This window comes from Ochlerotatus camptorhynchus, unplaced genomic scaffold (assembly GCF_037179485.1).
Source record: "Ochlerotatus camptorhynchus isolate MF236.1 unplaced genomic scaffold, CSIRO-AGI_Acam_v1.1 ptg000404l, whole genome shotgun sequence".
NCBI lineage: Eukaryota > Metazoa > Arthropoda > Insecta > Diptera > Culicidae > Ochlerotatus > Ochlerotatus camptorhynchus.
Genome location: NW_027040890.1, coordinates 1,474,783 through 1,737,920, shown reverse-complemented (window position 1 = coordinate 1,737,920; position 263,138 = coordinate 1,474,783). Strand labels below are relative to the sequence as shown.

Here is a 263,138-nt window from a genome sequence, read left to right as displayed (position 1 = left end):
CACCTTCTTGAAATGGCGAGTGGGCTAATAGTGTGGCTGCCCCCGTCCCGGTAAAACCTTGGCAGGCCTCCGGATACGTTCAAAACTCGTCACCAATTGGTGGTTGGTGAGTAGTAGGCTCAGATGTAACATTCCTGACTTACGCCGATCTGGCTCTGAACACGGCCCCCATGAAGGATCGTGTCAACCCTAGCATGGCCTCCCTGCTTGCATAGATAACCATGGGATCACGATAGGAGACTACATACAACGAGTGGAGATAGCGGCCCGGAGGGGGGACCCATCAGAATGGAGAAAAAAACATAAAAGACGAAAATGAAAAAACCAAAAAAAATATGAAGGACGACGGCAAGACGCCAGATAGTGAAAACGGAGGAGCGAACGTGTTTGCAAGAAGCGGAAAGCTGCAGAGATCACCAGCGTCAAACCAGGCGACCACAGTGAGTTCCAGAAGTAGCATACCCGAAGTGGAACAGCATGGACCCCAAGGAGAGCAGCTAGGTGCGGTGCCATGCCAAATATTCACACCGAAATCCAGCAGTGGCAAACAGCAAGAATTGCAGCTTGGGAGAACCAAAATGACGGAGGTTAGGAGGAAGATCGATGAACTCTATGTGTTCGTGAAGGATAAGAACAACATGCACAAGGCTACTAGCGACGGTCATCAAATCCGGCATAGCTGTGGCAGGAACTGTGGGAACTGCAAGAATGGAGAAGAAAAGCCGAAGCGGCCGAAAAGGCTCTGCTTGAGGCCAAGGAGAATGCAATGCTGGCTGAAGCGCAGGAGACGCCGAAAGAACCAACGAATCCACGTCCGGAGAAAAGAGATAGGGAAACGCCAGGAGACGAAGAGGACCCCAAAAACACAAGGACGACGAATACGGGGACAAGGAGCAAGAAGATGGAGAAGACAGTGATTGGCGTAAAGTTGAAAACCAGAAGGAGAAGAGGAAAAAACTGAAGGAAGAGGAACAAAGGAAGAAGGAACAGAAGAATAAGGAAGAGAAGGAAAAGAAGAATGAAGAGGAACAGAAGAAGACGGAAGAGAGGAAGAAGGAAGTCAAGAAGAAGGAAAACTCCAGGCATCGTAGGGAGAGAAGTAAGGGCGACGCTCTGGTTATCGAGGTGAAAGACAAAACGACATACGCAGCACTCCTCCGGAAAGTGAGAGAGGATCCGGAGTTGAAGCAACTGGGCGAGAACGTGGTGAAAACCAGGCGCACCCAGAAAGGTAAGATGCTCTTCGAGCTGAAGAAGGACCCGTCGGTAAGGAGTTCAGCCTTCAAGGAACTCGTCGAAAAATCTCTTGGCGAGGACGCGAACGTAAGAGCCTTATCGCAGGTGTCAGTGGTCGAGTGCAAGGATCTGGATGAGATCACAACGGAAGACGAGGTACGATGTGCGCTCAAGGTGCAAGGCAATCTGGGAGATGTGCCTATGACAATCCGGTTGAGGAAGGCGTACGGTGGTACACAAACGGCGTAGATACGACTTGCGACGGACGCAGCTAACGAGTTGCTGAAGACAGGACGAGTCAAGGTTGGGTGGTCAGTATGTCCCCTGAAAGCTATCCCTCGGGTTACAAAGCAAATGGAGAGATGCTTTAAGTGCATGAACTTTGGTCACCAGGCGAGAAACTGCAAAGGCCCTGATAGATCGGAGCTGTGCAGGAAATGCGGAGAGAAGGGGCACGTTGCTAAAGACTGTATTAAGCAACCGAGGTGCATGCTCTGCAGAAAGGAGGATGGAAACGGTCATACCCAGCTTACAAAAAGGCGATAGGGGGCCAATATTAATGCAGATAACCCTAATAAATCTCAATCATTGTGACACAGCACAGCAACTGTTGTGGCAGTCGACAACGGAAACAAAGTGCGACGTTGCCAAGGGGTAGGTCACTCTGCACACCAATCTTGGGTCATATTTTTTGTCAGTGTGCCGCAGGTGTGTTGATTGTGCCGGTCATAGAGCAAGCTGCGATTGTTTATAAAATACCCATCCCAGCAAACCAGTATTTCGGACACCTTGAATGTTTTTGTTTGAAATCGCAAGGATAAATCGGATTGAGGATGACGCGGGAAGTAGCTGGTGTGCGATATTTTGGTGTTTTGTGTTCTTAGGATAATACAAGTCCTGTGTTTAGGGTTTTATAATGCCCTCAAAAGCAGAACAGAAACCTAGCCTTTCGTGATGTGAAAGCAACGGTCTATCAGCGGCCGGAAAGAGTTGTAACCAGTGGGGAACATTGTTGGAAACCGACTATAAAGGACGATGAATAGACTTCTGCCTCTTTCTCCCACTCTAGAACAGGGTTACTTCCACTCACTTGCTATAAAAACATATTTTCCCTAATTATGAAAACATTACATGTTCGTGAAGTATGCGTTTGACACATAAAAACTGTCAATATTGCTTTCAGTGCGTCATAATCAGCGATTTAACGATTCGTGAGCGCTCACTCTGAAAGCGAAATTGACAGGTTTTATGAGTCAAACGCATACTTTACACCCTCTTCTTGTTACTTACAAGTACAACATATCATTATATAATCTAATGATTTCATAATTCCGAAAAACATTGTTTTATAGCAAGTGAGTGGAAGCAACCCTGCACTCATTGTATACATCACAATAAAACGAGCTGCATGGATGCGTCGTTGCATCCAATGCCATTACCATGTTTATGTTTACCTGACCAAGAACTCAACGACGAAACATCATGCTACCTAGGTTAAGTCACGTTGTAAACATTCTATAAAAAGTAACGAAAAAATATACGAACAGAGCATTCCATAAGTTTGTCTATGACTAGATGGACACGCTGTCTGTCTCCAAGATATCACCGACCACATCGTGAAGTTTAAGTACAGTTAACAGCATAATGACGATTTTCAAAACTCTATAGAGATTTTCACGTCCGGTTCTATTGGTGCGATATGTGAGAGCGTCCCACATATAAAATAACCATTTCTAGAACAGTTCAAACTTCACTGAAACCTTACTAGCTGTGTTAACTTTATACAAAATAGTTTATGGAATGTAATAAACAGAAAAAAAAACATTATATCCCATTCACATTACAGCGTATATCACGTGATATACGCTGTCTTGCAATGAGCACTCAACTACTATACACAAACTATATCTGCTGAATTCCACATAAACTACGACAGTATTGTAACGTCAATAAGTATGGTCATTTCTACCCGTTCATAGTATATGTTGAAGTTAACAACAATGGTTGGTTCTAAAACGTACTACCTTATTCGAACGTTAATGGAAATAGGTTTCACATTTCCAACCTTTTCTGATATGGTTAGGCTACAGTTTTTTTGCAAAAAATGTATGGTAAAAAGTGAGATTTCGTATGGTGAACGTTCTTAACCACCCATTATTCGTATGGTTAGGTCTTCGAAAACCTTAATCAATATGGTCAAAACTTTACCTATGTATGGTTCGATTAAAGTTGACTGAACCATTCTCATTATGGTTTTCACAGGAAGATAAACCATTTTCAATGTGGTAACCGTATGGTTGTGATTTATGCGGGGTGCTAGTGAATATCCGAGGAAAATACATAACAAATCGATGTCAAACTCATTTTGACAGATCTACTTTCATACATTTTTTAGGTTAGCCAGAGGAAAATAATAAACAACTTTACACGGCGTTCCTCCCGCTAGTGTTGGAGCGTTAAACGTCACTAATCTCTATAGGCTCTTTTCATGCACCATTCATGTAGAGTGCGCTAGCTGATTTTAAGAGGAAATGTCATCCAACCTTTTTGTGTACAGCATAAGGACGATTTTCAAAACTCAATATAGTGCACATTTTATTGCACAAGTTGCAAATTTCCATCAGGAGTGGTCTTATTTCATCACCAGAGGCTGAAACGAAACGAACGTTCTATACGCCTTTTTAATGCACCACCAACGTAGAGTGCGCCACGCGAGTTCGAGAAGAAACGTCAACCAAACCGTTTGTTTACATCAGAATAAGTATTTTCCCCAACGCAAATAACAGCATTTTTCATTCAAAATCTTGCCAATTTCCATCGGTAATTGTCTTATAAGCCATTTTACGAGACGTTTTGATGACAGTTCCCGGCGGGCCGCTCGTTGCATTGTTATTGTTTACGTCTGATATTTTTGTTTTGATTCTCTGCACGGCCAACAAAAGTAACTCACGAGTGTATGGGCTTGCCACGGATTTACCCAAAAGTAAGCAAGCTAAACACGCTCCGTAAGTCACTTTTGATGGCCGTGTAGTTGCGAATGAAGATATTCGGCCCGCCAGTAAATGTCAAAATTAGTAACAGAATAAAATCAGCTGACTCGATCTGTCTCGTAAAATGCCTTATTGTACGATTTTCCACAAATCTTAACTGATTTGCTCCGTAACTATTCACACACAAGAAATCCGCATAACCACTAAGGCACTTTTCTAATTTTCCATTTTTCTCAACAAAACTATTCCTGAACACCAGCAGAATCTTTTCAAAAACGTTACAGAATTAAATTTTTCAACTGTAGATTAAGTTTTGAAGCATATCAGATGAATCAATTTATCAGGAAAAGTAAAAAAGTGCTCCGCTTCCTATGTCTCAAGGCAAAAGAGGTGATTCTGTATTTCGTTTCAATTGTAGAGAGTAATTGAAACACGTCTTTATCGGTTGACGTTGAACAGTGGAATGAAAATTTTATTCAGAAACTTAGCAACTAATAACAAGTGCATATAGCGACGCGAATTACTGGGTTGCTACGATCACAATACTCCTCCCTAATCCGCGACGCCAGTTAGCTTCCGAAACTTCTGCTGCTTCTGAACGGTCATCGGCTTCGTGAACCCATCGGCTGGCTGTTCCGTTGTCGACGTGTAGCTCAGTTGGACGACACCATGCTGCAGGCTATCATGCACGAAATGGTACCGTATACTGACGTGCTTGGTCCGGGGGTTATACGAACTGTTGTTGGCGATGCTGATTGCCGATTGATTATCGCAGCACACGGAAATCGGTTTGGCCTCGCAAAACTGCGACTGCAGATTACTCCACCACATAGCTTCCTGGATCGTGCGAGACATGGCCATGTATTCCGCTTCACAGGACGAAAGGGCTACGGTAGGCTGCTTCTTGAAGTTCCACGAGATCGCACCTCCCTGCATCATGAACACATAACCGGTTGTGGATTTCCGGTCGTCCGCATCCCCTCCCCAATCGGCATCGCTGTACCCAACTATGTCCGCTGGACCGCTTGTCGAGTACTCTAGCTTCTTGGTTATTGTACCTTTCAGGTACCGGATTATCCTCTTCACCGCTTCCCAGTGAGGACGGCCAGGGTTGGCACTGTACTGGCTCACAACGTTGACGGCAAAAGCAATATCCGGTCGGGTGACTTGAGCTGCAAACGACAAACACCCGACTGCTTCCTTGTATGGCACTGACTTCATTTCTTCCATTTCAGATTTCGTCTTCGGTGCCATCGACTTGTCCAACTTGATGCTTGGATCTGCTGGTGTTGCAACTGGGTGGGCATCGGCCATACCGAAGCGATTGACGATGTCTTCGATGTAGGCTTGTTGATCCAACCACAACTTGCCTTCTTCACGCTTCCTCGTGATTCTGATGCCAAGACATTGTTGCGCCTCCCCGAGGTCTTTCATTTGGAACCGCTTGTGCAGATGGGCCTCCAGCTTCTTCTTTTGCTTCCGATCGTTTGTGAAAATCAAGAGATCGTCGACGTAGATAGTCACAAACATCATCTTTCCTCCACGGATGCACCAGTACAAACAGGGATCCACGCTCGACCGTTTCAGTCTGAACTCCTGCAGCACCACATCCAACTGCGCGTTCCATACGCGGCTGGACTGCTTGAGACCGTAGAGGGCCTTCTTCAGTCTGCACACCTTTCCATTCGACGCATCGAACCCTTCTGGCTGGAGCATGTAGATCTCCTCGTCTTTCAGCTCGCTCTGCAGGAATGCAGTGACCGCGTCCATTTGGTCAATATCCAAGTTGTACCGCACCGCCAGTGCCATCAGATACCGGACGGTCGCGTACCGCACGACCGGGGAGTACACCTCGTCGTAGTCCAGACCAGGTCGTTGAGAGCAGCCCTTCACCACGAGGCGGGCCTTGTACCTCTGGATGGTTCCGTCGAGACCTCGCTTCGTTCGGTACACCCACTTGTTCCGAATCGCTTTCCGCCCTTCAGGCAAATCGGTGAGCACCCACGTGCTATTCTCGCTGAGGGATGCAATTTCCTCACGCATAGCCGCAATCCAATGATCTCGGTCCGGCCGCCGCAGAACCTCATCGTAGCTCGTCGGATCATCCATCGTATCATCGTCGCTCGTCGTGTTGAAGGATAACTGAGGGTAATGAACACCACCAGAAAAGGAACCGTAACTAATAAAGTCATTATACTTGCCTGGATTACGGCGCTCCCGACCGCTGCGCCTTAACCCTTGCTGCAACTCAGCTGGTCTAATCAGTTGCGGTGGGAGCGCAAAATCGGCACAGGCATCCTCGAATTCGTCTGCCTCACTGGACGAACTGTCGACAACGACGATGTCTTCCTCCGTTGTTTCGGTTTCACCAGGATTGCCACCCGGTTGATCGATAACAACAGCAGGCCCGGCTGCACCAGGTACGACGATGCCATTCGGTTGTTCGCCTAGAGGAAACACAGCGTGTTGACCATCTTCAGGAGTATCAGCTGCACCGGACTCAGGACGATCATGGATTTCATCCGAACAAAGCTCCATGAACTCCATCGGCTGCACTCGTTGTTCTGCCATACAGATAGCGACGACTCTTTTCCCAGCTTCGCATCGTTGAGCATGCACCGCGCCTTTTCAACCAGCGTGCCGCCCCGTTCTGCTCAGGCGTATACGGGCACGTGGTTTGATGTCGAATCCCATCGGACTCCAACACCTTCCGGAAATCTGCATTCACGTACTCCTTTCCGTTGTCTGAACGCAAGATTTTTAGCTTCTTGCCCGTCTGTCTTTCCGCTTTGGCCTTGAACGACTTGAACGCTTCGAGTGCTTGATTTTTCTGCTTCAAGAAGTAAACCACCACCCGCTTGCTTGCATCGTCCAGGAACGTCATGAAATGAACGCCTCGTATGCTTGCCCTCCAGACAGGCAACACATCCTTCTAACGACCCATCTTGGAAATCTATTCCGTTGGCGATTCGCTTGAGCTTCTTCAAACCACCTTCGTGAAGATGCCCCAGACGTCGATGCCAGAGCTCCATGCCGCTTGCCAAAAACGACTTCTCTGGCCAATTGACTCTGTAGAGGCCACCTTCCTCGACGCCGGTGACAACCAGATCACCGTCTTCGTCCCGAACTTCGCATCTGTCTTTGGTGAAAATAACAGTTTTGCCCTTTTTGCAGATCGTACTTACGGATAACAAGTTGGTGGCTAGGTCGGGAATCTTCAGAACACCGCTGACATCGATTCGACCATCGTTGCTGTCCAACACGACTGAACCCTTCGCTACGACCTTCATAGTGGCATTGTTCGCCGTTCCGACGTTGTGGTCCATCTTGACTTCATCGAGAAATTTGTGATCCGGCCGTGCCATGTGGCAAGTGGCACCCGAATCGAAATACCATTCACTGGTGCTGACGTCTCCCATTGGAAAAATGGAACAGAGACCCTTGTGTTTGCTCGCCTTCGCTTGCTGCTGCTTCTCCGGACACTTGGCAGCAAAATGACCCGGCTTCTTGCAGGTGTAACATAACTTTTCGCCTTTGCTACCGTCCTTGGATTCGCTTGGCTTCTTCCGGTTCGCTTTACTGTACAGGGTACCTTCCGCGCCGCTGCTGACCGGACCACGATCCAGCTTAACGTCCTGTAGAATTTTGGATTTCACTGCATCCGCTGTTAAAGCCGCTCCAGAGGCTTCGAGTCCCATTATCATGGGCTCGTACTGATCAGGAAGACCCATCAGCAACATCGCCGCGAGCCAGGAATCGTCCACCTTAAAGCCCACGGATGCAAGCTTGTGGCTTGTGCTCATTAATTCGTCCACGTACGCCTCAACGCTAGCACAGTTGATCAGCCGTACCGACGTAAATTTTCTGAGCAGTCCAATCTTCCTGGTTAGTCCACTGTCCTGGAATGCAGATTGCAGCTTCCTTTGCTGTAACCGCATCCTGCACCAGACTGTAATTGTAGCTCTCGAGGCTTAAGCAAATCGTAGCCAGAGCCTGCAACTTCAAATCCTCAGGAACACCTTCTCCGTCTCCGTCGATGGCAGTCCAGCTTCCTTCACGGATTAGGATCATCCGCATCGCAAATGCCCACGTCGTGTAGTTCTCCCGGCCTCTTAGCTTGTCAATGGCTGGCAGTGCAACGGAACTTCTGGTGACTCGAACGCTTCCAGCTTCAGTCCTGCCGTTTCCGTTGGCGCCTCCATCTCCTTGACCTTGCTGTCCGGATCCTAAACTTCCGCCTGTGGACATACTTTTTCTGGTCTTGAAATTTTAGAGTCTTCCGGTTAGGTATTCTGGGCCCATAACCAATTGTAGAGAGTAATTGAAACACGTCTTTATCGGTTGACGTTGAACAGTGGAATGAAAATTTTATTCAGAAACTTAGTAACTAATAACAAGTGCATATAGCGACGCGAATTACTGGGTTGCTACGATCACAATAGTTTCGAACGAAATTCTCATACAAAAAAATATTTTGTGTATGAGAATTTCGTTCGAAACGAAATACAGAATAGGGGTGAAAAATGTATGCTCACAACACTCTTTTTGACGTTTTTCTATTCACCACCAGAGGTTGAATCGATCGTTTAGTTTCTATTAAAAAGGCCTTTGAATTCGCCTATGAACTTTTGACGATATTTCCAACACTGCCCACCACTATGCGTCGTCGTCCAACAACCGCATTTCGCAAGGCTCTATGCCTGCCACCAAACGTTCACTAGCAGAACCACAAACTACCCCCGCACCACGGTGGAACTCACAAAGCTCAACCCGCGTTTGGTCGCTGCGGCGTGCGTGTTCATTTTTTCGTGCATTCCGCTTTGGTATTTTCTTTCACCGATGATTCAAGCTGTCACTTTTTGACATTTTGCATCGACAGCGATGTGTGCGTGCAACCAAACTCCCCGACGAATGAAAAGACTCAAGAAGAGAGTGAAGTGACTCGAACGAAAAGCGAGATTCGAATAATTTTTAATCATCGCACTTGTGTAGTTTTCGGTGCGCTGATAAAATTGCCAAACCTCGAAGCAGCAAAACAGTTGTGAAATTCCCGGGAAAAGTATTCATCTTGGATCACAGAACCGGCACAGAGCGTAAGCGCATCAAATCCTGGCAGACAGAACCGTAGATTGACGAAAAATTTCCAGCGCTTGAGAAGAAGCAGAAACTGATCCTCCCTTTTGCTGCTGACTGCTGCCCGTGTGTAGCGTAATAGAACAGTGACGAAGAACGTGTAGGAGTGAGAAGGATAGAAAACGACCGACCAGGAAGTGCAAGCGGGACAGAAAGTGCGTGACACAAAGGACGGATCCTGTGATTCGGATAAATCAGTCTCCGAGAAAAACAACCTATTCCGGAAGGGATAGAGCTTTAGTTTTCATTTTAGGAAAGCTACCTGCACAATGGCCAAAAAGACGTACGATTTACTTTTCAAATTGCTGCTGATCGGGGATTCCGGAGTGGGCAAAACATGCATCCTGTTCCGCTTTTCTGATGATGCATTCACTTCCACTTTCATCTCCACAATCGGTAAGTCCATTTTTTTTTGCTTCGTAATAATTCAGCATTAACATTTCGAGTTGGTCGAGGAAGAAACACGAAAAAAATAATTCGTTATCAGCTGAGGATGAGAGCCGGAGTAGAAGAAACCATGTCAGTTATGGCACTGTACGCTGCACTTTTTTCCATTTTTCTTCTGTTACATGCTTTATTTACTTATGCTGTGCGTGTCCAACAGCTGGGTGTTGCATAGTACGGAGCGCCAGCAAGTTTTGTTTGTTTCTACCGCTCTGTCTGTTTCCATAATCTCCCTCGAGAAGGCTGATTTCATTTCGGGCTATATTACCCCAACAGGGAGTGTCTTCTACTCCAGAAGGGTTGGAAGCTTAGTCATTCCTGTTGAGACTATTTGCTATGTATTGTTTATTTAGTAACGTGAACATCATATTTGAAATTGATGTTCGTTTGCCGTTGAATGAGGAGCGTTTGAGGAGGAAAATCGATAGTACCAAAAAATGTTTTTAATTCTAGATGAGTTCTTCAAAAGGTCTTATCCTGATAACCACGGTTATACAAACAGATTCTGCGCTTTTTTTGCGACATAGTTTGATGAATGAGGTTCTCATATAGCGTCCAGGGTGTCAAACACAACAGGGAATGTTTTGGCAGCTGAATTATAAGGGAAAGAGAAAGTCGATGAAGAGTATCGATCAACTTTTGAAATATTCGTCTAGAATTGCTTAGGGAACGATAGACTTCTTGCATTCTGAATGTTTGTTTTCAAGTCTACTGATCACTGCAAAAAGCAACGAAGTTGAAAACAACACAGAGCAATCAACAATTATTGATCTACATCAGCGTTTTTTAAGCGTTCCAATGTGGGCAACCACACTAGGCTCAGTGAGCGGAAGCGAACTTTTTTGGTAGGGTGGAAATTGAACGGAAAAGGTTGAAAACCACTGATTAATGGACCATACAACACTTTCTCACCAGTGAGCGATAGTCACAAGTTAAATAAATATAAATACCCGGAATTTAGAAAACTAATCAAAATGCTGTTATGAGACTTTTCCTTCTTTAACACATGAGCAGTTCTTTCGCTTTATACTCGTTATTTTAGGTTCTGCTTATGACATTTCATTAGATTTCACAAGTTTCATGAGTTTTCTACTGTATTAAAATGATGAGTTCACTATCAGACTGTTTTCAAGCGATTCGTGTTAGTCCCACATCCAGGCTAATGTTACATTTGCTCTAGTATTCTCATTAGGGTAAATATTATTGAATCTAGAGATCCAGCTGTAGGCAAGCAGCACCGGCTGATGAATACCTGCAGTTTCTGAGTATTCTCCACAGATTCGCACCATGTCTCGCTAGTGTAAAACAGTACATATTTCAGTTTTGAATTGAAAATACGGATTTTTGTGGGTTCTGGTTTGATTTCAATTTTTTTCAAATGTGTTGGTATATGTCATTGAAGGTGGGCATTGGTCAAATTTGGATTTTTCAGATATTATCCTAAATAGGACCTAGATTATTCAATACTCTAGTGACCTCAAGTCCGTGCTCTGTCACAATGTTTCATTATGATTAATCAACACTCAAAGGGGTAAAATATAAAATTTGGGGTGAATTTGAAAGAAAGGGAACAGGAGTGTAGAGCGCACTGCCCACTGGACGATTCTGAAGCCTGGCCAAGTGAGTGGGGTATTGGTTTATTTGATTGAACGTCATTTCCAATGTATATATTGATGCATTCAAACCATTTGCATTTGAGATAAGACAGAGATAGGATGATGAGGACCCGCTTAGGGGGAGCGTAACCAAGACCAACAGTCGAAGTGGTCTTAGCTCCATTTTGTGAACGGGCCTTGTGGGGCCGTTTTCTCGCGAACCGAGGCCTTCATTCGCAAACCTAAACCACAATCGGGTATAGGAGAATTTCCCCTACTTGTTCATTATGTTGGTTTGCCTTTGCGGACTTCGGTTCGCGAGAGTATGGCCTTACAGGGTTTGTTTGCAGAATGGAGTTGGGGTTATTTCAATTGTTGGTCTTGATATATTAAATAGTTCAGATAGGCTAGAAATGATAGGTTCATAGTGAGAAAATGTGGGGGCCTTTCACATCGTCAGGCCCTGCACAAGAATAAGGGGATTGACAATGTTTTGTCAAGTTTTATTTTGCATTTACATTTAATACTCTAGTAAATCTCACGTCCGTGCTCCATCACAACATTGTGATGTGTCAATACTCACTGGGTTATATGTCTTAGACCAGTTCCAGATTAGTTTACTATTAATATCTTCTGCATCGCAGTTCGCGAGAGATTACTAAATATGGGTTCTCTTTTCCGACCATAATAATGTGAGGGAAGGAGGTGAGTTAAACGTTGCGATCTGAAAGCGAAATAGAGGCAAATAAATAGGGAACACAACACTACAGACAACACCATGACCCAAATAAGTAACACCATGACTCAAATAAGCAACCAATGCATGCGGCTCACACTTAACTTGTTCTATTTCTTTCTTCCTATCATGTACTAATATTAACTGCCTGAGAACAAATGGGAACACGCCCAGAAGTTCAATAGGAGGAAAGTAGCGAGAAAGTTTGAATAAGAAAAGAAGAATTAAACTTGCACCGGCAAGAGGAAGCAGACAGAAAGGATCATGCCGGTTGGAGACAGCCAATGTATACTGGGCGAAGCTTGTATCTAGGAAAAGTCGTATGCGCAGGAAACGAGCAACACGGGAATGCAGCAAACGTATCAAATGATCTTCAATGGAAATTGTTGCTGGCAACGTACTGGCAGCCGAAAAACAATATAAAAATAAAAAATAATATACAACCGACAATATCACTGCAGGCAAGCGTGTGAAGCATGTGGATCAAATTCAACAATTCGTCACAGCAAACGCACAGGGGCTTAATGGCAGCAAAACCCCAACAAGGAAATCAAGCAAGCCAATAGGAATTTGACCTAGGCCCAGGTCAAGCAACCGCTCAGAATGGAGGTTTCTCATGTTGGCCCTCTGCACCTTTTGGAGGTTACCAGGATACTTGAGTGAGTGATCACGTGAAAAGGGACGTAACCCGCAGGAGCGGGACTGAAAGCGGACATAGCTCATGCAGCACAACAAGTCGGCGTGCTGTTTTTGTTCTTCTCTTTTCAGAAAAACAACAAATACTCTATCGCTCTTCTCTGTTCTTTTATTCTCGTACTATCCCCTACAAATCTGAAGCTAGTGGGACTGCCTACGGGAGGAACAGGCCTGCTGGTGGAAGAAAGTCGTTATGCTATACGGTCTAGCATAGGCCACGACCAAAATTTCCGTAGATTCACACATAGTTTAAGTACAGATGGGCGGGCGATAGTCGGCCAGGGTGTGAGCTGAGCAATAACAATAACAATGTGTTGGTATATGTCATTGAAAGACACGTTCCGAAAAGAACTCACCACACAGTTTCTCACCAGCCACTAGATTTACAAAGTATCGCACGCTTTCTCCGAATCTTCACTATGTTGCGCTTAATCACATCACATCAGTATGCTTTTCGTGATTTCAACGAGGCATTCAGCGCAAACTTAAACTACCCCCTGAAATCCTTCTGAGAGTATGTGAACAAGAACACATGTAGTTTGGTCTCCCACCGTCTATGGAATTCAAGAAATTTGCCAGTCTATTTACTAATGAAATACTAAGGGCACTATAGACGGGATTTTCCATACAATTTGTTTTACCACTGCGCATTTTCACGGGCACACATCTGGTGATCTACTCAATGGACAAAGTTGAAAATGGATCTTACATGTACGCGACAGAGAAGCAAGCATTTCATTTAATTTTCAGATCTGTACCACTTCTGGATAGCAAAATCAGTGCCAGTGAAAAAGCGAAGTGCCTGCATGAACTTTCACCCCAAGTTTCGATTATGTTACACTTGCAGCCAGGAACGTTTCACTAAATGGTCCTAAGGGGCAGGGGACTTTTAAAATGTGTGACAAGAAATGCCAGGAAAACCGCGACGAAAGGGGGGGGAGGGTGATTTTTCCTAAATTTCACGTGACGTACTTAATGCATGCTTCCCTAGGTACAATTGATGTCAATGTTTAGATGATTTCCAAGGTCGTGGCGGTGCTTATTGTTTATTGTTTTATTGTTGTTTTACATCAACAGCTCCAACCTTATCAACTATAGTAAAAAAACATTCCATGCTTGAATATAAAAATAAACATCTCGTAATATAAAAAAAAACATCTTATAGTCAGTTACTCTACAGTCGCTATAAACAGATGCAACTCTGTTGAATATTCTCTGCAGTCCGCAAATCGCACCATAATTTGTGCGACGTAGAGGCAGTCTTAGCATAAGGTTATTACAAAGCGGTCGGGGTTGAACATTCAGGTCAATTTGACCCAGGATAGCCTCGCAATCTGTCCTTCCTTGCAGGATATCGGCCACAGATCTTCTAGTCAGGAGAAATTCTAGGTCGATAAGTTGACAACGAAACGGCGCCGGTGGTGTAGTGGTAAGCGTGATTACCTCTCACCCCAGAAGGCCTGGGTTCAATCCCAGTCGGCGCCGCCGGGATGTTCTGAGGCATAACATCTCTGATCACGCCTTCCTTCGGAAGGGAAGTAAAGCCGTTGGTCCCCGGTTCATGAGTTGATGGGTCGATAGGTAGGGTCCAGGTGTGGGAGCTGCCTTCCTGGCACGTCGGTAGCATTGGTGCTCAGCACGGAAAACAAGATCGACGGAAAAAACAAACCAAAGGAAAAAAAAAAAAAAAAAAAAGTTGACAACGGCTTTCGTAACTGGGTAATCGAAACGGATCATTCCAAGGCAATCCACGCAACGCAAAACGAAGAAAGCGACGTTGAGCAGATTCAATTCTCTCGGCACCGTTGTAGTAGTTTGGGTTACAATCCGCTGAACAATACTCAAGCGTCGATCGAACAAGCGAACAATAGAGAGATTTTAGATAGTAGATATCGGTGAAGTTTTTAGCTATCCTAAAAATGAACCCTAAAGTTCTTGACGCCTTATCGACAACATATGCAATGTGTTGCTTGATGAAAACACTGCGAATCCAAGATCACACCTAAAGGCCGGCGCTCAATAGATACGTTTTTCTCGCGTCACTTTTCAAATAGACCAATGTAACATATCCACCATTTTGAGAAAATTATTTATTATAGTTCGTCAGATTATTATTTTAACTGTTTAAAAACAATACATTTTGCAATACTATTTTTAATGTAGTCAGTGTATAATAACGTTGAAAATTCAGAAGAAACGGTAAAATCACAATTTTACTTTGAATTTCATGCTACAACATAGAAAAAACCACATAGGACGTTTTGACAAGTCGAGTTGTACATCGGACATGTTACATTGGACGATTTTTCTCAATGACATAATCAATGAGTGTTACATTGGACGTTTTGTCTACATGATACTAGATTCCCTTTCACAGATTTCAGAGTATAGTACCTACATTTAGATTGGCCCCGCCTTTAGAAAATGAGCACCAATCATGTTAGGCAGTCCAAATGACCGAAGTAACAATCAAGTAACCATCATTTCAAACTGTACATTGGACAATTTTTGATCAATGATTATCTTAAATAAATGAAAGTAAATTTGGATGGATGTTTTTGTATCACATACAATGATAGAAGAGCAATAGTTTGTATCGCTTAACTCAATTTGTTTAAATTTGTTACATTGGTCTATTTGAAAAGTGACGCGAGTTTTAGGGTTTTTGACAGTTAGCCCAAGCATTATCTGTAAAAAAAACCCGAAAACGTAGCTATTGTGCGCCGGCCTTAAGTCTTTCACCTGATTCACGCGTTCGATTGTCGAGTCAAGCAGGTCATAGCTAAATATTATCGGTTGTTGTTTTCGTGAGAACGTAATAGCGGAGCATTTGGCTGGGTTCACTACCATTCTGTTTAAACTGCACCAACCAGCGAATACATTCAGCTGACGTTGAAGAAAGTGACAATCAGCAATGGAGCGGATTCGTAGGAAAGTTTTGAGATCATTTGTATGTGACAACCGAGGAGCTTCGATGACCACGTCGTTGAAGTACAGTATAAAAATCAACGGTCCCATGTGGCTTCCCTGAGGTATACCTGATGTGGCGAAGAAGCTAGCTGATCTGCAATCTCCTATGGCAACCTTTAGTTGGTGACCGGTAAGATATGATCGAAACCAACTCAGAAGATTACCGCATACGCCGAGCCTGCCGAGTTTAGCAGTCGCAACTTACTCTAATGCTGCGGATAGGTTTGAATAAATAACGTCCATTTGAACCCGATCCGACATGCTTGCGGTTATATACGAAGTGAGACACAGCAAATTGGTGGTTGTAGAGCGGCCGATAGTAAACCCATGTTGTTCAGCACTCAAATACTGCTTGCAATGGAACAGCAACGGTTCCTTAATTACTAGCTCGAATAGCTTCGAAACAGCACTTAACGATGTAATTCCTCGATAGTTATCCACAGCTCGTTTCCTTCCCTTTTGTGGACGGGAAACATGTGGAGAGAGACATGCGGAACAGGCGATGAAGCTGAACTAACAAGCCAGCAATATGTCTCTTCAAAAATACAGATGGAACTCCATCAGGTTCAGGAGTGAAGGATAACTTGAGTAGAGTCGCGGCCTTAGAAATGATCTCAGCATTAACATCAATTGCACCCAGCGTTTGATCATTTACTGGAACGTTCCTGGCAGCCAGGTTAATATGGTCGTCAGTTAGTATCTCATTAGTGAATACACTAGCAAACTTTTCGGAAAAAAGGTGGCATATATCCTGAACGGTGGCAGCAACTTCTCCGTTGAATTCCATAGACGATGGGAGGCCGGATTCCCTACGTTGCTCGTTCACGTATTTCCGCACTGGATGCCTCGTTGGAAAGCATTCACGACTGACTCGCTGGTACATGTGATTCAGCCTCACATAATGTAGTTTCAGAGGAAGCGTGCGATACTTCGTAAGTCTTCTCAATGCTGCTCTCTGGATTGGCTTCAACCTACGTAGCTCTCTCGTCTGCCAGGGAGGGTGAGACACTTTGTGGTGAGTTCTTTTCGGGACGTGAAATATGCCAAGACATGTGAAGAGGTTTGCGCTGCAGCCTCAACGTCATCTGGATCAAGGATGTTCTCCCATACCATGCTAAACAATACATCTATGATGCTACGGTGGTCAGCTTTACGGAAGTCATAAGAAACCGTAGCAGGATAGTCGTCGAAATCACGCACGAGTTTGTCCTCAACAGTGACAATTAGAGGAGGGTGATGTGGAACTAGCTTAGTTAGTGCACAAGGAGCCGAGAAAATTGATGGAGCCCTGTCCTGTGTGCTCACGAAGCAGAGGTCCAAACTGCGACCATTTTCGTTAACTACATGGTAAATTTGAGAAAGCGTTGCTGCGTTGTAGTTGTCGAGATGGCTAATAGCTCCTGCGTGAAATGTAGAGCTATCAGGATCTGGATATAGGAATCCGCTATGAGAAGGACTTCACGAAACGCCTGGCAGATTGAAGTCACCCAAAATGAATATCTCATCAACTGGAGTGGCACTTTTGATAACTGTGAAAACTGACCGACAGGTGCTCAAATCGTACTTCAACCCAGGACCTGATGGAGCTCCACCCATATTTTTAAAGGAACATAGTGCTTGCCTGCTAACTCCACTGCATTGCTTAGTCCGTATGTCCCTCTCTAGTGGCATATTCCCATTTTGCTGTTGCTGTTTTTCCCAACAAAACACTTCGCTGAATGTATTCAAACGATTCCTGCGAAACCGAACTTTTTGTCAGTGCGAACCTCAACCTGAGCCAGGTTTTAAAAACAAACGAGCAAACTGACGTTTGTCAGAAAACAAGCAGACCCAATATTGATACCCGATCCAAGTTGGAACTGAATAATAAACGAATTCGCTATTAGTCTTCCAGCTTCAATCTGATTACATTTTTACGACTGAGAAATCCTATTATGCCAGAATTTTTAAATTAACTTACTTACTTATCCTGGTCCGACATCCCTCAGGATTGCACCTGCATCACAATGTTACGCCAATTCACTCGGTCCGTGGCTGCTTGTCTGACCGTCCCACACTTCCAAGATCCTGCTTCACTTGGTCTAACCACCTTGCTCGCTGTGCTCCTCTTCGTCTTCGCCTTTGGATTCGAGGCAAACACCATTTTTGCGGGATTGTTGTCCGGCATTCTTAAAACTTGCCCCGCCCATCGTACCCGTCCAGCTTTTGCAACTTTCTAGATACAGGGATCGCCATAGAGTTGCGCAGTTCGTGGTTCATCCTTCGTCTCCATACACCGTTCTCACATACCCCGCCAGAGATGGTCCTAAGCACTCGTCCACGTCTCGTGCCCGTAGAGAACTACCGGTCTTATCAGCGTCTTGTACATGGTACATTTAGTACGGAGGTGAAGTTTACCCGACCTCAGGGTCTTGTGGAGTCCGTAGTAAGCACGGCTTCCGGCAATAATACGCCGACGAATTTATCTACTACAGTTATTATCCGACGTCACCAATGATCTGAGGTACACAAATTTATCCACCACCTCGAACTCATCTCCGTCGATTGTCATGCTTCTGCCTATGCGAGCCCTATCCCGCTCGGTTCCTCCAGCTAACAGATACTTTTCTTCGACGTATTCACCTTTAATCCAACCTTCTCTGCTTCACGTTTTAGCCTGGTGTATTGCTCCGCCACGGCCTGAAACGTTCTTACAACAATGTCCCCGTCGTCAGCGAAGCAGATGAACTGGCTGGACTTATTGAAGATTGTGCCCCGCATTTTAAAGCCCGCACGCGTTTCATAACACCTTCTAGCGCAATGTTGAACAGACGGCAGGAAATACCATCGCCTTGTCGAAGTCCTTTGCGAGTTTCAAACGAGTCCGATAACGCACCCGATATCTTCACGCAGCACTGTACATCATCCATCGTAGCCCTCATCAGTCTGGTTAGCTTCCCGGGAAAACCGTTCTCGTCCATTCGCGACCGTTCTCGCGACCTTGAAATCGATGAATAGGTGGTGCGTAGGGACTTGATATTCACGACACTTTTGGAGGATCTGCCGCAACGTAGAGATTTGGTCCGTTGTCGATCGCCCGTCCACAAAACCGGCTTGATAACTTCCCACAAATCTGGTTGCTAGCAGCGATAAACGGCGAAAGATGATTTGGGAAAGCACTTTGTAGGCCACGTTATGAATAGTGAACGCTCGATAGTTCTCACATTTTAGTTTGTCGCCTTTTTTTATATACTGGGCATATTACTCCCTCTTGTCTAGGAGAGAATAAACACTATCATTTTCTTTATCCTACCGATTCGATTGTGGTGGTGTAAATTCTACTCCAACAGTTTCAGTGAGATTGACGCACCCTTCTTAACAAACCATCCTGTAGGAAGCTTAATAAGTATTGCGAATTGCGTTATTCGATTTGTTGGATCGTATCGTTGGAAGGAGATTCTCAAATTCCCGTGGATTTCGCGTAAGTGTCTCTGCTTACGGGTCCACCCTTCCGTTTTTGGCCCTTCAAACAGCGATATTGTGAATTCAGATCGGTAGCTCAAATTGATCTTGCTATTAAGTGGAGCTGCATACAAGACAAGATCTTTGAAGGGATGGTGGCTACCTTACATACATACATACATACATACATACTGGGCATATTACTCCCTCTTTCCACTCCTCCGGTAGCTGTTCTGTATCCCACATCCTGACTATCAGTCGGTGCAGACAAGTGGCCAACTTATCCGGGCCCATTTTGATAATTTCCGCTCCGATACCATCTTTCCCAGCTGCTTTGTTGTTCTTAAGCTGTCGGATAGCATCCTTAACTTCACCTATCGTGGGAGCTGGCTTGTCCCCCTCATCCGCTGTACCGACTAAGCCATTCCTCTTGCCGCCTTGGTCCTCCGCCTCTGTGCCGTTCAGATGTTAGTGCTGCTTCCACCTTTCAATCACCTCACGTTCGTCCGTTAAGATACCCCCTTCCTAATCCCGACACATTTCGGCTCGCGGCACAAAGCCTTGGCGGGATGCGTTGAGTTTCTTGTAGAACTTGTATGTTTTTTGAGAACGATACAGCTGCTCCATTTCTTCGCACTCCAGCTCTTCGAGGCGGCGCTTCTTATTCCGGAAAAGATGGATTTGCTGTCTTCGCTTCTGTTTATATCGCTCCACATTATGACGGGTTCCTTGCTGCAGCATCGCCGCCCGCGCTGCCTTCGTCTCGTCCAAAACCGTCTAACACTCTTCGTCGAACCTATCGTTCCATCGATTCCGCTCCACGAACCCAACGGCGCCTTCAGCAGCGCTGTTAATGGCTGCTTTCACGTTGCTCCAGCAGTCCTCAAGAGGGGCTTCGCTGAGCTCTCCCTCATCCGGCAACGCTGCGTCGAGGCATTGTAGGTACTCAGTTGCGACTTCGGGCAGCTTCAGTCACTCCTGATTGTACCGTGGCGGGCGTCGGTACCTAATGTTGTTGGCAACGGAAAGTTTTTGGCGCACCTTGACCATTAGAAGGTAGTGGTCCGAATCGTTATTTGCGCCGCCAATAACAAGAAGTGCCTTCCGTCGATCAATCGTCAATCGTCAATCGAAACTTGGTGAACCATCAACCGTACCGGGTAGTTCTGCGGGAGAAACAGCTGTGTTTGCAGATACATCTGAAGAATGGTAGGATGTTGACACCGTACATTATCGCTGTAATGCGCCTTACCCATACAATTGACTTTCGGTCCCGATCCTATGGCCATCGAGTTAATACTTAATTCTAGTTATTTCTGGCCTGTACTGCGGGGCGTGGTGGCTCTGACTAGTTCGTTTGGACTTCCCTGAAACTATAGACATCTCTCAAAAGCGGTGTAGAATTTCTGTAGAGGTTCATCCCAGAAGGCATAAGGACAAAGAGAGTCTCGTCAATTATACAATATCTTATTATGATTGGGTTTTTTTAAAGACTTTCTTTTTAAGTTTTTAGCCGTAGGCTAGTTCATCTCGTTCATGAAAGGTGGGGCCTCAGAAGGAGGACCCCCAACAGAGTAGTTTTTTACAGTGTTTACTTCAACCGAAAATTGGTTCCTGGCTCGATCGTACATTTACAAAACATATTAAAGACACAACAATAAAATCTGAATAAGACAGAGCTCCACACCGGGGAAACCGGGAGGGCCCCAACCAGGCAGAGATGTCCCAACAGCCGAAAGGAATTAAAAAAGAGGTTCTGATACTGAGGGCATACGCATAGAATGTGCTCGATTGAGGCTGAAGTTCTACAACCGACGCAAGTCCTCAAACGCGACGCTATCTTCTGATCCCGCTGGTTCAACTGTTCTGTCCATTTCCTCGTCGTCCCTTTGATCCGTCTGATGAAGAGGGAGTGGTTTTGCTTCCCGTACTTTGCTCACGATCCAGCGCTTGACATCGTGTAACGGTACTTCGTTAGTATAGCGAGGGGCAGATGGTCCTGTCCCAGCCTGAAAGTCAGCTTCAGAGTTGCCTGGTATTTTGCAGTGCCCCGGCACCCTGCAGAATACCGTGTTTGGTGGTGTGGACTTCATCGTCGCCTGTACCCAGGAATGAGTAGGGGCCTCGGATGTCAGGGCTTGTATGAAGCTGTACGAATCCGTGAGGACCAGGATCGGTCGGTTGGAGAGCGTTGTAGCAGCGATGAAGATGGCAGTAGCTTCAGCAGAGAAGACAACATTACGGCGGTAAGCTGCAGCTGGTTGGTGTGATGTTTCCGGCTAGACCGATACCGACCCCGGCTCGAGAGCGAGATCCGTCCGTGTATCGGTGAGTGTGCGTGGGGTATTTTTCTCCTAGCATTTCAGCTACAGTCCTTTTCATGGCCACGGAACTGTCTCCGGTTTTGAACCTGTCCTTAATCCGGTTTTCGATTTTCGGTAATGGTATTTGCCAGCATTCCTTGATTTCCGGATGTCTTCGAGATGAAAACAGCGGCTTTGGTTGCGATAGCTGCGGTTATATGGAAGCGGAAAGGCAGAATGCCTGCGTCGATGCATGCATGTTGTAGACTGGTGCTAACGTAGCTAAAAGCTTATCCGTTGCGATGCAGGTCATCTCCAACCCGTATAGAAGGCGAATGTCGATAATTGCACTCGCCACGTGAAAACGGATGCTGCGGTTGTTCGATCTATTCTGTCGGGAAATGGTCCGGATGTGATTCACTCGGCTGCGGCAATTTTTCTTGACTGCACTGAAATGCTGTTCAAAGTTGAAGAATCGGTCAACGAGAACTCCCAGAACTCGGACGGTCTTCTTCAGCGCGATCGGTGGTCCGCTAATTCTGTGTCGAGAAGAGCATGATGCAGGTGCCATGATGCTTTTAGAGGCTGATAGTTCAAAGCCTACTGAGTGCGCCCTCCTGGTGACGGCGAAGATTGCCCCTTGGGCTCACATCCTTGTATGGGTCCGTTAAGACCCCAGTCGATTAGTTGCTTAAGGACGAGGGGCGTCCACGTTATGTTGAAGGCCTTCGATATGTCGAGCGATACTATCTCGGTGTGCAGACCACTGTCGTAGGCGTTCTTGAGAACTTCCCCTAGGGTTGCGAAATAGGTGGACGTTCCGAAACCTTGTCGGAAAGCGTGCTGTCGGGGATCAAGGAAATTTCCAGCTTCGAGGTGTTACTTCAATCTTCGATTGACCATACGCTCTAGGACTTTGGCCATACAACATGTTACCGCTATTGGACGGAACTTGCTGACTTCACGGGTGGCTGCCCCGGCTTTCGGGATGGGAACTACCAAGCTTTCCTTCCATACTGCTGGGTACCCGTTAGTGAGCCAGAGCTTGTTGAAGAGGTCTAGCATTCGTAGCTGTCCTGGTACCGGTAGCCTCTTGGGTAGAGGATATCCGATTTCGTCGGGTCCCGCCGACTTCCCATTGCTGCAGTTCCTGCCAAGAGAATGCTTGGTTTATACCGGTACTGGCTGTGTCGGGGGGTACTATGAAGTCTACGATGGATGCGGTCGATGACTTGGTTTTCTGCTTGAACTTGTTTTCATACTTGTCAATGGTTGCGAGCTCGGATTGGGGACAATTTCGCAGGAAAATGGAACTGACTAAAAAAATCCCTTCCCCCTTACTTTGAAGTAAATGAAGAAGTAAACCATAACACAAAACAGTGATGCCATTTTATATTATATTTTGTGTCATACTTGTCATCGTGTGCCATGACGTGCCGATCGATGTGTTTTGGCACAATGTGCAGAGTTGATTTCCCCTTGCCAGCCCGTCAATTTCCGGCAAGCGCTTCCAATAGTTTGATATTACGTACACGCAAAATTCAGCATATTTGTAGTTCTGTGTCAAAATTTCAGCACAATTGATCATAACAAAACATAGTTGCAACATGCCAAAGTTGGCTAGTTTGTATGAAAATCGGCCTATTGTGCTATTTTAAAGGCCACCACTGTATGTTGCATAAGAAACGTTTGTTTTTAACCCCCGCCATAGAATGTATTCCCCTTCTGATTGCGGAAATGAAGCGACGGTCCATACGTACTCTGTGTCCACGTCGAGATTCAGGTCTGCCGGAAATTTGTACCGCTTAACTTTACCGTATTTCGTACATTCGCATATTGAACATTGTTCCCGCAAACTCGGCTAAATTTCTCTGACGAGCTGTGATTGATAGTGCTTTTGAAAAGTGTTCTCATCTTCAGTTTCAAATCTAAATCTATTTATTAAGCTATGGTTATGGCTAATGCTAATCCTATCTCCACTTCCACAGGTATTGACTTCAAGATCAAAACGATCGAACTGCGCGGCAAAAAGATTAAGCTCCAAATCTGGGACACTGCCGGCCAAGAGCGGTTCCACACGATCACTACCTCCTACTACCGGGGAGCGATGGGCATAATGCTCGTGTACGACATTACCAACGAGAAAAGCTTCGACAACATAGTCAAGTGGTTGCGGAATATAGACGAGGTAAGTAATTGAAGCATTTGTCTGCATCATTTTACAATGTCAATGTATCATTTTTCCAACAGCACGCCAACGAGGATGTGGAGAAGATGATTCTGGGGAACAAATGCGACATGACAGACAAACGCGTCGTCAGTAAAGAACGAGGAGAGAGTGTAAGTCAGCTAGCCGGTGGTTCCAAATTCGAAGATAAAAGCTAATCAAACACGTTTCCTTGCAGATCGCCCGCGAACATGACATCCGCTTCATGGAGACGTCCGCCAAGGCAAATGTCAACATCGAGAAAGCGTTCCGCGAGCTGGCCGAAGCGATCCTGGACAAAACCGCCGGCAAGGAAACGACCGACAATCCGGACCGGGTGGTGGTGAATCGTGGCACCGGGGACAAACCGCCCGCCTACAAGACTTGCTGTGCGTAGAAGGTGACGCCCGACTGGCACTCGAGCAGTTGTTTGCTTGCTAATACTGCACTCTTTCTATCTGTGTGTGGGTAAATATCTAGAGAAGGCATCATTCTTTCGTTTTTAAGATCTAAAATATTTACTTATTGTGAGTCAGGGATAGTGGGCGAATAATGCTTACGATGGGGACAAGTAGGGAGGGGCAGGTATTCTTACGAAACAGTCAGAGCAAACTATGAGAAAATGTTCTCTTCAACGGGGAAGTTGTTTTGTTGGGTTTACAAATAAGGACGACGTGAGATTCTGTTTGATCGTGCGCAGATGGGGGGGGGGGGGGAGGATACGTGTTGCGCATTGTTACTGTGTACATGATTTTAGGTTGCTTCCAAGTTCTATAATCTTTCTATGTAGGAAAGCTTCTATGTAGTGTATTTTAGTTCGTACGTCACTGATGCGCGATCGCCATTAGTGTAATATTCTAACAGTCGAAAGCTTCCATTTTAGGGAAGCTCGAACTAACTAAACGCTAAATATCTAAACCTGTTTGTTGTAGATGTCAGAAAAGCTAAGAACGACGGCTTCTTTTTTCGTTTCGAATGATAGATTGCAAGTACGATTAGATTAGAGGTTGTGTATTGATTGAGGAATCAAATATGTTTTTACTATCAATTTGAGAGGGGTGTAATAGTGGTTTTGTCATCGTATCAGCTGTCATGTCTTCGGTGGCCAAATATGGATTCCATTCTTTTTTGTGATGCCTTGGTCGAAACTTTGTTTCGATGTGCTTGGAACTAGGGCTGAGCGGATATCAATATTATCGGGTTATATTTATCGATACGATATCTTGTAACCCGACATCGATAAATTATCTTTGTAATGTAGGTATTTTGGGAAAGTAAGCATAACAAGAAGCAAACGATCTTTTTTGATAGAGCCGAATGTGAGGATAACAAACTTTGAACTCTAAGACGTGATTACACAAGTCTAGATAGAGCTGGAATTAGGGCGTAACAGCTTTTGTAAACAATGACTTCTACCGATGATTTCTAGGAATTCAAGGCACGCCCACGCAGACCAACCTAACCATCGGATAGGGGAAGACTTTCCCTACCCGACGTAGATGTTGGTTTGCGTGAGCGAGCCTTGAATGTCTAGAAATCACCAAGAGAAGTCATTGTTTTCAAAAGCTGTTAGGCCCTAATTACAGCGTTCGAAATGTCAATTTTACTACATTTTCACTGGGTAGTTCAAGTCACGCTGACATTTTAATATTCTACTTCTTCATTTAAAATATTGCTGAAAGGCTTCGGAGAATGTTTACCGTTAAACCAAAGTTTTTCTAGCATTATCGGATGTCGGGCCGTTATCGATAATTTAAAATCCGATACGATACCGGTACTGATATTCAAACCAAACTATATCGCGATAACGATAAATCTATGTTTTAAATAGTCCTATTTGGAATGTGATGCAGCTCTGGTTATCTTCATTAACCTTCACAGGTTACTTGGTCTTGATTCCCAGGTCATAAAACAAACGATGTTCCTATCCAGTTGTGTTGCTCGAAACATTCGGGCATGTCTACATACTCGGCTTCGTTACTACTAAGAGTCACGTTCTTCTGCTTGCTTGTATTTCATCCGATCATCATCCCATCAGGGTAGTGAAATGTGAAACCTGATATAGATTAACGATTTTGAGCATCACGCCGGTCCAAACATCTAGCATCAATTCATGTTCGATGGTTCCGTTCAAGCTTGATGAATCGCTTCGATCCAGTCGACTTGGGACGGATGACTATATCCGGAAATCAAATGGATTTCCTATGTACATGGGACTGTTATGCGAATAGCGGCAGTATATAAGTTGGCTAACAAACGTAGAAAATAAATTTCTTGACCCTCTGCATTAGATTAGCTAGTCGCAGTAGCTTTCCAACCTTCGGATTGACGATGAGTTTTTTTTTCCGTGTTGGGTATTTTGATAACTGCGACCAGTACTTTGATCTATTGTGATATAGGCGGAGGAGGGGCATAGTGAACAGGTGGGTCATAGTGAGCATCGCGCAGTTTGGCCCTGGATCTCTAGCTGCATGAAACAAATCAACTAGTAGTAGGTTCAATATCATTATGATATTGATCCTACCACCAATAAATTTGTTCCGAACGGCCGGAAGTCCAAGCTGGTGCACGGGATGCTCACTATGCCCCACCTGTTCACTATGCCCCTCTTTCCCCTACTCCCCGTTTTAATATTGCTTTATCAGCATGTCGTATCACCATTGTATGAAGCGACCGACATAGTCTGACCGAAAGCATTTTCCCAGTCAGGTATTACATTTCGAATGAATTGCACTACTTGGCTGGGAACTGAATTCCAAATATCAAAGGGTTCTGTCAGCCCCTTATTCATAAAAATACGCCTCTTATTGAAGATTGCTGTACAAGGGCATAGCAGGTGTTCAGAGTCTTCTTTTTCTATGCCACATAATCGACACATGTTCTCTTGAAGTTTTCCATGGACAGTTATTAAACCAGTGTACATACTGAGATCTTTCTTTGATAGTTCAAGAATTTTGCTAGTCATTGAAATGCTCGGATTAATAAACTGTTTCGACTGCCTAGCAATGAGAGTGTTGTTCCAATTGGTCTCCACTTTCATTTTTTTTTTTTTCATTTCTTGAACTCCATTCTAAGAGAGCAAGCAGAAACTCCACAGAATGGTTCTGGTCCTATATATTGTTGAGATGATCCAAGCCTAGCTAGTGTGTCGGTTTTCTCATTCCCTTGAATTCCACAGTGACCAGGAACCCAAAATAGGTTAACTTGGTTTTGGCTGGCCAATTTTTGGAGTGACATTGCGCATTCCCATACAAGTTTTGAAATAACGTGTTGCTGATTTCAAAGCATTTAGGGCTGCTTGGCTAGACATAATGCAGATATTCGAATGTCTAAGTTCCACGGAAGCAAATTTTAGGACATTCAAGAATTTTTTGGACTTCTGCTTGGAACACGGTAGGCCAGTAGCAGTAGTATATTGAGATATTTATACCTGGACCTGTTACCAGGGTTCTACATTTTCGAAACAAAGAAAAGAAAATGAACCCTCCGCAGAATCGCTTCATTTCCAGCAATATTATTTTCGTGTAAGTCATTGTGTTTCTTGTTGTTGTGTGACGATGAACATTCCTCCTGTCAAACATGACTTAACTATCGCTTGTTTCGTTCGTCAAATACATCAGTTCATTTAATTTGAAGCAAAGACTTGTTTCAGTTGATGCAATGAATGACTCGAAAACTGCTTCCTTCGTTTTTGCCACTTTCACTTCAATTCGGGGCTCATTCGACTTGTCACGTGTCGCATCGTCAGGCATCAACATATAGTAACCGGTTAGTATCCGCACAATATAGGTTGCCGATAGGCATGGCATGTGTAGCAACAAAATGTTATTTTATATTAAACGAATATTAAACTAACGAGTCCAAGATGGCGGCCATCGGGCTTAGGAAAAGTCTCAAATACCCTACAATATTGGTATTTTAGGAACGGTGACGACGCGAAGGTGCCGAAAATCGATGTCCGACGCAATTTTGGAATCCAATATGGCGGCCATCGGGCTTGGAAAATCGATATTCGACACCATTTGTAGGATATTTGACACTTCTTCTAAAATCAGAAGCCACCATCTTGATGGCGTCGGACATTGATTTCTAGCCTCTAGATGTCACCCCTATTCCAAAAATACTCACATTGATCGGTATTTGGCAGTATTTCACAATAGCCGCCATCCTAGATTGGCGTCAAACATCGGTTTCTGGCCTCTAGACGTTACTGGGATTTCGAAAATACCCACATGCGATGGGTCTTCGACACTATTTTCGATTAAATGGAAAGTACTATTTTCAACTTTTTCTGAATCCAGAAGTCGCCATCTTGGATTTAAATATGGCGTTTAACGTCAATTTTCAGCATCTACGTGGCATCCCCGTTCTGGAAATTTACAGTTTTCCTCAAATCGGAAACCGCCGTCTTGAATTTCACAATGGCATAGGATATTGATTTCCGGCTTCTAGACATTACCCTGATTCTAAAAAAAATGTTTGGGTATTTGATGGAATTTCACACTTTTTCAAAATTTCAAGAATTTTAAAATGGTGTCGAATATTGTTTTCCATCCCGATTCCAAAAATACCCATATTGATGGATATTTGATAGTATTTACTATATTTTCTTGAACTGGAAGCCACCATCTTGGATTTCAAAATGGCGTCGCATATCTATTTCCAATCTCTAGACGTCACCCCGATTCCACAAATACCCATATTGATGGGTCGGTAGCATTATTTCCCACTTTTCTGATACGGGAAGCCACCATCTTGGATTTCAAAATATCGTCCGATATCAATTTTCGGCCTCTAAACATCGCCCCGATTAAAAAATACCCATATTAATGGGTATTTGACAATATTTCCATTTTTTTCGAAACAATCGAAAGCCGCCATCTTGGATTACAATCTAGGCGTCATTCTGTTTCGAAAAATACCTATATTAATGGGTATTTGACAGTATTTCCCTCTTTTTTTTAAACTGCGAGCCACGATCTTGTATTTTATAATGGCGTCGCATATCGATTTGCAATCTTTAGACGTCATACCGATTCAAAAAATACCCAAATTGATGGGTCGCTGTCAGTATTTCCCACGTTTTCTGAAATCGGATGCCGCCATAATGGATTTCAAAATAGCGTCGGTCATCGATTTCCGGTCACTAGACGTAACTCCGATTCCAAAAATACCCACATTGATGGGTAAGCAAACCACCCTATAATGATAAATTTGACTTCACAGTGCACAGATCTATCCGCGTGCGCTTAAATGAACCGAGTGAACAATCCACAAAAGTCAGAAAAACTGCGCGAATTTGGATCGAACAGCTTCGTTTCAATGTGAAAGTAAGTTCGTTTGACAATGAAAGACGAAATGAACGCGAGTCCAGCCAAAACAAACAGCATGAAAACTGATCGCAAGTGGTTCTGTTGATGTTGAAGAGGATCTGCTCGAAGAGAAGACAGAATGACTTTCAATTGAAAGTGAGGGTTGACACCTTCGTCGTCGCTTGACGATTTTCGATTGAAAGTGACTTTGTTGGGCCCTGCCTGTTACCCCTGCTCCTACACGATTATCCAATCTAGAGCCGTCTGTATAAAAGACAATTGATGCTGGACGAATGTTTGGTCCCCCATTGTCCCACAAAACGCGATCCGCATCTGCAACGATCGAAGTGATATTTTTTCTTCATCCAATCTTCATTTTGTAACACAATAGAATCAATATTGAACATTTTTAGAATGCTCATATGTCCTCTAAGATCACCCTCAAGGAAGTGCTGTGACCGTCGGATCCTTAATGCACTCCTTTCGGCTTCTAGTTGAATAAATTGATGCAACGGAAGCAGATAAAGTAGAGCATCTAGTGCCATACTTGGTGTGCTACTCATTGCACCAGTTATTGAGAGAGTAGCAAGCCTTTGCAGCCTTTCCGAGCTTCTTCTGAGCTGATTTTTCATTGGTTTTAGGTCACCAAACCACTGATGCATAGGTTATTCTGGGTCTTACAATCGTCAAATAAATCCGATGAGTATTAGTGTCCTTCTTTTTTTTCAGAGGAGCTCGTCAGATTCTACTCAGCTGTGCTTTTGCAAGCAAATCGTAGTTTCCTCTTCTTTTTCCTACATTTGCTTCTCCATCAGGATTCTCTTTCTTTTCTATTGCTCATATCATACATGGTCTACCTCCAAAAACTTTCAGTTTTTGCTCCACAGAGAGTGCAAATGGGCGATTGGGATTCTTTTTCCGCTTCTTGGAAATACCTTATTCAAAGATGAATCGTAGCGTGTAGTTCTAGAGGTAATCAAAAGGATATGAACCTCTCCTTCCAATGGGTTCTTCTACTTAGGTAAGAATATTTCCAGCATTGCACTGGAAGCATTTATTCCTCAGTCTACCATAGAGCGTCTTTCTCATCCGGTTGAAGCAACAAAGCCCCGGATGGGCTGCTTCATTTTTCCATACTAGCTGGCCTAGCATGGACCCAAATCAGACTTATTAATTCTTTTCTCCAAAATATGGAAATTTTATATTACTTTTCATTCCCACAAGAGCTGTCTCCATTCTGACATTTACAACAACTTGAAAACTAAAAGTCACAAACGCTGACAAGAAGAAGAAAAAACTCAGACCAACAATCATTCGAATGCTCTTGAAACAAGAAATCCGAAGCCAGATACCTATTTCAAAAAACAAAATATTTTTTCTAGCATCCATTTGTGTCCTATTGCTTTTCTAAAGGCAAAATTGAATGTGAACTTAATGAAAAACGTATACCTACTTAATAGAAAATCCAAAAACCTACACACATCTTCACCTAAATCGCTTTTTGTTGTTATCCATATGCATGAGGAAACCAATCCCAAAACATCCGCTAGCTAACAGGTAATGACCACACAAAAAATGCTATCGCAGCCCCCAACGTGTAACTAAACTATTACTTATTACTAATACTATTTGTGATAATCGCTGTCGGTCGCATCGTAAATTGCACACACACACACACATTTCATACTGATTTATTAACCCAACAACTAGTACCAGCGATGTTGATTATGAAAGTCTTAAAATTAATTTCTTCCTCACTTCCAATCAAGCGCGTTGTGTAATAATCGAAACCGTGTAGCGCAATTATATAAAGAAAAATTGAAGGCTTTGCAACAACAAACCCATTCACACACATTAACACTCACAAAAATATCATAGGTGTAATCGAGTACAGTGTTTAGAATTAAATGCATTCGCCTAACAATAAGCTGTTGTTGATGACGAAAAAAATAAAATACAAAAAGTCGAACCACCTCAAGAAAGTAAAGCATGAATGGCAAAAAAAAAGCGAAGCGAAAGATTTCATCAACAAACACACACACATGCATAAAAAGTAGATTCAAAACAACCCATCTTTCATTAGTACTCGTCAATCGTGTCATGATCCATTCGAAGAACACAAGAAACCAACACATGTATGATAACGGAAAATGAAAAATGAAAGCTACCGAACATTATTGATGGGAGATCAGCAAGTTCTCTTGTGTAAGTTAGAGACAAAAAAAAAATAGATGCATGCAATCATCTTTCTCATAGAATTTGTAGCTGTTTTAGGTACGAGCATCAACTAATTGGAATAAATCAACTATTAAAAACGAAACTATAATATCAAATTTTGCGCGGAGATTGCGAGCGAGTAAAAAAAAAAGAACAAGAATAAAGAACAGTGTTTAGTTATCGATCTATATTTTATTTTATATATGTATATGATAAATAGCTTTCTTTTTTTGAGATGACGCTAGTTATGTTTATTATAGAGAAAAAAAAAACGGTATGCTTTTTGATTACTACAAAGAAAAACAGTCAATAAAAAATGAAGAATGCAACGGTTTAGAGAGGGCGGATAGGCGAAGATAGGCGTGAAATTTTTACATCGGATAAGTATCACACCAGCGCCGACCCGGCTTCGTGTACGACAAGTACAGATAGATAACAATATTTTGAGACGGAGTAACCAAGTAAAATGCAATTTTTTTCATTGCCAGAATCCAGTCTCGTCCGTCGTGTAGAACGGTCGTATACATCATATGGAACGAAAGCAACATTTCGGAAGTAAGGATAAATCAAAATTGTTGAGAATAGAAGCGAATATTAAATTGATTCGATAAACCAAAAATAACCGTTGTTTGGAAAGCCGAGTAAATGATCTCACATACCTTGGGGCGTTTTTATGACGTAGGATTACGTCTTTCGGCAACATATTGGGGGTGCAATTTAAAAAAAAAAACATTACGAAAAGAAGTCAGATTTTGACCACATATAGGTATAGAGGTAACTCTAAAGGCCCACGCACATTAGATCCGGATCTGACGCGTTGCGGCAAAGTGACAGCTAAATCTATTGTCTAACTGACAAATTTACATCAACGCAACGCAAACGGATCTAATGTGGGTGGGCCTTAAGAACAGAAGCTCCCGAAGAAACGTGCTCAACTTTTTGGCTCAGCTCTGTTACTCTCTTCGGTCCCAAGCTAATCGATACGCCCCTCGAAACATAGGAAAATCCACGAACCCCTCATTTTATCTGTCAAACTTTCATAGCGAATCAAAACAAACATAGTGTAGTACTAGAATCTCTACTAGAATGGGGTACGTTAATTGATTTGCTTGGGACCAGGGGAAACGACACTTCAGGATTATCCGAGTGGTAAGTCACTCAGCACATTGTGTGTGTGTACAATCTAACCCCCACTGCTGATGGAAAATACAGTGAAACGAATCGTCCAAATAATTGATGCAGAGCTCAACGAGTATATGGATAGCAACGATCTAGTTTCTACGGAACTGGTTCTTCTATGTAGCTGGGGTATGGACGGATCAACTGGATATTCGCAATATCATCAAGTGCTACCAGAAGGATCTCAGGACGATTCAGATGTATTTTCGTCCACTTTAACACCAATACAGTTGTTCATGTACAATGATCGAAAGTAAATTATGTGGTTTAATCCCATGCCTCAAAGTATTCGATTTTGTAGGCCATTCATCCTTGAATTCATTAAAGAGAGTAAAGAAGTTATTCTGGCTACAAAACAGGATGTAGAAAAAGAAATGAGTGAACTAACGCCAGTGAAAATTGAACTCTCAAACGACAAGTTTATACTTGTTGATTTTGTTTTTGTCCTCAGTATGATAGACGGAAAAGTCTTAACTTATATCACTGGAAATTCGTCGATGCAGAATTGTCCAATATGTGGGGCAACACCAAATGTAATGAATGATGCAGAGAAATTCGAGGAAGGATTTATATCAAACGAAGAAGCCTTGCATTACGGCATATCTCCACTTCATGCTTGGATAAGATGTTTCGAATGCCTTTTGCATATTGCATACAAAATGGATATCAAAAAATTGAAGGTAACGAAACCGTTCAAAGAACTATATGAACAAAGAAAAAAACATGTGACGACACAGCTTTACGAACAATTTGGAGTAAGAGTAGATCAATCACGATCGGGTGGAGCAGGTACCAGTACTACAGGAAACGTTTTTCGAAGAGCATTTGGAAATCCCAAGCTTCTAAGAAAATTCTATTACAGCGAATCACATTGTTTTAATTGATTTCTTCACCAGTTAGTCGTCTGTCACTTCGTTTGTGCTAGAAGGTCCAGAAATAACGTACTCAACTTTTTGGCTAAGCTCTGGTACCATAGAGGCATTCCACGAAGGTTCGCAAATCGATCCTGACCGATCATTTCCAATTACGCTGAAACTTTGCACAGTTGTTCCTTTTTAGTAAAGGCGACATTTTGTGCTCTTAGTTTTTCATATTGAATTACGACTACTTTTTGAAAAGGGCCTGTGTAAAAATAGTACTAATGAGTTTAAAAATATATATTGCTGAAACGCTTTGTTCGATTGATTTGGTGTCCAGAGCAAAGTTGTAGATATTATTTTGGCAATTGTGTAAACAATATACACTGTAAAAAATTTCGTTTGTATCAATGAAAAAAATTATATTTATTATTAAAAAAGTTAATTTCTCAAAAAGTACAATTTTCGTTTTAAGCCTCATTGAAGCTCATAATATTTGCTACTAACTGGAAAAGTTTGGTGAAGGTAAACTCAAAAACAAAAAAGTAATGGTTAATTGAATATTTCACGATTTTTACATTTTCATTAAAAACACATTTTTTTAACCGTGTATATTTTTTCAAGAATTGCATTTTAATTATGCACAATTTTTCCGAAGACACCATAGCAATCAAGCAAGCCGTTTTTGCAATGTATTAAAATGTTTATTTTATAAGCGCTTTTCTACACAGGCCCTATCGGAATAGCGAACCCCGACTACTTTTTTTTATTTTAAAATCTCAACTTAAATCCACAAAATACATTTATCTGCTCTTTTTTACTTTTCTTTTATTCGAAAACCTTATGGACAAATGATACATAATTTATTTTCATTGTAATACACTTACTTTCTATTTTTATTTACATCACTTCTTAAATACATCCAATATTTTGGCATCATTATCATTACAGTTTGAGTATCGTTTGGCTTTAATTTTATTTTCTGATACAGGAATGAAAGAATGAAACTTTTGAGTTCCTTGAATTATTTTTGCATTATTATATTGCTCGTTGAGGTGTGAAGCCATACATTCGTATTCCTCTGTTGTGGCAAAACTAAATGATAATGTTGTTAATTCTTCTTCTTTTCGATTATTTGCCCAATTATAAAGCTCTCTTGCATTTTTTGTTGGATGTTCACGTTCTTTGGCCAAACTTGCTCTAGTAGCCATACGTTTTATTGTACCTCCAATAGCGTCACAAGGACCTTTCCCATGTGATGTTGCAAAGAAATGCCATTCGGCTTCAATTCCATACTTTGATTTAAATTTACAAAGGCTAGCAAAATTTTTCCGGTTCTTGTACTGTGACGCGGCTTTATCGGACATAAAATAAATCTTGTTGATATTTTTACTTTGGTTAATGCGTAAAAAACTTATCATTTTAGAAATAAATAAGTTAACAGCCACTGAGTCATGCCTTAACTCTTCAGAAATTATAATAAAACTTAAATGTTTAACTTGCATATTTTCTCTAAAATATATAACAAATGGATGAATGGTAGCTTGTTGGACATTCCAGTGATGAGACTGAACTTCATCCTGTAACACAAAGCTGTAGTTTTCGGAAAAATCGCAAGTAACTAAAAATTCACCTTCTTGCAAATTATTTCGTGTAGTTTTCAAAAAATTAGATTGCTGTGTTTTTATGAAATCATGTGGTATCAAACTTGTCAATTTCAAGCAGAAAAATGAAACAAACTCGTCTGCAGGCTTTACAATAGTTTCTAAATCACATCTATCCGTGGTAACCCACTGTTCAAATGAAAGCTGATCAATGCATTTTCCTCTAATTGTTTTAATAAAATGTTTTCTAATGCGGAAGAGTCTGGACAATCTTCACAACACCGTAGATAGCAATATGTTGTCTTGTTTTCACAAAGTAGGCTGTCAGTGAACGTTTTTACATCATTTAAATGGTTAAGTTTTTTCAAACTGTGTAAAATTAGATTGATGTTTTCATGCGTTGTGCACACGCAAACATTGTGGGTTCCAGAGCTGGTTAAAAGTTTATATTGCTTAGGGCGGAGTTTTGCAAATGAAGAGAATCCAATTTTTACATTGCAGTGAATTTCATTGAATCGTTTATAAGCTTCTCTAAAAGTCATCATTAGTAATCTTTTTTGAATGGCTTGTCGTTTTCCTTCTTTCTGCACCAGGCATTGCCCGACTTATATCATCATCTTCAAAAAAAATTATGACTGTCAATTTTGTTTCATCACTTAAGGCTGTGCCATATTTTGCGGTTTTTGACGAATAACCTTCCTTTATCAACTTAGCCTCTGTTGCAATATATCTACTAGCATTAAATTGATCCATAACTTTTTGTGTTGACCATGAATAAGGCAATAACGATAAAATTAATAATTTTTCACTTCTTGCAGTGGATGCATTGGAAAACTTTTCCTTCATGTTTTCTAAAACTTCTTTGAGTTCATTCACTTCGTCAGCCTCAGGCTCGAAGTTGAAAAGATTCTTTCTAATACCTTCGTTGATTTCACGGTGCTTCTTTTCGGGGTAGTGGATGTAGTTGAGTTTTCTCACGTCTATCGGTGATACCTGGATTCCTGCAATGCCTCGGTTGAATATCTCGATGTTGACTGGTTGAGTAAATTCTTGGTACGATTGAACTGAAGTAACTGATGTCATTGATGGTACAGTTGTAAGGCTTTCACAGCTCGGTACGACAGGTACTATCACTGTAGTTGGCATCTTTGAGCTTCCGGCAACATGCTGTTCCTCGTTTGAGATGAAAAGAGCTTGTTTATCAACACGAGCGACAGACGTGCAAATGTGAAAACCAGTATTCAATCCTGATGCTTCAGAATATCCAATCGAATTTCTGGATGGTAATATTCGAAATATTCCTCAGCTCTTTCGAGCACTTGACTTCCTCGAACGGCCGAATGCACCTGATAAAACATGCTCGTTCACTCATGTTGCTTCCTGTATTAAAAAAATTAAAAATAATAATCTTTAAAAATGATTTCATTGAAATACAACTGAAGGTTATGCTTACCTTTTAACCAAATGGTGTTACACTTATTTCCTATGATAACTTTTTAAGATGTATGCGGTAAAAAGCAATCTTTGTGATCAACTGCTTGTTTTCACCATTCAAACTCATTTAAGTATCAGATCGATAGGTATAATTTCTACATTAGGTACAGACAGATGTTTTTGGTGTTCACTACTACAGTGTTGAGTATTTGACTTATTACCGTTAAGATCACTGATACAACTATGCAAAACTGAAGACAATGAATAAAAAAGAAAATTAATCGCTAGTTTGAGCATCATTTCACTTTTATTTAGTTCTAGCTCAATATTCATCAAATATTTTTTTTAGTTTTGTTAGTAACGATACCTTTTCATGGTATCAGATGTAATGAATCCTAACTTTTCAATAGGGCCTGTGTAGAAAAACACTAATGAAATAAACATATCTATATTGCAAAAACGGCTTGCTTGATTGCATTGGTGTCTTCGAGAAAGTTGTGCAAAATTAAAATGCAATTCTTGAAAAAATATACACGGTTGAAAAACATGTGTTTTTAATGTAAATGTAAAAATCGTGAAATTTTCAAAAAATCATAACTTTTTTGTTTTTGAGTTTACCATCACCAAACTTTGCCAGTTTGTAGCAAATATTATGAGCTTCAATGAGGCTTAAAACAAAAATGTACTTTTTCAGAAATTATTTTTTTTAATAAGAAATATATTTTTTTTTTCATTGAAACAAACGAATTTTTTTACAGTGTATATTTTTAACATTATTGCCAAAATAATATCTACAACTTTGCTGAAGACACCAAATTAATCGAACAAAGCGTTTCAGCAATATAAATTTTTTAACTCATTAGTACTATTTTTACACAGGCCCTGTTAGAAAAGTAGTCGTGATTCAATTTGAAGAACTGATAATACAAATTGGCATCTTTACTAAAAAAGAACAACTGTGCAAATTTTCATCAAAATCGGAGCCGACAAATTAAAAAAAAATTAAAAAATTTGTCAATCTGTAGAGAATTGCTCCATAGAGGTAACTCTAAGACCAGAAGGTCCCGAAGAAATGAGCACAACTTTTTGGCTCAGCTCTGGTACTATCTTCGGTCCCAAGCTAATCGATTCACCCCTTGAAACATAGGAATATCCACTAACCCCTCATTTTATCTGTCAAACTTTCATAGTGAATCAAAACAAACATTGTGTAGTACTGGAATTTATACTAGAATGGGGTAAGTTAGTTGATTTGCTTAGGACCAATAGCACAAACGAAGTGACAGACGGAGCGGCTTGAAAACTTTGGTGACTAACCTGCTATTGCAATTTTTCAGTGTACCACATGGCAACACCACTACTACTGGATTGTACCACATGGCAACACTACTACTAGATTGAACTAGCATTTCCACCAAATGTACTAGAATGTTTTGGTTCTATCTCTTTCACTCTACTCAAAACTGAAATGCATAAAAAAATGACAAAATGATACGCACTCTTTGCACACTGTCAAAGAATCATTATACACAAAATCAACTTCGTGAAAACCAAAACAAAAATACTATCCCATCTGGTGGATGATGGCACAAGCTTCTAAGAAAATTCTATTACAGCGAACCACATTATTTTAATTGATTTCTTCGCCAGTAAGTCGTCTGTCACTTCGTTTGTGCCAATAGGCTAGTCAAGTAGTGAGCCAATTTAAAATCGTTAGTTTCGTATTGATTGTTGGTTAGAAGGTGTTAGCATAGAGGTAACTCTAAGACTAGAAGGTCCCGAAATAACGTGCTCAACTTTTTGGCTCTGCTCTGGTACTCTCTTCGGTCCCAAGCTAATCGATTCACCCCTCGAAACATAGGAAAAACCAATAACCCCTCATTTTATCAGTCAAACTTTCATAGCGAATCAAAACAAACATTGTTGTCCGTTTGCTTGGGACCAATAGGCTACTAAAGTAGTGAGCCAATTTAAAATCGTAAGTTTCGTATTGATTGTTGGTGTTAGTTCTATTGCAGCTCCAGTGACCTATTTCAGAATGCCTGGTAATTCACGACCACTCCGAGGTCCTTTTACTTACAATAAGCCCTGCATGTTCACTACCTTTATCAAATGGATAATGGTATCATAAACACACTTCCAGATTCAAAAAATATTATTTCCAAATCTGGCACGTATATAGTTTTGAAATTTGTTCAACTGTATTAAATCGATTTGAATTGACATTTCTTACCAATTTTGTTTCGAATACCTCTTGATTCATCTGCTGGCAGCACTTACTGGCCCTTACCGGCGACCAACTCGTCTGCCCGCAAAAGCAACAACGCCTAAATCTCAAAGCTCTCCGGACGTCCCCTCGAAAATGCAATCGAGATATGTATAAGAGCAATCTTCAACTGGAACGTACTCACCAAATCAATACATCCGGGAGCACATTCCCGATGCTTATTTTGACGTAGGACTACGTCTTTGATTTCTATATGGGGGTACACTTTGTGAAAACCGAAAATGGAACATGTAACAAATTAAGAAAGATTTTGAACGTTAATAACTCAGCTGCCCCTGGTCCAATTTCAATAATTTTATCACCTTTCGATCAGAAATATGGCTACGCATCGATAACAATGCTTCTGAATGTTCAGCAAGAAACTATTGAAAAACTGGTAAATTTCCAGCATTGTCCAAAAGCGTCGAATTAACTAACAAATCCACCAATTACCTACATGCATAAGCTGCTTCCCCAGCACAGTCGTCAGAGAGTAGTAAGTAGACGAAACAAGTTGAAGTGGCATTCGCCTCCGATCCTCGGGCGCGTGCGGATAGGGAGGATGGAATTGCGTAATATTTTGCACACTCATTTCCATACTAAGAACCACACGCTCCCAATGACCACACATAATGCTCTCCAGAGTGTTATCTTGTACCAAACTTGGAAACAGGGGATACACTCAAAAAATATATCACAAATGTAATGCATGAAATCCATGTGAATTTCACTAAGCTTTCAAAAAAAAAGTTGACGACAACCTAAAGAAATCGTTAATGGACTTTGTCGTTCAGTTTTTTCCTGAAAAGTTTTGTAAATAAGCTAGAATGAAATAAAAAAGTTTTTTTTTCCCATACAGTTTTAACCGCTTTACTACCAATCCCCAGACAGCCAAAACATTAAAATTTGAAAGAGAAAATTCACTCTCAATATCTCAACATTCCATGTACTTTGATGACACTATGTAACATTTGGTGGGGGAGGAAGGATTAACATTTGAAGTCCCTCCCATTTAGCATATTCTGCATTAAAAATACATAAAAATTCAGCCTGTAAGAAAATACTATCTATCAAAAATTTCTAGGAAAAAAAAACTAAACGTTAATGAATGATTTTTGACTTATTTTCACCATAATATGCATCCAAAGCGTTCCATCCACTTTTCCAAATTTCTAACTTACTATCAATGGAACAGCGCCATCAATGATAAAAAATAGCCATGACTTGGTGAAAACTATTTTTGTAGTTCTTTAAGAAATCTATTCCAACTCTTTTTTTATATGAACTTAGTGGCCCTGAAAAGGGCCGGTTTGGTAAGATTTTCGACGGGGAAATTAAGCGCGTTCACCACGGATACGACGAGCCAGCTGGATGTCCTTTGGCATGATTGTGACACGCTTGGCGTGGATGGCACACAGGTTGGTATCTTCGAACAGACCGACCAGATAAGCCTCGCTAGCTTCCTGTAGAGCCATAACAGCTGAGCTCTGGAAGCGCAGATCGGTCTTGAAGTCCTGGGCAATTTCACGGACCAGACGCTGGAAAGGCAACTTGCGGATCAGCAGTTCGGTCGATTTCTGATAACGACGGATCTCACGCAGGGCGACGGTGCCTGGCCGGAAGCGATGAGGCTTCTTTACTCCTCCGGTGGCTGGAGCGCTTTTGCGAGCGGCCTTCGTTGCCAACTGCTTGCGAGGAGCCTTTCCTCCAGTGGACTTGCGAGCGGTCTGCTTGGTGCGAGCCATTTTCCTTGTATACGATGTGTTCACGTTGAAAGCTAACAGTGGAATAAAAAATAAAAACGACTTCCATTCTGTTTTATAACATGCGTTTGCTGTGATCAACCAATCAGAAACGATGAAAGAACAAGAATACAACAACTAACAAGAAGAATTTAACCCTCGAGTAGGTATAAAAAAGCCGAAATTTGGAATTTTTGTTCACAAAAAAAAACAGAGGTATCATCACTATATAAGCGTCCAACAAGGTCGCCCGTTCCATTGAATTCTCTCTAGTTTCGTTCGTTCGTTCGCAAGTCGAATTAGCTCCGCGTTGTATAGTGACGCTCTCGCTGACCCAGCCATGGGTAAGAAATCGCGCGGTAACGCGAGTGCCGGCTTACCGGGAAAACAGACTCTCTCAGGAGACGGCGCGACCACCGAGCCAGCTCAGAAGAAGCAGAAGAAAACCCCATTGCCCGTCCCGACAGGCGTTGCGGACCCGCAGCCGGGGCCTCCCGGAACTAAACGACCCAGACCTGAAGACATCAGTGCCACCGCATCGGCAGCAAAAAAGCTGCTGAGCAACAATCCGTTCTCCGCCCAGCAGAACGGAGCCCAGCCGCAGTCGGACCCTGAGACGGTGCCTAAAAAAGTTAAGTTGCCACCCTTCTATGTGAAGGGCTTCCCTCCCGGGCTATGGGAGCAGCAGGATTTCTACATTAAGCAGGGCCTTCGCTGCACCATTCAACGGTGCACGGAAGGCTACAAACTGATGGTCTCGGCCGAAAATCACTACAACGCAGTCCAGGCCCTCTTGGACAGGATGAAGCTGGAGTACTTCTCCCACGACGTCGAGGCCACCAAGCCGCTGAAAGTGGTGCTGCGCGGGCTCCACGACATGGACACCACCACCTTAATGGACGAGATTAAGGCGAACGGCCTCAAGCCGGTCGAAATCCACAAGATGACCCGCAGCAAGGCCATCAAGTATCGTGACCAGCTCTACTTGGTCCATCTGCAGAAGAACTCCACAACCGTGAAGGATCTCCATACGACACGCACACTGTTCCACATCGTAGTGAAGTGGGAGCGGTATAAGCCAACCCACCGTGGCGTCACTCAGTGCTCGAACTGCCTATTGTTCGGGCACGGCACCAGGAACTGCCGCATGGCCAGCCGCTGCATCAAATGCGGCAAAAACCACAAGATCGACGACTGCGACAGCATCGAGGAAGCCGCTCCCACATGCGCCAACTGCGGTGCTGCCCACAAGGCCACGAGTAAGGCCTGTCCGAAGCGGGCCGAATACGCCGAGATCCGGAAGAAGGCCTCGTCCAACAACCAGCCCGGTCGCAAGAAGGTCCCGGAAAACAACGCGCAGAACTTTCCTCCGTTATCACCGGTCCAACCACGGCCAATTCCAGTGTTGGCGCCGCTCCCGCTCAACCAACAGTTGGCTGCTGCCCAGTCGGCTGCCGCTGCAGTACCCAGTCAAGCCTCCGGCCCATCGACGGATCCCCCTGCTCCGGGATTGGCCGGTACAACCGGTGAAGCTACAGACGATTCTCCGCTGTCAACGGATGAGATCGTCACACTGTTGGCCCAGGCCATCATCATCAAGCGCACCTGCGCAACAAGAACACAACAGCTCCAAGCTATCATCTCCTTCGTCGCTAATTATGGACCGTGAACCCATAAAGATCGCCAACTGGAACGCTCGCTCCGTAGGGGCGAAAAACATTGAGCTTGCAGACTTCCTCCGCAAGCACGACATCGACGTGGGCCTTCTCACCGAGACCCACCTCAAGACCGGTGACAGCTTCTGGCTGCCCGACCACAGCATTGTCCGGCTTGATCGCACCAGCTCCAGGGGGGGCGGTGTCGCGGTCATCATCAAGAAAGGCATCAAGTACTGCACCCTACCTCACTACCGCACTTCCATCATCGAGGCCGTCGGCGTTGAGGTGGAAACATCGACCGGAAACGTCCGGTTCATCGTTGTCTACTGCCCCCGGCAATGTACCGTTAGCAATGGTACAGCACAGCAGTTCAAGAACGACCTTGCCATCATAACCCGCACCAATGCCCGCTTCGTAATCGGAGGGGACCTGAACGCCCGGCACGAGGCCTGGCGGAACTACCAGCAGAACCAAAACGGCCGCCTGCTATTCGACCATTCCCAGCATGGTCTCTATTCCGTCTGGTTTCCGGACGAACCAACCTTCACATCACCGGCGGGCAACCCATCGACGCTGGACCTGTTCTTGGCAAACACCAGATTAGCCAAGCCGGTTGCCGTCAACGACCTGAGTTCGGACCACCAACCGGTGCTGACCGAGCTGGGCTACAACGTGGCCCCTGCACCGTGCCAGCGGAAGGACTACCATCGAGTCAACTGGGTCCAGTTTCGACGCGTGGTCGACCGCCACATCGACGACAACCCACCACTCGACACAGTGGAGGACATCGACCGGGCTCTGGAGGGTCTCCATCAAGCCATATCCGTGGCTGACGAAGAGTGCGTTCGACGAGTTCCTGTGAGGGGTAAGTTTCAAGCAATTGATTCCCACACCAAACTCTTGATTCGGCTCAGAAATGTTCGTAGACGCCAGTTTCAGCGGACTGGGGATCTGCAGCGTAAATACGAAATGGTCGATCTGAATCGGCAGATCGCTTCCAGAATGGTCTCAATCCGGAACGAGAGTTTCGGGCGGCTCGTTCAGAACCTGGACGACCGTTCCAGACCATTCTGGAAGGTTGCCAAGGTGCTGAAGTCTCACCCCAAGCCCATTCCACCACTTAGAGTCAATGACGAACGGCTTATCACCAACGAAGAGAAGGCCAATGCAATTGGGGAGCACATTGCCCAATCGCATTTGCTTGGCTCTACAATCCCAAGTCCACTCGAGAACCAGGTTGTGCAGTGCGTCCAGACGTTAGATACCTCCCCTTGTGCCGTCCCTCCAGAAGAACGGATTACAGAGGAACAAATTTGCTCAGCGCTGAAATATAGTAAAAACATGAAGGCTCCCGGGTTTGACGGAATATTGAACCTAGCGTTGAAAAATATCAGCCCGAGGGTCCACTCGCTGCTGGCTGCCATCCTCAACAGATGCTTGGAGCTGCACTACTTTCCAAGCATCTGGAAGGTGGCAAAAATCATCCCGATCCGCAAACCTGGGAAAGACCCTTCACTACCGTCAAGCTACAGACCGATTAGCCTGCTCTCAGCGCTGAGCAAGCTGTTCGAAAAATTGATCCTCAGCCGACTAAACAAGTTTGTGGAGGAACATGACATTCTTCTTCCGGAACAGTTCGGGTTCCGCAAGGGGCATTCCACCAATCATCAGCTAGTGCGGGTGATGAATAACATCCGAAGTAACAAAGCTGTATCCAAGTCCACAGCCATGGCCTTGTTAGACGTCGAAAAGGCGTTTGACAATGTCTGGCACGACGGACTTATATACAAGCTTTGTAACTCCAACTTTCCACCATACCTTGTGAAAATCACCCGTAACTATCTCCAGCAAAGGTCGTTCAGGGTGTCGTTGAATAGTTCCCTTTCGGGACAATTTCCGATCCCAGCAGGTGTTCCGCAAGGGAGTCTGCTGGGACCACTGCTTTACAGCATCTACACGTCGGACATCCCTCCTCTAGGAGACGGTTGCGTGTTCTTTCTGTTTGCAGATGACACCGCGATAGCCGTCAAGGGTAGGATGCCTCGTGAAATTACGAACAAGCTGCAACGATGCCTTGACACCTTTACTGATTATGCCACCTCGTGGAAAATCAAAATCAACGCCTCGAAAACCCAAGCGATCATGTTCCTTCACAGACAATCACCAAAACTTAAACCGTCTCCCTCCTGTACCGTAATAATGGATGGTACAAGGGTCGAGTGGTCCACTGATGTTACTTATCTCGGGATGTTGTTCGATGAGAAGCTCCTGTTCCGCTCGCACATAGAGAAAACCCTAGTTAAGTGCTCCGCCTTGGTTAGGTGTTTGTATCCGCTCATTTGCCGCAGATCCCGCCTCTCAAGGCAAAACAAACTGGCTGTTTACAAACAGATCATAGCCCCCGCGATCTTCTATGCCGCCCCGGTGTGGGAATCGTGCGCTCAGACCCACAGGAACAAAATCCAGGTTGCACAGAATAGAGTGTTGAGGATGATCCTAGATCGTCCATTCGACACAAGAATAGCAGACCTCCATCAAGAGGCAGAAATTCCCAAAGTAGATTCCAAAATTGATGATATGACAACTAAATTTATTCAAAAATGCAATCTTTCTGAACATGCTTTAATAAGCAATTTGTACATAGTAGGTTAAGTGTATATAGTAGAGTAGGTTAGTTTTAAGCTGTAAATAGTAGTATTAAGTAGTTTCTCTTCAAATTCTAAAAACAAAACAAACCAATCCCACCAAGGTGGTCGACCGTGTACTAAGTCTAGGACTAATCCTGTAAAACAAATTTTAAATTTTGCCCATACCTAAAGATGAAGAAAGCAATTAAATCACTTAGTAAAAATTTATATGGTAATCGTCCAAGTTAAACTAAAATAAAGATCATTTAAACTAAATTTTTGTTCACTTTCGTCTCAACCTTCATCAACGATAAACAAACCATCTCCAACAATGACTGGACGCGGCAAGGGAGGAAAAGGACTCGGCAAAGGAGGGGCAAAGCGTCATCGAAAAGTGCTGCGTGACAACATTCAGGGTATTACTAAACCTGCTATCCGTCGTCTGGCTCGTCGTGGTGGAGTCAAGCGAATTTCTGGGCTTATTTACGAGGAAACTAGAGGCGTGTGCAAGGTGTTTTTGGAGAACGTTATCCGTGATGCTGTTACTTACACCGAACACGCTAAGAGGAAGACGGTCACCTCAATGGATGTCGTTTACGCTCTGAAGCGACAGGGACGCACTCTGTATGGTTTCGGAGGATAAATTAGCATCATCGACTCAGACTAAAAAACCGGCCCTTTTCAGGGCCATCAAATGAATTAAAAAGGTGATTTTGATTAACTTCCTTGTCGGGATTTAAAAGGTGGTAGGGATGTGATCGAATGATGATTTTTTTCAGTTTAAGATTATTAGATTTAACCTAAGTTGGTTGTTACTGGTATGAGATCTACCACTGCTAATCCAGTACCGACAATCATTTGCATTCATTTGTTGTGTTGGGGTAAGTAATGCGTTTCCAGTGCTCCAGTCGAAATACAAAAGAATCAACAAAAACCGCCTTGGTTAATCTGAGGGCAATCATAGAGAATAAACAGAGAGAACCCAGCTAAAATTCCTATTCCTACACAAAACACAAACTCCTCCTGCAATTAACAAAAATATTTATTATATCATACCACGTTGTCCTACGTCATCATTGCGTACAACCCCATTGGGTTGTCCCTTGTAGTTTTTCTCTCACAAGCCCGTCGTCGTCGAACGGCAAAAAAAAGGGAACTCGGTGAGCAATTTTGTGACACGGAATTTTCACTGAACATAAACCGTGAATTCACGAATTTCACTACACCCAACTGCGAAACACGTTCAGAAGCACTTTTGGTACACTTTCGATCAATTTCTTTCGAAAACACAAAAAAAAAGTTGCAAGCGAGCCAACATCAACACCGATTGTGCCGAGCTCTTTCACTCGCAATGCCACTAATTTCTGGTCCGGGAGAAAATCAAACAACGCAGATTGCGCATGTTGAATCACGTTTTCCTTCTCTATTCTAAAACTTCCCGGAAAGCGAGAAAACTACCAATCACACAGGTATAAACGTCCGGGAGGCAGAGTGCCAGCGCTAATCCGGCAAATGCAGCCGAAAACTTTGAACGCGAACGCACGCACAAAACAGAGAACAAACTTAAAACACAACCGTATCCAAAGGCGTTCGAAACTGCCGGGGTAAGTCACTCAGCACATTGTACCGAAATTAAGGCCCTCGCACAATAGATACGTTTCCGAGTTTTTTGACAGATAATGCATGGGCTAACTGTCTGAAAACGTATCTATTGTGCGCCGGCCTTTAGATTCGTCACAGCTTCGGCACAATCTCGTAGGCATTAGATTGTTGTAAATAAAATGAGAGCACTGCTGAACAACTTTCATTGAAGTTGTTCACAACATAACGTGCTGTTTGACTGTATATTAAGGAACATCCTCTAGTTGGATATACTAGAGGAACTCAGACCAGCAGTTCACTTATAGATCTAAATTACAAATTACAGAAGTCTATTCAGCATCCTCTATAGTCGGTCTCCAACAATGTTCCCCACCGGTTCCATCTCTTTCCGGCCGCTGATAGACCGTTGCTTTTTTACAGCATGATAGGCTAGGTTTCTGGTCTGTCTTTGAGGGCATTATAAAACCCCAAAACACAGGACTTTTATCATCCTTCCCGAGTCATCCTCAATCCGATTTATGCTTGCGATTTCAAACCAAAACATTCAAGGTGTCAGAAATACCGGGTTGCCGGGATGTGTATTTAACAAACAATTGCAGCTTGCTCTATGACCGGCACACCTGTGGCACACTTGCGGCACACTGTCAAAAAATTATAACCCAAGATTGGTGTGCGGAGTGACCTACCCCTTGGGATTATCCCATTTTTACTCAAACCTCCATAAAATTTTCAACGGGCTCAAAATTTCAATCCATCCAATCTATTCTTTCTATTTCCAACTTTTCCCTTCTGCATGCACACAAATTATCAAGCAAGCCGTGCAGTTTCTCGAAGTTTTCAGGTCGACCGCGAAGCACTCTGCACTCACTGTCAGTTTTCAACAATCTCCACAACAAACACCACGCCATGACGGACCACTCGTCTATAATCGGTCGCAGGGGCAAAAACATCAAGGGCATCACGGAGAAGACGGCAACGCACATCCATTTCCCGGACTCAAACCGATCGAATTCGACGGATAAGAGCCCATGTATCTATAACATGTTGTAGCATGGAAGTTGCCGAACAGGCACGAAGCAACTGTATCGGTTCGAAGTGCTAATTCTAGCCCCGGGAAAAGCCTCACCAATCAAACCCCCTACGACAAGCAGGTGGAAAAGGAATTCAGGTCAATTTTTCCACTCGACCCAAGTTGTACTCGTCGCTCTTACTGGTCAAAGGTTCGGAGAAGAAAGCACTAATGGTGAAGGAAGATGGAGTTTCTGTGCGAGAATATTGTGAATCGGATTCCCCTCCAAATATAGCTGGGAATATTAACCGGATCCTAGTGATCCATCGCTATCACCCGTTCCTCTTACAGTGCAGTTTCGACCTATCCGGTACGGAACCGTTTTCTGCACTTGAGCTGTGAGCTTTGGTTAATATTGTTGGGCAGTGTCCATTAATTACGTTACGCTAATATAAATCTCACACTAGCGAATGAATCTTTGAAAAATCTTCTTTCATTTCTCGCATCTACTTGCATCGCGCATCATATTTGTGCAGGAAATCTCCAGAATTGTCATCAATCTTCTTTCTATCTACTCAGCGTGCATGCAGCTAACCACAGCAAAACATATTTTTCCTGCATCGTACATAGAGTCGCCCCCCTCGAGATAGAGCTGGAATTAGGGCGTAACAGATTTTGTAAACAATGACTTCTATCGATGATTTCTAGAAATTCAAAGCACGGTCACGCAGACCAACCTAACCATCGGATAGGGGAAGTCTTTCCCTACCTGATGAGGATGTTGGTTTGCGTGGGCGAGCCTTGAATTTCTAGAAATTATCAAAAGAAGTCATTGTTTACAAAAGCTATTACGCCCCAATTCCAGCTCTATCTAGATCTATTCCCAACTTTTTTTTTTATAGATACTATAGATTCCATAGATAAGCGGCACATTTCATCGGGACCAACTAGCATAGAGGTAACTCTAAGACCAGAAGGTCCCGAAGAAACGAGCTCAACTGTTTGACTCAGTTCTGGTACTCTCTTCGGTTCCAAGCTAATCGATGCACCCCTCGAAAAATAGGAAAATCCACGAACCCCTCATTTTATCTGTCAAACTTGCATAGCGAATCAAAATAAACATAGTGTAGTACTAGAATGGGGTAGGTTAATCGATTTGCTTGGGACCAATAGCAACCGGTGGAAACTAACGATTTTAAATTGGCTCACTACTTGACTAGCCTATTGGTCCCAAGCAAATAGATTAACGTATCCCATTCCAGACGAAATTCTAGTACGGCACTATGTTTGTTTTGATTCCCTTTGAAAGTTTGACAGATAAAATGAGGGGTTTATAGATTTTCCTTTGTTTCGAGGGGTGCATCGATTAGCTTGGGACTGAAGATAGTACCAGAGCTGAGCCAAAAAGTTAAGTACGTCTCTTCGGGACCTTCTGGTCTTAAGGGCCACCCACATTAGATCCGTTTGCATTGCGTTGACGTTTATTTGACAGTTACACGATCCGGATCTAATGTACGTGGGCCTTTAGTGTTACCTCTATGCTAACGGCCTCGATGATAGAAGCATAGAAGTGCGGATGTGGGGCAGAGTGTAGAACTTGATTCCTTTTCTGACGATGACCGCTACACCACACGCCGTGTCCTAAGTGGCGGATTAATCAACTTTCATGTACCTCGGGTTTTTCTTCACCAAAAGTTAGTTTGGGTGCTTACATTTAAAAATCGGTTAGTTTTAAAATATTCTATCGGGGGAAAATTGAATAAACTTGATTTGAAATTTTTGATTTTTTTTTACCGTTTCTATGCATTTCATGGAGACGCAATACAGTTTGTAATTTAGGCATATGTTAAAAAGTTAAAGTTTGTACATTCATATGTATCTTAGAACAGTTTTTTTGTTTTTATCCAGTTCGTTTATTTGGAAGGCTCAATCGTGTTAGCTTTACGGAGCCAATAATTCATTATTCATTGTTTTAAACAAAATTCACTCATATCTGTGTCTAGTAGGAGTTGGGCCGAATACTCGCGGCTTACTCGAGGTTAGAGGGGTACATTGTTGAAGGATAGGATCAGGGGAGGAGTTTGGGGTAGGGTTTCATTGTCTCATCAGAGTGTTGTCGCCAGTATGAAAGGTAGTGTGGTTCTAGCTTCGTCTGGAGTTCAACCTGCTATGGCGACCAGCGGGGGACGATGCTTAGAGCAGTTATTTTTCATTTGCTTTTATTATTTTTGTTTTCATTTACGTCACACCCGAAACTTGACGTCTACTCTCAACTTTGTGGTTTTAGTACTTGCACAGTTGTACCATTTTTACATTCGTAGAGCTAGACAAATATAGTGATACTCTATGACAAGGGAAGTTTTCTAACTAAATAGCAGCGCTTTTAATGAAGATAATCATAAAAAAATACATGTATTTAATTTTTGATTGTTTATTATATTGAATATTTGATTTCATTTTGTAAATTGATGGAAATTATTTATACTGGTGCTGCGAACAAAGTTTAATTCAGTTCATAATTGTTAGGAAAGCTTCATTCCTAGATTGGTCTCAAATATGGCTACTGTTGTATGCGATGACTGCCTTAAGCAGATTTCGTTGATAGTTGTTGTGGCTTTCAGGAACTTTATAATTCATCCATGTTTTGGCAAAATCGTGGTGAATTGCTTCGATTGTCTGTTCTGAATATCGTCCAAGTCCTTTGTTTGCATTACAGCAAAATCCAGTTACGTGGAATTTAATGATGTGAAACTTCGGAGTTGTTGGAAGTCTCAAAGCTTCCCAACTTTCACAAAATTCGTCAATAGATTGACGATACCCATCAATAAGTTCCATGCCAAAACATTTTTCAATAACCGAGCCAAGATTTTGCATCATAAAGGCATATTCTTTTAGACCAGCATCGAGTAAAACTTCTTTTTTGGTCAGTAAAGCACGACAATGTCTTCCAGCAAAACCAAATTGCGCATGTCGAGTTGCATTTGCAGCCTTAGCCCAAGATTCTGCAATGCTTGGATAGTTTTTAGCTGAGTGGTGCGAAGACGGACCTCAAAATCGAACCACTTTCGAGCTGTCAAATCGAACCACTTTTTTATCATTGTGGTTCGTTGAAATAGATAGAAGTATTGTTATCGTCCAAAATAAAAAATAAATATTTTTCAGCAATGTTTTTGATCTTTTTAAAAACGTGATTCGAAACGACTCAAACAATTAAAAATAACAGTATTATTGCGTATTTTGGACCAAAGTAGACTCCTGCGCTGAAAAAAACCCCTCCGATTTTTTTTCGCTCAGGAACGACTGTGACTTCGGAGAACGCTCTAAGGAGATTTGTGATGATAGTACAAAAGTTCCAGGAAATTTCAACAGATTTTTCCCGCGACAGAAGAAGTTTCAGTGGATATTTTAGTTGCTGCCAGCGAGGTTCTACGAGGGTTCTATAGCGTTTTCATGTTCGAGTTTCACACGATTTGGAGGGAAGTCAAATCGTTGCCATTGGAGGTCCCAGGGAATTTCGACAGCACTTCCATAGATATCGTCGGCCACATTAAAGTTGCATCTGATTTGCAACAATTTATACAAATAAAAATTACTATGTTTGATTGCAAGTCAGGTAGAGGATGTGTCAGGGTTTTATTCTTTCTTGACTTCCCTGAAATGAAAAGTATATTTTGCAGACAGAAGCAAAACAGGGATGAGATTAAATGAGGATGCATTATACAGACTTTTCTGTGGATATTTATTTAAACATCTTAAAAATCAAACATTATACATTGTTCCACTATTGAATCTTCGTTTTTTTGTTCTTTTTACTACTGCTGAATCCTTGGGAAACCTGAATAGGCTTCGCTTTTCGTCGTGTCCATTTTTATAATTGCAAAAGTGAGCAAAACACTTCATTCTGAATTTTATTCCACTCCGTAAAAACTCCAGCTATGAACAATGTCAACAAACAATCACAAAGTCACGAATCGGCTCTGCACAAAAAGCCGTTTGACACTTCTCTCTACCAACCGACGGTGATGAAACGTTTATTTCAACACTACCAACATGAAGAAAATTTCACTTCGCACCACTCAGGTTTTTAGCTATGTTGTCGTAGGCACTGTTCATTAGACCCAAAAACAAGTGCAATGATGGCGGTGGACATACATCCAATACTTTCGTGCAGTCATTACCGGAAAATAAAGGTTTGTTTACACAATTGAAGAAGTTTCTAGCTTCCTTCTCCTTTCCACCTGATGCCATCCAACGTTCTGCAAATTGCTTTATCGACACAAGCGTTCGTGGTTCACCTGTGGCAGTACCTAAATCTTACTTATGCACCGTGCAATATGCACATGGATGAGTCGCACTATTGCCCATTACACCAGCTAGTATGTTGATTACTTTTAGATCACCTGCAATAAATCATTATTTAACAGTATTATATAACAAATTTGGCAATGATGCTACATTTAATCTTATAAACACTCACCTGCGACAAAACATTCAAGCGAAGTCAAATTTAGATGTCCCCAAAATTTAGATAGGTTTCCATAATTTTCTTGTATACCAGGAGCAAGAGCAAGGATCAGAGCTTGACGAACCCCTGAGTCCTTGAATCCTTGTTTGCATTGCTGCCTCTGCGTATCTTCAATACACAAACTTCCCTTGTCATAGAGTATCACTGTATTTGTCTAGCTCTACGAATGCAAAAATGGTACAACTGTGCAAGTACTAAAACCACAAAGTTGAGAGTAGACGTCAAGTTTCGGGTGTGACGTAAATGAAAACAAAAATAATAAAAGCAAATGAAAAATAACTGCTCTAAGCATCGTCCCCCGCTGGTCGCCATAGCAGGTTGAACTCCAGACGAAGCTAGAACCACACTACCTTTCATACTGGCGACAACACTCTGATGAGACAATGAAACCCTACCCCAAACTCCTCCCCTGATCCTATCCTTCAACAATGTACCCCTCTAACCTCGAGTAAGCCGCGAGTATTCGGCCCAACTCCTACTAGACACAGATATGAGTGAATTTTGTTTAAAACAATGAATAATGAATTATTGGCTCCGTAAAGCTAACACGATTGAGCCTTCCAAATAAACGAACTGGATAAAAACAAAAAAACTGTTCTAAGATACATATGAATGTACAAACTTTAACTTTTTAACATATGCCTAAATTACAAACTGTATTGCGTCTCCATGAAATGCATAGAAACGGTAAAAAAAAAATCAAAAATTTTAAATCAAGTTTATTCAATTTTCCCCCGATAGAATATTTTAAAACTAACCGATTTTTAAATGTAAGCACCCAAACTAACTTTTGGTGAAGAAAAACCCGAGGTACATGAAAGTTGATTAATCCGCCACTTAGGACACGGCGTGCACCATAGAGGCAACTCTAAGACCAAAAGGTTCCTGAAGATACATGCTCAACTTTTTGGCTCAGCTTAAGGTGGGTCTCGGTTAAAAGATCCTCGAAAAGACCCACGTCGGTGCTGTGCTTGCGGAGGAAGTCGGCAAGCTCAATCTGCTTAGCTCTTACCGAAGACAACAAATCAAGAAGACTGGCAACTTTGCCAGAATCCAAGCGACAGATACAGTAGCGCTGCACTTGAGTGAAGGTGGAAGCAACGCATAGAAAAATGAGCAAATACACAAACCCTTCTTCTGAGGATGTAATCTTTACCATACAATTCGTTCGAAGCATTTACCTTTGAGCGGCAAATGACGCAATTGTACCTGTCTCATAGCGTTTGTATGAGAAAATGCACCCGTGAATTCGCTTGTCCATGAAGAGGCGGAAAGTCCTCAGCCCTGAAAGCCAGAGCCTTATCCTTCCTTCGTCCTGGTTGATTGTTGGTGGACGCCTGTTTTCGGATGCGCTTGAAATCCTCGCGTTTAGGGCACTTTTTGTCGGATCCTTGGTGAGCACCACCACAGTTGGCGCATTTGGACGCCACAGCTTCATTCGCTGCACATTCGGAGGTGGCATGGTCTTGAGCGCAATTGCCGCAGCGTGTCTTAATGTCGCAGTGCGGGTGCCGTGTCTGAAGTTCAGACACCGCTGGCACTGAGTCACATCGCGATGACTGCCACGATAACGCCCAGCGTCGCTAGATCCACGATGACCTCATTAAGATGAGATTCCGAACAACTCGAGAGCACGAGCAAACACCGAACTGAACTGCTTGACGGTCAAGCAGAGAATGAGCATATACCTACATTACGGTGGGTCAACTTAACCACCCCTATTCTGTATTTCGTTTCGAACGAAATTCTCATACAAAAAAATATTTTTTTGCATGAGAATTTCGTTCGAAACGAAATACAGAATAGGGGTGAACAATCCCCTGCTGCCCACTGCTCTTTCGATCTGTATTGTGGTTACCAATAACTGTGTCAAAGTTGAACGAATTTGGTTATGATCTGGATTTGCGGGAGAATGTTATGACTTCTTGAATAGTGTAAGATTTTATAAAATAAACTTCGCTTTAGTACCGTTCACACACGAGGCAAGATAAGTGTTTCTTATGGTTCAATTTACTTTGATACATTTTCGAAAAATTCAAAAGCAGTTTTTTTCTACGCATTATTTCAGATTGCTAAAAGCTCGCGTCATTGTGTGTCGAATAGCAAAAGGAATCGAATAGTGCGAACATTTTGCAATCTGAACTAATGCGTCGAAAAAAACTGCTCTTGAATTTTTCGAAAAAGCATCAAAGTAAATTGAACCTTATTTCTGTCTGCTCAACAGGTTATGGGCCCAGAGATGCAATAAAAAGAAAGTTCAATCAGTCCGCATCGTGCTCTCTTGCCGTGCGGATCTATTTGCTTTTTGCTGAAGGAAGTGTTACTACTACCTAAAGCTATAACAAATTTAAACAGCACTTTTCAGTGCTCAACCTGTAAAATTTCTACCTTGTTCAACTTTATTCCTCTTCGATCCTTGTTTGGACCCTACCCGAGGTAATCCTTCTTGGATATCGATTTGGAAAATTCCTCTTCGATCCTTCAGATTCTTATAGTAATCTGCTTGGAAGTCGATTTGGATAATCGCATAATCGCACTTTTCAGTGCTCAACCTGTAAAAATTTTCTACCTTGTTCAACTCCTCTTATTCCTCTTCGATCCTTGTTTGGACCCTACCCGAGGTAATCCTTCTTGGATATCGATTTGGAAAATTCCTCTTCGATCCTTCAGATTCTTATAGTAATCTGCTTGGAAGTCGATTTGGATAAAAATTTACTGCCGCCATGGCGCCTAAACGCAAAAGAAAGGGGCAAACTCTTGACCCCCCTTCTGAAGAAATTAATTTGAGTAATCAATTTGATTTGCTCACGGATGATGAGAATGATCCATCATCCAAGAAAAATTCTAGTAAACTTTCCCGGCTTAATGCCAAGAAAGAAAAGATTCCCCCTATTGTGATAACCACTTCCGATTTCCATGCTCTTCGCATGGAACTTTTGAATTTCGTGAAAGTTGAGTTTTCACTACAAATTGGACGTCGGGGTGAATGCCGTGTATTGGCTGAAACCTTGGACGGATTTAAATGTCTTCTCAAGTATCTTACTGAGAAGAAGCACAAATTTTTTACTTACGACACCAAAACTGAACGTGTGTTCAAGGTTGTCATGAAAGGACTGCCCAGTGGTGAATCCCTGGATCAGATCAAAGATGAACTGGCAAAATTACTTGGAGTTGTGCCACTCCAAGTAATCAAAATGAAAATGAAATCCCGTCCTGGCGATTCGCGCAACGGGATTTCTAATGATTTTTATTTAGTTCACTTCAAGTCTAGTGAACTAAACAACCTTAAGGCCTTAGAAAAAGCTAGCCTTATGCTCCATGTCCGAGTGAAGTGGGAACACTTCAGGAAGACTGGAGGAAATTTCCAAAACCTCACCCAGTGCCGTAAGTGCCAGGGATGGGGTCACGGAACTAAAAATTGCTACATGCCAGCTAAATGCATGAATTGTGGTGATTCCTCTCACGCAAAGGACGACTGTCCTGTGAAGGAAGATCCTAAGAAATTTAAATGTACAAATTGTGGTGAAAACCACAAATCCAATTTTTGGGAATGTAAGACTCGCAAAGCGATCCTACAATCTCGTTCTAACCGACAGGTAAGAAACGCTCCACGTTTCCGAACAGGTACAAATTCCTCTGCTGTTAACAACGGTCAGCGAGGAACAAATTCTACATTCGTACCCGTAGGTACAAATATCACCCCTGCTTCAAATGTTTCATCTGTACCTACTCCCCTCGCTGCTAACAATGTTCAGCAAGTTAATGGAGCTACCTATGCTGCTATTGCCGCGGGTAGAAATCAAAATACTAGCCAAAGTAATTCTAACGGAAATTTTGACAATTTTGATTTAGGAAGCATTACTGCCCCAAAAATGGAATTTTTACAGAAATCATTAATTGACATGATTTCTGATATGCTTAAATCTAACTCCATGTTTGATGCTATTCAAACTGGAGTAAAATTTGCAAATAATATTGTCATGACTTTAAAATTCAGTAATGGATTTTAAAGCATTAAATATTGTAAATTGGAATGCTCGATCTCTTAAAGATAATGAAGACGAGCTATTTAACTTTTTGCGAGTTCATAACGTGCATATTGCCGTTATAACTGAAACGTTCCTTAAACCTGACCATAAGGTTAAGAAGGACGCAAATTACTTGATTTATAGAAATGATCGTCTTGATGGACCCTGTGGAGGCGTTGCCATCATTATTCATAGACGAATCAAGCATAAAATTCTTTCTTCATTTGAAACCAAAGTTTTTGAAACTTTGGGAGTTTCTGTTGAAACAAAATTTGGACAACTTACGTTTATAGCTGCCTATTTGCCATTCCAATGCGTAGGCCAGAAAAAGAATTTTCTCAAGGGTGACCTCCAGAAACTTACCCGTCATAGGTCTAAATTCTTTATTATTGGTGATTTTAATGCAAAACACCGCTCATGGAATAATGCTCAAAGCAATTCTAATGGTAATATTCTGTTTGATGATTGTTCTGCAGGTTATTACACTATTCAATATCCAAACAGCCCAACATGCTTTTCTTCTGCAAGAAATCCCTCCACTATTGATTTGGTCTTAACTGATTCATGTCAACTTTGTAGCCAATTGGTTACCCATGCTGACTTCGGTTCTGATCACCTTCCAGTAACTTTTGAAATATCCCAAGAAATAATTTGTAATCCCAACAGCTCTACTTTCAATTACCATAGAGCTAATTGGGAGCAATATCGAACATTTATGGAATATAACTTCGATCCAAACATTCCTTTGCAAACCAAAGATGAAATTAATTATGCTCTTGAATCTCTGACTACTTCTATAGTTGCAGCAAGAGCTGCCTCAGTACCAAAATGCGAGGTTAAATTCGATTCAATTATAATAGACGACGATCTTCAGCTCTTGATCCGTCTTAAAAATGTTCGTAGGAGACAATATCAAAGAACACGCGATCCTGCCATGAAGGTTATCTGGCGGGATTTGCAAAAACAAATTAAAAAGCGATTCTCTGCCCTGAGGAACAAAACTTTTGAAAATAATATTTCTAAATTAGACCCGAGTTCCAAACCTTTTTGGAAACTCACAAAAATTTTGAAAAAACCTCAAAAGCCTATTCCAGCGCTTAAAGAAGGTGGTAAAATTTTGATCACAAATTTGGAAAAAGCTCAGAAACTTGCTAAGCAATTCGAGAGTTCCCATAATTTCAGTTTGGGTCTTACTAGTCCTATTGAGAATCAGGTTGCTCGGGATTTTCTGAATATTTTCTCTCGGGAAAATATTTTTGATGATTCCTGGGGGACTGATTTGTACGAAGTAAGGTCTATAACTAAAAAGTTTCAGAATATGAAAGCTCCAGGTGATGATGGAATATTCTATATCCTCATAAAAAAAAACTCCCAAAGAGTACCTTATCTTTCCTGGTAAAATTATTTAACAGATGTTTCCATTTGGCATACTTTCCTGATAAATGGAAAAATGCAAAAGTTGTTCCAATTTTGAAGCCGGATAAAAATCCAGCTGAAGCTTCTAGCTACCGTCCAATAAGTTTGCTTTCTTCAATAAGTAAACTTTTTGAAAAGATAATTTTGAATAGAATGATGCTTCACATCAATACGAACTCAATTTTTGCAGATGAGCAGTTTGGATTTCGCCATGGGCATTCAACTACTCATCAACTCTTAAGAGTTACCAATTTAATTCGTTCAAACAAATCGGAAGGCCACTCAACTGGAGTTGCTCTTCTAGACATAGAAAAAGCATTCGACAGTGTTTGGCATGAAGGTTTGATTGCTAAATTGAAAAAGTTTAATTTTCCACTTTATATTATGAAATTAGTTCAAAATTATTTAACTGACAGAACTCTGCAGGTAAATTATCAAAATTCCAAATCTAATCGACTACCTGTTAGAGCAGGAGTTCCTCAGGGTAGCATTCTTGGGCCTATATTGTATAACATTTTCACTTCGGACCTCCCTGATTTGCCTCAGGGTTGCCACAAATCTTTGTTCGCTGATGACACAGGCATTTCCGCTAAAGGAAAAAGTCTTCGTGTTATTTGCAGCAGACTGCAGAAAAGTTTAGATATTTTCTCTTCTTATTTACAAAAATGGAAGATTTCTCCCAACTCTTCCAAAACTCAACTTATAATATTTCCACACAAGCCTAGAGCTTCGTTTTTGAAACCTAGTAGTAGTCACAGAGTCACTATGAACGGAGTTCCAATTTCCTGGTCAAACCAAGTGAAATATCTTGGATTAATACTTGACCAAAAATTAACTTTTAAAGATCACATTGAGGGCATTCAAGCCAAATGTAACAAATATATTAAATGTTTGTATCCTCTTATAAACAGGAAATCCAAACTTTGCCTGACGAATAAACTTCTAATATTTAAACAAGTTTTTAGACCGGCCATGCTTTACGCTGTGCCAATATGGTCTAGTTGTTGCACTACCAGGAAAAAAACACTTCAAAGGATTCAGAACAAAGTTCTGAAAATGATTTTGAAGTTGCCTCCCTGGTACAGTACTACCGAGGTACATAGAATTTCGAATGTTGAGACTTTAGAAGTAATGTCCAACAAAATAATGAATAATTTCAGGCAAAAATCGTTGCAATCCTCAATTGCAACGATTAATTCCCTTTATACTTAGATAAGATTTAGTTTTAGTTATTTAGTTTTAAGCTATCAATTGTTATACTGACATGCAGGTTTAAAAAACCTGTTTAAAATACTGAATTGCCAAGACAGGAACAATGTAAAAACACTTAGATATATATCATAACAATTAAGGCTGGTACGTTACTGCAGTAACTGGAGCACCTAGGTTAAAAATGAAATGTAATTTATTTTGAATTTGGAACAAATAGAGTTAAAAAAAAAAAAAAAAAAAAAAAGAAAGTTCAAAAAATAAAGATTGTTTTAACTTAAGATGAAAAGAGCAGGTAACGGAGTTCAAATTTCTTCTGGAAAGCCAGCAATCGAAAAACTTGTCGGTCGCGAAAACTGGCACACGTGGAAGTTTGCGCTACGGACGTATCTGGAAGTTGAAAAGTTGTGGAACCTTCTCCGGATGAAGAAGGAAACTTGCCTGCTGTAAACGTCGGCAAGGACCGGTGAGCCCGAGGTAAAATCATTTTCGGCCTAGATCCAACGCTGTGCTTCCATCTATTAACGTCCTTTTAAACAAACCACCTTGAGAAGGTGATCCAACGCTGTGTGTTCACGTTCAAGATACGAAAACGGCCAGTGAAGCTTGGAAGAAACTGGAGAAGGTATTTGAAGACAGCGACCTCACGCGAGAATAGGGACTTCTCCACAAGCTCATTAGAGGAACCGTAACGGTCGTTGTCATTTGCGCGACTATTTCAACAGCGCACAGCGCTCTCATTTTAGTTTAGTCACTCTTCTCCACACCGGTCGCTGCTATCGCGGTTATCAATTTATTCGCCGTAGTCCGTACCGGTAGTGAGCATTTTGACATTTCTACGAATAGCAACCTTTATCCCGCGCTGCTAAATTTGGTAACGCGCTTCTCACCGAGAAGCCGACTGCTATTTTAGTTACTCGTATGGCAACCCCCGACACGGTAACTGCGCTATGATGAGGGCTGCTAAATTTGAGATTAGCAGCGTACCGTTACGGTTGCTCTTACAACCAACCTGGATATCTGGGTGTGTGTTTGTGTATTTACAATCTAATTCCCACTGACTGGCAGTTGCATTATGGGTAGAATTCTCCTGCAACCATCGTTTTTATAAATAATTGCAAGAAGCTTAAATTCCGAAGCTATTTTCGTATACGATAAGCCCAGCCTCAATACATTTCAATGTGTGAATCATTAATAATGTACTGGAACTTTCAATCAAGCTGTATTGCTTGATTGACCCGTATTTAAGATTAAAAAAAAAGCATCTAGAACAACCGAGCATGAATTTTCTTTTTATTCTACTAATAGTTATTCATCTGATCGGAGAAATTGTGATTCGATCTTTATTGTGTCTATGAACCTATCAGATGCTTACATTTATAAACGTTCCTTTATCGAACGGATCGAATGATAGTAAAAGCAACTGCTTCACTTACCTACTGAGTCTTCTTATCGGCAACCTTGCCTCCTTTGACGGGGGAACAATCATCCTTGTAGTGCAGGAAGATGATCGAGAACAGGAACATTCCAACCATCATCGAGAAAGCGCTCGCATAGTAAGGATAAGCACTCGGGATGAAACGTTCGTACTGGGTGTGCGTCAGCGGACGAACCGAAACCTGAGTCGTCGAGTACAGATGGGTGTACCCGATTCGATCATAATCAACCTTAAACTGATAAACGCCATATACGTCCGGGATATTGAATTTGGCCTGGTAGCGTCCTCCACCGATCGATTTCAGAGTCGTTCGCACAAATGGATCAATACGGACAAATTCCAGCTGGACGTCGTTGGCCTGGAACGGTTGCCATTTACCATCAGCAGCAAGGGTTTCGATTTCAATAGTGTAAACAACCGGATCGGTGATTGTGTACGAAGCTGGTGGCTGCTTCTCTCCTTCCTTGGAATGTTTAACCGAACGGACTCGGATGACGCCGTTTTCGCCAAAGACCCACTGGCTAATAGCAGTCGCCACATCCTGGTTACCGGATTTACCGTGCAATTTGTCGTCCTGAGCGCGTTGAACGGACGATAGGAAAGCTTCATCGGAGAAGAAATATAGCGATCCCGAGAAGACAACTCGAGCGTTGTTGCGTGCCTGGAGCGCGGCAATCAGAAGTGTTCCCTTACCAACGGCATGTGGGTACTCCTTGATGGGGGCATCCGGAATGTAACTGTATGCAGTGCTATCAGCTGTCAACAGTTGCAGTACCAATGGATTTTCCTTGTCTGCCAACAGACCCGTTCCGCGGTACAACAGTGGTCCAACAGATTTCTTACCCACAACAATTTCCGAATCGATCAGGTTTTCCGGGGAAGCAACGATCAACGTATGATCTCCACCGTCCGAAATGTCATAGTTCAGGTGGTCGATGACAGCGGCATTTTCCTCATCTACTTCGAAACCACACTCGGACGCAAGCTCCCGAAGGGCATCACCGGAACTCGAACTTCCCGCAACCAGAACGTTTCCACCATTGTCGACAAAGTCGGTGATAGCTTCGACGCTCAACGATCCGCCAAACTCCTCCACCGATGGTGCGAAAAGGATCAAGTGCTTGTACAAGAACTCACCGTACTTGGAAAGTACTAAACTAGCGTCATCCGCAAGCTTAAAGGACAGTTTGTAGCCACGTTCTGAAAAAGTTTTTCAAAAATCGAAAATGTTTTATTTTACATTTGGGACACGTCACAGCCCGGCATCGTTTACCTTGCAGACTCTTGAAGAAAATGGAGTGCGTTTCGCGGATGGCTAAGTTGTCCAACAGTACCAGAGTTTCTCCCGGTTCCGCACGAGCCGGGACGGCTGCTAACGAAAGCAGAGCGACGCCGGCCACCAGCCAGCAAAGTGGATGAAAACGGAACATTTTCCACCGGATAATCTTCTAATTTTATTAACTTTTGGTTCGCGGTGCTACTTTTGCTGGAGCAAAACGTTCGATTATTTTTTCTACTTCTGTCTGGCACCGGTAAGGTTACATCGATGACGAGTTGGAGGCCCGAATCCAGAGCCGCACTTTGGGTGCCTGATGAGGTTATTGCTGGTATAAAAATAGTTATACAAACAGAACGGGCTCATATTAAAAAGTCCGTTGTTCCAAAATTTTCACGGTGTACACATTTTTATTGACGAATTTTCATGAGAAATTCCACCTGATTTTCATGTGACCACACATAAACAGAATCCACTTAGAAGTATTGCGCGTTTCACACCAAATTGGACTAATAAGCGCGTTTTCACTTATTAAAAAGTGTGATAAAACTGCAAGTTTACGTCTAATCGTCTTGGTGTCTTCGATGCACTTATTCCATAGAGTTAACTCTAAGACCAGAAGGTCCCGAAGAAACAAGCTCAACTTTTTGGCTAAGCTCTGGTACTATCTTCGGTCCCAAGCTAATCGATGCACCCCTCGAAACATAGGTCTGTCAAACTTTCAAAGCGAATCAAAACAAACATAGTGTATTACTGGAATTTATACTAGAATGGGGTACGTTAATCGATTTGCTTGGGACCAATAGGCTAGTCAAGTAGTGAGCCAATTTAAAATCGTTAGTTTCGTTTTGATTGTTGCTTATTCCTTATGATGCAAGCAATAAGTGCTCCGATTTGACGGAAACGTGCACTTTTATCACACTTTTGGCATTTTTTGACAGTCCAGTTTCAGATGCAATCAGCAATACATATAGAGTTCTCCAGATGCACAAGAGTTTGCGTGAGACCGCGCGCTACCGTTTTAAGTAGTTGTGATATCGCTATACCTTTTTGCTTCTTCTTCTTCTTTATTTTTATAAATGGATGTTGGATTTTAGTGTTCGTGAGATTGCGCTTGGAGATCTCTATGCAATGAGTCAAATGAATAGTATGTGTGGTTACACATGGCTTTTATGTGTACACATATATAGCAACCGGTGGAAACTAACGATTTAAAATTGGCTCACTACTCCACTAGCCTATTCATCGCTGCACACAGCGTAAATATTTACGATTTTTTGACAAAACTCAGGTAACTTTTAAAAGTCATGAGTGGGCAACTTTTAACCTGACAGTTGACAAACTTTCGATTTAAAAGCTAACCGCTTTCTACCAAAAAGTACCAACGCAAACTTTTAATTTCACCGATGCTTTTTTAATTTTATTAACGATTTTTATTTGTGTGTAGGTCTCTTTTTCTCATGCGCGTTGTTTTTAAAGATCAAAATGTCATGATTACCTAAGATGTGTCAGTCATGTAAATATTTACACGTCGTGTATTGAAGAATTGGTAAGCAAATCGATTAATGAACCCCCTTCTTGTCGAAATTCGAGTACTACACTATGTTTGTTTTGATTCGCTATGAAAGTTTGACAGATAAAATTAGTGGTTAGGGGATTTTCTAGAGGGTGATGGCTCTATCTACGATGCAGAAAAGTTTTTGTTTTGCTGTGGTTAGCTGCGCGCACGTTGAGTAGATAGAAATAAGATTGATGACGATTCTGAGATTTCCTGCTAAAAAAAATGATACACGATGCAAGAAGATGCGAGAAATGAAAGAAGATTTTTCTTAGATTGATTTGTTGTGTGAAATTTTTCGAGCCTCTAGAATTGCGATTAATACCCCTTTCACATTACAGCCTATATCACGTAATATAGGCTGTCTTGCAATGAGCACTCATACATACACAGCAAAAAAAGTTGTTGAATATTACATCGAAACTGCTGCAACCAGGTCAATCCATCGGTTGTGTAATATCACATTGTACGATGTACATCGATTTTGCGAACAAAATTACATCCATTGATGTAATATTGTATCTGCTTTTTGCTATTACAGCATTATTTCATACATCAGCTTGAATTACGTTGATCGATATTACATTTTTTTTTTTTGCTGTGTAGGATTTCCAGTGAAAACTAGATGTATGAGTGCTCATTGCAAGACAGCGTATATCACGTGATATACCTCGTGATATACGTTGTAATGTGAACGGGGTATTAGATGTGACAAACCCCTGGGATTTTCCTTTGTTTCGAGGGGTGCATCGATTAGCTTGGGACCGAAGATAGTACCAGAGCTGAGCCAAAAAGTTGAGCACATTTCTTAGGAACCTTCTGGTCTTATAGCCCCTTCACATTACAGCCTATATCAGGGAAGTAAAGCCGTTGGTCCCCAGTTCATGAGTTGCTGGGTCGGTAGGTAGGGTCCAGGTGTGGGAGCTGCCTCCCTGGCGTCGGTAGCATTGATGCTCAGCACGGAAAACAAGATCGACGGAAAACAAATCCTAAGAGGAAGAGGTGACAATTGGCTTCTTCCTCTTTTATTTCTATCTCTATCTCTATCTTTATCTATCTCTATCTCTATCTTACGCACATGAAATCGCCCAATCAGGAGCTGGTTCACGTTTGACAGAAAAATGGTTCATTTTCGCCCCCGTATTGTCATCTTTTCTCTTAGAACAAATCAAGGAAAAAAAACATAGGAAAATCCATGAGTCCCTCACTTTATCTGTCAAACTTTCATAGCAAATAAAAAAGTGTAGTACTAGAATTTCGACTAGAATGGGGTACGTTGATCGATTTGCTTGGGACAAATGAGCTAGTCAAGTAGTGAGCTAATTTTAAATCGTTAGTTTCCACTACACAGCAAAAAAAGTTGTTGAATATTACATCGAAACTGCTGCAACCAGGTCAATCCATCGGTTGTGTAATATCACATTGTACGATGTACATCGATTTTGCGAACAAAATGACATCCATTGATGTAATATTGTATCTGCTTTTTGCTTTTACATGATTATTTCATACATCAGCTTGAATTACGTTGATCGATATTAAATTTTTTTTTTGCTGTGTATAGTCGCTATATTCATAGTCTGGCGGATAAAAAAACCTAAAAAATGGCAACCTTGAATTTTGAACAAAAAAACTGGCACCACGGCAAAATATTGGAGCTGAACATGACTCTTTGAATGTTGGTGAAAAGGTAAACAAGTCAGCTTTTTGCATCGTCGCAAAAATGAAATGCATCTATAAAAATTGCATCAGCAACTGGCGGATGAACATAAAAAACATTGCTTTATTTCGATTTCCGAAGAATATTATAGTGAAAAATAAGTGGATAGAGTTTTGCGAGTTGCCTTATGATTTTGCGGTGTCTGGAAGTTATCGACTGTGCAGTGTAAGTTAATATCAACATACAGAGCTGAAGCTTTAATTAATTTACGATTCATTCATATTTTCAGTTGCACTTCGATGAAAAGGATTTGTATTTGTCATCAAGTGGAAAAATATTGAAGTTAAGTTATGCAGTTCCTGTGTTGAAATCCGTTCCACAGTTTCGGGAGAAAAAGAAGCTGATTTCCTTTACTGATGGTGACGATAAGCAAGTTCCGGAAAGCTTTGATGCAAGTAATCAGCATGAAACAGGGGGTGATTTTATTCCGGTGGACATCGAGTATACCCATGTAGAGTTTCTCAACGAGGCGTTTTTACACCCAGAGGGCCTGGGAGGTACACTCAAAGAAAATCAATTATTTTGTTCATAAGAATAGACTTATACTTCTCATTACCTTATACTAAATGTTATTCATTATTTCACTCACATTAAATTCATGCAGGCACACATAGTAACCAAGAGATATTTTATTGAAAAGCATTAATCATATGTTATGACCAAAAACTATAAATATTCACTTATACTTTTTACATAGCACTGCTTTGAAAAATAACAGTTGTTTTTGACTGAATCGGAAAAGGATGTCAACTACGTGAGTAGAAAATTTACAGCTTATATAATAATCATCATTCCATTAATAGTTTTTAAATCATCAACGCGAGATACTCGGTACGACAGGTGCTCTCGGTATGCAGAAGGATCAACGGCATGAGGACAATTTCGGATCCCAATCATAAAGCAGTGCGAAATTCATCTTCAGTTGCACACTATACTTTCCAGATCAATGCTCGAAAGCTCGGTGCTGTAAATAATTCGGGTTCCAGTATGCACGATGCACGATGCACGAGATGATGCATGAAGTTTTATACCACTCATATATCTATCATTATTCATAAAAAAATCTATTCACACATTCGTTTTTTTTTTTGCTTTTTTCTAATGAAATATAAAAGTAAACAATATTGAAAAAGGACTTCATCAATACTATATCGAATTCAATAATTCTTATGTTTCAAAGTTCATAAAAAGTATAAGTCAGCCTTATACTTTTCATTCAAGCACGATTCATTGCATCCATAAGACTTATACATATGTTTAATTACTTATCCTTATACTTTTTATGAGCGGATGGCAATGGCAAAAATCTATGTGGTTTGCTTAATACATTCAATATGAATAATTCTTTTCGTGTATGAAGTTAGATAAGCTACAAGTTGAAGTGAGCAACTGTGAAAATTGCAGCGTTAATCGAAGGTATTTTTGTCTTAAATGTTTTGAAATGCAATGTATCCTATATTTATTAATACATTTTAGTGCATCGGAAGAAAGCAAGGAAGAGAACCTGAATCTAAAAAGAAAGCTCGAGGATATGAAATGTACGACAGGAAAAGATCAGTACCATTTGCTTACCACAGGAATAAAAAAAATACGAAAATGGTCCAACGAGAGCATTGTCGAAGGATTGCGGAGCAGATTTGCTTGCGGTCATACTGCCTATGAAGCTGAACGGAAAAAACGATTTTTACCCAGCAGCAGAACACTTCGGGAACGGATGCAAGAGTTGCATCTCGAAAGCAGTGTTCTTGAAGAAGTTTTCGAGCTGCTTAGTCATAAAGTGGGCAGTATTAAGGATGCAAACAGGCATTGTGCGTTGGTGTTTGATGAGATGGCCATCCAACCCGGTGAAAATTTCTGCAACAACCTTAAGAAGTACGTTGGCAAGATAACCCTCCCCGGCCATGAAGGATTAGCAAACCACGTGATGGTATTTATGCTGGTTGGTTTCCCGAAAAAAAAATTACAGTGAAATTTTCAGTGGAAACAATGCTCTAACATTAATATTTATTGTCGACAATAAAAATTATTGTTATAATGTTGTACCCTTCCGAAAACGGCAAAACTGCTACCTAGCTGTACAATGAATGTACTTAATAAAATGTTGTTGCAATGATTTTTATCGTATTTTTCATTTATTTTATTGTTAACATGATTCGATCATGAACAATAATGAACAATTCTATTACAATAAAAATTGTTGTTACATTAAATATTGGTGTGTTTTCATTGTGGGTTACTTCACGAACAATAAAAATAAATCTGATTGAAGCATGCAGACTATGAGAGGGTCAGCAACACTGCCAATGTAATCAAGATAGGCGCTGCTCGTATGGCTCTTGCTTTGACAGTTCGTTTGGCTCAAAACCAGCCAGTCCGCGTCCGTTCATCTCTTATCCTAAATCCCGCTTGATGCAGACCTTTTCCGTGCAGTCAATAATAACAAAAAATTCCACCACTTGAAGATGTCAGGAAGGAACTCTCAGGTGGAAGCATATTTCATGGGCGATTCTCTCCAGTCGAATTCATTAACTTATCAACGACGCTCAACCACCAAGGCGACGTGACCTAGGGAGATCGAGTGCAGGGGAGTTGGCCTCCATTTCTCACAAGTTCCGGATCGAATCTCAATCCATAACCAGTAAAAAAAGGACTCACCCCTAACAGACATACCCCCCCTTCCCTTCCCGGGGCGATGTTTTATTTTTTCGATTTATTTTTAAAGTCGATAAAGTAGATCTGTCAAGCCAACACATACACTCTAAAGTACACTGTTATTTTTTTAAATCAATAAATTCGTCAACCAACAGTAAAATAACAATAATATATAATGTTATTGAAAAAAAATTATATGGGGAAATCACGAAAATTTCATTGTTAAGATACTTAACAACCCCCCTTTTTTATTGTAAATTTTCCATTTACCATGAAATTTGCTGTTTTGTACAACATAAATCAAGGTAAATTTATTGTAGACGTAACAATATTAATCATTGTTAAGACAATAATTTTCGTCTTATTGTTACATTGTTTTTTATTGTATTTTTGTTGTTATTTTTTTTCGGGTTGCGATCACGTTGGAAGCAAGTGGTAGGCTACTTTTTTACTGGTGATTCGATTCAACACGGAACAATAAAATCAATATTATATAACATCATCCGAAGAACCGAATCGTGCGGTCTTCATGTACATGCGGTTGTTAGTGATTGTAGTGGTAATTAAATTTTATTGTATTTAAAATTGATAGAACGCTATACTTCCCATAAAAGCATAACCGTCACATGTTCGCTTGAGTTCCTATGATAATGGGACTGTTATGCGTTTATGGATAGTATACGCGGACTAATTAGGTCATCAAAAAAATTATTTTCATTTCCTTTCATAGGAACCAACAAAAGACTTTGGAACGACTGTGGAGTTCAGCATGCAAGAGGAAAAGTGTTGAGTAATAAGCCAATCCCTCATCCGGTAGATGCCTCTCGTACACTCGAACTGCTACCAGATAGTGTCCACGTATGCAAGTGTATGATACAAGGTTGGATTGCTAATCGTATAATCGAGTTGGACGAACAAGTAGCATATGAAAATGGTCTCTTCTCCAGGGTAGCTGACATTACTCATCTACAAGAGCTTGTTACTTACGAGCAAAACTGTGACCTTAAGATGGCTTGTGGACTAAAGCTGGAGGATGTAAATTTCGATCGAAACAGCTCAAACTTCGAGAAAATGAAAGTAAAGAACTCCACAAACTATGTGAATCATGGCGTAGCAGCTGCTCTGAGGGTTTTCACCGAAGAAACCGGTAGGGAAGAAGTTTTGACCACTGCTTTTTTGATTGATACCATTTCCACATGGTTCACAATGATGAAATCACGATCTATACAGCTATCGTTTAGCAGGATGAATGAAGATGCGTACAAGAGCTCTATCAATTCGTTAATGAAATTTCGATCGATCATTTTCGGCTGCAGAGTCGGTGCGAAAATTCAAAGTAAACCTTGGCAATCAGCAGCAGTAATGGCAACGGATAGTGTATTGCGGCTTCAGGAGTACTTCTTGGAACATGAAAATTTTGACTTTTTCCTCGGTGGAAGGCTGACTCAAGATTCGTTGGAGAACATATTCTCTCAGTTGCGGAGTCGTCAAATGAGACCAAATGCATTGCAATTGAAAGACAACTTGAAGCTACTTACTGTTTCTCAATATCTGAACAGTGTTGAGCAGACTTCATATGAGTGGGAAAATAACAGCTGGCTTCTCGAATTTCCATCGTATTTGAGTACAAAAGCTACCGAGAGCAAATTGGTCAGCAATCGTACAGATCAATCTGTCATGTCAGTCAACAAATTCTGCGAAGAAGATGAGCAATCCAACGATAATGAAGTGATCGAAGAATGTGCTACACTGTGCACTCGATTTTCTGAGCAGAACGTGGTTTATTACTTATCTGGTATGGTTATGCAGAAGATAATGCAACGGTCTCAAGCTTGTAAAATATGCATCAATAATTGTCTGGCTCAGGATATGCCCTTAAGCGACATAACTTTTTTTACTCATCTTAAGGACTATACGGGAAGTGCTCTCACATACGTTAATATGAACACTTTTAATTTCTTCTTAGAATTAGAAGAGATTTTCAAACACAATTTTGATCGTCTTAAGATAGTTAACTCATGCTTGGACCAACAACTTTTCGAATTAATTAATAATGTTCCTGCGTTGCATATTCCAACATGTCATTCTATCAGGGAGAAGATTATTAAAAAATTCATTTTATTTCGATTGCGCATTTCCCGTACAATAGTACAACGTGAGAAAAGACAGGACAGTAAATCTATGGCAATATGAACAGTATGCTCAATAAACAACTGATTACCAAAAAAGAAAATCAAATTTTTTTATTCAGATGCATTTAAAAAATACCTATTCCTTCACTTTTTTATTCATGCACATTTGTCATTCATCTATCAAATAAAATATGTCTAAATTCTAATTTTTCTTCTATACAGGGATGGAGAACCTATTCTCAGTCTATGCTTTTAATTTGAACTTAGCAGGCGGTGGGGTGGGGGGTTGGGGGTTAGGAGATTTGCTTCAAGTGCTCCATGTACATCTCACTCCTATCAGTCGGATGCTCATCAGTAGGACGGCAAAATGTTCGCTGCGCAGATCCGCCAAAATCGTCACCGTGTGTAAGAATCCTTGCGCCGTAAGCGGTACAATCCAAGAGGTGAAACCTTCCATTGCCGTGGTGGCACCACTGCCCCCTAAGGTCACCAGCGCTCCTATGAAACCTGCTCCGGCAGTCAGCATCTAAGTCTTGGCTGCGTCCCTCCGGCTGAACCTGGATGACATATGGAAGAGTTGCCTCGTGCGGCATATCGTGCACTGAAACAGAAGAGATCAATAATCAATATCAATACCAATACAAAAGATAGTATTACTACTTACAAAGAATGACGAACGTGGCCAACACCCCGTGCCGGAAAAAAAAACAAAAACGATCCGGCCGTCGCCAATTCGTTGATAAATTTATCAATTAAATTTGCCATCAGATTCAGCCACCTTCTTTGTCAGTTCTTCTTTCTCTTTCGCAGCTTTCCCCGGCAGGAAGCATCCGGTGGTAGTCTTCGGTATCGCTCACTACTGTATGACTGCTCTTTCCGGCAGCTTTTCACCGCTCTACCCCAACAAACAGGTGACAATGACGACGCACTTGGGCTGTGGATTTGTGTAGCCGGAAATTTCTCCTCGATGACAAAGCTGAGTAGAATTTTCAGGGTTTTTGATTCGGCGGGACCTTTGCACTACTTATCCTTGTCGTCGCCGATCGGAATGACCACCAGCGGTAGGATCCACCACAGTTCCGTACCAAAACAAAAATAGCTGTAGCACTCGAAAAAAAAAATACTACCGGTGTCCACAAAACACAAGAGAAAGACAGCATGACACGCTAAGAATGGTTTACCCAAATGTTGGTCAGTTTATCTATTTTTGAGTTCGATTGAATTACATATATTGTTACATAATTTATTTGTTTAGCTAAACAAACTGTTACATTTTTGATTCAAATGAACAAAATTTTATATATTTTTTTTGGTACGATTACAATACTCTAACTGCAAAATTCAGTACCGCTCAATTGGTTCCCCTTTTTGACAGTTCAATTGGTTCCCGAAATTCTATCCGCCAGACTATGAATATAGCGACTATAGGATTAACGACCCCTTCGATTGTTTGGCTTGGTTTTCCACCGTTTCAACCTAATCCATTCGAGACAACTTTATACCACTTCACCTACCTCACTCCGAGCACCTAACTTTGTGCAACTGCGAGCTGTCACCGTGACAGTTCTCTCTTGCATTTTTATCTCTCTCCCGCACCCGCATCTTCTTCTCTCGCACCCAGCCAGCATCCTTCAGCCACAACCACACATTCACAAGTTCTGTCTTTTTCACTTCGGTGGTGCGATTTTGGTTGTTACTCAAAAATGGCATCAATTCCTACGACTGACCGACAGCAAAGACGAGGATTATTATTGTAAAAAAGGCCAGTGCACGGATATTTTCGTGAACAGTTTGTGTGCAGTTTGCGCGAACTGCTGTGCGAGCAAGTTTCCATACAAAAGAAAATAATCGTTGCAGCCTCGGGGTGTGGAATTTGCGTAATTTCGGTTTCCGGATTTCAGTTCGAAGTAGGTAGTGAACGAGGAGGAAAAAATCCCGTCCCCCGTGAAAGTTGTGTGTGCGAGAGACGGGGCAAAGGCAAAAAAAAAAAACGGGCCAACCAGCCAGCCAGCAGCGAATTGATCCGGGAGTGTGAAGAAGAAGCTTAAGGCAGAAGGTAGAAAACGGAGGATTTTTATCGATCGTTCGTGTTTTGTTGTTTTTCTTCCTTTCGGGTGCTGCACCTGCCAGAGCGGCGGAAGCTAGTGATTTCGAGGGTCAATATTCAGCTGGAGTGTGCTGCCAGGAACGTCGGGAAGTGTCAACACATTCCGAGTGCCCAAGTGTCAAAATATTGTCGGTGAGAATCTGTCGTAGATAATCTCTCGAAGTGAATGCGAAGAATGAAGAAAAAATCAGTGCTGGCGTAGCATGTGCTCTGAAAAATTGACCAAATTTTGCCTTGCTGAGTTGGGTGCCTGAAGAAAAACCACCGGAAGAAGGAAACGGGTTGAAAATTCTTGATTTCTTGCCGAAGCACTATCATCGGATACCAATTTTCCCGATATTGGAATTAATAGCAGAACCAGGCTCTCTCACACACACGCAACCGCGGTGCACGTAAACAGGTAAGTTTCCGATAGGCATTCCTCCTCTTCATTTTTCAATGGTTCTGGTAGGAAGAATAATTCTTTCAGCTCGATATAGCTGGCAATTTTCAATCAGCGGGCCTCCGGAAAACTAATGTACATTCATATAAGAAAAAGAACGAAACTACGTAACGGGGTAGAGGGAAATGCCGAACGATCCCCCACCCGGTTTTTTTTTTTGTCGGTGGAAGAAGAAATCAAGAAGAGCCCAATTATCGGGTTGATTGCTTCATCAGAAGAAACAGTAAATATAGCCCCCACGAACGATGCGTTTGGTTGGGGGGGTTTCGCTAGTTTGTGTGTTGTTGATTGCGGTTGCTGCCAAAAATCGAAGAAGAAAAAAAACAGATCGCGATGTGTAACCACTTAACTTTTGCGCAGATAGTGCCACCTTTGCCCCATTGCCGGCATTGCTGCTGTTAGAGAGTGCGGTAATCGAGAGAATGGTTAGTAGCTGCTAAGGCAATGTGCATCGAACTGCACCCGCACTGCCGAAGTGGAGCAGAATAATTCAAGGATATCGCTTTGCTTGTTTCAGCATGCCATGTGTCTTATTGTGGGTCCCTCGTCCATAAAGTCGATGAACAACACTGTCTTTTTCCAGATAATATTGCTGATTGCATCTGAAACTGGACTGCCCTCAAAAATGCAAAAAAGTATGATAAAAGTGCACGTTTCCGTCGAATCGTTTTGGTGCCTTCGGAGCACTTATAGCTTGCATCATAAGAAATAAGTGCACCGAAAACACCAAGATGATTAGACGGAAATGAATGAAAACACGCTTATTAGACCAGTTTGGTATGCCATGCGCAATACCTACCTGTTTATTATTGATCAACATTGCAAAGTGATCTTCCTTGACCTGACGAGCAGGGACCATGCATAAATGTCGTAGCATAATTTTTGAGAGTTTTTAAGACCCTCTCCTCCCCTCGTAGAGTATTTTGCTAAACCTAATACATGACCGGTCATAATTTCTGCACACATATCTAGAAGTAACATTTGAAATGGGCCTATGTCCAAAACGTAAACAAACCAGAAAATGAATTTAAAAATTTTCCGCCACTATTCAATTCATATTTAAGAAAATTGAAGTATTTTAGGTATTTATATAGTTCACAATAACAAAAGTAACTGTATCTCAGTATACAACATCTAAAATATGCGAAAAGCTTTCAAAAATATTTGAAAATCGATAACAATTTAATTTCATACACGCGCTATTCGATAGTGATAAACAAAAGGCAAACAATTACCTCCGTTAGTATAGCCTCATTCGCTCGCGAATCGTGTGTATAGTTGTGTGCAAAAAAACCATACTGCTGTTCGTCTGCATCACACTGAGAGTTCTGCTGCTGTGCTGTGACTGCTGTACATAAAGGCATCTCCACCGCGGAAGTTATACGACGCTATTCTGGACTTCGCTTGCTGAAAACCTTTCAATGCCATCTCGACTATGAAGTCGGGATGGGACTTTCCCCTCGATGGGGATCCTGGTGGTGGAGCAACGGGTTGTAATACCATTGATGGATCATACAGGGGACGTACAGTTCCCGAATGGATGGACCCACAAAACGTTAATGGCCCACTGACAATCCTACGACTACAACCAGTTGAACCAGCGGTGCTATCAAAAAATCCGACTGTGGTTAGTCTATCCGTAACGCAATGTTGCGGACTAATAGAGGGTGCATTTCCCGAAAATCGAGGAACCCGCTACGCCCTGAAAGTCAGAAGACCAGAGCAGGTAGATAAATTGAAATCTTTGAAAGAACTGTACGATCACACTCCGATCAGCATCGAAGAGCATCCGATTCACAATTATGTGAAGTGTGTAATACACAACTACGAAGTGGTAGATCTCACCGAGGAGGAAGTAAAAGACATCCTAGCAGGGCAAGGCATATCTTCTGTTCGGAGAATCACCCGGAAAGGCGTCGGGGATGATAGGATCAATACACCGATGTTGATTCTAACCGTATCCGGTACTGCGATCCCACAACACGTATACCTCGGCTACCTCCGTGTATAAACCAGGCCATATTATCCTGCTCCCATGCAGTGTTACAAATGCTGGGAGTTTGGACATACAAAACTGCGCTGTGCGGAAAAAGAAATCTGTGGCATGTGTGCTGGTGACCACGAGGTGGTTCGAGGAGTCACCTGCCGTTTTGCACCACATTGCCCCAAATGCAAGTCTTCTGAACACCCTGTATCGAGTAAGAAGTGTCCAGTTTACGTGGCCGAAAATGAAATCGCCAAAATACGAATTGATCTGGGATTGTTTTATGACGCGGCGAAGAAGATCTACCAGCAAAGGCACAATTCTTCACAATCCGGACAAGCAGGTAACATCAGCAATAGTAACGAAAATCAGGAAATCCTGAAGAGGTTGGCGGAAATGGAAGAGCGTTTAAACAAAAAGACGAATGGAATAAAAAGCTACAAGACCAGCAAGTTATCCCGGACCGACTTCAGCATGACCTGAACATGTACAAAAATCTGTACAGAACGACGAAGAGCCAGCTTAACGAAATATCTCAGCAATACCTAGCCTTGCTCAAGGAAACCGGAAAGGATGCTGAATCCGTCGGACTTCCAGCACCTCAGGCTGCAGTAGAGTCCAGTCACTCCAGCAAGGCCAACAACAAAGACTTCCAACAACAGCAACAACAGAAACAAAATGAGCCCCGTAAGAGTCACAGCCGTAGTCGCAGTCGCAGCCGTAACCGCGGCCACAAGAGAAACGAGAAACCGAGAAGCAGATCGTCTAAACGCTTGCGTTCGCCGATCCATCCCAAAGTTAACCAACCCCTCAAAATAAGATCTGCAAACGTCAGTGACAACACATCGGACATCCTACATGGCCCGTCGGATGATGACCCTGAGATGCAGTCTTAAACCGCTAGCTGAATTTCGTTCTTCGTCGATACCACTACAAAACAGGCTATCTCCAACTCATCGCGCGATGGCTAATATTTTATCCAACGTTGAAAAAAGCAATACCGACAATGAGGAGAAAAGTAATCGACACCAACAAACAAGCAACGAATCTACACAACTCTATACGAACGATTTAGGGACGTATAATGCTCAATCACCAACATGGACCAACAACAGAAACTGGATGAAGCAAACGACGGATGCCCTGAGTAGTCGGGGCACCTCTGGTGCGGAAGCTATACCACCACCGGAACCAGTGGATAACCCCCGACGCTCAGTGGCTTCTTTCGTTTCCGGGACGCACAAGAGGTTCACCCCTCGTTCCCCGGGTTTTTCCCTGCCCTCTCCTCGGGGCAGCCGAGGCCCCGTCAGTGCGGACGTCACTTTTTTACCGGAACTGGCGGACAACCCCCGGCACCCCGGGGATGGCAGAAGAGGGACAGACAAGGGTTTTTACGCCCATTCCCCTGGATGGACAGGAACTCCAAGGCCTAGTATCTCAACCGCAACTCCCTCATTGACAGCTGACACATTACTGTTACCTCCATCCGATGAGACCCAATTAAGACAAGTTACGCTCCCCTCGGCCTTACCACTCCGAGCCCTAACAAACGCTGACGAATATGACCGACTTCAACATGAAACGCTCGGACTCGATTGGTCCAATGAACCAACTCACTCAAGGAACGATACCACGATTAAGCTCTTACCAGCAATGAACACACGACCCCTGTCTTCCAATGGTAGAACTTTCCAACCGACGATCGACTCAGCAACAATCGCTATCCAGTGGAATATGAACGGGTTTTTCAATAACCTGGCAGATCTCGAATTACTCATCAAAAAGAACCCATCCTGCATCCTAGCCATTCATGAAACACACAGAACCAGTGTGGATACCATGAATCGTTGCCTTCAAGGACAGTACACATGGCTACTGAAGTCAGGAAACAACATGTACCAATCTGTAGCGCTCGGATTACACACGTCGGTACCATTCACACCGATTAGTCTGGATTCTAGCCTATTAAAGGGTGATACGGTCAAAATTTGGTCAATATCAACTTGACGTATTTCTTTCAATTTTGCATTTAAAAAACCTGAACACCCCTCATTTTGAAGGTGTGTGTGTGTAGAATGTTGCTCCTATTTTGATTTTGGAATTCACTCTTCAGTTGTCAAAATGCCGTCCAAGCAAGAAGAGCAGCGTATCAAAATTTTGCTCGCGCATCGCGAAAATCCGAGCTACTCGCACGCAAAGTTGGCAAAATCGCTAGAAGTTGCCAAATCAACCGTTACAAATGTAATTAAAGTGTTTGGGGAACGTTTATCGACAGCCAGGAAGTCTGGATCGGGGGGAAATCGAAAACCGGAAGCCGCTGAGACGACAAAGAGAGTTGCCGGTAGTTTCAAGCGAAACCCTAACCTCTCTCTCCGAGATGCCGCAAATAAGCTGGGTGTATCGTCTACAACCGTGCATCGAGCCAAAAAACGAGCCGGACTATCGACTTACAAGAAGGTAGTGACTCCAAATCGCGATGATAAACAAAATACGACGGCCAAAGCGCGATCCCGGAGGCTGTACACGACGATGCTGACGAAGTTTGACTGCGTGGTAATGGACGACGAAACCTACGTCAAAGCCGACTACAAGCAGCTTCCGGGACAGGAGTTTTATACGGCAAAAGGAAGGGGAAAGGTAGCAGATGTTTTCAAGCACATGAAACTGTCAAAGTTCGCAAAGAAATATCTGGTTTGGCAAGCCATCTGTACCTGTGGCTTGAAAAGCAGCATTTTCATAGCTTCCGGGACTGTCAACCAAGAAATTTACGTGAAAGAGTGTTTGAATAAACGTCTGCTGCCTTTCCTGAAGAAACACGGTTGTTCCGTACTGTTTTGGCCGGATTTGGCATCTTGCCATTACGGTAAAAAGGCCATGGAGTGGTACACCGCCAACAACGTGCAGGTAGTTCCCAAGGACAAGAACCCTCCCAACACGCTAGAGCTCCGCCCAATTGAGAAATACTGGGCTATTGTCAAGCGGAACCTAAAGAAGACCAAAAAAACTGCTAAGGGCGAGCAGCAGTTCAAGGCAAACTGTCTTTCTGCGGCGAAGAAGGTGGACAAGATGGCTATACAAAATCTGATGGCAGGGGTCAAGCGTAAGGCCCGGCAATTCGGATTTGGAAAAGCGGAAGCCTAACTGAATATTTTTCCTGAATTTTATACTAATTGAACTTGAAAAAGAAATTTAATTTGATTTTTTAAATAAACGATTTCACCGATTTACACGCGTTTTCCCTTGACCAAATTTTGACCGTATCACCCTTTAGCAACAGCCGCACGCATCGAGGAACCTTTCCCATTATCAGTTGTTAGTATTTACCTACACTGCCTATAATCCTATATCAGTCCCATATGGAAAAAGAAGGCATTGATAAAATGGCAGTTGAAGTTAAGAAGTGCAATTTCCATGAAAATGTTAAGAAAGTCATAGTAAATTAATCGATAATTTTGTCAAGTTCAAATCACTTGCAATAAAGTTTGCATGTTTTATTATATCAGAGAAAAATATTGCGATTCAAAAAGCAGAACTGTACCTTGACCTCTGGACGAATGAATTTCAGGATGGGACAGATATGCGATTACTTTGCTTGATGGGACAAACTGACTTGATGTTGTTTTCACATTTTTCATCATCAAAGTCCGTAGTTTTATCACGTAATATGAAAGTAGTTGCCAATTGATAGTGGATAGCGTTATTATCTTAAAATTGACGAAAATCCATATGGGACTGATATGCGATTATAGGCAGTACAGTGCCGTGATCTACCGAACCTGGATGCTAATCTTTTGGATCAAATTGACGAGCCCCGACTGATCCTTGGCGATTTTAATAGCCATCATCCACTTTGGGGCGCCCGCATCCCGGACTCCAGAGGAACTATCTGCGCAGGGATAGCTGAAGACTACGATTTAGTTGTTCTAAACGATGGAACGCCCACTTTTATGCGGGGGCAAACGGAAACTGCAATCGATGTATCATTGGCCAGTAGATATATAACGAAGCGCCTAATATGGTCCTGCCTTGAGGACCCTCTGGGCAGTGACCACCGCCCCATTGTAATCGGTATCAACAGTAAACCCCCCGAGACATCTCGACGCCCTCGCTGGCGTTACGATCAGGCGGATTGGGCCGCATTTGAAACGGCCATAGAAACAAGTCTAGATGTCAATAACCCGTCTAGTATCGATCAACTCACCACCACTATCTTCGACGCTGCTAAAGGTTCCATACCTAGGACTAGTGTCACCCCCGGCCGTAAAGCCCTGCATTGGTGGTCCCCGGAGACCAGGGCGGCTATCAAAGCTAGAAAGAAGGCAATGAGAGCAGTGAAGAGACTTCCGCCTGATCACCCAGAAAAAGGAAGAATGATAGCAGAATATCGGTCAAAGAGAAATAAATGCAGACAAATCATCAGAGATGCCAAACGCAGGAATTGGGAAGATTTCATCGACGGGATCAATACTGTGGGGTAGGGTAAACTCCCTAAGCGGAAAGAGAAGAACAAAAGGAATAGCCATCAGACATGAGAACGGGTTATCGAGAGACCCCTCGGTTGTAGCCGATAAACTTGCAGAATATTTTGCCAGCCTTTCTGCCATTAGTGGCTATAGCCAACTTTTCATCAGAAGCAATGCTGCCTCCTTAACGTCATTAGATAGAGTTCCCATTCCACAAGACGTCTCCTCTCTACCGATCAACCAACCTTTCTCCATGTTGGAGTTAAGCTTTGCCCTTGCGAACAGTAATGGTAAATCTGCTGGCCCTGATAAAATTAGTTACCCATTGCTGAAACACCTACCACACAGGGGCAAGCAGATCCTTCTTTCACTTCTGAACCAGAACTGGACCCAGGATGTTTTCCCAAAGCAATGGAGACACAGCTTGGTAGTTCCCATACCAAAGAATGGATCATCCTCGACTGATCCAAAGGACTACCGGCCTATCTCATTGACAAATTGCACTTGTAAAGTTCTGGAACGTATGGTCAACCGCAGACTTACAGACTTCCTTAAAGACAACAAGCTGTTGGATTGCCGACAACATGCCTTCCGTAAAGGTTACGGAACGGGAACCTACTTTGCTTCCCTCGGTCAAGTTCTAGATGACGCCCTACAAGCCCAACAGCACGTAGACATAGCAGCTTTGGATTTGTCTAAAGCTTATAACAGGACATGGACACCCTTCGTCTTAAAACAATTATCTGAATGGGGCCTATCCGGCCACATACTTCACTTTGTCCAGAATTTCCTCAAGAACAGAACCTTCCAAGTCGGCATCGGGAATCATAGGTCTAACATCGCAAGGGAAGAGACTGGAGTCCCCCAGGGCTCTGTTCTCGCAGTCACACTGTTTCTAGTGTCTATGAACGGAGTCTTTGGGGACCTTCCCAAAGATATATACATCTTTGTTTATGCTGACGACATCGTTCTCGTTGTTGTCGGGCATATACCAGTTTCACTTCGGAGAAAGCTTCAAGCAGCTGTCAATGCCGTTAACAGATGGGCCAAATCGGTAGGTTTTGAGTTGTCACCGAGCAAGAGTAACTTTACACACATCTGTAACAGCCGACACCGGGCGGAGTCAAACCCTATCAAAATCGAAGGCAACACAGTGCCTTACAAGATTGTCAATCAAGAATACGCCTATTACGCTTGATAACGAACCGTCGGAATCACAATAACCGCGATACTGCGCTCCGAGTTTCCACGGCCATCGTAACCAGCAGACTGTTATACGGTATAGAGCTCACCTGCCGATCTTCAGACGAGATGATGCAGAAACTAGGACCAACCTACAATCGCTGCCGGCGTCGTCAGCGAGTGTCGAAGCTGGAGTGTTACCTTTCCATTACATCATGGCCATAACCACCTGCTCGAGAGCTTTGAGCTTCATGGAAAAGACATACGGAGATGAGGAGGGAGTGTTCCTCCTAAGGGAGGCTAACAAACTCCTTCAGAAACTGGCTCATCAGAAACTCCCACCGGTAGCTTAATTAGACCGGATCGGAGGCCAAGGATGGGACTCTTCCAAACCGAAGGTCAACTGGTCTTTTCAATGTTCTTATAAAGTCGGAGAAAGTAAGGCTGGAGTTATGAGTACTTTCAATCATATGAAAGCGACGACGTTAGCTGGATATGATTTAATATACACCGATGGTTCCAAGGCCAATGGCAGAGTAGGTGTTGGTGTGTCAGGAAGAGATCTTGTGATACATTAGCGGCTACCAAACATGTGCTCAGTCTTCTCGGCTGAGGCCATGGCTATTCATCAAGCAGCGACCAATGCAAAGGCAACTTATACTGCCATATCATCAGACTCCGCGAGTGTCATTAAAGCCCTTGAAATGGACCGTATACGTCACCCATGGGTACAAATGATCCGGGCGACAGTGAAACCTAACACTCTTTTCGTTTGGATTCCCGGACACTGCGGCATCCCGGGCAATGAAAGCGCAGATAAGCTTGCGGCCTTAGGTCGAGATTCGCAGCTACTCACCACACAGGTACCCTTTCAAGATGCCAAAACCTGGGTTAAAAACATAATTTCGGTAGCTTGGGCAGTAGCATGGCAACAAGAGAGAGACCTTTTTCTTCGTAAGGTTAAAGGTGAGACTACCAAATGGAATGACCAAAATAATAGAAAAGATCAACGAATCCTATCTAGGTTGCGAACCGGCCACACACGAATTAGTCACTTCCAGTCGGGACGATACGATCAAAGCCTATGCGATTTTTGTGGGATTCGGCAGTCTGTCGAACACATTATTGCTGTTTGCCCTCAGTATCAAGATTCGAGAAGAATATACGGACTAGAAACTGGTATAAGAGATATTCTTGCTAACGACCCTTCAACAGAAACAGCTTTGCTCTGTTTCCTTAAAGACACAAAACTGTACGAACGAATTTAGCTGACATCAACCACGGGAACTTCTAAACAACAACAAAGTGCGCCACTACAGGACTACGATTAAGGTTTTTTGATTAACAACTTTACTGACTTGATGAACAATGCAACTAAACCTGACATTTCAATTTATGGAACTTTAAAAAATTATTGTTATGAAAACTTATGTTTATGCTTTGCCAAGGGGGCCTCATTCGATGCCTCTTCTGTTAAATAAAGAGACGAACCAGCCTAAGGCTGAAAGTCTCTATAATAAAGACAAAAAAAAATAAAAAATCATAAATTAATAACCCTTTTTATGAATCTTTCAATCTATCCTATTCAACCTATCTCGATATTGAAGTGACCATCGAAGGACGAAGCTGAATTTTTGAAATTTATATGGTAAAAGTAGCCTGGATTTCCATCGAGTTAGGGAGAATTGACTGTATGCCTACGATTTCCGAAATTTATTTTTTATTTATTTAACCACCATCATTGACATTTTAGCCATACAGACTGTTTAAAGTGACTTAATCGTATTCTTAAAAACTGGTCTACTTATATTAAAATCAAAAACATCACACTCATCATTAAACAGTCTGCAACATCTATCGAAAGGATTGTTATAACCGTAAGAAGTACGATGTCCGGGAGTCCACAGAAAGTAATAGTTGCGGAGACGGCGAGCTGGAGTGTGGAAATTGATGTTCCCGAGCAAACAACTGCAGTCAATATGATTACTAATCATGTCAAATATGAACATCCTCTGGAGAAAGACTCGGCGATTTGTTAGTGTATGTAGTCCCATAAGCGCACATCTATGCTCGTACGGAGGTAAGCTATCTGGATTTGTCCATGGCAGACGTCGTAATACATTCTCTGGATTCTCTCGATGCGTAGTACATGAACAGCATGGTATGGAGCCCAGATTTGTACTCCATATTCAAGAACACTGCGGACCATAGAGCAGTACAGCGCTACACGTCGTCGAATTGTGCAGTATTGCGGCGCAAATATCCTAGCATGGAGTTGGCCTTTGCAACTGTCATGGATATGTGCTCGTTGATGAGCCCAAGATCCTTAATGGCATTAACCCTTTCCAGCGGCGATTGATTCATAGAGTAATCAAAAATGATCGGAGAGTGAGAGTAGGTAAGGGTAATCACTTTGCATTTGGCAGCATTCGCTTGCATTCCATTCATCTGACACCAAGATGACAATCGCTCTATATCAGCTTGTAGTGCGCAACAATCCACGATCGATTTGATCACACGGTACAGCTTAAGATCATCCGCATATAGCAACTTACAGGAACTTAGCATATCACACACGTCGTTAATAAACAAAACGAAAATGAGAGGTCCTAGGTGACTCCCTTGTGGAACCCCCGATCGTATACGGAATACCTCGGATCTGGAATCACCTACCTTAACGAAAGCCTTCCTGGATGATAAGTATGATTTCAACCAACAAACGATCCACGGTGGAAGACCAAGGCGGTTTAGCTTCATAATGGCTAGGTCGTGAGGGACTTTGTCAAAAGCCTTAGAGAAGTCGATGTAAACGGAGTCCACTTGCTGATGCTTCTCGATGTTACCTATAAGAGTGTTCGTGTAAGTCATCAAGTTAGAGACTGTCAAGCGCCTTTTCATGAACCCATGCTGAAACTCTGAGATTATGATTTGAACAGCTGGATACAACTTCTCATGCAGAAGACTTTCGAGAACTTTGGCCAAGCAGTTCAGGATCGAAATAGGTCGGTAATTTTCCACTTTGTGCATGTTACTGGACTTGAAGATTGGCGTAATTGAGGCGACCTTCCAGGCATCCGGAAAAACGCCATCCTTAAGCGATCGATTGAAAATAGACATTACGGGAGTGGCCAACGATGCTGCACAGTTCTTGACGAAAGACGGTGGAATACGGTCCGAGCCTGGACCTTTCGATGGATCGACTGAGCATAAGGCTTTGAGAATAGCGTCTTGACTGAAGATGAGCTGCTGCAGGTGAATGTCGTATCTTGGTAGCTGATCAATGTATTACTGCGGTGGAGGAATTTGTTCGAATTCGAAAACACTTCGGAAAAAGTCAGCGAAAAAGTCAGCAGAAGCGGTGTCGGTGGTGGTGCCACCATAGGTGACGTCCACGGGAATACCAGCTGATCTTTTCCGAGAGTTGATAAAAGACCAGAACGACGATAGATTTTCCTTGAAACCACTCTGGAGGTTGTTGACGTACTCACGAAAGCGAGCTTCCTGCAAACTATTATACTCTGCTTCTACTAGCTGCACCATATACTTGTTTGCTGCGGTCCGGGAACGAAAGAAACGTTTTCGAGCTTTACGCAGACGGTTACGCAGATTACGCAATTGCGGATTCCACCAAGGTTGTTGGAATTGCAAACAAGATTTTCGTGTCTTCACCGGAACAGTATCTTGGATTACTTTATAGATGTTGTCGTAGAATACGGAGACGGTGGCATCAATGGTGGGTTGGTCAAGTATTTGTACCCAATCTAAGGCGGCAATCCTCATGTTAACAACATCGAAATCACCACGGCAGTATTGGGGAACTTTTCTTCGAATTTGGACTTTCACGGCACAGGATACTCGTCCCTGCCGATGTCAATGCAGCTGCCCAAACGCTCTCGCATATTTTGGCTTACGTCATTGAGCGACACGTTCCGAAAAAAGTTCATAAACAAGGTAATCATCATCCTTGGCAAATATGTGAACTCCGTATGTTAAAGTCTTCCAAAAGAGCCGCGCTAAGTAAATACACAAAGTACCACACCCTACAACTCAAGGACCATTATGCGAGGATCATGCGTATCAACGAACCAGTCGCCAATGTTATCGGCGTTATCAACGAGATGTTCAACGGAAGCTTCGATCTCACCCGAAAACTTTTTGGAATTAGGTGAATGAGCAACGAAAGGAGTCTGGCCGTCCATCGACTATGGTACTGAACGGCGAAGAAGCTTCATCCCCTCAGGACATTTGTCGTCTGTTCTCAACCAATTTTGCGAGTGTATTCTCGGATGAGAACCTACCTGACGAGCACGTTTCTCTAGCAGCCAGTAATGTTTCAATGTCTGGTCAATCTTTGGCAGCTATCAACATCGACCTCGCTATGATAACTAGGGCGGCTTCGCAACTGAAGTCTTCATTTACGCCCGGACCTGACGGAGTTCCTTCCGTCTTTCTCAAGCAACACATTGATAGCCTGGTGGCTCGTCTCTGCCTTCTGTTCGAAATGTCCCTCTCCAGTGGGGTGTTTCCTTCCTGCTGGAAATCAGCTGAGATGTTTCCAGTGCATAAGAAGGGATGCAAAAGAAACATCGACAACTATCGCGGCATCACATCGTTGTGTGCCAGATCTAAACTGTTCGAGTTGGTCGTTATGGAACCATTAGTCTCTCACTTCAAGCAGCACTTGAGCGAAGACCAGCATGGTTTCATGACAGGGCGGTCGACTACTTCCAACCTTCTGTGTCTAACCTCGTACATTACGGAGAGTATGACAGGCCATATGCAAACAGATGTCATCCACACTCACCTATCAGCCGCCTTCGACAAGTTGAACCATCCTATAGCGATCGCCAAACTGGATAGGCTCGGTATAAACGGCAGTCTCCTACGATGGTTTGCATCCTATCTATCTGATCGTCAGTTGGAAGTTGCAATCGACGACTGGCGATCTCCTTCGCTCCCTGCCACTTCGGGTATTCCGCAAGGTAGCCACCTCGGCCCGTTGATATTTCTTGTGTATTTCAACGACGTTAATTTCGTCCTCGACGGTCCACGACTGTCGTTCGCAGACGACATGAAAATCTATCTCCGAATCCGAGCCATCGCTGACTGCCACCTCCTCCAACTCCAACTCAACGCTTTTGCTAAAGGGTGCCAACTGAACCGCATGGTTGTAAATCCAACAAAATGTTCAGTAATCACGTTCTCACGGAAGAAACATCCAATTACTTTCCGTTATATCCTAGAAGGCGTTCACGTACATCGTGTGAATCACATTAAGGATCTGGGAGTCATCTTAGATTGTCAACTCACATACAGCCAGCATATCTCGTACGGGATCGACAAGGCATCCAGAACGCTCGGCTTCATTTTCAGGATAGCTAAAAGTTTCACGGACATCTACTGTATGAAGTCGCTTTACTGCTCCCTCGTCCGATCGGTGTTAGAATACTGCTGGCCTGTATGGAATCCCAATTACCAAAACAGTGTACACAGAGTAGAGTCTATTGAACGACGATTCATCTGGTTTGCCCTTCGACGATTGCCTTGGAGGGATCCTCATCGCCTTCCAAGCTACGAAAGTCGATGCCAGTTAATTCACCTGGATCCTTTGTGGAGTCGAAGAGATACGGCAAGGGCCCTGTTTGTGGCAGAATCGATTGCCCTTCTATTCTACAACAAATTGACGTTAACGTTCAACCACGAGCACTCCGTAACAACGCAATGCTGAGGATACCTTTTCGTCGTGGGCTACAAAGGGTTTTCACTTGGCACGCGAGACGCTGCGTCAGATATTCTGTGATATATTTTTAAGAATTAAGAATTAAGTTGGACTTCACGGTCTTTGCAGCTTGTTACTTCTTGACTATATTGTATTCCCTAGTATTGCTTAATCCATCGTTAGGACTAAAGCCAGTCTGTTTATGTAGAACCCCGATAAACAAATGACTTCTTCAAATAATCGCTAAGCACATCTTAGAGTTTCCTGATCATCAATTTGTAATCAGTGCTCTAGGCTAGACGTTTACATTTACCAGTTCCAAGATTACGGGTCAATCCATTCTGCCTTGGTAAGTGTCTCCGATGAGCCGCTCCTAGTTCAAAGATGCTTCAGATCGACTTTCATAACTAGGCATGAACTTTTAACCTCTCAGTTCTACCCGCCTGCCCTACCCAAATTACTGACACATCTTCATTCATACATCCACCGACTGTCCCCACTACATCAGGGAGGCTAAAAACATCTTCCGCAAGCACTATTCCGGATCTCGGACCGAAACACAATAGGCCCAAAAAAACAATAAATTTTTATCGTTCGGTCAATGAAAAATGTTACAATTTACGACATTCACTGAATATAATGCAGTCAACAAGGTTACAGTTGAGTAGATGAACCGTTCGTTGAGCATTAGATACTGCTGGACAGTTTAACGTGGGAACAATTTCCGACACTCCGTCACCATCGGGGTTATGAAGGTGGTCCCTTTTCGGTTTATCGACCTTGACTCAGAGCGTCCCATTTTGGGAGTTCGCTTGGAGGAACCAGCCAACATCGCAAAAGCATGCACATACCAGCCTTGTAGGAGATTAGCAAACTTCAACGGTCAAATCGACAGCATCTTCGATAATCTACTGGAACCGCGTATATTGTTGAGAGACTTCGAAAGGGAGGATATGGTTATCCTTAATGACGGATCGTCGACCTTTTTCAATGGACGGCACACTACGGCGTTCGTCGTAACTGCTGTTAGTCGTGCCCTCGCTGGAAGAATGCAGTGGAGCGTCAATTCGGACCTCTACGGTTGCGATCATTACTCAGTTCAGGTGCAACTCTTACGCGTAGACCTCGATGGCGCTATGACGAAGCCGATTGGGAGAGTTACGGTGAAACCTTCCAGACTCCCCTTCAACAACGTAACCCAAACAGCATCGATAATTTCACTGAAGCAATAAACGCAGCTGCCTCCGCAATCATCCCGAAAACCAGCAGCATTCCGGGGCGTAAAGCCCTCAGATGGTGGAACGTGGAAACAAAGAAGGCAGTGAACTTCCGGCGAAATGTCGTTCGACGAGTCAAACGGCTTCCCATCAATGAACCGGATAAGGAGAAGGCGCTCTGTACCTACCGAGAACGGCACAACCAGTCTCGCCAATTGGTCCAAGATGCCAAACGACGGACGGACTTCATCGAAAGCATAAACGCCTCACAGTCTTCGGTGGAGCTCTGGGATAAGGTCAACGTCTTCAGTGGCAAGCGCCGCACGGCCCCACTGCACATTCAGGTAGATGGCGCTGCAGTCTCCGATCCTGCAGATAACCTTGGCGATTACTTCGCTGACCTCTCGGCGATTTCCAAGTACGAGGAGACCTTCCAATGGCGAGCAAACCCGTCCGTAAGCAGTTTTCGCGTTTCTCTGGATACGAATAACCTGAGGGTCAACCAGAATTTCACCTGGCAGAAGCTGCAGTTCGCGCTTAGTAGAAGCAATGGGAAATCAGCCGGCTCAGACTTGATTGGCTACCCGCTGCTCAAGAACCTGCTTACTCCGGGTAAAGTAAAAGTGCTGGATTTCTCGAACCAGCTTTGGCAGACAGACTCGTATCCAGAGCATTGGAGGGAGAGATTGGTTGCTCCCATCCCCAAAGCAAACGAGCTGACACGGGACGTGGTGAAGTTCCGGCACATTGTGTTCACCTGCTGCATGGCAAAGGTGTTCGATCGGATGGTCAACCGACGCCTGAAGCAGTTTCTTGAGGCTGGCGGCCTTCTAGATAATCGACAACACGCATTTCGGCAAGGCTACGGAATATCCACGTATTTTGCGACGCTAGGAAAGCTCCTCAAGGACGCCAAGGATAACGATCTTCATACGGAGTTTGTTTCCCTGGACTGGCAGATCCTTCCGAGTCTCGGTAGGTAATACCAAATCCCGCACTTTCTGCGAGGAAACTGGCGTTCCTCAAGGTTCAGTGATCGCTGTCACCTTGTTCCTGGTAGCCATGAACAGTGTTTTCGAGCGGTTACCCGCGAACATCTACATCTTCGTGTACGCAGACGGCGTGCTAATCGTAGCCACAGGTTAGACTACGGGACGAACGATGATCAGGGCCCAAGCGAGGGTTTCCTCCGTGGCCAGATGAGCCGCTTCGAAAGGCTTTCAGCTGTCTGCTGGAAAGAGCGCTAGGTGCTACGTTTGCCAGTACCGACATCGGGTCTGTGGACCTTCCATAAAGATCTGCTGGGGGTTGTCATTGACCGGTCACTGAGTTTTGACTAGCACCTTCAAGGGGTCAATGCCAGCTGTAGCCGCAGGATCAACCTCATCCGAAAAATCTGCCGTCCCCACCGCTCCAACAACAGAGAAGTACGTCATCTCAGACAGCCGGCTGATGTATGAACTCGAGCTGACCTGCATCGCCACCGACAAGGCAATACAAAAACTCGCTCCGGTGTACAATAACTACACGCATATCATCTCCGGTCTCCTATCCGCGACGCCAGCCGATGCCATCTGTGTTGAAACTGGCACCCTCACTTTCCGGTACCGCATCTACGCAGCCATTGCCAACACAGCCGCTGCATTTTCAAAAAATACCGCCGGAAATGACAGAATCCGCCTCCTCAGCGATGGGGATAGAGTGCTCCGTACAATCGCCAAGGAGAAGTTCAGAGCTGATGACAATGCCGTAGCCCTTAGGAGATCGGTAGCAAAGCTGACCGGATCGTACCCCAACTACATGCATCGCTATACGGACGGGTCAAGATCGAGAGCTGGAGTCGGAATGGGAATCGCTGGTGACATTTCCTCGAAGAGTCGAAGTCTGCCAAAACAATGTTCGGTGTTCTCGGCAGAAGCAGCGGCTATTCTTCATGCTGTCACGGTCCCTGTGGATCTTGACGTTTTTGACTACACTCGCTTCGTTGTCCTGCGCGACTGTCTGTTTGTTTTCGTCATGCTCTACCGTCGTCTCTCTTACACAACGCAAACGGTAGAACAACATTCGAGCAAAAAGAAAATTATCAAATAACTATCATATGACATGTGTGATTTCGTTCTAATTCCTCAATTTGGCGTAAATTAAACCTTTTCTGATTAGAAATGCTATTACTAGGACATCATTGCTTGCTATTTTCAGAATTCACACAAACACAGCATCAGCAGCTCTTATTATGAGAAAAACTAAAATACATACATTCGTGACGGTCTTAGGTGACAATGTCGTATGACAGAGCCTTTCATACGACATTTTAGTTTGGTACTGTAATTTTGCAAGTGTCGGAAGCAAAGGCAGTCGATTATCACAGAAAATGTGTCGACTACGGTGACCGCTTACAAGACTAGTTGCGCCACCAAACACTACTTGCCAGTGGATTCCTGGACACAGTGCGGACAGCGTGGGCAACGGAATGGTCCCGTGCCAGATTTCCGTTCATTAGAAAGATCAAAGGCGACATCGGAAAGTAGATGGACCCTGCAAACCTGCGAGACCAGAGGATTTTTTTTCCAGTCTCTGGACAGGACACGTCCCAATCTCACGGGATTTCAGTGGAGGACCCTTCAGGAAGACCTGTGAAAGTTGCCATATTCAGGGTGGCCAGCAAACCGGGAAAACCGGGAATACCGGGAAATATCCGGGAATTTGAAAAGTAACCGGGAAAACCGGGAAAAACCCGGGAATTCCGTGAGAGAACCGGGAAAATAAATTAACCATACCATAGGATAAATTTTTAAACCAGAATTTCAGAATAAATCATTGAAACAGAGTTATCCTTTACCAAATGAATGTCTTGCTCTTTTTATTTGCAAATTTTTTATTTTTTTCAGTTTCCCGTGTTATTGTTTTTAGAATTTAATCTTTCAGCAATATTGAAAATTGATTTTTGTCGCCTTAATTTCAGATGTAAAGTGCATGGTCCTTAAAAGAAAATATTGAATATGCTGGACTTTCAAAACAAAGATTTGTAAAAACCGAAACTGAATTATTCTTTTCCGGGGGTTTAATTTTTCGTTGTTCAAAATTCTCATGACATGAATTCCAGAATTAACTTGGAATTCGGCTCTGAATTATCTTGACATTGTTCTGAAATAAACCAGAAGACACTCCGCGTAATAATTGCCGTTGAATTCTTTTTGGAATTTCTTTGCAACCCCGTCTAAGAAATTAATTGGAATGCTTCTTAGAATTCCCTTAAGCCTATTCGGAGACTTTGATTCCTTTGAAAATATTTTCAAAAATTTCTTTTAACTCTATTCAAAACAGCAGAAATCTTTCGAAATTTTATTTAGAAACCCCTTGGAGTATTTTAAAGAATTTCTTTCTTATTCTCAGAATTTCTTGCAATAAATTTTGTTAGAGTTCTGTGATGAACCTTTCGCACTAGGGTTGAAATTATTGCCAGCACAATCTAAGAACTCTGTTTCTTGTTGAATTCTGATCATAATTCTCTTTGAATTCTTCTTAAAATTCATCTCTTATTTTCTTCACGATACCCATACAAATCTCATCAGAATCACGTAGGAATTTTCCGCAATGTTTTGTTTTTGACAACTCCTTTTTAAATCTTCTAAAATTATCTAACAATTTAATTTAGAATTTGCATTCTTCTCCACAGCAATCCTTCCAAATTCATCTAACAATTATTAAGGTTTTCATGTCAGAATCTGCTCAAAACTTTTCCTTCGAAAACTGTGTGGGAATCTTTCTCAACATTTATTTGAAATCAAAACTTTGAATTCTTTTAAAATTTACTAAAAAATCCAGTGTTTGTCCGCTAGATTGTATAGATTGTTATGTAATTTGTTATAACCCTTAAAATGCTTCCAAGTCTCAGAGCGTGACAATTATGACTCCACGACTCATAAGTATGATATTTATTTAAATTTTCATATCTGTGATCTTGAATTTTTTCCAAAATCTCACATTTTAATTATTTTTACTCCAAATCTTGCATCACAAAGATTGTTAGTAATCACAAATTTTTTGAAAAAAATTCTAGTTTCAGACACTACTCAAATTTTAAAGCCCCAGAATCTTGGGAATCTTCTTAAATCACATTTTTTGTCCTTTTAGTAAATTCCTTTCAGAGCGTTCTTAAAAACACGTTCAATTTGGTTTTTTTGTTTAATATTTACAACCGGGAATTTTTTAAGATTTAAACCGGGAAAACCGGGAAAAAACCGGGAATTTCAAAATGAAAATTCACTAGCCACCCTGCATATTTATTCGACTGCGGGCTAGCGTACGGGACATGCTAGCAGACGTTCCCTGAACCGAAGCAGCTGTACTGCGCCTTTTGGAGGTGGCGAAGCTATATTTCAGAATTTAGCACCATCGATTCTTTCGGCCATCGGGACATCCACACTGGACGGGGGCTACCACGGCCCTCCTACAGTGAAGCTATGTATGTCCTATGCTGTTCACTGTGTTATTGTACTAGTTGGTTATACTTTTAGTTAAGTAGATAATGAACTGTTGAAGCAGAATGATATTCAAGCAATGTAGCTGGGGAACCTCTTTCTAATGCTTCTAACCTTTTATGGAGATTAACTAGCTAGCCTACGACTAAAAATCTCCTTAATAAAGTATATAAAACAAAATTCAATGATGTGCATTTCTTATAAAATACTAGTTGTTAAATGCAAGTTTTTCGTGACATTTTAACAACATTGGTATGTAAGCGCCCGTTAAGGTGATTCCTTGTAGAGTCCACAAAAGGCCACCTAGTAGGCTATATATGCACTTCCACTTCGAATTTTAAATTACAGACATCTTGGAAATTAAGTCCCCATTTCACCTGAAATTGCTACTTCATGTATGCTACAGTACAGCAAATGAAACGTACGTATCGTAGAAGCTGATATTTGTGCTCTTAAAGTTTCGAAGTGGCTACGAGAATATGGATCTCACAGCGAAGCACCTTAACTATTGTAACGAAATTCCAGTAGAATGATAATCGGTTTACAATCCTCGGGGTGGCCACTCAACCGGGAATTGACCAGAAATCGAAAACATCTAGAAATTAGATTGAAACTTAATAATATTTTTATAAAAATTCTTGTCCTAATAGATAGGGGAAATGAATGTAATGTCGGCCTAAATGCCCCTTATTTGGGCCCATACCTAAATTTAGCAATCGACTAAATTTTCAATAGCGACCAAAAATATCTATTACAGGGTGTCTACTACCTGGAAAAACCTGGAAACCGGGAATTTACAGGGAATTTTATTTTTTCTGGAAAAACCTGGAATATTCAGGGAATTTTGGTTCCACTCAAGAAATTTTCCAATTATCACTTCATTTGTAATTCAAAAGAAGTTTTTCGTTCAGTTTCTCGAAACGTTTCTTAAGGACACTGAACTTGACAAGCATCTGACAGCTAAGACAACGTGTGCGAACGAGACAAGTTCATTCAGAGAGTCTTGTCACGCTCGCTCTTCGCTGATTTGTATGTGGAGGATCAAAATCGTCGTAAAAAGGAAACAGCCGAAAAAGAGAGACTGGCAACCGTCAAAATGAAGCATACGAAGCATGTATTGTATAAGAATAAGCATGCCAGACAGCAGGTCTGAGACCCAACATAGATTTTTTTTTTTGAGCTTCAGAGAGGGTCGGACATCTACTGAGAAATTTGTTGAGCTTCAGGGTAGTTCGTAGATCTTGAGAACAGAACTACAAATAAATTAAAAGTTATTAACAGAAATTCATAAAAACAAAATCAAAAGAGAGGTTGTAGATCTTCAGATAAATGTTCAAAGAAATTTTCAAAACTTCAAGCAAGCAAAAATAATTTCAAATCAATTTGTATAACTATAAGCGAAATTTTACAAATCTTCAGGGAAATTCGCATAACTTCAGACAAGGCCAAGAATCTACAGTGAAATATAAAGTATTTCACAATAGTTTGAAGATCCTCGAAACATTATTCAACATCAGAAAAGTTCGTACATCTTTAGAAAAAAGCTACATAACTTTGAAAAAAATTACAGGACTTCAGAAAACATCACAAGAATCTCAGAAATGTTAATGGATGTTCAGTAAAAATTGCAGATCCTCAGGGATTAAAAAAAAATATTTACACGATTTCAGGAAAATTTGTAGATCTTGAGAGAGACATTTAAAACTTCAAAGAAGCTCAAATATTTTCAGATAAATTTTGACAACTTTAGGTAATCTTCAAGGAAATTTTCAAATCTTCAGGGTAACCCTAGAGGAATTTAAAAAAACATCAGAGAAGTTTGCAGATCTACTGAGAAATTTATTGACCCTCAAGTTTTTTTTTGTAGATCTTGGGAATAGAGCTACGGAGCTTAAGAAAACATTACAGAACTTTAAAGATATTTGCAGGAATTTTACAGAAAGTTTCACAGTTTCACACAAATGTGAGATCTTCAGAAAAATTCGTTAAATGTCAGAAAAGCACCTCAATTCCAAAAACAAATCGCAGCGAAGTACAAAAGTACAATATTTTGCAGAACTCCATGGAAGTCGGAAATAGATAGATCTAAAGAACTTCAGAGAAGTCCGTAGACCTTAAGAGAAGTCCGTAGACCTTAAGAGAAGTCTGTAGAACGTCAGAAAGTTCGTACGTTTTTAGAAAAATTTGCAAAACTTCAGCAAAACTCACAAATCTTCGGGAAAGTTCGCCGATCTTTAGATCAAGAATCCACAAAGAAATTTAAAGAACTTTAGAAAAGTTCGGAGATCTACTGTGAAATTTATTGAACTTCAGGGCAGTTCGTAGATCTTTAGAGTAGAAATACAGTACTTCAGAAAACTTTACAGAATTTGAAATAAATTTTAGGAACTGTAGAAAAGTTCAGAGGGTAGGTCGTAAATCTACTCAAAAATTAGCAGATATTTAAATAAATTTTCAGAATTTTACTGCGGTTCTTGGATTTTGAAAGACATTCACAGAACTTCAGGTAAGTTCGCTGATCTTTAGAGATATTTGCACAGCTTCAGAAAAAATAGAAAAACTTCAGAATACTTCCTAAAACTTCCGGAAAGTTCAAAAATTTCTAGATAATCTTTTAATTCTTTAGAAAATTGTATAGATGTTCAGAGATATTTGCAGATATTCATTGAATCATGAAAATCTGCAGAGAAAATTACAGAACTTTCGAGAAGTTTGTAGATTATTAGAAATGTTGTGAACATCAGAGATAATTGTTGATCTTCAAGGATCTTAAATATTCAGGGATTCAGGAACTTTGTAGGTAAATTTGCTGAACTTCTGAAGAACACACAGAACTCCAAAGAAATCTGTAGAACTACCGAGACATTTGCAGATTGTCAGGAAAGATTGTTGATTTTTAAGGAAATTTTACCGGAGAACAGAAACAAAAATTCAGGGACGTCAGAAGGTTTGAAGACCTTGCAGAATTGAGTTGTTAACAGAAATTTTCAGAACTCAAGGAATCATGTATATCTAGTGAGAACTTTTCCCACTAGCTTGTCTAAAGTTGGTATCGACATCCTGACGAAGTTTTGAAAACCATTTTCATCTTCATATCGCAGCTCTTGATGGACAAGATCAGCCGAATCCCTGCCGGTGTTCCTCCTGAGCAACCATTTCCTGCTCCACAAAGTTCACCTTCTCTTTCTCATTTTATTTAAAATAATAAAAGCAAATACGTCTGCCGAAACTAGAGCAATTTTCCGGTAATTCATGATGGAAGTATTTACTTTTGATTCCTGATACAGTTTTGTTTTGAAATCTAAATTGACAGTTCTTTCGACATGTGCAAGCAGTGTGAACACCAGCAAACAGGGGGGTTCGATAAAATAATAATGTGTATAATTTGTATGCACCTGGATTTTTTTTCATCTGACCTTGAAAAACCTCGAAAACTCAGGGAATTTGATTCCTTGGATTGACACCCTGTATTAGTATCGTCCCAATGACGCGTTCATCTAGACAAAATTGATAAATAGCAGATTTTTAGCGATGGGCCCAATCTTAGATCCAAAGGCCAACATTAGAGCCATTCCCCCTATCTAATATTTCTCTTAGAATCTGGAATATGTATTTCTTCAAGCTCGGAATTCTTAACTTTTCCTTAGTACGGGATACATCAAATTAAATCTGAGGTCTTCAAAAATAGCAATGTCCTAGAATTTTTCGGTTTGGAAAATTTCTCGACTTCCCTGGGCATAGTGTATGATTGTACTTGCCATTCAATTATACCAAAAATGGTACAGGCATCGTAAGCTGTGGAAGTGCATCTAGAACACTGAATTGAGAGAACGCAGTGAGCTAATATGCGGTAAGCAATAAGGCCATTACTAATATTAAAAAAATGTCCTATCACTACAAACCATATATAGAGAGATTTCTGAGCCTGTTACAGTTTTGCATTAGTAGGGGAAATGTATGTAATGTCGGCCTAAGTGTCCCTAATTTGGGCCCATACATAAATTCAGCAATCGACTAAATTTTCAATAGCAACCACAAATATCCATTTATACCGTCCCAATGACGCGTTCATCTAGATACAATTGATAAATAGCAGATTTTTAGTGATGAGCCCAATTTTAGATCCATAGGCCAACATTAGAGTCATTTCCCCTATAATGCTCTTATTACTATAGTATTCATTTTTGCTCCGTAGAAACCGTAGAAAGGCGAGGGAGGAAGCTTACTTTCTAACTAATCCATATGTCAAAGACTCACACACTTTTTCTTTTGATAGTATCAAACAGTACGCAGTTAAATTCACCCCTCCACACGGTACTCTGAAACGACGACGCGTTTGAAATCATCGTCAAGACCATCGATCGCCAACGAGTGAACAAACCAAACCGAGTGGCAGCGCACATACGCATTCTTCGCTTCGATCAACCTCTCTTCACCATTGAAGTCTATTCTGCGAGTCGTGTCAGTCTCTGTTACTAGTGAGGTGACAAAAGTCCCGTCGTGTGAGGTGACTCTCCATTTGATGTTGACGGAGATTCGCCTCACACGACGTGACTTTTGTCACCTCACTAATGACAGAGAGTCACGCGACTCGCAGAATAGGAGGGACTGGTATCACTCACTGATGCAGAGGACTATAATAATGTCGCGACATGGGACCAGGAGAGATTGCCACTTGCATAAAACAACCAGATATCTATGGGTACACACTCAACCTCTTTCTCGAGTCACAAGCTTACAGTCACTCGACTCGGTATTTTCGGATTTTTTTTAAATTTTGCTGTATGTAGCTCCTCGATACACAATGTATATAGGAACCAACAAAGTGATGACGCTCTTCGTGAATGATTTGTGTATTCTCATTTGTACTACCGTTTGCGGTTTACACATGATTGATTCGTGTTTTTCGAAGACGTTGCCTGGTTTGAAAATTACATGAGCATCTTCTTTGAAATCCAGGTGTTCGGAAATAAAGATGAGCAGTAAGGGAAGCGCCCCGTAACGTGGGTAGATCACCTTTTCGTTTTACGTTACGGGAATTAACATCGATTCCTAGTCCTGAATACTTCAAACTAGCGGAACAGGATTTTTCAGTAATCAAAGAAACACATCATAGTCCTTGTTTTTTGTTATGCCTTGTTAAGTCCTTAGGATGATCATGAAACATGGAAAAACTGAGTTAGTTAGTATTCATTTATGTGATTTCTAATCTTCTATTCGTTGTTCCCTAGTTTGAAATGGTTAAGAGTAGGATTAAGGAAAGAATGACAACTGTATCAAAACCGAATACTTCATAATTTCTCAATAGTGATGAAGTAACATGACATATTCTAGACAAAGGACACGGAACATACTACAATAGATCAAATTACTGGTCACAGTGGTTTTATGTCCCGAACAGAGGAAAACAAAAGGGAAGCGCCATTCCATGGTGAATAGATGTTTTTAGACACTGGCGATGCGCAGAGCCATATCCTAAACATCAACATAATTATTTATTGTTCCGCAAATTTTTAATGAAAGTATGTATACCTATTCAATTAACTTCAGAATGAACGGTTTGTAAGAAATGTAAAAACAGAATGTTTGCTTTGCGAATGACGCCTTCGGCACTACTTTACCTATTATCGTCAGAGGGTAAATGAAGTCTTGAGCGCTGATTTTTTGCATAGCATTCCAGAGCCCAAAATGTTTCGATTGGTCAAGCTACCGAGTCTGACCTCTAATCCAAAGTTGACGGTCAGTTGTTCAGATTCTTGATGTGTCGTAAGTTATCAACGAAATTTTTTCATGACAAAAGTAATATTGAAATAAAATTGATGAAGTGGTCCTAGATTCCTAGAATATCTCAACATTGTTCGAGTTCAAAGACACGCCACCCTACAGTACAGTGGGATGTACGGTGTTCCCAATAAACAAACTGTCGTCGACCGTCCTATACACAATCGAAGCACCGAGCACTGGTGACGATAGTGCTTGCCAAACCATCGCCTTCTCTGATCGGTCAACTGCGGCCAACACACTTCCGTAAACTTCCTGCTGTTTAGTTTTCTAACCGATGGTTCGCTGCCTGACGTAGCTCCTAACCAAAAAAAAACCGTGAGCGTATGTTCCTCCTACTTACCTGGTCTCTGAGACTCCAAGGGGCTAATAAAACACCCGTTCGATCTCCGAAACGGGTTATCTGACTTTGCTCACATGCTGCTGCTGCTGTTGCCGCCGCCGACGCCGCCGCGCGTCGGTCGGTGTTGTGTGTGGTGTGAGATTATAGACGCAATTCAAATTAATTTCGCTTTTCTTACCTGTTTCTTTTCTCTCTTTCTCTTTCATTCCTTCGGACTTACGTGTGTGTGTGTGGATTTCAATCTTTCGCCAGGTACTTAAAACCGAAAAACACCTCTTCTACCTTGGCCCGACTTAGCCACAAGCACACACTTACCTACGCTACATCCCATGCCATCTATTGCTCGAGTGGGCTTTCATTCAAGAAAATCTGTTTTCATCCGTTCATTCAGAGCTGGCTCCACGTTACGGGTGTGTATTTACAACAACGCCGCGAACAGGTGACTTGACTACTAAAACAGCAAAAAATTAAAGAACCGAGGCACAACAAACAACAAACGGAACAGGGCGCGTGAGCCGGTTCACCACATCAAACTGCAATAGACGACGAGACGCGACGACACCACACGGTGGTGGTGTGCCAGTTTCGGTGACAGGTGACACAACGGCGACAGGCTGCAACGTTAGGAACGATCGACCTAGAGAGAGCACTTTGGATGGGACAACGCAAGGATTTCCGGAGACATAAGAAAAATGTATGTAAATGCAAACTGTTTTACGAGACTGTCGATAACCACTAGCACCGCCTAAAGAATAAATAATGCTTTTTCTGTTTGAATCTGGAGTGTGATGGTATAAACCATTTTGGTTTTATACTACGATCAGAAAATTGCTCATATTACGTAATATCTTGATATCAAATGTCATATATTTGCAGAAAAAAATAGTCGTAATGCTCATTGCAAGACAGCATATATTACGTAGTATCAGCCATGGTCTGAACATGGTTATTATATTGTGTAGGTTGCGTGTCCTAGACGATTTATTGTGATTATAAACTAGTAAGTCAAACACGGTGTGATTATTGAATACAGTCGTTTAGCGTGATGTGCATTTAACATACAATCAAAGCTCGAAATGATTCAATTATTGCTTTATAAAAAATCATTATAAATAATGAAATGCAAAGTATAAATTGTGAATATGATCCGGACCTTGGATGGCCACAAACTGGCCGCTCGGAAGATCTGAAACATCCGTAGAAATAGTCTCTTCTGGAGATCATATTCCAAGCAGAGGGGAAATAATATCCTTCGACGATCCTTTTCTGCCACAAGATACACACCCCAAGTAGCAATTTGGGATTTATGAGGGTTCTGCAGACTATGATTTAGACTTGTAGCATGCTTTAAAACCGTGATAAAACTTGCAATGTTACTTGGGACGTCTCTGCTTAAATTAAAAATTAATAATTGTGTACTGGATTTGGTCTTTAACATGAGCATTAATGACCGTATAATTCGTAGTTGCTACTGCATGATTGACCTGATTCAGCCAAATTTTCACAATAAACCAAATGAATGGGACTGGATTAACATGCTATTCTTAGTGTGCACATTCTGGTGAATCAGTATTTTCAAGATAAATAGCTGTGATCACGTCCTTACGATCATCGGGGAAGGGAACCCAGACAACTATAACACGATGTTACACGACATAAAACATTTCAAGTAAGATATTGTAGGTTGTTAGCCTAGTCGAGTACATTATGAAATCACATTTGAAGTTGTTCTAACACCCCAACAATTTAAAGTTATTGTTAATAAACCGATATTGGGTAAGTGACCGTATATTATCATGAGTAACTCAATAATTTGTCTTTGGATTTTTTATTTTGAAACGGTTTTTATAGTAAAATATCAGAGATTTCGCAATATACTCATCGTATATAGTATACAGCAATATACGCCATCAGGTTGACCAAAACATTATCCCTTTCTTCCTCGCCATAATACCACTTATTCTTTATGCAATCCTGAGGTTTTTTCTCAAAATTTGTGCCAAGTCGGTTAACATTTACCCATTTAAATCGCCTCATCTATCATATAAAATGACCACTTTAAGTCTGTTATTTGAAACTTAGCATCTTCAACTATGCATTTAAATCTATTTTTTCAGAGTTGAAGTTGAAATGTATGTATGTATGTAAAGGATACCACTCATTGTTGCAGGGCACAGCCATTAGACAGTGGACTGTCCACCTCGTATGACTTGATCAAGTGGTTGTATTCAATTTACTATTGTACAGAGGCGTCGCGTACCTCATTTGTTTACCTGCGTACCAAACTTTGTTCGTTATAGTTTACCACCACATAGGGGAAATGGCTCTAATGTTGGCCAAGATTGGACCCATCGTTAAAAATCTGCTATTTATAAAGTTTATCTAGGTGAACGCGTCATTGGAACGGTACCAATGGCTATTTTTGGTCGCTATTGAAAATTTAGTCGATTGCTGAATTTATGTATGGGCCCAAATCAGGGGCATTTAGGCCGACATTACATCCATTTCCTCTATTAGTTTTTTTTTCAATGATCCATGGGAGGGACATATTCTCATTTACTATATTAATCACTGCCTAACGTAACATTTTAAGGGCCTGCATGGACATTTTCCTATCATCTTGTGTAAACAAAACTTGTATGGTCCTTTTCGCGCTAACCGAAGTAGGAGGAATTGCGAAACTTAACTAATTCTTGTTTTTATCACAAGGCTAACTCATTCGACTGAAGTTTAATAAAGAATATCAGTTAAACACTTCTGAAAACATTTTTTGGTACAAAACAGTGCCAAAATCTAGAGAAAATTCATGAAGTCCCCTGGGTAGCAAACTTGATTATTGAATTATTAATCAACTCTATATTCATCAGAACAACACTATCAACATGAACCAGGGGAAGCTCATAAGTTTTGACAGGCGCACCGGCGTAACCATCGGTAATTGAGAGATTTATAACTGACAAGAGAGTGAGAGCGATCTTTTGCGCTCTCTTTCTCCATTACTCTCTTTGCCTGCAATCAGATATCCAAGTACACAGCGAGAAATGCACGCTTTAAGGTGTATTAAGATCTGAGCGTACATTAGCGGAATGAGAGAGAAAACTAGTACTTTTCTCCCTCTTGTACTTTACCAAAATCTTGCTCTGCGCGTGAAATATCGGTCAGATCAGAATACACCTGTAGGCACCCATACATCACTAATCAAGCTGAACATTGCATTTGGTCCGAAGTAACATTGAGAGATTCTCTTCGTCGACTTTCTTTGTATATCCCTTCGGCGATGTAAGGACATTCCCAGGTATTTTTAGCATACAAATCGATAAAAGAAGCTTTTATCTAGCGTCACAACAAGACACGGTTATGTGCTCAAGTTATTAACGAAAGAGAAAGTCTACAAAGAGATTCGATCAATGTTACATAGGACCTAATGCAAAGTTCAGCTTGTAATGTTCTTCTAATTTAAACAAACACATTCATACCGGTCTGCATGTATGATACACGTCCAAAGCGCATCAGACAGCTGTTTCCGTGTTGCTCCCGTTTGACGCGTGACTGCTGAAACTTTCAATTACACCTACACGCAGGCAAAAGTACGTAAGAATTTTATAAGAAACACTTATGAATTTTAGCCACAAGAAATCAGCATGAATTTCATTGATTTGCCTTATGACAAATAATGTTGACAGAAAATAATAAAGTGGAGCAGACTGGAACCGAATGATGGACGCTGAGAGTACGAGGCCCGTGTGTTTGACCACTCGTCTTTCGACGCTTGGGAAAATGAAATGGTTAAAGACGTACAACAGCTACCTCATGTTACCCGAAAATCATTAATAAGTCACGTTTATGAAATTCATATATGTTGTTCATAAGTTGAACCTTATGAAATTCTTAAGTTTATTTGCCTCAGTGTAGTGGTGTAAACCGCCATGTATTGTGGAAAATTTGTGGTATGTTTCATGAGGTCATGGAAGGTTTGCTTGGTTTACATCAGGCATTTGACCATTCACAAACTTGCCACCCGCCACCCAAAAAAGCTCGCTTTTATGTGCACTATTTAACGAGTTATATCATGGATATCCATTAGGTATTAGGTAGACCACCCGAACTGAATTTAGTTCTTTTTGAAGCAAACCAAGGTCGAAGATTTAATTGAGCTACATTATAAAAAATAGTGTATTCATGGTCATTTGTGGTCTGGAGTAAAGAAGTACAGCTATAATGTGACCATAAAATCTATGAAAATCTAAACGCATTTTTAACATTATTTAAACCTGTATCGTGCACAGGTTGCAGATGTGGACGCGATGCCTCTGCTATTGTATCAAGGGCCAAAAACGGAGGGTGGACCCGTAAACAGAGACACTTACGCGTGATCCACGGGAGCAAGAAGAATCTCCATACAAATGTTCCAACCCGATACAGAACAAGCCATCATACGAGAGGATATCCCAATGAGTGGGGAGAAGAGCCCATCTTCAATTCACGAAATGTTAACAACAGGGAGTTGTCAATTCTAATCTCCCATCCATATCGCTTCAGATGGTCCCATCCCTACCCAATGAATTTATATGTTTATATGAAAATATGTAGAATATAAGAATATAATAGGGTAAATTACGGCTTCGGTAATACCTTATTCTATTATCGTCAAGGGGGTAAACAACATCCTTGAGATTCAATTTTGGCATGTGGATACATTGTGCTTCAGAGCATCTATTTACCAAATTTGAGTGCTCTAGGACTTTGTTTGCCCCCTGACGATAATAGGTTAAGGTATTGCCGAAGTCGACATTTCCCCTGCTGCCCATGATTTTCTGTTCTGTAAGCAGAAACGCTTGGTATGTAATGAACAATAGAAATACGCGATAATTCTTATAGTTTCTGCGGCTGATGTTTAATTGTAAACTACGAATGATACTGCCAACGGTGACTACGATGACGACAACAGCGAATTTGGAACTGAGCATTTGTCTAGGATATAACACCTTTGCCCGGCACCTCCGCTGGATCTGTAACTCTGTAACTGGATGGTAACTCTTAAGAGTTGATGAGTATTTGAATGCCCATGGCGAATTCCAAACTGCTCATCTGCAAAAATTGAGTTCGTATTGATGTGAAGCATCATTCTATTTAAAATTATCTTTTCAAAAAGTTTACTTATTGAAGAAAGCAAACTTATTGGACGGTAGCTAGAAGCTTCAGCTGGATTTTTATCCGGCTTCAAAATTGGAACAACTTTTGCATTTTTCCATTTATCTGGAAAGTATGCCAAATGGAAACATCTGTTAAATAATTTTACCAAGAAAGACAAGGTACTCTCTGGGAGTTTTTTTGATGATGATATAGACAATTCCATCATCACCTGGAGCTTTCATATTTTGAAAATGTTTAGTTTAAGACCTTACTTCGTCCAAATCAGTCCCCCAGGAATCATCAAAAATATTTTCCCGAGAGAAGATATTCAGATAATCCCGAGCAACCTGATTCTCAATAGGACTAGTAAGACCCAAACTGAAATTATGGGAACTCTCGAATTGCTTAGCAAGTTTCTGAGCTTTTTCCAAATTTGTGATCAAAATTTTACCACCTTCTTTAAGCGCTGGAATAGGCTTTTGAGGTTTTTTCAAAAAATTTGTGAGTTTCCAAAAGGGTTTGGTCTAATTTAGAAACATTTTTTTAAAAAGTTTTGTTCCTCAGGGTAGAGAATCGTTTTTTAATTTGTTTTTGCAAATCCCGCCAGATAACTTTCATGGCAGGATCGCGTGTTCTTTGATATTGTCTCCTACGGACATTTTAAAGACGGATCAAGAGCTGAAGATCGTCGTCTATTATAATTGAATCGAATTTAACCTCGTATTTTGGTACTGAGGCAGCTCTTGTTTCAACTATAGAAGTAGTCAGGGATTCAAGAGCATAATTAATTTCATCTTTGGTTTGCAAAGGAATGTTTGGATCGAAGTTATATTCCATAAATGTTCGGTATTGCTTCCAATCAGCTCTATGGTAATTGAAAGTCCGCTGGATCTTCATGTCCGCTATCTGTCACTGTCTGCAAATATATCGAATAGCAATTAGCGGCTGTTCATATTTAAACTAAATACACACTAAGAAAAATCCAAGCAAGCGCACATAAACTTCGTCTCATCATCCGGGAGAAGGGAAACTTTTTGGGAACGATTCAGTTTCCACCTGTTCCAAGTTATGTAGATACACTTCCTGATTAACTGCTTCCAATGGATGATAATCGCCCCTATCTAGGATGCCACGCAACTTGTTGATCCAACGCTGGAGTAGAAGTTCGGTGCAGTGATGACACAACAAAATTATCGAAAGATAAACAAATTTTATAACTAAACGGAATAGGATCAAGCAAAATGGCCTCAGATAAAAGCAATTCAGTCTGCAATATATCTTCATTAACGATTTTCGTTTGTTAAATTTTTAATACCACCGCTATAATATTATTATTCCATTTGTTTTTTTACTATCTTCGTTTTTAGATGTTTTTCCTAGAAAATAACTTTAATCTAATAAGTTCATCAATGTGCAGCAATAGAGATTACGAAAATTATCAAACTATCTCGGCTGAACGTAATGATTAATATAAAAATTTACTATACTTTGTTTCCTAAATAAAAAATAATTAATAAAATCAACGATTTCCGAAGGCGGACTTATTTTTTTCCATCTTCCCAAGCACATTCCACATTAGATTTGATCTGTCACCTAAAAATAGACCACAAAATGAGAACTGTTTTGATAATTTTAGTAATTATTTCACTTTAATGATGAGAAAATGTATAAGGATTTTTTGCAGAATCTTTTTTGAACATTGAATTTGGCAAGATTGGATGATATTTATGTATCCCTTTTAATCTTGATTGATGCTTTTTTTTGGTGCGCTTAGCAAGCGTCAAAGTCAAATGGCACAAGTATTGATGCCAAATGGCTTTTGTTGTAGATTTAATAATGACTTCAAATGGTTCTCAATGCTTTCGTCGTATAACCTTTTTGCAGCAAATCAATCTTCAACCTCGAAAATATGCCCTTCAAAACCTTCTTCGGAGTGGGCCAACTAGACAGATTCTAGTCTTAATGAAGTTTTGGTGGATGTAATAAAGGCAAAGCTGTCTCGACCACGGTTTTATGAATGTTGTTTTATAGTAGCCTTGTTGTACTACATAAAACGTAAAATCTAGACTGACATTTTAAAAGGGCGGAATTCCAAAATAACCATATCGAGAAAATCGCTTCCAAATTTTGATGACCTAATAATTAATCCTATTTCACGACTTTCCATTTTCTGGATGATTTTATTAGCTTTACATATAGTTAATAGTGTAATCTATCATCGTGCATCACTAAAAACTCAAAAAAAGTTTCTTTGTCGTGAAATTGAGAAGAAAACATCATACGCCCTGATAATTTCTTACATGTTGTTGCCCCCCGGATCTTCCACCCTTGAGCTTCCAACACTGGTGATGCGCCGTGGAAATACACCCACGGGATTTTTGTTTGTTGTTTTGTCTTGATTCTTCGTTTGCAAATTTTGTGAGAGTGGAATTACGCCCGGAGATTTTTTGGTTTTATTTTTGTTCGTTTTTTACACGTCAAATATCAATCGGTTGCATTTCAAATGAATCGGGCGTGACTAGATACTGTAGAATCAGTAATTCGTAGTTCTAGTGCAAAGCGTAACAACCAGATGCATCATACACAGCAAAAAATAAATTTTAGTTTAAAACCAAGAGGATGCACTTCAATCATGTAGAAAATCTCATGTAATTTTTATGGCCACAAAAGTAAATAAATGCAGTAAAAGCAGTGTAATGTCCGTTCATGCACTGTATTATTGATAATTTTGTCCTTTTGGCAAGAAGTATCACACCATATTTTCGACACGATTGAAGTTCAACCACTTATCAAAATTAATTTTTTGCTGTGTTCGCCATGTAATAGGAAACGTTTTTGATGATATTTTCTTCTACTTTTTCGTGTTTATCGAGTAGTTTGTGAACTGTTCTATCTATATGTGGCAAAATATGGTTTGTTTACATTTTGGCTCTTCCGCCCCTTCCAAATGTTAGTCTAGAAATGTTACTTGGGTTGGGTAATCATATTTCAGAGTTGAAGTTTTAATGTGTGAAAACCCACAATTTTCAAAGTTTTATCGTCAGGTGGTGTTGCAAATGTTCACTAAACTTAAATCACTAATAGGAAATTATATGCTCAACAAATTTGTCCAAGACCGGATGACGAGCCGAATTGATCCTGAAAAGTTATTAGCATTTTATTGAAACAATGACTATCACAAAATTTCCGAGGTTTCCAAAAACATTGTAGTCCTTACATCCCGGTTTTTTTTTAATTTCGTTATGTTGAAAGTTTTCCAAGCCTAAGATGTTGTCTGACAGAACTCAACGGACTGTTTTTAATGATTCTGTTTCCAGTCCCGTGGGGAACAACCTTGGAGTGCCCCAGGGAAGTGTATTAGGGCCCCTTTTATTTATTATGTATATTAATGACTTGCGACGTGTTTTACGGTTTTGCGACATTAACCTTTTTGCAGATGATACTGTGTTATTCATTGCAGCTAAGGATTTAGAAGTTGCCGTCTCACACTTGAATGAAGATTTGCAGTATCTAAGTAGATGGTTGAAGTGTAAGCAGTTAAAATTGAATACAAGTAAAACTAAATTTATGGTAATTTCGCGGAATCGATTAAATGAGAACGTCTCTGTTGTAATTGATGATGAGACTATTGATCGCGTTCAGGAGATTAAATATCTTGGCGTGATTATTGATGACAAACTTAAGTTCAACTCTCACATTGGCAATGTCATCAAGAAAATTGCCAAGAAGTATGGAATTCTATGTCGATTGAAAAACGATTTAACTATTGCCAGTAAAATACAGCTATACAAATCAATCATCTCTCCTCATCTAGACTTTTGCCCATCCATTTTATTTCTGTCTAATGCAACACAAATATCGAGATTACAGCGCTTGCAGAATAAAATAATGCGTTTGATTTTGAGATGTAATAGATTCACTTCTTCAACTTTGATGCTAGACGCCTTACAATGGTTGTCGGTGAAGCAAAGAATTGTATATTTGACTATGGTGTTCATTTTTAAAGTAGTTAACGGTTTGCTGCCTCGATATTTGTGTGATCGAATTGAAAGAGGAAGTGACTTTCATAGATATAATACTAGAAACGCGGATGAAATAAGAACACCACATTTCTTGACTTGTGCTTCACAGAATTCATTATTTTTTAAAGGAATAAATGTTTTCAATTCGATGCCTAGACACATTAAACGTTCAACAACATTAGCAGAATTTAAGAGACATTGCATTTCACACGTTAAAACTGTCTTTTGAACGGTTATCCAGTGATTTTTTTTTTTATGAATTGACAAATTATGTATCTTGACGAAGTTATTTTTAACGGATTACTTTGTATGGATAGCTGTTATAACGACTTTTTAATAATTATTGTAGCACTGCAAAAACTATTTTGTTCGCCACGATGGTGATGATGGATTTTTGATATATGATTTAATAGTAGTAGTAAAAAAATAGTAGTCTACAAAGGTTTGAGCCTCGCGCGCGTATTACGGATATAGAGGACTGAATTTAACATTTGATAAAAAAAAAAAATGCAATTTTGAAGCTTATTTGGAAGATACCTTGAGTTAGTAGTAAGTTTTCTGGCAAATGTTGGGGGTTCGTGAGCATTCCTGACATTGCTGAAAATTATAATAGCATCAGATTGCGGGGTTACTAGTGTAATAGGATGCTTTGTTGATTGTTCATTAACTCTTGATTGCTTGTAATACTTATGAATATTTTAGGTGGACAAAAAGGCGAACTAAGAGGTGGACGCCTGAGCTTTTCAACATTTATATCGCTGTGAAGCAACTGTAAACTCTAGAGGGAATTTATATCTGTAACTGAAACCAGTTCGATTTTGTTTGCCAACCTGGTTAAAATGTCATATTTAATTATCTTAAAGATAAATCGTCCAGCTCAAACCTTTGTAGGGGTAAGAGGTGGGACCATCATCATCATCATCATCAAGATGTCGAAAAATGGTTTTGCTCTCGAGATTTTTCAAATGCCAGAAATAAAAAAAAAAATCTTTGAAGTCCAGTAGCTTTAGTATTTGTCCAAACATCGAGAAATTATTCATTTCTCAAAATCTTGTGTTATTTTTGAATTGTTTTTTTTTCCGGACTTGGAAGCCGGAATCAAAAAAATCCAAACCCTGGTTTTGAAAAAATATATTGTATGTCCTGGATCATAAAATGTTTTCAATGTTTCAGAAGTACTTCAATTTTTAAAGGACTTTTAACTTACATTATACATGTTCAAAATGTCGAAAATTGTTCCTGACAGCACAATTTTCTTAAATTTTTAAGTCCCAGCATTCAAAAATAGACCAATTTAAAATTTCCCTCAGTCTTATTTTTTTCAAGATCGTAATAGTAATTCTTAGACGTATGCAAAAATTGTCTATTTCCGTGATCTTTCCATTGTGGAAAATTTTCCTCGTTCGAAAATAATGTGATTTTTTCTTAGGCTAATTTACGATCTAGAAAAGTTTTCTGGGTCCCAGAGTTATGAATTTTTATGTTTTAGGTGTTACAGGCTTTCCTTTACCTTACTTCAAAATCGACTGTTTTAAAATCGACATAAAAATTCTAAGCCCGAGTGTTCTGACATTTTTCTCTACGCCTCAATTTTTCGTTCTTATCACCAATTCGTGATCGCTGCATCTAAAATCAACTTAGTAAATTGTTTGTATAATAAAAAAAATCAAGGTAGATAACAGTGTGCAGAGTAAGGATATTAGAATTACACTGTGCTCTTGCTTATGCAATTAATACTTTCTTTTTTTTTTTAGAACGAATGTATGGGATCGTTAAACCATTTGTTTTATTAAAACAAAAAGGATGAATGCAATCACAATCAACGAAAGATTGGAACCATATTTTTCAGATCAATAAATGTCACTATTGGCAACTTTTGTATTGTTCAAAGTAATTATTTTCGTTACTTTATTCACTAAAACTCAACAGGCACGAAATTAAACATCATCAGGAAAACGACGGCAAAGAGGCCATTCCGGATGAATGACCTTCCTGGAAGGATTCAATTATGATCTCCAACCAGCACACTTCCCATTGTATCCTCACTGCTTATACGTATCTGTTCTGACAAAAAATATCAACACTAGGCCACCGAGCTTCTTTTATCACAACAATCCAAGGCGTTTTCAAACCCGTTACTAGTTAGAAACGCGTAGCTAGTTTAAAACTAGACGTTCATCTTTTATACATGAAGTAGATCTTCCTTTTCGTCTAAATGGCGCTTTTAAATTATATGATCTGTTCATAAGGACATCGTTCAAGTCCTGGTTGAGCTATTAGATGATGATGATCTTAACTCTAAAATAGTTTAGAAAACTGACAATGGACCTTGAATCATGAGTGTTGATTTTTTATGATTAAGCATGCACCACCATTATGATTAAGCATGCACACCACAATGAGGGTCATTGCTAGAGTCAAGGATTACTACTCTTAGATAGTTTGGACGTATGAAAAAATGTTTTAGTGATAATTTGCTGTTTTATTTGATTTCTTAAAAAAAGCTTTAAGGCGTGGATGCTAAAGCTAAATGTTTTAAATTATAAATTCCATAACGCTTGTAGGTAATGCCTTAAGTTTTATAAGTTTAGAAGTCGTAGAAGTTAAGCTCAGACGTCTTATTAGTCAACTTCAGAATCAAACATTAGTTCACTACAGAAGCCGAACGACCTAAGCCAAGTGAGTTAACAAATCGACTGTTGAGGTCTTATGATCTTTTTGTAGATAAGAGCTTTTTACCTGGATAAAGTCTGGAACGCGCAAAAATGGGTCAACTTCAAATTGGTGTATTTCTGTTAAAAATGCATAAAAACCCTGAAATGCTTAGTTGAAGATGGAGTAGATGGAGGAGATGAGAGTTGATAGTTCCGTTAGAGTACAGCAGTGTGAAAATTGCATATAGATAGTAGATAGTGAGCTAGGACAACTTTTAAGGAAGGTACAAATCGGTTTTTTCATCTCTCTTTACCAAACTCCCCCTTTGGAGAAAATGCTGCATTTTGAAGTTGAGTGTATATACAATGGTTGCTATGATGAGTTTTCACCGTTTGCTCTCCAGTTTTCAAAACGACGTCCAAGCAAGATGAGCAGCGTGTCAAAATTTTGCTCGCGCAGCAAGGCAATCCGACGTTCTCTCACGCCAAGTTGGCAAAATTGCTGGATGTGGCCGAATTGACCGTGACAAACGTTTTAAAAGTGTTCGGGGAGCATCTGTCGACCGCCAGGAAGCCTGGAAGCGGCGGCGGCAATCGTAATCCGAACGTGACAGCGACGACGAAGAAGGTGGCGGTGAAATATAAGCGGAATCTTAACCTCTCCATCCGTGACGTGCAGCGGGCCAAGAAACGAGCCGGGTTGTCGACGTTTAAAAAGGTGAAGGTGGCGAATCGAGATTACAAACAAAACACGTCGGCAAAGCAGCGGCCCCGAAAGCTGTATACAAATCTGCTCACAAAGTTCGACTGTGTCGTCATGGACGACGAAACTTATGTGAAGTCGGATTTCAAGCAGCTTCCGGGACAGGAGTTTTATACCGCATTAGGAAAAGGGAAAGTGGCTGAAATTTCCAAAACCATCAAACTATCAAAGTTCCCGAAAAAATATCTCGTCTGGCAGGCCATATGCACTAGACTGATGCAAAATTTGACTTTTTCGCTCCACAATACTTAAACGATTCCAAATCGGATCCTGACTAACCTCTCAAAATTTGAAGCCCTTTGGTGAGAAACTGAGATGGCACAAACCATTTGAAGTTTGTATGGGAATTACTATGGTAAAACCAAGATTTTTGTTCATGTCTATCTAATAATGCATAATATCGGTCTGCTTCAAAAGCTTTCAACTGTACTTGTAAGAAATTTTCCCAGCTACAACTTTGCCGAAGACCACTTTTTGATTAAATGCAAGGATCGATAAGTTATCAATGGTTCAAAGCGCTGATGTCTAATGATCATGCTCAATCAACTGCTCAGCAGGCAACATTGGTGTTTCTGGGGCGTTGAATAGGACACAAAAATCATGGCTACTATGTCACACTGCAAAATACAGTGTTGCCTACAGAGCAGCTGCTTGATCATATCATAAGTTTACCAATCTCTTAAATAATTAATAACTTTTTCCTGTCTCGTTTTACATAGAAACAATCTTCAACAAAGTTGTAGCTGAGAAAATTTTCTTTAACAATGGTAATCGAACTGTTTCGCAGCTCAATATGGAAAAAGACTGGAAGGCAATGAAAAAAAAGTTGAGATTTCCCATAGTAATTTACATGCAAACTTCAAATGGCTTGTGCGGAGTCTGTTTCTAACCAAATGAGTTGTAACTTTGGGAGGCTAATCAGGGCCCGATTTGAGACCATTTAAGCACTGTGGAGCGAAAAAGTCAAATTTTGCATCAGTCTAATATGCACGTGTGGTCTAAAAAGCGGCATTTTCATTACTACATGAACCATCAATCAAGAGATCTACGTCCAGGAGTGCCTTATTGAAATGGGCCCGGATAAGTCTGCAACCGGAGGGGTGGAAAGTGGGAGTAAAATGCCCAATATACAAATAGGGTGACAAGATAGAATGTGAGAATTTCCGATTCTTAACGCAGCCTAGCTTTTTCTGTCGTCTATCGCCGATAAAAGGTATTATGATCTCATAGATCACTATTTAATATTTTTGAAATCAGTTAACTGGTTCCGGAGATATGACCAGAACATGTTCCGGTGAGTATGGTTTACGAGAGTGGAGGTTATCTAAAACGTGTCAAACCCTTCATGCGACACCTCAAATCAGATGAGAATTCAAGAACAGGTTCATCGATAGTCATTAGACTGATGCAAAATTTGAAATTTTCGTCATACTTAGTGCCCAGGACACACCGGGGAAGTTTCCAGTTCTTGACGAGAAATAAAACCCATCATGCAAAATATCAAATGACATCAGAATTCAAAAAGAAAATCAATGCCATCCAAATCGAATATCTTAGACCACATTGGCTGCATCCGGCTATGTTACGGAAACCCCGAGCAAGTGGCCAGTTCCTGAAATTACATCAGAATTCGAAAACAAGATCCTGGTCGAAATGCAGAATATCGAGTGTCCCGGACTACATTGGCCACATCCACTCCTGACGGAGTGATCAGTTTATACTAGAGCCAAAAAACATCGTGTGATTTATTGCGTCCCTACTGGCCCTCAACTTAGTGTTCTTTGAGTACTTCCACAGTGGTTAATTGAGAACTTTCTAAGCCAGTACCATTTTTGCATTAGTATAATTGTATGGCAAGCACAATCATATTATTTTCCAACCCGAAAACATCCTAGACCGGACCTGAAATCGAACCTAGTCGCCTCCAGCATGGCCTTGCTTTATAGATGCGCCTTTACCGACTGAGCTAAGGGAGGTCCCAAAAAAACTACACGAGAACTCTAAAACCAGCTCATTGCTTGTTAAATTAAGAACACAAGACCACATTGGTCAACACCTGGAGATGTTTCGGATATCCCCTGATCTTACCATTGGTGGATACATTTTGTTTTTTTTTTTAATCCTGCGTATCTCAAAATCGATATTTTCCGGTGTCATGTTATGACAATTCCAGGCAAAAAAGTAACATGTGATACACCTTGAGGCAAACTTCGATATGCCTCACACGGGATATCCCCGCAATAATCAGTTGCATAACAACAAGTCTCAAATTTGCGTTCAAAACATGCAACGAAACTTCAACTCTCCCTCGTTTCTCTCATTAATCGATGATAAAAAAAATCCCATCTCGAATTCCTTCCCATTTATGGTTTCGTGGAAATCATTGGCCGCACACGAACAACTTCTGCATCATACGGTCCGGTTGCAGTTTTTGCTCTTAGTTTCGACTTGAACGACTTGGTACTATTGGATCTACTACCTACCTTCTGTTGTAAGCACGCTCACTGCACTACAGCTAGTGCCGTGACATGTGATTTGCATACCGTATTCGCACTTTCGTCGTCGCCGTCGTCGTCACGGCGGCTGCCAACTTGTTGTGATCAAATGATTGTGGAGAAATAAGTACTGAGTAAGTCTGTTTTGGCGACGGCTTGAAAGAAGACGATGTCTCTTTTACGACACCAGCCAGCGAGCTAGGATTGTCCAAGCTTTCAAGCAAACGGATGATGTTTAGACCCTTAGCGTAATTGCTAGATCCACTAAACATGTTTGTCTGTATGGGAAAATAAAATCGTCACTCTTGACCATCCCTCGAAACTATATATTTAATTTCGTGTTGCTGATGACTAATCCCGCACGGTTGGGGTGAACACAGTCGGTCGGGTTCCATCGATTGCATCTACTTAACGTAGTGTGCGGCAGGGGCCAGCCCCTTCCATCAAGAGTCGCGTTTTCTGCGGCTGTGCATTAACCAAAACTGTTGAATGTTTAATGTGTGTATTTTCTTTCTTCTCTGATTTTTTCCATATATGTCCTGGATCTTACTCGCTGTGGCACCAAAACAACACTACCATCAACAACAACAACAATAACAATCACGACCACTCCGACACATCACGACCATCAGCACGGTGTACTACACAGAAAAGGTACCTCACCAAGGTACATACAGCCGTCCGTCGACTGGTCCAGGGAGCTCACCCAATCATCAAAATTAGTTAGCCAATCAAATTACACTACGTGAACGATCGCAATGAGCATTCTGTATCCGGTCTAGAGGATCTTTGCGTACAACAGCACAACCCAACCGAGCTACAGTGTACAGCTACACTGCAAGCTCAATGTTTGAACATCTTCTGTGATTTATCCGTGCGATATTGCATTTCATTTGTATTTAAAATTCGAATGTTGATCCGTTGTTGCATTTTAGTTTATCTGTAAGTGTTTGTGATAAATATTAAGATCTGTGAGTGCATTTTTTGCATCGAAGCCTATAGTAAAGGAGAGGAAAAGTGTTCAAAAGGAAGTCTTTGATTGTTGTGTGTCGCTTAGTAAAGAGGAAGCTCTTAAGGTCAGTGTAGTGAACAGAGAGAGAAAAAAAGAAGAGCTTCGATCAACACTGACCGACTGACCGCGAAGATTTGCGCGTATAGTGCTGCACCACAAATACTAACGGGTGCACATCGGTGTAGTGGTTGCGTGACAAGTTGACGACCGGAAGCTACAAGATGGACAGTCCCGGCGCTGTTGGAAGGCGTCGTGGAAACTCGCGAATCAATGCCGAAGACCAAGCACTCGACCAGATCGCCAAGGAGGTAAGTACTTTCGATTTTTCCTACTGCCTATCTACCGACCTGCGTCTACCAATCTACAATCTGCCGGTAAAACGTAAATGCACCTTAATGGGTTTGAATTGATGGAAACGCGTGGGTTTTTTTTTTTTATTATTTTATTGAAGCAAACTTCCGATTAGATATTTGAAGTTGTTTATACACTGTAGCTGAAGCGAGGTTTTTACGCTTTGAGAAGGTGATATAGACAACTCTTTCGACAGGTAGTGTGGGTATAGTTATTGTTTCATGCAACACGCGCTCAGATCAAGGCCCACCAAAGAGTAGTTTATTTTTGGTTGATTTTTTCTTTGGTTCGTTTTTTCTCTGATTGATTGAAACGGTTCCGTGCAATCACACCATTTTCAGGCAGTCTTTTTGCGCCTCACCGTACGCTATTATTGATTAAATACCTTACGTGTGTACAATAAATTGTTTGGAAAGCAGTTACACTTTCAAGTAGACGATTCGATACTAATCCAATAAATATTGGAACAATTTTGACTTTGAAGAGCCAAGTTCTTAAAGGAAGAGTACCGTCAAACGGGGTGGATTTTCGGTTTTGTTTTTTTCCTTGATTTGTTTTCCGACCAATGCACAGTGGTACAGAATGCAGATTTAGCTGGAATGATATGTTTTGAGCCTGAAATTGAAACTTTAGACTAAAAGTCTCTTCTACAAAGTTGTTCCTTATAGTTAGGCCCTCATTTTCATGACAATGAATTCTAGGGGGGTTCCTATTATCAATTAAATCAAACATCTAACTTTTTTGTTTGAATAAATTAAGGTATACATTCTTCGGCAAAGTTATAGCTGAGCTAATTTCAATTTCTTTTTTTTTTTTTCCTTTGGTTTGTTTTTTCCGTCGATCTTGTTTTCCGTGCTGAGCACCAATGCTACCGACGTGCCAGGAAGGCAGCTCCCACACCTGGACCCTACCTATCGACCCATCAACTCATGAACCGGGGACCAACGGCTTTACTTCCCATCCGAAGGAAGGCGTGATCAGAGATGTTATGCCTCAGAACATCCCGGCGGCGCCGACTGGGATTGAACCCAGGCCTGCTGGGGTGAGAGGTAATCACGCTTACCACTACACCACCGGCGCCGTTAGGGAAAATAGATTTCGGGGGGATGTTAGCACAATATTCCCTGAAGTTCCTCACATGCTCTATTGATCCAGCAATTTTGCTGATATTCATAAAACATCCTTGAAAACCCCACAATGTCTTTTAAGTTTTCGGAACATTCCTGAATTGGAACTCGGAACTCCTTGAAAGTTCTTGCAATTTTCCTAAAGAGAAGGGGGCTGTTTTGAAGTTCTCTGATCATCCTCGAAGTACACGAAACATTTTTTTAATTAATAAACATCAGCATTGAAGTTCTCTGATCTTCTCGATTTTTCAATTTATTTTAAGTTCTCGAAACTGCCGATAAAAAACACAGAACTTGTTCATGTAACTTCCCTTACGTTTTCAAAATTTTCATGGACCTCTCGGAGCTTTACTGAAGTCTTCGGAAATTCATAAATTTCCTTGAATTTATATGTCCTGATGTTCTCAGAGCAAGTTATCTCAATTCTCCTGAAACAAATGGAACTATCCTGAAAACCATTAAATTTCTTTGAAGTTCTTTGGACTTGTTCCTTATTAGAGAGTTGTATAGATTTTTCTCCTTTAGTTTACTTAAATCTTTGGTTTTTATTAGTTAGGTAGGTTCCGATTCAACACATTGTAGTTTCATTTTTATACCTGTGATCTTGACTCTTTTTTACCTAGGGGATGAGTACTTAAGGTGGTTGGATTTTGATAAATTCTTTAGTGGGAATGACACTGATGAAGACTGCACATTGTAGTCAAAATTCGTATCTGATACCAAAATTAATTAAGTGGAATTAAATGGAAGATAACCTTTTTTGCTGTTTTACTAGTGAAGTTTCCAAAATATTTCAGTTTCCTTAAGTTTATTTTGTTTTTTCTTCATCGGACTTAACGTGTCTAAATGAAGCCTGATGGGGAAAAGCCTAGAAAAGGCGTAAAAACCCCATATCTTTTCGAAATACATGAATCACAATAATACAATACAATACAATTACAACGAACATTAATCAAGTCTATAGCATAAAAAAGTTATTCTCCCAGACTCGACAACAGGACCGCGACGACTAAGATGATCGCTGGCAGCAAGAGACGGGACTATGTCGGGCTGAGAAGAGGCCTCCAAAATGCTATCTAACATGCGTCGCGGGGTCCTTAGTCCATCATGGATTACTCCGTTAGTCAATCGTCGTGTTTCAGTCGAACCAGCCGGTTGTTGCTCTTGAGGCGGTGAGGCGCTGGAAGCAACGAACGAATCAGGAGCGGAACTGGTGATGACACGAACATACTTGCCTTGAGTTGCGGGTTGCAGGACCCCTTCTTCAAGCCCACACACAGGTCCAGGACGACTGCAGGACGATGACTGGATTAACTCGACTGTGGCGGGAGAAGAAGGGGCTTCCGCAGTGCTAACTTCAATGCGTCCCAGAGTGTTCAGGTGACAGGCGGGCGATGCATAGTTGATGGTTGGTAAAGCGCTAGAACCAATGGACGAATCAGGAGCGGGACTGATCATGACACGATCATACTTGTCTTGAATTGTAGGTTGGAAGACCCCTTCTCCAAGCCCACACACAGGTCCAGGACGACTGCAGGACTGGATTAACTCGACTGTGGCGGGAGAAGAAGGGGCTTCCGTAGTGCAAACTTCAATGCGTCCCAGAGTGTTCAGGTGACACGCGGGCGATGGATGGTTGATGACTGGAACCAATGAACGAATCAGGAGTGGTACTGGTCGAGAAACAGATGATACTTGCCTGACGTAACAGACTGGAAGACCACCTTTTCAACTCACACACAGGGCCGGGACGACTGTAGAACGCTGGCACGAATGGCTCGACTGTGGTGAGAGAATTGGTGGCTTGCATGGTGCTAACATCGGTGCGTCCCAGAATGTTTTTTAACTTCACTATGTCTGGTCCATTGTTGGGGTGTCCGTTTTGGGTGTTTGCGTATTTGGATCCAGTATTGCCAGCTTCGTTGGATGTTGAGATTTTTGCGCACCAAAATTTTCGAACTCGCGGAACATGATGCCCTCGGGCCAGGTTGCAGCATCCAGTGCCTTAGTCTTCAATCTTTTGTCGATGCCAACTTTGAAGGATACGAATGACAGCGTGCTGTCCTTTCCCTTGGGTACAAGTTTTATGACAACAGGGTTGTCATCTGTTTCCAAATTAGCTTTCACAATGGCAGAAACCGCTTCATTGGCAACTTCCGGATGAATATGAGATAAGTTCATTGGAGTTCTCTGGGATTTCCTGATATTCCCGGGTTCTCGAATTTGAACAGAACCTACGGAAAATTCCGAACTATTCTGAAGTTTCAGAACTTCTGAAAAGTTCCTTAAGTTTTCCTGGAATAAAATTCTGGAAGCATTCCTGAAGTTCCGGAGAGGTTGAAAAAAAGGACAGGAGAAGACGGAGAACCTTTCGAGCGAAGCTAGAAAAAGCTTCCAAGGGAAGTCGAAAAACTTACCCTTATATTAAAGTTCTTTCATCTGTAGATCCTTCTAAAGGCCCTGGTCCAGACTGTTGGCCGCCATCGTTCATTAAGAAATTTTCTGCATCTCTCGCTTCACCTGTGTCGATTATCTTCAATCGTTCGCTAGTTAGTGGTGTTTTCCCCACAATGTGGAAGGTTGCGTCCATCACACCTATTCACAAAGCTGGAAACATCCACAACGTTGAAAATTATCGCGGAATTTCGATTCTAAGCTGCCTCCCAAAAGCTCTGGAGAAGATCGTATATGAGGTCGTATATCAAGCGATTAGACCAATAATTACCGAACATCAGCACGGCTTCGTGAGGAAACGCTCTACAACAACCAACTTAATGGTGTTTGTCAACTCGCTGATCAACTCCATTGAAAAACGACGACAAGTTGATGCGATCTACGTGGACTTAAGGCGTTCGATAGGGTTCCACATGTGCTTGCAGTGGACAAAATGAGGTGTATGGGATTACCTAATTGGGCCACGAAGTGGCTACAGTCTTACTTAACTGACCGCTCAGCCTATGTAAGCATTAACGGTGTTAATTCGCCTAGTTTGAGATACCCTCTGGTGTTCCCCAAGGTAGCCATTTAGGGCCTTTAATTTTCATCCTGTTCGTGAACGATCTGTGTAATCGACTGTGTTATCCGAAACTTATGTTCGCCGATGACTTAAAGATCTTTCGTACAATTAAGTCAAGACTTGACTGTTATGCACTCCAGAAGGATATTGATTCCCTTTTGCGCTGGTGTACATTGAACGGTATGCAGGTTAATGTCACAAAATGCTGCGCAATATCTTTCAGCCGTTCACGCGAGCCCTTACGACATGACTATAGGATAGGACTCAGTAGTTTGCTCTTCGTTTCTTCAGTTAAGGATTTGGGTGTTATCATCGACTCTAAAGTCAGATTCAATGAGCACAGCTCCATGATAACTGCTAAAGCATTCGCCACATTAGGTTTCTTGAAACGAAACACAAACGCATTCCAGGACATCTACGCGCTGAAATCACTATACCGTGCTCTCGTCCGCAGTCTTCTAGAGTATGCTGTTGTTGTGTGGGCACCCTTTTACGCTATTCAAGCTAACAGAATCGAAGCCATTCAGCGAAACTTTGTAAGATACGCTTTACGTGTTCTGCCCTGGAACGATTCGGTAAATTTGCCGCCTTACGAACAACGGTGCAGGCTGATTGACCTGAACACGTTGGCAGCAAGGAGGAAACTACTTCAGCGACTCTTCGTGTTTGGATTGCTTAACGGTGACGTGGATTGCAACTCTCTTGTGAGCCAAATCTACATCAATGCTTCTCAAAGAGTTCTACGTAGTTACACGCTTCTGTGGCAACCTACCCATCGGACCAACTATGGATTCAACGAACCGTGGACTTTGTGCTGTCGTGTGTTTAATGAAACGTATGATGTATATGATTTTAACATTAGTAAGTCTACTTACAGACATAGAATTCGACACCTAGCCTAGAAAATATCTGTACAATGTTGAATTTTATGTTGAAGATTTAATTAAATAAATAAATTTATAGGATAAGGTGGACGGAAATTCCTAGGGAAAGTTGGAAGAAACTTCAAAGGGAAGATTAAAGGATTTATCCTATTTTTCCACTGAATAAAAGTGTTTCCCAATTCCCAGAAATTACCGGGATGAGCCATCAGCTGTTTCTCGACTCCTTGGTAACCAAAAACGGCAAGAAAATGGAAGTATTAGTCGAAAGAGTATCAAGCATAAGACATTTTTGAAGATGACATATTTTTAGAGCTGTCTCAAAAAATTGATCATTTTGATTATTAATAAAAAATCGGTTTAAATCGGTATTACTTAAAACTCAAAAATCGGTATTCTGCGAATATCTGTATATCAGTATCAAGTTTGAAAATCGGTATAAATACCGATATATCGGTATATCTGGTAACGCTGATCACGGACCTTATTTAAATACTCAGAACATCCCGGCGCCGCCGACTGGGATTGAACCCTGGCCTGCTGGGGGAGAGGTAATCACGCTTACCACTACAACACCGGTGCAGCTTTTTGGTTTTTGTTGATTAGTAAATCAAAAAGCATGAAATGTCTTGCGTGAGCGTTTCTTTTTAACACTCTGTTTATCGTGTCTGACAATTGGACAAGTGGAAAACGTTAAATTTTCATTGTTTTTCTAACATAATCAGTGTGCATTATTCAAACATCGAAAGTCATAAGTTAATGCGAGATAATTATAATACATCCTCAAGATTCGATTGTATCCCTGATTCCAGTATCTAATGGTAAATACTATAAGGACATTCCAATATTTAAAAACGAATGTAAATTCACTGGAAAAATCCACTTTTCTTTGATGTGTCACTCTGTGGGGTGACTTACAACAGTTGGTATGTGATCGTTTGGCTTTTGAGAAACTCAGGGCTGGTAGTGATCAATGCTGTCAAAAATAGCGATTTTAGTGACCATCTTGAAGAAATAAGTGACCAAATTGTGACTAATAGTTGTAAAAATAGCAGGGTGGCAAGTGAACCAGGAAAACCAGGAAAACCGGGAAAAAGTTGGGAATTTATTTTCACCAGGAAAAACCGGGAAAAAACCAGGAATTTCATAAGCCCACCAGGAATAATCTTGTTTGTATAATTTAAACAGGTTTTAAATTTTATGTATGTTAAAGTTTCTTTTTATAGTCAGCTAAATCTTTCACACAACTAAACATTGATGAACAAAATTTACCCTGAGAGTTTAGTAAATATATTTTGTATTTATTTTTTATTTAATTTTTTTTCTCGAATCAATTGCATGTATGATTTGTGCTTAATTGATAGCAGACTTAAGCAGTGCCGATGCGTAACTACTTTGAACTACCTGTTCAACATGTTCAATAAAAATGTTCTATTTCTAAAAACTTCAGATAAGGCCTTCGAACTTCATGCAAGTTCTACAAAATTCGGGAAAGTCTTACAAGTTTCAGGAAAATCCTGTGAACTACTGTAATGACCTACGACGGTCAGGAAATCTCTCCCAACCTTCAGAGAAGTTCTTCAAATTTCAGAGAAGTCTTACGAACTTCAGGGAAGTCCTTTTATCTTTGGGGAATAACTACGAATTTTGCAGAATTATCTATTTAATGTAACTTCTACGACATTTAGACATTGCTTAAAACTTAAGGTTAATCCTATGACACTTATAATTTTTTTCCGAGCTTCAGAGAAGTCTTCAATACTCTTGGGAAGTCCTTTGAACTTAACATAGTTCTCCAAGCTCAAAAAAGTTCCTAGAACTTCCGAGAAGTCGATTGAACTACAGGTAGTCCTACGAAATTCATGGGAGCTCTCCAAACTTCAGGGAATTTCCAAGAAATTAAGGAAAGACCCACAAACTTTTGGAAAACCCTTCGATATTTAAAGCCTTATGAACTTAAGGGAAGCCTCATATATTCAGTTAGGTCCTTTAACTTCAGGGAAGTCCTCAGATCTTTGAGAAAGCTCTTCAAACTTGAAGGAAGTCTTACGAACTTCTGAGAATTTCTACGAACTTCGTGGTACTTAAACGATATTTAAGAAATTCCCATGAATTTAAAAAAACTCCGAACTTCAGGGAAGTCCTAAGTTCTTAAAAAAAAGTCTTTTGAGCTTCGGGGAAGTCCCGAAGTAGCGTGGCTCCCTACTGGCTTCTTTACAGTAAACAATCAGGTAAAGATTTCACGGGCATTCACAAGAACCTTAATACCTATTTAGGTTTGTGAAATTCCGCATTGCGCGAAGAATGATGGTACAAGGATTCACTATATTTTTAAAAATTGTATTTTTAAATACATGGCGATAGATACAATAGAAAGTTTATGAACAAACCCACGGTACTAGCCTAGACTAGGTGTCTACTAACTGTAAAAGCTGGAAAACTGGGATTCATAGGGAAACTTTATTTTTTCCTGAAAATACCTGAAAATTTCAGGGAATTTAATTATTTGCTTACTAAGGATATTTTAAAGAAAATAATGCATTTTGATGCACAAACACTTAATTTTCCTCGTTATTATCATTCACACATTGAACTTAATAGATTCAGAGTGGATTAATTTTCAGTATCAAAGATAAATTTAAAAAATCAGAGGCTTGAAATATTTGTTTTCTGTTCTGGAGTATGCATATTTCCCACAAATTTTAAATGTGAACAAGATTTAGAAATTCTGGACGTAAAAGTTATAATACTTCAAGAAATTTTCAAGAATCTGGAGTCAAATTCCTTGCATATTTTTAATGGCTCCTGGGATTTTTTATTATTATTTCTGAGGACCTCATTCCAAGGAAGTTCAGGGAAAAAAATCTTTAAGGAAAAAGTAAGAAGTTGTATCCAAGAAACGATCGTAAATTTGACGTAGGATTACGTGCTCGTGCACTTCATTCGGCGACTGTGTTAGGGAAACCACTGTTTCCCATTACGGAAACGCCTCGTTTTCTGATGACAAAATTACGTATTTTCGTGCAAAAATCGCACGGAATTTATGGTTTATTATCTATTGAATCTATTAAAAGAAAAATTGATAGGAGGAATTTTTTGCTAAAATTTTCCAATCGCGAGATATTTGCGATTAATCATATAAATTCGAGATTTCTTTGCTTTTTTCTAGTGTCCTGGAGAAAACCTTAGTTCGAAGTGTTGCTGGTTAATGACCTTATGTCATGTGGTATTTGGTCATTGTGAGAATGTGTATGTACCACTTCAATACTGTTACGCATTTGACTACAAACTTTTGGTTGTTTGGTACATTATCAAAGAACTTTGGGGGTGATGTGGCTGGCAGCAAGGCAAGCGAACGTTCAATGAAAATGAACTCTTAAACAACAATATTTTTTGGTGGTCCTGAAAAGAACCGTTCCGTCGTGATGGTTGAGGAATGCTGCCCATTAGAGTGTTCAACACAGATGAGGCTGGCGAGCAGTATGTTGTTTGGAACGAGGGTGACACGCTCGGCATAGATGGTCCACAGCTAATCACGAAGAGCTACTGAATGCGATCAGTAGCGGTACGGCTTCTTCCTTCTTCTGATATTTAAGGAAAAAGCCGGCTTTCAAAAATTTGGTATTTTGTAATCGTAAAATTGAACATGTTTGTAGTTCTGTGGCAAACGTTTCAGCTCAACTGATCATAAGTTAACAAAGTAACATCATGTCAAATTTTACCATTTTGTATGGAAATCGGCATGCGCTGCTATTATATTGAACACAAGTGTACATTTGTTTTGTTACAAAAACACCTGAATTTCCAGGAAATATGTTTTTTCTTGTCTTTTGAGCATGAGCATGCGCATGATTGACCACTAGGGTGTTTCATTTTGAAAAAAGTGATGAATTTTTGATAGGCCACCCTCCAGTTCGATTCATAGCCCCAAAATATGAACCTGTGCAAAAAATGGTAAAGATTGATGAAGGTTTAGAGGTCGCGCCAATGATTTGGATTTTGTATGGAGATTTTGGTGAATTAGTATGGGAAATTATTGATTTTCGTTTACATTGCTCTAACTTTGGTTGTAGTTGTCCAAACGTTGAAAAAAAAAAATATGTGGTTGTCATGACAATGATCAACAAGCCTGTTGTTGTTGCGATGAAATTGGCGTTGTTGCCTTGTACATATTCATCTGTCAATTTACCCTATTTTGCCATTTTTTCACATTTTTATAATTCTTGATACGCTGCAAAACTGAGCGTAGCAACTGTAGGCTTTTTGTTTATTGCCATAGCAATAACATACTAAATTTTTTCGACATTTGGACAAGTAGAAGCAAAGTTATAGCGATATAAGCGATTTTTTAAATTCTTCCATAGTAATTCCCATACAAATTTCAAATCATTGGCGCGACCTCTAAACCTTCATCAATCTTTACCAATTTTTGCACAGGTTCATATTTTGGGGCTATGAATCGAACTGGAGGGTGGCCCATCAGAAATTCATCACTTTTTTCAGAATGAAGCACCCTATTGACCACCCGTGGATGCAACTCCGTTATTCCCGGATCAGCTGTAATTACACAGATAACCAATAAGACGTGGCTTGGGACTAGCAATAATCTTCAATGTGTAAATACTAGTGATCTAAAACTAGTCAATACCAGTGCCGTCCACGTCTGAAAGTTGGTCAAGAAAGGAATGGGTAGGAATATGTTGACGGAACACTCGCTTTAATGAAAACCGAGAACACCTCTGCACTTTCACGAGATATCACTGGGGTAAAACCAACTGCTCATATGTCAATAACTTTTCATTCAGTCGTTGAAAATGGTTTTTCTTAAAAGTAATTGATAGATTAGGATCATAGTTTACTATAGATATGCAAAGAGTAGGCAAATCTTACCATTTGAATCAACGCCAATGATTTTTTACACTTAAAGTACGAGATGTGCAGCGAGCATTTCTCACCTCATTTTTACAACGCAAAAACAAATACAGTTTATTACTAGAATTAAAATCTACTTGTTTTTACGTATCTATAACAAGCTTAAACTCTATTCTATCTACTGCTTTAAAAAGAACTATGTTACGTCAACTGTGTGCGAAGTTATTAGCAAATGAGCAGTTGGTGTGTACAACTGTGTATGCCAAGCATAGCAGCAGGATTCGTTTTGGAAAACGATATGCTAAATTGATTTTCTAACGATTCAATAGCGAAGAAGCTTGGAATTGAACACACGGTCTTCTGCTCAGTACGCAAAATCGGTCACCGCTAGGCCACCGAGCTTCATATTTCCCAAAACAATTAAGATCAAGTTTCAGTTCAACTTGTTGTTATTCTGGCGGCGACCTCACCGACGACAACAACAACTGCTTTTGAGAAGGATTTGATTTGGATTTCCAATCTACACGTCTTTCCTAAAACTCAAATATTACTTCTTTTACGTACCCGGCTGTTCAAACGAATTTCTTTGCGGTTTACATCATATCATGAACGAAAGTATAACCAACAATCAATACGAAACTAACGATTTTAAATTGGCTCACTACTTGACTAGCCTATTGGTCCCAAGAAAACGATTAACGTATCCCATTTCTAGTCGAAATTCTAGTACTACGCAATGTTTGTTTTGATTCGCTATGAAAGTTTGACAGATAAAATGAGGTTGGTTTTCCTTATGTTCCTGTTCAAACGAATTTCTTTGCGGTTTACATCATATCATGAACGAAAGTATAACCAACAATCAATACGAAACTAACGATTCTAAATTGGCTCACTACTTGACTAGCCTATTGGTCCCAAGAAAACGATTAACGTATCCCATTTCTAGTCGAAATTCTAGTACTACGCAATGTTTGTTTTGATTCGCTATGAAAGTTTGACAGATAAAATGAGGTTGGTTTTCCTTATGTTTCGAAAGGTGAATCGATTAGCTTGGGATCGAAGAGAGTACCAGAGCTGAGGCAAAAAGTTGAGCACGTTATTTCTGGACCTGCTAGTCTTAGAGTTACCTCTATGGTATAACTCTATAATGTGCAGGAGTTTGGGATTGGATCCATGATTTTCTGCTTAGTAAGGCCACCACAAGGCCACCGAGCTCCTTATTCAACAAAACAATTCGTTTCTCGAACTGAATTTCAATACACTTTATTATTATTACACATATTAAGAATAAATCTGATTCACACTAAAGCTCTATTATGTGAAGGAGCTTGAGATTGAACCCCTAATTTTCTGTTCAATACGCAAAATCAGTCCGCATTGGGTCACCGAGCTCCTTATATCAGCGACGACCTCACAAACGATGATAACAAGTGCTCTTGAGAAGAATTTGCTATGAATTTCCGATCAACACGTCTTAAACATAAAGTGGCAACCATCAAGCAGCCAAGCTCCTCATTTAATTATTTGGTATGGTTTTTTGAGACATTATTTGGTAAAGATTGAATTAAATTTAAATAAAGAACTCGAAAGGATCTCATCCGAATGATCTGTAATTAGCTGGTCTCCTAATGTTTCATAAGCTTAAAATGAAACGCTCTTCCATCGTGTCGTTATTTCAGTATAAAAAAAACTGAACAAAGATTTCGAAAATTTATGCGCAAAATTTCCACTCTTCATTGACTTGGCCAAAAAACGCAATTCAGGTTTTAATTAAGAAGATATACGCGATTAAAGATTTTGAACTCCTGATCACTCCTCAAATCGTGATTAAGGTCTCAATATAGGAGATAAACACGATTAAAAATTTTAAACCACCAACACCCCTCAAATCGCAATATCGGCCTCAATTAAGGAGATAAGCGCGATTAAACGGTTTGAACGAAAATGAGTGTATGGGTGTTTAATATAAAGCTAAAGATTTCCATCATCAAAGGGCTGACAATACATTTTAATCAATAAAGCCTGCCTGAACGAAGGCTAAAAGAAAATATAAATCTAAAAATGTTCCGTCATGTCATCGAAGAGCTAAAAAAACTTAAATAATTGAATTCAATAGATCTAGCCTGAACGAAGGCTGAAAAAAGTGAATTTAAAGATGTCTCATAATCGAGGAGCTGAAAATAAACTTGAATAAGTTTTGAATGTGTTGGTTTATTTCCTTTGAATCCCGTTATAATTGCTTATCTTTTGACAGATACGCGTATTTCGTCTGTTACTTGCAGACTACATCAGTGCCAAGTACTCAACTCCACTTGGCACTGATGAAGTCTGCAAGTAGTAGACAAAATACGCAAATCTGTCATAAGATAAGCAATTATAACGAAATTTAAAGGAAATAAACCAACACACTCAAAGCTCTTTATCAAGGGGTTCCGTTAAGAGGTTCGACGAATTTAAAGATTGAATAAGTTGTTGATATTGTTTCTTTATTAAGGAAGCTTCTGATAGACAATTTAAATCAATAGATCCAATGGCAGTTTTGTAACATCTGTGTCACAAATTCTGTGCTGTTCATTCTAAAGCAGCACGATAATCTGATATGTATAACGATACTTCCATATAATGTTCACTATCTCCTGGCCATAACCTTCATCACCAATCCCAATCACACACTCCGATCAGCCAAAGGCCAATCACAAAATCTCACAAAATCAAGAAATCAAGAACACTGATAACAAATGTATAAAGAACTGGAACAAACTCACCAAATCCAACGATGATTGTTGTCCAATGGTGCGGATTCATACATTATGAATTCAAATTGCACTTAATTCAGAACTCGTCTAACATAAATATACACAATGTATACATTCTGCATATGGCAGACGGGCCCGAATTATACTCCACTATATTCACCGAAAACCCGACATGTATGACCATCATTTCGCGCGCATCCTCCTCCAGCGATTCCAATCAAACAATAATTGAAACACACCATAATAGGAACCAGTGCTGAGATTTTCCATTGTCATTAAAAGACTTCAAGCGATATTGATAAAATTAGTTTTGACATCGTCACTGGAAGAAACGATTCTCAAAAAAACCTTCGCCAAGATCTCACTCATTTTTTCGTCATGATAAAGATTCACCTCGTAACAAAAAAGGTGTAATTTCATGCATTCTCTGTCGCATTATTCCTATCCAGGCAGTTAATGACGTAGATGCTTGTTCACTTTAACGGCTCCATGGAATTGTTTTGCTTAGTTCATTTAATTTTGTTACAAATTTAGATAATAGCGAAATCTGCACTTGTTCGTCACTGACAATTGACATGGTTTCCCTTGAAGATGACTTTTAGCTCGAATGAGCGACCAAAGCTGTTCTGTCAATATCGCCGTGTATGGTCGAGATTTTACAGAACTGAGAGGAATGTGTAGTCATAACTGAAACATCTACCGTAAATGCAATTTGTGGATGTCCTCATGGTTAGTAAGTTCATAATATCAATGTATTAATTATTTGAGATAGACCGGCAAAATGTAGGACAAAGCTGTAGAACAATTTATTTGAAAATTCTTCGTCTTTTCAAGCTTATTTCTTATCGCTTATTAGCTTATTGCGTGCTCTCAACATAGTGTTCTGGATGCACTTCCACAGTTATTATTTCGATTCCTGTACCATTTTTGCATTAGTATAATTATATATTAGTACATTCATACTCTATGCCCAAGGAAGTCCCGAAAATTTCTTAGACCGTACCGGGAATCAAACCCAGCCACATCTAGCATGGTCTTGCTTTGTAGCTGTGCCTTTACCGACTGAGTTGATGGAAGCTAATTTGCTAAAAAAAAAGTGACTCGAGTCACCTCACCTCATTCGCCAAGCAGAATAACCCTGTCTATCTCTAATGACCTATACTGGTTTTTAATTAAAAAAATCTTGAGCAACCCTTGAAAAAATGATTTCTCGCAAATCATGTATACCAGGTACAGAGTATTAATTTTACTTACCACACATTACACTAATGCAAAAATGTTACAGGCTTAGAAAGCTCTCAATTGACAACTTTTGAAATGCTCGAAGAACGTTCAGTTGAGAGCCGGCGTATAGTTCCAGTTAGAACCGCCCAAAAAAAGAAGAAAAATATAACGTTATTCCTCAAAATTTGCTTAAGATGTCTGAGTATTCAAAATAGTATCTTCCAAGGGCTCCCCGCATATGTATTTATGGCACATCACGTGGATGCTAAAAAATACGTTTGAATTACCCAAACGTAGGATTTTATAAATTCAACATAACGCTCTGAAATTACATCAACCATCATCAACTAATTACTATTTTCAATCTCACGGTTTGTACCGCGTTCGCTTCGCATACAGCATCGAATTAATCTTGCTCCAAAATTGAAACTAATCAATCACCATAACTGCCCCTCCAGGAAGTCACCTTAGCTAGATAAAATGCCGTAGAACCCTCTTTCAAGCAGAACATATTTTCTTCCCCCGGGAAAAACAATACTCATCATCATCATCGTCGCACGCTCACCTCGGATGTCAACCAAGTCATCGACCTTAACCGGGGCACAGAGAAGGGACATCCGAGCTAATCTTGCCTATCGGGAACTAGCAGAACCGGCGACCAAGCGGAAACGGTGGATCTTTATATGTAAACATTTGCATACTAGCCGAAGTTGTTAGCGATGGGCCAAAACTCGTAGGTCAGGATCGTTACAACCTAGCTCAATGGAAAAGTTCATTCGGCGAGGTACACCGACAAATATTGTTTTAACAAGATTCAAATTTCACAAGCGCTACTCCTGTACAGGGCCGTTTCCATCAAAAGGAACATTGTGTCATTACATTATTGGGAGAATCTTGTCATAAAAACAAGAAAGTGCCCGCCGCAATTTACCTACTACAAAAGAAAGCAGTCTCTGCGGCTCCAGGATAGAACAAATAAACACATTTGTAAGTTTTTGTGCCCTACTGCTCTGGCAGCCACGGGAGCACGGTAGTAAAAATGTGATATTAATAATATTTATAGGCAATTTTATGAACTCTGCCCAAGCCCGAGTTTGGCGTGATTTATGGAATTACTTTTCATGGGGGGGCGCACACAGACGGTAATATTTTTTTTTGTATATCAGTATAACAGTATAGCTTTAGACACCTAATCAAGCCGAAGCCGAAAGATGGGGTGAGTTTATGTTCCGCAGAAAGCCTAAAGACATATTTTTCCGAAACACTCTAATTATCGAATGGAATAAATTCCGTCTTGTTTATCAGTTTGCTTCGGTTGGTGATCTGTGCTGTAAACAAGACCGCAGGGAGCAACAAAAATTAATTCTCTTTTTGAGTTACATAACCTTCAAAGTGCGCCTTTCCGGGCATATGTAGTTTGATGATTGATCCTCTCGTAATTGGTAACGACCTTACTCAAATGTTGGTAGCTTTATGCTGAATACTGATTTCAAGATTATTTTTTTTTTAAATTTTGTGATGAAACTTGTTAAATCATATAAATATATCATGAACTGATAGTTTACTCCTAACTTTAATAGATTTTGCCCGTAAGAAGTACGACTGTGAAGTAAAAGATAGATTAACATCTATTTTATTCAAACATGTGTCACAAGGAACCTGAATGTGTGCTTAACGCTTTTGGATTTATTTTACCAACATCGGCCGATAATGAGCCAAAACCATTCAGCAGCTCGTATCCGGAAATTTGTTGGATAATTTTCACTCAAAACACGATTAGTCGTCCAGAGGGTGAAAAGATGCTTACAGCAAAAGAATGAAATAAAATTTCAATAACAATAAATCTCAATATCTACTGCCTGTAGCATATATGTACATACCTATGTAGGTGATGTTCTGAATGGATGAAAATACATGGGAGGAGAGAGAGTGAGGGAACGATGCACATTTGTACAAGGCAATTAGTTTTGATGGGGCTTTGACTCGGAAGAACTCACGTAAGACTGAAAACACCAACGCATGGGGAAGGAAATGATTGCAATCAGCACTGTAGCAGATGGTCCACTCAGAGAGGGGATTGTCTTCTGCTGAGAAAGATGTGCAAATTTAGAACGTGGCATGGGAAAAATCCTTCTTGTTTAAAAAATCAATAAACAAAAAAAAAAATCATTGTGTTTAGAGGAAACGCTGATTGATTGTTATGTTTAAAATAATTACATTGAAATATGGGTAGTTTTTTCAAGATTTGATGAGCTTGAGCATGTTCTTTTTTATGTTTGGTCTTTAAACTATAGGTACTTCCTACTAAAATTAATATTTTTTCCTAAACGAACGTTGTAATGCACGGTTCGCAACCTGCGAGGTTTCGACCACTGAATACGCTTCCTGAGCATGAGCATGAGCATTGACGACCATACATTTCAGTATTTGCTGCTCCGTGATTGACTAGATTTAGCGAAATTTTTTTATTCATTCTCAGTGTACAAAATCCGGAGAATCCTTATTTTTGAGGTCAATAATGGCGCCGGCCACGTCCTTACGGTCATCGGGGAGGTAAAGGATTGTCATTTCAACAACCGTTGTTACTAGAGACCGAGTATACCTCTGCATCTCCACGGTTGTAACGGGAAGGACGTTTTTGTTAGTGGGAAGGGTAAGTTAGATCTGGATTGACATTGGGAAGTGATGCGATCTTTTAAAGGCTGCTAAGCAAATGACGCGACCCTATCAACTCAGTACCGTATACGAGTTTGGGTTCTAACCCATGATCTTCTGCTCAGTAAGCAAAAATGGTCGCTCTAAGGCCACCGTGCCCATTACATCACAACAAGCTACGATCGACGATCGTTCATAATCGGTTACAAGAAGCTATTACAATGAAATGAAATCCTCCAAAGTAGTTAACAATGTCTTACGAAGAACCGGATCAGTCGTACGTCACATTGGTCTAAATATACTTATTACTTCTCTGAATCGCTCGTCGAATTTCTGTTATTAACAATTTTCTACAATAGTGGCCTGGATGATAGATTAACTCAGTAATGTAATGAGGCTTGGGTTTTAGCCCATGATCTTCTACTCATTAAGCAAAAACGGTTGCTCTATAACCACCGTGCCCCTTACATTACCACAATCTACGAGCGACTTAACTAAAAGCTATTCAAATGAAGCGACGTCTCTGAAAGCAGCCAACAATCTCTTCCAAACTAGATCACGCATACACCCTTTCCGAAACTCATAGTTTGAACAATTCAACTATTGGTTATTAACTGCGCTTTATGCTCTTGGAACCCAACGATGGTGGTTTATTTCGTTGTGGGAGAGCTTGGGATTAAACCCATGATATTCTGCTCACTAAGCAAAATCGATCCCTCTAGGGTTATCGAGCATCTCAAAATCACAACACTCCACGACAAAATATGATTAAGTTTTCATTTCGTATGTAATGAACAACATAAATACGCGATAATTCATATAGTTTCAGCGGCTGATGGTTAATTTTAAATATACTAACGGTACTGCCTACGGCTACTACGACGGCGATTACGACAGCGACTTCGACGGTGCCTACGACGACGAAAACAGCGAATTTGTAACTAACCATTTGTCTAGCATACAACACATTTGCCCGGCACCTCCACTTGAGCTTCATGTCTGCTATCTGTCACTGTTTGCAAAAATATCTAATAGCAATTACCTTTGTTGTAATACTTCCTTCAACGAAAACAAATTTTCTTGCATTGCCATGGTCATCTGGGAGGAGGTTCGCATCTAGTGCTTTCCCCAGGAACCGTTCACGGCCACCAGCTACCGCCCGTCTAGTCGTCGGCGTATCCAGCGAGGCATTCTTCAGCTTGCTCACAATCTCCGACACTGGCGAGAGACCAGCAGACGAGCACTTTCGCAAGACGTAAACTTGCTGATTCACAGCGACGTTGGCCACCAAATTACCACCAAAACTCGCGACGGACACATTATCAGCAAATTTTCCCGGCTAATTTGCCAACAGGACCGTGCTCAAACTCGCACACTGTGACGAGACTCTCGATAGAACTCTCGACCACTGAATACGCTTCATGTCTCAAAAACGAGTGTCTTAAGGGCCACCTCCGAAGAGGACCACTCGTTACGGTTTGATTTGCCCGGCAAGAAACCCAACCTCATGGCGGGTTTATGTGTATTTGAGGGCGATTGAGCAGATTGAAATCCCATGAGGGACTGAGATCCTCACAGATAGAGGCTCCTTCAAACAGTCTTAAGCGAAAATTGGTGCTAGCCGCCGTTCTACCAAAACACAACAACCCCCCTCACATTTATCATCACTAAGGGAAGTTTCCCTTTCAGATTTCCTCCACCGATTTTGACAGTCCAACCTGGAGTAAATTCGGCTAACATTAAAATACTACACAAATAATGCAAAATAGAACGACGCCACATGTGAAAAATCTAGTCAACCAAAATTAACATATTGGGAAAGCTTCAATTTTACGCAAACAAAATTTATTTCAGGGGCAAATAACGGAAATCATTATATAATTTATAAGAGTTCCTAACCTAGGTTTGTTCATAGTACTTGTTCCTTTCCCACATGTTTGTTTGTTTGCTAGCTCTCCCTAATCATGTGTGCGGTTTTCTGAACTAGTTCTAGTGATTGCTAGCCTATCCTGTTACTTGTCTTCGAGCTCATGTGTTTGTGTGTGTGGAGATTTGTATGCATTTCGTTTACTCACGGTACCATCGATGTCGTCGCTGCTTCAACCGTATCGGTAAAGTAGCATCTCTTTGTCGGCGTGAGGTCGGCAAAGTAGCACCCTATTCAACGGTGGTGGTGTTGCGCATTGCACCCCGGACTGGTGCGGTGCAGAAATTCCCAATCGACCTACGAGTTGGTACTGATACTAGCGCCGATTGCGATTGCTGGTAGCGCAGATGTCGACTATGCACAAAAGCACGTTGGTTCACTTGGTTGATGCTGGCGGATTTGGCCAACGCTCTGTCGGAAAATAGGGTAACGTTGTCTCCCTTCCGGATTCTTTTCAAACCAGGAACCTTGACGCTGAAGCGTGAGGTCTAGAGAGCGCGATCTTGTATCATGAGTGCGGTGTGCCGAGCAAAGCCATGTTTCGCTAGAAGCGATGCGGTGCAATCTTCACAGATCCTGCACAAAAAGCCGTCGAACGGCTTTCTACACAATTTGCACACACAAAAGTTGACTGCACGTAACTTTTTACCTAACGTTTGATCTCTACGGGCACGCAAAACACACCGCGACGCTAAGTTCACTTAAGTACTAACTACTCGCACTTCCGCCTCTTCCACGGCTCAACTCAAAGTGAAGTTCCGAGTAGAAGTTCCAAAAACCCTCAGATAGGTATGACTTCAACGGTCATCGTAGCCGGAAGTATGTCAAATTACCGAAGTAATTCAACGACCTTTCAAACGACAATTATCATCATCTTTCTCTGAAAAACGTTCAATACATCTCTTTCCTTATCATGCAATTTAAATATACTATCTTGCTCAAATCTATTTTCGGTTACTCTTTTATAAGAGATAACGGTTCGGATTCGAACCCCGGACTTTAACGGACAGGTAGCGTATTAGGGTCAAATGGAATGAATTGGCCTGAACTTAGTTTGAACTCATTGATTTTTGTATGACAAGTGTAACTCTACATGAGTTGACATTCCTTGGCGGAGAATACATTTATAAATTTAATGCAACTTCATGCAATTTGGTTAGATGAGTAAATTTTATAAATATGAATTATGTACAAATAAATAACTTACTAAAAAAAACAACTAAATAAATGAAAATCGTTCTTGTTGCAACGTGTTAAGACCAACTCCACGCCAAATGACGGATTATTCTTTGGATATACCATAAACTCCCTTTAATTTAAATTACTAATCCTGCAATTGAACGGGGTTTATTGAAAATTTGAAATGTCGAGATCGCTTGAGTTTTCAGAACAACCAAAATTCTTAAAATTCCAGGTTTCGAGCTAGGGAAGGGCGAAAAAAAAAATGTAGGAACTTTGGAGAATGAAAGGAAATGCTGAGAATTTCAGTGAAGCTCCATAAACAAACTGTGGGAACCCAAGGGAAGTTAACACGCTGAAAATACGGGGAACTTACTGGAAGTTTTAAGAATCTCAAAGCGGTTCTTTTAGAATCCGAAAATCTTCAGAAACTTTTATGAAGTTCTTTTGAACTTTTGGAGTAGCTTAAAGATCTATAACTGTAATCGTAAAATAATGTGCTGTAAACAAATCGAGAACCCTTAAGATGTTCCGAGAATTTCAAGAAGTACAGAGATCTTCAAAGAGTTTATGAAATCTTCCGATATATTTCAGGAACTTCACAGAAGTCCAGAGAATTTCATGAAAATTTAAAGGTGTTCACGGGAATTCCATTTATTTCCGAGCAGAACCGAGATCTGCAACATAATTGAGAGCTTTAGGGAAGCTTCGCGAACATCAAGGCAGATCAGATAATCAAAGGGCAGTTCAAGTAGTATGTTTGATTAGAGAACATCAGCGAAGTTCCATTAATTTAAAAAAAAATGCGAGAATTTTCAGCAAGCAGCGAAATCTTTAACAAATTCCAGAGAACTTTTAATAAATTAAGATATTTTTAGATAGTTTCATAATATTCAGAAAAGTTCCGATTACTTCGAAGACGATAAGATAGCTATAGAATAATTCCATTAACTTAAGCAAATTTGCAGTGACTTACAAGGAGTTCCGTGGAATTATGGGGTATTTCAATTCTATTATTGATCCGAAAACGTCAGAAGCGTCAGGGAATTATGAATACATATCAGAAAATTTAGAGATCTTCAGGTAAGCATAGATAAGTTCAGGGGAAAACTAGTGAGCGTTTATAATGGTTATTCTACTTAAGGAAAATTGTCGAAACTTCAAGGCAAATCAATTAATTTCAGTAAAGTTGCGGGTTCCTAAAAAATACTGACAAATTCAGGGCAGACTAGAGAACTTTACAGAAATTCAGTTTTGGCAGTTTTAATAACGCATAAAATTGCGGGAGCACAAAAGTTCTAGAAATTTAGAAAAACTTCGAAAACTTCACAGAAGGACAGTGGTCTTCAGAAACATTTTGAGAACTTCATAGAAATCTATAGTGCTTAAGGGGAGATCCGCGATCTTCAGGAATTTGAAAGAAGTTTAGTAAGCTCCGAAAATTGGAGGATTTCAGAGGAAGGTCAGCTCTATTAGTTTCAGAAAATTAGTGGGAAATTTAAAGCAGTTCCCAGATTTTCAGATAACTTCATAGACGCTAAAAAGTTAATTGAGGTCTTCACATAAGTTCAGAAGTTCACATTTTTAGGACGGTTCAATTAAATTCAGCGCAGTACAACAAGCTTCATGTGAACTGCAAAACCTTTAGAGAAGTTTTGAGAATTTCAGAAAACAACAGATAACCTCAGAGTATTAGATCCTCCGTTAACATTGGAGAAGTCACATAAATTTTAAAGAACTTTAGACAACTTCAGCGAATTGCTAAACCTTTCGAGGAGATCCAGAAATTTAGGAAGTCCTATAAAGTACAGGGAAGTATTGTGAGCATCAGGTTAGTTTCTCAAACTACAAAAGAACTTCAAGGCAGTTTCATTAACTTCAGGAAAAATTTGGGAGCTTTCAAGTAGTTCTAAGGTCCTCAGAATAGTCCATTCTATATTCAACGGAGATTTCCATTGAAACATTCCTCATAATTTCGATGAATATATCATTCGAATTACCTTAAAATTCTCCACAATAAGAAACCCTTTGGAAAAATTATCTAAATATTCATTGAATTCATTTCAGATTGACTTTTTTTTTATGCATTAATTTATTTGTAAGGCTCAAACGCGTTAGCTTTACGGAGCCGATTCTTACAGTTTTTCATTAATTTGAAATAAAAGAGTTTATAAAATTAATTTATTTTTTCCTAGAAGCCGGTTGTTTGGTGTTAACTTTCTCTCGCGGCCGCAGTTTTCTTCTTTCTTCCGTTTTCTGTGTTTCAATAGCAGTTTTCAATTTCTTCGCGATCAAGAACAATGGATGGCTTTCGGTCTCGAGCTGACTTCCTCTTGCTGCTTCTTGTTCTTCTTCCATGTCCGGGGTCGTCTCATCGATTGCCATAACTTCTTCATCGAACACCTCAATAGCATCCGTTGAAGCATCGCCGGCTAAAACACCCGCATATGATGTACAGGTACCCACGCTGCTAACACTTTGGGCTTCGTCCGGGTCACGTTTTTCCGTATCCGTCGTTTGTTGTTTTTCGAGCTTCCTGCGAGGTTTCCGCTTTGGGCAAGAATTCATCTGGTGCCCCTCAATCTTGCAAACAAAGCACACATTCTTGTTCCCGGGATAGAACACGTTTCCTTTACGGTTGAGGAAATGCAGTGATGTAGGAATTTCCTTCTTAACATCCATATATACACCGCGGATGCCAGTGTATATATCAAAACCTAACTCGGGAGGAAATTTCTCCCTAACCACACGTTTTACCTTGCCGTATTTCCCCAGCACCAATGCTAGGTTTTTGACAGGCACTTCAGGAGGCAGATCGTACACTCTGACATACTGAATGTATTCATCCGCATTCAACATGTGTACCTCTACTGCCTTTCCATCGTCATAACGGAAAGTTAATTGTTCACTGTTATTCATCAATGTGTGACACATTGCCTCTTCGCCCTTGAATTTAATAAACAAGGATTTCTCCTCTGCTACCCTGTATATAGCTTCCATCTGCATAGGATCCGCATCCAGAGTCTTCGCGAAATTAATAATTTCGCCATCGACGGTTTTCTACCTCCATCGCCAAAGCTAAATTTGACGGTGTTTTTAACTTCAACTCCATTCATTCTTGATTCTATCCACAGGATTCCACACACGGCTAGCTAACTGCGGATAAACAATGTGCGCAAAACACACAATAGCTTGGTCGAAAAACAGACTGCCAGATTGACTTTTGAATCTATTTCCTTCCCTTGGAATTCTACTTACATTTAAAGTTTCCTAAGAACTCATTGGCATTTCTGCTCACAAATTCCTTAGATTAATTTGTTTGACAAACTCTCTTGAATTTTTTTTTCCGAAATTCCTTTGAAGATGTCCTGGAGTTATTCTCAGATTTAATTTGTAGTCCTCCTAATAGTATTTAGAAAAAAATCCAAGGACTTATGCGCTTGATTCGTTTTCTCCACAAACTTTATAAAATTATCCTTAGAATGCCCTTGGAATTTTCCTCATAAGGAATACTTTTCTTCTCTTAGGTCACTATTTTTACAACTAGAAGTCACTATTTGGTCACTTATTCAACATGGTCACTAAAATTACTATTTTTGACAGCAGTGATCGCTACCAGCCCTGAAATCCTCCAGGATATAAGTTTCATCGTCCAGGTCACATTCCTATTTTACGAGCCACATCGTCCAGGTCACATTCCTATTTTTCGAACAGAGAGATTCGGGTTTTCTTTCAATATCCTCTTCACCTTTCGGCCATGACAGGTTCATCACGTCCAATGTTTTAATCACTTCTCGGTTTCATCTCGACCGTCAAACGTTCCGAAAATGATTTGAACACAACTTGAACAGTGGATTTAGGTAAATCCAATTTTTTGCAAGTTCCCGTATTGAAAAGTCAGGATTTGCATTACGTCCGTACAAAATCTTCTCGCGGACATGTTTCTATTCGTCGCCATCTTGAACTCTAAACATGGAATGTAAACACCAATCATAGCCTTTTTCATCAAAGACTCCCAGCTATACCTCAGCGAAATTTTACACTCCTGCGTGCAATATTTCAAAAGTTACAGTGATTTGAAGGTGTCCGGATTAATGTGGATACAGACCTTAGTTCAGAACGTGATGAATTTTTCTGAAACACTTAATTTTTTAAACGTTATTTTCTACGGTTCTGAGTGTTAAATACTTTTAAAATATAGTTCCTTGGACTCCTATTAGAATTTTTCCTAGTTCAGGATAGTTCGACATGTGATACATTTTTCTGAAATTCCTAATTTTTTAAACGTAATTTCCTAAGGTTCTAGTAACTTTTTTAAACTTTGGTCGCTAAAATCACTACTCTCTTGGGCTCTATCCACTACGAGCTCTGTGTACGATTCTAAGCGTTAGCGTTAGCGTTGTTATGATATACTTCGTAGATTGGATACTAGCGACACTCACGTCTCTTCTGAAATTCTCAGTTAGACTGCTTTCAGGAATAATGCTGAGGAGTAAACATTGGTTCCAATCTAAACAAGAGTAACAGAAGCATGACTGTCGCTATTCCTGGCCACGCCCATCTTTACCATAACTAGGGATAGGGAAGGAAATGTTGATGTAGTACTTACTTAACGAGAGGCCACCGACTTAGCGACACCCTCATAAGTGCTACGGAGTTGGAGGGTTGGGTAGGGTATTCGGTTAGGATTCACCTCAAGTTGGCGATGCAACCAAAAGTATGTATTGTTTATTTGTTGTTTATTTAATCTCTCGATAGCCGGCTATCGAAAGAACATATTAATTTTGTTTAGTGATAATGAATTTTAAGAGTCATGACGGAGAGCTTGGGATTAAACCCATGATTTTCTGCTCAGTAAGCAAAAACGATCCCTCCAGGGTCATCGAGCATCTCAGAACCATAACGCTTCGCGACAATACTGGACTACGTTTTCGCTTGATATGCAAATAGTTTCCGAGGTTAATGTTCAATATCAAATATACAAATGGTGGACGATTTATTGTGCTGTGGAAGAGCTTGGGGTTAAATCCATGATTTCCTGCTCAGTAAGCAAAATCGATCCCTCGAGGGTCATCGAGCATCTTATAATCCACAGCGCTTCGCGTCAAAGTACGAAGATATGCATGAACTATCTATTATTGAATAACTAATATTTACGATAATTAAATGAAATAAATAAAATATAAACTACAAACAAAACGTGACTGCTAAAATCTCAAAAAGATATTCTCACAAATATATTTCACGCCACCAGGAATCTCAAAACCATTAGACGTTATAATGATACTCTGCACATGTTAGACACAAGAAGAGGCCAAAAAGCAAGCGTCCGACACACAAAACCCGTAAAATCCACTTGCAGTCACAATCAACGATTCTACGAATCGTAAGCGCTCACGAATCATAAAACCGCTGACTGCGACACTCTGAAAGCGAAATTGACAGGCTCTATGCGTCAAACACCCGCCCTCCAATCTTCTCCCGCATCCAACAGCACAAATCTCCATTACAACATCTAACGAATTCAAAACTCCGAAAATCACTCATCTATAGCAAGTGAGTGGAAGCAACCCTGCATGCAACCATTCTTCATGATACACTTTTTCTGCCTATCTTTCTATTAGGCCTGTGGACATGCGTTAGCTTCAAAACTTCTAACCAAACTGGGTAAATTTTCAGATCACAAAAAAAAAACTTGAAAAAAAACTTTCATAGGTAATTACAAGTAAAATAAATATTGATTATTTTACGCAAAAACGAGCAAGTAATATTAAATCTTTTGTATCGTATACTAATGCCAATTGGCTGTAACAAAAATAATATGCTAAAATAAAATAAAATTTTAATAAAATGATATGCAAAATTTACTAGAAGATCATTACTTTATTGGTGAGAAGTTTCTAATAAGCCCTCCCAGTTCCTCTGTATACAGAACAAATCTGATACTATAATCAGAATTGCTCAGTCTGCATGAAGCAGCCGATTTCATCAAGGAAGTTCTATTAACAACCAAGAATTAATCGTTTGAGGTATACTGAAGCATTAAGAAGGTGATATGTGTCACTATAGGAAATCATCATCGTTGCAAATGTAAAGAAATTAAACATAACCCTTTGCTTCAGTACCGTCAACCTCCATGTCCATGGGGAGGGTACGAGTTCTTCCACAGTAAGTAGAGTCTCGACCTTCTCCAGTCTGTTCCCGACGTAAATAATCATCGGTATGATTCCAAAGCTGTTCCCAAGATGAGGGTTCTGAAAAACTGTGGAACAATAATGAAAGTTAAAGGAATATTCGACTCAGTTACATTTGCTGTATACTAACTCGAATTGCGCGGCTGGGACAACCTTGAGCCCGTTACAGTTCTACTAGATCCAATGAGTTGATGACGCTGATACATGCACTCGAAATTGCTTCTATCTCAATTTCAAACACCTGCCCTCGGATGTGGGGACATTTTGTCACTCTGACTGATTCGTATGTGGTGTATTCTCCATAGGGCCATATTCTGTTTTTGTTATGTTAGGAATTTCGTTCGATTGACGAGTGGTTTGATGCCCTTTTCCACAACCCTTATTTGGTTTTCCTGATTCGCGGTTGTTCTTTTCATTGCCATTATTGTTCGATTTCGTTATTTGCAAATGCAAAAATCAAGTTTTAAAAGTCCTCAGTTAACAATTAAAAAAGTGTTGTTCTAACACGAAGTAATAGCCGAAAAAGACGAAGTAGATTTCAACGGATTTGACAATGCTGTCAGTAACGTTTATTGGCCTACGAAAGCATTCCTAAACTTCCAAAACAATCTTCATGGCTCAGAACGTTCAGGCATGATTGTGGCATGGTTTCAATTTTGCTTCCGTTCACGATTTGTCTGTATACCTTGACTGACAGTCCCCATCTGCGGTAGGCGTCGTTGTTGTACCGCGTGCTGCTACTGCTGGTGACACACGTTGTTCGATGAACTTCTTGAACCCACTCGTTTCCGCTTGTTATGGTCTTTCCTCTGCACTGGAAAACCTCTCACTTCTCGCGCATGACATTCATAAACGGTGTGCGTGCGTGCGCTGATTGATCGTCGTTTAGCGCGTGTAAACACGAACCAAATGTAATAACAAAGCCATTTGTGAACAGAGTGTAGAAGGGTTACGATCGATGTTAATATTTTGCGGCTCATCCTCGTTTGATATATGGATAGTTTGGGTAGTTTTTCTTCCCTGTTTTTGGTTGGAACGAAAGAGTTAATTGTTTGTTTTCACATGTGTCAAGTTCATGTCTCTTTCTCCGGGATGTCTATGTTTTGTGGTTCGGTAGTGGATTGAGTTTATATTAGCCATCTTGTTTGACATAGTCTTGTTTGTCTGGTAGGAATTAGATATGGATACTTGTTCCAGGATTTTCGAATGATCGAAAGTAATAATTGGTCTGAATCCAATATTGAACGGCAGTTCATTGGCAAAGTTCATTGTTTTGTGATTTGTCTAGTTGTCAGAATTCCAATTACATTGTGGTTCGACGGGATGAATTGCTTATTGCACTTCCTTCCGTTCGGATCGCATTCCATCGGGCATCCGGATGTGATTTCTTCGCTCTTTGTTTCAAAGTGCGCACGAGGGGCCCTAAAAATAAATGCAGAGAATTGCAATGGAAGCAATATAATAACACCTTTACCCTTACACGAGAAGTCGTCTTCTTCGCAGAAGATATTCTCAAAGTCGTAGTGCGAAAAACTGGAAGATACAACAAATACGCTTTCATAAATGTATGTTAGTCGCATCAGGATGTCGGTAAAAATAGGTATGCACGTTAAGTCGACGCCAACCGACGGCGGCGCGGGCAAAACTTTACTGGCACAGTAATGAGAAGAGGCTTGTTCGCGTGTGGTGCAAAATTACGATTCTTTTTACTCCATTAATTTGCCGCCATCCTCGTTGTCGTCGTCATCGTCGTCGTAGACAGATTCATGGCGCAAATCACGTGGATCCGACGTGGTGGATCCACCGTATTGTCGCTAGTTCGCTGGATGATGGTGTAATAATTAGCGGATGATGTCATAGGACAGGAATAGCCTTGTGGGTCCCCATTACACTCTGCTGTTGATGATGATTGGTGTCGTTTTTAGTAAACTCAGCCATCGAAAAGGATAAAAACAACCTAGGATTTGCTGTTTCGTCGCTAAGAAAAACCGAAACTAATTCTGACACGCAGACGATGCAGATTTGCATGTTCTGATGCCCTTCGTTTCGCATTTTCAGTTCGGTTGAACGCTTAGACAAGTTAATTTATTTGTTAAGCTGACTCAAGCATGTGTGGTCAATTACGATCAAATTATGTTTAGAACAGTTATCAATATCATAATACTTTAAAGGGCCTTTTTACATATCAAAATCAGTAATTACCTCTTGTATTTAAGCCACAGTAGTACATCCCGCATCGTTTAAGCCATTTCCTCTGATGTACTACACAAACCACAAAAGCAAATCCCAAAGCTGTTGGAATTCCCCTCGGAAACCCCCACTGGTATTATAGTGGAAGTCGGACCTTTTCCTCTGTTGCTAGGTCGTCTGCTTTTCCACGCCGGTCTAGAATTAGAATTCCGCATGGTTTCCACGTGTAATCCGAAGACGATGCCGCCGACGACAGTATAGTGGCCTGACAAATCCATCAATCCATCTCCACATCTCTCCGTCGTCGTTACTGTTTCGGTTATAGTTGACGTACCGAACTATATAGACACACAAAAAGCAATCTTGTTGTTGGTGTTCTTTCGCGTGCCTCGCGGCTGCATTTTTTCGTCGTGCATTCTCTGGAAGTTAAATTTAGATGTCGCATCGCGCATTGTCCCCAGAATCACTCGGCAGGCTACAGGATGAAACGGAAAAACAAAACCGACTGCTTTTCATCGGTCGGTAGCTGCCTGCCTGGCTGTCTTGAAGAAGGCAATGAAGGAAAATCGACACTTCCTTTCCAGGGAAATTTGTGTGACAGATTGACGAGATTTTATCTGTATCAATTTTCCATTAGCGCTAGTGTGTTCGAATAAATGCATACGCCGCTTTTGTGTGAATTTTGAGGTGGGAAGTGTCATTTGCTTGAACTACAGTTGCAGGTTTTGATGTTTTGGCTGGTCATCTTCAAAGGAAAGTATCAAGTTCTCTTATGTTGACAGCTGTTTTAATTCAGTTCACAAAGGAGCAATGAAAATTGTCACTTTGTTGCATTAAGCTAGGCATTGTCAGTTATGCTATTTCAGCGGGAAATTTCGTGAGATTACTGAATTGATTCTACGGGTTTACGAATCCGTAGACAACCCATGCAAATTTGATCATAATTGTGTACTAATTCGTAAGATTTGCTCTATAAATAATTCTTCCTTTACTTGAGTTTCGTATCCTGATCAGGATTTTCTGAAACTCTTTATTTGTTCCAAATTTAAATTAAACTACATTTAATTTTAACATTTAACAAAAATTGTTCCGTGACCCCATCCCTGGCACTTACGGATCTGGGTGAGGTTCTGGAAATTTCCTCCAGTCTTCCTGAGGTGTTCCCACTTCACTCGGACATGGAGCATAAGGCTACATTTTTCTAAGGCCTTAAGGTTGTTTAGCTTACTAGACTTGAAGTGAACTAAATAAAAAAAAATCATTTGAAATCCCGTTGCGCGAATCGCCAGGACGGGATTTCATTTTCATTTTGATTACTTGGTTTGGCTCAACTCCAAGTAATTTAGTCTTTGATCTGATCTAGAGATTCACCACAGGTCAGACCCATCAAGACAATCTTGAACAGACGTTCAGTTTTGGTGGCGTCAGTAAAAAAAAATGCTGCTTCTCAGTAAGATACTTGAGAAGACGTTTGAATCCGTCCAGGGTTTCAGCCAATACACGGCATTCACCCCGGCGGCCAATTTGAAGTGAAAACGTAAATTTAACGAACTTCAAAAGTTCCGTGCGAAAAGCATGGAAATCGGAAGTGGTTATCACAATAGGAGGGACCTTTTCCTTTTTGGCATAACGCTGGGAATGATTAATGGAATTTTGCCTGGCTGATGGATCATTCTCATCCCTCCGTGAGCATATCAAATTGATTGCTCAAATAAATTTCATCAGAAGGGCGATCAATAGATTGTTTTCTTTTTCATTTGGCGGCAGTAAAAGGTTTATCCAAATCGACTTCGTAGCAGATTACTATAAAAATCTGAAGGATCGAAGTGGAATTTTCCATCCATCGATATCCACGCAGGATTACCTCGGATAGGGATCCTCTTCGAGAATAATAATCGACTAAGGTAGACAATTTGCAGGCAATATTGAGCACTGAAAAGTGCTATTTAAATTTGTTGTAGCGTTATGTAGCAGTAACACTTTCTTCAGCAAAAGCATGTGCGGATTGATATGTCTGATTCCTTGGTTAGGTGAGTAACTTCCCGCAAGGTGCAATATTAATCTCAATTTACATCCATTGACACATGCGTGGCTGGCATTTTCATCATCCGTCTCGGGCATTTATTAAAATCTATCTGGATGGCCGCAAACTTGGCACTTCTGTACTAATTATCCACCAGACCATATCCAGCGAGGTATTCTGAAATTTCCGAAGAATATTGATGGCAGGGTTGGAACAATAAGTAGAGATCACTTCCAGGACGTTCTGCATTGCGTTCGCTTGCGATCCCTCCTCAGAATCCACTGCGTTTTTTTTCGTCGATCTTGTTTTTCGTACTGAGTACCAATAATACCGACGCCAGGGAGGCAGCTCCCACACCTGGACTCTACCTATCGACCCATGGACCGGGAACCAACGGCTTCACTTCCCCTCCGAATGAAGGCGTAATCAGAGATTTTATGCCTCAGAAAATCCCTGCGGCGCTGACTAGGATTGAACCCAGGCCCTATGGGGTGAGAGGCAATCATGCTTACCACTACATCACCGGTACTGCTAACCACTGTGTTTGGCCAGAAGCTTCTTAGTTAGGTTTTTAAAAGTCATCTGGATTTAAATCAAAGTTTTTTTTTTAAATCTACAAATCTGTCACCTTTCTTTTGGACTCATCTTGATGGTCGAAATTCCATGTGAATTTCACTGAATTTACCCTCCAAGTCACTGAAAGCTCTCCAAAATGGTTTATTTGGTTTTATTTTTTTGCCGTAGAATTCTTCCGTTACTTAGCCGGGGATGAAACTCGTGACCTGTGGCGTGATGATTGGATGCAAACCACTACGCTGCACTCGTCCCCAATTTTCAGTTGATAAACCTAGGAGGTTTAGGATTTAACAGAAGTCTTAAATGGCAAATCCAGCTAGCTTCACGTTCGAGTTAAAAAGTCGGATTTAGGTGCGTCGACTGATCTGATTCGCTCTAAATACATTTCGCAAACTGGCAAAAGCAGCCCTCGCCTTCTTAATCCGGGCACCTATGTCACTCTTGGTGCCACCGTCCGACGCTATCTGGCTGCCAAGTTGTTGGAGGCTTTCGACTTTCTCCACTGCCTGCCCAGCTACCGTGAAATTTGAACGGTTTTCCGTGTTGATATCCAACGATTTGGTCTTGTTGACGTTGATGGTAAGACCTGCTTCAGAGGAGCGTTCAACAAGGTCGTCGAGCTTACTCCGCATGTCAGAGCGCCGTTGTGCTAATAACGCAACATTATCAGCAAAATCGAAGTCGTTGAGATGCTCCATGGTCAACGGCTCCACGGTCAACGGCTCCAACCATGATCTCGTCGATTACGATGAGGAACAGTTACTCCATCACTATTGAGAAATGATGAAGTGTGCGATTTTTTACAGTTGTTATTCTTGCATTTATCGCAAGGATCCGGATCTAATTGAAAGATCCCGCTATTCATACCCTTCGGAGTGTTGAAACACCCTCCAAAGGCGCGTCCCTTTATCAGTCAAAAAATTAAGGAATGCCACCGATAATGACCATGCATCAAAACCCTAGTCTTAACCACTTCAACCTAGGAAACAACGAATAATAAATTAGGAATCACATATATAAAGACTAACTAACTAATTTTTTCCTTGTTTCAAGATCACCCTCGCGATGGACAAAGCCGAGTCTTGTCACTATCAACAAGGCATAAGAAGTAACAAGGACTAAGATGTGTTCCTTTGATTGCTGAAAAATTCTGTACCCCTAGCTTGAAGTAGTCAGGACTGGGAATCGGTTGTAGATCTTACATCCAGTAACGTACCACGAAAAGGTGATCTACCAACGTTACGGGTCCTTTTGAATTGCCCTTGAAAAATTTTGATTCTTGAAGTTCACGAAGTTTGTCATAATCTTTCCTGTAAGTCTTGAAGAATGGTTTTGTTCTACACGTTGTCGTTTGGGTGTATGTTTAGGAACGGAGCCGGGCTTGGTCTAGAAAATAGGTGTCTAAAATATGAATGAAGCTTCTTAAGACTTCGTAGTTTTTACAGCCTTAAATGGTAGTTCCAGAGCCATATCGGGTTAAAGTTACTTAACTTTTAGCTAAATCTGATCGTCTATTCTTATTCTAGGTTTTTTGGTTTTTTGACTGTTTATTGAATAGTCCAAAGTATCGTTATCACCGTGGGTAAAGTGATCACAAATAAATTTCTACAATAATCCAAATTGACAGATGGTATTAACATCAGTGGCTATGAGATCTCTATCGCTATCAACTCCCAATTTGTGTGTTTTAAGGACATTTTGGGAAATGTCAAATTTGAATTGATCAACCCCTTAAATTTCTTTCAAGCGAAGTTCTAGCAGCTGTTCTTGTTGAATTTTGGTTTCCTGAATCAGAATCAGAAACTAAAATCATTGTGCAAAGTATATCTTCAGCAGAACTTAGAAAAAAGATTTCTAAATGTGTTCTCTGTTTTATTTACCTTGATCAATCTGAACTTTTCAGAGGTAAGACATATTAGACCCTTTCAACCTTTTGCCTGATCATAAACAAACGGTCCAATTTCATTTTGATATGGTAGCCGTTGGCATCTTTACATTGACTGTTAGACAATATGCGATATCTGGAACAAACCCAAATACGTATCCCTGTTTCGAAATAGAGGGAAGTGTATGTTTCTGATGATAAGTCATTAGGTTGAATGTGATTATGCTGAAGAGATCACAAAGTTAGATGGGTCACTAAACCAACTTTTTATTAACCATCTGTACTTCGTCACACGACAGCAGTCCTTTGATTCCAAAATTAATAAAATAGTAATCAAAGGCAGGTTAAACAATCTCATATCATTATTTCTCCATGGTCTTCAATCCTTATCTACAATATAACCCAAATGGGACCATCTACAAATGACGTAGCTTATGGTTCACCAATTTTAGATCCCCCTCTACCTTCGTAGCGTATTTTGCAATACCTTTTTTTTTTTATTTATTACTTTATTTGTACAGGCTCAATCGAATAAACTTTACAGAGCCGAATTATCATTTTCGTTATACATTATTGATGTCTTATATTATATATAAGTTAAAGGAGCTGGACCGGATACTCGCGGTTGTCTCGAGGTTAGTGGAGATTTACAATTTTTTTTGGATGGGAAAAGGGAGAGGGAGGTTTGAAATGTGGTTTTCGATACAAATATTTAATTAATCCTAAAACATGAACTAATTTCTATTCATCTTGAAAACAAACATTAAAAAAAACTACACTCACAATACACAAACTAAACACAAGGTTAATAAAACTTACAATCTAAGGTTAGTATTCTTAAAGTAAACATATATGAGTTTCATAAACTCCAGATCACGTCTAGCCAAAATATCCCGAACTGGAACATTAGGTTGTCTACCTCGAGCCCGAAGGGAATCGCACAGCTCAGATCTGACTCCACGATGCTCAGCACAAGACCAAAGGATGTGATCGGCGTCTTGGTAACCTTGTCCACATTCACAGAGATTGCTGTCTCCCAGCCCAACACGGAACAAGTGAGCGTTTAACGAATAGTGATTGGATATGAGGCGAGACATCATACGAATGAAGTCTCGACCCACATCCAACCCCTTGAACCAAGGACTCTTCGACACCTTAGGGATGATCGAATATAGCCATCGTCCCAAACTCCCTTCACTCCACTTATTCTGCCAGCTGACGAGTGACTGTTGACGATAAATGAAGAAAAATTCGTTGTAGGCGATTTGTCGATCGTAAATATCGCCTTCCATAGCGCCCACATTAGCAAGTGAGTCCGCCATCTTATTGCATGGAATCGAGCAATGAGATGGGACCCATGCAAAGGTGATGACAAAAGATCTTAAAGATAAAGCACTTAAAAGCTCTCGTATTTTCATGAGAAAATACGAGGAGTGCTTTACCGGCCTCATGGATCGAATAGCCTCGACAGAACTGAGACTATCCGTAAAAATAAAATAGTGATCTGGTGCAAGTGAGGCGATCGTTTCTAGCGTATAGTGTATTGCCGCCAGTTCAGCAACATATACGGAACAAGGAGCTTGAAGCATTCGAGAGGCGCTATGAATTTCGTTAAAAATACCAAAACCAGCGGACGACTCTATTAGTGATCCATCTGTGAAGAACGATCTTGCGGAATCAACTTGGCCAAACTTTGCAGCGTAAATTGACGGAACAATCATGGAACGATGATGTTCTGGGATCCCACGAATCTCCCGCGTCATAGATAAATCAAAACTAACTGAATTGCCGAAGTCAGAGAAGCATACACGATGAGGATTATGCTGTGAAGGGCTGACATCCTGTGTTATGTACACGTAGTACAATGTCATAAAACGAGTTTGGGGGTTTAGCTCAATAAGCTTCTCAAAGTTTGCAATCACCAGTGGGTTCATAATTTCACAACGGGTGAGGAGCCTGAGGGATAATTCCGAAAACCGATCAGATAGTGGCAACATGCCCGCTAACACTTCGAGACTCATCGTATGAGTCGAGTGCATGCATCCTAACGCGATACGAAGACAGCGATACTGGATCCGTTCCAGTTTGATGATGTGCGTTTTAGCCGCCGACTGGAAGCAAAAACTACCGTACTCTAAAACCGATAAAATCGTTGTCCGGTACAACGTCAGAAGATCTTGTGGATGGGCTCCCCACCACGTTCCGGTAATTGATCGAAGGAAATTGATCCTTAGTTGGCATTTTCGTCTCAGATACTCAATGTGGGATCTCCAGGTGCATTTGGAATCGAACCAGACCCCGAGATATTTAAAAGACATGGAATGAGTGATCGGTTTACCCAAAAGTTGAAGCTTCGGTTGTGCTGGGCTATGCTTCCTAGAAAAAACGACCAACTCAGTTTTCTCCGTGGAGAATTCGATACCTAGCTGAATAGCCCAAGTAGACAAATTGTCTAAGGTATCCTGTAAGGGTCCTTGCAGGTCGGCCTCTCTGGGCCCTGTCATAGACACAACTCCGTCATCTGCAAGTTGTCTCAGCGTGCAGTTGTCACTTAGACAATTGTCAATTTCACTGACGTAGAAATTATACAAAAGGGGGCTTAAACATGAGCCCTGGGGGAGGCCCATGTAACTAAATCGAGAAGCTGTAGAGTTTCCATGAGAAAAGCTCATATGTTTCTCTGACAGCAAATTGTACAAAAAGTTATTAATTAATGGAGAAAGGCCACATGCGTGGAGTTTGTCTGAAAGGACCTCAACCGATACTGAATCAAAAGCCCCCTTAATATCCAAGAACACAGAAGCCATTTGCTCTTTTTTAGCAAAAGCCAACTGAATTTCGGTGGAAAGCAACGCGAGACAGTCGTTCGTTCCCTTGCCCCTACGGAAACCAAATTGAGTATCTGAGAGTAGGTGGTTCGTCTCAACCCATTTGTCCAAGCGAAAAAGGATCATTTTCTCCAACAATTTTCGAATGCACGATAACATCGCGATGGGACGATACGAGTTATGATCTGAAGCCGGTTTTCCAGGCTTTTTAATGGCTATAACTCTCACTTGCCTCCAATCATCCGGAACAATATTGAGCTCTAGGAACTGACAAAACAAGTTCAACATGCGCCTCTTAGCTACGTCTGGGAGGTTCTTCAACAAGTTGAACTTGATTCTATCAGCCCCCGGAGCCGAATTGCCACACGAAAGGAGCGCGAGTGAGAGCTCCAGCATTGAAAAAGGCTGGCTGATCTCGTCTACCGAATTCGTCGTTTCGCGAGGAATCATCCGTGCCGGCACGGAATCAGGACATACTTTTCGTGCGAACTTAAGAATCCAACGATCTGAGTACTCCTCGCTCTCGTTGTTTGAAGACCGGTTACGCATCCTTCGCGCCGCATTCCACAGCGTATTCATCGACGTTTCGCGCGATAATCCGTCCACGAATTGCCGCCAGTATCCGCGTTTCTTGGCTTTGATGAGGCTTTTGAGTTCGCGTTCAAGAGTCGAGTACGCTTCGAAATACACGGGTGTTCCACGTTTCCGGAAAAGCTTAAACGCGTCGGACTTTTTACGATAAACCTCTGTGCATTGGTGGTCCCACCAAGGGGAAGGAGGTTTCCTACGCAAAGACGTTCCAGGAACCGACCGAGTTTGAGCTCGAAGCGCGCTGTCCAAGATCAGATTGGAGAGGAAGTTATATTCCTCCAACGGTGGAAGCCCTTCTACCGACGACACGGCTTCCTCTATCGCGGTCTTGAACGTTGTCCAATCGATATTACGGGTGAGGTCGTACGCGACGTTAACGGATTCCGACGGATTGAACCCAATTTTGCAATACCTAATACATGTCTGGACACATCAATCTGAAACTTCACCTCCCCTAAAATGCTACGGCATTTATGCATGTTCCTAATGACTAAAACCTTTTTCAAAGAATAATCTAAAAACATAGGATTTTAAAACTCAAATATGTTTCAAAACTGTTCTGAGATTCTTCCTTGAAATTCCTTAGAAACCTTTCTTATCTTCTGAAACTATCATGAGAATTAGATCCCCTTGGAATTCTTCTCGGAATTCTATTGGAACTCTTTTTATGATTATTATAGTCACTTTAACACTCTTGTCCGGGAATGTAAAACTTGGAACTCTCTTTAGTATGCACCTGGAATGCTTCTCAGAACATAGGAAATTTTCACGTGTCCCAGGTTAGTCAGGGCCAGACAACAAGACATGCTACGAATTAATTCATTAATTCTAAATCATCCTACACATAGCTGACGTCATAAAGGTCTGTGACGAATGGCATTGACTCAACGGCACATGAAATCCCTTCAAGTAGCATTTTCAGTTGTAAACCCCAACTTCCCGCTGCACAATCCCAAACCAAACAGCCATTATGACACCCACGAGTAAAAACGGAGCATTTTCCTTCTAACGCCCTTCTCTATGTACCGCCTGTTTAGCACTCAGTCAATATGAGAAATGTGGTAAGCCAACTGGCGGCGAAGAAAATCTCTATTTGGGAACCGCTATAGCGTTAAAATAGCGAAACAATCCAACAACATCAACAACCAGTAACAAAGAACAATATTTGCCCGGGGAATTCAATGCGGGCGCTCCATTCAGGGGGTCCATCGAATTGATCTCAGTATTTAAGTAATTTTAATGTCAAGAAAATGCATATCGTGAAACACCACGTCCGCTTGAATCATACAAGTTTTATGTCGAGACATGATTTTCAAATTGGTCCGAACCACGTGGAGACCCCTTTTTCCACATCCTGTATTTTTTTCTCCATAGAACACTTCCGTTCCACACTGGAACAAAGAGCAACTGCGAATAAAGAGTTTTCCACTCCACCCACCGCTTCATCAACTCAAAGGAAAATGAAGAGGAAACGAGACATCGCACCGTGGTTGCGGTATACAATGTCTTCGTCCTGTCGGTTGGTCACACTGGCAAGTCAACAGCACCTAATCAGCAAGGTGTATCGCCACGGGATGTTGATTTTTCCACCCTCCACATGATGGGCCACCAGCTGACCTGGCGTGCATAATAATATTCTCTTTGATGGTATGGTAGCGGGGCAACTTGGGTTCCACAATATGTTCAATGACCGTAGACGTCTCGCTGTTGCCGGGGCAATGACGACGACGACCGACGATGATGACTACGACGATGACGATGGTTGCTTGGTTTGAGGGGGTGTTCTCTATTCTCTCGACTTTTTTTTTGCTCTCTCTCATTTTTCCGGTACGAGCGATCTTCCGCCGATGCTGATGCCGTCGCGTTTTACATATGGTGTGTCCTTCGAACCCGACGGGCTCTGTGACGTCACGGTAAATAGGATAAAGTCTGTCGTTAGGACGATGATGACGGTGCTGAGGGTATATGTTTTATTGCAGTCTGGCTATGATCCACTTGAGAGCACAAGCTATTAGCTTAGGTCACTCCATAATCGTTATAAGATTACTGACCTCTGACAAAGTGATGGCTCGATTTATCCGAGAAAAAGGTGTCCTTTTAATTTGAGCATAAACATCATAGATTTGTTATTTCACGCAAGTAACCAAAAGTTTTGTTGGAACATTTAATGAATCTCAATGCAATTAATTAGAAAACAAAATATTTTATTGTTGGATAGTTTTGATAAATCCTTAATAAATTAGTGTCAGTTGTTTATTTTCTATAGTCTGCTGTTACAATGCTTTCAAATCGACACTACAACAATTGAATTTAGAGGCGCCGGTTATGTAGTGGTAAACATGATTGTCTCTCATTCCAAAGGGCCTGGGTTCAATCCCAGTCGGCGCCTCCGGGATTCTGATAAAATCTGTGATCATCAAAATTTCCAACCTCAATGATTTCCTCGACAGGACCGGGAATCAAACCCGCCCTTATGATTCTGAACGCTAGAAATAGAAACATCAAATGCGCACATTAAGATTATAAACAAGTATTAGCAACTGAAACCTTCACAGACCGTTTTTTTTATAGAGAATTATGAGATTTATTGGTGTATAAATCTCAGTGGGACAAAACGGGACAAAGTTTGCGCAAGGAGAATTGAAACAAATGTTAAATAAAATGGAATGGAGGCTGAAGTCTTGTAAGATTCTTTAGTCAATAATTTGTTTAAATGTTGTGCAGATAATTTTTGGAATTATATAAAGAATATTCTATGGGAATACCAGATAGAATATTGAGTTTATTTTAGGGGAATTCTGGAAGGAACTTTGTGAAGGAAAATTATTTTAAGGACATTCTTTAAAACGTTCTATAAAAATCCTGCTATGAGTTCTGAACGAATTATCAAGGTAATTAAAACATAGACACATTTTGCAAGTTTTGGACGATGAAACAAATACAAAATCTATGAAAAATGCTATTGTCGTAGTAATGATCGGTTTAACCTAGTGACCCCTTTGGTTGAATTGCATTTGGTTATATGCAGAATTTAAATGTATACCATCGCACAACTGTGAAAATGATCATCATTCAGGGGAAAAAATGGGGAAAAACTGGGAAATTGCTGATCGGCATTTGCTGGTGTGGACCAGAAATGTAATTTAGACGTCAAACCTAATATTAGCTGTAATTACACAGAGAACCAATAGACGATGCTTGGGACTAGCAATCATCCTCAATGTGTAAAAACTTGTGATCTCAAAGTAGGCAATATCAGCGCCGGTCGCTCCCAAACACAGGTCAAGAAAGGAATGTGTTGACGTGAAACTCGCTTTGATGGAAGCCGAGAACACCTCTGCTCTTCCACGAGGAATCACTAGGATATTGAGTTATAGGGTTGGGTTTGCAGCAGGGTTCGTTTTGGTAAACCATAAGCTGAATTGATGTCCTAACGATCATATAACGCGGATGAGCTTGGAATTGAACCCACGGTCTTCTGCTCAGTGAACAAAAACGTTTACCACTAGGCAGACGAGCTCCTTTTTAATCATGGAGTTGCTTTTTAATATGAAAGGACCTGGGACCGCGTTTTTCTACTCAGAAAGCAAGCCACTGCAACCGATGATCTTTCAAACCCTAAAACTAAAAGCTACGAAAGAGTACTTAGGCCTCCATTAAGTTCCACTTTCACGTGATGTTCAATGTTTCGATTTGCTCTTTACGCATGATTCAGGCAATCATAACAAGCTATGACCGACGTGACGATTGTTTGAGCCCTCGTTAAACAAGCTATTCAAATGAAATTACGTTCTCGAATTTCACTTGGTATGTAATGAACAACAGAAACACGCGATAATTCATATAGTTTCAGCGCTTAATGATTAATTTTATATATACTAACGGTACTGCCTACGACGGCGATTACGACAGCGCCTACGACGACGACAACAGCGAATTTGTAACTTACCATTTGTCTAGGATATAACACCTTTGCCCGGCACCTCCACTTGAGCTTCATGTCTGCTATCTGTCACTGTTTTCAAAAATATCTAATAGCAATTACCTTTGTTGTAATACTTCCTGCATTACCATGGTCATCTGGGAGGAGCTTCACGTCTAGTGCTTTCCCCAGGAACCGTTCACGGCCACCAGCTCCAGTCTTGGGCTCCAGTCTTGGGCGTATCCAGCGAGGCATCCTTCAGCTTGCTCACAATCTCCGACACTGGCGAGAGACCAGCAGACGAGCACTCTTGCAAGCCGTAAACTCGCTGATGCACGGCAACGTTGGCCACCGAATAACCACCAAAACTCGCGGCGGACACATTATCAGCACGTTCCCCAGCCAATCCACCAACCGGACCGTGTTCAAACTCGCACACGGTGAAGAGACTCTCGATAGAAGTACACGCCGAAAGCGTAACATCCGAACACGGTGAACCGGCCTCCCGGTAGATAATGAAAATCACAAGCCCACCGCTGGTTACAAAAAACACACCCGTGCAAAGAAACGGGTCCAATAAACGTCACTCTCGCAAAAGCAAATTCGTCGTCTTTGAACGGCAAAAAAAGGAACTAAGTAAGCAATTTTGTGATACGGAATTTCCACTTAAAATCAACCGGGAATGCACGAATTTCACCACACCCAACTGCGAAACACGTTCAGAAGAACTTTTGATACACTTTCCGTCGAAAACACTTAATTTTTTGCAAAAATAGTTGCGAGCGAACCAACATTAACATCGACCGTGACGAGCTCTTTCACGCACCTTATAGCGCGTAAATAAACTGAAATTAAAAATTATCACTCGTGATGCCACAAACTTCTGGTCCGGGAAAAAAGCAAAAACAAACAACGCAGATAGTGACATTTCTTCTGATGCTTGCAAACATGATTAATCACGTTTTCTTTCTCGATTCTAAAACTTCCCGGAAAGCGAGAAAACCACTAATCACGCACGTATAACCGTCTGGGCAGAGTGTCAGCGCTAATCCGGCAAAATCAGCGAAACCAGAGAACAAACTTAAAACACAACCGTATCCAAAGGGGTTCGAAACTGCACTCCTCAATATATACCAACAAGCCTGTGCCATTGGATTCAGGTTTAATTGGGAACTAGACCGCTAGAGGTGCTTCATTTTTATGTTGCTTATGACGGGCGCTATAATATATGGAACTTGGGTCCAACATAGAATATTTCGTGATCCTGATCCTTTCGGATGGTGGTCATATTAGTTCAGAGCTCTCTCAATACGCAGCGCTAGTATGCACATGAGCTTCCTGTATAAGCTGTATCTCAAAATCCTGGCAATATAGTTGGTTCCTGTCTTCAGCAAAGATGTTCAGGTGAGCATGCCCTTTTGGATGGTGTTCATATTAGTTCAAAACTCTCTCACTACACAGTGCTAGTGTGCAAGTGAACTTCCTGTATATACTGTATATCGAGAACCTGGCGTTAAAGAAAGTTGCTGATTTTAGCAAAGTTGTTCGGGTGACCAAGTCCTTTCGAATGGTGGTCATATTAGTTCAGAAATCTCTCACTACGCGGCGCTAGTGTGCACATGAACTTTCTTAATATGTTATGACTCGAAAGCTTGTCCATATAAGATGTTGCTATGCAATGTGAGAACAGGAATCGGAAAAGGCATGATGTGTAGAGGCTGGAAATTAATTTCGGACGCCATTTTAATATCCAAGATGGCGGTCACCGGTTCAAGAAAAACTGTCAAATACCCTACAAATGGGTATTTCCGGAAAGGAGACGATGTGCATACATAGACAGTTGGGTTGTTAATTGTGTTCGGTCTATATACATTTTAACTTTACGGACAACGCAGGGAAGGGGGGTCTAGAATCCCAAAAACGGTCTACATAGTTTATGAACAGCCCCTAGTGATAAAATTTATGTTATTTTCAGGCACATATTGAACTAACATTTCATCGTTTTTTTTTTCTCGTTTTTTTTTTTTTTAACTCTATTTGTTCCAAATTTAAAATAAATTACATTTCATTTTAACCTAGGTGCTCCAGTTACTGCAGTAACGTACCAGCCTTAATTGTTATGATATATATCTAAGTGTTTTTACATTGTTCATGTCTTGGCAATTCAGTATTTTAAACAGGTTTTTTTAACCTGCATGTCAGTATAACAATTGATATCTTAAAACTAAAAACTAAAACTAAATCTTATCTAAGTATAAAGGGAATTAATCGTTGCAATTGAGGATTGCAACGATTTTTGCCTGAAATTATTAATTATTTTGTTGGACATTTGTGCTAAAGTCTCAACATTCGAAATTCTATGTACTTCGGTTGTACTGTACCAGGGAGGCAACTTCAAAATCATTTTCAGAATTTTGTTCTGAATCCTTTGAAGTGCTTTTTTCCTGGTAGTGCAGCAACTAGACCATATTGGCACAGCGTAAAGCATGGCCGGTCTAAAAACTTGTTTAAATATTAGAAGTTTATTCGTCAGGCAAAGTTTGGATTTCCTGTTTATAAGAGGATACAAACATTTTATATATTTGTTACATTTGGCTTGAATGCCCTCAATGTGATCTTTAAAAGTTAATTTTTGGTCAAGTATTAATCCAAGATATTTCACTTGGTTTGACCAGGAAATTGGAACTCCGTTCATAGTGACTATGTGACTACTACTAGGTTTCAAAAACGAAGCTCTAGGCTTATGTGGAAATATTATAAGTTGAGTTTTGGAAGCGTTGGGAGAAATCTTCCATTTTTGTAAATAAGAAGAGAAAATATCTAAACTTTTCTGCAGTCTGCTGCAAATAACACGAAGACTTCTTCCTTTAGCGGAAATGCCTGTGTCATCAGCGAACAAAGATTTGTGGCAACCCTGAGGCAAATCAGGGAGGTCCGAAGTGAAAATGTTATACAATATAGGCCCAAGAATGCTACCCTGAGGAACTCCTGCCCTAACAGGTAGTCGATTAGATTTGGAATTTTGATAATTTACTTGAAGAGTTCTGTCAGTTAAATAATTTTGAACTAATTTCATAATATAAAGTGGAAAATTAAACTTTTTCAATTTAGCAATCAAACCTTCATGCCAAACACTGTCGAATGCTTTTTCTATGTCTAGAAGAGCAACTCCAGTGGAGTGGCCTTCAGATTTGTTTGAACGAATTAAATTGTTAACTCTTAAGAGTTGATGAGTAGTTGAATGCCCATGGCGAAATCCAAACTGCTCATCTGCAAAAATTGAGTTCGTATTGATGTGAAGCATCATTCTATTCAAAATTATCTTTTCAAAAAGTTTACTTATTGAAGAAAGCAAACTTATTGGACGGTAGCTAGAAGCTTCAGCTGGATTTTTATCCGGCTTCAAAATTGGAACAACTTTTGCATTTTTCCATTTATCAGGAAAGTATGCCAAATGGAAACATCTGTTAAATAATTTTACCAAGAAAGACAAGGTACTCTCTGGGAGTTTTTTGATGAGGATATAGAAAATTCCATCATCACCTGGAGCTTTCATATTTTGAAAATTTTTAGTTATAGACCTTACTTCGTCCAAATCAGTCCCCCAGGAATCATCAAAAATATTTTCCCGAGAGAAAATATTCAGAAAATCCCGAGCAACCTGATTCTCAATAGGACTAGTAAGACCCAAACTGAAATTATGGGAACTCTCGAATTGCTTAGCAAGTTTCTGAGCTTTTTCCAAATTTGTGATCAAAATTTTACCACCTTCTTTAAGCGCTGGAATAGGCTTTTGAGGTTTTTTCAAAAATTTTGTGAGTTTCCAAAAGGGTTTGGAACTCGGGTCTAATTTAGAAATATTATTTTCAAAAGTTTTGTTCCTCAGGGCAGAGAATCGCTTTTTAATTTGTTTTTGAAAATCCCGCCAGATAACTTTCATGGCAGGATCGCGTGTTCTTTGATATTGTCTCCTACGGACATTTTTAAGACGGATCAAGAGCTGAAGATCATCGTCTATTATAATTGAATCGAATTTAACCTCGCATTTTGGTACTGAGGCAGCTCTTGCTTCAACTATAGAAGTAGTCAGAGATTCAAGAGCATAATTAATTTCATCTTTGGTTTGCAAAGGAATGTTTGGATCGAAGTTATATTCCATAAATGTTCGATACTGCTCCCAATCAGCTCTATGGTAATTGAAAGTAGAACTGTTGGGATTACAAATTATTTCTTGGGATATTTCAAAAGTTACTGGAAGGTGATCAGAACCGAAGTCAGCATGGGTAACCAATTGGCTACAAAGTTGACATGAATCAGTTAAGACCAAATCAATAGTGGAGGGATTTCTTGCAGAAGAAAAGCATGTTGGGCTGTTTGGATATTGAATAGTGTAATAACCTGCAGAACAATCATCAAACAGAATATTACCATTGGAATTGCTTTGAGCATTATTCCATGAGCGGTGTTTTGCATTAAAATCACCAATAATGAAGAATTTAGACCTATGACGGGTAAGTTTCTGGAGGTCACCCTTGAGAAAATTCTTTTGCTGGCCTACGCATTGGAATGGCAAATAGGCAGCTATAAACGTAAGTTGTCCAAATTTTGTTTCAACAGAAACTCCCAAAGTTTCAAAAACTTTGGTTTCAAATGAAGAAAGAATTTTATGTTTGATTCGTCTATGAATAATGATGGCAACGCCACCACAGGGTCCATCAAGACGATCATTTCTATAAATCAAGTAATTTGCGTCCTTCTTAACCTTATGGGCAGGTTTAAGGAACGTTTCAGTTATAACGGCAATATGCACGTTATGAACTCTCAAAAAGTTAAATAGCTCGTCTTCATTATCTATAAGAGATCGAGCATTTCAATTTACAATATTTAATGCTTTAAAATCCATTACTGAATTTTAAAGTCATGACAATATTATTTGCAAATTTTACTCCAGTTTGAATAGCATCAAACATGGAGTTAGATTTAAGCTTATCAGAAATCATGTCAATTAATGAATTCTGTAAAAATTCCATTTTGGGGGCAGTAATGCTTCCTAAGTCAAAATTGTCAAAATTTCCGTTAGAACGTTGGTTAGTATTTTGATTTCTACCCGCTGCAATAGAAGCATAGGTAGCTCCATTAACTCGCTGAACATTGTTAGCAGCTAGGGGAGTAGGTACAGATGAAACATTTGAAGCAGGGGAGATATTTGTACCTACGGGTACGAATGTAGAATTTGTTCCTCGCTGACCGTTGTTAACAGCAGAGGAATTTGTACCTGGTCGGAAACGTGGAGCGTTTCCTACCTGACGGTTAGAACGAGATTGTAGGATCGCTTTGCGAGTCTTACATTCCCAAAAATTGGATTTGTGGTTTTCACCACAATTTGAACATTTAAATTTCTTAGGATCTTCCTTCACAGGACAGTCGTCCTTTGCGTGAAAGGAATCACCACAATTCATGCATTTAGCTGGCATGTAGCAATTTTTAGTTCCGTGACCCCATCCCTGGCACTTACGGCACTGGGTGAGGTTTTGGAAATTTCCTCCAGTCTTCCTGAAGTGTTCCCACTTCACTCGGACATGGAGCATAAGGCTAGCTTTTTCTAAGGCCTTAAGGTTGTTTAGTTCACTAGACTTGAAGTGAACTAAATAAAAATCATTAGAAATCCCGTTGCGCGAATCGCCAGGACGGGATTTCATTTTCATTTTGATTACTTGGAGTGGCACAACTCCAAGTAATTTTGCCAGTTCATCTTTGATCTGATCCAGGGATTCACCACTGGGCAGTCCTTTCATAACAACGTTTTTTTTTTTTTTTTTTTTTTTCAATCATTCCTTTATTTAACGTTGGTCTCTGTTATGTAATCTAGTGCCAATCACCGACAAACATCGATTGCCATCCATTAACGGCAATCTAATATGCAGGATGGCAGCTTCCACACCTGCGTAGGATATCGCACCCATGGGCCGGGACCAACGGCTTTTTTCGCTTCCGAAGGAAGACGTGACCAGAGATTTTTATGCCTCAGAAAAATCACACCGACCTCGGCTGGGATTGAACCCAGACCCATTGGGGTTAGAAAGCAGTCACGCTTACCACTACACCACCAGCACTGGCATCTCTCGTGTTTTTTGGTCATTTGAATCGCTACCAAACAGACCATAATAAACATTTGTGGATCATAGTGATAGCAGCACATATTAAATTATTACAGCGTTTGGGCAATTAGAATCAAAACTATTGGGATATTTGTGAAATTCAAACTGATTTCTAGATTACTCCTCTGGGTCTGGCGATGAAAAATTGCAGTCACTTTCAGAGCTGTTCCAGGAAAAATAGCGTAAACAAACATTTAATTTTTGAATCGACCTTCTCCGATTTGTATGAAACTAAGCGTAATTGTTTGTTATGGGCAATGTTTCACATTAGAAAATTATTATGTCTCCGCCAGACCCATGTAATCCCCTGATAAACTTCATACCATTTGCACGACTCCAGGGTTGGCACGCTCTTTTTTTTCTCACAAATTGCAATTTTGTTAATAATTTTTCACTCAGTTGGTAAAACTTGGTTTACTTTTAGAAATTGACAGATTAGGATCAAAATTCACTGTAGACACGCATTAAGTAGTTAAACATTTGAATTCACACTAATATGTTTTTTCATAGAAAGTCCGGAATAAGAAGCAGTTATTTCTCTTTTAGTTTTTGTGATGCAAAAATTAGAATAGCTTTTCGCCTAAACACACATGTACTGTCTTTTACGTACCTATAGGAACCTGACATGTTTGTTTATCAGTTGTTTCAAGTAAAACCATGTGTCGTCAAGTGAGTGCAGAGTTCCTTCATAAATCTACCATTTGAGCCCAGGCCAAATACCAAACCAAAAATAATTTCAGACTCGACCTTCTCCGGTTTGGTTGAAACTTTGCATAATTGTTTGTTATGATTCACATCTAGACAAACATTTCAAAAGGTCCTATCTGTCATTGAAGCTGATTGGAGAAAAATTGATTTGAACTTTTGCAATATATTTTTAAATGCCTTTTTTAATTACGACATAAAACGATAATCTTTTGTATTCTCAAATGCATAGGAAACACATAGAATTCGACTGAAGTGTATGTTTCTTCGTTTTATTCATATTTTTCAGGTTTAATTCGTGGTTTTGTTACATAGGACCTTTGGCTTTTTTTCTGTATCAGTTAGGACCTGTCAAATTGGTCTGATTGCAAAGTTAATGTTACTTAGGACCTTGGTAAGAATACGGTTTAGAGGTCAGATAATTACAACTACATTATTATTTGTAATTGTTGATGGGCTTAAAACTACTATTCTGCCAATTTATTAAGTAAACAACGTTTATAATAAGAACTGGTCCATTGTTTTTTTCTGATGTATGCAGGAAAATGTAAGTGTATGGAAAATTAGCATATTTTTTAATATTCGGTATATGTTTATAAACAAACTCTTTTTTTTTTCATTCTACATCATTCGTTTTACATTTATTAGCTCAAGCTGTTCATCAATAATTTACATTCATTCATGTTATTCGATCAAATCTACATCGCTGTCCTCCAGTGGATTGAGATCCACATCAAAGTGGTCTACAACCGTATTATTGTTCTTCTTCCTGTTTTTTTCTGTTGCAATGTTGCAAAATAATCTTTTTGCTTGACATATGGCATCAGTTTGCGTAAATCGTCCAATTTAGCACTTGGCAATTCAAGTGGTTGATCCGCAATTGTATCGAAATCCTCGTCCAAATTCACGCTTGTAATATCGCATGTCGGATTTGACAGAATTTTGAATAAGCTTTTGCCTTGGTGTACTCCTGGAATTGCAATTAATTCGTCAACTCCATACCAGAAGCAGAGCGATTGATTACAGGCATCGTATATTAAACTTTTTCATATCCCACTTCCCAGTTAGATCTTGGATCCATAGGGATTTCTAAAACTTCATGTTCATATTAGTATAGCATTTCCAACTAACTATTATGAGTTTTAGTTTTTCTATGCCACGTGAAACACGAGATGAAACAAAGGTCCTAATAGCATTTGTATTTTTTTTGGTTGAATGACAGATTGGACTGTAAACATGTTTAAGGTCCAATCAGAGAGCTGTGCGATATTATAAAAACTTTCAAATTGGACGTTTTTTTCACATATTTTTATAATTTTCTGAATATTGATAATTAAAATTTCTAGAACAATACTTAGAGATGGTGAGCTCTGCAGTACAGAGAAGCATTAAACTCGATTTGTTTACAAATGTCAGATAGGACCTTTTGAAATGTTTATCTAGACAGTAGAACTAAAATTCAGCCATTAAAAAAAATCAATTAATCTCGCAAAAAACTTCAAAATGGCGTAGTCGATATTTTTCCACAAATCATAATCGGAATGACATTCGAGACAAAGTTTTTTGAAAAAATAATCAATTTTCTGGGAAAAAAATATTACCGGGTAATTTGGGTAAACTATCTTAATAAGTGTTTAAAACTTATATAGCTAAAAATTACCCTCTTAATTTTATTAAATTTTTCATTAAAAAACTTTTGAAAAATTGTATCTTTTGTGAAAATTTCAAGATAGACACCAAAACATAAGAATAATGGAGGTGACAGTTTTATACAGAAACGATTTCAAAAGTTTAAAAATGGTTTTCTGTACAAAATAAAAAATCAAAAATTTGTTCAAAAGTTGTTGTTACATTTTTTTGCTAATTTCACATGTTCACCACGAAAATTTCACAGAAGATAGCATTTTCCATAAGCCATAAAAATATTCAAAAATATTCAAGAAGGAATTATTTTTTCCTACAACTTTGATTCCGATGTCATTTTGATTGAAAAAGACGTTTTCGAGTTAATATTTGAATATACCATTTTGATTTTTTTTTGTGTGATTCAAAAAGGCTGAATTTGAGCTCAAATGTGAATGATTGACCATAACAAACAATTATACAATGTTTCATGCAAATCGGGAATGATCGCATCAGATCAGATCAGATCATTTGGCGTGGAACTGCTCATTTGTTGCACAGACTCATATTTTGAGAATATGAATCAAACTGGAGAGTGACCTTATTGATTGCAAATACTTTTTACATTATAAACTGAAAATTTAAGTAATGATAAATAATTAATTTGAAAACAAAGTTTAGTTTTCCACTACAGCTTTATGTTTTCACAATAACAATAGGAGTACATATTCACATGGCCCATTATAAACGTGTAAACCTTCGTACATGCGTAAACTCAATTTCACTTAAATAGACCCTGGTATATTTATGATAGTATAAATGATACGATGAGCTACCGCTAATATTAAATAAATAGCAGTGGCGTTGTGTAACCTCACTTTTTACCTGTTGAATAAGTTTAAAAACTTAATTTAGAGCCACAGCTACATATCGGTCCCAAAATGCATAGAGTCATCTAGTTTCACTGATTTGTATCGTTTTAAAGCAATAGCTTTTTATTTATTTAGTTGTTGGGAGTTGTTGAACAGAGATGGAGGATTGTGCAACGCCACTAATACCTAAGGTACGATTTTAAATTCACTTCAACTTCCAAAACCAAGTTCATTACCTGTGAACGCAAAACGAAACATCGTGATCAGCCATCGTCCCCAACGTTTTCAACTTCCTTTCCGTTGAGTGCCTGTACTGTACAACGATTTCCTTCGCATCAACAATCACATCGATGGAAATGCGAGACATTTTTCCCCGCACGCCTTTCCCATGCCACCCCCTAATTGAAGAACAACAACCGGTAGAATCCCATTTTCCTGTCCACACACAACACCCGTCGATGACGATGACGAAATGATGGGTCGTAGCACTGAGATTCGGATCTTGATGTCCTCTCTCGCTCTCATTTCTCGTCTCTTCTGTTGGCCACAAGCCACAGTATAGGTAATGTCTCGTGCTCAATGCATCAGGCTGCGCTCAGCAGACGGATGATGCTGGCTGCTGCTGCTACCGCTGATGATGGCGATGATAATGTTTTCTGTCTGTCCCAGTTAGTCCTCCCCTCGGGTACACACGAATCCTAGGGCGCGTAGCCAGAAGTCGTTGTCGCGAGAAAAGCACCGCATCGAGCTATTAGTTTTTCGTCAGCTTCCGAACGACTCGGTTGGGCGTTTTTCCTGTCTTGGTGGTCTTCGGGCTGGATGTTGGGTAACCTTGGAGTGTAGCTTCTTCTGGGATAGACAGGAAATGTAACTGGATACGTGCTGGAAGTTGTGTAACTGCCCGATAAATAAGTGAAGGATCCCAGTAGAATTAGTGTAACGAAAGATGAGATGACAAAAGAAGAACGTCTGCTTTGTACATACCAACGATTTTCAACTGTTTGAATCTAGTGCAATTTTATTGGTTTTCTTTTCGGTTTCGGTTAAAACTTGTACATATTCCGCACTGAAGCTCTGCTGCCGTCGCGGATTTTTCGCAGCTCATGTGGTGAGAGAATAAAAGACTTAACAACAAATATATACGTGTAAAAATCAACAGCCGACTGTTCGGACGAAAAGCCACCAGAAATTTCGTCTCTAGCTCGTCGGTCATTTGCCCAATCTTGAACAGCTCTTGATCTAGCATTAAGCAACGCAACTTAAATCGTGTGCAATACATATATTGATATAGGACAGTTGATGTTAATGAAACCGTCCGGTTGAACTTAGTTTTCGTGTGTATCAGTGTCTACTACCATACCATAATCATCGCCGACAGCACCGGCATCATCAGTAGCATCATCGAGCGTCTGCGAAGTCAGTGATTTTGGACCGTGCGAAAAAAGTGAGACACAGGACAACAAACCGAATAATGGTGCAGCTCAAGGTTCAAAGCCCTCTCGTCGGCAAGTTCGTCGTCAAACAGTGGGGACCCTCCCTCAGCGACTGTCTGGAGATCCAGGCCAGCTTCCAAAAGGGGTTAGCCGTCAAAGGCACTTGGAAATGTGTAAGTACCCGTGGTTAAATTTTTGCCTGCTTTCGTTCGATTCTATCTCCGTCGTCTGGGTTTCTCTATAGTGTGGAGATTATTTAGTTTGGATGGCCATGTAGATGAAGGAGAGGGTAGGGGGAGGGGGGTTTAAAAATAAATCTTTTCGCAAGACGGTGCACAAATCGTTGCAATTTTTCTTGCAACTGGAGGTTGATGGTATTTCGGTATCCTTTGGTATTAGGGGGAATAGGAACGACTCTCTTAGATTAGTGCTGTAGAGATGTTCAATTTAAAAATTATTGGCTCAATAAAATTAACTTAACAGAGCTCAGGATTATCGTTTGTTATACAAAACATCGTAAAACTATAGTCAAAATATACAACTCAATAAACACTTTATCTTCCATTATCCAATAAGCCTCCTCCATCAGAACGGGATCCGCTTCCAGTGGTTTCATTGTTTGACAGTATCGCCAACGAGGGGCAGAGCGCTTCCATTGCAGCAATGGACGCAAAACGTGGTCAGCACTCACACACTCATCACGAAACGGTTGCTTTCCAAAGTCGACGACGCATCGACTGAAAGAACTGCTGATGAAGAACAATGAGGAGAACCACACAATGGTTGCTGCCGAGCAAACAGACGATCGCGTGACATATATCGCGAGTTGCCTGCTTCTGTCGACAGCCGAGAACACTCCACTTAAAAATATCATCAATAGAGAGAAATTTCCAACTCAAAAAATGAGAATTTTATGGAAGCTTGCTGGACTGAACGATTCATAGTTATTATTGATTGACCCATAATTGTTGGACGGCTGTAAAACGTATATAATTGATCAACACATCTTGTTCTTTGTATTTCAAGCTTATTGCTTATGGGCTGTTCATTAACTACGTAGACAGTTTTTTGGATTCTTGACCCCCCCCCCCCTGCGTAGATAATTGTCTATACAAAAAATAATAATTTTGTATGGGACGCGGATAATTGCCAAATCTAAACTATATACGTAGTTTATGGACAGCCCCTTATCGCATTTTAGTTTATTGTGTGTTCTCAACTTAGTGTTCGCGATGCACTTCCACAATTATTAATTGAGAGATTTCGATGCCTGTACCATTTTTGCATTAGTATTCATTGCATGGCAAGTACAATCATACTCTATGCCAGGGAAGTCGAACCATTTTTCTACCCGTAAAATTCTAGACCGGACCGGGAATCGAACCCAGCCAACTCCAGCATGTTCTTGCTTTGTAGATGCGTCTATACCTACTGTGCTAAATGAGGATCAAAAAATCGTAATGATCAATGGTTTATTTTTAATATATCAAGCGAACCATTTTAGTTCAAAAATTTGCTCTTGTTCGGTAAATCTGTGGGATTTAAACTGAGATTTCAAAATCAATTTTCACTGGCTACCCTGGTATTTCTTGTGCTTGTCACACAATATGCAAATTCATACATTGTTTGGCATAGAACGCTCTCATTTAATAGTTGTTGAAGTGCTTCAAGAAAGCTTAGTTAAAAGCGAGCAAAACACTCTAGTGATTTGCGCCAACAGCCAAAAAGACGATCCAGAAATCGCACAATGCTTGTACTGAAAATATTGAATTTTCTATATAAAGTTATTTCAAATAATTTTGGCGTCTGAAAGGCCATTTTGAGATTCTTATGGTTCCTTATTTTTATCAACTGATTAGTTGAATTGTGAAACCGGATTTTTTTTTAATGTTGATCAGCCACCCAAAGGTTTCAGAACGTTTCTGAAGTTCCCAAAACGTATTGGAAACTCTCCAAAACTCTGAAATTTTTCCAACCTCGTGTGTTCAATACTTTATACTATCGAAATGCTACCCCTCCTGTGACACTTATGAGGTGTCGTAGAGGGGGTTGTGTCATTTCGCCGAAGGATGTTTCGCCGAAGAACATTTCGTCAAATGGGTCATTTCGCCGAATTTTACAACTCGAAAGAACTGCTCACGTATAAGAGAAGGAAGCATTGCTATAAATATTTATTATTTAAAAAGTTCTGAAATCAATGCAACTCGAAAGAACTGCTCATGTTCAAAAGAAGAAAGCATTCCTATAAACATTGATTATTTAGAAAATAATGAAATCAGTACAACTTAAATGAAGTGCTCATGTTCAAAAGAAGGAAGCATTGCATTTGAATAGCGTGACAGAATAACTGATTTAAAAATTTACTGAGCTTTGATAAAAGTTCTAAACCGTAGAAAATGACTTGCTCTTCGGTGAAATGACCCATTCGGCGAAATGACCCATTCGGTGAAATGACCTTCGACGAATTGTCCCGCTCCCGTCGTAGAGTTATCTCTCTTAAGTTAGTGTTCAATCTTCCTATCCCACCAGTTGTACGGAGGGAGCCAGAATAGTTCTCGATCATTGCATGTTGTATCACTTTCATCTAAGAGGCAGTGATTAGTCCCAAACGGACGCCTACATTACTTGTACAATAATCTAGGATTTTACCGGATACGAATTTGTTTAACTTGTGGCTAATGCTATGTGATCTTTGAAGTCTATCAGTAGTTTACTGAACCTCTCCAAGGTTTAATACTTTTCAGAAGTTCTATGGAAAGTTTAGGGAATTTCAGACAAATTTAGTTAGTTTTGAGAAGTCTAAAAATTTTTAGCCATATGTTCCTAAATTTTTAAAGGATGTGAGATCTCAGAGAATTTCTGCGAAGCGAAAAGAAGCCTCGGAAACCTCAAAAAGACGAATGCCAAAGAAAGCTGGATGAACTTCACAGAAGATTTGACAAACCTTAAAAATTCTTTCCAGAGACGATCAAGGGAACCTCCGTAAAACTCTGGAAAATAGTTTGGCACTTGATCCCTGGAGACACTTAATACCTTATCTTACCTTCTTACTAGTCATGCTAAGGCCTAGGCGTCATTTTGTGTACACAGAAGTCGTCTCCATTGGCACTTAATGCGCCCTCTCGAAATTCCAGAAACGATTTTTTCGGGCTAAGTTGTGTCGCTTATGTTTTTAGAACAGGTCTTATGTTTTCACTCCCTCCTCACCTCCTTTACTCCTCAAAGCTTTCAATAAGTAGAATCAATTATATTCATTAAACTTGTGCTATTTATTTTAATATTTTCTTCAGTTTGATTTGAATTCTATAACTCAGACACACTTAATCCTGAAATATGAATGTGAAAAAGTTTAAACTCTGTTTGGCGAGGCTTGGTCCCCAAGAATTTTCACACACTCGATTCCGGATTTTTTGTTAAAATTAATATTTATATACAGATTATAAAAAAAAGGAACCAAATTTTTTCCAATGTCTCAAAATGTGTTGTTGAATATCTTTTAGAAAGAAAACGTATTTTTGAGAATTTTGATATCACTTCTTCACAAGTACTTAGAGTATTTATAAATGTACATTCGATATTCCGCTGTAAGCCTGTGTATCAGAATCAGGGCTCAACATGTTCGAAGCTCTAAAATGAACTCGAGTTTTGTTTTCTTTCATGCAACGTGTCACATCATTTCTATAACGCCTGGCTAGCCTATCAGCGCGAAACGAAAATATAAAAGAAGCAAACTTAGAATGACAGGTTGGCTGTGGATTATGTCGTCTTTGCTTTGCTCACCTCTTTCAATCAAAGTATCGTCAATTTTCGAGCTGAAACGAAGTCTCATTTTGGCTTTTTACCGACACTCTCTGACCTGCCCATTCTATTTGTTTAATATGCGTTATGTACCGTTTTCGTTACTTTTTTTTTTAGATAAATATGTAGATGGTAGATCAGCGGTGCAGGAGGTGTAGTGGTAAGCGTAATTGCCTCTCATCCCAAAGGGCCAGAGTTTAATACCAGTCGGCGCCGCTGGGATTTTCTGAGGCATACAATCTCTAATCCTGCCTTCCTTCTGAAGGGAAGTAAAGCCGTTGGTCTCCAGTCCATGAGTTGATCGGCCGATAAGTAAGGTCCAGGTGTGGGAGCTGCCTTCCTGGTGTCGGTAACATTGGTACTCAGTACGGAAAACAAGATCGACGGAAAACAAACCAAATGTAGATGAAAAGATACATTAAACATATTACATGTAATCTTCAAGTGTGTGAATGTGCGAAATGCTTAAAATATATATTCTTCAGAGTTGATTAGAAATGCTATCTAACATCAAGCTTTAGTGTGATAATTTATTAGTTAGAAAATGTCTTAGAAGAGGATAGATAGATAGTTCCGTTAGAGTACGGCAGTATGAAAATTGAATAGAAGTTGAAAATGAGCGAAGGGCCATTGATGCGACAATGCAAGTCAAACGCACACTTCTTTGCCTAGCCTGTACAATGTACGCAGAGATTTGAAGTATGTCTTCAAATCTACAGGCAAAAAAGTGTGCGCCCACCTTTGTTCATATACTGTCTGAGGCTGTGCAATAGTTCTAGCGACGTTTCATCACTACCTAAAGCCCCACGTTGCCGAAAGCATTTCCAGTCGATGGTGTGTTATAATGCAATTCTTCTTTACCCAACTATTGTGTTGCTCCTCTCGTCATGACCAACTTGGTCATCTCAGAGAGAAAGCAGTATATTTTCATTTTCTGTCATATATGTCATGAATCCTCGGTTGATGTACTTCATCAAAGGCGAACAGATCAAAGTCGTGCGCTCTTTCGCTCATCTGCTTCAGCGACGGAATGCTACGAAGCTGCTCGACTTCAACATAAAAAGAATGCTTCGTCTTCGTCACATCGATTTTGTCGATTGAAGCTGATATTGTGACGCCCGGATCAAGATAGAATTTTTCCACTGTTTTCTAACCGAAAGTAATACAGGGGATCAAGTGTGTCCACTCTCGTAGAGGTGGGTCAATCCACACATTTTACTAAGGTGAACCGGTTTTTTAGAACAGCTCTTCAGCACATTTTGAAATTAAGGACATATTGACAAACTCAAAATCAGAAGTGCATAAAATCGGAAAAGAAATCGGTTTGCTTAGTAATCTTTAATAAAATGAGTTTTACGTTTCATTTAAAGTATTCTTTCCATTTAAATAGTGTTAACCTTTAAATCCTTAGCTTATCACTTTTAAGTATGTGAAGTATAATATTGTTCCATGCTACGGAACTAACATGCAAGATTTTGTTTTATTTAACACTGTTTTTGGAACTTTTTATTATGGAATGAGCTCATCTTGTGCTTATTTCGTGCTCTCTTTGTGCTTAATTTGTGCGCTCTTGAACACGTTGCACAAGAGACTAATAGCGCACAGCATAACCCTTTTTTTTACCATTCCTGATTTCCATGCGAACAGAGAGCGGTTGAGAGAGAGCTTTTGCTGCTTATGTAGTTCGCCAGTATATTTTCTCTCACCCTTCTCTCACCCACAAGTAAAGAATCTATTGCCACGAACGATTATTTTCACTCAAAAATTGAATTTCTGTTCCAGCACATTAGTTCAGCTCCGGAGCTAAATCGCCAAACTAGGGACTGTTTTCGATGGAAACGAGGCGATCAAGGTTTCCCGCTCTTTCTTCATAGATCCGTTCAGCTCATCGGACTCGTTCAGCTCATCGGACTCGTTCAGTTCATCGAACCCGTTCAGCTCAGCTCATCATCATCAGCCTAGTCAGTAAAGGCATGCTATTACTAACTCGGAGGCGGCCGGGTTGACTTCCGGTCCGATCGAGGACATATTTCGGGTTGGACATTTTCTCAACTTCCCTGGGAATAGAGTATCATTGTGCTTGCCACACAATATACAAATTAATGCATTCGTTGGCATAGAAAGCTCCCAATTAATAAATGTGGAAGTGGATCTAGACCATTAATTGTAGAACCGGCAAAACGCTCGCTACAGAAGCGTACAAAACCTTGATGAGCTGCGCTTCCTAAAAAATGAACCGCGGGTCGTCCGCTCACTTTGTTGAATCGGATCTTTTGAACCGTTCGCGAATTAATCCCTCATATCTAGAAGAGTTCCTTGTAATTCCAAGAAATTTAATTAATCATAATCGAATCATTTGTGAGGTGTCAAATCGAATGTTATACTCTTCCGGTATGAAGAAACGAAAACAAGTATTGTAGTTCATCAATATGAAAATTTTCACTACATTTATGCATAATCAATATTCATGTTCATTTGAAAATGTAAGCCACATTGTATCCAAAGCATCAGCATTATATCTCTAAACTTTTTCATAAAAAATTGTTTTTCCCTTGTCTATCATGAATTTTCAGGAACATTTACGCAAAATGCAGTTCGACAGCATTTGCAGCCAACTGATGGTGATAAATCGATTATTTTAACGTTTCTAAAATTGAAAAATAAAATCACTCCGCATTACCCAGTTCAACTAGGAATGTTCAAAGAATTCAGGGAACCTCAGAAATGCGTTGAAAACATGAACTAAGTTAAATGAATCATAGATAAAGGGTGAAACGAGCAAAAAGTAAGTCAACTCAAATATAGTGCATTTCTGTTTAGCGTGCAAAAAATAACAATCGTTGTTTTCGAAGGTGTGTGTGTCTACGAAATCGCTTGCCATTGTTGGTTTTGGAATTTTGCATTCAGTTTTAAAGACGGCTACCAAACAAGAGAACCAGTATTTTAAAATTCTGTACGGGCATTCGTTAAATCGTTAAATCATTGTGAAGTCTTATTTTAAACAGCTTCCTAGTCCATATAACTGCAAACGGAACAGAACTAGTTCAGGACAACTTAGGCAAAAAAATCAGTTGAAATTTTCAAGAAAACTATTTGGTCGGGCAGGTGATTTGCACTGGTGAGCTGAAGAGCAATTATCTTTATGATAGCTGGCATCATCATTCACAATATTTTCGTGAACGAGTGTTTGACCAAATGCGTATAGTTTTTTTATATTAGAAACCACTTAAAACCTAAGCTGGATTGTCCTGATCTCGTGTCTTGTCATTGCAGTAAAGTTACATAGAAATTGTATGAAACCAACAACGTTGCAGTTTTAGCCAAACACTAAAACCTGCCTAATTTATTATACTTCGGCCATTTTTAAAATATTGAGCAATCATCACGGGAATCTTCAATAAGGATCCAGAATAAGGTGATAATATGTAAAAAAAAAACAAGCGTATATTGTCAAATGACTTAATTTAACAATATAATAAGATTTTGCAAAATGGAAAATGGATGGGGTTAACCGTGAAGTTCGTTGATTCGTATTTGACGAAGCATAGAGTGAATTCAACAATATTATGTTTCTACACTTAATTTTGTGTTACTACGTTTTGATCGTTCGACCCTTTAAGTTCTATGAATCTGTTAGAAATGTAAATAATCTTAATGAAGCTTTTAGCGCGTAGGAATGTGGATCCAGAAAATTCAGGAGCAGTTAAAAACGGGTTAGGGTGGCTCACAGAACGACCAAAAATGTTCTACTGAGATACTTCTTATTGAAGTCTCTCAACTTATTTTCAAAGCTTACCACACTTCCACTCTCAGTTTAATTAACTTCCATCAGCAAAAAAACTAAAAAATAAGATCCAAATTAAAACAATGTTGGCTTTGTCACACTTTGCATTCTAATTGTAACATGCTCAAAGGCAACCTACAAGTTTCCAGTAGCATTTATTTCCTTTATTCATATTAAAACTGCCTTAAGGTCTTTATCCGGTAATATTTGGTTTTTAGAAACTTATTGGGGTGTACTAGTGTTCCGATGCAACAAAAATTGAAGTAAACCGGAACATCCTATATTTTAATCACACGACCCAACGTGACATGTCATTTGAATTATTTTTATAGTACTACTCCGAAGACAACATATCAAGAAAACTGCCAACTCTTCCATTATCTCATACGTTCGCTATGAGACAGGAACAATCGCGTCATCTGCTGCTCAAAGGTAAACGCTTCGAATTAATTTGATATCAAAGATTACAACCTCAGAAGAAAGGTTTGTATATTTGCTCATATTTCTATGCGCTGCTTCCACCTTCACCCAAGTGCAGCGCTACTGTATCTTTCGCTTGGATTGCGGCAAAGTCGCCAGTCTTCTTGATATGATGTCTTCGACTACTCTCTCCTCTTGAATTCATAATTAAATAAATTGCTTAACATGTAGTTCCAACAGTTGGTATGGTTTAACTGATTGAAGAGCTCAATATAGAAATTACTATCTGTGACTTCAAATAGAAGAGAAAAGACTTGATGCATTTCTTCAATTGTTCACTTTTTAAATATTACTAAATCCACTATTATTATAAACGTCAACAGCTGCCAGCCCTGCAGTTAGTCATAAAATTATGATCGTTATTTTCTAATTTCGTTACACTGTCCAATTTTCTTTGATAACTTGTCTTGATACGGTCAAATAATATTGCTAATAGACTAGGTCTATAACCAACGGATAGACATCTAAAAAAAGCTTTTCCCACTTTTTGAATTTGTGCAATTCGTGCAACATTCATCTCTCGTATATGCTTTCAGAGAGCTTCCAAACTGCGAAGCGAAAACCTGCAAGCTTAACGAACTGAACTTTTCTGTCGGCGATTTCGTACATTCTCCATTTTCGCAGACCGCACGATGCGGTGTCGCTTGTAGCATAACCAAAGGCGATTGCTGTTTTCGCTCTGCTCAGGAACAGCTGTTAAAAATAAATGGCTGGTGCTACCAGGCAACGTTATCTCACATTCGACTCGGTCCAATTGAATGTGACAAGTACAATAACAAAATAAGTTGATCTTCACCCTGAAGTTCTCCAGAGCTCACCTCCGTGGTACCAGCTGTCACTACCAATTCACCACTTGAACGCAACACCGACACTAACTGCAGTTGACAGCTATCCTCGTGGTCGAAAAGCACTTCAATCGTAGATAGATATCGATTGTTCACACAGAGCGGAGTACACCACTCAAACTAGCAGCTTCTGTTGCATTGGTCGTAAATGTCACCGGGTGCATACAGCATAGAGTGCAACCGGAAAGCTACACGTTAGTTGGCGGTTTATGCATGAGCTGGAGCACGTGACCGAAAGTGAAATTCTTACTGCTGCCTCCACTGCCGCTGTCATCCACCGCATGTCGGTCGTTGCTTCGGCATGGTAGTTGCTCAATGCTTTTATCGAATGGCAAAAGTCAACGGAGCGTAGCACAAAGCCGCAGCATTACATTGTTTTCCGACATGTTTCTGATTTTCCACCCGGTTTATGGTGTTTGAATTTTTAGTTTTTTAAGACGGCAACAAGGGGAGATCTTCCTTGTACCACCGCATAGTTACGTGTTGTTTCGGAAAACTAATTAACCCTCTGCTCAGAAGAAGCAATAAAAAAAATCGAATTTTTATTGCGATACTAGCCCTTTTTCCACTCTTTTCTCATTAATCTGCTCAGCAGACCGATGTTAACCTTGCACTTCGATATGCATAGCATCCCTCGCTGATGGGTGTGCTTCATAGGCATGAGATCAGTTTTAGTTCCCGTGCGTGCATCTTGAACAGTGAAGGAGCTGATTAAAATCTCATAACGACTCATTAACACACACTCGATCCGGCGGTGGCTACCGTACATAGTTGAATGTTTTCAACAGCATCAGATTGAAACCGATAAAAGGCACTTGCTTTTGTTTACAAGCACGCGGGATCGGCGCAGCCGCCAATCGGATAACATAGGAGCGTGGCGTCGTCGTCGTTATAGGCTTACAATAACTGTGTGTATTCAATTGGTTCGTCCGAAGCAATCTTGAGATTTTCTCTCACGTTTGTTTCAGCAATTCTTTCTGGAACGAGCTGTGCCTTCGTTGTTGCACGTAAAGTACAAACCCAAGTTAAGTTGAGCAATTGATGGATGACGTTTCCATTGGATGATTGATGGTAATGTTTAGCAAAAAATAAAGAGGTTGATCATTCGAATGAGTCAATGCGAATTGGTGAGTCAAACTATTGTTAGAGAGAAAAAAAGTGACCGTAAATAAAATTGCATTAAGACATTTATTGAGGCTTGGGAAACAGAGAGCATTATTTGTCCAGTGGCGGATCTTTGGCTGATCATGATAATGACGTCCCATCTCTAGATCTGATTTAAATGGAGCTTTTACTCACAAACCTATTTTGAGCAGCCAATTTCTCGGCATTTGGGCATATCCTTCTTTGATGCCACCCTTGTTTTGGCGTCCTATCGGTTTGTGTTGTTTAAAGTTGATACAATTTTCATTTTAGACAGTGTCAAATTGGTATGGATGAAATTAAATTTGTTTTGTAATTCATGATTGCAGGGCTGGTAGCAGGTCACTTTTTAGTGGCTAGCTGACTATTTTCAAGTCAGTCACTAAAAAGTCAATGTTTTCATCAGAAATTCCCTAAAGTCATAATTTAATAAAATTTACTCACTAAAGTCACTTTTTTAAGATCAATATCGAGAGTTAATAATTTGCCTTTAAATAATCACATCAAATTACAGCCTGACACCTTAGCTGATCAACATATTTTTTAGTATTTTAATATTCTTGACTTAGACATAAAAACAAAAGCATCCGTAGAACAAGCATCGGCACAGAAAGCTCTATCATTTACATGTATGAGTTTTTATTTAAATACTTAAATGTTTTTTTTTTAATATCTAGAAACATTTGATTTGTTTGATTATAGAGATTTTAAACTTAAGATTTCATTCGCTGCTTATAAGTGTTTGATGAATTTTCAACTAAATCTAAGTTTTATTGCCCCTTGATCCCAACATCCTAGCTTTTTTATTTCATGACCTGGAAAGTTGTCCAAGCCTAGGATGATATAGCAAAATTTCAAGCTCGGTTGTTTTGGGTTGGTTGGTTGGTTGGTTGCTGCGGTTGTTAGTAGTAATGGTGAGAGGTATTCCCCCCGCCACTACTGGCAAAAGAGATGATCGTTGATTTGTTCACGTACCTTCGAACAGTTCTATCGTTTGTTGTCGATTGTTAGGTTTGAAAATTGCAGCTATTGTTGCCTCTACCGCTATAAAGGGTGATACGGTCAAAATTTGACGTATTTCTTTCAATTTTGCATTTAAAAAACCTGAACACCCCTCATTTTGAAGGTGTGTGTGTGTAGAATGTTGCTCCTATTTTGATTTTGAAATTCACTCTTCAATTGTCAAAATGCCGTCCAAGCAAGAAGAGCAGCGTATCAAAATTTTACTCGCGCATCGCGAAAATCCGAGCTACTCGCACGCAAAGTTGGCAAAATCGCTAAAAGTTCCCAAATCAACCGTTACAAATGTAATTAAAGTGTTTGGGGAACGTTTGTCGACAGCCAGGAAGTCTGGATCGGGGGGAAATCGAAAACCGGAAGCCGCTGAGACGACAAAGAGAGTTGCCGGTAGTTTCAAGAGAAACCCTAACCTCTCTCTCCGAGATGTCACAAATAAGCTGGGTGTATCGTCTACAACCGTGCATCGAGCCAAAAAACGAGCCGGACTATCGACTTACAAGAAGGTAGTGACTCCAAATCGCGATGATAAACAAAATACGACGGCCAAAGCGCGATCCCGGAGGCTGTACACGACGATGCTGACGAAGTTTGACTGGGTGGTAATGGACGACGAAACCTACGTCAAAGCCGACTACAAGCAGCTTCCGGGACAGGAGTTTTATACGGCAAAAGGAAGGGGAAAGGTAGCAGATGTTTTCAAGCACATGAAACTGTCAAAGTTCGCAAAGAAATATCTGGTTTGGCAAGCCATCTGTACCTGTGGCTTGAAAAGCAGCATTTTCATAGCTTCCGGGACTGTCAACCAAGAAATTTACGTGAAAGAGTGTTTGAATAAACGTCTGCTGCCTTTCCTGAAGAAACACGGTTGTTCCGTACTGTTTTGGCCGGATTTGGCATCTTGTCATTACGGTAAAAAGGCCATGGAGTGGTACGCCGCCAACAACGTGCAGGTGGTTCCCAAGGACAAGAACCCTCCCAACACGCCAGAGCTCCGCCCAATTGAGAAATACTGGGCTATTGTCAAGCGGAACCTAAAGAAGACCAAAAAAACTGCTAAGGGCGAGCAGCAGTTCAAGGCAAACTGGCTTTCTGCGGCGAAGAAGGTGGACAAGGTGGCTGTACAAAATCTGATGGCAGGGGTCAAACGTAAGGCCCGGCAATTCGGATTTGGAAAAGCGGAAGCCTAACTGAATATTTTTCCTGAATTTTATACTAATTGAACTTGAAAAAGAAATTTAATTTGATTTTTTAAATAAACGATTTCACCGATTTACACGCGTTTTCCCTTGACCAAATTTTGACCGTATCACCCTTTATGTGCTCCTGTCATCGTCAACTTAACGATCTCAAAGAGACACGGGTAGGGAAGGTACTGATACTGTTAAAGATTAATGTCGCAAAATGCTAAAGGTCCTTTTAGACCATCTGATTTCTTGACCGCCGCCATAATGTTTGCTGGTGTTCACACTGTCAATTTAGATTTCAAAACAAAACTGTATCAGGAATCAAAAGTAAATACTTCCACTCTGAATTACCGGAAAATTGCTCTAGCTTGGGCAGGCGTATTTGCTTTTATTATTTTAAATTAAATGAGAAGAAGAAGGTGAACCTTGTGGAGTAGGAAATGGTTGCTCAGGAGGAACACCGGCAGGGATCTGGCTCATCTTGTCCTTCAAGAGCTGCAATATGAAGATGAAAATAGATTTCAAAACTTTGCCAGGATGCCGATACCAACTTTCGACAAGCTAGTGAGAAAAGTTGTCTATTGATACGTTGAGTTCTGAAAATTTCTGTTAAGAACTCAATTCTGCTTATTTCTTTGAAGACCTTCGGACGTCCCTGAAGTTTTGTTTCTGTTCTCCGGTAAAATATTTTTAAAGATCAACAAACTTTCCTGAAGATCTGTAAACTTGTACAGATTTCTTTAAAGTTCTGTGTGTTCAGAAGTTCTGCAAATTTTCCTAAAAATCTACAAAGTTCCTGAATCCTTGAAGATTTAAGATCCTTAAAGACCAACAATTATCTCTGATGTTCGCAAAATTTCTAATAATCTACGAACTTCTCGGAAGTTCTGTAATTTTCTCTGTAGACTTTCATAATTCAATGAATATCTGCAAATATCTCTGAACATCTACACAATTTCCTAAAGAATTAAAAAGATTAACTAGAAATTTGTTAGCTTTTCGGAAGTTTTACTAATTTTTCTGAAGTTGTACGAATATCTCTAAAGATCAGCGAACGTACCTGAAGTTCTGTAAATTTCTCTTAACATCCAAGAACCGCAATAAAATTCTGAAAATTTATTTAAACATCTGCAGATTTTTCAGTAGATCTACGATCTACCCTCTGTACTTTTCTGAAATTCTTAAAATTTATTTCAAATTCTTTAAAGTTTTCTGAAGTACCCAGACAACCAGAATGCCCGTATATTCAAAGTTGTTTTCGTGATATACAAACATATATACAAACAAATAAGTCGTATAGAATGCAAAGAAATGGCTTATACGTACAAAAGTGGAGGCCAATCTTAAAAGAGGTGATTTAACATCATATGCGATTTGATCTGTAATAACAAATCCATTTTGAAAAGTCTTACGATGTAATCCGATTAAATTTGTGATACAGTACGACGGAAAAATGAGTTATCGCATATAAGTCGGAAATTTGCATTCTATACGATTTAACTTAAACATGATGCGAGGTATCCCATTCTAATATGCGGTTTTGACTTAAACTGTAGCAATTTACGATACTGTCTGTACATTGTTATACGATTTCTGGTTGTCTGGGTACTGTATTTCTGCTCTAAAGATGTACGAACTGCCCTGAAGTTCAATAAATTTCTCAGTAGATTTCCGAACTTCTCTAAAGTTCTGTAAATTTCTTTATGGATTCTTGGATTTCCATAAAGTTCTGCAGATTTAACAGAAATTCTTTGAAATTCCCCAAAGTTCTACACTCATAAAATTCGACACATTTTTATTGGCGAATTTCCATGTAAAATTCCACATGATTTTCATGTGTCCACACATAAACATAATCCACTCAGAAGTACACATGAAATTTATGAGTCAAATGAATAGTAGGTGTGGTTACACATGAATTTTATGTGTACACATAAGAAGTATGTGTCCGCCACATATATATCATTTGTTTATCACATTGCAAAAATGCATGTGTGGAACTTCGCTGAAGTTTAAGAAATATATCTGAAGATTTACGAATTTCTCTGAAGTTGTGTGAATAATTCTAAAGATCGGCGAACTTTCCCAGGGATCTGTGAGTTTTGTTGAAGTTTAGCATTTTTTTTTTTCTAAAAACGTTCGTACTTTCTGATGTTCTACAGGCTTCTCCTAAGGTCTACGGGCTTCTCTGAAGTTCTTCTGATCTATCTATTTTCAACTCACATGGAGTTCTGCAAAATCTTGGACTTTTGTACTTCGCTGCGATTTGTTTTTGGAATTGAGGTACTTTTTCTACTTCTTTGATTTGTTTTCCGTCGATCTTGTTTTCCGTGCTGAGCACCAATGCCACTGACGCCAGCGAGGCAGCTCCCACACCTGGACCCTACCTATCGACCCATCAACTCATGAACCGGGGACCAGCGGAAGGCGTGATCAGAGATGTTATGCCTCAGAACATCCCGGCGGCGCCGACTGTGAATGAATCCAGGCCTGCTGGGGTGAAAGACAATCACGCTTACCATGAGGTACTTTTTTGACATTTAAAGAATTTTTCTGAAGATCTCACATTTTTCTGAAACTGTGAAGCTTTCTGAAAAATTCCTGCAAATATCTTAAAAGTTCCGTAAAGTTGTCTGAAGCTCCGTTGTTCTATTCTCAAAATTTTCGAAACACAAAATCCTCAAGGCTCAATAAATTTCTCAGTAGATCTGCAAACCTCTCTGAAGTTTTGTAAATTCTTCTGTAGGCTCTCGTGCTACCCTGAAAATCTGAAAATAGTTGAGCTTCCTTGAAGTTTTAAATGTCTCTATCAAGATCTACAAATTTTCCTGAAATCGTATAAATATTTTTTGAAAAATCGCCGAGCTTCCCTCAATACCGAATACCGAAGATTCTAAAAATGTATCAGAAAATCTGCACACTTTCTTGAAGGTCTTCAAATTTATCTGAAGATCTATGACCATTAGACTGATGCAAATTTTGACATTTTCGCTCCACAGTGCTCAAACGGTTCCAAATCGGGTCCTGATTAGTTATCAATTTTTAAAGTAGAGCGATATGGTAAATTGTTAGATAGATATGAACAACATATTTGGTTTTCCTATAGTAATTTCCATATAAACTTCAAATGGTTTGTGCCAAGTCAGTTTCTTTTCAAATGAGTTCAAATTTTGGGAGACTAATCAGGACCCGATTTGGTACCGTTTGAGCATTGTGGAGCGAAAATATCAAAATTTGCATCAGTCTAATGACCATTCTTGTGATTTTGTCAGAAGTTCTGAATTTTTTCAAAGTTCTGTAGCTTTGTTCTGAAGATCTACGAACTTTTCTGATGCTGAACAATTTTTCAGTAGGTCTTTAAACTTCTGTGAAATACTTATGTTTGTGCAAAGCGTCTAGTACCCTATTATTTGTAGTAACGTTTGTATCCACGCAGAGGTGTTGTTAATCGTATACGCAAGTGTTTTACCTTGTGTCTTGCTCCGTTTGCAAAATACTGTTTTGTATTGTAATGAATGATGAACGACAATAAATAAATGATATACAGGGTGCGTGACGAATTTTTGCAGTAAATGGCATATTTGAGAAAAAATATACCAGTTAGTTATTCTAGCAATGAATATTGTGCGATTTATTTTCTTTCGCAACATATAGAAGTTGTAAGTAGATTTATTCAAAAAAATTGCCTTCCCTTTCGACGACTGTAGTTAGACGCTTCCGGAAACTGCAGTATGCACGTTTTAAAATGTTTCGACCTTGATTTTAGCTTTTAGCGACTTAAGTGTGGTGTGAGGGGTTCTATTGGTATCCCGTTGGACGACACCCTATACAAAATAATCCAACGGATTGATATCGGGACTGCTTGGGGGCCAAATTTCTTCCTCCCAAATTTACGAAATATTTTCCGTAAGCCATTTCTGTGCTTTATTAGCAGTATGAGCAAGTGCTCCGTCTTATCACTTTCCCAAGCCTTTTTTAATATTATACACTGTTCTTTCAGACACATTTACCGACCGAATTATTTCTTTCATGCATACTCCGGCGCGCAACAAAGCGACAACGGCTGACAGATTGCTCTCTTGTTTCGACATCTTTACGTTTACTCAACATTGTTTGTTTAAATCTTACACCTAACAGTATAAGCTATCCAGTGCTGCCAAATATATCTAAATCATGATGCACAAGCATGAGAAATTACTATTTGAAATTTACTGCAAAAATTCGTCACGCACCCTGTAGTTCGTAGGCCTTCGCCATGGCAGGATTGCCAGGAAGTCGCTCGTCTTTTATTTCTTTAATTGTATAATAACACAACGTAGGAAACGGTCCTACCCGTGCGCGATCAACTTTATATTTCACTGTAGATTCTTGGACTTGTCTGAAGCTATGCGAATTTCCCTGAAGAAAAAAATCGTAAAATTTCGCTTATAGTTTTACAACCTGAAAATATTTAAGCTTGCTTGAAGTTTTGAAAATGTTTTTGAACATTTATCTGAAGATCTACGATCTCTCTTGTGATTAATTTTATGAATTTGTGCAAATTTCTTTTCATTTGTTTGTAGTTCTGTTCACGAGATCTACGAACTATCCTTAAGCTTAACAAATTTCTCAGTAGATCTACGAACCTCTCTGAAGCTCTAAAAAAAAATCTTAGTAGGCTCTCAGACCTGCTGTCTGGTATGGTTATTCTTATACAATACATTCTTCGTATTATATAAACACTGTTTTGTTGACCATGCCATGATCAAAGCCATTACGGAAAATAAAAAAAAAAAAACAGTCAAACCATACACAGGACATTATTGAATAGTGAAATCGGTTTACCTTGCCTAATCAAAAAATACGATAAAATATAAATATAAAAAAAAAATGATAACCCAAATGATTTAACTATTGCACAAATGGTTTAAATGATACCCTGATCACGTCGTTAAGCAAAATAACCATACACATTTTATTAGGGTTGCTGCTCCCAAGTAACAATTTTGGTTTTATGAGGGTTCTGTAGACCATGATTAAGACTTGTAGAATGCTATAAAACCTCTATAAAACTTGAAATGTTGGGCTGGACGCCATCAAAACACATATCAAGCGTTCTTTAGCGGTTCAAATCCGTGAAATTTTAGAAAAAAATCAATATTTTCACCTAAGTTGCGACTATTTTGCTGGATGAGTCGAATGAAAATTAAACACAAACCTATTTCGTTCGACAAATAAAACGTCAAATCTGATCATCCTGTCGCAAAAGTGTGAACGCATCCGAACATTGCATCCGACAAAATGATCGAGCAGTCGGCTCGAATCAGACCAAAAAATCAGATAGTCTAAACGTACCTTAAGACCAGTGGCGTCGGCCTAACCTCAATCTACCTGTTCAGCAACTTTCAAAACGTAATCAAATAAAACAATATTGGTATCAATTAATATAAATCAGTGAAATTATAAGACCCTGTGCATTTTGAAACTTATTTGAATGTTAAAATGACCCTAAATAACGTTTTCAAAGCTGTTGAACAGGTAAAAAGTGAGGTTACGCGACGCCACTGAAAGACATCGTTAGTCATTAATATACATAATATATAATAGGTGCCCTAATACACGTCCCTGGGGCACTCCAAGGTTATTCCCCACGGCACTGGAAACAGAAGCATCTAAAACAGTCCGTTGAGTTCTATCACACAAATAGCTTTTACAACATTTATATATTTTTTTTTAGAGAACAATGAGTGTAAATATTCATGCAATGCGCTTCAATAGGCTTTTTGTTATAACTTATGAACTAAGGCGTCGGAACAAAAGTATTATTGATTTGTGCGCGGTGAAATCACTGATATTATTTTCTGCTGTGTGTGTGTGTGTGTGTGTGTGTGTGTGTGTGTGTGTGTGTGTGTGTGTGTGTGTGTGTGTGTGTGTGTGTGTGTGTGTGTGTGTGTGTGTGTGTGTGTGTGTGTGTGTGTGTGTGTGTGTGTGTGTGTGTGTGTGTGTGTGTGTGTGTGTGTGTGTGTGTGTGTGTGTGTGTGTGTGTGTGTGTGTGTGTGTGTGTGTGTGTGTGTGTGTGTGTGTGTGTGTGTGTGTGTGTGTGTGTGTGTGTGTGTGTGTGTGTGTGTGTGTGTGTGTGTGTGTGTGTGTATGTGTGTGTGCGTCTGTGTGTGTGTGTGTGTGTGTGTCTGTGTGTGTGTGTGTGTATGTGTGTGTGTGTGTGTGTGTGTGTGTGTGTGTGTGTGTGTGTGTGTGTGTATGTGTGTGCGTGTGTGTGTGTGTGTGTATGTGTGTGTGTGTGTGTGTGTGTGTGTGTGTGTGTGTGTGTGTGTGTGTGTGTGTGTGTGTGTGTAAAAAATTACGACATCCGGTAGCGTCTATTTTTTTTCGCAATCAGCTATCTTTCCATGTATGCGGTGGGTGGTACTATCCACCCACCGCTAATTCTCGGCTGTCCTTAAACCAATTGAGCAGATTTTCTGAAGATAAGTAGTTTATGATTGACACTAATCACATACAAAAATCAGCGTAATTGGTGCAAGGGCAGCCAAGACACAGCAGTGGGTGGACGGTGGCACCCACCGAATATATGGAGGGGTTGCTGTATATTTCCGCACAAGCATGTGTCTTGCTCATTATGTGTGCTTTGCTTCTCAGTATCTTCTTTCTAAAAAATAACTTAAAATAATCGGGAAAACCTTAGCAATACTATTATTACCAAGTTCAGGCCATAGCTGTTGTCACAGATCGGTAACATAATCGAACGAAAATGATCGATCCAGCCGATTTTCGGTGCGTTTGAGATCGATACAAAAAATCGGTTAATCAAACCAAGAGAATCGATATTCCGAGTTTCGATTCAAAATCGCCCATTCCTACTTCAAGGTTATACATGCCTTGGAGGACATTGGAGCTTTCTTCAAATGAATTTTTCTGTTCTGTTGGATCACGTCCAACTGAATTATTTGAAAATAGCGAGTCGGCTATTGCAGCTTGGCATGTATCACGGATGCCGAAAGTGTGACAATTGAAGATAATGTTCACCAGAGAAACCGAATGAAATTTGTTCTCAGATAACCCGGACTGCTTTCTTTATTTGAGAAGCACATCAGGTCACTTAACTTCCATGGCGACTGGAAGCGATTGGCTTAGGACCAACTTCAGAGGTAAAGACTTATCCGTTCGTCGTAGATTAAACATAGGTAATAGCAATGTAGTAATAAAAGCTCTAAATAAAAGTCTTTTTCGGTTTTCAGTGATGTTCTGTTAATCCATCAACATGCCTTACATCCGCCCTGTACTTCTCTGATTTTTTTTTATGTCGCAACGCATTTGATGTTTCCTCAAAGTTAACTTTCCGTTGCGCTCCTTGAATTACAGATTTAAATAGTTCGGTCCTAAAATCTTCATAATTTCGGTCATAATTTTAGGCCCACTTTCAAAGTCTGGTTAAGTTTTTAGAAGATCTCCTTCGAAGTGCTCTCGATTCGTCCTCCTACACAGAAAAAAATCTGAATTTTAACTATCGCGTAAAATCTCCCTTCGTTTAATTTTGAGCTATACTTGGCATGAACAGCGAAATCGTTTACAAGTTTTCATACAATATTACTAATTTATGCGATATTGCGCTTGAATTTACACGAAATATCGCTTAAATTTATGCCAAATGTGCTATATTTCGCAGAAATTTACATGAATTTTTCGAACGGTGTAGTTATCCGGACCTGTCCTTAACTTTAGCAGATCCATCTATATGCGTTCTGATTGATTTTTGGAATGCAATTTTGGGAATAAACGGGAACCTTCGGAACCATTTTCTTCGTTACGGGCATAGGAAGATAATGTGACACTACTTCACGGAGGCCAGCGGCAAAGATTTACCGACGTCGCTATAGATTCTTATGAATCCGAATTTGCTCATTTTAACCTTCAGAATCGTATCTGAAAGCATCCTAAACTAGATTATTCTGATATTGCGTTATTGAAAGTTTAACCTGTAGAAGGAAGTTGGGTTTCAATATATCAGTCTGTGAACTTCGGAAAAATTATAAATTCCTATGATCGATGGTCCCAAAACCAAAAAAAAAAAACAACTATCAATGTTCAATTCTACAACATACGTTAACTACTGTTTAGTCGACCAATTCATGTCTCACAAGCGGCCATCCGAGGTATGCTCACTAATCACCACATCGCATTTCACTTTTCACAACCATCGCATCTGCTCTTATTGCCAACCAAACCCAACGAACGGTGGTATAGCACCCAACCCGAAAACCCTCAACAACTATTCGTTCGTTCAATTCCCAATTGCCTAGCTATGCATACAAAATCGGACTGCCCGGCGAAACGTGATACGAATTAGTCAATCCTTCAGCGAATACATAATCAAAACAACTCGATGACGACGCGACGACACTCACTTCTAGTTCACATAACCCACAGCGACCATATTTTGTGGCCGAGCGTGCGAAATCGCTAGCCCATCTGACCGCAGATTTCGCATTTTACAACATGGGTTCAACGTAATCTAGTTGTAAAATAAAAAAAAATATCAAATTATCGACGGTATAATTGGACTTGCAATTATATGACTTCGTCATGGAATTTGGAATTGGGCCCTACAATTTCTAATTCTCTGGCCAACATGAGAACCAATCACAGCTATTGAACTCGAATCCGGTTGCCATTCCAATTTACTCCCTCGAAAGCTTTGCTCACGACAAAACGATGCGAGACGCAACCAACCGTGGCCGTGGTTCTGGCTGGAATCAAAGCCCGAGCTGTCAAATTACGTCACATGCTCTATCCCGACTCAACCCTGTCACTGCAAACCGGTAACGTGAAAGCATATGTGCAACGTATGTGTACGTTTATGGCAAATCTGATCGCCTTAGTTGATCAATTTTGGCATCAATATGGTTTCCACGCGATACGTCGAGACGTGTTGCACCGCTCGCCGTCACCGCGTGCCGTCAAGATCCCGGTCAACCGGTAAATGGAAGGTCGTATTTCATGTCGTGTTTTCATATCGAGGGTTCGAACCGGGGCCCGTCATGTCATTAGCACCAAGAAGTGAGATGAAAGCTCCGATTGGAATCGGTTTCCTCCCGCGCCCGCAATTCCCAGATAGCGATGAAGACGACGAAGACGACGACAACAACAACGTATGGGAATGGTTTCTCTCGATACATGTGTACTAGGGTGGGTCATGTTTGTATGGTGGATCACAATCCCCTGCATATCACTGCGTTATCGATCTGTAATAAGATTTGCTGGACAGCTTTAAAGCAAAGATTAAAAAAATGCTCAATATTTGCCAAACCTGGGCCTTAGATTGGAAAAACAATACAGAACAACTTTGTCGAAGACCGCAAATCAACTTTAGAGGTATCCCGTACAGTTGTTGGGGACCTCAATACACACCGAAAGAGCATTGGCCAGCAGGGGGTTGTAAAGTTGACCCACCCTAATGTGTACATTAATCTGTGTGTAAACTGCTCATCGATGCGATGACGGCACTCGCTGGTTTCGCTGGGAAGCCGGTCAAACTCGTTCCACGGTCACCACCATCAGTTGACAAGCCGGGTGCGCGCGTTTATGCAAATTAGATGCTAAATTTTTGGGAATTCTGGAATCACAGATTGTTGAATGTTGATTGTCTGTCAGACATGGCCGAGGAAATGTTGTTTTTATTATGTCGGAGAGGAAGCTAGCTACTTTGCTAAAATAAGTGGCACAAGGCGACTTGTATAGTTGTGATCTAAATCATTCGGTAATCGTAATTTGAATAATACGATCATTAGCCAACCAGTAGAACTTCCGAATGGGTGATCTTTGGAAACCGGATTAATTTGAAATGGGAAGTTTTAACGCGCTTGTTTGTTATCACTCAACTTTGATTTGTTTCTTCGGAAATGATATTCTGTTATCCATGACTTATAGAAAGGTTTGAATATTTGTGCTCAGGAACGTGATCCGGATTTCCAGATTGGAATATGATCAATATGGTACCAATTACATCGGATGAAGTTGTCTTCTCATAATGCCTAGGATTTCAGGTCGATACGTAACACTCATTCAATTTAAATCAATACTAAAACGAAGACAATTAATCGATTGGCATCAGATCTTTTCTGTTTGACTCCTCTATTCAAGATTTATCCGAATGATGCAAGTTTTTTGCAAGCTATGATCAGATAATTATTGGAAAACATGTGCAAATTTGATACGTATGCAGAGAAGTAGTTGCATGGCAAAATGTTGAAAAACCATTAAAGCACGTTCGATTTTGTAGACAAATACACCCTTAAACAGGTTTGAGCAAACATAGGAAAATTGCGATCAACCGCTTGATAACTCGCGCAAAATCGTGAGCAGTCAAAATGAGTGGAAAAGTGAAACGAGCATTTTTTTCCCCCGTTTTCTTCTCGAAACAATACCGTAAATAATGATCTTTTTTTAGACAAAGTATGTCACCATCGTTCGTTGTCGATTGTCCGTATCAGCAGCAGTAGCAGTAGCATTGGCTGCTCAGAAACGGAAGTCATTAGAGTTATAACGTGCCACAACCGCCAATGCAAGGCATCGGCATCGGTGGGCGGAAACAGAACCAGTTTGGATGCTTCTTTTAATAATTTATACGGAGCTTGATAGCCAATACGGTGCGTAAATGTATTCGTATTTTAAAAATAGCTATTTAAATTGCTGCCTAGCTTTTCCTGACAGGTTCTTTCTGATTAAAGTAAAAGTGGTTAAACTGGCATGAATTTCGTTGTTTAAGACGGACAGTGGGTATAAGACTGACACATGATTCTTTGAAGGTTTAACTATTGAATCATCGGGTTTGGGTCATACCTACTCTTAATTAACGATATTTAATGCATTCCACAATATTCTACTTGAGGAACTGTCAAATGTAAAAATATCAACTAAGACAACATGTTATTCCTCTAGTGGTGATGTGATGTAAATTCCGGCATATAATTCCTAAGGGAAGCATCAAAACAGTAAAATGCTCACAACATAGTATACTATCCTGCTTCTGGACCTCGTCTAGTATCAAATTGTTGATTGTAGTTAAATTGGAAACTGTCAATAATTCATAAGAAAGAAATTTTAGTTTCCGAGTTTAATGCTCTCATAGATCGCTAGAACACATATGTCCACCATATCCATATCCACCTGTTTGTCCACCTACGTCCATCCACCATATCCACCTGTAAATGATCTTGTTTTCAATGCTAATGTGATTTGATGTGTGCTTTTATGAATTTCGGCACATATTAGTGGTTGCCCACTTCCCCCAGAGTGCCAAGACCATCCGGAAGATATACGGACGTGGCCATTGCGGTCCTGAGTTCTCACAATCTGTCATTCTAGGTGACTACAACTTACAAAACCTCCAGTGGCAATTTGACGAAGATGTTCATGATTTTCTGCCGATAAACGCTTCAACAGAAAATGAGTTGGCGCTTACCGAATCCATGATTTCCAGCGGATTGCATCACGTGAATACACTGGTGAATACAAATGACAGATTGCTCGATCTAGCATTCGTAAGTGATAGTGTTACTGTAGCAGTTATTAAACCTCAGTCACCAATTCTGAGGATTGGTCATCACCACATACCATTAATCCTTACCATACGAGCAACATTATACTGAAGATCAGGATGACTGCTACGATTACAAGCGTTGTTACCAACAGGCATTGAATAATTCCATCGACTGGAGATATCTATTGAATGGTGTTTCCATGAACAGGGCAGTTACTATATTCTATGATAAGCTTCACGACATACTGAAGGAGTTGGTTCCTCGTAGAAGAAGTCGATCATTTATCTCCGACAGGAAACCCGGGTGGACTGCTGAACTGTGTAATCAACGAAATGTTCTGCGTAAAGCTCGCAAGCGGTTTCTTCGATGCCGATCAGAGGAAAGCAGGATGCATCTTCAAGACATCGAAAATCTTTTCAGTGAAAATCAAATTCTTTACTATCGTCAATACGGGAACCGTGTTCAATCCGATCTCAAACAGAATCCAGCAGCTTTCTGGTCCTTTATAAAACGTCAAAAAGGCAATGAAAGGATTCCCAGTGAAATGCAATTCAAATATCAGGCGACCATGAAGAATGTGCCAACTTGTTTGCCCAGTTTTTCCAGAGCATCTATAACTTACCTTTGTACGTTGAAGCCCTGTCGTATGTCCCTACTTTTGAACTTAACTTTCCTGTGCTAAAAGGAGCGATCATTGGTAGACACAATATTTCCTTATATGTGGAAGGCTGCTCCGATTGTTCCAATACATAAAGCAGGAAACACTCATTTCGTCGAAAACTATCGTAGCATAACCATCCTCAACACCTTTGGAAAGGTCTTCAAAGGAATTTTACATGATGCACTCTACCCAGTGATGCCACATTTTTTCTAATAAAAGAAAGGGAAACTAATTTCCCTTCCAACGAGAAATTAGAACATCTGAACATCAGAAGTCAATTCAAAAGATTCCAAGTCCATTGGAAGAAAATACAATAATATTTTTTGGGTTTAATGCTCAAAGATTGAATTCAAACTGCTCAAAATGAAGAAACGACTATTTATCAGAATAAATAAATATAAAAAAAAAAAATTAAATTTATTCTCCGTATTAGAAAAATCGGTATATTTGACAAAAATCTGTAATCTGTATTTACAGATATCTGTATCAAAATATTGAAAAAAAAAAAATCTGTTTGATTACAGATAAATCTGTATATGTGGCATCACTGACTCTACCGTGTTGCACAGTCGATCTCAGAATATCAGTACGGTTTCACCAAAAAACGATTGATGTACTACACAAGTTTCATCGATAAGGAGCTCAAAAGAAAGGAACAGGTTTATGCAATTTATGTAGATTTCGCAAAAGCATTTGACAAGGCACCCCATTCCTTAGCAATCAAAAAATTAGATCGTTTAGAAGTCCCGAATTGAATCACCGACAGACTCCGTTCATACCTGCATAACCGTTGTGCTTTTGTGAAAGAAGTCCCTCAAGGATGTATACTTGCAACTCTCATATTCATTCTATTCATAAATGGTCTGTACTCTCGGTTAATATTAGAAAGTGTAAAGGTATTTCATTTACGTGCCGTCAAACTTCTATCGGTAACGTGTAGTACATGAAAGATGTAGCTCTCGAACAAACAAATTCAATCCGTGACTTAAGAGCAGTGTTGGGAAAATATAAAAAAAAAAATTCGCCAAAGCCCAAGTCTCACGGTTGATTTTCGTAAACAAAAATCAACAAGCAAGCAACTTCGGATGACATTACAAGCTGTGATTAGCATGAAATCTTTACAACTGTTTGAGGCCTTCAGAATAAAAAAAATGTGTCCTCGGGGTCTTGAAGTATTTTCCAATTTTTTTGAATTACCTAAATAATTTCAAGACTTATATAAAATGTAATTCTTCATATGATGTCTAATGGAATTATGTATGTATGTATGTATGTAAGAAGCCACCATCCTAGCTTGGGTCTTGCCCTGCATGCGGCTCCACTTAACAGCAAGATCAAATTTCGTAATCATTCTGAATTCAACATATTGCTGTATGAAGGGCCAAAAAGGATTGGGCGGGCCCGTAAGCAGATACACTTACGCGACACTCGCGGGAATAAAAGAATCTCCTTCCAGCAATATGATCCAACAAAACGAACCACGAAATTCGCAATACATGATAAGTTTTCCACGGGATGGTTTGTTTGAGAAGAGCGCGTCAAATTCATTGCAACTGTTGGAGTAAAATGCAACTATCTAAAATGACAGAACATTTCCTCCTAGACTCCGGCTGGCACTCCACTCCATTGTCCAGTTACAACTTCAATGATACTCTGATGCTCCCTCCCGTCCCCGCATTTTATGAGTATACAATATAATTTTAAATATATAACATGCTTTATTTGAAGTTTATTAAATATATAGTGAATTGCAATTCATATGATGTCTAATGGAATTTTCCCAAAAAAATCTTAGAATCACCTCTAAATGTTATCAATGTTGCTATCAGGATTCCCCAGAATAATTTTATGATACCTTCTCGCATTCCTTTGATATATTCTCCACATTCCTATTAAGGAATCCCCTCAAAGATAATCTTAAAATTTACTCTACAATTATCTTAGTATTCTCAATAATTCTCGCAATAATTAGGTTTAAAATGTTCTCAATAATTCTTTGTAAAAGCTCCCCTTTGGGAATTATTCTTTGAAATAATCCTATGAATTTCATCTCTGATTTGACTTGGTATTTAAAACAGAGCTCGGTGTTTAGAAATTCTCTGGTTTTGTCCAGGAAATTCCCCTAAATTTCAGCATTCTATTGGGATTTCCTTTGACTTTTCCTCATAACTTATTTGGATTTCGTCTAAAATTCACGTTGAGGTTCTTCTCAAACTTTGCCAAAAAATTGTTCTTGTAATTTCCTTGTAATTGTTTCTGGAAATCCTTTGAAAACTACGTATTTTGATCTCACAACTTCAGGCTGCAGTTCTATTGGTTAAAAGTTATCCGGAATAATAATAATCTTTGTCTCATATAACAATTGTGTTTTTATCATACTGTTGTAGACCATGATTACTTAGACTTGGTCCGATAAGCTTGTGATGTTACTATACTATAAACTATAAATTAATTAGCTGTTTCCATTAAAACGAGAAAACTATTTTAAGCAGGAGTTTAAATTCCTTAATGCAGTGGCTGCACTGCACACTTAGTTTTTTTCAAACATTTCATTTGTTTGCTAACATTCAGCTAAACATTATCCGAGACTCAGCAATCAAATGTCACTTTTGCTGAGATCTCAGTGAAACTTGTTCTGCCGAGCTCGGTAGAAAAAACTAAGTGTGTGTATTCTGCTCAGCAGGCAAAACGGTCACTGCTAGGCCACCGAACCCCTTGTATCACAAACACCAATCGAGTCCCCAATCGACTTGCTGTTCAATTCCGGTGGTGGCCTCAACGATGAAAGTCACTTTCTATGAAGCAGGAAAACAATAGCGAATAGTTGATTGAACTTTCTGAAACGAAGTATTTATGACTTCCGGTCAGTATACTTCGCTTTCAACCGTGAATATCAGCCCTGCTACGTGCCAGTTCTGAATGAGTTCTTTTTAATCTTTTGTAGCGATTTTGTTTATTAGTTTTGTAAGTGTTTATGAACTCACGATAATTTCGTTTTTCGTAAAGTAAATATTAAAATAAAAAGGTGTTTTCTACTCTTGGCCTAGGGCTCCACCCATACTTAAAGGGTATGGGTTCGATCTTCCACAAAGTTGATCTGCCTAGTAGTTTCAATATCAGGGCTGGTAGCGAGTCACTTTTTTAGTGACTTGACCACTTTTTTCAAGTTAGTCACTAAAAAGTCTCTTTTTTTAAGGCCAAGTCACTAAAGTCACTTTTTCTTGTAATCAGTCACTATTTTCAACTTTTTTAGACTGAATTTATATCAAGATTGATCATTCTTTGCTTTGTGACGTCTATCTCTATCTACAGGGTGTCTACTCATTTTTCTAAATAAAATTACCAGAGTTTTTTTAGGGTTTTCCCAAAATTTTAATGGGTAAATTCCAGGCTTATAATAAGAAAGCTATTTTTAAAATGTGTTTAAAATATGCTTTTTTGGATGATCAAAAAACAACAGTAATTAACCCAAATGTTTTTAAGACTTGAAAATCAGTTTTAAAGAAACAGCTTTACAATCAAATCCTTTGAATGTTGAAGTTCAGCACTTACTTAATTTCTCACTTTAATAAAGTTAAAAAAAACGTACTTAATTTGAGTAAGTCTAAGATCTAAAAATATTCAATGTCTTGAAGTTTTGTCAAGCCAAGATATTTGTAATTTCAAAGCGCCTGGATTAAGGAAAACAAATAAATGATTTATTTCAAGTTCGTAACTAACTTTATGAAATATGTAATCATATTGTATATTATAATACTAAATTATTAAAAAAAAAAACGACATAATCATTTAGACATAAAAACTAAAAAAAAATCGCAAAAAAATACTCCGGATAATCGAGTCTAAAATTCTGGATAATCGAACCCCGGATAAACGAGTCTCCGGATAATCGAGTCCGACCTGTATTAGAGATCTGCATTGAAGTCCCAACACATTCTAGGAACTTTGAAGAAGTTCTGAGGAATGAAGGAAATGCTGAGAATTTCTGTGAAGATCAATAAACAAGCTGCGGGAACATCAGGGGATTTAACACAATGAAAATATGGGGAACATAATGGAAGCTCTAAGATCCTCAAATCGGTTCTTTTAACATCCGAAAATTTTCAGGAACTTTTATGAAATTCCTAGAATTTCAGAGCACATCATAGGTGTTAAGCGAACTTGAGAAATATAGAAAACTTGAGGGGTATTGTGCAAATTTTTAAGAAGTTCTAAGCACCTCAGAAAAGCTAGATCTAGAGATCTTTGAGGAATTTCAGGTCTTAAGAGCAGTTCCCATGACTTTAGTTCAGACTTTTGGAGCAGTTTAAAGATGTATAATCGTATTTTTTTGAAAAAAAAAAATGAGAACCCTTAAGATGTTCCGAGAATTTCAGGGAAGTACAGAGACAATCAGTGAATTTATGAAAACTTCAGAAATATTTCAGGAAATTCACAGAAGTCCAGAAAATTTCAGAGAAATTTATCTTCAATAGAATTGAGAGCTTTACTACCCATAATCGCATATCAGTCCCATCTTTGCTTGATTTCCTATCCATATGGGACTGATATGCGATTATAGGCAGTTTAGGGAAGCTTCGATAATATCAAGACAGAGCAGAAAATCAAAAAGCAGTTCAAATAATTTCAAGGAAATTATAGAAACCTTAAAGAAGTTCCGAAAACGTTAGCAAAGCTCCTAGAGAATTTCTGGGACGTGATAAAAATTATATGAACATCCGAAAAACGTAAGAGTATTTTAAGGGTGTTATATCATGGAGATGCGATTGCGAAAATTTAGCTAAGTTGATTAGAGAATTAATAAAAAATGTGACAACTTTAAACAAGCAGCGATATTTTGAAGAAATTCCAGAGAGTTAGAAAATTTAGATAGTTACATGATATTCAGCGAAGTTCCGAGTATTTCAAGGACGATCAGATAGCTTCAGAATAATCCCATTAACTTAAGCAAATTTTCAGTTACTTACAAGGAACTCCGTGGAATTATGGGGTATTTCAAGAATTCTATGATTGATATGAAATTGTCAAGGAATTTTGAATATATATCAGAAAATTTTCCGGATTATTGAACAAATTTAAAGAACTTCTGGTAAGCATAGATAAGTTTAGGGAAAATAAGTGAGCGTTTATAATGGTTCGAATACTTAAGGAAAATTGTAGAAACTTGAAGGCAAATCAATTAATTTCAGTAAAGTTGCGGGTTCTTAAAATATTCTGCTCAATTCAGGGCAGTCTATAGAACTTTAATGAAAGTTTTAATAACATCAGGAAAGTCTAGGCTATTGAAAAAGTTTTAAATTAGTGAATCATAGAACTATATTAATTATTTCGTTCGAATTCCATAAAAATTGCGAAAGCACAAAAGTTCCAGAAATTAAAAAAAAAACCTCGAAAACTTCACAGAAGGACAGTGGTCTTTAGAAACATTTTAGGAACTTTATACAAATCTATGGAGCTTAAGGGGAAATCCAAGAACTTCAGGAATTTTTATGAATATAAGTAAAAGCGGGAGCATTTGAAAGAAGTTTAGTAAGTCCCGAAAATTGGAGGAATTTCAGGGAGAGATCAATTCCATTAGCTTCAGAAAATAAGTGGGAAATTTAAAGCAGTTCCCAGATACACAGAAGTTCACTGAAGCTTGAACATTTTTAGGACGGTTCAATAAAATACAGCGCACTACAACAAGCTTCATGAGAACTGCAAAAACGTTAGAGCAGTTTTGAGAATTTCAGGAAGAACAGAGAACCTCAGAGCAGTTCCATTAACATTAGAGAAGTCACATAAATTTCAAAGAAGTTGTTAAGCGAATTGTTAAATGATCGTTAGAAAAAAATAAGGAAACTTTAGGAAGTCCTATAAAGTTCAGGGAAGTTTATGAATTTGATGGGTATTATTGTGAGCATCAGGCTAGTTTCTCAAACTACAAAAGAACTTCAAGGCAGTTTCATTAACTTCTGGAAAAAATTGGGAACTTTCAAGTAGTTCTGAAGACCTCTCCTCAATTCATTTTCCGAATTCCTTTAAAGATGTCCTGGAGGTATTCTTAGATTTAATTGTAATCCTCGTTTTAGTATTTCAAAAAAAAAAAATCCAAGGACTTATGCTCTGAATTTGTTTTCTCCCACAAAATTTATGAAATCATCCTCAGAATGCCCTTGGAATTTTCTTTTGCAGTTCACATGAGTTGTGCTCCTCAGAAATTCCTTAGAGTTTTCATTAATATTTACTTTTAATTCAGTTCAGGGTTCCTTGAAATTCTACTCAAAACTATCAGGCTTTACTTGAAATCTAAAATTCCTCAGAACTACCTTGAAAGCAGATTCTATTTGATGTTTTTCTGAAAGATTTTTTTCTCAGAACTCCCATGGAATGAGGTCCTTAGAAATTATAATAAAATTCAACGAGCCTTTAAAACTGTGCATGGAATTTGAGTTAAGATTCTTGAAAGTTTCTTGAAGTTTTATGGTTTTAAGTCCAGAACTAGTTCAAATATAAAATTTCTAGGAAATATGCATGTTACAAAAAACAATCTAAAAAATTTCAAGCATCTGTTTTGTTTTAATTTATTTGTTACTGAAGATTAATCCACTGTGGATCTATAAAGTTCAAAGTGTGAATGAAAATATTGAGAAAAATTAAACGCTTGTATTTTAAAATCCATTTTATATTTTTATTAAAATTCCAATACCATTCGGTCCATTTTGTCCGAAGATAAAACAAAATCACCCTATGCAACCAAGTAGCTATCTATGTTTGCTGGAAAGTTATAAACGGTTTTCTTAGTAAAAAAAAAATTGTTTAATTAGTGTAATACAAAATTCTCTCGCAGTTTTGCAGCTATGAGATTACGAAAACGAGACAACGGATCACAACATAGGGGAAATAACTCTAATGCCTATGGATCTAAGATTAGGCCCATCGCTAAAAATCTGCTATTTATCAATTTTATCTAGATGCACGCGTCATTAAAACGGTACTAATGGATATTTTTGGTCGCTATTAAAGATATAGTCGATTGCTGAATTTATATATGGGCCCAAATTAGGGGCATTTAGGCCGATATTACATCCATTTCCCCTATGTATATGTTTCAATAATAGGCCGAAACGTTGAGCGTTAAACCAAAGTATGCTTATTGTCTGCCTATAACAATAATTTTAGTGTAACATCTTCAGAGCACCTAAGGAGCAGTACCTTAATTGAATTTTCACTTCTGTTTGCTATAGCTTCGTAACAGAGATCTACCTCCCAGCTCAACATCGTCGGTCGCAATAGCAAGAGCGCGAGAGCTGATCGTACAACGTGCTTGTTTTGCTCTGCTAAACTTGCCTCTCCGCGCTCGGTCTCCTGTCGTCGTGGGCTTGTTGTTTAGTGGAAAAAAAAAAATAATGGTGAAACCAAACACTATAGCTTTGAGAGAGCCTTACAAGAGCTGTCCCGGCCGTGCTCCAACTTACTGCCTGGCTATTGCGTGGTGACTTCAACCCGTGCGTTCAGTTTCGGTTTGTTTTGCAAACGGTACGAACGCGCATCAATCATACCGCGTGACTGTGTGTCGTGGACCGCGTGTGTCGTCGTTGGGAGCTTATCTATGGGAAGTTGGAACATCCAACCCAAAACATACGAGATATTCGCGGGGAAGAAGTGGTCAGTTGTGTAGAGTCGAAGATCTTGAAGGGTGGCGACACTGAGACCAGAGCGGATGTGTGCAAGAGGGCAATCCGATCGATGGCATAAATGAGGAAATCATAATTAGCTGGTTGGTCTGTGTGGTTTTTCGTTGTAATTGAAGAAATTGGATATCGAATGTGCATGTTTATGCGAATAATTAAGTGACGGTTGGCGATCGAACTGTGAGTTATCGAGTCAGTGATGTGAGGCGCGCATTCGGAAGAGCCGTTTCGAGGAGAGCTAATGTTTGCGTACTCGATGAAGACGTCCTATCTGATATCGCTCTTCGAAGCAATGCTTTACTGAAAGGGTATTCAAGGTGCGCTGCTTGGAGTGGAACAGTCCGCACATACAGTTGAGTGAATCTTGCTGAGGAAAATGCATTTAACTCGCTCCAGATATCGAATTACTTCAAGTGTGTTGAATTTCAAAGTGAATATTTTTTTTGCAAAATAAGTTTGCTTACGTAATTCAGAGTGGAAGTGTGTGTTGTAGCGGAAAAGTATCGAGCAAATAAAAAAAAGCGTTGATTTCGTTACGGCACTGGAAGTTTAACTTGGTTTTGTCGTTGTGGCTGTCGTTCTGGAGTAGTCTAATCAGCGTGCTAATATTTGCTCGGTTCAGTTGATAATCAAGATGATAAATATCGCTGCAAGGCGAACCGAGCGAATGGTGCTAAGTATATCTACCGTAGTATTAAAGGAATGGAATTTCGTACCGAAGAATGTACACACCAAAAATTGGTTGTGGAAAAATTTGTTTCAAAAATTAATGCAGCAGGTCCTTCCAAAACTTCTTTGGCTTTTTATTTCGTCTCTACTGAGAACATACGCCGGGCCTCAAGTTAGTGTTCTTTGAGCATTTCCACAGTTACTAATTGCGAGCTGCATTAGTACTTTGCATTAGTATTATTATGTGGCAGGTACAATCATACTCTATGCTCAGGGATGTCGAGATATGTTTCAACCTGAAAAATTCTTAGACCAGACCGGGGATCGAACGCAGACGCTTCCCGCATGGTCTTGCTTTATAGATACGTCTTTTCCGACTGAGCTAAGAAAGACCCCGATGGATTTGGTCTTAATAAAATATACCCAGTTTAACTTTGAACCATCGCTTCATATTTAATTGAGCGATATTTGTTTACATAGAGAGGTCAATTTGATTAGGCACAAGGCCTTTTTTCAGATATTTGTCTAATTTAAAAAACTATATTTGGTTAGCGTTTGGTTTATTAAATGTATTTTAAGTGTAAATTATGATTCAAAAATTGCGAAATAAGAAAGGCACTTGTACAGACCAGCAGCTGAATTCCGGGCAGTTCAGCTGCAGAACTGCATAACTGAGCATTATTGGCTTTATACTAAGAAACGAAAGTAAAAAAATGAAGCCATTTCTGAGCTCTTTCGGGTGGTTGACAAAGTAATGATATCTCAAAACCATCACAACGTGAAACAAGTGGAAAATCCGTTATCGGAAGTATTGACATTTATTTTTAATCATTCAAAGATAGTAAATGATATCTAGAACATTGGTTATTGTTAGTTTAAGGATATTACTGACTTTTCATGAGATTTGTATAACAAAAATAGGCATAGTTTACAATTTTGTGCAAAACGCATTAGCTCATTTTTTAAAGTTTTTTCAACGTCATTTCACAAAAACTGAATGAAACTCTAATTTTTTTTATCATCGATAGCTGAGATCCTAAGCTTTATTTTATGATTCACATATCATTTGTGTGACCAATTTTTGTTGTATCCATTCTTTAAACTTGTAGATCTTACGTTAGCAAATATGTACACAATTGCATGGGGGGATATTTTTGCAAAATTTTATAGCATTTTTTAGTATGGATGATTTCTCAATTAACATAAATCGTGTGATTAATTGCTATAATCCATTGCAACCCACAACATCTATCGCACTGAATGGTTGTGGGATTGCTGAAAATGTCAAGCTATAAGCATATCCACACTCGCATTTGTGCGAAAACACTGAATCAATATCAAGTAAGCCGCACCTGAAAACTAATCTTGAGATGCTTTGGAGATCATCGCACAACTTGTTGAAGCTTGGAGGAAATACTCAACCGAATGACACATCCCCGTTGATGGTGCCTTTATGAATCTCCTGAAGATGGTTGGATGGCTTCCGAGATCATGTTCCAGCAAGATCAAGAAGAAGCCACACCGGAATACGATGACAGAGTTCTTTTTGACTTTGTTGGTTTACCTCATCAATATGCATTTATTCCTAATGACGAATATATGACTCAATGCACGGTGATCGAAACGGGATGAGTCGAATTGAGTAATCTCGGAAACGAACGTCCCACCTGATGCGTGAAAGGTGCAAGCAGCTTTCGATGAGCTTATATTGAATATTTAGTCGATTTCGAGCAAATTTTTCAACTATTATTCAATCATCGCAAAACCACGTTTTCGCCATAATTTCTCGTTTTGTCTTAGAAATAAAAACGAACAAACCAGATGTATCCTCATATGGCACTCTGAACACACAGCATTGAACGAGTGCAAAAAGAAGGCCTAACACGGGCGTCAATGTCAGTTATGCCTTTATATGCTAAAAAATAAAACAAAAACAGACGTACGCCTGAACGGCCGCCAACTAATCGTGGATTGTTTGCGAGACTGAATGGGCAACAGGAATATAAATGTGGATGACAGAAGAATGCTCGCTCTCGGTTGGGCAACGATCACGACGGGGTGGCGGCGGTCCAGGGCACGAAATACAACGCTGTTCCATACACACGCGCAAGCATTCTACTCAAGTCCCGTCGAGTAATATGCGATTTGATGCGGCGGCGGGGCGCGGTCGGTGGCTTGGAGAAAAGGGGGGTGTGTTCTTGCCAGAGGTAGTACAACAGACGGTTTTGTTGACATAAGTGGCGAATGTGTCAATAGTGACACAACATGCGGACGACTCTATTTGGTGGACGGCCATCGAGGATCGAGCTTGGAAGCGCAATGTGTGGGATGTGGCGGGATGAGTAATTTCGATACGAATCGGTAATGTTCGACCGCGGTCGATTGAGAATGAAAATGTCTAAGTTGAACATTTTCGGCGAATGCCATGTTGGAATTAGGAAAGAGTAGTTACCTTACCTTTGCCGGTACACCGTCCTTTGGTGAGATTTCATCTGCTATCCAATGTTATTAACTCGGTTCGTGGCTGCTTGTCTCCAGTTTTTTTAGTGTCCGACACTGCCTAGATATTGTTCCAGCTAGCTGCGTCTTGTGCACGCCGGATTCGAGGTAAACACGATTGTTGCGGGATTTTTGTTTGGCATTCTTAAAACGTGTCTACGCTTTCAATTTAAGCGATCTCTCCTCTATATGCGGTTTTCATATACCCGCCAAAGATGGTCCTAAGAACACGTCGTTCGTAAACTCCCCGTGCTTGCAGGTCCTCCTTGAGCATTGTCCTTGTGAAGATCTTGTCGAGTCCGATCAGAAGTCTTGTGAAATCCTGAAACGTCGTCGGTGCATCAGATGAACTGGCTGGATTTATTCAAGATCGTGCCCCATATGTTCAGGGCTGGTAGCGACTCACTTTTTAGTGACTTGGTCACTTTTTTCAAGCTAATCACTATACAGCCTCCTTTTTTAAGACCAAGTCACTAAAGTCACTTTAATCAGTTACTATTTTCAATTTTTGCAGCGTGAATTTATTTCCAGATTGATCAATACTCTGTAGGATCAGATAGTCCAATTGATGCCTAGATGTTGTTCTAATTTTCGAATAATTCGAAAATGTGGTGTTTCTACAGAGCTTTTGGACGTTTAATCGTCTTTCTTTAATTACTGAGTGTCTACTCATTTGGCTAAATAGAATTCCCTGACTTTTTTTAGAACTTTAACGGTTAATTTCCAGTTTTGTAATAATAAAGCTATGTTTTAGATGCGTTAAAAATATGCTTTTTTTTTATACAACAACATGATACTCAGTTTTAAAGAATCAGCTGCACAATCAATTCCATTAAATGTTGAAGTTTAACATTTATTTAATTTAAGCAATTCTAAGACCTCAAAATATCATCTTCTGAAGATTCGTTTTCCATGCACAAGTTTAAGATATTAAAAATTTTCAAAGTGCCAGAATTAGGAAGAAACAAAATATTTGAAGTTTGTAACTAACATTATGAGCGATTAGAGATACTTAGTCCCATTGACTTCACAACAATTGCTTTTTTTCCTTTGATTTGTTTTCCGTCGATCTTATTTTCCGTGCTGAGCACCAATGCTACCGACGCCAGGGAGGCAGCTCCCACACCTGGATTCTACCTATCGACCCATCAACTCATGAACCGGGGATCAACGGCTTTACTTCCCTTCCGAAGGGGAGACTACACCACCGGAGCCGCTATCACAACAATTGTAGGAACTTTACAAATGTTTTGAGAAATGAAAGGAGATGCTGAGAATTTCAGCGAAGCTTCATAAACAAACTGCGGGAACATACGGGAAGTCAACATCCTGAAAATATGGTTAACTAACTGGAAGCTTTTAGAACCACTTCTGTTAGCTTCCGAAACACGGCAGGAACTTTTAAGAAGTGCCTAGAATTTCAGAGAACTTAACCGGTGCCAAGAGTAGTTCAGACGTAAAGAGAACTTAGGAAAGTTGTGGAAACTTTTAAGAGGTTTTAAGTACCTCATAAAAGCTAGATCTAGAGATATTTGGGGAATATCAGAGATCTTAAGGGCAGTTCCTGTAAAGTTACTGATTTTTGGTACAGCTTAAAGATCTATAAGAGCGAGTATAGCCAAATTCAGGATAGTTCCAGGATGGGCTGTAAAAAACCAAGAACTCTTAAGATATTCCGAGAATTTTAGGGAAATACGGAGACCTCGAGAGAATTTCTGAAAACTTTAGATAAATTTCAGCAACTTCACGGAAGTCCAGAGAATTTCAAGGAAGTTCAAATGTATTTACGAGAATTCCATTTATTTCAGAGTAGAACCTAGCTATAGTTGAGAGCTTCAAGAAAGCTCCGACAACATCAAGACAGATCAGAGAAGCAAAGGGCAGTTCAAATAATTTCATGAAAATTACAGGTACCTTAAAGAAGCTTCGAGAAACTCAGGGAATGTCCGGAATCTTCAGCAACTTTGCAAGAGAATTTTGGAACGCAATAAAAATTATATGATCATCTGGAAAGTTTATGAGTATTTTAAGGGTGTTATATCATGGAAAGCACCTCAAAATATTTCGAAAAATCAGGTTTAGTTATAGAAAATCATAATATAAAAAAATGCGGGAAGTTTTAGCAAGCACCGATTCCAGAAATTCCAGAGATTTTCTAATAAATTTCGGTTGTTTTAGATAGTTTAATTATATTCAGAACAATCCCACGAATTTAAGGAAATTTGCAGCGAGTTACAAGGAGTTCCGTGGAATTACGGGATATTCCGAGAATTCTATATATATCACAAAATTTGTTGGAACATTAAACAGATTTAGAGAACTTCAGATAAGCATAAAAAACTTCAGGGATGTCCAGAAAAGTTCAGAGAAAATTCGTGATTTAAGGCAAAGTTTTGTGAGAGTTTATTAAGTTTATAAAACTTAAGGAAAATTGTGGAAACTTCAAGGCATTTTAATGAATTTCCGTTGAATTGTGAGCTGTTATAAAAAGTACTGAAAATTTCAGGGCAGTTTAACGAAATTCATAAATATTTTTGGGTAGTTTTAATAACATCAGGAATGTCTAGACTATTGATGAAGTTATGAATTAGTGTCGATAATTTAAGGGCAGCTCCACGAAATTCAAAAAAACGTTGAGAATTTCAGTGAAAATCATAGAACTATATTAATTATTCCGTTTCATTCCACGAAATATACGGGAGCAAATTTAATCAATTGTTACGGGAGTTAAAGAAGGAATTTCAGAAAAACTTCTAAAACTTCACAGATGCATTTCGAAAACTTCATAGTAGTCTATGGAATTTAAGGGAAGATCCAATAACTTCAGGAACTAGGGGAAATGTATGTAATGTCGACCTAAATGTCCCTTATTTGGGCCCATATATAAATTCAGCAATCGACTAAATTTTCAATAGCGACCAAAAATATCCATTAGTACCGTTTTAATGACGCGTTCATCTAGATAAAATTGATAAATAGCAGACTTTTAGCGATGGGCCAAATCTTAGATCCATAGGCCAACATAAGAGCCATTTCCCCTATCTTGAAGAATAGCAAAATGCGAGAGCATTTCAAGAAGCTTAGTAAGCTCCAAAATAGGGGTAATTCACGGGGAGTTCAGTTCCATTAGTATCAAAAAAATAGCAGGATATTAAGAAGTTTCCAGATTTTCATAGAATTTCAGAGATGTTAAGAAGATTATTGATATCTTCACATAAGTTCAGAAGATCGTGGATCCTTAAACATGTTTAGGACAGTTCAATTAAAATCAGGGCAGTACAACAAGCTTCATGAGAACTTCAAAAACTTCGACCACTTAAGGAAGAACAGAGAACCTCAAAGCAGTCCCGTTAACATTAAATAAATTAAAAAAATAATCAAAAAAGTTTCGCGAACTTGAGCGGATTTTAAAAACTTTAGAGAATGTTTATGAAGTCCGAAAAAGTTCAAGGAAGTTTAAGTAGTTGTTGAGAAGTATTGTGAGCATCAGGCTAGTTTCTCAAACTCAGAACTGCATTGAAAGCAGAATGCACTTGATGTTTTTCTCAGGGATATTTTTTTCAGAACTCCCTTGGAAAGAGGTCCTTAAAATTAAAATTAAATTCCATGAGCCCTTTAAACTGGAATTCGAGTCCACATTCTTGAAAATTTCTTGAAGTTTTATAACTTTTAAGACTAGAATTTCAAAAACTTGTCCAAATTAAAAATAGACTTTCACTTTGTATGTATAAAATTCAATGTGTGAATGAAAATAAAAAACTAAATGTTAGTATTTTAAAATGCATTCTTTTCATTAAAATATCCTTATCATAAGAAAATTATTAAATTCCGTCAATAATGATTAAATTTCCTGAGACTTCCAGAAAATTTAATTCCCTGAGGATTTGCGGTTTTCCAGGTTTTGCCTGTTAGTAGACACTCTGATTAATACCGTGGGTTTAAAGCTTCATATCGCACATAAGTGTTTATGAGATACTAATGGAATAAGTCTAAAACATCAAACATTTATTTGGTGTGCCATCAGAACAACTACTTTTCATCTCTTAGGACACTTTTTGTCACTTTTATCAACTATAAGTCACTATTTGGGCACTTATTTTTTCAACATGGTCACTAAAATCACTATTTTTGACAGCATTGATCGCTACCAGCCACATACACATGTTAAAGCTTGCACGTTTTGTTTTTGTTTTCCTCTGTTCTGTGTATTACTTCATAGAAATGATGAAGTATTCGGGTTTGATTAGAGGTGGACAACACAGCTTATCTGGCTGAACGGATCTGACTCGTCCAGCTCACTAAGGGGAGCCGATTCTTTTGAACAGCTCTTCAGCTCACATTGAAATTATAGACATTTTGTCACGAATTCAATATCAATAATGAAACATCGAAAAACAAATAATTGGTTTTGGTAACTCTGGTCTTTATTATTTAGATTTTAGGCACTTTTTGCAAATTTTTGTTATCTTAGACTTAGTAATAAACGACCTTAGTAAAACAAATTATTGTCTTCTAGAACTAGATATCTATTCCTTTGAAATATTACCAGTTAATACAAGATTTCGCACTCCCCTACGTTCTTGGATATTTACGTCTGTTATTAACATAAAATCTTGCCATAATCAAATACCTTTAGCTCAGTCGGTAAAGACGCAGCTACTAAGCAAGACCATGCTGAAGGTGGCTGGCTTTGATTTCCGGTCTGGTCTAGGATTTTTTCGGGTTGGAAAATTTCTCGACTTCATAGGGGGGGAGGCATAGAGTATGATTTTACTTGCCATACAATTATACCAATGCATAAATGGTACCAGGCATCGAAAGTTCTCAATTAATAACTGTGGAAATGCATCTTGAACACTATGTTGAGAGCACGCAATAAGCTAATAAGCTTGAAATGCGAAGTAGAAGAAGAAGAAGAAGAAGAAGACACATGGAAAAACATAATATTGAAAATAGCAGCATTTCTGTTAAAAATTAAAATTCAAATTTAAAATTCAGAACAGAACTATATTGATTACTATTGATTCAAATTATAATAATTCAAATTATACATTTACACTTCATCTGTGTATGTATTTTTTATGCAGTTTCCAAAATCTTTTTTTTGGTCTAGGATCTAGAATATAAAGAGATATCCTAAAACCAATGAATCAAAATGGACGAATTTTTTAGTATACTCCAGTCATGAGAGTCAGTGCAAATCTTTCTGCAACCGATTTAGCTGCTTTACCCAAGGTTTTCGAAATTTTTCTATAGTTGTTCCTTGTTGTTTGCACTGGGAGAGCTCTCTCTTCTCGAGAGCCCAATATCGCTCGATAGGACATAACTCCGGTCAGTTAGTTGGATTCGAATAGGTTGTTATAAAACTTTTGCTTTCTGGACCACTACTGCATATTGCCTGAAAAACTAAATATTTGTTGGGAAACTTGTCCTTTTTCTTCGTCCTGAAATGCTCTGCAGCGTCATCCCGTTGCATGGCAGTGTAAAAGCCATGCCAGAAAGTCTTCTAAGACATAAGATTCATCGTACATTATCACGCAGGAAAATGTCGTCAAATGTTTGGCCGTCACATCCTGCTTATCATTGTGGTTCGGCACAGCTTTCACCTTGAATGCTTTCATTCCTTGTCGATGCTTCGAAGTATGCACGAAAGTTTGCGACATTTTTGTTTTACGAGCAACAGTACGTACCGATAGATTTGGCCTCCTCCGTAATATTGGTTTTACCTTCACGTCCTTCTGGTGGTTCCTTAAATCGGCATTTGGCAAGTTTTCAGATTGAAAAATGAGGATTTTCATTGCGGCCGCTCACAATTGCTTTTCGGACATGCTCTTCTAATGTAATCAAAGGTTGTATTTTCAGAAAGAATAGACATACGTCCACCACTCTATGAAATATTTCACTCGTTGATGAGATATTTCAGGAGATGTATGTGTTTAGGGGTGTCCAGATTTTATCGTGAACAAGCCTTGTACTTTAAACCGCATGTCAAGAGCCACATGTGAAAAGAGCATACTAGCTTAGTCCCTTTTCTCGCCAACCGAGGGTCACCTACGTAAACCAACAATATCAACGGGAAGGGGAATGCTTCTCCTACTCGTTAATCTTGATGGTTTGCGTTGGTGGCGAGAAAAGGGCTTAAGAAGGTTTGTTTACACAAAGCTTGTATGCCTTTTTCTCATGTTGTTCTTGATGTCTTTAATTTTTTAATCTAATGTTAAACTTTTAATAATTTTGATTATAAAGCTGTTCTTTTATAACTGGTAACACTTTAGTTAAGTAAAGCAAAAGTTTTGAAAAAACCTGGAAAACTCAGGGAATTTTTATTTAGCAGACACCCTGTTTGAGAATTGCGATAATGCTTTTGGCGTCATTGCTGGGGTAGCTGTCGTATGTTCGTTCCAACTAAGGCTAAGGATAACTAATTGTGGTCTACTTTATACCGGTAGTTACTTGTGATACCAATGGTATACATATAGCAACTGTATAATTACCTGATCATTAGGAACAGAACCGTGGAACTTCTAGAACGCCAGCAAACTTTAGATTTCTCGAATCTTGAAAAATTGATAGTCCAATGGCTTGTGAAACTTCCCCATCTACATGGCCTGTAGAGAATTGATATTCTTCTCAGTATAAGCGAAGTGTAGTGATGAAAAGAATACTGCACTCGCGTATACAGCTTACCTCTCTCGAGTGCGATACAAACGCTCTTTCGTGCATCCGCAGCAGCACCAGATTCGAAAAACGGAGCTGTTGAATTATCAGGGAAAATCACCCTGTTGTGCTTCATTTCGAACATAAATCATTTTCAATAGCTGGTGTTTTGCAGAGTGGTTGCAAGTATTTGCAGTTTGCTGTAGCTTCTTTTTTGTTTATAAACAAACACATATCTGCCTGATGTAACGCGACGTCAAAGGTGGTGCTCCGTTGTGCTACGAACGCACAATTGCAGTGTTCTTATTCTCTCCGAAAAGTGAGTGATCTCTGGTTAACAGAAAGTTGTTATCTCTTTTAGGGTCTCCCGTTCCTTCTCTGTTTTTTCTTCACTGGTGCTCACAGAGAATTTCCACAGAGACGATCAGTGATTCACCCCAATGAGTATGAATCTCTCACCCGGGTGCAGTATTTCAGAGAATTTGGCATCCCTATCTGTAATACTTCCGAATCATTTCGATCATCAAGAACAATTAGAAGTATAGCAACCCTCAGAACTCATAAGAATTAGAGCTTTAAAAAAGCACAAATTATTGATAACTTTGAAAACCATCTCATTCCCTAACAAGGCGCGTATAACCTAAGAGCGTTAAAGCAAATTAAAAAATTAAATCAGTAAAATTAATAGTATTAGAAGTAAACTCTGCAAAAACTCTCAGAACTCTAGCAATTTTTGGAACTGTAGGAATCCCTAAAACTCCTATAAGTTACAAGAAATTCGGTATTCTGAGAATGATCAAAATATCCAGCAACAATTCAGTGCCAACATTTCAAAGGGGCGTAATTGGTTTTGAAAACAATGGCTTTAGCTGTCGATTTCTCACTAATAAAATCCCTTTCTCTCAAATTAACAATGCTAGCTGGTAAAGGAAACATTCCTCTACCTGCTAGTGTCATTATTCTTCATGAGTGAGCTTTTATTCACGAGCAATCGACGACTAAAGCCATTAACCAATGCAATTACGCCCCTTTGAAATGTTGACACTGAATTAGATCTTCATCATCTCAGAATTCTTGAGAATTCCAAGACATGTTGGCACTCTATGACTACAATTTTGTAAAATTTCAGTTATCCTAAGGTCTGATGAAGACGATAGTCCCACTTATTACCCCTACAAAAGTTTGAGCCGAACGATTTATTATTTAAAAGGTAATCACTACGGTCCGGTGGTTGGAGGTGACGCCGGCTGCTCAATGCTTTACTCATACTGTACTTGACAACCCTAATTCAGCATGTGTGACATAAATCACAATCGAGCTGGGTTTGTTCACCGTGACTGATACTGAGTGGTTGCTGTACAAGTACTTATCGTCGATAATACGCAATTGTTGTGTATTAGATAACGCTTCCTCAAAGAGATTAAGGAAAAGAAGCGGATTCGGAACTTAAATGTCATTAGCCAAATTCATCCGAAGACCATCGGTCCACCGTTGTATAATTGGAAATGCACCCGTGTACTGAATGGGAATTGTGGGTTCGAATCCCACCGGTGCGTTAGATGTTTTCACAAATTTGCTCACACATACGTCTCTTACCGATTATATGTGCTTACCTCTCAGTATCTTCTAACTTTCTCATAAAACAATTAATATTAAAAAGTCGTTAACCGTAATTGAAAAAAAAAATGGAAGTATCTTAACCAGATTTGTATACATACACAACTGGAGACTCAGGTACTCTTTCAAAACCCCTACAACTTTCAAAACACCCACAGTATCTAGAACTCGCTAACCCCAAGACAAGCTCTAGGATCTTCAAACACTGTCAGAACATTCCAAACACCAACCTTAGAAATAGAATTCTAAAATATCCCGTTGCTTCCTATGTATTCTCTCACGAAACACCCAGCACTGTTGAAACAACCTAAAGTTCGGGAAGTTTTTCTAAACCTCGAGAAGCTCTGGTAGGGCAGAGCACTACTTTGTCGTTATCGCCCATTTCCATTCTATCGAACAGAAAAGATCAATAATATCAATGATGTCACCATGTACAAATCAATAATAGGTTTGTTCAGATGCGTTAGCTCATTAGCTACAACATAAATCCTATTAGAGCGCAATGTATGAATATTTACGCGCATTGTTCTCAAAACAAAAGAAGCGCTCCTAGCAAATCCTTTTTTACGTTTACCCGTAGGACGATGAAAATCTAATGGCGTTTCAATGCGTTAGGACGGAATTGAAACTCGTAGAACGAATTTAGAGTCAAGAAGCAGTATTAGATTTCAAACAATATCTCAACCATTTGTGACTCTTTATCAAATCCAACGGTACGTATGGAAAGGTGAATCAATTTAGAAGTCAGTCATCTTTGAGAGAAATTTTCAATTTTTTGTTCAAACACGTTCAAAAAAAAGAAGGTAAAGCGCGGATTGTGCTTAGTAGGACGGAAATACTACCAGTGATCAGGCATGGAAAGTCATTTACATTCATTTCGTGCATTCATTTACATTAATTTACCTCTAACTTTTTTCCTCAACAGAATTCCGTAAAATGATGTATGAAGCTTTAGTTGGTTTTATGATTAGCTACAAAAATTTGTCAACAACTCAAATCTGTATATCTTATGCATGATGAACCAGATCGAAAAGAACCCACTTTGTTTTTTCAGTGAATGTAAATTACATTTACTGAAAAACAATAACAAGTTCTGTCCGCTCTAGTTCATCATGCATAAGAGATACAGATTTAATTTGTTTACAAAAGTTGTAGTTAGTCATAAAACCTATAAAAGCTTCATACATCATTTTACGGAATTCTGTTGATGAAAAAAGTTAGAGGCAAATGCATGTAAATGAATGCACGAAATGAATGTAAATGATTTTCCATGCCTGCCAGTGATGCTTCAGCATCTCGTGGAATTGTTAAAAATGTTGCAAACTCTAGTTCGTTAAATTTATCCAAATTTGGTTGCCTGCAATTTACCCATATACTGAGTTTATCCGATTTTGGCCGATTATTGATAAGCATGCAGATATGTGTTTATCGAGCATCTCACGTCATATGCAATATTTTCTTTGCGTTTCTTTATCAAATGCAACATTTCCTCTTTATTAATAAATAATCGGACGAGTGAGGTCATCTTCTGAGAGCTTGACATTATTGATAAGTCTGAACACATTCATCGTCTTATCGTCCTAGGTGAACAGATAAGAAGCTTTCTGTTACCCGAATAAGTCTGACGAGTTACGTGAAGTTCTTAATCAACCCCTTAATCTCCACGCCAAAGCGAACATACCTTCCCGGTGATCCCGCATCATTTTGCTCCCAACTACATTTGGATTAATCAATTAAGAACCGGGCGAACAAAGTTCTACACCTATATTTCGGTTTACGTCACAAAGACAACCCTCCGGGCAATGACAACAACGACAAAACCAATAAACTGATAACAATCTAATAGCTTCCAGTCCGCACACACATGACTGACAGTCGTCCATCATCGCATTGGTGAAAGCAGTTCGCTAGAAAAAAATCGGTGTTATTTTCAGGTCTTTAGGTGAAACCAGTTTCTGACGGCATACCAATACCAAAAATTAAAAATCAAAATGACAAGCGATATCAAACTGAGTATAAGTGAAGAGGACCGACTTGGTGTTGGTCAGAAGTTTCTGTATCATAGCGATGATAACGACGAACCGTCCGGTGAGTTCTATAGCTTTGAGCAGGACGACTTGGATCGTCTGGGTGCTGATTTGACGGCGGAGTTGAAGATTCGCGAATCGAATGAAGAGCTCAATGTTGATATCAATCGAAACGATCTGAGTGCCAAAAGTGAGCGGTTGCATGAAACAATAGCAGTAGTTAATGGGGGTGAAATGGTAGAATCGAGTAACAGTCTTATCGGTAGTGTGTCTAGTGGAAAATTTACACCGCAGGACAGTCGGAAGGGTTCGAGTCCTGGCGGGGATGATGAAGTTGATCGGAGCTACGATAGCTATGCGGACAGCCAACGCTCCGGAGAGGGAACTGATCAGGATCATCAGTACTACGAACCACATCGGCAGTACCATCGGCTCTCGGTCAGTCACACCGGAGATGAGTTCAGTTCCGACGAGGACGAAGCGTTCGTGGAGCTGTTGGAGAAGGCCAATCATATAGTAGGTTTATTTATTTTTTGCACTTTTATTAAGGCGCTTCTCAGGTATGCCATTGTTGTTGTCGTCTACGTGAGGTGGGGGTTCAAAGCTTATTGTAAAATTCAACATGTGAGTCTATGTTCTTTTGTGTCTCAATGTACAATATTATGCATTGTGTACGTGTTCGGTGCTAGGTAAATTTATCGCCACTACTGCGTTTAGTTCACCTGTTAGCGTTGTTTGTTATTCACTACATCGTAGTAAAGCAAATCACTCATTCGGGAAGGAGGCTATTTCCCACAAATAGTAACAAACACCGCAAATGGCCAGCAACTGTTCCAGATCCATTTAAGCCCCAGTCAAGCCTGATATATCTGTCTGCTATCACTCTCGAAGCAGAAAATCCACCTAGATTAAGTGACTACCGCCCCCAAACAATGGTGTGTGCATGTACAAATTCACATGAATGCTTGGGGCCGTGATATAGTAATTTTAACAAGCGCGCCTACCGCGGCGGCCAGCCGACTTTATCGCAATGGCTATGGAAACGGAAAAGAGAATTTCTCACGCGAAAGAATAGTTTTCGCTACGATGAACTTTACAGCTATCGGGTAAATAGCCAGTAACTGTCATTCCTGTGCGCTTTTACTTTGTAATTTATGGCTCCGTTTTGGCACAATTTTACTGCGTCTTTGCCTAGCTGAAGCTGGTGGAGTCATTGAAGCGTTTCGAAATTGATGGTATTGTTGTTCAAGTATGCCCACGGGGCTGCTGAACAGGAATTTTCGAAAGCAGTTCGATTCTTTGCAGTGATGAGTCCATTGCATTGCATGGAAAGTCTTTATCTTATCGACCGAAACAGCCAGCCGAAAGCACTCTAATGATAACGGACAAGGTTTCGATATTTGCTCAATCATTGTTGAGGAATGTCATCGATTATCAGTAACAATACAAAAAATGAATGGCAAACCGTCAACTGTCGCTCTTGTCATGCACTTTGAACACTTTGATTGGTATGATGACACTTTAGTGAAAAATGTTCCTCATCTGAACTTTAATTTGAAAACATTACTTACGAAACCTTCTTAAATTCCCTCATTAACCTGAAATATTGCCCCCCATATACCTTAGCTTAAAGTGTACGTTTTCAGTTGATGAACTCAACCTCCCCCTAAGCCGTACAGTTTGAAGCTTTCACTTAAAAAACCATCAACCCAAAACGCGACGCACATCTGTGTACAGTTTGTCTTTTTCGGTAAACGAGACTCCCCTCGAAGTTGGAACGTCCACAAGGCTGGGATCAAAAGCAAGATCTCTAAGACTCGATCGATTTCCCGCTTGCCGTTGTAACGCTTGATCGATGCCGGCAGCAGCGGTAATTTCTAAAAATAAACAAATAACAATTAAGCAAAAGGTATGCCTATATCGATATGTATGTGGCGGGTCGTCACCTACTACTGCCGCATGGATGTCTCGAACAAGGGGACCAGGAATTATCCCCTTCTTTCCGGGTGAGGGAGTGTGAGTTGAGAGACCGAGAATTTCACACATGTCGTCCAACTGTACCGGTAAGCGCTCTGATGATTTGGCTTACTTCGAATGGTGAACACAACATTGTTTCTGGGGTCCTTTGAATATTTTCTTTTCTCATATCTTGGAATACTGAAATTTTTAAATGATTTCCAAACCGAAGTGAAGTTAATCAAGACACCGTATAATTTAGGGTGATCAATGAATTGGGAAATCTGGGAAACCAGGAATTTACGGTGAATCGAAAACAACAGGGAAAACCGAGAAATAACCGGCAGTTTGATTGGAAACTTTAATTTTTTATTTATGTCGAATATTTCCCTTGATATCTTCCCTTAAATATGTCTTCTAGCTCGGAATTCCTAACTTCACATTAGTATCGGATACCAAGAATTAAGTTCAAGCCTCAAACACGTGATTTTTTGCTAGCTTAGCTATCTAAAAAAAATCAATATCCTATGTCCGGAATTTTGAATATTTTGGTTAGTTTAAGGTGATGCCTTGTGGTCGACGTAGAAGCCGTGAAGTTGGCTGCACTGCCGACCGTTCGTAACGGGAGCGCCCATTGCTACGAAACTGCAGCATAAACGTCAAACGGATAAAAAAGGAACTTAGTTTCGACTATCAAATAGTGATTTAATTGTTTTAGGATTAAAAAGAAACTGGTGAACTCCAAACACAAAGAATATAAATGGTAGCTAGTCCGTTGGCACATTTGTGAAATAACCGTTGAAATCGTTTTAAGTGGCCGCAGGAGAACGTAGAAATCAACAGAATTATTATAATACGGTAATACGATCATTTGTACGTAGCAACGGTGTACTAAATTTCATTTCGGTAGATTTCATTGTTCCGTAAAACTTCCCATACTGATTTGTAAGTAGATGGTTAGGTATTCATATGGCAGGAATTGTACAATTTATACTCTTTGCAGCTTTGAAGCACTCATTGATAAACGCTTTCAAACCTCAGTATTTCTCTACAACTTGAACCGACGTTTCTCTGCATGATCTGAACTATGATCCCGACAATTCAGTATGGGAAGCTTTACGGAACAATTAAATCTACGTATTATAGTAATTCTGTTGATTTCTACGTTCTCCAAATGTGTCACAAATGTGCCAACACACTAGCTATCTTTTTGTATTCTTTGTGTTTAGAATTCAAAAAATCAGTGCCAACATTTCAAAGGGGCGTAATTGCTTTTGTAAACAATGACTTTAGCCGTCAATTTCTCGCGAATGAAATCTTACCTCTCCAAAATGACACTGCTAACTGGTAGAGGAAACATTCCTCTACCTGCTGGTGTCATTATTTTTCATGAGTGAGCTTTTATTCACGAGAAATCGACGGCTAAAGCCATTGTTTACAAATGCAATTACACCCCTTTGAAATGTTGGCACTGAAATTCTTTTTAATCCGAAAACAATTAAATCACTATTAGATAGTCGAAACCAAGTTCCTTTTTAATCTGTTTGACGTTTATGCTGCAGTCCCGTAGAAAAGGGCGCTCCCGTTGCGATCGGTCGGCAGTGCAGCCAACTCCACGGCTGCTGTTTCGACATCCTTTCCCGGGTGCATCTTGAGATTTGTCAAGACTGCACTTCTAGAGCCTACATCCAGCAGAGCAGGCTTTGCCGCTGGTCTACGTAAAATGCCTCCGGAAGTTTGCACCTTAGCTTGTCGAACTCTACCGTCGGTGACTAAGGACGTCTGAACTACCCGTCCACGCATCCAGTTGTTGCGCTCGTTGTCGTTGACTATCAGCACCAAGACATCCCTAATAAACGAGCACCATACATGAACGATACCACAAATCGTGCCACCGTACCACATATTGTTAGGATGATAACCCGAATAGGTTGTTAGGCACTCCTTATGGTTATCGTTTATGCGGGATCTTACAATTAACGGTATCATCGTGTGGAAAGTTTGCCTTACCCGATTATGCTGTTGGTTTACGAGGGCGCCCTACGGTGATAGGTCCTTGTGATCGCACTTCTGTGGGTTTTTTCTCGACGGTAACGCACGCAAATTTCATTGTTTTTTGTTTACATTAATTTGCTGCCTGCTGCTCTATCTATTCCAATCGATAAAATTGTCAAAACTTTTGCAACTTCTCAAGTGAGTGTGACTATTATACAGTACTTAGCAGGTGGTGAATGTGGTATTTACCAACTAACCAGATGGTGGAAAAATTGCTCGAGTGTTTCTTGGACATCTACAAAGGTCCCTTACTTTTACTACGAAGTTCCATTCTTATATTTCTCCGAAGTTCCATCACTTTCTTCCAAGTTCCATAATTATTTTTATTCCAGTTTCTCTCAATTCAACCAAGATCTTAGGACACCCATGACCTTCTCTAAACTTTAGTAAAGATCTTGAACCTTTCCTACTAATTTTCCTAAACATGTGGGCGAAACAAAGTTCCTAAATCTTCCAGTAAGTTCCCAAATCAAACCCAGAAGTTCTAAGAAGTATGCTTTTACAATACTCCCCGATATTCTGTGAAATTACCCGAACTTCTACGAAGTTTGCAGAGCTTCTACAATGTTAGTTGAACTTCTACAAAGTTCCTTAAACTTTAAGCAAAAATCCTCGCACTTTTATGAAGCTTTTCAAAGATCCTCGAAATGCTACATAATTCGCTTGACTTCTACAAAGGTCTCAGAATTCCTATAAACTTCACTACACTTTTCCAAAGTTCACTGAACTTTTTAGAATTTCCTTGATTTCTTGCGAAGGTCTCTGAAGTTCTACAAAGTTTCCTGAATTTCTAACGAATTTCATGATCTATTTAAAGTCCATTAAACTTAAACTGTCCTAAAACTAAACGAAGAACTTTTATGACGAGAATTAAACAAAGTTCCCTTATCTTCAACGAAGTTTATCAAACTTGTATAAAGTTACCAATTCTACGAAGTTTACTCCAATTTAAAAAAAAAACTCCCAGAATTTCTTCGAAATTTTTCTGAAACTCTTCGAAGTCCCCCGAATTTATATTGAATTTTCTCAATTTCTACGATAAACATGAAAGTCTCTGAAGTTTTAAAACGTCCAAAACAATTTTTAAAAAATCCCTGAACCACAAACCGAATTTCTGCAACATTCGCCAAATTTCTCGTAAGTTCGCTAATTTTCAACAATTTTTGATGAAGTTCTGCTAAAGTTCTCTGAACTTCTACAAAACTTGCTGAAGTTCATCAAAATTCTTAGAAGTTTTATGAATTTCAATGAGCTTCTACAAAGTTAGCGGAGCTTTTAGAAAAATCAGCTAAACATCTACCCTTCTAGAAAGTTTCCAGAACTTCTACTCAGTTCCAGTTCGTTTATTTGGAAGGTTCAATCGCGTTAGCTTTACGGATCCGATAATTCATTGTTCGTTGTTTGTAACAAAATTCACTTAATTCTATGTCTAATAGAAGCTGGACCGAATACTCGCGACTTATTCGAGGTTAAAAGGGTACATAGTTGAAGGATAGGATCAGGGGAGGAGCTTAGGGGTGGGTTTTCGTTGTCTCATCAGAGAGTTGTCGCCAGTATAAATGGTAGATCGGTTCTAGATTCGTCTGGAGTTCGACGGGCCATGGTGGGTGACCAGTGGGTGACGATGAGACTCAAAAAACTAATAAAGAGAGACAAAAGACAAAGTAATTAAATTAGTATACTAGATATTTGAAGAAACATATAAACCGACTGCATATAGCAGAAATCGCGAGTTCCCAACACATCTCTGAAAGGAACATAGGGTTGTCTTACTTGGGCCTCGAGGGTATTCAAAAGTCACTCTCTGGTGGCGTCATTATCCGTACATTGCCAAACTGCTTGATCGACATCTAAGACGGTCCCTGAACTTCTGGGAAGACTCAGCTTTATTAATCTGAAATATTGAACACCTTCTCCGGCCCGCATAGACTGAAGCTGAAAGACTAAGGAATCATTTAAACGATTGTATGTAGTGAAGTGTTTTAGTGAAAAAAATACAGTGAACTTAGCGTTACAATTTTGGTTGCCAAAACAGTCAATGGATGCCGATTCCATAATTTACCCTTGCTAAAAAATCGATTTTTTTTTTTCATATTGCCACGAAGGCCATTCGGCAGAAAGCATGCAGAATAAAAAATAAATTGGGCGGTAGAGGGTTTAAATTTCCAGGCTTGCTGAAACTCTTCAAACTCACTGAAGGTTTTAAAACAGAGAAGCAGAACTCCGCGGGTCCAGAGCGGACCTCAGCGGGTTTAGCCAGAAAGAAGAAGTGAGGGCTGGCTAAACTCGCGGGACAAGAGTGTTTTAAAACCTTCAGTGAGTTTGAAGAGTTTGAGCAAGCCTGGAAATTTTAACCCTCTACCGCCCAATTTATTTTTTATTCTGCATGCTTTCTTTCGAATGGCCTTCGAAAAACCTCGAGTGAGTGGCGGCAGGAATATGGAAGAAGTATACGAAAACTCCTCGAGAGAGAGGGAGAGTGAACTTCAGCGAGAAGATGATTTGACGTGAGGTGCGCTTTCCGAGACCTTGGATGACTTTTTTGTTCGACGCAAGAAGCTCAGAGTTCACCCAGAGTGAGAGTAAGAGCGTGTGATAGAAAACATGAACATAAATTACAGGAAACCTCACTCCCATTTTATTCCCCTTCGCTCACAAGCTCTGAAGCTCAGTGAAATGATTTGGCAGCAGACATTCTACTCCTCAGAAAAATGCTACGCTCGGCTCATTTCAAACTCGCGAGTGAGGCTCTATCAAGTCTGAAAATTTTCCAAGGATTACCTTAGGATCATGCCACAATGTTTTAAGAGTTACTTTCAATTGAAAACATTTAAGATGCTAGAAAAACTTTTCTAGGAGGTCACCTCAAAATTCCCTTGAAATTCTTCTCACCATGCCCTTGAGAGAATCTCTTGAAATTCTCTGGCTCCTGGAGGATTTCTCAGAACTTCTATGGAAATACGCTCAAAATCCCCTGTGAATTCTCTTCTTTAGTGAATCCTCTCGGAAATTCCTTGAAATTCCATTAAAAACTTCAAGAGAAATTCCTTTGAACATACTCGTCAGAATTGTTTGGCATTCTCACCAAAATTATCTAGACAATTCTTCTTAGTGTCTGAATCTTAAAGTTTTCCGGGTCGAAGTCCATGAGTTATGAGTATTAAGTAATGCAAAGTTGGGTGACTGCCAACATTTGCACAAAATTTAATTTAAATCATAGAGAGTCACGTCCAACCGGTTTCTTTTATCTGCGGAAATGCTCTTAGATAAATTTAGCTTATAAACAGGGCAGCGAATTTGTGGGTCAATTTTTCACAAATTTCTAATCATTGGGCTGCTACACCTGCCCTATCTGGTAGAGAAAGTTTGCTCTATCAGATGGTTTAGTTGGTTTGCGCGAATGTATTGTGCTTTGTAGGGAGAAAAAGATATCCTACTGAGTAAAGACACGGTATTATCAAGCCACAGGCTGGGTGGGTTCGATTCCAAGTCCGGTCGAGCAAATCTTTCTGGTTGGGAATTTTCTTGATTCTCCTGGGCATGCGTCAGTGTTGTTATATAATCACCCAGACAACCAGAAGTTGTATAACAATATGCAGACAGTATCGTAAATAACTAGAGTTTAAGTCAACATCGCATATAAGTATGACATACATCGCATTGTGTTTAAGTTAAATCGTATAGAATGCAAATTTCCGACTTATATGCGATGAATCATTTTTCCATCGTACTGTATCACAAATTAAATCGGATTACATCTTAAGGCTTTTCAAATTGAATTTGTTATTACAGATTAAATCGTATATAATGTCAAATCAACTCGTTTTAAAAGAAACTAAAATTTGCACGTATATGGCCTCCACTTTTGTAGGTATCGGCCCTTTTTTGCATTCTATACGATTTGTTTGTTTGTGTATATGTTTGTATATCACAGAAACAACTTTGAATATACGTGCATTCTGGTTGTCTGGGCAATTCTATCAAGCAATAGCTGTGGAAGTGCCTACTAGAATACTAAGTTGAGAGCGAGCAAAACGGTTGCTACAGAAGCGTAAAAAGCCTAGAGAGCGGTTCCATATCATTAAAGCAACGAGTAATTTTCATCTTTTTTGATTTGCATGAAACCTTGCATACAAGTTTTTGGGGAAGAAAAACGCCGTTTTGCATACTTGGTTCGCCATTTTTAATCTAGCCTTACTTATGAGAAGGGCCTATGAAAAATGCACAAAATATCTTCAAAAAATTGTATCTCGGAAACGGTTTGTCCGATTGGTTTGGTGTCTTGGGCGAAGTTTTAGACAATTGTTGGTGTTATATGGAAAAAAAATATGCACGGTAAAAAAAAGTTTGGTATTTGTGTTTTGAACTAAAATATAAATTTTCCCTTTAAAGTGACATGTCAATAATTTTTTTATTATTCTTATGTTATAGCTGACTGAAAATGCTATCTAGTGCACAGTAGGTTGTTCTGGAGAAAAATAGGTTACGATGAAAAAAATTGTTTTTTAAAAAAATACAATTTTCAAAAAAGCTATTAAGAAAAGTCAAAAAAGTTTGTCACCCTTATTTTATGAAAGTACATCAAATTTGCAAACAAAAAGTACTTCGGTAACATTTTTCTAAGATGCACCGTTTAGAAGATATTACTGATTTAATATTGTTTTTTTTTGATAACTTAATAAGTTTTGGCCCTTTTCGGATGTACTCCGTGTTTTTCCAGTTTCAAAAGTATTTTTTTCGGAAAGATTGGAAAATTTTGAGTTAAAATGACACTGACAGCTTAAAGATGCGAGTGAAATTCTCTGCCTTAAAAGTATTTTGAAAAACAAGTTACAAAATCCCGAGGGGGGCGTCACATCTAAATCTCAATTATAGATGCTCGAAAAATTTCACACTAGCAAACCAATCTACTAAAAATTTTCTTTCATTTCTCGCATCTACTTGCATCGCGCATCATCTTTTTGCAGGAAATCTTCATAATCGTCATAAATCTTTTTTCTATCTACTCAGCGTGCGCGCAGCTAACCACACTAAAACAAAATCATTTCCGCATCGTAGATAGAGTCATCCCCCTCGCAAAATCCCACTATCATGAACAATGATTTCTTCAAGTGATTTTTGGTGCGTTGTGCTGAAAATGTGCATTCAACTCTTGCATATCGCCTAACAGTTTAATCCATTTAAACTGGATGTGTTTATACTGTGCATATTTTCTCTCTATTGCCGAACATCGCCACAGACATCAAACCGATGAGACAACTCGATTTCGAGATACACCTTTTTGAGAACTGCAAATGTAAGCTCCTCAATTAGCAAGATTCAAAAGAGCGAATTAAGCTTATTTTTCAGGGATGGTGATTGTGCGCAATAAAAAATAACATTATATGTTGGATATCATCAGTTTATTTTTATTCCTGTATTTTTATAAAATTATTGTTTACACAACTTTCTTAACAATATTGAATATTTTGGCATCATTGTCAGGACAGTTTGAATAAAGCTTTGCCTTTATTGTATTTTCTGATAGAGGAAGAAATGAGTGGAATTTTAGAGTTCCTTGAATTGTTTTTGCATTATTATATTGATTATTTAGCTGCAAAGACATATTTTCGTATTCTTCTGTAGTAGAATAACAAAATGACAACTCTGTAAGTTCTTCTTCTTTTCGTTTGTTTGCCCAATTAAACAACTCTCTTGCAGTCTTTATCGGGTGTTCGCGTTCACCAGTTCTTTTGTTTCATTACTCAAAGCTTTTCCAGAGCTTGAACCTTGAGATGAATCAAATACATTATCTCTTTCCTTTCTTGCATCTGATGCCATACTTCTACTGGTTTTAAATTCGTCTACAATTTTTTGTACTGACCATGATTTTGGCAACAATGATAAAATTGATAGTTTTTCTTGCCTTGTGGCTGAATTTAAAAATTTAATTTTCATATTTTCTATGACTTCATCAAACTCGTTTGCTTTTTCTGTTTTAGCGTCTAATTTAAAAAGATTTCTTCGTACACCTTCGACGATTTCAGCGCACTTTTTTTCAGGATAGTGAACATTTTTAACCTTACCTAAATCTATAGGCGAAACACGAATAGCTGCTATTCCTCGGTTGAATATTTCGACGTCTACAGGCATCGTGAAGTCTTCATTTGATTTAATTGTGCTTAGCGTTGACTCTGATGATATCGTGACCAAACTTTCAACAGTTGGCATCCTTGAGCCACCGGCTACGCTTTGTTCCTCGTTTTGGGTGAGGTGAGCTCTTGAATCAATATGTAGACGGCAAGACGAACAAACACGAAAATCCTTGGTGTTCAGTGTGGATACCTTGGAAAATCCAATTGATTTTAGTTTTTGGATGATACCATCCGTGAGATATCGCAGATCTTTCGAACACTGAATGTCTTTGAATGGGCGAATACATCTTATTTTACTCATTTTGTAATCTGTAACATAGAAAATATTTTCCAATTGTTAGTTTTGTACGAAAATATCACAAAACATATAATTAAAATGTGTATTTAAAACTTACCTTTGCACCAAAACGTGTTACACTTTCCTTTACAATTATTATGTTATCAAACAACACTGGATCTCGTTCAAAAACACAGGATTATGAGCTGAAATTACTATAATCACTATGCTACTAGCAACCTTTCTGCATTTACTGTTTGGTTTTCCCTAGTAGATACTGGATGAATTCAGAACCGAGACAGACATTATTATACAGCTCACGGGTAGAAATCATAGAATGCTGGGTAAAGACTGTTGGAAGATAGGTAGAGTTGAACGCTCAGGTATCGTCGAACCTTCAGGTACGAGTTTGGAGAGTTGGAGCCAGGTAGATTTGCTGGCGTAGGTATATTGTTATTGAAGAAGATTGTAAATTGTATATACCTGGAATGAATAAAGAGTGCGGCGGTTGTTGATTGAGGTATCAGTCGGCAGCCCTCTAGTTTGATGGAAGGTGACTACTGCGTTCTTTTTATTTATTATTAAGGAACGGTCAACTTTCATAAAATTAGGGTGACAAACTTTTTTGACTTTTCTTAATAGCTTTTTTGAAAATTGTATTTTTTTAAAAAACAATTTTTTCCATTGTAACCTATTTTTCTCCAGAACAACCTACTGTGCACTAGATAGCATTTTCAGTCAGCTATAACATAAGGATAATAAAAAAATTATTGACATGTCACTTTAAAGGGAAAATTTATATTTTAGTTCAAAACACAAATACCAAACTTTTTTTTTACCGTGCATATTTTCTCCATATAACACCAACAATTGTTTAAAACTTCGCCCAAGACACCAAACCAATCGGAAAAACCGTTTCCGAGATACAATTTTTTGAAGATATCATGTGCATTTTTCATAGGCCCTTCTCATAAGTAAGGCTAGATTAAAAATGGCGAACCAAGTATGCAAAACGGCGTTTTTCTTCCCCAAAAACTTGTATGCAAGGTTTCATGCAAATCAAAAAATACAAAAAATAAAAACTGGAAAAATTTCCCACTTGTTCGTGGAACCGCTCTAGAAAAAGAAGACATTTGGAGTCTTGGTTTGCATATAAGGTTTTCAGTGACCTTGTGGTGACCGTTTTTGTTTACTCGGCAAAATATCATGGGGGGCAAAAAATAAACATCAAAGCAGGGTTGTTTCCACTCACTTGCTATAAAAAATTGTTTTTCTGAATTATGAAATCATTAGATGTTATAATGGTTATTAGTACTTGAAGGTTAAAAGAAGAGGTCGTGAAGTATGTATTTGACACATTAAACCTATCAATATTGCTTTCAGTGCGTCACAATCAGCGATTTTACCATTCGTGAGCGCTCATTCTGAGTGAACGCTCACGAATCATAAGATCGCTGATTGTGACGCTCTGAAAGCTAAATTGACAGGTTTTATGAGTCAAACACACACTTTTCACCCTCTTCTTGTTACTTGTAAGTACAATAAATCCTTATATGATCAAATGATTTCATTATTCCGAAAAACAATTTTTTATAGCAAGTGAGTGGAAGCAACCCTGCATCAAAGGACGTACAAAACATGTATGTCTAATCAACTCATCGGCCTTTATAAATAAAAATAAAATGTTGTTCGTATGTCACACTATAACTCGAGAACGGATCGACGGATTTGCAAGATTCGTTTTTATTGTTCATCTTGGGCCCTTAAATCTTAAACAATTACTTAGCAGGCAAAATTCCACAGTGGGCCAGGATTGAAACCTATCAAGAATAAATTAATAACGCCCTGGGATTGCATCCAGCTAAGTTGACGTCTTCAGCAAAGTAACTGAAGACATCAACGTATTTATCATATTCAATTAACTGAGATATAGGGGTTTGTTTTATTTAGATTATCTCAAATATATCTCAATATATCTCTGAGATATTTTGTGGTATTATAGTTAATTTGGTGGTGTTTGGTCACGTGGTGCATGGACAGCTATAAGCGACTACCTCAGCTCTGATTTCTGTTTGCATTACGAATATGGCCGAAGTGACTGTGAAATAGCTACATATAATGCAGCTTAAAATATGATCAACGGAAACGGGGAAATGGCTCTAATGTTGGCCTATGGATCTAAGATTGGGTACATCACTAAAAATGTGCTATTTATCTTTTTTTTATCTACACAGTATTAATGGATATTTTTGGTCGCTATTGAAAATTTAGTTGATTGCTGAATTTATGTATGGGCCCAAATTAGGGGCATTTAGGCCGACATTACATACATTTCCCCTGCCTATTGAAAGAAGGGGATCTGCAACACTGTTCTAAATCGTACTGCTTACCGTAAACTATACAGTAGTCAACAAGTTCATTTTTGAAACCCTTAAGAAGCGTACCTTTCCCGAGAGACGATTCAACCTAATTATTGGACGAATCAAGCCCTTCAGCATCTAACACTAACTTGCAGATCCAAAGAACAGAGTTCGTCTGAAAGGAAGATTCAGTTTCAAAAGTAATTAAATAATATGTGGTACCATAAAAGATTTCAGTAGAATATGTGGTACCATAAAAGATTTCAATAGGATTAACATGGCTCTAATCTTAAAGGAATCGTCCTTAATTTAAGATAATTTAGACATAATTTAGAAATTATTTATTTATTTATTTATTTATTTATTTGTAGTTTGTTACAGTCAACAGGTTAAAATACCCAAATGACAATTAAAACTTAGAACTATCGCACTATTGCTACTGTGACATAAATCTCAAGAAATTCTGCCTATTGGACGCACGTGAAAAACTAAAGTCAAATACATGTTGACAATGATTGAACACACGGCACATGCTACGAACTGGCTCATTCAAACCATAATTTGTCCTGGAAGTATCGATGAACAAAAAGGCGTGTGTACGTAGCTGACGTCTCCTAATGTTTATGTTTAGCTGTGTAAGTAGCGAAGGGCAGTCGATGAGAGACGTTAACAGATCACTGACAAAGCAAGCTTTTGCAACATCACGTCTAACACTGAGTAGGTCCAGATGAATGAGTTTGCAACGACTCTCGTAACTAGGAAGATCCAGACGGTCAGTCCAGGGAAGGTGTCGTAGAGCATAACGGATGAATTTCCGTTGAATCTTCTCAACGCGTTGAATTCCATTTTGGTAGTATGGACTCCAAACAACGGAGGAGTATTCAAGTATGGGTCGCACCAAGCTGCAGTACAAGGCCTTTAAGCAGTATACATCTTTGAAGTGCTTGGCAAAGCGAAATATGAAGCCTAGCTGGGAAGATGCTTTCGAGATGATGTATGTCAGATGAGCGTTAAACGTTAGCTTCGAGTCCAAAAGCACTCCCAGGTCTTTAACCAAGGATTCTCGTGCTAGAGACACTCCGGACAAGCTGTAGTTATGGATGAGCGGTGAACGTTTGCGAGTGAAGGAAATCACTGAGCACTTGGATGTGTTTAATACCATACGATTTCTTCTGCACCAATCAGCAAACGTTTCGAACTGATGTTGTAAGAACTCGGCATCGTCTAGTTTCTCGATGATCGCATAAATCTTGAAGTCGTCTGCATAGGATTTCTTGTGACACCTTAGAACTGAGTTGACGTCGTTCATAAACAACAAAAACAGAAATGGCCCCAGATGACTTCCTTGCGGTACACCGGATGTAACAGGAAACGAAGTTGAAAACTGGTTGCCGAGCCGTACACGCATGTTACGCCCCATCAGATATGAACGTAGCCATTTGAGTAGCCTAGCATCAGCGCCTAATTTATCATACTTGGCCAGAGCGATTTCGTGGTTCATCTTGTCAAAAGCTGCTGACAAATCCATGTAGATTGCGTCAATTTGGCAGCCACGCTCTATCGAGCGAGCAAGAAATGAAGTGAACGTGGTTAAGTTTGTGGTAGTAGAGCGCTTGGGCATAAAGCCGTGTTGATCTTCCGAGATGTAGTGCGAGCAGCCGTGTGAAAGGAAGTCCAGAACAATCAGCTCGAAGAGTTTTGAGGTTGCACATAGAGCGGCTATGCCACGGTAGTTTGAAACTGTTTGCTTACAACCTTTCTTATGTACAGGAAACACGTACGATTCCTTCCAAATAGTCGGGAACACGCCTGATTCCAATGAGAGGTTGAACACAGTAGCGAGAGGTGCTGAAAGAGAGTGGATGCATTTATTCAGCACTATAGACGGGATACCGTCTGGGCCGACTCCGGTAGTATTTTTCAATCGTCTGCTAGCGGAAAGCACCGTGTCACTTGATATCGGAGGAAGTTCACCAAGCGGAGGAAGTACAGGCACATTACTCACGGCATCAACAATATCCTGCGGGCTAGTTGGGTCATTGCAAAAAACTCCGCTAAATTGTTTCCTAAACAAGTCAGCGATGTCGTCAAGGGCAGAAGCTTCTGTGTCACCATTACGCATAGTTGAGGGAAGTCCCACTTCTTTCCGCTGGCCATCTACGTATTTCCAAAAGCTTTTAGGATTGAGTTTGAGACTTCGCTGCAACCTCTCTTGATAAGAATTGAATAGGCGTTTGTTAAGGATCTTGTAGCGTTTGTTTGCTTTGGTGTAGCGTGCTCTGTTTCTTGCGGTTCGGTGTCGAATGAACTTCCTTAAGGCACGCCTTTTAGCCGTTTTGAGACGTTTCAAGCGTGTGTTGCTCCAGATTGGGAAAGCCTTCTCAGGGTTGGTCTTTGTCGGCACGTACTGGTCAATAGCGTAGAATACGATGTTCGAAAGGGTCGACGCCGCCAAATCGGTGTCACAATCACGAAACGTAGTGTTCCAGTCTATACTCGATAGGAAAAGATTCATGCCATCGAAATCAGCTTTGTTGAAATCCAAAAGCACCTCTTCGGTAGTATCCTGAAACTGGCAATTAGTGCAGTTGTTCAGAGACAGCAGTAGAGCTGGATGATGCATGCAGTCTTTGACTAGAGGATGAGGAGCTTGTGTTACAGAGCAATTGGGTCGGAGGTCTTCACTGACAAATGCGAGGTCTAACATGCGGTTGTTGCTATTAGGTACCACATTTATCTGCTGCAGGTTAGCGGTGCTGTATCCATCCAGAAGACATGTGGTTGTTCGTCCAAAATTCAAATAACGGCAATCGGGGTACGAAAATCCATTCGAATCGACTCGCCAGCTGATTTCACGCAGATTGAAGTCGCCGAGGATGAGAATATTGTCTCTAGCGTCCATACGTGAGACGACCCAATCAATCGCGCAAAGATGTTTGTCGATAAGTTCATCATCGTTGATGCGGTCCGGAGGGAAGTAAACGACACAGACGAAAATGCACATGCCCTCGAACGATAGTTGCACCCACACTTGCTCGATTTCAGATGTGCTGGGTGGATACAGCTGGTGACTTTTCAAGCTGGAGCGAACCGCTAGCAGAACACCTCCACCAGTACGCTTATGGCTGTTGAGCGGGGAACGGTCTTGACGGTAGACGGTAAACGAGTCGTCAAAAATCTGCCGAGAGGTTGTGCTACTATTCAGCCAAGTTTCGGTGAAGGCATACCAGTCGTAGCAGGCATCAGAACAGGCAAGCTGATAGTCTACTATGGAGGTGTTGATGCCACCGACGTTCTGGTGAGAAATGCAATCTATTTTGAATAACAGTTTACTAAAATAATTGTTCTAGGTGAAGGAAGGCTGAGCGGTGAAAGGCGATCGTTACAAAGCACAGTTGAAATTTGAGTTTTGTCGGTCAAATCGACAGTGAGCATGCATAAAGGCGTAAACGCGATGATCGATTCTCTTCATCGATTTTATCCTTGCATTGCTACAGTTAAGCGAAACAATTTTCTAGAATTTGTTCAATGCAGAGTTGTAACAGGTTGTATTGGCTATTAAAAGCAACAGCAAACGCACCGATAAACGTTAATTCTAGCGAGTTAATAACAAAAGAGAAAATCAACGAAGAGAATCAATCATCGCGTTTACGCCCTTATGCATGCTCACTGTCGAAATGACCAATTTACTATTGATTAAATTGAATTTAGTTTGATTGTCTAAACATTCTTCCCTTAAACAAGTGTTGCACAGATGTCTTGACGATTCATAGTGGTGTATCATGTGCTACTTAAAATTTTGTAAATATCATTCCAATTTCATAGAGTCTCATAGTATTCAGTTACAACAGTAACGTTCACCACTTTTGTATTTTATCCCCATTTGCATTCACTTCGGTTTTGTCTCTGCCAGTATGCGGAATGATTAGAGCATAACATTATGGGCCACCGACGGTGCTAAATCTTAGAACGTGTTTAAATTTACAGTTCCCTTTCACATAAGAATCAGATCTACAGCATCGAAGATGTGTCACCTCGCATCGGTGGCATAGACAGACACTCCTAAGAGGCTCAACCCCTACCCATATGTTTCAACTCATCCGTTCGGGCGAGGCCAAACAACCCGCACACTAAATTTTCCATCCAAATCCTCCGAAATCGAGACGGGTAATGAGGCGTCTCGTAATGTTTACGTGTTTATTGTCGCTGCCGTTATTCCGGTTAATTTCTCCCCTCACGCCGTAAACTGAAAATCCTAGCCGGGTGATAGTCAATTTGTTGTTGTGTATTTCATTAATGTTTTATGTCCCACTCATGTGTGTGATGCGTCAACTGGCGGAGGTCCACATAGGCAATGAATTTGAACTCCTTTTCCCGCAATCATAACCCTTGTGCCTCTAGTTTCCCTATTGACGATGAAGAATTTATTACAACTTTCTCCCTATTCTATCTAATTCCAGGCGGAAGCCCGGTTGGCAGCGCGACGGCAAGCACGTGCGGAGGCACGCGAGATTCGAATGCGCGAGCTGGAGCGGCAACAGAAGGAGCTGGAACAAAATGCCGACCGTGTCTTTGACCTGCAGCAACAATCCTCCGGATTATCCTCTCTGGGGGATACTTCGTTGGGAACTCGATCTTCGGTCACCCGCCTTACGGTCAACAATACGGTTCGGGGTAGTTCACTTTCCTCCCGGAGAAGTAGTGAAGATTCGCTCGAAGAGGAGGGACGAAGTCTCAGAGATCTCCGGCATGAACTGAAGGTATGTGATCGTTTTTTCTTCTTCTTTCTAACACAGTCGATTGCAATTAACTAACTATTCCTACTAGGATGTGGAAGACCGTTTCCGCAAGGCGATGGTCGCCAACGCTCAGCTGGACAATGAACGTGCCTCCCAGAACTATCAGATCCAGCTGCTGAAAGACAAGCTAGAAGAGATGGAAGAATCGCACGCACAGCTGCAGCGGGAGTTCAAGGAAAAATCACGGGATCACGATGCCTTAAAACGAGCCAATGACAAACTGTCCGAAGAACTGAAGCTTGTCCATGGACAACTGAACGAACGGGACACGCTCATCGAAGAACAAGGCCTGGTGATCGTGACGGTCGAGAACGAAGACGGTACCGATGCACGGCGCGCACTAGTCACAGCAGAGAATGCACAACTCCTAAAGTCCGCACAGGGTTCCTTAGGTAAGTTGATTGGAACAGTTCCGTTGGATCTGGATCATTCATTGAACTATGATTGTCTTTCAGATGTAAGACTTAAGAAATTCGCAGAAGAGAAGCAGGAACTTCACAACGAAGTTCAAACGTTACAGCAGCAGTTGAAAGACATCAAAAGCAAGGGCAGGAAGTACAGTTCCGTCAACGGAGCCCTGGATGATGACGATTATGAAGACGCACAAAGTATGAGCCAATGTGCACGTTCAGAAGTTAAAATTGGTGTCTTACAAAAGTATCTTTCCTATTTCCAGGAGAAGCCAACAAACTCATCACCGACTACAAGTATAAGCTCCAGAAAGCGGAACAGGAAATCGCCAACCTGCAGGCAAGTCTAGCTCGATCCGAGACGCAGGTCATCCGGTACAAGAGTACAGCTGAAGCGGCGGAGAAGGCAGAAAGTGACCTGAAAATCGAAAGGAGAAAGCTCCAACGAGAGGTAAGCCGTATGCCCTGCTTTGTTTTTTTTTGCAATTTTGTAGCCTTCTAAAATAGCACAGTTAAATATACCCCTCAGTGGTGCATATTTCTATCGAATTATATATCTCTGTACCCTTGTTTAACGAGCAGCCAATTATCACCCAGTTCTGGGACGAATGCCACTGCCAGTAACGATGACAGCAACTTTAGACGACAATTCTTGCTAGCAAATACGATGAAAATGACAACAACGACGACAACGAGTGCGCACGGCACGTGTATTGCTTCACCGGAGTGCGCAATTGATTAATTGGACTGAAATTAAAATTATGTTCTCTGCAACTACCGACTGGTTAAGTGCTGCCAATTGCCTACCTGGTAGCTCGCCGTGGTATCAATTGGCTATTCTGTTTTCCCACCTCAACTGCCACCAACCAGCACAGCACGCCCATCCGAGTATGGAACTGCTACGACTCAATGAACCCTTAATCAGTAAGCAATATGCGGGAGTTCTGTGTGTGTTGCAATTTATGGCTTCTGCTTCATCGTAGCGATCCGACCTATGGAGTGATCAGCGATCGTTTGTTTGTTGAGATTTTCCGTGTTGTTTTAATCGGTTGACTTTTGTGTTGTGTCTTTCGACTATATAATGCCCCTTGCTCGTTGATTCCCTGTTGAATTGGTACCTACGATTCGCCTAAAATGCGCGGGAGCTGAATGATAAATAACACTAGCTACCCTGCATTGAGTGGGTGTAGCTGCTATGATCGCGACTATATTCAATTAGTTTTACTTTGGGTAGTGTGAATCAGTCCCCGAGATGAGAGTGCCGTCGATGGCACGGAATGAGGTCAAATCGAGGCGATACATAATGCAGTTTAAATTTTGCAGAAGGCGTTCAATTTGGAACTGTTTTCTGTTTGCGTTTGAAATTTATAAATCAATCCATTAGTTCATACTTCAAACAAAACCTTAAACAACATCACAGCTAACCCTGCGTTTATTTGAGTGCGAGTGTTGTGTGGATATAAATAGTTAATACATATACAGTGTTTTCGCTGCACCATAACTAATCAATTCATTAGGACATTTCCCCGAATGGTTCGTCCATTTATGAACACAGCACTGTTTATCATATATTTATAAATCTATAACGTTAGTTACCGGAAGTTGAAAAAATCTGGGGGGTTGCACTTCTTTTTCATACGGAGTAAATTTCGCCATACTCATTAGAAATTTGTATCCTCTTTCCAGGTGTTTGAAGGCAGAAAAAAGCGTGCAGTCAGAAGGGGGTTGTAAGGGTAAATTTGAGAAATTTAAAGCACTCCAGTATAATCTGAAAGAGAGTTAAAATGAAACCCTGGGTTTTGGCCACAGTGAAATGTGTTTAAAACAAGCTTTTACAGGATTTTGTAATACTCTTACTTGAATTTACGTGGGCGTAAACACGTAAACATACAATCGTGTGTAAAAGTCATTTCAAGTATGTTTTTACTAAAGCAATCTCTTTTGGGTTGGAAAGTTATAACCGGTTTTCGTAATAAATTTGCATTTTTCGAAGCAGGAAGATAACTTGATCGCAACTTATTAAGGGAAAATACTTTGAATTTGTGCAATAAAATGGCTAATATAGGTACGTACTTCCGAAACATTAGCCAGTCAGCAGATAAGGTGAATGATTTTATGATGATGATGATGGTCCCACCTCTTACCCCTACAAAGGTTTGAGCTGGACGATTTATCTTTAAGATAATTAAATATGACATTTTAACCAGGTTGGCAAACAAAATCGAACTGGTTTCAGTTACAGATATAAATTCCCTCTAGAGTTTACAGTTGCTTCACAGCGATATAAATGTTGAAAAGCTCAGGCGTCCACCTCTTAGTTCGCCTTTTTGTCCACCTAAAATATTCATAAGTATTACAAGCAATCAAGAGTTAATGAACAATCAACAAAGCATCCTATTACACTAGTAACCCCGCAATCTGATGCTATCATAATTTTCAGCAATGTCAGGAATGCTCACGAACCCCCAACATTTGCCAGAAAACTTACTACTAACTCAAGGTATCTTCCAAATAAGCTTCAAAATTGCATTTTTTTTTTATCAAATGTTAAATTCAGTCCTCTATATCCGTAATACGCGCGCGAGGCTCAAACCTTTGTAGACTACTATTTTTTTTTTTACTACTACTATTAAATCATATATCAAAAATCCATCATCACCATCGTGGCGAACAAAATAGTTTTTGCAGTGCTACAATAATTATTAAAAAGTCGTTATAACAGCTATCCATACAAAGTAATCCGTTAAAAATAACTTCGTCAAGATACATAATTTGTCAATTCATAAAAAAAAAAAAATCACTGGATAACCGTTCAAAAGACAGTTTTAACGTGTGAAATGCAATGTCTCTTAAATTCTGCTAATGTTGTTGAACGTTTAATGTGTCTAGGCATCGAATTGAAAACATTTATTCCTTTAAAAAATAATGAATTCTGTGAAGCACAAGTCAAGAAATGTGGTGTTCTTATTTCATCCGCGTTTCTAGTATTATATCTATGAAAGTCACTTCCTCTTTCAATTCGATCACACAAATATCGAGGCAGCAAACCGTTAACTACTTTAAAAATGAACACCATAGTCAAATATACAATTCTTTGCTTCACCGACAACCATTGTAAGGCGTCTAGCATCAAAGTTGAGGAAGTGAATCTATTACATCTCAAAATCAAACGCATTATTTTATTCTGCAAGCGCTGTAATCTCGATATTTGTGTTGCATTAGACAGAAATAAAATGGATGGGCAAAAGTCTAGATGAGGAGAGATGATTGATTTGTATAGCTGTATTTTACTGGCAATAGTTAAATCGTTTTTCAATCGACATAGAATTCCATACTTCTTGGCAATTTTCTTGATGACATTGTCAATGTGAGAGTTGAACTTAAGTTTGTCATCAATAATCACGCCAAGATATTTAATCTCCTGAACGCGATCAATAGTCTCATCATCAATTACAACAGAGACGTTCTCATTTAATCGATTCCGCGAAATTACCATAAATTTAGTTTTACTTGTATTCAATTTTAACTGCTTACACTTCAACCATCTACTTAGATACTGCAAATCTTCATTCAAGTGTGAGACGGCAACTTCTAAATCTTTAGCTGCAATGAATAACACAGTATCATCTGCAAAAAGGTTAATGTCGCAAAACCGTAAAACACGTCGCAAGTCATTAATATACATAATAAATAAAAGGGGCCCTAATACACTTCCCTGGGGCACTCCAAGGTTGTTCCCCACGGGACTGGAAACAGAATCATTAAAAACAGTCCGTTGAGTTCTGTCAGACAAATAGCTTTCAAACCATTTATATGCAGTACTCGTAATTCCAAAGCGCTTGATTGTACTTAACAGTAAGGGCCTAGAAATTGTTTCAAAAGCGCGTTTCAGATCCAAAAAAACAGCAACAATCGTATCTTTACGCTCCAAGTTGTCTTTCCACTTTGCTAACACCAAATTCAATGCAGTTTCACAAGAATGACCTTCCCGATATTCCGATTGTTCTGGTATCAACAAAGAGTTGCTATTCAAATACTCCAACAGCTGGCCTTTAACAACAAGTTCTAAGATTTTCTCTAATGTGTGCAACATGTTGATGGGACGAAACTCTTCGGCTTTAATCGTTCCAGCAACTTTTTGAATAGGAATCACTAAGGATTCCTTCCAAATTTGTGGCACATGTCCATTCTGCAATGATTCATTAATAAGGTCCAGAAAGATGTGGCCAATGACATGAAAGCAATCTTGAATAACTCTAGCATTAACATTATCTACTCCAGCTGATTTTCCTAATGAAAAACAAATAACTCTAAGTTCATCTAATGTAATTGGGTGAAAAACTTCAAATCTGCAACTACTATTAACTGGCTGTTTTATTTCGTCAGGTTCGTCGACCAATTCAATAGATTGATTAATCAATGAAACACTGTCTACGAAATAATCATTAAACTTAGATGCAATTACTTGTTCTGACTGTTCTAATGTGCCATTAAAAGTTATGGACCGCGGTTTGCAATTACTAGGTTTTAATAAAGATTTCAAAATTTTCCATAACTCTTTGCTGTTGTTTTGATGCTGATCAATCTTCCTTTGAACATATTCACAACGAGTTTTCTTTATCGATTGTGAATACTTATTACGCGCGATTGTGTACCTAGTCCAATGATTGTCATTATTAGATCTACAAAACTTTTTGTACCATTTGTCCCTTTTCCGTTTAAGACGCAAAAGATCCAAATTGTACCAGCTGTTCGAGTTTTTCAAAGAAACAAACTTTTGCTCAACTAGTTGATTGGTACACGTTTTCAAAGCGTTATTAAGAACAGCTGTAGATTCATCTAAGTTACCGGCCGCGAATGGAAAATCCAGGCTTCTCTCAACAAGATTTGAAACAGCTTGCTTCGAATATTTCCTCCAGCACTTCAATTTTACAAAATTATCGTTATCGTTAACATGGTCTAAGACATTAATCACTAAAGTCTCATGATCGGTTATTTTCAAATCAGTATCCGTAACTGAACAAATGGAATCAAAATTGGAATAAACGTGGTCAATTAAAGTTCTACTGTGCCTGGAAATACGCGTATATTCATTTACCGTTTGCTTTAAATTAAAAAACTCAGCTAAACGCTTCAAATGATTCGAATTATGGTTATCACGCCAATTAATATTAAAATCACCAGCCAATATATTTAATTTACTAGAATCAAGGAATGTCTCGAGCCAGTTCTCTAAAACTTCAACAAAACGCTGGTCACTAGAACTGGGAGAATGATACAAAACACCATAATTACCCATCTTCATGCCACGTACAACTGTAATGCCCAAGAACCAGTTGCCATCAATAACTTCGTTGGTACGAAGGTTGAATTGAACTGATTCTTTGACATAAATAGCAACACCGCCAGTGTGTCTAGAATGTGATAAACAAGCAGCAACAATATATCCCGGAATACTATACTGATCAAAATCTTCAGTTTCTACAATATGAGTTTCAGATAATAAAACTAAAAGAGGACGTTTTTCCTCAACAATCTGACGTAATGCTACGTAGTTTGTTGACAACCCCGCAATATTCAAATATAAAAAATCGAATTGATTCACATTCCTGGAACTTGGCTGCTATTTATTGAAACGCAAGCTGCTTTTCTTCTGATCAAAAAGTCTTTTATAGAGCAAACATTCCGAGCTAAATGCGGCATGGTTGACGTCCAAGTTCATTTTTCGTTCTTTATTCATTTTCAAACAATTAATACATTTCAATACAGTTGACGTACACTCCGACGTTTTGTGTTGTTGGCTGCACCTAGAGCATCTATCACAATTTTTGCAATCCATGCTCTTGTGCCCAAATTCTCCACATTTGAAGCATCTCAACACATTAATCGCGGGAACTATCGAGCACCGATCAAACCCTACATTTACTTTTTTCGCACATAACAAACATTTATAAGTATCGACATCGACTTCAATTACAACACTAAACTTGTTATAAGTGAAGCGTGGATTTTCAAACATGTTCACTACTTTTACATCATTAATTGCGATGTCTTCATTTTGACTTTTTAAGTAGTCAATAAAGACATCGGAGGAAAACTGATCGCTCATGCCCACTATTTTCAATCTTGGCACCGAAGTGGGAACAACAGCACTATATTTTTCACCCAGATTGCTTTCAATACCATTTTTCACATCACTTACGTTTGCTCCTGTTGCACACTCAACAATAATGGAGCCATCTTTACCATTCCTAAAATTACTGATTTTGTGTGTTTTTGGATCCAACTGAGTTTTCAAAAACTTACGAGTATCTTCGCAAGGTTGTTTGGACTCTTTCGGTTTAATCACAATGACCGGACGAGTCTTACGATTTTCTGGTTTGTTACTTTTACTATTACTGTTACTATTAGTTTTACTTTGACTAATACGACTATGTCTTTTTACAACATCCGCAAAACTCGCATTTTCTTGAAAAACAACATCATCATCATGATCACTATTACTAATTACTAATTTACGTTTTTTGCGTCTGGTATTTTTGTCCGATTCCGACTGAATCGTCCTAGATGAACTGCACGGATCATTCTTTACAGCTAATTGGTTTTCCGCATCAATTTTAAAAAATGAACTTTTCATATTATCCAATTTCTCACAAATCAAATTTTCAAGACCATTTACATTTATTCTAATATCTTCCATCCCGCTTTTAACCGCGATGTCCACCTGAGCAGCAATGTGATCTCGCATGCCAGTGATCGAGTCCGAGAGTTGAAAAACCTTCTTCATCTCTTCCTCTATCCTTTTGACGCGCGAGATCAGATCATTCTTTTTTTTTTTTTGTTTATTAATTTATTTGATAAGGCTCAACCGAATTAACTTTACAGAGCCGAGGATTCTTGGTCACTATACAATACATCTTAAAAATATAGTCAAAAGGTACAACACAATAAACATTTTATCTTCCGCTATCCAAAAAGCCTCCTCCATCAGAACTGGAGCCGCTTCCAGTAGTTTCATTGTATGGCAAATTGTTGTACGCCAACGAGGGTCAGAGCGCGTCCATTGCAGCAATGGACGCAAAACGTGGTCAGCACTCACACACTCCTCACGAAACGGTTGCTTTGCAAAGTCGACGATGCATCGACCGAAAGACCTGCTGATGAAGAACAATGAGGAGGACCACACAATGGTTGCTGCCGAGAAAACAGACGATCGCGTAGCACACATCGAGAGTGGTCTGCTTTTGTCGACAGCCGAGTGAACACTCAGATCAGATCATTCTGCTCGTCACAACTCTGATCTGATAGACAACTATCACACTTGAACAGAATATTTGCATTATCTGCTATAAGCCTGGCCGCAGTCTTAGTGAGTGCCGCACAAGCGAAATGGAACGTTCCATTGCACGGACCTACACACGTAACTGGGAGCCCACTCATAGCAATAGACTGCTCGCATACATTACACACATCCATTCTACCAAATTAAACGCTAACACTGTTAGCAGCAGACATATACAGGGGAGGAGAACACAAAATAAAATTTTACCGCCACAGCTCACTATACAAATCAATAGCGCGCCGGGGGGAAAATACAAAATTAAACAAAAACTAGTTGCTAGGCAACCTTTCCTCTACTTATCCTGTTAGAAAAACACCACGGGCACGCGTTGGAATAATCCTTTCGCGGCACACGCCACTATTTCACACGAAATTATTAATTTATTTTCACAGCACAACTCAACAAAAACACTACTTTGTACGCCATACTATACTTCTATCCGTACTAATTTTAACGGTATATGTAGGTCGAGATAACTAAAATATGGCGTAAATGTTGGAACTGCCGCTCGTTGTCCCCGGACAGTATTGCTAATAAAGTTAACGTTATTACCGTCAGCGTTAAGGTATTCAATGGAAACTAGCACGGAAACGTCATTAACAATACTGTCTCCGGATAAGGTTCTGGAGGTCTCGGAAAAAGTGATCAATCTCGTATTTCAACAAAAACCAGTCGTGACACACATAACATTATTAGACTGTTTTGAATATTTTATTAGAAACGCTGCCAACTAATCACGAATCACGTGGATAATTAACAACCCTCCCCCCCCCCTCTAAACTGTCTACGTAGTTTATGGACAGCCCCTAACCAACTCGTAAGATCTCTTAACTCAACGCATAAGGTAGATCCTCTCATAATGAACATGTCTGATGATTCTGAACGATGAAATAAAATCATAATAAATTTAACGTGCTGTTTTGAGCATGATAGGCTTTGATAATTAACTTTTAAAAGTGTCCGGATCAGGGCTTGCGAATGTCATTTTTAATGAAAGATCTCACGCGATATTTAAAGAGATACTTCTGTCACTATCATTGGAAGAGAAAACGATGATAGAGATTTTCTTGAAAACCCCATCGAATTTGTTGTCATGACAGAACGTGACAGTTCTGTGATCATCGTGATTACTTGCTCATTTAATGTTATTAAAGTTACTTGTGCCGAGGAAATCTTAATAATGTATTCACTCTACGATTACATACGGTTGTTTGCTTAAATTAATCTAAATCAGTTAGAAATGTTGATGTCAAAACCACATAAGAATTATTCTCATGAGTGCTTGATCATTGAAAAATGACAAGAAAGCTAATGATAGGTAGTTTCGTCTCGTGATAGTGAGAGGACCTATTTTCTCATCGTCACATGACGGCCGTGATATTTACCAGCTCTGGTCCGGATTTATGAACTAAGTGTCCAGATTTCGGTACATTACGTTATACCTCATTTTTGCCAATAACTTCAATGCTACTGTACTATATACTGCAGTATAATTATCTCGTAAGGTCTTCGGGATTAGATCCCAAGAACTTTGAAATTAAGCATTAATGGTGCCACAAGATATCTGGAATTCGCCCGAGAGAGATTTAGGTTCTACGTTGCCGCTCCAGGCATAAACGTGAATGTCTCTGGAGTTGTTATGTAAGGCCTCCAAGTTGACATTAAGTTCTCTGAAGTTCACCCAAAAGACCAGAGGTCGTTTGATTGCTGAAATTCAGCGAAACATTTTCCAAGATTCAGCAACCAAAAATCTCTTTTGCCGAGCCGCCCGGTGATGCCGGAGTTGATCAATTAAAAGGTCAAGTTTCGGCACTACTGTATATGGACGATCAAATGTAACATACTGTAGTAGCCACAACATAGTTCTGTCAAAACCACAGCATTTTCATTGATCCTATTCGGCTACTTGAGAGTCCCTACACACACGATCAACAACCGTAAGCACACCCTGTGCACCAAACGCAAACTAAAGGGTTATACGGTCAAAATTTGGTCAATATCAACTTGACGTATTTCTTTCAATTTTGCATTTAAAAAACCTGAACACCCCTCATTTTGAAGGTGTGTGTGTGTAGAATGTTGCTCCTATTTTGATTTTGGAATTCACTCTTCAGTTGTCAAAATGCCGTCCAAGCAAGAAGAGCAGCGTATCAAAATTTTGCTCGCGCATCGCGAAAATCCGAGCTACTCGCACGCAAAGTTGGCAAAATCGCTAAAAGTTGCCAAATCAACCGTTACAAATGTAATTAAAGTGTTTGGGGAACGTTTGTCGACAGCCAGGAAGTTTGGATCGGGGGGAAATCGAAAACCGGAAGCCGCTGAGACGACAAAGAGAGTTGCCGGTAGTTTCAAGCGAAACCCTAACCTCTCTCTACGAGATGCCGCAAATAAGCTGGGTGTATCGTCTACAACCGTGCATCGAGCCAAAAAACGAGCCGGACTATCGACTTACAAGAAGGTAGTGACTCCAAATCGCGATGATAAACAAAATACGACGGCCAAAGCGCGATCCCGGAGGCTGTACACGACGATGCTGACGAAGTTTGACTGCGTGGTAATGGACGACGAAACCTACGTCAAAGCCGACTACAAGCAGCTTCCGGGACAGGAGTTTTATACGGCAAAAGGAAGGGGAAAGGTAGCAGATGTGTTCAAGCACATGAAACTGTCAAAGTTCGCAAAGAAATATCTGGTTTGGCAAGCCATCTGTACCTGTGGCTTGAAAAGCAGCATTTTCATAGCTTCCGGGACTGTCAACCAAGAAATTTACGTGAAAGAGTGTTTGAATAAACGTCTGCTGCCTTTCCTGAAGAAACACGGTTGTTCCGTACTGTTTTGGCCGGATTTGGCATCTTGCCATTACGGTAAAAAGGCCATGGAGTGGTACGCCGCCAACAACGTGCAGGTGGTTCCCAAGGACAAGAACCCTCCCAACACGCCAGAGCTCCGCCCAATTGAGAAATACTGGGCTATTGTCAAGCGGAACCTAAAGAAGACCAAAAAAACTGCTAAGGGCGAGCAGCAGTTCAAGGCAAACTGGCTTTCTGCGGCGAAGAAGGTGGACAAGGTGGCTGTACAAAATCTGATGGCAGGGGTCAAGCGTAAGGCCCGGCAATTCGGATTTGGAAAAGCGGAAGTCTAACTGAATATTTTTCCTGAATTTTATACTAATTGAACTTGAAAAAGAAATTTAATTTGATTTTTTAAATAAACGATTTCACCGATTTACACGCGTTTTCCCTTGACCAAATTTTGACCGTATCACCCTTTACACTACACAACTTTGTATGACAGACAAGAACAAGAATAAAACATCGTAAAATCTTTTAGAGGACGAGTCGCTTTTTTCTCTTCTCGGAAAGGGAAATCCGGATTCCGAATTCCCGATATAAATACAGTCCACTTAATCAAAGCAAAAGATCCATTACCGAGATTCGGAAAATCAAGGTTAGTGTGTATGCTGCATAGCAAAAAGTTAAATTTCCTGCTCATTTTGAGCTACTAATGTTAATGCTTAGTGTGGCGGTCATACCATAGAGGTAACTCTAAGACCAGAAGGTCCCTTAAGAAACGTGCTCAACTTCTTGGCTCAGCTCTGGTACTATCTTCGGTCTCAAGCTAATCGACTCACCCCTCGAAACATAGAAAAATCCACTAACCCCTCATTTTATCTGTCAAACTTTCATAGCGAATCAAAACAAACCTAGTGTAGTACTGGAATTTATACTAGAATGGGGTACGTTAGTCGATTTGCTTGGGACCAATAGGCTAGTCAAGTAGTGAGCCAATTTAAAATCGTTAGTTTCGTATTGATTGTTGGTCATACCCCGTCTTTTCCTACACCGATAGAAATCTCCTTATAAGGCGAACACGAAATTATTGCAACACTTTTATTTGTTCAAATTTCACGTGTTTATCAGATAAGAACCAAACATATTGGATCAATTTTTGGGGCTTGTTTGGTGAAATACCCGACACTTTTGCTTCACGCCATCCATAAGAGCTTGTACAGTCGTTTCCGGTACCTTTTTCTCATTTTTTGTCCATTTCCTCCGCATTTCATTTGCATCTTTTACTTTCTCCTTGGTCTTTCTGAGTTCATGCTTCATCATGGTCCAATAGGTTTTGATTGGGCGTAGTTCTGCACAGTTCGGTGGATTCATGTCCTTGGGGACAAAATGCACCAAATCACCCAAGTGATTGTACGACTTTTCCCCGAAAACCAGTTCCCCGAAAACACTTTCCTCGAAAGTTTTATCCCCGAAATACGATTCCCCGAATGAACCAGTTCCCCGAAAGAAACGTTTTCCCGAAAACTATTTCCCCGAAAGAACTAGTTCCCCGAAAGATACAATTTACACTGTGCGATCTATTTAAATATGATCCTTGGGTTTGTTACAACTTATCTATATGAAATTGAGAAAAATATCTTTGCTGAATATTGATAAACAGAACAAAGTCGTTCAACACCCTAGATAAAGTTTGTGGTTATGACTTGTTATGACATTTGGCGGTTTATCAAATTGATATCTGATTGTAATGAGCATAAAGACTGAGCTTTGATATAAAGAAGGGACAATTGTGTCAGTTTCATCAAATCTTTCGCTGGTTAACTACTTGTATCGAACAATACCACAATACACATATCAATGTGTGTCGAATTAAAGTGGACTCTACACGACTGTTTGTATTGACAATAATCGTATTGTCAATGCATTTTATATTGACGTCAATACATCGGTATTGAAAATATATCTGTATTCACATCATCAATATAATTGTCAATACTTTTAAGTATTGACAATATTTCTTACCGTGTGGGGTTCGCTTAAGACAATAGTTTGACTTTCGTTAAAACTACATGTAAAGGTCACACACTAAGATTATTTCACCGAAATCTGTGAAATTTTACCGAAATCTCAACAGCTGAACGTTCGGTAAACAGTTCGGTGATTTTTCACAGATTTCCTGTAATTTTTTACCGAATATTCTGAAATCGGTGTATGGTGTTTTCTTCTTGCTCCATACAATTTTGGATTCGGCCTATAAGGAGTCGCAAAGTGACTATAGCATGTATTGCATGGGGACGCATGGTATCTTTTATTTATTAGTATGGAGTTTTTTTAACGTTCGTACCTATCCAACACACACACATACACATACATTGTATGCAATTAGCACCATGGAACATACCAAGTTATACGTCAAATAATCAACTAAGATAAAAAGAAGGAAAAATTCTTACAACAAACAAAATTTTCCCTTCTTTGTATCACAGCTCGTTCTTTAACGTTTTGAAGAATAAATATCTTACTAATTTATTAAACTGATATCTAATCGTAATCAAATTAAAAAAAACGAGCCGTTAGGGGCCATACATTAATTATGTCACGCGAAATTGAGGCAAAATTAATCAATCACAGATTTCTACACGTCCCTCCTTAGGGCGTGACTTAATTTGTACATCACCCCTTATACAAAGAAGAAAAATCGTTGTTTGTTTCAAGAAATGTTCCTTCTTTGTAGCACAGCTCGTTTCTTAACGTATCGCATAATATCTACCCTAATAAAAATGTTATGGTTAATTTGCTTAACGACGTGTTCTGGGTATCATCCAAACCATTTGTGGAATAGTTCACACATTTGGGTTATCGTTCGTTTATGGTAATTTTTTATTAGGGTATCTAATTGGTTTTATCAAAGAGATATCATTTTCCTTTCTTTGTATCACGGCTCGTTCTTCAATTTTATTACAATGAGATATCGCTTTGATAAATTAGTAAGATATTTATTCTTCAAAACGTTAAAGAACGAGCTGTGATACAAAGAAGGGAAAATTTTGCTTGTCGCAAGAAATTTTCCTTCTTTGAATCATAGTTCATTCTTTGACTATAATATGGTATGATCCATGGAGCTAATTGCATACAATGTGTGTGTTTGTTTGATAGGTACGACCGTTAAAAAAAAAACTCCATACAAACAAAGAAAAGATATCATGCGTCCCCATGCCATACATATTAGTCACATGGCGACTCCTTATAGGGTGAATCTAAAATTGTATGGAGCACGAAGAAATCAATATGTGTTGAATAAAGACAAAAGTTTGACTTTCGTTAAAACTACATGGAAAGGTCAAAAGCTGCTGAAATAGGATTACACCGATTTCAGGAGCTTGACCTTTACATTTTGTTTTAACGAAAGTCAAATTATTGTCTTTATTCGCCGCACATTAATATGTTTATTGTGGTATTGTTCGATACAAGTAGTTAACCAGCGAAGATGCGCAGATTCGGGGAAATGGTACATTCGGGGGAATTATTTTCTGGGAACTGTGCCATTCGGGGAATTGTATTTCGGGGAAAAGTTACATTCGGGGCAATAAGTTTCGGGGAAAGTGTTTTCGGGGTACTGGTTTTCGGGGAAAAGTCGTACAATCCACCCAAGTAACCAAAATTTCCGCATTCAACGATAAAACTCACATACAAGTTCCATAAAGTTCACATAAAGTTCCGACAGAACCTTCAAGTTCCATAAAGTTCCGACAGAACTTTCAAGCTCCATCAAGTTCAAATAAAGTTACGAAAGAGCTTTAAAGTTCCATAAAGTTCAAATAAAGTTCCGACAGAACTTTCTTCTCAAGCAATCAAATGTTCCGCATTCAACGATAAAACTCACTTTCAAGTTTTATAAAGTGCATATAAAGTTCGAACACAACATTCTGGCTACTTTAGAAGCTATAGAAAGCGCACGAGCAACTTCAGGCTCCAAAAAGTTCCGCAGCTTGAAGTTCAAAAACAAATTCCAAAAAGCATGCCTAAGCATTTCTTAGGAACTTCAGGCAAGGCTGAAAAGATGGCCACAACAAAGTTCCGAACAAGTTCCCAGCGGAATTTCTTAGCAACTTTAAAGTATCTCAAAAGTTCACCGCGGAACTTCTTAGGAACTTGAAAGTTTCTAAAAATGTCTGTCATAGCCCACATGAAGCAATCCGTACAAGTATTTATTAGTATCAAAATTTAATGAACGTAAATATGAAATGGTCAGTGGCTCAAATAAATCATAATTATTATATTTATGCAGTGCATCAATGTTCTATCCTAAAATAATAAAAAAATTAAAAAAAATAAAGAGCAATTTCCTGGATTCGAACCCGTGTATTCGGCATGCGAACTACGATCGCTAACCACTAACCAGGTTGAATATTTGTTCAGGGTTCTTTAAATCATCGGAAAACCCTTCATCCTTAAAATATTCATAAATTTCGGTGAATCATGATCTTATTTGCGGTTCAAAACCGGCAGCATCGGCTTAGCTAAGGGCATCGGTACCCGTCGTGGAATCTCCGGGTGACGATTAAGAAACGAATTAATCTATTTCCGACCACAAACTCCGTTTATGAATGAATAGGATCGACCAGATGCCTGCATGTAATGTGCCCGCCTTCAGTCTATTTGTGTTCGCCGGGAAACCCCTTTTTGCACCGTCTAGCAACCAGTCAGCAACTCGGTTTTCCTCAACAGTTGTAAGAACTGTAGCTTTTCCCGGGCTAGCTGTGGAATAATTTTCAGCTTTCACTTTCGCTACAGTGACATCCATTTTTTGTTTGTATATTGTTTGTATATTTTTATGACCGGTTTTTTTTAAACCCATCTCGAAATCTATTGACTGGAAGTAGGAACAAGTAGACTCTTAAGCGTCGGGTCGAGTGTATTTTCCATATGTATCACTCAAATTCGATAGCAAGCAAGGAGGTAGTGCACAATTCTTAGAAATGTTACCTGTAGTGTCCTGTTCTGGTGCTTTACAAGAGTTTTTATCCGATTTTTCACTGTAGAAACTTAAATCCTGTGACTGCCGCTCTTAGCAGTGCAGCTAAGGAAAGCAACAAATATGGCTGCTGGCAGGACGGCGGACAGTATTTGCTTAAATTTGCACTTCAGTTTAGTTTTTCCAGATATAATCATCAAAAATATCATAACTAAATCACTGATGTTTCGCGACAAATCTATTGGATATTAAATGTTTTCATTTTCGTGGACGGAATTAGGCGTAGATTGGAATTAGGGTGCATCACGGTATATGTAGCATTTTTGCACTATTTCGAATGTTGCCCTTGACCAATTTCAATAACTTCATCGCCAATCGATCAGAAATACCACTACGCATCGATATCAATGCTTCCGACTGTAGATTTTCAACAAGAAACTATTGAAAAAGTAGTAAATGTCAAGCATTGTCCAAAAGCGTCGAAACAACTAACAAATTCTCCAATTACGTGCATGCATATGCTGCTTCCCCAACACAGTCATAAGAGAATTGTTTCTAGACGAAACATGTCGATGTAGCATTGCTGCTTCTCCAACACAGTCATCAGAGAGTCTTTAGTAGACGAAACTCGAGACGAAACAAGTCGAAGTGGCATTCGCCTCCGATCTTCGGGCGTGTGCGAATAGGGAGGATCCAATTGCATAACATTTTGCACACTCATCGCCATATTCAGAACCACACGCCCCCAAAGACCCCACAAAATGCTTTCCACAGTTGTAATCTTGTAACCAAACTTGGAAGCAGGGGTGCAAGTGATTTTGATCGATACTCTCTGTTTCGTTAATAACTCCACAGCAAACACATTCATGGATACGTTTGTTGTTCTGGATGATAGAAGAGCTTAGCAAAAATAGTGCGAAATAGGTTAGCCAAGCCATGGTCATCAAAAAAAGGGAATCGATGAAGAGAATTAACTTTCACCCCTCTGCTGCTCTGCTTCTAAGCCCCTTAATTCAGTCGTCGTCATAGCAATGAAAACTAGCATCGCACCGCTTTTGGTTCTTGTGTTACTTGCTCGTTGCAATTCTGTTGCTCGAAATTTTCGAAGGACCACCAACACTATTTTCTAGGGATGCCTAAATGTCCAATTATTCGATTAACGATTAATCGTAAAGATTTTTCCAGCTATTCGATTAAATATTTATCGTATTTTCAATTATTCGAGCGCGTAACCGACATCCCTTCTTAATTCTTCTCGTTTGATTTAGCGCAGTAGAGCAAATAAATAAAAGTACTAATTTATCTGAAAAGGCATAGAGAAGAACCATGATGTGAATCAGGATCATAAATTCTCCAAAAAAGTGTTAAGCGTCTTTCTGCTAAAGGCTAAGATTTACCAACTTGTTGAGAGAAGGAGTTGATCGAGAAAAACTAAAAAGGGGAGGAGCCTTAACTGGGTGGTAACTGATATTCTACGGCTTTCCAACCTGTCGCAGACACCAGTTTCAACCCCTGTCAAGCAGCAGACGGGCCGAGACTCTTGCGAGTACTCAATCATTGAAGCGAAGAATATGGGACTATCCGGTCCGATTTGCTGATCCAGCTGCCTACACGTCATCATCATCTTCCAAAGGCTTTCAGATTTTCTAAAAGAGTTCAATTTCTGAACATGTCCCAACTAAAGTTCTTATCAAAAGTTTCTTTTCCGGGCAATCATAGTCATACTAAAGAGTATAAACAGAGAGAACCCTGCTCAAATTCCTATTCCTATACAAAACACAAGCTCCTGCTACAGTTAACAAATAACATTTATTATATAAGACCAAGTAGTACTACGTCACCATTGCGTACAACACCGTAGGGCTGTCCCTTGTAGTTTTTTTTTAAATCAAAGGCTTCGAACCAATTTATGAATCTAAGACCAAGATTTTAAAATTCTGTCCCGTTCTAAGAAAACATTTAAACATCCCAAACTTGGGGATATGTTCATCATCTGGGATTTCTCATGATTCTGGGTAGGTATTAAAGGTTTCGTAGCCATACGGCATTAAAAAATGTTTACATTCCTCACAGACTGAAAAAAACTGCTCGCAATTCTTTTCACATTTTAAGGCTGAAGACCTATCGATGCTACCTTGGGCTTTAGAGGGTTAACTGCGATGATCGATTCTCTTAGTCTCTTGGTTGGAAATGCTATCTAACATAATGCTTTAGTGTGATAGTTTATTAGCTAGAGAATGGTCTTAGAAGAGGGTAGGTAGATAGTTCCGTTAACTTACGGCAGTCTGAAAATTGAATAGAAGTTGAAAATGAGCGAAGGGCCATTAATGCGACAGTGCAAGTCAAACGCACACTTATTTGCCTAACCCGTATGCTGTACGTGGAGATTTGAAGCTCTAGCTAATAAATTATCACGCTAAAGCTTCATGTTAGATAGCATTTCCAACCAACTCTGGAAATCGCAAACTTCGTAGCAGCATAAAAACACTTTGAATGTAACAACTCAAGGCGGGAGTAGCCGACAACAATGCTGATGATGGTACAGCACGCAACAACCATCCTATTGCTTTCTCTCTGAGATGACTAAGTTGGTCATGCGAGAGGAGCAACACAATAGTTGGGTAAAGAAGAATTGCATTATAACACACCATCGACTGGAAATGCTTTCGACAACGTGGGGCTTTAGGTAGTGATGAAACGTCGCTAGAACTATTCCACAGCCGCAGACAGTATGTGAGCCAATTCAAACGCACACTTTTTGCCTGTAGTTTGAAGACATAGGGAAAATACAGGTAATGTCGGCCTAAGTGTCCCTAATTTGGGCCCATACAAATTCAGCAATTGACTAAATTTTCAATAGCAACCAAAAATATCCATTAGTAACGTCCCAATAACGCGTTCATCCAGATAAAATTGATAAATAGCAGATTTTTAGCGATGGGCCCAATCTTAGATCCATAGGCCAACATTAGAGACATTTCCCCTACTTCAAATTTCTGCGTACATCGTACAGGTTAGCTGAAGAAGTGTGCGTTTTACTTGCACTGTCGCATTAATGGCCCTTCGCTCATTTTCAACTTCTATTCAATTTTCATACTGCCGTACTCTAACGGAACTATCTACATCTACATACCTTCTTTCTAAGACCATTCTTTAGCAAATAAATTATCACACTGAAGCTGCATCACAGACAAACAGGCATAACACTCATAAGTTGTTCATCAAGCATTTAGCGGTCAATTTGAAAGTATCGCTTCCCTTGTGTTTGACGTTTACACACTACCGCCATCTGTTCAGCGTACTACCAACCACAGTGTACTCAACAGATGGCGGTAATGTTTTAGTGACGATGTTTTACAATGAGAAATATTCAATGTGTTATGTCTGTTTGTCTGTGGCTTCATGTTAGATAGCATTTCCAACCAACTCTGAACATCGCAAACGTCGTGTATGAAGTAACATAAAAACACTTTGAATTATCATCCATTTTTTCTCAAATCGTGTTTTTAAGATTCGAAAATGTTTATTTCAAAGAAATCTGACTTCATATTCAGATTTCACTACCCAAAGTAATTCCATCAAATATACTGAATTATTCGTATGATATGACACTTTTCATTTTTTTTCACACTAATTGTGCTTGTAGAGTAGTATAATGTCAGTCATCGCAAGTCGGTCCCATTTGCGTTTTTGTAAAAACTGATTTTTTTAATGGAAATGGTAGATAATACCCCATATTTTTTATAATACTGAATGAAGTTAACAGCTTTGATCTGGAAAAGTTTGGAAAAATAGGAAAACGGATTGCCCCATCACATAAGAAGTGCTATGGGACGGACTAGTCATGAGCGGCAGTATAATACAGCGTTTTCTTTTTTGCAAAACCATGCAAAACGCCTTTTGAAAACTACGTAATAAATACTGATGAAGTTCTTTCTTAAAATTATCATTAAGTTTGTGGCATAAAGAAATTGAACGGTGCCGCGATCAACTTTTCCCCGCTGCTTCATTTCAATTATTCATATCGAAAATTGTACACAAAATCGCATTGAATAAAATCAGTTCAGTAAAAAAGAGAACCCTTGCTACACTCAAATGATACAAAATCTCCAAATTCCTATTATTCCACCAGCTCCATCATATCGAGTGACAAATTCATTGTGTCTAAAAGCATGTCATCAGAGAGAGTGTGCAACGCTAACGATATCCTTACTAACATATCTCTATTCCTCCCTTTTTTCCAGAATCGTGAAGCCATGGACCGACTGGAGGAGCTGGAAACCTGCAACAACCACCTGCTGAAACGACTGGACAAGCTGAAGAACGCAAAAAGTGCCCTACTCAAAGACCTCTGATAGGCTTCGGTTTTCAAATTCACTTTCCCCCACCATCCCCATCACCCAATTTTCACCGAACTTACTTCATCTTCCAATTTATTTCATCGCGAATCAATTCATGATCAGAGTTTGAATCAAGGGACCGGTCCCGTTTCCATCCTGTATGTAGAGTTTGTACATTTTTTTAGTGAGTGTTGAAAAAGCTTCATTCTAGGGTATACAAAATCGAAACGCTTAACGGCAAAGTTTTCTTATAAAGTGCAAACACAGCTTTCCTCTGTTCGCTCCACGACAGGAGACGATACTAACTCTAACGCAAAAGCCAGCTTGATGTGTAAAATACAGTCTTTGTAGTAACAGTAAAATGTATGATTGTACACAAATGAAATTAGATTTTGCACTTACCAGTAAGTAGGCTTGTATAGTAAATTTATTGAAAAGAAAACAAGTATAGACACCCGTTTATTGTAATTAATTGGAACCACTGTGTGTTTAACAGAATAGTGTAAATTGATACTTCAGAGATTAGGCACATTTAGGCAAACCATTGAACATACTGTGTATATCTGCGACTATTAGTTATAAATTGAGCATGAAACCAATTTTAATATTTAATTTATTGAAGAGAAAAATACAGCTAGCTGTAAGGATCACGTCATGTTTCATCGAAAAAGTAAAGAGATCTATTCAGTTGCCAATTTTGCAAAAATAGCTATAGAAAACCGGTAGACGTTTTAAGGGCAACCAATATGTTTGAAAAATATAATAAAATTGCCAAATTAGACACAAGAAAAGCATCAGTCATGAATCGACGCACGAACATCAAACATGAGAATTGCGTACGACGACGACTCTTCATCCATCGGAACAAAACAAAATAAACGTGAAGGTGAGTTGTTAGACCAGTTACATTTACTGTTGTTTAAATTATAAAACTAAAAAAGTAAACTACAGTTTCGTTTGTTAACATCCTAATGCTGGAAAACATTGATGATCATTTTCGTTCCTGGTAGTAATCTAGCGTCTTTTCCACTTCTAACGCCTTCCTAATTTGTTAACTATTTTGTAATTCTCCTTTCGTATATTACCAATACACAATCAGTCACATTTTTAACGAATAGAGAAACTTTTAACATACTCCTAAAACTGCCATATGAAATTTTGTTTGTTTGTTTTCACAAATTGGTAGACATTTTCGTTTTGCATTGCGCCAACGATTAGGATATGTAAATCTAATTTGTACATTTTTAATCGGAATCAGACTTCCTTCCTGAATAAAAATACACAAAATCAAATGACTCCGCGCCTCGTCCGTGGACGTTGCTTTTGTTTAGCTTTTACAATCTATTCAATTTAAGGGCAACAATGTTGGCAAGACAAGGTCGAAAGGAGAGATCGAGTTATGCTTGATGCTGTAACTGAAGTTGGACAAATCCGCCAACGGAAGAGCGTTAAAATTCATCGTTGGTCAGGTATAAAAGAAATGTGCACTGTTGTCTCTGGTTGGATGTACTGTGTGTATAAAACATGAACCTTTGTAGAGAACCAATGAATTATACTCTAAAAAGAATGATAGAGTTTGTTAGAGCGAGCAAAACAGTAGTAATAACGACAAGAAGCAACGTGTAATAACAAAGCAAAATCTGGAAAGCAAAAGAAGAAAAATGTAAAATAAATTGATAAAAGCATGATGAACAGTAGTAACAATTATTTTATTTTAAAACATACCGAAATCTTTAGTAAAGTGCAAAAGACTGGCTTATTGCTTAGTGGAACTCATATCACTTTGCTTTTATCGGGTATCCTGTTTGATGTGTTTTTGCAAACCGAAAAAGTTAGAATGGCTTTCAGAAACAGTCAGGCTTTAAAACAATGCTAGTAGGAATTGAAATACAGTTAGCTCTCCCTTACTCGATATTTCCAATTACTCGCTGAAAATCAAAGTCCCTTCAATTGTGCAAGCATTGCTCTCTTCCTTACTCGATATTTTCCCAACTCTTTTTCACCTCACTAAGTCGATTTAATATTATTTATTACCCGATAATTTTAGACCCGTACTGCCTATAATCCCATATCAGTCCCATATGGAGAAAGTTGGCATTGAGAAAATGGCAAATGAAGTAAAGTAGTGGTTGGACTCACTCGTTTACACTCGTTCCGCAATCTATTTGAAGGCGAGGATGGCTATTTTGTTTCTGTATACCTCGCGCGAGTGAATAAATTTTCCCATGCTTGATTGCAGGAATTCCAGGGAAGTTCCAAAAACTTCAGGAAAATTGCAGGAACTTCTCGGATATTCTGAGAATCTCATAAATGGTTCGAGAACTTCAGGATAATTGCAGGAACGTTACAAGAACTTAAGAAAAATTACAGAAACTTAAGAGAAGTTCCTAGTACTTCAGGAAAGTTGCAGAAACTTTATCGATGTTCTGAGAACTTGTAGAAACTTAAGGGAAGTTTCTAGAACTTCAGGAAAATTAAAGGATTTTGAGGGAAGCGTTGAGAACATTATGAAAATTGCAGGAACTGCGGGGATGTTCCGAGAGCTTCAGGGAGGTAACGGTAGCTTCAGAGATGTTCCGAGGTTTACATGGCAGTTCCGAGCGCTTCAGGCTATATCAATTTTGGTGCTCTTCTTCGCCTGAATGGCTGAATCGAAAGTAAATAGTAAATGACAATCATTTAGCTACCGACGCCAAAAAGGCAGCTCCCACACCTGGACCCTACCTATCGACCCATCGACTAATATAGACCGGGGATCAACGGCGAAGGAAGGCGTGATCAGAGATGTTATGCCTTAGAAAATCCCGACGGCGCCGAGTGGGATTGAACCCAGACCCTTTGAAGTGAAAGGCAGTCACGCTTACCACTACACCACCGGCGCCGCTAATTAAGGACGGCTGAATAACCTTTAGAAAAGTTTCGTGAACTTTAGAGAAGTTGTCATATGTTCAAAGATGTTCCAGGATTTGCAGAGAAGTCCAATGAATCTCAGGAAATATCATAGACTTTCAGAAATATTCTAAGAACGTTTGATTCGGATTCAGAGGACCCACATTCATAAAACACATCTACTATAAATGCACTATGGAAGCTATTTGAAGGGTTGATCAATTTTCTACCATATCGATATTTTCTAATTTGAGATTTGGAAAATCTCCTAAAACTAAACAAAACATCATATAAAGGGTTATATCATAGAGGTAACTCTAAGACCACTGGGTCCCGAAGAAAATCATTATTATTTTTGGCTCACTCAGTACCAGAACAACGGTCCCAAGCAGTCCCAAGCTATTTCACTCACCCCTGCATGTTCTGCATGAATCCACACACCCCTGATGTTATCTGTCAAACTTTCATAGCGAATCAAAACAAACATAGTGTAGTAATAGAATTTCAACTAGAATAGGGTACGTTAATCGTTTGCTTGGGACCAATAGGCTACTAAAGTGGTGAGCCAATTTAAAATCGTTAGTTTCGTATTGATTGTTGGTTATACGGTCAAAATTTGGTCAATATCAACTTGACGTATTTCTTTCAATTTTGCATTTAAAAAACCTGAACACCCCTCATTTTGAAGGTGTGTGTGTGTAGAATGTTGCTCCTATTTTGATTTTTGGAATTCACTCTTCAGTTGTCAAAATGCCGTCCAAGCAAGAAGAGCAGCGTATCAAAATTTTGCTCGCGCATCGCGAAAATCCGAGCTACTCGCACGCAAAGTTGGCAAAATCGCTAAAAGTTGCCAAATCAACCGTTACAAATGTAATTAAAGTGTTTGGGGAACGTTTGTCGACAGCCAGGAAGTCTGGATCGGGGGGAAATCGAAAACCGGAAGCCGCTGAGACGACAAAGAGAGTTGCCGGTAGTTTCAAGCGAAACCCTAACCTCTCTCTCCGAGATGCCGCAAATAAGCTGGGTGTATCGTCTACAACCGTGCATCGAGCCAAAAAGTTGGAAGGGTTGTATACTAGATACGACCGCAGGGTTGGCGTTGGATAACGTCTGTTATGTGTTGTATTTAATTGTGTATATTATATTTTAGGAATATTCCTTAATAACTCTTTTGCGAAAGTTTGGTGGCCCTGAAAAGGGCCGTTTTGTTGGGCTGATGTTGTTGGGTTTGCTCTACTCTGTCGCCCTGGAGGAGCTTTGGAATGATGTTGGTAGTTCGAAGACAGACAGCATCTCCCCTTCCAGCGTTCCCACACCCCAGTATAGTCCCCAAATTTAAGTGTAACTGTGATATTCTGGATAGAAATTGTCTTCAAAACTAACTCTTTGTCGAATTATTGGTGGCCCTGAAAAGGGCCGTTTTGGTTGTGGTTTTGGAATGATAGACTGAATAAATGATTATGTTTGAAAAATTTCAGTTTTTGCTCCGATCAACAACCATACGGGGCAATATGAGCACCCTAGTAAAAGTTAAGGTTTTGACAGGTTTTCACTAGAAAATAACATGCAGGAATCAAGTGAAATAGAAACATAAGTTCTTTTAGCAACAGTTACGTGTATTGCTCGCTGTAGAACCAGCGGATCAGTAAAATGTAATATAGTGAATGCGATGCTTGTTTTCTTGACTGCATATCTTATAATATTCTAGAGATTTTGAGCTAATGTTACATTTCCATTATTATCTTTGACATGTAATTGAATTTTGATACGGTTTTCATGGAGATGCATATTAGAAGCATTTTCAACAAGTTTGTAAAAAAAAAATAGATTGAGTTAATAGGTATTATGCCCAAACGAACGGTGCCCCATCTCGCCCCGTATGGTCTTCTTGCCCCCATCGCCTCTATTGGACTGAATTCGGAAACGCTCATGTCCAACCGGTTTCGTTTTGGGCTGGAAATTCTCTAAAGCAACATATTTAAAAAATCTGGGAAAATCCGGAACATAATTAAAAATTCTTGAAATAAACGTAATAACATATAAGTGAATTATATCTGGGTAAGTATCTGGCAAGACGATTGAAAATCTGGAAAATCAAATAAATCAGGAATACTGGCAACGCTGTCTCGTTTCATGCCCGTAGAGACAACCGACACTCATCCCATTTTCAGTATTTTGCTACCCACAGTATTTATTGTACCGTCCCTGTATTCATAATATGCTACTCGACGCAGGTATAAAACCACCCTCGACGGTCGAAATGTCATCATCAGGATGGATTCTCTGCTTGTACGTCAAGCAGCACAGTTCGGTCTTTGCTCGCTCTGTCGAGTTGTTCTAAAGTTTCTAGTTTGTTCCAAACATTCGCAGTTTAATCGCGTCGTCAGTAGTGTCGGTCGCTTCGTGTGATGGGAAGACAGCGCTCCCGGAGCAGGCTCCGAGAGAAAACGGAGAAGAAGAACAGCGGTGAGGGTAGCTTGAGTGTACCTATTTCGAATAGGTACGCTACTCTTCCCACCGATGTAGGGAATCCCACCTCAGCCACGGTGAAGCGGTCTAAGAAGAGGAAGAAAAATCAAGGCCAGTCCGATGGTGCGAGTGGACGGGACGATGCCACCGCGACGAACGTCAGCGTCATTGGTGATTTCGGCGATGCCGTCGACAACGAAACTGCTGCCAGCCCGAGTGCAGCAAAAATGAAGCTTCCTCCACTGGTGGTGAAGCAAGTCCCACTCAACACGCTGATTGGCGATCTTTCATCGCTGGGCGTTGCAGCTGAGTTTAAGCTCGGCAGGATCGGCACCAAGGTGATGCTCCGAACCAAAGCGGAGTACGAAGTGGCCGTGAAATATCTGAAGGATACCAAGGCGGAATTCTTCACGCACGACATCCCCGGTGAGAAGCCCTTCAAGGTAGTCATCAGGGGTCTACCAAACTTCGACCCCAAGATGGTCGAAGCCGAAATCAACCGGTACAAGCTAGCCCCAATCGCTGTCTTCCGAATGACAAGGAGAGATGAAAACGTGAAGACGTACCCGGATTGTCTTTTCCTGGTGCACTTCCAGAAAGGGACGGTGACGCTCAATGCGCTACAAGCCATCCGATCGATCTACTCCATCATCGTACGGTGGGAGCCATACCGTGGTGGTCATCGTGACGTAACGCAGTGTCAGAGGTGCCTCAATTTTGGACACGGTACCCGCAACTGCAACATCAAGCCACGCTGCAGCAACTGCGCTCAAGAACACGCCACTTCCAACTGCCCTGCGGATGGAGCCGTGGCGATAAAATGCGCTAACTGTGGTGGTGCACATCAAGGCTCTGACAGACAGTGCTCCAAACGCGAGGACTTCAAACGCATCCGAAAGCTGGCGTCAAGCAACAATCAACCAGGACGCAAGAAGGACAAAACCCCATCATTCAGGACGGAGGATTTTCCGCCTCTTCGTGCTCCCCAGCAAAGGCAAGCGAATTCGCGGGTGCAACCCGCCCCTCCTCAAGAAGCTTCCGGTGATTCTGCTGGCCAAAGCTCTCCATCCCCCCCTGGATTCTGGAGACAACCAACAGGACAAAACAACAACCCCGATCTGTTCTCAGCGGATGAACTGATGGAAATTTTCGTCAACATGTCCGGTGCTCTTCGTAAGTGCCGCAATAAGCCCGAACAGATCCAAGTGCTCGGTAAGTTCATCATCCAGTATGGCGTCTAAACCGCTAACTATCGTCACCTGGAATGCTTGCTCTGTAAGAGCAAAAAAGATTGAGCTTGCCGACTTCCTCCGCAAGCACAGCATCGACGTGGGCCTTCTAACCGAGACCCATCTAAAGTCCGGCGACAGCTTCTGGTTGCCTGACCACAACATTATCCGGCTTGATCGCACCAGCTCCAGGGGGGGTGGTGTTGCGGTCGTCGTCAAGAAAGGAATAAAATACCACACTCTGTCCCATATCCGCACCTCTATCATCGAGGCCCTTGGTGTGGAGGTGGAGTCGTCGACTGGATACGTCCAGTTCATCGCCGTCTACTGCCCTCGACAGTGTGCCGCCAGCAGTGGACTAGCGGCTAAATTCAAGAAGGACCTGTCCACCATCACCCGTAACGGTTCCCGCTTCGTCGTTGGAGGAGATCTGAATGCTCGCCATGAGGCCTGGCGGAACTACCAGCAGAACCAGAACGGTCGTCTCCTGTTCGACCACTCACAGCATGGGCTGTACTCCGTTTGGTTTTCGGATGAACCAACATTCATCTCACCGGCGGGCAACCCATCGACGCTAGACCTGTTCATGACAAATATCGGCTTGTCCAAGCCGGTAGCCTTGAACGAACTCAGCTCCGACCACCAACCGGTGGTGGCTGAACTGGGCTGCAACGTGGCTCCTGCTTCAAGTCTGCGCAAGGACTACCATCGCGTTAACTGGGCCCAGTTTGGACGCGTGGTAGACAGGCACATCATCGACAACCCGCCGCTTGACACCGTGGAGGACATCGATCGAGCGTTGGAGGGACTCCATCAAGCCATAACCGTGGCTGACGAGGCGTGCGTCCGACGAGTTCCTGTGAGGGGTAAGTTTATTGCCATTGATTCCCACACCCAACTTTTGATTCGCCTGAGAAATGTTCGTAGACGCCAGTTTCAGAGGACTGGAGATCTGGGCAAAAAACGTGAAACGGCTGATCTGAACAGACAGATTGCTTCCAGAATGGACTCACTCCGAAATGAAAGTTTCGGGCGTGTTGTCCAGAATCTGGACGACCGCTCCAGACCATTCTGGAAGGTAGCCAAGGTCCTGAAAACTCATCCCAAACCCATTCCACCTCTCAGAGTCGAAAATGATGACGATCGGCTTTTAATCACCCCACAGGAGAAAGCAAATGCGATCGGCGAGCATGTCGCTTCATCGCATTTGCTTGGCTCGAATATCCAAAGTCCGCTCGAAGATCAGGTTGCGCAATGCGTTCAAAACCTAGATGCCTCCCCTTGTGTCGTGCCTCCGGCGGATATGATTACAGTACAACAAATTTGCTCAGCGCTGAAATGCACCAAGAACATGAAGGCTCCCGGGTTTGACGGTATATTCAACTTGATCTTGAAGAGACTCAGCATGAAAGTGCAGTCTCTTCTAACCGCTATCTTCAACAGATGTTTGGAACTGCACTACTTTCCAAGTATCTGGAAAGTAGCAAAAATCATACCAATCCGCAAACCCGGTAAGGATCCAACATTGCCTTCAAGCTACAGACCAATCAGCCTCCTTTCAGCGCTGAGCAAATTGTTCGAGAAACTCATTCTCAATCGTTTGCTCAAGTTTGTCGAGGAAAATAACATTCTCCTTCCGGAACAGTTTGGGTTCAGAAAGGGGCACTCCACCAATCATCAGCTAGTACGGGTGATGAATAACATCCGAAGTAACAAAGCTGTATCCAAGTCCACAGCCATGGCCTTGTTAGACGTTGAAAAGGCGTTTGACAATGTTTGGCATGACGGACTTGTGTACAAGCTTTGTAACTTCAACTTCCCATTACATCTGGTTAAAATCACCCGTAACTACCTCCAGCAACGGTCGTTTAAGGTATCGTTGAATGGTTGTCTTTCCGACACGTTTTCCATCCCAGCAGGAGTGCCGCAAGGCAGTCTACTGGGCCCGTTGCTTTACAGCATTTATACTTCCGACATTCCTCCCCTTGGAGACGGTTGCGTGTTCTTCCTGTTCGCAGATGATACCGCAATAGCCGTCAAAGGAAGGATGCCTCGCGAAATAACGAACAAACTTCAACGATGCCTTAACGCCTTTGCTGATTATGCCACCACGTGGAAAATCAAAATCAATGCCTCCAAAACACAAGCGATCATGTTCCTCCATCGGCAATCGCCCAAACTAAAACCGGCTCCCTCTTGTACTGTAATCATGGATGGCACAAGGGTTGAGTGGTCCGCCGAAGTAACCTATCTCGGGATGTTGTTTGACGAAAAGCTCCTATTCCGCTCGCATGTGGAGAAAACTGTAGTCAAGTGTTCTACCTTGGTTAGGTGTCTGTATCCGCTGATTTGCCGCAGATCCCGCCTCTCAAGGGTGAACAAACTGGCCGTCTACAAACAAATCATAGCACCTGCGATCCTCTACGCAGCTCCGGTGTGGGAATCATGTGCACAGACTCACAGGAACAAAATTCAGGTAGCTCAGAATAGAGTGCTGAGGATGGTTCTTGATCGTCCTTTCGACACTAGAATAACAAATTTACATGAAGAGGCAGGCATTGCCATAATAGATTCCAAAATTAACGAAATTAAGACTAAATTTGCACAAAAATGTAATTTATCAGAACATGCTTTGATAAGCAATTTGTATATAGTAGATTAGGTGTATATAGTAGTTGTAGGTTAGTTGTAGTTGTAAATAGTAGTTATAAGTAGACTCCTTTTTCCAATTCAAATCATACCAATCCCACCAAGGTGGTCATTCTCTAAAACAGGCCTGATAGGACTAGGAACTGTAATTAATAATTAAAATCTCACTGTACTAAAGTTGAAAAGACGCATCTGTGTCACTTGAAAAATTCATACATGTAAACCGCACAAACACAAGAAATAACGATCATTTAAACTGGTAACGAAATGTCATCATTACAGTTTCAGCATCGAACTGTTCGTGTCGTTCGTTGCATAATGTCTGGACGTGGAAAAGGAGGCAAAGTCAAGGGAAAGGCAAAGTCCCGTTCGAGCCGCGGTGGATTGCAGTTTCCAGTCGGTCGTATTCACCGTCTACTCCGAAAGGGCAACTATGCCGAGCGTGTTGGAGCCGGTGCTCCCGTCTACCTGGCTGCCGTGATGGAGTATCTGGCCGCTGAAGTTCTCGAGTTGGCAGGAAATGCCGCTCGTGACAACAAGAAAACCCGAATTATCCCACGTCACCTGCAGTTGGCCATCCGCAACGACGAAGAGCTGAACAAACTTCTTTCCGGAGTGACCATCGCTCAGGGTGGTGTCCTGCCAAACATCCAGGCCGTCCTGTTGCCCAAGAAGACCGAAAAGAAGGCCTAAATTCGATCGAAGTTCCCACCCTTTAACAAAATCCGTCCTTTTCAGGACGACCAATTTGATGGTAAAGAGTTTCGTTTTCAAAACAGTTTCCTTCGTGGTGCGCAAGGAGTGATAAAATGAATCCATTAAAAACATGGTTGAATCTTTCTGTCATGCTCTCCCTAGTTAATTGATATCCTCATCGAGTAGGTTGATTTTTCGTCTTAATTTAAGTGTAAATTCGGATTAATTTCAGTGCGACAATGAAACTCCTAGGTAAGTGTTTGATTGGAAGGTGATTTTTCGGAAAATTGAGTTTTGGAAATGGTAAAAATTGGAGATTTGTAAATGAGCCGCATCGATGCCGGTAGGCGAACGCCTTTCTCAATTCTCGTTCCCGTCATCAACATGTCGGGTTTTTTCTTTTGGTGTGGTGTGCGGAAAATTGATTCGATTTTTTTTCTTCCGCTATGTTTCGTGATACTGCTGGGCAGTTGTTTGGTATCGTCCTTCTGGACGACGAGAACCGTCTCCAAGTACATCACTCCGGCGGATCAAGATCGTTATCAGAAAATCTTCACCGATGGTCTCAAATCGTCCGATCTGCAGGCGGTGTACTTTTCGTCCGTGAATGTGGCCGACAAGTCACCGGATGCCTGCAGCCGGTTGGACGCGGTTTACCTCGAGTCGAATTTTAATGATTTCAAGAAGAATTTCTACTACTCCGGGTCGTGGAAGAATTTCGGATGTAAGACGGTTCCGACAAAGGTCAAGCAAACAGTAGAGGCCGCTCTGCAGAAGGATACCGGTTCCACACAGGAAGTCTACTTCAATTTGCATGCGGCAAAGTATTTGGGTGTCGCTGTGGATGAAGCCACAAAGGCACGATTGGCTAAGAACTTGCAGGCTATTTTGAAGAAGGACGATTCTTTGAACAGTCTAGGGCATGCATTTGCTGTGGCGGCAGAGCTGGGAACTAATGGGGCTTTTGCTTACGATCGTGTTGAGGATGCCTTTGTACAGGCAGATGAAGTCGACGGAAAGATGCTGCAGTTCGAGGGAGGATTGAGCATTACGGCTTTGATTGTGAACGGCGCGTTCAAATTGACTGCGAGTCTGAATAAGCCAGCTCCGATTATTGCTGATCAGGCGGTCAAATTGGCAACTTACTTCCTGTCCCGTTCGTCGGTTCAAACTCCAAAGGGAGTGAGCATTCTGCTGGAAGCTTTGAATACACTTTCCACTCAGAAGGCTAACGCTCCCATTTGCGTCAAGCTGTCCGGAAATGTTCAACTCTTGCCAGAATCTCCCGTGCTGATGGTGAAAGTAAGCGATCTGTTAGGTAAGCCTTTGAGTCCGGCTTTGGCCATTGTGAGCATTTCTGTCACTTCGAAGGCAACAAGCGAAGCATATTGAAGCGATACTTCTAGATTATTATTACGCCTATACTGTGGACTCATAGAACAATAAAACCGAGCCTGGTTAGTAGGTGAACACAAAATACTAAAGTAGAACATTCTACCAACATATAGAGTCTAAGAGATTCCTTCAAAAAGGCACAATATATGCGACCGAAACTTCGGATGAAATCCAAACAGATATTTTGAGAGGAAACAGTCGATCACAATCCTCTTATTGAGTTTAACCGGTATTAACAGAGAAATAAGACGCGCTAACCACGAATCCTTGGAGATGATCGTGACACGCTTCATATGGATGACGAATCGTCCTCATCTCATCCTCAGAAAATGGTACCCATTATTTTAATCGGCATCCTTTTGAAAAATTCCCCTCACAAAAAGGCTTTTCATGTACTGCCAGAGGGTAGGGGGAGAGGGCAATTTAATTATTACTAAAATGAACGAAATTTACGATGTGCGCTTCCATCGTGCAAACTTTATTTTGATTGCCGAAGCATACACTCAAAAAATTTACCACATAGGTATCTAATGGATGAAAACCATGTGAATTTCACATAGCTAAAAATCCCACCACAAAATCACATGAATAACAGGAGGACGATGAAAGTCATGAAAAAAGTGTCGGAAAGGCATTAGAAAATTAATCGTTAAACTCTTTCTTGATAATGTTGTGGCCCTGAAAAGGGCCATTTTTCCAACGCGCTCGGCGTAGTTGCCCTTTCACCCCCAGGCTCTGCTGCCGCTGCTCTGCTGCCGTTGCTCTGCTTCCGCTGCTCTGGTACTGCTGCTCTGCTGCTCTGCTGGTGGGTCGACAATCGGATAGACAATGATGGAACGGGCGACCTTGTTGGACGCTTATATAGTAGAACAGAAAATATCAGAGGTGTCAGATACTCGCATCTGATGTCTCGGTTGGAGAAAGTATAAGAATATAAAAAAATCAATCGATTTTCACCATCTTTAGACAGTGGTTTACTTTTAACCATTTTTCAATAGTTTACAGAATGAAATCAATAGTTTTGAAACATTCAGCAAATTGCTAGAAATATTTCCAATCGATTGATGCCATTATCTTGTAAATCTATCGAGAGACGGTTGAGTTATTATCGTTAAAAATCTTTTAATTTTTCGTAACTCATCCAAAATGACTGTTTTCAATTTTGTACCCCCGTATGTTGCCGAAAGACGTTATCCAACGTCAAAAACGAGCCGGACTCCAAATCGCGATGATAAACAAAATACGACGGCCAAAGCGCGATCCCGGAGGCTGTACACGACGATGCTGACGAAGTTTGACTGCGTGGTAATGGACGACGAAACCTACGTCAAAGCCGACTACAAGCAGCTTCCGGGACAGGAGTTTTATACGGCAAAAGGAAGGGGAAAGGTAGCAGATGTTTTCAAGCACATGAAACTGTCAAAGTTCGCAAAGAAATATCTGGTTTGGCAAGCCATCTGTACCTGTGGCTTGAAAAGCAGCATTTTCATAGCTTCCGGGACTGTCAACCAAGAAATTTACGTGAAAGAGTGTTTGAATAAACGTCTGCTGCCTTTCCTGAAGAAACACGGTTGTTCCATACTGTTTTGGCCGGATTTGGCATCTTGCCATTACGGTAAAAAGGCCATGGAGTGGTACACCGCCAACAACGTGCAGGTGGTTCCCAAGGACAAGAACCCTCCCAACACGCCAGAGCTCCGCCCAATTGAGAAATACTGGGCTATTGTCAAGCGGAACCTAAAGAAGACCAAAAAAACTGCTAAGGGCGAGCAGCAGTTCAAGGCAAACTGGCTTTCTGCGGCGAAGAAGGTGGACAAGGTGGCTGTACAAAATCTGATGGCAGGGGTCAAGCGTAAGGCCCGGCAATTCGGATTTGGAAAAGCGGAAGCCTAACTGAATATTTTTCCTGAATTTTATACTAATTGAACTTGAAAAAGAAATTTAATTTGATTTTTTAAATAAACGATTTCACCGATTTACACGCGTTTTCCCTTGACCAAATTTTGACCGTATCACCCTTTATGATACAATAAAAGTCCTAATAGCTACTGGGTTTAATACAATTAGCTTGTAAAATCATTTTTAGTAGAAATTTATTACGATATTCACCATAAACAGTGATCCCCCCGGTTTACGGTACACTGAAAATGAAATTAACTCAGAGAGTGAGTCACTTTAACTCATTCGTATGGAGAAATTACTAAAACCGTTGACCACACAGCGTATGAGTAACCTACACGGATAGAAATCTCCTTATACCTTTTGGTAAATTTCTATTGCTGATTATTCATAAAATGTATAAGTCAACTAATGACAATGTATAAGCGAAATGTATCTTATAGGACCTATGTAGTTTGTCTTATGGAATGTATAAGGCTGATGTTTTGGCAAAAATGTATAAGTGAAACACATGAATAAAATAATTGATTTTCGTTTCGTGTACGCTTTTAGAAATTTCTCCATCGAATCAGTAAAAGCTACTCACTCTCCGAGTATGATTCGTTTTCATGTTATTAACGTTATCATCTAGCCTGATGTAACAAATACAGCAGAAAACGGGTTTGTAGCCGAGTTATTAACGATAGAGGAAGAGGGCTGAAACTACCCAACGACGACGACGTGTAAACTATGAATTCAATCGCCTTATAGTATGCAAAGTTGCATATAATTGCAACATAAAAAAATGTTGCACTACAAAGATTATGATGCAAGGGGTGTTCTGATTTTATAAGGTATCAGCACACTGTTTGTAAAGATGATAAATATTTGATGTTTACTTAAACAGCATGCTGCTATTGCAGCGGGTATAAATAAAAATACTAGCCAACACGGAACTTTTGATAATTTTGACATAGGAAGCATTACTGCTCCTAAAATGGAATTTTTACAGAAATCATTAATTGACATAACATTAATTGATTGATGCAATTCAAACTGGAGTTAAATTTGCGAATAATATCGTCACGACTTTGAAATTCAGCAATGGATTTTAAATTATTAAATATTTTGATTTTGAATGCTCGATCTTTTAAAGATAATGAAGACGAAGTTTTCCGACGAAACTAATTAGGCTGATTCGTGCAACGCTGGATGGTTCGAAATCATGTGTACGGGTTGCAGACGAGATTTCGGCCTCGTTCGTGACCTTAGATGGGTTGAAGCAGGGAGATGCTCTTTCGAACTTGCTATTCAACATCGCCCTCGAAGGAGCGATTACGAGAGCTGGCGTGCAGAGGAACGGTACCATCATCACAAAGTCGCACATGCCCCTTGGTTTTGCGGACGACATCGACATCATCGGAATCGACCGTAGAGCAGTGGAAGAGGCGTTCGCGCCTTTTAAGAGGGAGTACATGGTCGCCGCTAAAAGCGTGGGAGCAATAGTGGTGTTGGTAGTGAAGTGGTGGTAAATGACGAAAAATTTGAAGTTGTGGACGAATTTGTTTATCTTGGTACTTTAGTGACGTGCGATAATGATGTTACCCGCGAGGTGAAAAGGCGTATTGCAGCCGCGAACAGGGCTTTCTACGGGTTGCGTAGCCAGCTGAAGTCCCGCAGCTTGCGTACGAAAACGAAATTCGCGCTGTACAAGACGTTGATTCTGCCGGTAGGCCTTTATGGCCACGAATCGTGGGCATTGAAAGAGGCCGATCGGAGAGCTTTCGGTGTCTTCGAGCGTAAAGTGCTGCGAACAATACTCGGCGGTAAACTGGAAAATGGCATGGCGTCGCATGAATCACGAGTTGTACCAAGTATATAACAGCATGGATGTTGTGAAGCTTATAAAACACGGCAGGCTACAGTGGGCTGGGCATGTGGCACGAATGCCGGAAGAGCGTCAAGCGAAGTCAATATTCAGCAGGGAACCCGGAAGAGGACGTCGGCTTCGGGGTAGGCCACGCACGCGTTGGCTTTGTGCAGTTGAGGAGGACATAAGGTCCTTGAACGTCCAAGGCGACTGAAAGCGATTGGCTCAGGACCAAGACCAATGGAGACGGTTACTTCGTTCGGCGCAGATTTGAATTCAACGAGTCGTCGCCCATCAGGTACTCAGGTAGGAAGACGAGCTATTTAACGTTTTGAGAGTTCATAACGTGCATATTGCCGTTATAACTGAAACGTTCCTTAAGCCTGACCATAAGGTTAAAAGGGACGCAAATTACTTCATTTATCGAAATGACCGTCTTGATGGACCCTGTGGTGGCGTTGCCATCATTGTTCATAGACGAATCAAACATAAAATTCTTTCTTCATTTGAAACCAAAGTTTTTGAAACTTTGGGAGTTTCTGTTGAAACAAAATTTGGACAACTTACGTTTATAGCTGCCTATTTGCCATTCCAATGCGTAGGCCAGCTTAAGAATTTTCTCAAGGGTGACCTTCAGAAACTTACCCGTCATAGGTCTAAATTCTTCATTATTGGTGATTTTAATGCAAAACACCGCTCTTGGAATAATGCTCAAAGCAATCCCAATGGTAATATTCTGTTTGATGATTGTTCTGCAGGTTGTTATTACACTATTCAATATCCAAACAGCCCAACATGCTTTTCTTCTGCAAGAAATCCCTCCACTATTGATTTACCCACACAGCAAAAAATAAATTTTAATATTACATCCAAGAGGATGCACTTCAATCATGTCGAAAATCTCATGTAATTTTTATTGCCACACAAATAAACAAATGCAGTAAGAGCAACGTAATGTCAGCTCATGCACTGCATTAATGATAATGTTGCCCTTTTTAGCAAATAATATTACACCATATTTTCGACATGATT

General features: G+C 40.1%; 7 protein-coding genes and 1 pseudogene across 13 annotated transcripts; 5 read left to right on the top strand and 3 right to left on the bottom strand.

The window, feature by feature from the left end:
* The first annotated feature begins 9,147 nt into the window (after positions 1-9,147).
* Rab10 (RAS oncogene family member Rab10) lies at positions 9,148-31,069 on the top strand. Of its 2 annotated transcripts, XM_065233596.1 has the most exons (5): positions 9,148-9,319; positions 9,374-9,755; positions 23,533-23,732; positions 23,795-23,884; positions 23,950-31,069. In XM_065233596.1, exons 2-5 carry the CDS (start codon positions 9,629-9,631, stop codon positions 24,145-24,147), a joined length of 615 nt encoding a protein of 204 aa, XP_065089668.1. In that variant the 5' UTR covers positions 9,148-9,319; positions 9,374-9,628; the 3' UTR covers positions 24,148-31,069. The 2 variants fall into 2 exon arrangements, with proteins under 2 accessions (XP_065089668.1, XP_065089666.1); XM_065233594.1 differs by having other exon boundaries at positions 9,148-9,755.
* An 8,674-nt stretch (positions 31,070-39,743) lies between these two features.
* LOC135710848 (histone H3-like) lies at positions 39,744-40,365 on the bottom strand. The gene has a single exon (XM_065233547.1). The coding sequence runs from the start codon at positions 40,362-40,364 to the stop codon at positions 39,954-39,956; it is 411 nt and encodes a 136-aa protein (XP_065089619.1). The 5' UTR covers position 40,365; the 3' UTR covers positions 39,744-39,953.
* A 19,416-nt stretch (positions 40,366-59,781) lies between these two features.
* Positions 59,782-61,367, bottom strand: Ost48 (dolichyl-diphosphooligosaccharide--protein glycosyltransferase non-catalytic subunit Ost48). Its single transcript, XM_065233546.1, has 2 exons — positions 61,147-61,367; positions 59,782-61,073 (listed from the first exon to the last, which is right to left on the bottom strand). Exons 1-2 carry the CDS (start codon positions 61,301-61,303, stop codon positions 59,872-59,874), a joined length of 1,359 nt encoding a protein of 452 aa, XP_065089618.1. The 5' UTR covers positions 61,304-61,367; the 3' UTR covers positions 59,782-59,871.
* A 4,888-nt stretch (positions 61,368-66,255) lies between these two features.
* LOC135710860 (uncharacterized) lies at positions 66,256-68,442 on the top strand. The gene is made up of 4 exons (XM_065233554.1): positions 66,256-66,392; positions 67,502-67,638; positions 67,810-68,226; positions 68,396-68,442. Exons 1-4 carry the CDS (start codon positions 66,256-66,258, stop codon positions 68,440-68,442), a joined length of 738 nt encoding a protein of 245 aa, XP_065089626.1.
* A 1,076-nt stretch (positions 68,443-69,518) lies between these two features.
* LOC135710859 (zinc transporter ZIP13 homolog) lies at positions 69,519-73,781 on the bottom strand (annotated as a pseudogene).
* On the top strand, positions 70,875-248,723 carry LOC135710870 (leucine-rich repeat flightless-interacting protein 2). Of its 6 annotated transcripts, none has more exons than XM_065233576.1 (8): positions 70,875-71,718; positions 97,322-97,624; positions 112,630-113,317; positions 226,834-227,133; positions 227,201-227,564; positions 227,628-227,780; positions 227,849-228,033; positions 246,936-248,723. In XM_065233576.1, exons 3-8 carry the CDS (start codon positions 113,231-113,233, stop codon positions 247,044-247,046), a joined length of 1,200 nt encoding a protein of 399 aa, XP_065089648.1. In that variant the 5' UTR covers positions 70,875-71,718; positions 97,322-97,624; positions 112,630-113,230; the 3' UTR covers positions 247,047-248,723. The 6 variants fall into 6 exon arrangements, 5 of the variants coding, with proteins under 5 accessions (XP_065089648.1, XP_065089646.1, XP_065089647.1 ...); XM_065233574.1 differs by having other exon boundaries at positions 97,183-97,624; XM_065233575.1 differs by lacking the exon at positions 97,322-97,624.
* Positions 248,724-256,585: 7,862 nt separating this feature from the next.
* LOC135710858 (histone H2A-like) lies at positions 256,586-256,960 on the top strand. The gene has a single exon (XM_065233553.1). The coding sequence runs from the start codon at positions 256,586-256,588 to the stop codon at positions 256,958-256,960; it is 375 nt and encodes a 124-aa protein (XP_065089625.1).
* Positions 256,961-257,347: 387 nt separating this feature from the next.
* On the top strand, positions 257,348-258,355 carry LOC135710857 (uncharacterized). The gene has a single exon (XM_065233552.1). The coding sequence runs from the start codon at positions 257,348-257,350 to the stop codon at positions 258,353-258,355; it is 1,008 nt and encodes a 335-aa protein (XP_065089624.1).
* Positions 258,356-263,138: the final 4,783 nt, after the last annotated feature.

Bases quoted from the DNA above. Each gene is read 5' to 3' on its own strand.
- Rab10 (XM_065233596.1), top strand. From the start codon at position 9,629: ATGGCCAAAAAGACGTACGATTTACTTTTCAAATTGCTGCTGATCGGG. The intron at 9,756-23,532 runs GTAAGTCCATTT...CCACTTCCACAG, and splicing joins CACTTTCATCTCCACAATCG to GTATTGACTTCAAGATCAAA. The intron at 23,733-23,794 runs GTAAGTAATTGA...TTTTTCCAACAG, and splicing joins GGTTGCGGAATATAGACGAG to CACGCCAACGAGGATGTGGA.
- LOC135710848 (XM_065233547.1), bottom strand. From the start codon at position 40,364: ATGGCTCGCACCAAGCAGACCGCTCGCAAGTCCACTGGAGGAAAGGCT.
- Ost48 (XM_065233546.1), bottom strand. From the start codon at position 61,303: ATGTTCCGTTTTCATCCACTTTGCTGGCTGGTGGCCGGCGTCGCTCTG. The intron at 61,074-61,146 runs GTAAACGATGCC...AAACTTTTTCAG, and splicing joins TTTCTTCAAGAGTCTGCAAG to AACGTGGCTACAAACTGTCC.
- LOC135710860 (XM_065233554.1), top strand. From the start codon at position 66,256: ATGGCCATCCAACCCGGTGAAAATTTCTGCAACAACCTTAAGAAGTAC. The intron at 66,393-67,501 runs GTGAAATTTTCA...GTTGCGATCACG, and splicing joins TTCCCGAAAAAAAAATTACA to TTGGAAGCAAGTGGTAGGCT. The intron at 67,639-67,809 runs GTAATTAAATTT...TTCCTTTCATAG, and splicing joins GGTTGTTAGTGATTGTAGTG to GAACCAACAAAAGACTTTGG.
- LOC135710870 (XM_065233572.1), top strand. From the start codon at position 209,556: ATGACAAGCGATATCAAACTGAGTATAAGTGAAGAGGACCGACTTGGT. The intron at 227,134-227,200 runs GTATGTGATCGT...TATTCCTACTAG, and splicing joins ATCTCCGGCATGAACTGAAG to GATGTGGAAGACCGTTTCCG. The intron at 227,781-227,848 runs GTATGAGCCAAT...TCCTATTTCCAG, and splicing joins CGATTATGAAGACGCACAAA to GAGAAGCCAACAAACTCATC.
- LOC135710858 (XM_065233553.1), top strand. From the start codon at position 256,586: ATGTCTGGACGTGGAAAAGGAGGCAAAGTCAAGGGAAAGGCAAAGTCC.
- LOC135710857 (XM_065233552.1), top strand. From the start codon at position 257,348: ATGTCGGGTTTTTTCTTTTGGTGTGGTGTGCGGAAAATTGATTCGATT.